General features: G+C 59.0%; 6 protein-coding genes and 3 long non-coding RNA genes across 17 annotated transcripts; 5 read left to right on the top strand and 4 right to left on the bottom strand.

The window, feature by feature from the left end:
• Positions 1 to 46,548: 46,548 nt before the first annotated feature.
• On the bottom strand, positions 46,549 to 87,121 carry KIF26A (kinesin family member 26A). Of its 4 annotated transcripts, none has more exons than XM_059183288.1 (16): positions 86,890 to 87,121; positions 84,086 to 84,331; positions 72,775 to 73,227; positions 66,408 to 66,598; positions 59,120 to 59,309; positions 54,741 to 54,953; positions 54,156 to 54,249; positions 53,631 to 53,893; positions 53,369 to 53,534; positions 53,067 to 53,229; positions 52,625 to 52,787; positions 49,463 to 52,271; positions 48,646 to 48,851; positions 48,502 to 48,522; positions 47,987 to 48,137; positions 46,549 to 47,771 (listed from the first exon to the last, which is right to left on the bottom strand). In XM_059183288.1, exons 1-16 carry the CDS (start codon positions 87,025 to 87,027, stop codon positions 47,590 to 47,592), a joined length of 5,649 nt encoding a protein of 1,882 aa, XP_059039271.1. In that variant the 5' UTR covers positions 87,028 to 87,121; the 3' UTR covers positions 46,549 to 47,589. The 4 variants fall into 4 exon arrangements, with proteins under 4 accessions (XP_059039271.1, XP_059039274.1, XP_059039272.1 ...); XM_059183291.1 differs by lacking the exon at positions 86,890 to 87,121 and adding an exon at positions 84,679 to 84,878; XM_059183289.1 differs by lacking the exon at positions 48,502 to 48,522.
• Positions 87,122 to 89,666: 2,545 nt separating this feature from the next.
• On the bottom strand, positions 89,667 to 100,972 carry LOC131837046 (uncharacterized). Of its 2 annotated transcripts, XR_009355934.1 has the most exons (3): positions 100,661 to 100,972; positions 90,988 to 91,117; positions 89,667 to 89,955 (listed from the first exon to the last, which is right to left on the bottom strand). It is a non-coding gene; the product is annotated as an uncharacterized LOC131837046 (long non-coding RNA). The 2 variants fall into 2 exon arrangements; XR_009355933.1 differs by lacking the exons at positions 89,667 to 89,955; positions 90,988 to 91,117 and adding an exon at positions 98,792 to 99,153.
• Positions 100,973 to 104,411: 3,439 nt separating this feature from the next.
• ASPG (asparaginase) lies at positions 104,412 to 125,178 on the bottom strand. Of its 4 annotated transcripts, XR_009355930.1 has the most exons (18): positions 124,932 to 125,178; positions 120,095 to 120,203; positions 119,849 to 119,956; positions 119,351 to 119,462; positions 117,312 to 117,437; positions 116,919 to 117,002; positions 115,544 to 115,670; positions 113,246 to 113,358; positions 111,812 to 111,994; positions 111,609 to 111,722; positions 110,966 to 111,082; positions 109,784 to 109,879; positions 109,410 to 109,573; positions 107,984 to 108,156; positions 107,544 to 107,630; positions 105,594 to 105,693; positions 105,258 to 105,338; positions 104,412 to 105,014 (listed from the first exon to the last, which is right to left on the bottom strand). XR_009355930.1 is itself a non-coding variant. In XM_059183286.1 (17 exons), exons 1-17 carry the CDS (start codon positions 125,011 to 125,013, stop codon positions 105,003 to 105,005), a joined length of 1,815 nt encoding a protein of 604 aa, XP_059039269.1. In that variant the 5' UTR covers positions 125,014 to 125,178; the 3' UTR covers positions 104,412 to 105,002. The 4 variants fall into 4 exon arrangements, 2 of the variants coding, with proteins under 2 accessions (XP_059039269.1, XP_059039270.1); XR_009355931.1 differs by lacking the exon at positions 119,849 to 119,956; XM_059183286.1 differs by lacking the exon at positions 107,984 to 108,156.
• LOC131837044 (uncharacterized) lies at positions 118,226 to 122,081 on the top strand. The gene is made up of 2 exons (XR_009355932.1): positions 118,226 to 118,553; positions 120,500 to 122,081. It is a non-coding gene; the product is annotated as an uncharacterized LOC131837044 (long non-coding RNA).
• Positions 125,179 to 147,266: 22,088 nt separating the features above from the next.
• On the bottom strand, positions 147,267 to 230,662 carry TDRD9 (tudor domain containing 9). Its single transcript, XM_059183284.1, has 35 exons — positions 230,562 to 230,662; positions 223,560 to 223,657; positions 221,770 to 221,991; positions 220,427 to 220,549; positions 217,113 to 217,193; positions 214,355 to 214,519; positions 203,873 to 203,976; positions 197,763 to 197,827; positions 195,390 to 195,444; positions 195,150 to 195,234; positions 193,811 to 193,868; positions 191,533 to 191,637; positions 188,459 to 188,556; positions 187,670 to 187,801; positions 186,633 to 186,798; positions 186,486 to 186,549; positions 186,346 to 186,409; positions 186,014 to 186,058; positions 185,281 to 185,334; positions 183,867 to 183,983; positions 182,775 to 182,882; positions 180,750 to 180,850; positions 177,306 to 177,479; positions 174,398 to 174,509; positions 173,225 to 173,437; positions 172,884 to 172,973; positions 171,523 to 171,783; positions 169,940 to 170,095; positions 169,139 to 169,209; positions 167,429 to 167,538; positions 166,820 to 166,916; positions 160,293 to 160,431; positions 155,982 to 156,100; positions 149,224 to 149,296; positions 147,267 to 147,966 (listed from the first exon to the last, which is right to left on the bottom strand). The coding sequence occupies exons 4-35, from the start codon at positions 220,502 to 220,504 to the stop codon at positions 147,865 to 147,867; spliced, it is 3,462 nt and encodes a 1,153-aa protein (XP_059039267.1). The 5' UTR covers positions 220,505 to 220,549; positions 221,770 to 221,991; positions 223,560 to 223,657; positions 230,562 to 230,662; the 3' UTR covers positions 147,267 to 147,864.
• Positions 230,663 to 236,739: 6,077 nt separating this feature from the next.
• Positions 236,740 to 238,518, top strand: RD3L (RD3 like). Its single transcript, XM_059183285.1, has 4 exons — positions 236,740 to 236,914; positions 237,073 to 237,175; positions 237,559 to 237,864; positions 238,202 to 238,518. The coding sequence occupies exons 3-4, from the start codon at positions 237,566 to 237,568 to the stop codon at positions 238,497 to 238,499; spliced, it is 597 nt and encodes a 198-aa protein (XP_059039268.1). The 5' UTR covers positions 236,740 to 236,914; positions 237,073 to 237,175; positions 237,559 to 237,565; the 3' UTR covers positions 238,500 to 238,518.
• Positions 238,519 to 247,215: 8,697 nt separating this feature from the next.
• Positions 247,216 to 256,977, top strand: LOC131837272 (basic proline-rich protein-like). Its single transcript, XM_059183449.1, has 7 exons — positions 247,216 to 247,958; positions 248,008 to 248,384; positions 248,543 to 249,070; positions 252,508 to 252,593; positions 252,771 to 252,985; positions 253,035 to 255,299; positions 256,125 to 256,977. Exons 1-6 carry the CDS (start codon positions 247,216 to 247,218, stop codon positions 254,296 to 254,298), a joined length of 3,213 nt encoding a protein of 1,070 aa, XP_059039432.1. The 3' UTR covers positions 254,299 to 255,299; positions 256,125 to 256,977.
• Positions 252,902 to 258,564, top strand: ATP5MJ (ATP synthase membrane subunit j). The gene is made up of 4 exons (XM_059183283.1): positions 252,902 to 253,048; positions 256,900 to 257,023; positions 257,750 to 257,773; positions 258,385 to 258,564. The coding sequence occupies exons 2-4, from the start codon at positions 256,900 to 256,902 to the stop codon at positions 258,417 to 258,419; spliced, it is 183 nt and encodes a 60-aa protein (XP_059039266.1). The 5' UTR covers positions 252,902 to 253,048; the 3' UTR covers positions 258,420 to 258,564.
• Positions 258,565 to 272,519: 13,955 nt separating this feature from the next.
• Positions 272,520 to 276,573, top strand: LOC131837038 (uncharacterized). 2 transcript variants are annotated; one of them, XR_009355929.1, is made up of 4 exons: positions 272,520 to 272,740; positions 273,393 to 274,118; positions 274,525 to 274,990; positions 276,271 to 276,573. It is a non-coding gene; the product is annotated as an uncharacterized LOC131837038 (long non-coding RNA). The 2 variants fall into 2 exon arrangements; XR_009355928.1 differs by lacking the exons at positions 274,525 to 274,990; positions 276,271 to 276,573 and having other exon boundaries at positions 273,393 to 274,465.
• Positions 276,574 to 278,701: the final 2,128 nt, after the last annotated feature.

Here is a 278,701-nt window from a genome sequence, read left to right as displayed (position 1 = left end):
GCTATGACAATGATGATGATGGTGGTGGTGTGATGGCGATGATAGTAGCAGTGATGGTGGTGATGGTGGTGAAGAGGACGGTGAGAGTGAGGGTGGCAATGGTGGTGATGATGATGGCGGTGGTGATGGTGGTAATGATTAGTGATGATAACGGCAGTGGTGGTGATGGTGGTGCTGATGTGGTGCTGATGTTGGTGGTGATGGTGGTGGTGCTGATGGTGGTGGTGATGATGGTGGTGCTGGTGGTGGTGCTGATGTTGGTGGTGATGGTGGTGGTGCTGGTGGTGGTGGTGCTGATGGTGGTGGTGGTGATGGTGGTGCTGATGGTGGTGCTGGTGGTGGTGGTGATGGTGGTGGTGATGATGGTGGTGCTGGTGGTGGTGGTGCTGGTGGTAGTGGTGGTGATGGTGGTGGTGATGGTGGTGGTGCTGGTGGTGGTGCTGGTGGTGGTGCTGGTGGTAATGATGGTGGTGCTGGTGGGGGTGGTGATTGTGGTGGTGCTGGTGGTGGTGGTGGTGGTAATGATGGTGGTGCTGGTGGGGGTGGTGATGATGGTGGTGCTGGTGGTGGTGCTGGTGGTGGTGGTGGTGATGATGATGGTGGTGATGATGATGGTGATGGTGGTGGTGCTGGTGGTGGTGGTGGTGGTGGTGGTGATGGTTGTGGTATGATGATCACTAGTGATGATGGTGGTGGTGATGGCGATGGTGACGATGATGACCACGAAGATGGTGATATTATGTCGACAGTGACAATGCTGACGATGACATAACGGCAATTGTCTTCCTTTATTGGCACCACTGCCTGAGAGGCACTCCTCGTGCACTGGCTCATTGGGTGCTCACAACCATCCAGAAAGCTGGAGAGCATTTCCATCTTCCAGGCAGTAACAAACAGATTCCTTGACATTCAGCGTACACTGAAGTGGACAGACACAGAGCTGGAGCCAAGCTTGTGGCTCAGGCCAGGTCCCGTAGTGGTAGCACTGGTGTCCGGTCAGGTGCAGAGAACACTTGTCACCATTCTCCGAATTCTCTCAGCCAGTCGGTCATGATTCCCATTTTACAGATGAGGAGAGGGGTTCAGGGGGTCTGGGTGACCCAGCAAAGTCAGCACTCCATCAGTAGGTGGCTAGCGTGAGAGGCGACTACACTGGGGAAGCAGGCGGAGTCCCAAGCACGTGAGAGCCAGGAGCCTACCTGTAGCAGAGTCGCCCTCCCTGGCCCTGCAGGTGGTCAGGAGGTTACACAGTGTGCCGGATGCCCACCGGGAGCTCAGTCAGACCCACGGAGCTGACTCTGGCCCGTTGGAACCAGTCCCCCAGCCCTGTGCCTCTGCCCCATCTGACCAGACCTCCAGGACCACCGCGGAGCTGAAGCAGCAGGTCCAGCCCAGGCCGGGCTCTCAGAGCAGACCTGGGGGGAGGTAGCTGGTGAGTGGTCCTGAGTCTGGGCCTTCTCTGCCCAGGCTAGTCCAGCTTAACCATGAAATGGTTAAGGCCTCCCTGTGCCCTGCAGAATTGGCTCATTATCATTTCTAATACCAATCGATACCCCAGCACCTGACAAAGCCTGCGCCCTCAGCTACTTTCCCCGCCCTCATGACATAACAGATCCACTAAGCCTCTGCCGGCCTGGCCCTGGCCAGCGCCAGCTCCCCAGGCCTCATCTCCACCTCGCTCTGAATCAAATCGAGGGGAAAGATGCAAATCGATGGGCCCTCATTGATCACCTCTTCTCCCCTGCCTCCCACTGACATGTTGTCACCCCTCCCCCACAGCCAGCCCGGCTAATGGGGCTCCCTGCCGCCCACGTAGGTGGGAGGCGTCCTGAAAGCCCCTGATTGCTCTGAGGCCCCAGGCCTCGGCCACAGCAAGGGGCTGCCGTGCGACATATGCTGCCTGCCGCCGGCTTTGTCCGCAACAATGGACGCGATTTCTCTTCCGTCCCAGCCCTGCGTCTGATTTATCAAGCCTGGTGCCGTAATCTGCTTCCCCTGGTGCCGGCCGGACGTGGGGGATAAAGAGAGGCAAGCGAATACAGAATTACCATGATCAGATCTCTCTGGGCCGGGAACAAAAACCGCATTAGGCTTTTTACGAAGAGGCAGTGTCTCCATCGTGGCAGACACACAAAGGGGCTGGAAAGGAAGGGGGCGGGGCCCCAGAGACGCAGGGTGGCCTGTCCTTCCCCGGAACAGTCAGAGGACCGTGCAGTGCGGATCCCAGGCCTCACTCCCTTGGACAACTCAGCACCCCCTGAGCCTCAGTTTCCCACCCAGGAGACCACCCTCCTGGGGCTGCTACAGACCCAGAGCATGTGTAACTGACCTAGTGTATAGTAGCTGCTCAGTAAATGGCAGCTGGCCTGGTTTCCTGTGGCACTGTGACTGTTCACATGAAGACAGTACGTCCAGCACGCGTCATGTCACGCTGCAGGTGTCCCAGTGATGCAAAGCCCGCAGGCCCAGACTGGCAGGCAGACATCTCATGAGCAGCTCATCCACTCCACCTAAAGATGGCCCGGCAAACCGGGAGCCAGTGTCCAGCATGAGGGGACAGAGCCACCCTTAGGGCCAGGAAGACAGACCTACCCACATCCGGGGCCCCCAGTGGCTCCGTAGAGACGACCCAGATAGGCAGGCCACGGCAGCAAGCCACAAACACGGCACGGCCAAGTCCCAGCTCTGCCAAGCGAGCACATAACAGCCCCCACCAGAACCAGCCCAGCCTGAGAGTTCCGCCGCCCGCCCCTGGAGAATGAGGTTAGATGCCCACTAAGGGATGCTTTGATGAACAGGGGGTTTGGGAGACACAGCAAGACAAGAGAGTGGGAATGGCAGCCAGGGATGGGGTCCGGGGCCGTGGCCCCACCCACAGAAGGGTCAGGGCTATAACCGCTTAGCAGGCAGGGGGAGGCCCCCCCTCAGGGCCACTCCCAACGAGGCCTTGCTGACAAGCCGTGGACAGCCCCTCGGAGGGCTCTGTGGTTCTCTGAAGGCCCCTCCGCATGACAGAAGGAGGGGCCTCGGCACATTTCAGTCTAAATGCCGGTGTGGGTCCGGCCTTCCACTCTGGCGGGGCCCGGTGGCTGCTGCCCGCCGCCTCCTCTCCGCTCCCTCGCGGGCCCCGCCTGCTCTCTGCCCCTCTGGGTGGGTCTCACGGTCGGACGCCTGGAGCGCGAACCTGGTGATTTGTCCTCTGGCCGGGCATCTGGCCGCCGTGATGGGCAGACGGGGGCGGGCACCGTAGTCAGAGCCCGGGCTTGGGGGCCAGACAGACCAGGTTCGAGTCCCAGTGCTGCCTGCTGGCTGAGGAGGAACAGGGGAACCCGAGGGACAGTGACCCAGCTGTCTCTGCTCCCTCATCCCTAAAGGGGCAGACCGTCCCCACAGCAGCACCTGCCCGTAGGGTGGCCGGGGACTCAAGTGAGCGGCGGGGCAGGCACACAGTACGCGCCAACCGTGGCCACCATGAACTGGCCAGAACTCCCGTCCTGGCAGCCACCAGCCAGGATGGAGCAGGGACTCAGAGATCGCCACTCAGAGGAGCCCAGGCCAGCGGCGCCCCCCAGCCAGCGAGCCCCCTCAGACAGGGCGCTGTGCCTCTCCAAACCTCCGGTCACCATCCACGGCCATCATGGTGCCACAGGAAGGGCCTGATCTCGTCACACTGTTGAAGCCACAGGCAGCTCCCCACTGTCTCTAGACCCACGTCCGTGGCTGCTGCTTACAGCACACGGTCTCCTTCCCAGACTCTCCACCTTTCTCGCCGTCTCTGCTGCCCGAGGTCCTTGCTCGAGCTTTGTTGAGCTGATTGCTCTTTCCAAGCAATTCCAGACCTCCGTGCCAGGTCCAGAAGGCCCCTTCCCTGGGAACTTTCCATGGTTCTCACAAGTAAAGCTAAGTCACGCCTCCCTCTGACCTTCCGCAGTAGACGGGGCTTCGTGAGGGGGGAGGCCCATATTCCCCCCAGCCCTGCACTCCTCTCTAGGGAGCCCCCCAGGTCTCCACCCCCACAGCCACCGCAAATCTGCTGTGTCCCCCCTTCCCTGGGCCCAGCTGAGTGGTCCAGAGACAGTCCCCTGTTCAGGCTGGGCCAATCAGAGCTCTTGCTGGGTGACTGGAGCTGACTCCAGGAAGGGGAGCCTCTCTCTGGTGGCCGGAGCAAGGAGGCAGGCTGAAAATCCAGGTTCGCCTGGATTGGAACAAACCAGAGACTGTAAGACCGGCCAGGAAGCTGGACAGAGACTTCCCTGCAGACCTTTGGGCCTGGGTCCCAGCGGCCACTGAAGCCGGCTGCTCGCGGCACCTCCTGGTCTGGGGGTCCAACGATCCTTGGATTCCGGGACGCCAGGGTCTGGCCTGCTGAGCCTGCGGCCCCAGCTCCTGTGGGTGCTTCTGTCCCTGGGCCAACCAGAGTCTCATCCCTGGGATGGGAGGGCCCTCCCGGCTGACGGCCCCACGGGGCCATCTACCCTGCCCCTTGGGAACAGTCGGTGCTAACCCTTCATGCCCACAGTTTCTTGGAAAGCCCAGAAACTAGTTTGCTATTTTGAATTTTCTATTTTCTTCCCTAAAGAAGAGCCGTCCCCAGACTTGCATAACCTTCAGGCCCCACAGCCTCCACCCCAGCCTCTGCAGTCTGAGAGCCCCCGAGACCCCTTCCCAGGGCTCAGCACACAGGAGACACATGGCCAGTGTGGACATGGCCCCGTCTGAGTCCCGGGGTCCTGACCTTGAGCTTCAGGCCGCCCCCCACCCCCACAGCACAGACCCGTGAGCAACAGCGGTGCTGGGCGGGGGTGTGAAAGCATCAGCAGCTCAGTTCCAAGGCCGTGTCCTAACAGAACCATGCCGCCAGCAAGGAGCCGGGGACCACTCTGGGAGGCGGGGGTCCCCTCCTGACCGCAGGGCCGTGTCCGCCCCGGGCCCCCACAGGGTCATCTGGCCAGCACTGTCCCCAGTGGCCAGGGACATGTGCGGCGGTCCACCCCCCTCCCCTGGCCCGTGAGGGAGCCGGGGACCCCCGCCCACTGGAAGGAGACCATCGTGCTCACCAGGGTTCCTGCCACTAAATCAAACACTAATAAGCTCCCCCTAATTTCTCTGAGACAATATTAGCCACACAAAATGAAACATAAATGTTAATAAGACGACGTCTGTCTGGAAACCCAGGAGCAGGCAGTCTGGGAAATGCTGATTTATCGTGTGATTGCCGAGGCCGGCGCACGCACCAGGGAGAAGTTGGCGTCTTTAACTTGAACCAGCGCAATCTTAAAGGCACAGAGCCCACACCCCTGCCAAGCGTCTCCCTCGCCCGCCACACAGCCCCGTGAACGGGGACCATGGGAGGGATCCCCACAACGGGCGGGAACCCCTCACGCTGGGAGGGGGAGGGGTCCCTTCAGCCATGGCCATGGCTGCAAGTGACGTGGGTCCAGAACCATCCCTATGGCGCATCCTTGTGGCGCAGCAAACGACTGGGGACCCCAGAGGCAGACGGAGGGCACAGTGTTGCTCAGGATAAAAGTGGCCGTCCACGTGCGTCCACGGGACACTCGGACCCCCACGCGGCCCTGGGTCACAGGCGTTATCAGCCCAACTCACAGGTGACATCACTGAGGTGCCAGAGTAGAGGCCACACGTCGGTGGTAGGAGTGAGGAGTGGGATGTGGGGCAGGCCGGCCTGACGGCTTCACTGCCCCCTGGCCCTGGTCTCAGGAGGAAACACAGCCGGGGTGAGGGAGAGCAGGGGGCACCGGGACGCTGCCACACTCCATCCAGCAGCTACAGTAGGGAGACCGCCCCTCTTAGCCCTGCTTGGGATGAGGAAGGTCAGGACCCTCACCCAAGGTCCCACACGGTCTCACTCCGGGTCCAAGCTCACGGTGACACCGGGTTCGCCTACTGGATTCCTGCCAGGAAACAGGGCTGGAGTTGTACAGATGAGACCATCTGAGGCCGTGAGCTCCTCCTGGGTCCCCGGACCATGGGGAACCGAGGCCTGATCTGCAGACCCCAGACCAGAGGCCGACCAGAGGCCCTGAGTGGGACAGGGCGCCCCTCATGAAGAAAATGGGGTTAGGAAGCCCATTTGGGGAGGGCTCAGGATGGGGCCAGCATGTCAGCCAAGCGGCCATGAGGGTCGGCTCTGTGCCGCCTGGACCCCACCCGCGCGTCTCCCCGCTCCCGGGTCAGAGCGACCTCAGACCCCCGGCGCCGTGGCCGGCAACGAGCGGACATCTGGGCCGCCCAGAGCGGACATCCAGCTCCAGACGCAGCCCCCGGCCCACACTCTGCTTCTAGCAGTTTCTGCTGAGACGCTGGACCAAGTCAAATCTGAGCCCCGGAGCTTCCCACCGAGGGTAAGGGAGGGCCCGGGCCGAGGGGAAGCGTCAGTCTCTTGGAGACATGGGCCGGATGTCAGACTCCAAGCCTCATCAGCAGGTTCGAGGGCAACGAGCCTGCACGGCAACAAGGCTGACAGCCGGGCGACGGGGCCGCTGCGGACAGGCCACGCCCCGGTCAGGGTGTTACGGGGAGGCAGGGGGGGGGGGGCTTTAAGTGCAGTTTAGTGGTAAAGCAACCCGCACCGAGGAGGGGGCCCGGGCCAGGGGTACAGCGCCTGCAGCTCCTGGGAGGTACGGCTCGGTGCAGGAGCGACTACAGGCCGGCGACCCCCTCTGGCCTCTGCAGGCCCCGCGGGCTCCCGCCAGTCAATGAGAACGCATCCCGCTAACGAAAGCGTTCACCCCGATTTCCACGGATTTCCTCCTTGGCTAAGGTCTGAGAACACGTCTACCTCGGGTCCCCAAAGAGGAGCAGTCAGCCGGTCCCGGCCCCCAGGGGTCTCCAGGAATGCCCAAGTAACTGAGCGGGCGGGCAGCCAGGCCCCCCATGCCCACCAGGTCACCAGGTCCCCGGGTCCCCAGAGCAACGCTGCAAACTGCCCAGGCCTGGGGTCGTCCGAGCAGAGAAGGGCAGCTGGGGTGGGGGTGGGGCCAGGCCTGGGTCCCAGGAAAGGGCCCATGGAACAGCAGTAGGGCAGGACCAGGGACCAAGGCCTTCAGTCACTACCCCCCATCCCCCCCCGCAGACGGTGGCCGGGAGAAGGTGTCTGAGGGCCATCACACCCCACCTCTTGCCAGAGTGCACCATCACAGGTTGGCCTTGGAAGTGGCAGGAGTGGAGGTCAAGGGAGCTGGAACAGAGAGTGAAGACGCCACCCACAACTGGTCCACGATGGCCGAGGGGCCCCAAGTCCCCCAGGGCAAGGGCAGGGCTCCATCTGCGACTCAGGTCAGGGCTCGGCCATTCATGGGTCAGAGAGATGCCAGCCTCCGGCCTCCTGCACACGGGGCCCCTCGCGGCTTCCCCTGGCCCAGGCCGGGTTGAGGAGCCCTTGGAGGCCCGTCCCCACGCTCCCTGTCCCCATCCCCAGGTGCCCCAGGATGGCCAGCCTCAGTCAGGGCTGCCTGCGGTTTCCTGACTTGACTTGGGCTGGTCGCAGGGTCCAACCACAGGCTTTGCGGTCTTGCTGCTGCGAGGTTGATGGGGCTCTCCGTGTCCTTCACGCGCCATGTTCCGGCCTCCAGAAACACGTACGCACCCCACCGCTCAACGGGCCATGTGAGCTGCCCCCCAACTGAGCGCTGGTCACACCTGCAAGCTAGCCGGCCACCAGCCAGGATCCTGGGGAGCTTGAAATTGGCCGTGGGGGGCTGTCCACGGCACGGATATCAGCAACGGCCACAAGGAGGGCAGGTGGCTCCCGCAGCAGGGGCACAGGGACTCACTGTGATGTGTCAACCTGTGCCACTCACTCTGACCACAGATGGGACTCCACGGGGATCCCACCTCTCCCACACCCTCCTGGGTCAGCGCACGGCAGCCAGTGTTTGTGGGTCCGTGTGCCTGCCGGACCCAGAACTCCGGGCTGCGGATCCATGCCCAGGCCCACAGGTGAGCCGTCACAGGGCCCGGGGGAATCTGGGCGAATGTGCTCCAGCGAGACGGCTCCTGCCACCGTCCGTCCCCCAGGCCCGTCCACCCTAACGCCCCGCAGACTCCCCCACCCCAAGTGGGAACTGTCCCCGGGCACGATCAGCATATCTTCCAACAGCAGGGACCAAGCTGGGGTGCACCGGGGCCATGAGAGCAGGTCTGTGACCTGCACGCTGAGAGAAGCAGAGTTTCTTCTAATTTCCCCAAACCCAGCCGTCTGGGTCAGAGAACAGCGACTTCGTCATTTTCATCTGGTTTGTCGGGGCTCAGAGAGGCTGCACTCCAGGATCCGGCTTCGTGGGGAGCACTCAGAGCCCGGCCAGGGCCACCAGCGACCCAGCCAGTCTGAGGGCAGCCACCCGCAGTGGTGGGCAAGGGAGCGGACTCGAGGGAGGGCCCTCACACAACTCCCACGGGACTCAGCGTCCCGGTGCCGGGGGCCCCGAGGCCCTTCCAGACCCACACCCGAACGGTCATCCTTCATCCTGGGGCCTCCAGACTGCCCTCCCCACCGGCAGGACGGAGTCTGAGTCTTTGTTTGGCGTCTGGCATCCCCCGCCCCGGGGCCCTGACCGTGCTCTCCCATCCTCACCGTTTGTCCCCGAGGTGTCCCCGCCCGGCACTGAGCATCCCTTCTCTCTCCTGGACGCCCATCACGGAGCCCCGGGACTAGGCTCCAGCCCCCACACCTGGGAACGTCTGCCTCCGTCCCCAGTGCCCAGGCCCTCCCCATCCTGGCCCTTTCCATGCTGGGCAGTGGCGACAAGAGCGCATATGCCAGCTCTGATTGGTTCCAAGGCCTAGTGCCAGCTCAGGCCTGCCCCACGGTGAGGCTGTGGGTCCCGGAGAGGCTCATCCTTCCCCACCAGCCAGTGCCCACCCAGGAGCAGAGCGCCCAGGGAGGCCGCGAGCCACCTGCGTGTGGGGCTCAAAGCGGGGGGGTGCCGGGAGCAGCACCAGAGGCGAGGGAAGCTCAGGGAACTCTGGAAACAGCCTCTTTGGTCCCTACTTATAGATAGAAGGCGGAGGTGCGTAGCACTAAGTAACCTGGTCACGTGACCAGCAAGCCCACCGCCGCCCCCCCCGCCCCCCCTGCCGGAGGCCCTATTGCTCGTCAGCGCTTGGACGACACGGCTTCGAAGCTCGGCCTCCCCGGCCACCTCCATCACTTTCCCTCTTCCTCCAGGAGGCCGGCCACAGAGCCAGGCTTTCCCCCAGAAACCCGCCTTCATCCTGTCCTCCCGGGACCAGGGACAGCAGGACAGCAGCATCTGGCCCCACTCGGAAGCTCCCACCGGCCTGAGCCGATAAGCGTGAAATGGACTTTGTGTCGTCAGCCTGAGGCAGCTCCCCAGGGGTCCCCGTGTGTCCTCGAAGACGAAGTCAGCTGGCCTGGCCCCAGGGCGCCTCGGGGCTCTCACGCCTGCGAGGGAATGTGCCCGACCCCAATCTCCCCCGAGCCCACGCTCCACGGGAGCGGACCCCGGCCTCTCCACTCGCCCCGATGCCAAACGGCACGCGTGTGCGGCTGAGCCGACGGGACCCCCGGCTTCCTTCCCGGAGGGCCATAAACGCGCCGTCAGATGATCCCCGAGCCGGGGCCTCCGCATATCAAAGAACGGGCTGCCACGTCCCCGCAGCCAGCTCTGGTCCCCGCACGCAGGGCCGACCTGTCGCGAGCCTGCCAAGAGGGGGGCCGGGTTATTTATGGGCGCAGAATCTAGACCCAGAGACACACATGGCAGCTGCAAATTGACTCCCCCTGCCCGCTCGCCGGGTCCCCCCCCCCATTTATCCAGGACGAGGAAGGCAGCTGACACCGGTGTTCATCTTCAGGCCCCGCACCTGTCAGCGCGCTGCCTTATTTACCGCCGCCCGCCTGGGTCTGCAGCCCGTGCCACGGTCCAGGACGCAGACGGGAGGAGCTGCTGGCGGAGAGGCTGAATTCCGCGGGGGAGACCCACCGGGTTACTGGGGTGGCTCAGCAGTGCCCCGAAAGGGACCACATGCACGGCCTGCGGTGAGGGCCTTTCTGGCTCCCTCCTGCTCAACTGACGCCCCTCGGAGGTCCTGGGGCAGGTGGGGAGCCCCTCTCCCGGCCCGGCCCCGCCTCCCATCTGGAGCCCACCGGCACATCACACATCGGCAGGCAGGCCCCTCCCTGCCCGGCGGCCGAAACGACGTTAAAGTTCATCACATGCTCCAGTCCCCAGCGCCGGGCCCTTGCGCACCCCACCAGGGAGAGGCTCCGCGGACTCGGGAAGGAGCTGACCTGGGAGCTCCGGGACCTGCCAGGACCTGTGTCTCTGTCGCATGAGGAGAGGCTGCACAAGGACACAGACAGCATCCCACAGCCGGCGGATGATAGACGGCAAGAGGGGACAGGGCTATGCGAATTCGGCATTGACCTCACCCGGACGAGGCCGAGATAACGGGGCTGCCGAGAGCCAGGGGGCTGGCGGGCGGCCCTCCGTGCTAGCTGCAATCCTGGGTCCCTGGCACCAAAGGATGGAGCAGCGCTGGGAGGGACCGGAGCGGACGGGTCCCTCTGTCCGTCTGTGCGGCCTCTGCTCTTTAGCTGAGAAAAGGTGCTGTGTCCAGGCCACCCCCGGGGCAGGGACCTCGGTCGCCCCAAGAGACACAGTCGCACAGTGTCAGGCTTCCCTGACCGGATTGTTTTGTTTGGTTGGCTTTCTTAATGGAAGCATTTGAGGTTTGGGGGTTGTTGTTTTTTTCACCTTAAAACAATTTGCATAGTAAACATCCAAAAATTAGTGGTGACCTGTATATTCCTGAACAACTCCTCTGTTAAAAAAAAAAAAAACTCAAAGAGAATTATATAGTTTGTTAATAGACTTTCAAGAAGGAATGAACAGGCAGGACGGGAATCACGAGACACAGGTAGGCAGCGGCAGGTGGGGACAGTGTGTGATGTTGGCAGCCTCCATGGGGCTCTGCCAGAGGATGGCGCTCGGCCTCCTCCATGCTTGTCCCCGTGAATGCACAAGCCCGGCACTCCGTCGCCCCTGCGTGGGCCAGTTTGAAGACCACCCCGGCCATGGGGGCCCCCGACTGCAGGTCCCTTCTTCATTTCACACAAACTTGGATGCAAAACGGTCCCTCTCAAGCGTGTGGTTTCTTACCCTCGGCTGTCCTGAAACCTCTGTGTTCCAGAAACAGACGTCCTCATAGGGACTCACAGGCCACACTGTGGCCATCATGGCCAGCCTGGAGGACGCACGGGGCAGACAACTGTCATGCTCCCTCGTGCTCCCTCAGCTGACGCTTCCCAGCGCAGCCCCACCATGACATCTTAGGAGATGTGGGAACGGAGGCAGAGGGGAGCCAGGATGCACCCAGACCAGGAGGCCTATGTCGCGTCCCAGCAGGCCAGGTTCTGCGGGCCTGGGATAGAACGCTCCGCCGCTGGGTCTCCAATGGGCATTGGGGCCAAGTGGAACCCGACGGGAGGAAGACAGTCCCAGCCCCAAGCAGCCAAGGGTCACTCCAGAGCTCATGTGTGGGGCCCATCCCCTAAGTGCCCGGTGGCGAGAGGCGTCACTGATCCAACACCAGCTCCCAGGCCCGGGCAGACCCCTCTGCAGCGAGCCCTAGGCTGGGGCGAGCTCCCAACACAGCCAGCCCCGTAGGCTTCCTCAGCAGAGGGGAGGTGGGCGTCCGTAGGAGGGGTCAGGCCCGCTTCCCTGAGGGTCCCAAGGACCCCTTGCGCCCGTCCAGGTGAGGGATGACAGAGAGTCTCGGGTCTGAGCCTTCTCCTACCCCTCCGTGACTCCCCAGTCCAGTGCAGATTCGGCCAGAACAGCCCTCTTCCATAAGCTATCAGATTCTCCCCCGCAGTGCCCCAGGGAACGTGCGCTCACCCTGGCCTGCCTCCTGCAGGAACCTCCCGCCCCTGTGCCTTCCGCGCAATTTTCCACCTGCCGACAGCTCCTTGCTGGATGTCCCCACGGGCCCCTGCTGTCCCCCCGGCCCCAGCCCTGCAGACTGCCCAGAACCCGGGGCCCCAGCTGCAGGGGGGCCCAGAGCAGCGGCAGCCTCCACTCCCCCAACCTGCTAACCCGCAGGACCCAGGAGGTTGTTGGGCACATGAGCCGGGTGTGTCTGTGCGTGTCCTCACCCAGCCAGGATGAGGGCTCCGAGGCTGGGGTCAGTGGGGGATGGGGAAGCTCGGCTTCTGCAGCCGCATGTCTGATTCAGAGCCCGATTCTGGAAGCTGGAGAAGTTCCCTGCAGGCCCATGGCTACTAGGACCCACGTCTGGACACACCGTATGCATCTGGCACTCAGACACTGCGTGGGCATGGTGGCCCCACTGTCATGAGGGGCAGCAGGCAGGGTCTGCCGCCGTCCACTGCAAAGGAGTCCCAGGGAACCAGTTAAGGAGGGAGGAAGCCGCCTGGCGAGGAGGCAACCAGCGCCCTGACTCCCTGTCCCTCTCCCCCAGGCAGGCCTCCCTGATCTGTGTTGATGAGGGGGTGCCCTGAGCTCCCCACCACACTGACAGGGTTCCGGCGGGATCCCGTGTTCCCAGGGCATCACTCCCGGGCTCACTGCGCCCTCTGAGCATCTGGGGCTCTCCTCAAAGTCCTGACCCTCCAACCAAGGGTCAGATCTGGACCTTAGAAATAATTGCATTTTGCTTATAGCATGGCAAAGCAGTCCAGGTCGGGGGGTTGGTGGCAGGGAGACGGACACACATTTGCTCGCCGTGTTCTCAGCCTCCCTGTATGTTCGGTCACTGCGACGTGGGGCGGCCTGAGCCCAGACTCCTGACCGAGACAGACCCGGGCAGGGGCGGGGGGTCCCTGGCCAGGCTCAGGGAGCAGCACCCCCCCCAACTCCCAACACCTCCAGGGCTTTCTCTGGGCTAGAAACAAGCAAGAAAATTATCTTCCTTCCCTCCGGGTCTGATGAGGAAGGAGTCTGTGGTTGGAAGGACTGAAAACCCGGTGTCTCCTCCGTGTTCTCTGGGAAGGAAGAGCCCAGCCCCTCCCCTCCACTGCGGACAGACAGGGCCGCTAGAGCTGTCCGACCCCTCCCACCTCCCCCATGCTTCATGCACACAGAAATCCAATTGGCAAGCCTCCCTGTGCTCCCAGCGGGGACTTGGTGTCTCCGTGCCCTGGTGGGGTAGGGAGCGTCTCTGCGGGGAGTGGCTTCTGCACAGACCAGGGCTCTGGTAGCAGACGTGGCAAGGCCTTCGGTAGCTGACAGCCCCTACGAACCCAGGAGGGTCAAAACGCCTCCACTCGCCCCTCCCAGCCCATGGCTGATGGTGGTGCCTCTCCAGGCATTACTGACCCAGCAGGTCCTGAAACCCAGACCCCCCTTCCTACCGCCCTCTCTGTCTGCACCCCAAGCCCTCGCTCGTGTAGCCCCCCTTGCAACATGAGCAGGTCCCCCAAACAGGGGTGCTATTTGCAAGTCGCTTCTGTTCCTCCTGGAGTCCCTGTGGGCAGGGCTCGCTGCCCAGGCCCTTCATTTGGAGGTGTGAAGAGGCAGTCCCAGCAGGAAGAGGCGTGAAAAGCAGGTTCCCATTAACCTGCTCTAGGCCTCCCACAGCGGACCTGCCACAGCGGACTGCGTCTGCGTCTGCTCCTCTCCACCAAAGTCAAAGCACACGCCCAGCCTCTGTCCCGTTGGAAAGGACTCACACCAGTAGAGAAAATTAAGCCGAAATAAACAGACAAGAGCCAAAACTCTCGTGGAAAAAACTGCACCTGGACACAGCTTGAACCAAGCCCTCCTGACCCGTTTTGGCTTGCAAGAGAGAACCCACTCCCACAGGACGGGAGGGCACAGCCTCGTGCCCAACAGCGCCTGCAGAAGGGTGCCGACAGGCACCAACAAGGAAGCCCGGCATGGGCGTGAACGGGAAACAGGGTTTAACTCTCCCGCACAGAAAATCGATCCGGCAACTTGTTGTCTTCGAGGCTGAATGGTGGCCCCGAAGATAGTCAGAAACTCTCAGTGTAGCCTCACTTGGAATAAAGCCTTTGCAAAGGGGATCGAGTGAAGGATCTTGGGGTAGGAGCTTTTCCTGGATTGTCCCGGGGTTTCTGGCGGGCCCCAGAGGCGAGCGCGGGTGGTCTGTCCGAGGGACACACCGAGGAGGAGCCTTCTGTGAGGGCTGGTGGCCTGCCCTGTCGGGCTTCTGGCCCCGGAGGAAGAAGAGGCCAGAAGAATCCCTCCCTGGAGCCTCTGGTGGGAGCACGGCCCTGCAGACCCCCTGGTTTTGGTGCAGTGATGCTGACTTCAGCCTCCAGAATTGGGAGAGATGACATTTCTCTTGTCCCAAGCATCCTGGGTTGCAGACGTCTGTTACGGGAGCTCCAGGAAGTGAATGTGAGGTGTGTTCTCCAGAAAAAGGGTCGGGTGTAGGTTTCTGGGCCGTGTGGTACATTGTCACTACTTCGGCACTCAGAAAGACATGCGTTGTGGACATGTGGCCTGCAGGCCAGAGCCAGTGAGGCCGGGTCCCCTGCTTGGCTGGACCACACCGTGGACTGGGCTGGGTTCCCATCCGCAAGCCCAGGAAGACGCCACCCCCGGGCTCCTGTGGGCAGGGGCAGAACTCGTGTCCTCCAGCTGCGGCACTGAGGTACTGCTCTCTCGTTGGCTCTCGGCGGGCATAGCCCTCAGCAGACAGAGGCCACTTGTCAACATGGTCCCTCCCACTTCTGCGGACTCCCCCACAACCCCGTCAGGGACAGCCCTGCCTTTAAAGGCCACGTGATCAGGCCAGGCTCCAGCAGAGACTCTCCGTGCCTTGAGGTCAACAGATTTGTAACCGTAACTCTGAATTCCCACTTTCCAGTCCCCTTGTGTCCTGGAGCCAAAGCTAACGGGTGGGGACGGTAGGGTCCTCCTAGCCGTCGGCGCGCACCGGCCAACACTGTACTGACAGACGCATTCACAGAGATGGGGCTGGAGAGCTCAGGGTCAGGTGTGCGCCCATGGGAGGAGCAGGACGAAACAATCCTAGCCCCGAGCATTGGGGGCCTGGGGCCTGGGGCTTGACGATCCTGAGCGCCCCGCGGGGCCACATCTCCGTGAGACCCCCCACCAGTGGCCACCCTCCTGGCTCTATCCCCGGCCGGGTGCTGCGGGCCTCACTCCTGGTCCTCCCCGTGTACCGGCGGGCGTCCAGTCCCCGGAGGAGCCTGGGGGCCGAGGGCCTGGCTTCCCGCCCCAGCTGTCTGCAGACCCCGCGGGCCCCGGAGCTCGGGAGGGTTTATGGAGCCCCAGCTGCACTGGTGGCCGCGTGCTCCACGCCCCAGGCGTGTGTGCCGGGATCCCACGTGTTCCATACCTGCTTGGTGCCTGAACGGCTGCCGCAGCGGGTGTGATGGGCCCCTCAGCCCGAGCACCCAGCCACGCCCACCTGCGACCTCCACCTGAAGGTGTCCCCAGTCACGCCCCAGGAGCAGCCCCGAGGCAGTTCCCTGGGGGACGACGCCGGCATGTTCTGCACCATCTCCCGGAGGGCCCCAGAGGGGCTGTGTCCCACCTGCACCGCCAACTCCCCTTTTGTCGGCTTGGTCCCCTGTGACAGGCTCCCCCTTATCTGTCGGTGATCGGGGCCGTTCCAACCTCTCCACCTGCCCTGAGTCTCAGGCACACTTCGGAGGGAAGCCTACCCACCCCCGGGAGATCGGGGGCAGGGGGCAGCCTTCTCGCAGATGAAGAAACTGAGGCAGGGGAGCCCTCCCTCACAAAACCTGGAACTCGCAGGAGTGGGGACCCCCCCGCCGAGGTCAGGCTCCAGGGCCACCCTCTGAGTCGCCGGGTTTCTGCCAACCTTGTGTGTCTCCTTCTTGCCCGGTGACCGGGGCCGGACACTGAAGGTCCACCCACCCAGAGCACAAGACCCCGGCGGCCCCAAGATGTGCTGAGCGCCCGAGGCGGTGGCCACGGCGTCCCCCACGCACCGCTCCATTTGTCATTCCTGAACTCCTCCAGACAGATGGGCCGGGCTTATCTGCCAGGCGGAAGCCGCGGGATTTATGTACTGAAAAGTCTATTTCTAAAGCTGACAATAGTTGCTGAGCGATTTCTCCACAATAAATTCTGCCTCCAGCATGGGGGACCTTCTTTCTGCTGATTTGTCACTTTCTAAGCTTCTCCCAGGGACCAGAACCCCATCCTGCGCATCCGAGGGCAGGGCCCAGCCCGGCGGGGCGGGTGGGGGCCACACACGATGCGGGGGTGGAGATGCGCATGCCGCCCGCCATACAGTTCCCTGGTCCAGGCTCCCCGGTGTAGCTCAGCCCGCGGCGCTGGGACCCTGGCTCTGAAGCCCGACCTGCCCCCACAGGGACCCCCAACCCCCTTGGCCCTGTGCTGCAACCCCCACTGGCTGGCTCTCCCGACCCCTGCCCAGCCCCTCCCCGGCCCCGGCCTGCCGCCCAGCTGCTGGACCCCCAGCACTCCGCTTCCCAGAGCCCTGTGTGCCTCGGGCCCCCTCGCTGCTCCCAGAGCCTCTGGGCCGGATGGGCACCTTCCCAAAGTGCTTCCGACGTCCTGCTGGGCCCTGGCACAAAGCAGTGCCAAGGACGTACCCACGGCTGGGAAGGAGAGGCCCCGATTTGGTTCACACACGAGGCAATTGAATCCTCAGCTTGACATTTATTTCAGCAGAGCGGTAATTAAAATGCATTTGGGAAGCACTTACTTGTGTCTAATTAGACCTTGTTGGGTTTCTATGGAGATCCCTTCAGTCGTAACAGGAAGAGCGCCGTGGGCACCCTCCCTGGCGGGCGGGGACCGAGCAGAGGCCCGGAGCCAGGGCCCCGCCGGCTGCTCTGTTCCCGCCGTTGACAGGTCACCCGGCGAGTCCCCAGGCGCCCGCACGGCCTCCCTCCATGGCTCCGCACGCGGCAGGCCGGGTCTCCGCAGGCGGGCTGGCCTCGGAGCCCAAACAGACGGAAGGACAGAGGGGCGAGGACAGGCCTTTGGGGTCAGTGGGCTGCGTCGGTCAGGCCCCTCCAGAAGCCCCGCCGTGGTCGCCGTGGAGGGACGTCGCGGTCACCCGCGTTGGTGGCGGGGAGGCTAGCAGAAAAGCTGGCAGAGCCCTCTCGCGCGGGCGCCCCTCGTGCCGGTGAGGAAACAGAGGCAGAATGGCTCAGCCTGGAGCAGGGCCGGGCCTGGTAAAGCCGAGAGAGCTCGCACCAGTCTCTGGCTTCAGCGCTGGGCCCCCTGCGGTCAGCCAGTCAAGAGCTCCCCGGCCTCGGGCTGCATCCAGGGTGGGAAGGCTGGTGTGTGCAGGAGGGGCTGGGCTGGCTCCGGCCCAGCATGGCGGGGGCAGGGGCAGGCCAGGAGGGCCCTTCACCCCCACTGAGGGTGCCTGGGAAGGAGCCTCCCAGCAGCCCCAGCCCCAGGCCACCTGCCCCTCCCTGCAGCAGACTGACGTTCCGTCCAAGGTCGGCGTCCACAGGCCCTGGCCTGGGGAAGTCCAGGCAGCCACACGGGTGGGGGCAGCCTCTCCCCCAGCCCCAAGCTACCATCATCCGTAGAAGGACGGGCACGCCCCCCCTGCACTCGGCAGGAGGACTCGGGCTGGCTGTCCGTTACCATGCGCCCGGCAGGCCGTCCGGAGGTTATCGTCCTACAAGAACGTGGTCCCCTCCCCACACTGCGCGAGGCTGGGCATCCTGCCGCCTGTCTTAAGATGTGAGCCGCCCTGCCCCCACTCTGCCGGGGCTTGTGGCTGCAAGCACGCGCGTGTGTGAGTGTGCCCGGGCTTGCACACTCGTGCACACACACGCAGCAGTACTCACTGGGAGCCGGGGATCGGACTGGGCTAAACCCACACCAGGCTGCCCGGCGGCCCGGGGCAGGTGGCGGTCGTCAGGCTGGGGGACGCGGCCTCCGGGAGAGCAGCCGTCCTGTCGCTGGCTCTCTGGCCCCTGTTCTGCCTTCACGTGGGAGAACAGCAAGGGCTGCCCTTCCCGTGTCTCCTCCCAGACCCCCCAAGGAGGAGCCCCACCTGCCCCACACTGTCCTCTGCGCCCCTGCCTGGTCTTCAGGGCAAACACTGTTCATGCTCTCCTCACTGGTGGCAGATTGTCCCCACAACAGGAGCAGGAAAGGTCGGCCCGGTCACAGTGGTGTTCCCAGGGTCCATGCTTTCCAAATGAATGCTCAGCATTGGGTAGGTGGGGACACTGAGTCCCAGAAAGGTGAGGAGCCAGCTCGAAGCCCACAGTGAGCAGGGTCGGGGGCGGGGGACTCCAGGGCTTTCTCTGGGGGGCTCGGTAGGGACCACTCCACTATAAGATGACACGCAGTGGTCGAGCAAGGGTCCAGCCTTCATGGCCCCAAGACGGTGTGTGGGCCCCTCCGGACGACCGTGCTCACGGCCCAGATGCCGCCCGTTGGGAGTCTCAAGCTGGAGACTGCGCGAGTGGGGTCTCAGGGCTCTGGGGCCTCGAGGTCACTCCAGTGCAGGACACAGAGCTCGGGGGGCCCCTCCGTGGCCCAAGCAGCCATGCGTCAGCCCACGACCGGGAGGGGGGACGAGGGCACCCGGTCAACGGGGCCTCGAGCAGAGACACGGCCAGGGGATGCCCACCGGCGGGCCCTGCTCCTCTACCCCACCCCAGCTCTGCCCTGTGACCCCCCACACTTCTGCTGTCCAAGGGGACTGGCCGCTGCTCCCCACCCCTGCACCAGCTCTAAGACCCCCCCTTTCTGTCCGTGTGGACAGGGGCGTCCACAGACACCTGCAAGGAGCCGTTTCTGCCAGTGTCAGGCTCCAGGATGCTTGAACAGCAGCAAATGCCCGTCCTCCGTCCCCTGAAGGTGCATATGGGACAAGACAGGAGACGGACAGACAAAAGGGACACAGCCTGCCAGCCCTCCCTGTGGGCCCCACCAACGGGAGACCGCAGAGACACTCCAGCAGGAGAGACGAGGTACCCCGGGTCAGTCACAGCCCGCTCGCTGGTCCCCCCCCCGTGAGACAGCCACAAAGCCACCGCCAGCGTCCTTCCGTCAGGAGCCACCATCATCCCCAGGCGTCCCCTGCCCACAGCCCCAGGGTGGATCGCAGTGGACTGAGGAGAACCCCTCCCCCGCCATCCTGAGGGGCACCGTGACCCGCTGCCAAGGCCACCAAGAGGTGTGGACCCAGAGAACCCACGGACGGCAGCTCTCCAGCCGGCCAAACTGCGAGGCGTGGGCAGGGCGTGGGGACCTGGCCACTGGAGCTGGGGGGGAGGGGAACAGGGGAGAAACGCCGTGAGGCCAGGGAGGGAACCGGGAATGGGGAGACTGCTCCGGACACCTCCCTGATTCTCCATATTTCAAGTGACCGCTTCTTCCTCTTTCTAGAACTTTCTCTGGCACCTCTCATGTCCTTCTGCCAGCATCATCTGTGTCCGTATCTTCTATCCTGAAGCCCAGGTACCCAGGTCCTCATCTCGCTGGACCCCCCCACCCAGAGTCCAGCGCACAGGGGTCCTCTCCGTCTCCCGTCTGCCGTGGGGTCAGCGCCAGCCTCTCCTGAACTGGAAAGTGTCCCCTGTGTGCCGTGTGACTGTCACCTGCTCTGTCCTCCTTCAGGTCCCACGCGCCCCGGGCAGGAGTACCGCCCTGCGAAGTGATTAGCCAGACCCGCTGCCGCCGCAGAGAGCCCCAAGCAGGCCGGTCGGATGGGAGCCAGAGCCGCTGAGACCACAGCAATCGGCCTCCACGGGGTTCGGGGGGAACAAGCACCCCCAGGACGGCCACTGGGATGGGCTATGCCATGCTGGGCCAGGGTGGGTGCAGGTAAGGCCCTGAACGGCCAGGCTGCCGGGCTCGCTCCTGGCTCCCAGGCCCTGTCGGAGGCCACCTGCAGCTCCCACACCCAGAGCACAGCAGGACAAGGACCGGGGGCTCTCCCCATGACGCCCACAGCTGCCCCAGCTTCTGTTGGCCGCCAAGCACCCACTGCCCACTGCGCAGGGGCCAGCTGTGCCGGAAGGTAGGCACGTGTGTGGCGGGCATCTCAGCCGCGGGGGTCTCAGGGGCCTGCCTCCTCCCATACCTCCTCCCGGCCCTTCTGCCAGCTCGGCCCCTCCCCGGGAACATCCCGAATCCATGTGCCACAGCCAGGGAGGAGGCAGAGAAGGCGTCCGCACGACGCCGCCTTATGGCCCTTCCCGAGAGAGGCCGGAGCTGAGGCAGCTCCCATCGGAGGGAGGGAGTCAGGGCACGTGCGCCCCAGCCCCACAGCGGGGCCGGGCTCTGCTGGAAGGCCCGCCCCCTTGCTCGGCCCTCCATCCCCCTGCGGAGCCCTGCAGGGTCTGGAATGAAAGGGGCTTCGGCCTCCTCCGCCCTGCTGCTCTGCGGTCTGAGGGTGACCCCACCCAGGGGTTCTGTGACACCTGAGGCCACACAGGACAGGAGAACAAGTCTAAGGTCTCCCCGTCAAGCCCCCCCCCCCGAAACATCCTGTGTTCAGGGCTGCGGGAGCTGAGGCCCAGGAGACAAACATGAAGTCTGCGGGCGGGGCCCCACGGGCAGAGAGGAGCCCTCCCTCCACACCTGCCCCACGCCCCCGTCCCCAGGATCTGTGCCGTCCCTGTCCGTCCACGCAGGGCCAGATGAGGGGGTAAGCCTGGACCTGCTCGTGAGGTCCGCAGGGATGGGGCTGGGCCAGGGTTCGGACGCCCCCCCACTTTGGCACCCACAGCTCTAGCCGCAGCAGCTCCCCACGGAGCACCTCGGGTCCCAAAACCAGATCGGAGAAACCCAAGCCCCAGCACGTCCGGTTGGTGCTAATGGTACTTAAGTACCCAGCTCAACAGAAGCACCAGCTGGGGTCTCCCCGGGAGCTCAGGGACCTCGAGCCACCAGGACGGGGCACCAGCACAGGCCCTGAGCCCCAGCCACACCCTCCTCTCTCTGCAGGCTGAGCTCAGGCGCAGACTCCAGCTGCGGGTACAGCCAGGGGAGACGCTTTTAAGGTCCAGGACCCAGGACTCCCTCGCCAGCCGCCCTGCTACCCTCCCGAGGGGCCTGTAATTGGAGCCTCCAGGAACAGACAGGCCTTGCCGCCCCGCGCCCAGAGCACCTACCGGCTGATCTCCCAACAAAGATCGGCTGGGCTCGGGCCCCCTAATCCTGTCCCTCTCCCTAGAGAGTGCCCAGGTGCCCGGGCTGGGCCAGGCCTCCAGTGAGAGGCCCTAATTGGCAGGCCCCGACTAGGGCTGGTCCCCAGGGCGAACGCATGGTCTCAGGAGGGGAAAGTATGGGCCGGAGCTGGGGGAGCTAGGGACCCCGTGAGAGCACTTCCGACCCCGACAGCCTTGTTTGTCGCTCCAGAGGTGGGGGGAGGGGCACGCAGGGCTTTGCCCATCACCCCCAAGCAAGTGAGAGTTTCAGCAAATGTCTTAGCTGGCATTCACCATCTCACTGACGGTTGGGGCCGAGCCCCCTTCCTGACCTGCACACGTCTGTCCCCGACACTTGTCTGGGGGTGTCTTATGTCTTCTCCTCTTTAGGAAGACAAAGGGGAGACAGAAAGAGAGGCCCCAGCCCACCTCCAAGGAGGTCACAGCCCCGCTCGCCCTGCTCCAAGCCCCCGGAGGCCCAGCCGTGGTTTCCCAGCTGGAAGCCTGGGCCTGCCGGACCTTCCCACGGGCCCCGCTGTCTCTAGGGCCCCCAGCTCTCACCCTACACATCTTCTCGGTCCAGTGCCTGGCCACACCCCGTACTGCCTCCACCCCCACACCGCGCCCTCCGAGCCCTTCCTTCAGGAGGCCCCAGTTAACTTTCGTAACAGTCCGAGCCGTCCGCACACCTCCGTGCCCACCGTGGCGGGGCCGAGCTCTCCCCTTGGCTCTACACCCCGCCCTGGGAGGTGCTGGGAGCACACCGGCCCCTCCCCCCCCACCTCCTGCTCACTTGTCACGAGGGTGCACTGAGGAGCCACACTACAGGCTCCAGAAGGGCCCCCCTAACCCAGATTAATGGAGAGCAGAACCCTTTCAGGTACAGGCGTGCTCACACACGTATATGGGCATGCGTACATATGTGTGTACATATACACGCGCACGTATACACATGTGTTCACACATACACATGCATGTATTTACACGTGTGCGTGCATACACATGCGTGTATATACACGTGTGTGCACACAGGCATGTATACACATGTGCACACGTGGGTACGTATACACACGTAGTCACACGATTGTGACGTGCGTGTGTGCTTAGGCACAGACAGGTGTCCGTGCACACGTACCTGCACACACATGAGCACGTCCAGGCTGGGCACCTGCTTGCCGCGCGCACAAGGATCAGAGGCCCGGATGGATGCTCAGGGCCAGCACAGCCCAGCTCTGTGGGACCCGCATGAGTCCCCTCCCTCGAGCAGTGTGGGGACAGCTGAGGACCCCCAGCCCCCACGGCCTCAACCAGCGCTTCTGCGGGCAGCACCACTGTCACTCCTCCAGGAAAGGCGCTCTCGGAGTAACTGATGACCCCGGGGCAGACAGAGGGAGGGCAGGGCAGAGCGGGAGAGAGTGAACTAGTCATGGTGCCCATCGCAAGCCCCGCACGGCCCTGCACGGCCAACAAAGGCTGCACGTTACCGTCACATGCATAGTTTATCCTCCGTTAGCACTGAGGACAACCTGACAAATTAGACCTGTTTTAAATGTAATCTATTCTAACAGTTAGCAGAAGGGGGAAAGCCCTACCTGACATCAAATACTTAAACCTCCATACAGAAGTCATGAACCCCAAGAGCATGCGGGCATTGAAGACCGAATATTATCTTTAGGGGAGACACTGCTCGGCACCATTCACTTCCCCTGATGCAAATGCCCCGTTTTTATCTGCAGCTTACAGGCACGCCACAAATAGGATTAGAAACCATTTTGTGAAATGGAAAAGAACAGGATTTAATGGAAAAACTAAGAGACGGTCCAAGACTCATTTTTCTTTAATGTTATTTCCAGCCAGGAGATCGCCCTGAATCACCTCCCAGGTTCCACGCCTCCAGGATACCTGCCCCCTGAGTGGAGCAGAAGCCAGGCAGAGCGCGGGGACTGCGGAGGGGGGCACAGCGAGAAAGAAGGGGCTGCCGCCAGCCCAGAAGCCATTACACAATTGATCCACCGGCAAAATTCACTTACTGGCTTCCCTGGAGCTTAAGTACCATCAACAACTTAATCCTTTGTCCTGGAAGTCCATCCTGGGGTCGTCCGGGGACTGCCCTCCGAGCCCTGAGCCCAGGAGTGACCCAGCTGGACACGTGCAGGCTGCCATGCCCCCAGAGCGGAGTCCGTACGGTGAGGGCCAGCCCCATGTGCCCGGCTTCTGCCCATAGCCTGGTGCTGCGCGGGCTGACAGGCTGTGGTCCAGCCTGCCTGTCCCGTCCCCCTCAGTGGCAAAGGCCAGGAGACACAGAGCTCCAGAGTCGCTCACTGTGGCTTCACGGGAACTCCTAGCTATGCGCTACCCACCCTCAGGGGCCAGACTCCTGGATCCTCGGCCCCCAGGCCCGTTGCCCCCGGCCCGCCTGTCTCCCGGTGTCCACAGCCACGCCAACCCCACACTTGCACCCTGAGCCCAGCCCACACCCTCAGCCAGCCACGCCCGTCCCCAATCTCTGATCTCCGTGCTCTGGAGCCCCGGCCTCCCCCAAGGCCAGCCCAGAATCGGGTGTTTCACACCCTCGTCTTCTCCCAGGTCACCCCAGAAACACACCTCCGCCAGCCCCTTCTCTTATCCCAGTGACCCCTGAGTCCACAGCAGGCTCACCCACCGGCACGCAGGCCTGTCCACCTTCTCTGGGCCAGGCCTTCTGCAGCCCAGCTGCCCTGGTCACCCTCAGCCTGGACCAGCCACCGTGGGCCCAGCCAATCGCCCCTCCAGCCTGGCCATCCTTACTCTCTGGCCACCATGGCGCTGTCTCAGTGCCCCCAGCCCTGAGCAGAACCAGGCTCTACCCACTTCCTGCCTTCCCCCTGCCGGTCCCTCCATCCAGAGGTCCTGCCCTGTCCGGTTTTCTGGCAAGACGCAGCTCAGTTGCCACCTCCTCCAAGCAGCCTTCCAGACCTGACCCCTAAGTAAACCGGACTGTTCACTCCTCCAGGATGCAGCACCGATGACACTGTGGTCTCTTCATAGCTGTGGGTAGGTCTCCCCTGACCCCAGACATCAGCGTGCGGTAAACCTGGAGCGGACACGTGGAGACGGTGGGACGGCCTTTAAGCTGGTTCAGGCCTGGCTCAGCCCCACGTGTAAATGAGCAAACCTGGTCTCTCTCCTGGGGCCTCGGCTTCCCCCTCTGACCCCGGAGCCCTGCTTACCCCGGCCACGCTCCATCCCGCACCTCACACCTGCTCTGACGGCCCCTCCCACCTGCCCACCACCAGGGATCTCGGCCTCCATCTGCCACCACCAGCATGGACCCCGCTGTCACCCAGCAGGACGTGAGTTCCGTAGGACTGAACACCTGCCTCCAGCACCCCCCACCCCCAGCTGTGCCACGTGGGACCTCATAGCTGCAGGATGGGCGGACCTCACCTGGTGACATCGTGCTGACTTGACTTCATCTTGGTCTCATGAGGCACCAGGGGGGTGCAGAGAGGAAGCCCTTCGCTGGTAACGTGCCAGGCAGGACACCCAGGAGAGCGGCCGCAGGCACCCAGAGGGACTCCCAGCCCTTTGCAAAACCAGGGCATCACACCCAAACAGGCACCTTCCATCTCCCTCAGCTCCCCGTGAGGAAGAATTCCAGCACATCCGAGCAGAAGGGAGCGGAGACGACGGGCAGCCAGCCAAGGTCTTGGTGTCCACTGTGCTGTCCGGCTTCTGCTGGGCGTCCCAGTCCGCTCCGCCCCGGGCTGGGCAGCCCCGCCCTCCAGCTTCCATGAAGCCCTTGACGCCCAACCCTCCCCTTGACCAGTTGGCAAGGCCAGCCCCTCCTGGACACGTGGCCATCTGCTGGTCCCAGTCACGGAGCCCAGGGGAGGGCCCCAGGCTGGAGGGGATGGGAGGCAAAGCCCGAAGATTAGCGTCCAAGATTTCAGGAAGAAAGTGTTTGGTGCCCAAGAAAGGGACAGACAAAGCCTATGAAAGCTACAAGGAAGAGGGACTCCTGTTCATCTGAAGGATCCCAGGAAGGCTGCCTGGAGGAGGCATTCCAGCATTCCATGAGGATGGAGCTAGGAAGGACGAGGCTGGAGCCCAGGAGAGGGGTGGGGTATGTCATGTACTTTCCAGGGGCTGCTCAGCCAATGTGGCCGGATTCGAGCCTTGTGAGCCGAGCTGTGTCCCTCCCCAAGCCTGCGGTCCTCTCCCCCAGAACCTCAGCATGTGACCGTATGTGGAGACACGGTCATTGCAGAAAGGATCAGGTTAAAATGAGGTCACCGAATCCACAAGCACTGTGTCCTCATGAGAAGAGAGCGTCAGGACTCAGACACTCAGAGGACCGGTCAGGGGAGGACGCGCGGCGAGGACGGCATCTACATCCTGGGAGGGACCCTCAGGAGAAACCCACCCTGCCGACGCCTGGACCTCGGACGTCCAGCCTTAGACGCTGAGAAGACCAGTGACTCCTGCTGAAGCCTTCCGGGCAGTGGGACTGTGTTCCGGCGGCCGTGCTGACACACCAAGGTTTGGGAAGAAAGGTAAGCTAGGAGATCCGGGTGAGAAGACCTGAGCAGTGGGAGCAGGGGCGGGAGTGTGAGCAGGGGCGGGAGTGTGAGCAGGGGCAGGAGTGTGAGCAGGGGAGGGCCTGAGCAGTGGGGAGCAGGGGCAGGAGTGTGAGCAGGGGAGGGCCTGAGCAGTGGGGAGCAGGGGCAGGAGTGTGAGCAGGGGAGGGCCTGAGCAGTGGGAGCAGGGGCAGGAGTGTGAGCAGGGGAGGGCCTGAGCAGTGGGAGCAGGGGCAGGAGTGTGAGCGGGGGAGGGCCTGAGCAGTGGGAGCAGGGGCAGGAGTGTGAGCAGGGGAGGGCGGCTATCAGAGCTACGCCTTTGGGAGGTCAACCGACAGCGTGGCCAGACAGTGGGCTTCCTGCCCCCATGTCTCCCAGCCCAAGGCCATCCCCTAGCAGCAAGCAGCTGGTCCCCCCAACACCGTCCCACTGCCCTGCAGCCAGAAGGGGCAGGGCTAGGTGACATGCAGCCAAGAGGCTCCCAACCCAGGTGGCCTTTCTACACCTAAATCAAACACTGCCGCTGAGTAAACAGAGGGAGGCAGGAAGGCGGGGTGGTTAGAGCACCAGCCCCCCTCCCCCGGGAGGGTCGTCCCCAGGCAGCCCCAGCCCCCCAGGCCACCTCCCTTCATCAGGGAGACAGGACGCACTTGCTCCCGTAGAGCCCTTAGGACAGGCCTGGCATGTGCTGAGCCCCCAAGAGAAGGACAGACTGAGGCCTCGGAGCTCGCTACCCGCCCCCCCTCGGGCACACGCTCGCGGAGATGCTCTCCAAACGCAGATTTTCCCAGGACGTGCCAGCGCCTGGCTCTAGCGTTGCGTCTTGGTTGGGAAGGAGAACTCTCGGGAACTGCGCCGCTGTTCAGCTGGAACAGAGAGCGACGAGTGTACCGACCTTCGAGCAGAAGTCCCAGCACCTGTGGGGGCGCTCGGAAGGGCCACGGCTCGGAGGCCGCTGGTCAGGCTACTTCCCGCTGACCGGCGCTTGCCTGGGCCACCTCGCACGTCCAAGACGCCAGCCGTCCCTCCCAGCCGTGTCGCCAGTCCAGCCCCTGACAGCCAGGGCCCCGCCCCCCACCGGCTGCCCCCCTGCTGCCCTGGGTCAGGAACCAGAGGCTGCCACTGGCTGGGACTGGGTTCCAGCGACAGGTCCGAGCGCTGGCCTGCGACCTGAGCGGTCAGGCTGCCTCTGCCCGGGCCCTGAGCATATGAAGTGTTCATGGACCTTAAAAATGAAATCTTATCTTAAAAATCAATTATTGGGACTCCTGGGTGGTTAAGCGTCTGCCTGCAGCTCGGGTCACGATCCTGCGGCCCGGGTCCCATAGGATCGAGCCCTGCATCGGGCTCCCTGCTCCTCAGGGGCCTCACCTTTCCAGCTGCCTCTCCCCCAGCGGGGGCCCTTCCTGGCTTTCCCTCTCTCAAATAAACGAAACTTTTTTTTTTAATCAAACATTTATCCTTTACACTTAAATTATTTTATTTTTCATCATCCGTTTCAAAACAACTCAAGGTCGTTGTGGAAAAATCCCAACAACACAAAAGAAGGCAGGTCACCACCGTGCCCGGCTAGACCTTCGGGCTGGGGCCCCGCATCCCTCCGACGCCCCTATGGTCCTTGCGCCCTCCAGACTCGGGCCCGGAGCAGCTAAGTGCCCCCTCCTGGGGCTTTCCTCTGGCTCCTACCCCAGGACGAGCCCAGGAGGCCGCTGCTCTGCACTGGAGCAGCATCTACACGGCCCTTGCCGGGCGCCTTAAACAAAGAAATGAAATAATCCCCAGCACCTGGCCTGGCTCTCTGGGCACAGGACTGAGAACAGCCCTACACAGACATCTGCAGACAGTGGAGGGCACAGGGCAGGAAGCTTCACCCTGGCGCTCGCCAAGCTTGAAGGGACAGCAGGTCGCCACCTGCCTCAAAGCCAGGGCCACGGAACCTCACCAGGCATGGAGCCTGGCCCTACAAAGGACGGTGGGGGACCCCTCTGCGTTCCCCCACACAGTAGCCCCCAGGATGGGCCACAAGGTGGCTGAGAGTGACAAAGCCACATGCACGCCCAGTCCCACTGCACACCTCCCCCTGCCCTCCAGTCGTATCAGCGTCGCTGGTGACAAGCAGGTCCTCTGCTCAGCCCCAGACCAGTCAGGAGGGGATGAGGGAGGCGAGGCCAGGCAGGGAGCCAGCACGCAGCTCCGAGCTGTCAAGGAATGCACCTGCCAGGCCCTGTCCCTGCCCCTGCCCCCTGGGCCACTGCCGCCGGAGGGGGCAGCTTCTCTCCCCGTCCCAGGGCTGGCCACTCTGGAGAAGCGTGGCTGCAGCAGGCCTGGGATGCGCGTAGACACTTTGCTGAGCGGCTGTGCTGTGCGATGCCTCACACGCGTACTCGCGGGAAGGGCTCCTGAGCCCTGAGCCTCCTCGGCTGCCTGAGCTCCACGCCCAGCAGAGCCCGAGACTGAGGGCTGGGGGCCAGCCCCGTCCACACTGTGGGGAGCCCCTGCCTGCTCCCTCCTGGTACCCCCTCCCGCAGCGGGGAGGCCCCTCCTTCCGACGCCCACCAGCTTCCATGGCTTCAGTGTCAGAAGGAAGGGCCCTGGACGATGGAGAGGTCAGGCCTCTGGGGTCTCGCCTCGGTGCCCGAGCACTTGAGGTCTGTCCTCAGCAAGGGGCAGGCCCCTCTGCGCCTGTGACCCCGTGACTCCGTGGGACCTTCCTCAAGTCTCCGCCAGCATCAGGGCCCCTCGGAGGAGGCTGCTCTCTGCCCGGGCTCTGGGGCCCCAGGACGCTGGCGGAGCACAGACTCTCTGGCTGTGACGGCGCCAACAGCTCTCCAGGGCACAGCAACCCTGCCTGTCCCAGTCCCCATGCCCAGCCCCCCAGCCACGGGAGGGAAATGGGCTAGAGCAGGGCCCGCGTCTGGCCTCAGATCACCCATCCAGTGGGGGCTGGAGCCCGGGTGAGGAAGGGGCGGAAGGCCGTCCCTCTGAAGGGCTGGAGCTGGTCCCTGCTGCCCTCCCCTCCCCCACACAGAGAACAGCCCCACCCACCCCCCGGGGCCAGCCCCTCCCCAAACCACAGCGCCCTGTGCGGCTGTGGGGGTTGGCCTGCCACCTCTCTGGCCTTGGACTTCTGAGAGGCCCCTATGTGTCTCAAGGACCAGACACAGGCAGCGAGAGAGTCCCAGGGTGGCAGAGCTAGGAGCTGGCCCCTGGCCAGGTGGCATCAGGGCTGACCCAGCAGTGGGTCTCGGCGCTCAGCCCTGCCGCTGACTGGAGGGGCAGCCACCTGACCAGCCACCTGGGGGCCCTGGGGCTGATGGGGTCAGGGAGAGGGGTGCGGCCCCTGGCCGGGACAATAGGTAACTGCTCACCCCTGGGACCCAGGGAGCAGGGCGGGGCGTGCTGGGGGCAGCCGTGAGCTCTCTTTGGGATGTGTTGAAACCGAGGCCCCAGGGGTGTCCAGGGCACATGTGAAGGGATTTGGCTGCCGGGTCTGGAGTTTAAGCAGTGGGCCCAGCCGAAGGAAAGGGCGCCGGTGCCCGGCACGGAGACAAGAGGGGCGGAGGACAGGTGAGGCTGCCGCACCTGGGGTTCCCCCAATCGGGCTGAGCAAGGGGAGGGGCAGCCGGGACCCCTCCCACCAGGAGAACCGTTGGGGTGGGTGTGCCGGCTGTGGGGCTGCTGACCCAGCCCCCGACCCGTGCTGAGCTGGGCTCTGAGTCCCCTGTTTTTCCTTCACGGGAGCATCCCAGGGTTTGGCCACACCCGCACCCGGGTCCTTCTCCCTAGCCGAGACCTGGGGAGCAGGGGACGCTGGGGGCCGGGGGTGAGGCTGGGGAACGGGGGAGGACGGGTCAGCCAGGCCCCTGGGCACAAGGGGGGGCCTCACCCCAGTCTCCCTGACAGAGGCCAGCGAGGAGACTGGAGGAGACCAGCTGGGCACCGAAGGGCGTCACAGGGCGGCACTGGCCACAGGGAGGCTGGGATGTGCTCGGCCGAGTGCCCCGGGTTCCCCTGTGATGCCTTGACCCCCTGTCCTGGGGCGCTGACTGTATTTGGAGACGGGGCCTTTACGGAGGGGATTACTTTAAAAGGAGGCGTTCAGAGTGTGTCCTCGGGCCTCTGACTGGTGTCCTCGGAGAAGAAGAGATCTGGACACACAGACACCCCAGGGATCCACGGACAGAGGACCGTCCGTCTACAAGCCAAGGAGAGAGGCGTCAGGGGAAGCCAGCCCTTCCGTCGGCCGGCAGCGTCCAGGAAGGGAGTGCGTCTGCCATTGAAGCCCTCGCTCCGGGCTCTGGTGCTTGGTTCCGGCCCTGAGCAAGCTCCTGGAAGCAGGGCTGAGGTCAAGGCCAGGACGGGCAGGCGGGCAGGGGCACAGCTCTCCACGCCTCACCCTGGCGGGCAGGACCACATCCTGAGCCTGGGCGCACCCTCTCCCTCTCTCGTGCCCCAACCCCAGTGCGTGGCTCTGCTGCTCCTCCTCGGAGCACCCCCAGGGCCCCGCCCTCTCTGCCCTGCTCCCCGCCCGCCCTCCCCACAGGCCGGGTCCCTGGGGGACACAGACGCGACCCCCGCACCCTGCCATGCGGTGCGGACCGGCCTCCACGAGCCCAGCCCCACCGGCTCCCGACGCGGGGGGCCAAGTCCTCCCTTCCCTGCCCGCCCCAAACCAGCCTTTTGCCAAACACAGTCCATAAATTATTCAGTTTGCAAAATGCCATTATGTGTGAGTTTACTTAATTGAATAGAATAATTTATGGTACAACCTGAGGAAAGAAAGATCGATGAGGAACGGCACAGAAGAATGATCGAGCTTCAGTGCGGGCAATTTCATTTTGATCCCTCATTATAATAGTGTTAAGGGGGAAACACCAACTTGGCTCAGAATCAATATTTGCAGAGCGCCTGGACCGGGAGTGTGAGCCGGGGGTGGCTGGAGGCGGGCAGAAGCGTCGATAATTTATGCGGGGTCTGCCGCCACAAATAACAGCTGGTTTGGGTACAAATGCCCGCCACCCGCGGATTTGCTGGTGACCATAAAAGATAATTTAGGAACAAGTCTGCTCACAATACGTGTGTAACAAGCAGACATGATTCAGGATGCACGCACACGTCGGTTTCCCTACAAATCACCTGGAGACAAACAGCACAGAGTTCCCGCCCCTTTCCTCTGCGCCATGCCTTGATGTGTCCCCGAAGACGGCACCCTGGCCAGCTCGTCTGCCAGGCCACCTGCCCACAGAAGACAGCTCGAGGGAACAGTGTGCCCGGCCATGAGAAGCATGGACCGGAGGCTCAGCCACCGGAGCTGTGGGACCCTGGGCTCGTCCCGTTGGCCAGGAACCTCGGTGTCCTCCCCAGGCGCACAGACGGACGCCCCTGCCTCCGTGTCTGGGAGGACAAGGAGCCCCCAGTTCTGCGTCCGTGGCTGTGCCTGACCCCGTCTGCCTCTACCCGCAGAGTTTCCTGACTTGACATATTCGCCTCAGACACCTGTCCTGTGATGTGCACAGGCACGTGTGGAAGGCACCGCAGCCCACGTCATCATCGGGAAAATCTCTGGCTTCGGTCCTGCATGTCTGGGAGGAGCAGAGAGACTCCCTGAGCCACAGTCCCCAGGCTTCGCGCATGGCCCTGGAGCTTCCCCGAGCCATCCAGGGGCCCCTGTGTGACCCATGATACCCGCGCACCCGTGGTGTCAGCTGCAGGAGCCTGGGGCTATGTGCACGTAGGTTCGGGATAGCTGCCCCAGTTCCTAGCTAACAAAACAGTCTCAGGAAGGTTGAGGGACTTGTCTGAGGTCAGGTGGCAGAGGGGGGCCTGGGTCTGCCAGATGCCAGTCTCCCACTTCAGATGAGCCTGGCTCCATGTGGGGCTCTAAGTGGGGGCAGGATGAGACAGACACGATACCGCAGCCCCCCGGGCCCGGCAGGAAGCTCAGGACACAGCCACCACTCTGGGTCCTTTTGGGAGCCAGGGATATCTGCTCCGAATGGAAAGCTATTGACCTTATGGCCAGGGGGTGTTTCCAGCGGCCTCGGCTCACTGGTGACCCTGGGCATGGTCTCCCTAAGGTTTCTCCAAACCCGTAGAAACAGAGAGGGCAATAGAGAGGCGGGCTGCGGGGATCTACCCTCTCACAGGCAGCCTCAAATAACAACACAAGAATCCCCAGAGTTGGTGCCCTGGCGGCGGCAGTGTCTGTCCCAGCATCTCCCCTGGAGTACAGGTTAGCCAGAGTCTGGCCTTAGCTCCACGGAGCAGCTTGAACAATTTAAGGTCTGTGTAGACCCTGCAAACACATTCACCACAGATGCTTCTCCTGCAAGCTAAGGAATCTCCAAGAGCAGCGACTGTGTCTACCTCATATCTGTGTCCCATCCCAGCCCCGAGTCCAGCGTCAAGTAGCCCTAATTACGCATTCCTGTTGGATGAGTGGGTGAGAGGATGGTTGGATGGACGGACGTGTGGATGCATGGATGGACGGACGGACAGATGGATGGACAGATGGATGGTTGGATGGATGGGTGATGGGTGGGCGCATAGATGAGTGGACGGATGGACGGATGGATGGATCAGTGGACGGTTGGATGGATGGACGGATGGATGGTTGGATGGACAGATGGATGGATGAGACGTTGGGTGGACGGGTGGACGGACGGACGGACGGATAGATAGAGGAGTGGACGGTTGGGTGAGTGAGTGGACAGGTGGACGGACGGACGGACGGATAGATAGAGGAGTGGACGGTTGGGTGAGTGAGTGGACAGGTGGATGGATGGACGAATAGGTGGGTGAATGGATGGACAGACCAGCAGACGGACGAGCGGATGGCCGGCCGGACGGGTGGAGATATAGCAGATAGTAGACAGCTGGACACATGGCCAGGTGTTGAGGACCTAAGAGACAGCAGAGGCAGGAGGGCGTAAACGGTGGAGCCCAGAATGAGAGACGGGGAAGACCGCTGAGTGGATGGGCAGGTGGGCGTATGGGAAGTAGGGGAAGAACCGTACCTGGGCCAGTTCCTGGTGTTCGGTAGACATTTATCGAATGGACGAATGACTGGACATGTGACAATGGGTCACTGGGGTCGCAATTTCACCCTCTCTCCATGTTGGAAGGACGCCAGGAGGCCAAGGCTCTGAGCTTGCGTCTCCTCCGAGCATCATGGAGAGCAAAGCTGGGACAGACCCAGGGCCGGTACCCCCGTCTCCATCTCATCCAGTGGGACGACGTGTCCATACCCTGCCCCTGCTTCACACAGAGGTCCCCCCTCTCTGTTTGACCGTGCTCCTGTGGCCCAGGTCTCCATGTGTGCAACAAAGCTTCTGGGGTCAGCTGGAGGCACTGACCCCGTCCACACTCCTCCTGTGGGTCCCCTGCTCCAAGCAGGAGCTGTCTGGTGTCTGGAGCCATCGGCGGGCTGCCCCGTGGAGTGCACTGCCAACTGCCCCGACTGACAAGCGCGTCGATGTTCCCTCGCGGCTGGATGTGCACCACAGATGTCTACCCCCAGGTCTTGGCCCCTCTCCTGGCATACCATGTCCCTGACAGCCACCGCCCACCCGTCCTCACCATCTCCTTCCCAACCCGGACGCCCCCCAAATATGCCCTCTCTGGTGCTGAGAAGCCCCGTCCTCCAGCCTGCCCCGCAGCTGCACCGTCAGTGGCCAACGAGCGGCTCCAAGGAGCCACGACACACGCAGGGGTCCCGTGTGTTACACACGTCACCGCTATGAGAATGCGTTCCCACAACTTACAGATGACAAGTGAATGAGCGGCACCCCAACGGCGACGTCCGGCCCGCGGCGGTTCCCATGCGGTCCCCACGCGGCGGCTTGGGAGCCGATGAAGGAAGGAGCGTCCCCACCGTGTACGGTCTCTGGTTGTGCAAATCGCGGACGGTCTCTGGTTGTGCAAATGTCATTCATTCCACAGGGACCACTTTGGGCTTGGGGCTAGGACCGCGCCAGGCGGGCCACTGGCTCATGTTCCCTGTCGTCCCAGGGGCTGGAGCACATGTCCTCCTACTTAGTGACGACTCTGCTGACCAACCACCTCACGAGGTCCCACAAGCCTGGCCAGGACTCCGGCTCCCAGCACAGTCTCCACCTCCGCCCCGCTCTCCCACATGAACGAAGGAAGAACCAACCCAAGCCCGCGGAGGAACAAGCAAACTCTGTGCGGCAGTCCCGCCGTCCCGGGCCTCACACGCGGCAGGCTCCTGAACGGACAGGGGTGGGCACAGCCGTGGCCCCGAGGTGCAGCCCGCTGAGCGTGAGCTCGGCACAGGGCCCTGTGCCCCGGCAGACGGAGAGAGCCAGAACCACGGGGAAGGCCCGCCCCCAGGAGGGAATGAGGTTTGGGGGCTTGATAAGGGCATCCCCCGCCCCAGCCCTGCAGCCAAGGCAGCCCAGACACTGAACTCCCGGCCTCAGCCAGCAAGTCCCCAGCAACGACGGGCTGTCCCTTCTGCCTGTCTGCTCCTGTCTGCCTTCCAGGGACCCAGGAAGCCTTCCTGCAGCACCCCTGGCCCCGGGGAGAGGACCTCCTTTCCTCGGAGCCGCCCACACACTTTAGCCTCCGTCCCCTCCAGACTGTAGGTCACTGGCCAGAAGGCAAGTACTGCCATGGGGACCGGCAGGCTCAAAGCCAGGTCCGCAGTGGGACAGCCTCCTGCCCCGGGGTCAGCATTGTCTCATTCCCACGCTCATCAGGTTTGTGGGGCAGAGGCTGGGTCTTGGTGACGGTGGGCCCCCCGCCGCCCCACACCTTCACTGGTCCTCCAGCGCTCCGGGCCGGGAGCTGAGCGACAGAGAGCCCTGTGCCACCCCGTGTTTCCCTACAAAGACGGAAGGTGCTCGGTACATCCCTGAGGAAGGCATCCGATGGGCCACGGAATGCGGTCCTTGTCGGGAAGCAAGTCAGCAAACAGACCAGAACAGACTGAAAGGAGTGGACCAGGTTCCACAGGAAATAAATATTCCTCGTCTTGTTCCGGTTTGGGTTTTTTTTTTTTAAGATTTTATTTGAGGGAGAAAAAGGGAGAGAGAAAGTGAGCACAAGCAGGGGGAGCAGGCTCCCCGCTGAGCAGGGCACCTGATGCGGGGCTCGATCCCAGGACCCCGGGACCAGACTCCAAGGCAGACTCCGACTGAGCCAGCCAGGCGCCCTCTCCGTCCCGTCGCTGAGTGAAATGCTGAGTCGTGAGCAGGAGGACCTTCTAGCCTGAGCGCTGGTGAGACGCCCCTTGGGTCCCTCCTTCTGCCGGGACAGGGGGCCTGAGTGCGAGTGCGGTGGCGGGGATGGGCCAGGAGGCATCAGGAGCCCCGCTCACACCCAGCTGGGGGGTGCGCATGAGAGGTGGATTTGGGGGAGCACAGATTTGAATCCTGCGGGTCTGGAAGAATCAGAGGGTCACAGGTCAGATGCCGGGGTGGGGGACAGCAGAATCACAGATGCGGGGTTTGGGGACCCCAGTGTCTGGAGGCAGAGAGAAGACACACCTCACAGGGGTGGAGGGTCCCAGAGGCTGTGGGGAGCAGCCCCTTCCCCTCCAGCTACGCCCAGGCCTGTCGGGACCCGGTCGCGAGGGTGGGGGAAGGGCTGGCAGGCCTGGGCCAGGTACCCCCACCCAGGCTTGGTTTCCCCTCTTGCGCTGGGACGACAGCCCTGTGAGCAGGGCTGGGGTCTCACCCCGGGTCCGTTCGGGCTGTGGGCCCATTTGCAAGTCGAATCACCCTGTTTCGTCGCCGGTTCACACCCGTATATCGGCAGCCCTGGCTGCTGCGAGAGCCCCGGGGCCTGGATGGTGAGCTGCAGACCGCCGGCGGGGGCGGGGGGTCATCCCAGGCCCCACGCCTGCCCTTGCTCCTGCCCCTCGCTCAGAATGAGACCCCAGGGCTCAGGCAGGAAGGCAGGGGAGAGGGCCTAGGCAGGGCTGGGCCTAGGGGGCTTCCTGGAGGAGGGGGTTGGGAACATACAGGGGCAGGGCTCTGTCCCCACCTCCACTTCTGCTCTGTCCCCACCTCCACTTCCCTAGTCTCACAGCGGGCGCGTCCCCTCACACTGCCAAGGGGGGGACCCCACCCTCCAAATCTCAGCCCCTTCCTTCTCCCCCAGCCTCCGTCCGCCAGCTCCTCCTCAGCTCCCCGACACGCCACCAGTGGTCAGCCCCTGCCTGCTGCCCCCACCCCTCACCCCTTCCTGCAGCCGTGTGCCCCCGCCACAGTCCTCTGGCCGGCCCAGCCCCAGATGCTGAGCTGCTCTGGGGACACAAGGCCCCAAGGATCACAGAAGAGACAGGAAACCAGCCTCCAGGAAAAGCCCGTCGGGACTGACAGGTGTCAGGGCGGCCCTCGGCCTTCCCCTCCTAGCGGCCGGCACCTCTCCACCTTGCACACCCCAGGGGCGAAAGCCTGATTCCAGGGCCCTTACCATCACCCACAGTCCACCCACCGCCGGGGGACCCCCTCCCAGACTCCCCCATCCATGGCAGGCCTCCCTGCCCAGGTTCGGAGCTGCTTGCACACGGGACAGCACGCACCGCCCGTGTGGCACACAGACACACGCAGGCCAGTGCCCTTCAACAGGGTTAGGTCCCTTCCGGAGCCCTGGGGGCAGGTGAGACCCTGTGTCCTCATCCTCCAGAGGAGCAAACAGGCCCAGAGAAGTTCAGCAGCAGCCTGAGGTCACACAGCCGGCAGGGTTTTGGACTCTGTCAGCCTGGCTGGGCTAGGCACTGGACTAGTCACTGGCTCCATCTCCCCGTGACCCTGGACGCGTCTTAGAGGCCCCTCTCGCTGCTGCGACTCGGGGACAGGCCTGTCAGACCCAGCAGGTCGGCACCTACAGCGCCTCCCTCTGCATCTGTGGTGGAGTGGGCAGCCGTGCGGTTTACAAACAGCTCTCGGCCTTGCAGCGGCCCCGCTGAGGGACCGACCCTGGGAATCCCGCAGGGCCTCCCCCAGAGGAGGCGTGGAGGAGCCTCAGCTCAGGGCCCCTCCTTCAGGGACAAGGTTCCCTGCATCTCCCCCCCACAGTCCCTGACCCGCCCAGCCTCGTCCGCCCACAGCCCTCTCTGCTTTCTCAATCTGGGGCCCCTGAGGGGGACACCAAGCCCTGGAGGGCTAAGGTCACAGACCGGAGCCTGCTCCAGAGCGGAAAGACCAAGGGTCAGTGGTCAGTCTTTCCCCGTGGAGAACGGTGATGACCAGAGACAGTCAGGAGCTTGCCTAGGTCACACAGCAGCTTTTGGTGACACCCTGGAACGGGGAGCCCGTCCCCCTGCCAGAGCCCCAACATCTGATCCGTGACCTCTGGGTCCGGCTCACTGGTGGGAGAGGGGAGAAGACTGCGGTTCGCTGCCGGGCCCCCGGGGCAGCCAGCTCCCGGCGGAGAGCTGGTGGGGCCCGACTCCCCCAGGGCCAGGAACTGAGAATTGCCAGGGGGCCACAGCGGAGCACGAACGAACTCTCGAGTGGGGGCCTCAGGCCCGCCCCTCCCCCCATCCCCTCCCCCCACCCCCCTCCCCCCATCCCTCCAGCTCCACCGCATCCCACCCCTGAAGCCTCCCTGTCCCTCCCCCGATGCCCCTCCCCCTCTGCCTCCACGGTGCCTCCAGCCCACACCGCCTCTGGGGAGAGTCTGGGCCAGGCTGCCGGGATTCTAGATGAGTCCACGGGCCACCCGGGGCCCACCTGCCCCTTGCATGGCCTGGCTGGTGCTGGCTCGTGGACAGTCACGGCCAGTGGAAGCTTCTGAAAGGAAATATTTGTACCGAGCTCCAGGTTTCCAAGGCCCTGAACTAGACCCTCAGATCCCCAGACTCTTGGTTCCCTAAGCCCTCCTGCCTCGGATCACAGACCCTGGAACCCATACACCCTCCTTGTCTCAGGCCCCCAGACCCTCCGCGCCACAGACCCCCCCACGGGGTGGGGTCAGTGCACCGGTCAGAGCCAGGTCCCCGAGGCCTGCCGACTCCCAGGTCAGCTGGCATAGGAGCTGAGGGCTTGAACAGAGCTCAGAGTGAAAAGTCTAGAGCAGAAGGAAAGCTTCTGGAAGATTCTGCCGCCACCCAAAGGAACAGCCCCCTGCCTCAGGCCTCCCTCAGACCTTACCCACCACCCTCCTCCTGCGGAGGCAGCCAGTCCTGGCCCCAGCCCTGGGATGGGGGACACAGCAGCCTGCTGGCCCAAGGGCAAGAGACACTCCCCTGCAGCCTGAGCCCCAGTTCAGGAGGGTCTCTGATGAGGGTCCAGAGGGCTGGGGAGGCCAGGGCCCCCAGACAGCCATGGCAGAAGGAGGCTGGTTCTGGGGGAGGTGGGGAGACCAGCCGCCCGAGCCGGAGCCGTCCCCACGGCGCCCCCCTCCTGCCCCTCTGGGGAGAAACCACCTTGTGATCGTGATGCCAGGACCAGGCCAAGAAATCAGACTCGTGGGCGTCCCTGGTTCTCACCCACGGCCGCGCACTAGGGGAAGTGACCGAGGCTTCCGAACAGGCTGGGGACAGAGCCAGTCAGTGAGGGACAGAGACAGAGGAAGCAGAGAGGGAAAGGGGCTCGGACAGGAAAAGCTGGCGATGGAGGCCTGGGGATGCTGGGGTCCAGGGCCGGACCCTCAGGCTGCCCAGGAGGCCTCAACAGTGCCCACCCTTCTGCGCCTCAGTTTCCCCCTCCTTGATGAAGGCGGCTACCCTGCTGTGGCTCCCAGGGCCGGGCGCACAGCAGGCCCACAGGATGAAGGAGGGGCGGACGGCCTGCGCCACGACGGGCTTTCGTTTCTCCATAGCGAGCTCAGGCCTCAAGGAAGGCAGATGCGGCCTCACCCGGATGAGGGCTGACCTGGGGGTGCTGCTGGCAGGGCACGGGGACGGGCCGAACCCCCAAAACCAGCCGCACCCCACCCACTCCAGACCCAGGCACCCCTCTGCCCGGAAAGCCATGGGGGCTTTGGGAAGGAGCATTTCTACAGAAACAAACCAACCAGGAGAAAGAATGTGGGAAGAATCATGTTTTCAAATCGTGTTTCCAAATCAGCACCCAGCCCGCCCGCTGGACGCCCTCACCCCAGTCGGTCCCGCACCTGCCGCCTCCTGCGGGCACCCTAGCCCCTCCTCCCAGCCTGGGGGCGGGGGCCACCCCCTGCTCTCAGGGGCCTCTGGGAAAGGACAGCTCACCCCACCCAGGCCTCCAGGAGCCTAGACCCCTCCTGCCAAGGGACTGTGCCCACCCCCCTGTAGAGGGAAGCTGGGCTCCTGGCCGGCGGTGGGACCAGCTCGGATGCCATCAGCCTGGGCTGCCCGTCGCGTGGACTCTTCAGTGACGCTTAAGGACCCCTCCTGCTGCTGCCCACAGCTCAGGTTGGTCTGGAATCTGGAATTGCGTCCAGACGGCCGCAGGTGTCCAGCAGTGCTGAGGTCGGGATGCCCAGCACACCTGCTCTGCTCCCCTGTGACATGCTCCCTGCTCTGAAACTCAGCACGTCTGTCACTGGGCCCCAGGGTGGGCCGTCCCACCAGGACCAGGGGAGGTTGGGGAAGAGGCCAGGACAGGGGCTTTCGGCTCCACATCCCCTCAGGGCAGCAGGGAGCCGCCCCACCTGGGGCCCCCAGAGCTCAGGGAGCAGGTTTGCTCTGGGAGCCCAAATGTGTGGGGACCAACACTAGGGTCCTCCCTGAAGAACTGGAGGTGGAGGGTTGGGGAACAGAACCCTCCCCTGGGGGCGCCTGGGTGGCTCAGCGGATTAAACCACTGCCTTGGACTCAGGTCATGATCCCAGGGTCCTAGGATCGAGCCCCGCATCGGCCTCTCTGCTCAGCCGGGGAGCCTGCTTCCCCCTCTCTGCCTATTTGTGATCTCTGTCTGTCAAATAAATAAATAAAATCTTTAAAAAAAAAAAAAAAAAAGAACCCTCCCCCGGCACCAGGAGTCCCAGGCCTTCGACATGACGAGCACGGAGCACGGGGGCCGCCGGTCCCGCACACGCATGTGCGCATGTGTGCACTCGCACGTGGCCATGAATGCACTCGACTCATAAATCTGGCCTTCTGGGGCAGGCGTGCTTCCCGCCGGGATCTGTTTTCCTCTACGGATTATTAACAAATCGCATGGCCCAACACACTTTCCCCCCCCGGGACTCCATCCCCCCGCAGCTCAGCAGGGCGGGAAATGAGTAAAGAAGCCTCCACTTCCCCAGCCGGCCCCCTCTTCACCCTGACCCCATGCTCCTGCCTGGTCCCCTGGGTCCTGCCGTGGGACCGAGTCTCCTCCCCCTCCACGCCCCCACCCCCGGAGGGCTCAGAGCAAGCCAGGCTCCCTGCCCAAGCTGTCTCTCCCCAGACTGTCCCCAGGAACTCCCGTGTATTCCCTCACACAGCTGCCAGACCTGGGACCTGCCCCCAGCAAGACCCCCAGCCACCCCTGCCCCATGGGTACGGCTAAATGGGGGGCTTCAGGGGTGGCCCTGGGGACCGCTGAGGGTTTGTAAGGAAATAGTGAACTCAGGAAGGCCCTGCCCGCTGCTCTCGGGGACCCTCTATGCCAGAAGTCCCGGAGACAGCTGCACCAGCGCACCTGCTCCCCAGCCCAGGCAGAGGCCCCCACCCCCTCGTGCCAGGACACCCCGCTCACCTCCCAGATCCCCAGTGCCCCCCCATCTGATGTGACAGGACGACTGTCCTCTCCACTGCCAGCAGGAGTCCAGCAGCCCAGCAGGGTGGTTGCAACAGGGACACCAGAGCACAGGGTGCTCCCTGACATCTGGAACTCCGAGAAGGGGTCACCCGCCTGGGCTGGCCAGCTCAGTCTTCTGCTCTGCTGCTCTGAGGCCCTCCAGAGCCTGTGGACCAGGGTGCGCCTTTGGGGGGCCTCCCTCAGGCTGGAGGCTCCAGGCCCAAAGGGTCCAGAGGAGGAGTGACCCCAGTGGGAGTTGGCCAGGCACTTGACTGGGCCCAGAACATTCGTCCTTGGGAAGTCCTGGGGATTTCGCTGCTGCTGTGCCCCTCGGAGTGGACCCATGGGGGTGGCCAGGGGCTTAAGGGCACTGGCTGGAGACCTAGGAACATGTAGGCACCGCGTTTCTGAAGCAACCAGTCCTGCTCAGCCTCCAGAAAGCCCTGGAAAGCCCCAGAAACCTCCAGAAACCGAGGCTAAAAGCCGTCGTGGGAGGCAAGAGTGAGAGCTTCCTTGGGGGCACGGGTGTGTGCGGCAGCCAGAAGGAGGAGGCGGCTCAGGCTGCAGACCAACCCCCCTCCCCGCGTCCCCTTCCCACCGGGACCCCCGCCTCTCCCCTGACCCAACGCGCGCTCAGCCAAGGCTCCTCCTGTCTCATAACGATGCCAACTTGCCCTGCGCCAGCATAGACAGGCCCACAGAGCGGGGTCGGGCACTGGATTTAGAACACCCCCACTCTGCCAGCCCGTCAGCTTCCCCGGCCGGCCACCGAGGGCTGCAAGAAATGCGGCCCCATGTTTCTGCGGCCAGAGAACCAGAAGGGATTTTGTCCAAGCCCCGGAGACCTGTGTTCAGTGTCTGCGCGGACTCGGCACGGCCGGGCAGCCCCTTCTGCAGGAGGGGAAAGCGAGGCACAGAAGGGGAGGACCCGGACCCAGAGGGCACCGACCGTTCTGGGCGCCATCCTCAGGGGTCCAGCCTGTGAAGCCTTCCCCTGGGGACCCTGGCCCCCGCCGCCCAGCTGTGCGGGGCTCCCTTCAAAGGCCCCCAACTTGGGCGCTTTCTCTCGGCGGGGCACACGTGTCTTCTTCAGGGGGCAGGTGAAGTCCTTTCATTCACCTAGACCGTGGCGTCCGGGACGGCTGTGCCAGGAGCCTGGGGGGAGCAGGGCAGACCTGCTGAGGAAGCAGGGGCCTGGCTGTCCTGGGGCGGGTGGCGCATCCCAGCTGACCTCATACTTCCCAAGGGATGACAGCGTCAAGGCAGGGATGGGGTGACCTCACCTGGTGCCGCCCTGCGGGTTCTCAGAGATGTCAGCTACGTGGGGCACGGTGGCCTCACCCCTGCACTTATATGGCCCTGCACCAACCAGCCAGCAGGCCGCCTCCCACACACCCCTTCCTCCCCGGCAGAGCCTGAGTCCCCTGGAGGCTGGATCCTGGCCACCCAGCTGTGACCAAGGAAGGGCCCAACCTGGCCTCAGGCAGCCCCCAGGGACCCCAGTGCCCACTCCAGACTCCCAGGGCTCCCGGGCTGCTCAGAGGTCAGGAGGGAGCATCCTCCTCACAGCCCTGGGTGCCTCCCTGCCTCCCCACATGGTCAGGGAGCCCCAGGGAGGGCCCAGGCCGCCTGCGCTGCCCTCCACCTGGACACTCGGAGACCACAGCCCCCTGCCGCCCAGGGCCTCACAGCGGGCACATCAGAGAAGCGGGGCCTGCGGGCTCCGGGAAGGACCTGCAGAGAGACCAGGCCCGGCAGGGACCCTGCGCACCACAGGCCCAGTTGTAGCACCCCTGCTCCGTGCTGGGCCACCCTGGAGGGCACGGGGCCCCCCACCATCTTCAAGGACCTGAAACACGGTGCTGGCCAGCGACAAGGGCCCCCGGGGGCCCGAGCTGGAGCAACTCTGTAGCAACAGGAAGTGGTGTAGGACTCTAAGCCGAAAACTGTCCTCAGTGTCCACGCTCACAGAAGGCATCGAGGGGGGATGGAGAGAGAGGAGCTGGCCTCTTGTGGGGGCCCCATTAACCCGGGAGGTGCCCCCAGCCGTGAGCTGTCCGGGAACCCTCGACCAGAGGGACATGAGGCAAACTCTGTGTAAAAACTGGTCTTTGGTGGCTGACAAGCGACCACTACCAGCTCGGCCACACCCCGCAGGATGACAGCATCAGGGAGACGGAGTGTGCGGTCCAGGGAACCCCGTGCCAACTCCCGTGCTGCCCTCAGACTCTTCTGTGAATCCGGGAGAACATTTATGTTAGGAGGTGATTCGAAAACACATAAAAGCAAAAGGCTGAGGTTTGATGGGGCGGGCTGGTGGGTGTGTGCGACGCTCTTACTTGCCCCGGGGGCCTGTTGCACAAGGTGAGGGAGGGGAGGAGAGAAGGGGAGGGGAGAGAAGAGGAGGGGATGGGGGGGGAGGAGGGGGGAGGGGAGGGGGGGAGGGGGGAGGCAGGGCGGCAGGGCGCCTACAGGAAAGCCTCCCAGGGCCCCGCTCAGTAGCGGACATTTAGAAGGCGGAGGGGCCGAGGGGCCTGTGTGGTTTAGTCTCGAATGGGGTGACCAGGCCGGAAGGGCTCTGGTGCCCAGGCTACAGCTGGACCACGAGCCTGGTGGCCCCGGACAGGACCGTGGACAGGGAAGGGGGGGCCACGGGACGGGCTCTAGGCACAGACCTCCCAGAAGGCCCTTCCCCCAGACCTCAAGTGTTCCTGCGCCCCCACTTGACCCCTGGACCAGGCCACCCTAGACTCAGTGACCCTCGGCCACGTCCCGGTCTTACGGGGCCTCAGTATCCCCAACCACAACACGGGGTGGGAGTCACAGGACTTGAAGGCCCCCAGCCTTGAGTTGTGGGTGGGGAGGCTTCTCTCTTGGTGGGGCTCCCCCCGACGCGCGCACGCGCGCACACACACACACACACACACACACACACATATGCACGCACACCCCGCAGACCCAGCCCATGGGAAGTCGCTCCTTGGCTGGCCCAAGGAATTCCTGCCCAGCCCCCTCCCCGCCTCCCAGGCTTCCTGTGTGGAAATGGGGCCTGGATCCCTCCGGTAAACATATTACCAGGAAGGAAGTCACCCTCTGAGCTTCCTGTTTGCCACAGCAGACGCCAGGGCCCAGCCCAGCCCCCCAGGGCCAAGCCCAGCGCCCCCCAGGACCCTTGGGTGCCCTGCTGGGGAGGAGCCCGCTCTGTCCCCCAGCTCCTGTCTGCAGCCCTGAGACCAGCCCTCCCCCACCCAGGGCTGCTGGGAGGCCCCAAGGTGGGGTGCTCAGCCCCCCTGGATGGTACACCCCCAGGCAGCCCATGTGCCCCGGATGGCACCAGGCAGCTGGAGGCAGGTGCGGGTTGGCACTGGGGGAGACCCAGGGCTGGAGAGACCCCCGCCAGGAACCCGCTCTCCAAGTGTGCAAAGGAGACTGAGGCGCCCTGCCCTCGGCGCCTTCCCAGCCCCAGACCTCCCTCAGCAAAGCACCCAGTGCCCTGACGGGCAGGGGCACAGGCCCTGGATGGGACCCTACTATTGATTTAGGACACAGCACCTCGAGCCACTGCCACCAGGCTGCAGGGCCAGGGCCCCTCCCCATGGCCTTGGCTGTGATCCAGGGGTCAGAAGAGGGGGCACACAGCCAAACACTTACTCTGGAAGCTCCAGGTCCCCTGTCAGGGAGGTCATGGTGCCTCTTTGCCCAGAGTAAGGCCCAGGAAGGAGGGGGCAGGCTCTGGACCCCGGGGGAGCCACTGCCTGGGGGCTGCAGGCCAGTCACCCTGTGCCTGCCCCAGCTGCCCGCCCCCACTTTGGCTCTGGCCTGTTCCCAGCCACTCCTGGTCGGTCCCTGAGCCCCCAGCCACGGTCATCCAGTCCTGCCTGACCTCTACCTGGCCCCACCTTCCTAGGTGGCCTCCCAGTGCCCGGGGCCGGGATGGGCAGGGCGGGCAGAGCAGGCCTGGACCCGCAGAGTGAGTCAGGCGGGCACCTCACCCCGGGGAGCAGGCTGGCGGGGCGCCAGGCTGGCCTTGGAGGCCAGGAGAGATGCCACCTGGTCTGCTCCGGTCCTTGTCCCCAGATGGCCCAGGCGGGCACTTCGGCCTCCCCTGGGCAGCACGCCCCCTCCACGGTGGGCTGACCCTCACCCCACAGAGAACCCTCTCTGTCCGACCCTGAGGACTCTGCACCCCACCCCCCCACCCCCGCTAAGAAGAACGCACACAAAAATGGGAGCTGGAGGTGGCCGCGCCCACACTGGGGCTCCGAGCGAGATGCCCACGGACCCCTGACAGGGGCCCGGACACAGGGCTGCCTCGGCTTCGTCAGAGCTGGGTCCCGGGCGGCAGCAGCTTTCCCATCCATAAAATGGGCACCGAGCGGGGTTCCCAGCCTGTAATGACAGGGCTGAGGGCTTTGATGTCCCAGATGAAAGGCGCTCCCAGGCTGCCCCCAGGACAGGGGGTTCCCAGCCCAGAGAGCAGGCACCGCCCTCCCAGAGCCTCCCCTGGACTGTGGGAAGGCGGCTCCAGCGGCTGGCCCCCAAGGTCAGCCATCTCCAGCCTGGGCCTGCTCCACAGAGGCCCCCCAGCCAGGACAGGGCCTGGGGTGGGGAGTTGGAGGTCGAGGGCAGAAGGGGCCCCTCCAGGAATGGAGCAGGGGCGTTCCCCGCAGGAGGAGGGGACCCACGCGGCATCCCCCACGACAGCTCCGGCACGGCGGTCCAGGCAACGTGGCCGGTCTCCCCAGCTTCCTGGGTGACCTGCCCCCCACACCCCAGCATGGCCCTGGTCTCTCAGGATGGAGGGGGTCCCCAGGCCAGGCCACCACCTCCACAGACCAAGGTCAGACCGTGGGTCACAGTGAGCGGGACCAGGCCCACGGGTGCCTCAACCAGGTTGGGCTTCTCAGCCCGTCCTCGGATATCTGGTCCCAAAGGCTCTATCTCTCCACACACGCCTGCCACACCCGCCTCAACCCCTCAGACCCTCCCAAGTTCAGAGGCGGAGAAGCAGACTCAGTGGCCGAGGTGTGGGGCTGGGCTCCTGCTGGGGGCCAGACCCAGCCTCAGAAGAGAAAGGGAAACCCCCGGGGCTGGTCTGGGCCTCCCGATGCCCCAGGGGACACGGGACCCTGATCACAGGCGTGGGAGTCGAGTGCCGTTGGCAGCAGGGAGCAGGAAGGCGGTCTGGGGCAGGGGGCTCTATGTGTTAGACTCCAAGGACGGGGGAGAGGGGTGTCTAAGGAAGCACTTTGCAACGGTCAGACACTGTGGGGTCTTGGACCGGCCTCTGCCCCCGGCTGGACCTCCCCCTTGAAGAGAAATTTCACTCACTTGCTCATTCATTCATTCTTTCCTCCAGCAAGTATCCCCCGAGGCCCCACGGAGGCCCAGCCCTGCGCCTGATGGTGGGGAGCAGCAATGACTCAGACCGTACCCCACACTCTCAAGGCCCCATGGAGGTCGGGAATGCAGGCAGAGGCCACACACGGTGTGATGTCCCGGAAGGGGAGTCCCAGACCTCACTAGGAAGGGTCCCGCCAGCTGCGAGGGGCCACGGTGCCCGCACCAGAGTCTGGGGGGCCCCCAGATGGGGTGGGGACAGCAGCGGGCTTGCCCAGGACCCTGGTTCGAGCACCAGCTGGAGCAACCGAGGCCGGCAGGGAGGTGGGGGCTGGGCGGGGTAGCCACGCCCAGCGCGGGCTCCTGCCAGCTCCGGGGGTCCTGCGCCCCGTGTGTCCAGTGTGTCTACTCACCCGTCTCGTGGAAAGACAGGCGGGGCCGAGGGAAGGAGGTGAGGCTCTCCGGGCGCCACTCTAGTACCTGCCTCAGTTTCCTCAGTGAGCACAACCCCTGGGAAGGGCCCGGGAGCCCACCAGCCTGGCCCCGGGATCCCTGCCTCAGCCTGGGGACCCCAAGAGCTGTTCAGACGGAGGAGCTCAGGAAGGGGGTCAGGGAGGGGGTCAGGGAGGGGTCAGGGGAGGAATGGGGTGAGAGACCCAGCCTGGCTGGAGGCCCTTCCTGCCGTCTGTCCATCACAGCTCTGTCCCCGCTCGCCTGCAAGGCTGGTCCCCGCAGGGCCGGCAGGCAGAAGGCAGGTCTCCTGCTGTCCTGAAGACACGTCCCCAGTGGTCTGAGGCCCCGTCGCCCCAGGACCCTCGGAGGGCAGCGCACCCAGTGAGCTCAGGAGCCATTTTAACAACGGATGTGTCTTTTATTCACAAATAAAAGCCGTAGCAAGAGGTTATCTACACATTTGTACAAAGGTCTGGGAGCCCCTAGAAAATGCACAAGGGTCAGAAAACAGAGCCCATTGTGACGGGGACACACGTACGTCGGCAGGCGCCCTCCCGGTCTGCATTTGGCAAGAAGAGCCCCCCACGGACCCCTGCCCCCACCGGGCGCCCCCCCAGAAAGAGCCTGGCCTGAGGGATACCTTCCATAGAAAACCATAAAAACATAGATCATTTGTCTCCAAATTCCCACTGCAAATACTGCATTTATAGGCAAAATGATATAAAAATATGAACCTAACAGAACCTTTACAAAACCCTTACCCCCCATTGTTTGTGTGTGTGTGTGTGTGCGTGTTGGTTTTGTTTTTTGCTTGTGGTTTTGGTAAGAATTCCTGCCGTAGAAGAAGGCGCCTTGTGGGCGCTGCCCTCTCTGTATCCTCAGGACAGAGCAGGTCCCGGGGGGGAGGGAACACGGGCCATCCCCCCCGGAGGACCCCACGCGATCCACAGCAAGGATGCAGACCGTGGTCTGGTGACCCCCGGGGCCAGTTCTGCCGAGAGGAAACAGCTGTAAAGGAAGAGTCCTGCATCCTGACCCTTGGGCCGGCGGGGCCCAGAGCAGTCCTGCTACATGAAACTGCTTGGCTGGGAAGGGGCCCGGCCTGGCCCCGGACGGCCCCCTGCCGCTGCCCAGGCCACAGCCTGAGCACACCGTCTGCTGGTGTCTTGAGTCCTTAGCACCAAACGCAAAAAGAGAGAAGTCGATTCAAGGTTAAAGGCACTTGCGTTGCTGTCTGGGTGGTGACCGTCCCGTCTCCGGCACATGCGCTCACTCCCCCTCCACCGTCCGCTCCGCCTGGCCAACCCCTCCCTCCTGCTCATCGCCTCGGAGCCCCCCGCGCTGGGCCGGCCCCCGGCCCTCCACACCCTCATCCCTCTGACCCCCGCCACGTGCTCGCTCCATCCCACGTGCCGTCCCGGCGTCCCGGGGCCCAGCCTCAGACGTCCACCTCCTGCAGCGCCAGCGGGCCGGCGGGGGAGGCCACGCTGATGTCGAAGCAGGTGACCATCATGACGTGGGCCTTGCACACATTCACGCACTGCTCCAAGGCGGCCGTGGCGTGCTCCAGGGCCGCCAAGTACTCTGCCGACTCGGGCTCCAGCTCCGGGTCCACCTCGACTGGGGAGGGACAGTGAGCAGCGGGTCAGGGGCCAAGGACAGGCGTCCCTCCCCGCCCAGCGTCTAGGTCCCCGTCTGGGCCAAGGTGAAGGAGGGGGCCGGAGCTCTCGAGGGAAGCGCCTGGCTCGGGGACGGACAGCAGGCGAGGCGAACCAGGGCAGAGGGCAGGGATGAGGGTCCTGCAAGCCTTGCCTCCCCGGGGCCGGGGGACTCACACTGCTCCAGCCAGCGGCCGGGCTCCAGCATCAGCCGGCCCTGGGTCTCCGCCAGCTCCCCGCACAGCTGCTCGTGCTTGGCCTGTACCTCCCGCAGCCGCTGCTGCCTGCGCTCCGCCAGCCGAAGCCGGGTGCTGGCGCACACCAGATCCTGGGGGGCAAGGGGCAGGCAGGAGGCTCAGGCCTATAGGACGACGGGGTCTCCCGGCTTTGGCCGTGGCACCCTCCTCCAGCCTCTGGGCCCGGGGAAAACCTACAGTGCGGCCTCAAAGGAGGGCAGGGTCAGCCCCGGGTCCCCCACAGGTGAGGTTCAGGCCAGACGCTCTCAGAGTAGCCTGCCAAGGCCTGCCTGGGACCCGGGCCCAGGACGAAGGGGCCCAGCTGTGGGAGACCCTTCAGCAGGGCAGCTCCACGGGACAACCGTGGTGACCTCAGGACCCTTCCGGCCACCCACTTGGCCTAAGGTGGGCATCGGTGGCCACCACGGCTTCAGGGCTGGGAGGGCTGGTTCCTACCTTCTCCACGTCCTGGGAGGGCTGCGGGCAGGAGGGGAAGGCAAGCTCAGCTGCTGCGCCAACCCCCAGGGGGCCCACCCCGCCATCTCAGGGCCTCTCCGCACCAGCCCCCCACCCCGGGCCCCAGGCCCCGCCGGCCCTGACCTCAGCCAGGTCCTCCCTCGGGGGCGGCCGGTGCCGCTGCAGGCGCTCCACGTCGTCAATCTCATAGACCTTGATCTCGAAGGGCTCCTTCAGGGAGCCGGCCAGGGGTGGCGGCAGGTCCACCCACTGCCCAGGGAGGCCGGGCTTGCGGCCCAGGGCAGCAGTGTCCGGCATGGGCGCCGGGATCAGCCGTCTCCGCTGTGGACCTGAAGCAGAGGGCCGGGGTGCTGGGTGAGCGGGGGCTGGGGCCCGCTCCCAGGACTCAGCGCCTGGCCAGGGGCTCGTCCAGAAATCCCCAGCCCTTACAGGCCCCCTCGCCTGGACAGCCGCCCCAGCGGCCCACACGGGGGCAGCCTCTTGGCTGGCCTCTCCTGGAGACAGCCCTCAACACCCCAGTCACGCCGAGGCCCTGCTCAACACCCCCTACTCCCACCGCCACCCCGGACCGGGTCCTCAGCCCTCCCGCCAGTCCCCCAGGCCCAAGTGGTACCCCTGCCACGTCTCCCAGGACGTCCCTCCCTGCTCCCCGCCCCAGCCGCTGGCCCACTTCCTCCGCCACGTGCATAGCAAGAAGCTGGCCCAACCCACTGGGTCCCCCGACCCCGCCACTGGCTGTGGGACTCCCAGGCAGCTGGGCCTGAGCCCAAGAGACCCCAGGCTGAGTGCCCTACACCCAAGGCCTCCCCTGACCCCTTATGCCCCACCGGGGTGACCTGCGACGCCAGCCCTCAGCAGCTTGCTCCGACAGGGATGGCCCAAACCTCGGGGACAGCGCGGGGGCAGAAGGGGGCCCAGTGGGGGTCGCACCCACACCCACCTGTGGCCCTCTTCTTGGGGGACCTGAGGCTGCGGGAGCGGGCCCCCGGCGAGGCGGCCCCGCTGTCACTCATGGAGTCGGGCGCGGACGAGGCGCTGCCGGTGGCCTCGCTGTCACGCAACACACTCTCATAGCCGCTGCTGCCGCCGCTGTGGTAGAAAAGCGCGGTGCGGCCCATGGCGGGTGGGAGCTCGCCGCTCAGCACGCTGCTGTTGTCACTGCCGTGGCCGCTGCTGCAGCGCTGGGGCCGCCGCGGGGCCGTGACCTTGCTGTAGGGGGAGGGCAGCGCGGGGACAGCGGGTAGCCGCTCCTCCCCCACATTCACGCCACTGTCGCTGCCGCTGTCCGAGTCCGCCGAGCCCCAGGAGGGACCACCTCTGCTGGGGGCACCGCTGGCCGCCAGCTCATTGACGCGGCTGTGGGCGGCCCGGAGCGCCTGCCTGGTGCCCATGATGGTGCCCCGGCTGGCCTTGGCCCCGACACCAGGCACAGCCCGCGGGGCCGCCCGGGGAGCCATCACGGGGCCACTAGGGGTCCTGCCCACCACTGGGGTCAGTGGCTTCACGGGAGCACACAAGGCCCTTGACCCACCCACTGCTGGACTGCGGCCCTTGCTCCCGCCGGCTGGGGGCTTGGGGGCCCCCATGCCTTTGGCCGGGCTGCCCCTACAGCCTGGAGCAGGCCCAGGCACGGAGCTGGGGGACGGAACACCCAACCTGGGCACAGCCCGGGCCCTCCCGGGAGCCTCCCTGGCCTTGCCGTGCGCCGGACCCTCGCACCGCTCGAGAGAGCCATGGGCGCTGGGCCGGCTCGCGGCTTCCACCTTGCCCGCCCGGGCCTTCAGGCTGGACGTGGCCCTGGTGACAGAGTGGTCCGCCCGGCTCCCAGCCCTGGCCTCCTCCTCTCCTCGGGGAAGGGCAGCAGCCGCAGCCCGGGTAGGGCCCCCACCCTGGGGAGCAGTCAGCGCTGGGCTACTCTTCTGTTCCAGGCTGGACTTGCGCACAGGAGGGGCCGGGGGGGCTGCCCCGCCAGGTCTCGTGAAGAGGCTTCCCTTGGGAGCCAGGCTCCGCTTGCTGCTGGGGGCAGCCTTCGGGTTGCCCAGAGAGGCGGCCGCAGCCGCCAGGACGTCCCTGCAGGATGCGGCGGGTGTGGTCACACCCAGCGTGGTGGCCCCCCTCCGTAGCGGGGGTATCTGGGCTACGGCCTCTGGCCTCGGGGCCGCCCCGACTGCCACTTCACAGCCGTCCACCACCCTCCGGGCACAAGCCAGCACTGGGGCTGGGCTGGGGGCCCTGCCGGCCGAGGGCCCCTGGCATGGGCCACATTCGTCTGCCCGGAGCAGCCAGGGGTCCTCGAAGAGGCCTCCGGGGCCAGGTGGGCTCGCGGCCAGGCGAGTGCAGCCTGCGCGACCGGCCGCTGAGGAAGTCCTCGGTTTCCGGGGGAGGCTGGAATGGATCGTCTGTGCGGGGGCCGCCCCCCACGGGGATGCGGCTGGGGACTCCCTACCAGGTCGGGCAGGGGCCGCAGAAGCCACGTCCCCAGGGTGAGGACTCTGGGCCGGGCCAGGACCATCCGGTCTGCTGTGCTCCGGGAACCGACAGCTGCCCTCGTCCGGGGAGCCGCCCGGGACAGGGGTGCCCAGGGGGTCGGGCCCCGCTGGCGAGTCCCGGCCAGCCCGGAAGGTAGGCGGGGGTGCGGGGCTCCAGCGGTCGTCCATGCAGATGCTGACCTCGCTGAGCCAGGAACTGACCGAGGTGCCCTGGCTGCTCCCAGCCCGGCCCGCCCCCTCCGAGGGTGCGCCCGCAGCCTGTGCGGTGTAAGCCTCGAGCTCATCGCTGATGCTGCTGATGATGCTGACCGGCCTGGACCCCGAGGCTACGGCCTGCAGAGAGCAGTTGCTGCCGAAGCTGGCCAGGCTGCTGGGGCGGCCGGAGCCGGCCAGCGCCCCCAGGGACAGCTCCTCCACCACCGTGAACACCAGCTCATCCTCGCCATTGAGCTCCACGGGCTGCTGCAGTGTCACTGTGGTGGTCAGCAGGCTCCGCTCCAGACGGCGGCCGTGTGCGGGGGGCCGGGGGCTGCCTGCCTGCCCGCTCCTGCCCACGGGGGGTGTCCGCAGCACGCCGTCCGCGCTCCCTCCCCCCGGGTCCTCCGGCGCTCTGCTGGCTTCCAGCTGCCGAGGAGGCGGAGGGGCCGGGCTGGGCAGTGGCCTCCTACCCCCAACCCCAGCGGCCTTGTCCGGCACCAGCAGATCCCTCCGGTCGGCACCAGCCTTAGAGGGTTCCAGAGCACCCCGGCAGGCGTCTGGGGCGGGGCTGCCTCGAGGCGTGCTGGCCGCCAGCGGGGAGCCTGCCGCCTTCCTGGGAGCGCCGGCCTCGGGTGGTGAGGGCCTCCTGCCCCCGCAGGCTGGGCCGGCCGGGGCTGCCCCGGGGACACCCTCGCTGCCGTCGATGCCCTCCAGCCGCTCCTGCAGCTCCGCGAAGGTGCTACAGCGGAAGTGGTCGGCGTCCCTCGGGCCCTCGGAGGGCCGGCGGCGGCGGAGCGCGGGGATGATGGGGACGAAGTCGGGCGGCCCTTCGTCATCGGTGAGCTCGCGGTCTGACAGGGCCACCCCGCCGGGCCCCACGTAGATGACCGTGTCGCAGGACTGCTCGCTGCTGGAGGAGTAGTCGGGGTCTCCGGGCGAGCTGGAAGCCAGGCGGCCGGGCTCCGAGGCCACGGAGCGGGGGTGGAAGGGCCGCAGGTGCGGGGGGCGGCGGGCACGGCCCTCCTCGCAGGAGCTGTCCCCGCCGGAGGAGCTGGACGCGTACTGGGGACAGAGCAGGCCTGCGTGAGCGGCCACCTTCCCCACCGCCCCATCTACGCATCCCAGCCAGGGGAAGGACATGCTCCCGCCGAGGGCTGCCCAGGGAGTGCCCTGCTGGCTGGCTCCGGAGGGACACGGGCCACCCCCAGCGGGTACACGGCAACCGCAGGCCCCCCTTGGGAGCGATTCCAGTGTAGCCCTGGGTGCCAGGTGATTTGGGGCATAGCCCCCTGCCTTGTCCAGGGGCACATGGGGAGCCCAGCCAGGGATGGGCGGCAGGTCCCTCACCATGCTGGGCAGGGGCCCTCACAGGGCTCTCGGGGGCGGGAGGAGCAGGCAGGAGAGACAGAGCCAACCTTGACTTTCTTCCTACGTAGCCGGTGGATGCGGGCAGCGAGCTGCACGGTGCTGAGCGTCTCGGCGTGGCGAGCGGGTGCGTCTGAGACGTGGGCGATCATGGTGGTCCGGCAGCTGGGGGCCGCCAGGCACTCACGCAGCAGCAGGGTGAGCCTGTGCTCCCTGGGGGCGAGGGGCGCTCAGAGGCTGCAGGCCTGGGGAGGGGAGGTCAGGGCGGGAGGCTGGGCATGGGGGTGCGGCGGGGCGGAGGGAAGGAAGGAGGCAGGCCTCTCCCCGGGACGGAGTCATGCCTGGAGCCCAGGCCCAGCTCTGGCATCCGGCCCTCGGGCAGCCAGGCCCCAGGAGCTCAGCGGTCCAGGCACCCTGGGTGCACCTGCCACGCCCTTGGCTAGCTCCTAGGGGGCCACCTCGCCACTACCCACCAAGGAGCCTGCCACTCACCTATAGGGCACATGCTTGGCTCCGCTGACCAGGGCCAGGATGACACTGCCCAAGGCGGACAGAGGCAGACACGAGGGTCCCCCAGGGGCCTCCCCGCCCCGGCCAGGCGCCCCCTCACACCCGCCCAGGTCGATGAGGTGCAGGCGGCTGCGGCCTCCAGACACTGAAAGCACAGGGTGGGAAGGTGGGGGAACGGCCCCGGACCCCCTGATCCCAGACCCCCAGATACCCCGGACCCCTGGGCTCCCCCAACCCCAGGCACCGCGGGGAGGGCCGGCGGGGGCGCGCGAGCCGACACCTACTCCCACCGCGGCCGCACTTCTCCACGCGGTACTGGTAGACGTGCAGCGTGAAGACCAGGTGAGAGCCACAGCCGGGCCGGCGGGAGCCACGGGCCGCCAGCGCCGCGTCCAGGTACAGGCCGGCCTTCTCCGCCGTGGGAGCCCGAAGCTCGCTCTGGTTTGGCAGCTGGGGAGGGCAGTGCACAAGCTGGAACTCAGGCCTGCCTCCCGGAGGCTGTCTTCACTGTCCCCCAACCCCGTGGCCGCGAAGCCGGTGGCGTACCTGAACCTCACACCCAGGGTCCTCCCGCAGGTACACGCCCGGGGACTGGGAGTCCTGGATGCTGCCGGAGGCCGCCTCGGCCAGCAGGTCCCGCAGGCTCTCGTCGGGGCCGCACACCTCCGCCGCAGACACGCGCACTGAGAAGCGGGTGCCCGTCCTCTCCCTACGCTCCTCGATGAGCCTGAAGAGCCAGGAAATGGCACAGGGCACAACGCCCAGGCTCTGGGGCGAGCTGTCCTTCCCGATCATGGTGTAGGACTTGCCTGGGGGGCGCACGGACGTGTCAGGCCCCCACATTCACCCTGACACGCCCTCAGAGCCCAGCCACGCCCAGCTGCTCCCAGGTCCAACCTGGGAACACCGAGACCAGGGTCCCCCTGCCGCCTAGGAGCAGGGGGCTTTCTCTCCACGTGCCCCCACCCCCGGTCCTGGGCCCACCCCCTGCCCGCATGGGACAACCCATTTCCCCCGTCCTTCCTGCAAGAGGCCCAGAGACTGCGGACAGGAAAGATGGGGAACGCTTACCAAGGCTCGCGTGGCCGAAGGAAAAAATGCAGCCATCAGCCCCACTGACCACTGACTGGAGCACGTCAGCCACGGTCCCCGAGCAGACCTCAGCCTGAGCGAGGAGCACAGGGCACCAGGCTGGCACGGGGGTCACGGGGCCGACACCCAGCCTCCCGCCACGCCTGCCTGTCCCCATCCCGCGCCGGCCGGCAGCTCAGAAGGCGGGCAGGCTGGCACACACAGGCCCCAGCTCTCGGAGCTCTCCACGCACTCGCACGACACACACGGCGTGGGCCAGTCGGGCGCACAGCTCACACCGCCCTCGTGGGGCAACCTGGGACACGGCCCTCACCGCACCCCCGATGCTCACGTGCACCCGGCAGACAGCAAACCCTGCTCCCAAAGCTTCCCCGGAGCCCACAGAAAATCCAGCACTTCTGCAAACGGCCCGACAACAGCACCAGCAGGGGAGGAGGCCCCCAGGCCCGAGCCAAGGAGGGAAACACACCACAGGCCGGGCCCGGACCACTGGGCCTCACTCTTACCCCTCCTTTTCCTCCCTGGGCACCAGACGCAAGGGCAGGCCTGGCGCCGGCCCCTCACCTGCTCCGAGTCCTGGGGGAAGACAGCATCGAAGGCAAACATCTTGGGAGCCGCGGCGGAGGCTCGTCGGGGGCCCGAGCTGCCGGGGGGGGGCCCAGCAGCCTGGTCGTACAGGATCACCTGCTTCTTGCGTGGGTCCACCTTCAGGAAGGACGCGGACTCGGCCGAGGGCTGCGCCCCCTGTGCGGGCCAGACCCGCAGCATGACCTTCACCTGCAGGAGGCGGGCGGGAGCGAGCGCGCGCCTGAGCCGCGGCCACCAGCCCAGCGGCCGCTAATTATAGGCCAGGAAGAGCTCGCGCGAGCGGAGACAGCGGGCCAGGCCTCGGCACGGGGATCCCCACCGCAGGAATGCGGGTGCCTGCGTCCCAGCTCTGGCCACGGCAGGTCCCCTATGAGATCAGCCCGACAGGCAGAAAGCGAGGCTCATTGGGAGGCGGCGCTAGCCTGGTGCGGGGCGGTCAGCAGAGAAGGAGGGGCCAGGACAGGGGAGCACAAGGGTGTGGTGGGGGAGCAGGGGGTGGGGGAGGACGGGGGAGCACTGGGCTGGGGAGGACAGAATGAGAGAGAAGAACGGGGGAGGACGTGATGACGCAGGACGGGGGAGCACAGGTCGGGGAGGGCGGGGAGGGGGTCCGCAGGAGCACTGGGCTGGGCGGACAGGACAGTGCTGGGGGATGGTGGTGCAACCAAAGTGAAAAACCTCCTGGCACCTCAGTGAACAGAGGGACGAAAGTGGGAGATGGTACCCAAGGGCACCCCACCTGCCCTTGACCTGGGGGTCCTCCACACCCTCCACGGTGTCCGAGGCAGAGCTGGAAGCTAAGTGAGCTCAACCCAGAGGCACAGAGCTTTGGGGACCAGAAGCAGCCCCACACCCAGGGCGCAGCTCTTCCGGCTTCCCTAGCCACCGGCCAGCGCGGCCACCCCCAGCCCAGGCCCACTGAGGCTTAAGGAGGGAGGAAACACGCGGACAAGTCGACGGTGACACCAGGTCATACAGCCTGAGAGTGGTTCTCCTCCAATCCCAGATCCCAAACCGAGGGCAGAGGGACACGGGAAGCCGGAGGGGCAAGCAGAACAGGCCCCACTACACAGCCCCTAGTCCCAGCCAGCAGGGCCCCTTCTCGGAGCCCCCAGGGGTGCATCTCCCACCCTGGACCTCCCTGCACCCCATCTCCCAACCTCGGCTGGCAGCTCCTGCCCCTAGTCGGGCCTCTGCCTCCTCCACAGAGCCTCCCAGCCACGCCCCAGGCCAAGCGGGAGCCCTGAGTGCATCTCCCCGCCCTGACACCCTGACAGCAACGTCTGACCGGAGTTACAAAGGCACACAAGGGGGATGGCCTAGGGCACCAGGGCTCTGACCCCAGAGCCAGCTAGGGAGCCCAACTCAAACCCCAGGCATGGCGGCATCCGGGGGCCGGCAGGAAAGACACACATGGTGGTCCCCAGAGGGAGAGCTCAGCTCTGACGGGGAGAGCTGGAGACACTGAGGCACGGCGAGGGGGCGCAGGTCGGGGAGCACGGGGGACAGAACAGGGCCTTAGCTTGGGGCCCTGGTCAGGGGCCAAGCAGCCTCTGCTCCTGTGTGACCCTAAAATACAAAAACAGACACAAAAGTGTGCCCCCCACCCCCCACCCCGTGCCGGGTCTGCAGAAGACAGGCGTCCCCATGGCTGGGCCACCAGCCCCAACACCCTCGAGGGAACAGAGGCTCAGCAGGGAGGGGGGCTGGAACCTAGACACAAGCGCCTGGCACGCTGTGCTAGAGACACCCCAAAACCCGCATGGAGAAGAACCAGCCCAAGCTGCATCTTCTTCCCAGCCCCGGGGGCACCCCCTGACCCAGAGGAGCCCCAGGGCTCTAGGGCCCCTGTGGGGAAGGACACCAGATGCGACGTTCTGCTGAAGGACACCACCTTCCACTCCCCGATGAAACCTTCGATTTCTCCACTACGGCATAAATCAAATTACCCGACTCATTTCAGAGCCAATATTTTTCACGGGTTTAATTGTAAGTGACAGATACATAACGCGGCGGAATTGGTTTACTGTGGGTGGTTTGCACGAGGCCCATCTCCTCCCCTTCAGCACGTGGCAAACTGACGTGCAAAATCGCTCCAGGAAGGAGGGGACGCGCTCTCGGGGGAGAAGCCTAAGAAACGCTTTCCCGCCGCACTCCCCGAACCTGGGCGAGAATCGATTCTTTTATTCCCGACGACACGAACAAAACTACTTCATTTCCAAAGGCTGCCGCCAAGCAGGCAAAAATGTGCACTTTCCGGTAATTTCTGGCGATTTTTTTTCAGCATGAACTCCCCGCCACTTCAGGAGCCAAATGGGTTGTGCGGGCTGGAGGGGGTTCCTGGGGGGCTGAGGAGGGGCGCTTGCAGCGCAGAAACGGCCCCGGTGGTGCCGGGAGCCAGCCACGAGTCCGCACGCAGGGACTCCACCCTGCGTGGAGGGGACAGGCGGCCCCCGGCAGGCCACCCCATCCTAGCTGAACGCACGGGCCATTGTCTGTAAGGATCCTCTCTTTCAGGAAATGACAGGGTCTTCACAGGAGACAAGGCGGCTGAGTCTCTCCCCCAAATGTTCAGATATTACAAAGCAGCGCTGAATGGCTGCCAGGTAGGGAAAAAACACGTTTTGCATAAAAAAGGACTTCCACTCCTAAGAGGTGGCCCAGGCAGCGAGGGGGGAGGGGCGCCGCTCCGCACCCACAGAAAGGATGTCTTTTTTAATACTGCGAGATGATGAATTATCTTAAGTAGCACATTAATGTCAGAAATCGAGCGTAATCTAACTTCTTTTCTGTGACAATATGAAATGCCTTTCAGGAGGCATTTCTGACTGTGACATTCGTGCAAATAACATCCAGGGAGGCGGGGGGGGGGGGGGGGACAGGCTGGAGGGGGGTAGGCAGCGGGTGGGCTGGTGGCCAGGGGCTCCCTGTATGGAGGGACTGGGGCAGGGGGAGGGGAGGGGGCTAGTCTACCACGTAGAAAAGGGAGGAGCTCCCAGCCCCAGAATACTTAGGTGGAGACCGGGCCCCAGGAGGAGGTGGCCCGGTGCTGGAGAAGCGCGGCCCACCCCTACCCACCCCTGCTTTCAGACAGATGGTCCAGACCTGCCAAGTGAGCAGGCCAAGGTCAGAGCCAGGCCCCAGAGCTGCTGGAGCCCTTCCCCTGCAGCCACTCTGCCCTGTCCAGCTGAGTGTGCCCACCACCGCCCAGGCACTTCCCCGGCCCAGCGGCGGGGCGGAGAGTCCCTCCTCTAGCTCCAGGGACACCGATGCCATGAGGCTTGGCCATGTAGGCTCTGAATCTCGTGAGGGCTTGGGGGTGACAGGGTGAGAAAAGGCTTCCAGAAGGAGCAGCCTGGCAGAGTCACCACAAGACTCGGGGGTGTGGCTCAGGCCTGCGGCCCCTCAGGGTCACCAGGAGCCCAAGGCCCTGGAGGCCATTCCCAGGCAGGGTAGGGCGGGCCTGCTGGGGAGAGCCTGAACCCAGCCAACCACCTCTGCGGGGGGTTAGCCTCTGGGCGCTGGAGAGGCCGGGGGTGTGGGGTGCCGGGGTGCCGGGGTATGGGCCCACAGTGGGCCCACCCCAACCCCCAACCACCCTCAGGGGTGTACCTTGGAGTGGCCCATGGGAGCAGCATGGGCAGAAAGTCAGGAAAAAGCTCAGGGTGTGCTTTCGGGCGGGGCCGTCCTCCTGCCCAGAGCTGTGGGGCGTGCCTCGGCCCCCCGCCCCCCATGGGCACCTCAAAACACGCTCACACAACCCATGCCCGCAGGACCCTGAGTGAGGCCGGGGTGCAGTTACAAGCGACCGGACAAAACTGGACCGGGGCCCAGACAAAAGCCTAGTCTGGGCTAAAGGCCACGGGAGCCAGGGGTCGGAGCCAGGGACCAGCCAGCCTGTTCCAAGGCAAGGCCCTTCCCTGCACCCCCCAGACCCAGTTTCCCCACCTGACCAGATGATCACACGGTGGCCTGGAGGGGTCCCATCTCTTCCCGGGAGCCCCACCTCAGGGCAGCATGCCAACAGACACAGAGTATGGGGGTCCCCAGGGGTCAGAGCCCAACCCCAGTCCCGGGGAGCCCTGGCTGTCCCACCCCAATGAAACCAGCACGAGCCCCTGGAACCCCCACCCGTTTCCTGAAGCCCCACCACAGTCTCTGAGGCTCCTGTCAGGTCCCGAGCTTCCAAGGTGGACCCGGGCCTCGGTCTCCCGGCCTGCAGCCCACCTCGTCCAACCTGGGAGGACACAGGGTCCCGCCACACCCAGCACCCCTCCCAGCACCTCCCTGGACACCCCTAGCTTCCTCCCACCCCCAAGCCCCAGGGGTCACCCCCACATCAGCGGTGGGTCTACCTTTCCGATACTGCCGGGATTGTCCTTAACCTTGGAGGCGGCCCTGAGCAAGCAGGGGGGTGTGGGGGGCGGCCACAGCTGCAGGACCCCGCTGAAGTCCGTGGGGTACGGGGAGGCACTGCGGGCAGAAGGGGCCGGCGGCGGATGAGGTTTCTTGCGCTTGGAGGCCAGGCTGAGCTTCTGGGCAGCCCTGAGGAGGGGAGGAGAGGAACCAGGTGGGGCTCTCGGCTGTCCTGGGCGCCTGCCCTGCCCCAGGTCGGCCCCACGGCCACGTCCCTGCCAGGCCAGGCGGCAGACGCCCCTCCCCTCCCCCCACCCTGCCCTGAGCGCACCTTCCTCCCACCAACCTCAATCGGCCCTGCTGCGGGGTGGGGGGCTGGCTGGAGCGTGCGAGGGTCAGCTCCTCCCAGGCTGTGCGACCCGGGCATGGTGACCTGTTCTCTGTGCCTCAGTCTCCCCACCGCTAGCACATGCTGACACAACCAGCGCAGGCGCCTGTGCGCAGCCCTGAGAAGCCAAGGCAACCAAGGAACCCTAGGCCGTGCCGGTGGCCAGGAGAAGCTCCACGAAGCCCACTTCCCCTGATCCCGTGGCCCCCAGGCCCCGACCCACCGCCCTCTCCTCTGCAGCCCTCTGGGTTCTGCCCACAATCCTCCGGCCCCACACTCAGCCTAGCACTGGAACCTGCCAGCCCCACAGCGTCCCCAGGGGACCCACAGTCCTCCCCAGACCCCGGGGTCTTCCTTGACCCCAGAGAGGCTCCCGGCGCACCTGTGAGAGGCAAGGTTCCCGAGTCCCAGGGCGCCCTCCCACACACGCGTGCCCACCACAGGCCCACCACACCCGGGGCCGTGACTCCCACGGACCCTCCTGCCAGGCTCTCCCCACCGCGGCTCCTGCAGCCGGCCAGCCATCTCTCTCTCCCGGGGCCCCAAGGGAGAGCTGGCCTGGCGGAGCACCCACCCTCCACCAAGGGCGGCCCCTTGCGCGGGGTACAGCAGGGACACAGATGGGCCGGGGCCATATTCGCACGCCACTCCCACCGCCCGGAGGGCCTGGCCTCCGTCGCCCCGTTCCCGCGGGCGGGGGCCCAAGAGAGAGATTGGGATGCGATCTGAGCCCCCGGCTGACGCCCCCACCAACACCCACCTGCACCTCTGCCCGGCTCCCTGCAGGACCCACTGCCACCCCAGAGCCCTACCTCCGAAGCACGCCCACAACAGGGCCTGCCCACGCGGAGCCGCCCAGCCCTCAGCAAGGCTCCTGCTCCGCGGTCTTGCTCAGCTTAACTAGGAGCTGTCTTCCAAGAGCCCCCGGGGACGGCTTTCCTCTGAGCTGGGCGTCGTGGCGGGAAATAAAAGTAATTTCTGACAGGGCAGACCCGTAACAGAGCGGGGGCGGGGTGCCGGTGGGCGCCTGGGGTGGGGGTCTGCAGGTGGGGCCCACCCCAGGAGGAGCCCCAGCAATTCGGGGTGCGGGAGCCCTGAGCTGGGGTGCTTGGTCTCTCGGACCACAAGCCCGCATGAGCCCAATTCCCACCTACTTGTAAACCTCACAACCGCCTGCAAGGAAAAAACCCACCCTTGTTCCTCCGCCTGCCGGAGAGTCACCCAGCGGACCAGCGGCCGAGCGGTGACAGAGAGAGTCCCCTGGGGGCGGAATGCATGAGTGGGAGTGAGTGGACGGCAGGAGCAGCTCTAAGAAGGCCACGGGAGCGGCCACAACCCAAACGGCCATGGGACCGACCCTGGGGGCCGTGAGGGCTGGGCAGGGGGCTGTGGGAGCCTAGGGCTCCTCCACCCTGACTGCCGCCCAGCCTCGACACCCGTCCAGGACTCCAAACACCCTGAGCTACGCCACATGGGAAGGAGCTGTAGCCCCGAGCCGGAGAATGAGCCCTCAACAGGCACCCCAGCCCCCCTGCCTCGCACTGCCCCCGGGGGTAGGACTGCCCAGGAGGGCGGAAGTCCACAGGTGCAAGCGCGGCCCAGGGAACTAAGCTGAGCCTGCGAAGGTCAACCAGGACCCAGGGACTCACTTCGTCTTCTGTAAATGGAAGTGCCATGGGGCCTGTTCCCAGGATTTGGGGAAAGGGCAGCACCAAGGGGCCGCCCAACCCCAGCATGCATGGGAGGGCGTCAGTCAGGTCCTCAAGCTGATTGGACAGACCAGCAGACAGCCTCGGCTAAGGCATGACCCCCCACCCCCGAAAGCTCCCCGCCCCGGGTCGTGCAGGGTCAGCCTGGGCCCTGCAGCGGTGTGAACGCACAACCTGAAGCCTCCAGGGGATGCAGACCTGTGGCTGATGGGTGAGGGACTGGGCGAGGCCAGAGCAACTTCGGCTGGAGCCTCCAGTCTGCAAAGGCCACAACCAAAGGGCAGAGCTTTGCCTAGTGGGTCCCACAGCAGGCCATGAGGGCTCTGCCCCTTCTGTGACCCTCTCAAGAGCCAGGGGTCTGCAGCACAGACCTCGGCACATGCAGGCCACCCTCAGGGCCCTAGCACTGCAGCGTGGGGACATGTCCTTCCCCACTGGACACATCCCAGTCATGCCTGGACAGAGGTGGGGCCTGGCACCTTCTGAGGACCCGCCAGCCCTGGGAGTCTGGAATGTTATGGGCCAGGTATCTCCACCCTGCAGTCTGATCTAACCCAGGGCACCCCCTCCTCCCTCCCCAGCCCTGTGGTCAGCCCCCGAGGGAGCTAAGGAGCTGTGCCCTGGCCCGCCCGGCCCTCTGGGTCCTGCTCTCACAGGCTCGTCCCAGCAGGCATGACTCAAAGGCGTGCGGCTGCATTAACAAGGGCCCCGGACTGCGCGCTCCCCTTTGATGGAATCCAGGCCCCTGGTAACTACTGGTACAAGCCCAGCGGCTGCACCTCAGTCCATAGGTCTGGACAGGCAAGGGAGGGGGCCTCTGGGGGTCAGGCCGGCCCTTGCACCTCTGGGCCTGCAGCCTTCTGGAGGCCCAGACCTGGTTTCTGAGCAGTGAAGTCACAGGGAACAGGGGGTGGTGATTTGGGGCCTCACAGAGCACCACACCCAGGCCCAGGACAGCCTGGGGGCCCAGGGTGGGACCTGCAGGGGGAGGAGGAGCAGGAGGCGAGACTGGCAGGGGAGTGGAGGCAAGTCTGAGTGGCCGGAAAAGAAGCCAGACAAACAGCAACTTCACCCCTCAGAAGACCCTCTTCCAGGAAGCCGGCCCTGATGCCCCCAAACTGGGCTTTGGCAGAACCTCTGCCTCCTGCTACTATAGGAACCAGTCCCTGTTCTGTGACACAAGACACAAGTTCCTGTGGCTGTGTCCATCCACCAGGCAGGGTCTCCCAAGGGCAGGAGTTTGACAAGCCCAAGGCAACACGGGGAGCTCAGGATGCCCTGACATGGCCTGGGGGTGTGGGTGAGTGAGAGGGTGAGTCAGTGGGCCAGTGAATGCGTAAGCGAGTGCATGGGAACACAGGTCAGTGGCTCAGCAGGTATGTGGGTCAGTGGATGTGGGGTTGCATGGAGGAGCAGGGGTGCGGGTGAGCAGGTGCAAAGAGCAGGGGTGCAGGTGAGCGGGTGCAAGGAGCAGGGGTGCGGGTGAGCAGGTGCATGGAGCAGGGGTGTGGGTGAGCGGGTGCGAGGAGGAGCAGGGGTGCGTGCGGGTGAGCATGTGCATGGAGGAGCAGGGGTGCAGGTGAGCGGGTACACGGAGCAGGGGTGTGGGTGAGCGGGTGCACGGAGCAGGGGAGCAGGTGAGCGGGTGCAAAGAGCAGGGGTGCAGGTGAGCGGGTGCACGGAGCAGGGGCACGGGTGAGCGAGTGCATGGAGCAGGGGCGCGGGTGAGCGGGTGCACGGAGCAGGGGCACGGGTGAGCGAGTGCATGGAGCAGGGGCGCGGGTGAGCGGGTGCACGGAGCAGGGGTGCAGGTGAGCGGGTGCAAAGAGCAGGGGTGCAGGTGAGCGGGTGCACGGAGCAGGGGCACGGGTGAGCGAGTGCACGGAGCAGGGGCGCGGGTGAGCGAGTGCACGGAGCAGGGGCGCGGGTGAGCGGGTGCACGGAGCAGGGGCGCGGGTGAGCGGGTGCACGGAGCAGGGGCGCGGGTGAGCGGGTGCACGGAGCAGGGGTGCGGGTGAGCGGGTGCACGGAGCAGGGGCGCGGGTGAGCGGGTGCAGGGAGAGGCGGGTGTGTGGTGAACAGATGAACGGGTGTGCGGGTGTGCGGTGAGCGAATGGAGGAATGAATGAGAGAGGCTGGGGGCCGGGCACCTCCCACGCCCCCCAGGGAGTAATTTGCCTTGTTATAAACAAGAAGTGCCTCTTCCCAACCAGAAGGTGGTTTCTGGGGCAGCTGGCCTTGATGGCCAGGCCCTTTCCCATGGGAGGGTCTGGGGACTCCTCTGACTCGGAGAGCGCTGGGCGGGGCCAACCCAGAGCTGCTTAACTGGGGAGGAGACCCCGGCCACGCCCCACCCCCAGCATCCACCCCATGGGGAACTGCCACCCACAGGTGCCAAGAGCCCCCAGATCTGCCCGCGGGGGGCCCAGAGGTGCAGGGCTGCCAAGAGGACCTAGACGGCTGACACCAGGGACCAAGGTCCCCATAGCCAGACCCCTCCTACCATGGCTGGCGTTTCTGGCAAATCCTGGGAACCTCACCCAGAGACTGAGGCTTCCTCCGTCTGAGCCCTCCCGCTCTGCGGGCCCCGGGCAGCACCCCTCTGGTTCCCCACCTCTGCTGGGTGCCGGGCTGGCCATTCCGTGGGCCAGGGGTCCAGGCAGACACCACGGAGGGGGCTCCACGGGGGCTGCACTTGGGGTGGGGGAGCAGCTGTGAGTGCAGCGGGCGGTCCCGGCACCTGAAGGAAACCTCACCCCTCCCCCTCCCGGCCCCTCCCCAGGAGACCCCAGCCATTCTTCCAAAGCCTCTACATTCAGGAATTTGGGAGGGGGTCCCCAGAAAGGTCCAAGCGACCACTAATGGAGACATCTTGGAAGAGGACAACCTGCGAGTTGGGAGCCAGAGGGCTCAGGAAGGGGTCAAGGTGACGAAATCCTCCAGAAAAAATGTAATTCTGGCCGCCCGCGCCATGTAGCCCGGCCTTCTCAGAACTCTGGTCGGGTCGGCACCCCGCGCTCCTACCACAGCCGTGGCCACCATGCCCGAACGGCCCGGCAGGCCCCACTGAGGGATGCGGGTGAGGGGTGCGGGGCGCCCAGCCTCAGCCCCGCTCGGTGGCCCATGAGCGTGAACGAGGTCCTGGACACCCGGCCCCCCTGCAGCCACACTCCACCTCGCTTTCCCCACACCGGGGCGAGGAGCTCAGAGGTCATGGGAAGGCCGGAGGCCAGGTCAGGACCCGCAGGTGGTGCTCCAGGAACAAAGGGAACCCACACGCCCAACCTCACCCCGTTCTGCCTCCCCTTGGCTCCTACTCAGCCCTCCAAGTCCACCTCCATGGACTGTCCCCAACAGCATGGACAGCACTCGGCTCTGTCCCTGCCCACGCCATGCTGCGGTCCAAGCTGTCTCCATATGAACCCATGCCAAGGGACAGGGCGTGGGCTGAGCTCAGCTCCGTCCCTAAGGAGCCTGGCGAGGGGCAGAGGTGGGAGCACGGAGCACGCAGCCCCGCGCATGCCGGAGGCCCCCATGGGTGCAGTCTCTCAGGGCCCCTGGACTAGCCCCTTCTCTGAGCCGCAGCCTCCCCCCCACACCGGCTTAAGGGTCCTGCGACCCCCGTGCACAGGCGGTCTCTGACCCGAGTCCGGCGAACGCTCAGGATGGCGTTCCCCATCAGACACACCTCCCGCCCCCAGCTGGGCCCAGGACTCTTCTAGAAGCGGCTAGATTCAGAGCCGTCCAACAGGCTGGAAGTAATGGCAGCCGGCACTGCGCACGCCTCCCGCCCCTTCGGGAAACTTGCCTCCCGCTGTCCCCAGCACTTGTTTCTATGGTAACTTCCCAAGGTCAGCAGCAGCCTTGCTCCCAGGGAGACAAAAGGCGGCCAGCACCTGCTTGGCAGGCTCGGGGTTACTAATGAGCCAGTGTGGCCCCCAGAACCGGGACCGCCAGGGCCGGTCTTCCTTCCCAGAAGGCGGAAGAGCCTCCGGCCGGTGGGAGCGCAGAGCGTGGCCACCACGGACAGCCCTGGAGACGGAGGCGAACCCCGGAGGCTCCTTCACTGCTCTGCCCTTCCCCTGCCCTTCACAGGACCCCCAAGCTGCAGGGCAGAACCCCCGCCAGCCCACAGCCAGAGCACTCACCAGCCGGAGACACAGCACCGCTCACCCCCCAGGCAAACCCACAGCCCGCGCTGATAAGGTGCCCGGCTCCCGCCGCCTCACATGATTCATGGACAAGTTTATCAGTGCCCGCCAGGGCTGCTAATGGGACAGTGACCCGCGGTTGGTCCTACCATTACCGTTCATTACCACCATTATATCCTGTAAGCCGCGGGCCTCCACGAAGGGTGAGAGCTCGGCCTCCTGTCTGCAGAACCCCTGCACCCTGCTGGGAGGGGTGACGGTCCCCGGGGACAGCGGGCCGGGAAGAGAGCCCTGCTCCCACCACACTTCCCTCCCCCGCCGCTGCCGGGCCTGCCGGGCCTGGGCTGCCCCAGCCCACATCTCCTGGACCTAGGGCCCCGGGAAACCACACCCAGGGCTCCGGTCCCATGCACCCACCAGCGCAGGACAGGACGACACGGCTCCTGGAGCTGATTGTAACCACAGCAACCGTGCCGGCCGCCAGTACCCGGCCCCCCGGAACACTCCAGGACCCCGCCCTCCAGGACACCCTCCCTAGCTCTCCCCAAAGTCCTCCATCATCCCCGGACACTCCCGCAAGCCCTGTCCCGCCCCCGTGCTCCCGGACTGAAATCTGCAGCCCCAGCCCACACCCCAGGACACCCAGGGCTGAACCTCCTCAGACATCAAGTCGCTGCCCTTTGCCTTAACTCTGAAGAAAGCACTATCTGACAGCAGAGTAAACTGAGGCACAGACGGGTTGTGAGACTTGCCCGCGGTCACCCAGCTCAGGAGGGGCAGGGACTCGATCCGCACCCTGTCTGTGGTGGCATCCCACCCCTGGGCCGAGAGGTCTCCGCTGCCCACAGCCGCTGACATAGTGCCCGGTGGCAGCGGTCCCCCCGTCCGCCCCCATCTGCCCCACCGGGCAGCAGCCAGGCCGCCCTTCTCACGGGGAAGGCCCGTGGGCCACAGGGGCCGGCAGCCAAGGTCCCTGCCCACAGCGCTCGGGGGCCCCAAGCCAGACCCAGGCCCCCCCGAGAAGCCGCAGAGGACGTACCTAATGAAGAAGGAGGCTGCCGCTGACGGGCCCGGGGAGCCCCCCGCCGGGGTGCCCGGGGCCGGGGTGACCAGCGCCGTCCTGCAGGCCCCGCTGAGGCCCCACGTCTTCGACACACCGTCAGAGCCCAAGCTGGGGGCACCGTCCCGGACAGAGTCCGCCACCGCCACGGCAGCCACCGCTGCTTCCGCCTGGCGGGAGGGAGGGAGCCCGCTGAGGAGCGCACGTGCGCTGGGGAGCCCGAGCCGCATGCCCCGGAGCCCCGGCAGACACGCCCCAGGGCCCCGCGACCTGCCGGCCAGCAGGGCCCCTGCAGCAGACATGGACACGCATGCCCACCCCAGGGCCAGACTTGCCAGCCCCTCCCACATCGGGTTCCAGAAACGCCGTGGGCACAGTGGTCGGGACAGATGGACGGGGAGGCCCACGCCCTCAGCCCCGGGCCAGCCACCTGCAAGCGCCCAGAGGCACGAGCCGGGAAGAAGCCACAATAAATATTCGTCACAAGCACTAACTGCCCCGTGTATGATAATGTACGATGTTCCCGTCATCTGCAATGCTACTCTGGCATTTCCAACTAATTAGCTAAAGTAAATTCTAGAAAGGGAGACAGCCCCGTAACGAAGCAGAAATGTAACTGAATGATCCCTAAGTCGGCGCCAACGAACCCGAGGTCTGGCTACACTGAGTATTGCATTCATGGGCGCTTGTTGGGCCCTGGACCCCCAGGCCAGACCTGGCCCCTGGCAGGGCAGGAGGGAAGCAGCCGGCCTCGGCCTGGCCACCCCCAGCACCATCCACTGCCCCTAGGCCACCCTGCCCCACCTCAAGGCTCCCCGGGGAACCATGCCTCGTCCCCAGGCCTCCGAGGTTCCACTCAGCCCCAGGAATTGTGGACAAGCACTGTCCTCTAGGCCCACTGGGGAGGACCGGGGTCCCCATGCTGACCAAACATGGGCCTGCCTGGTGACCCTGAGGGTGAGGAGCCCAGGCAGCAGTCACATCTGGAAGGCTCAACGTCCTTGGGGGTCTCCCAAGTGGCACGGCCAGAGCCCAGGGTGGGGCTACAGGACAAGCCACCATATCCCCAGGAGGAACATTCCAAAGGCGGTCCTGCCGCCACAGCGGAGGGTCTCACCCTGCCCTGCCCGGCCCGCGTCAGCACCAGCTTCCACACCCCTCCTGGGACACAGTAAAACCATGTCTGCAAAGGAAGGTACAGAGAGCCCCATACTTTCAGCTGGAGGAAAGGCACACAACACCCTCCCCAGCTCCCAGGGCTGCGGCCGCTCCCCGGGGGGTTCGAGGACAGGTCAGCAGCAGAGAAGGGTGAACCTGAAACAGCTCAGGCCCTCACCCACCACACCCTGTCCCCTGCCTTGCCTCTGCCTAGAGGGCAGGAACTCCTATGCAGCCCTCAGAACCCAGCCCAGCCGGTCCTCTCCTTCCCCAGGCCCCTCCCTGCACCTGCCTCGTGTGCCCTGTCCAGGCCTCTCTGGCCCACTGACCCCGCCTCGGCTTCCTTCAGCCTGTCTAGTGCTTCCTGCACCCCACCCCCGGGAGTCATGGGGCCATGCTCAGCATCACGGTTTCCCATGCCGATGGCTTTCACGAGCACCTTTCATGTCCTCTCGCACGTACCTGGCCTCCTCCATGTCCTTGCGCTAACACCCTGCCGGCCCGTTGTAAGTGCCCCGTAAATGTGTCTCCCAGGAGCACACAGCCTAGCGGGGACGCAGACACAGGACAGACCTAGCCCACAGCTGGGAGGCGACCCCTGGACCTGAGGGAGTCGGGGCTGCTGGAACAGAGGGGATACCAGCTCACAGGGAACCTTCCAGAAGGAGGGTAAGCCAGGCCTAGACCCAGCCATCAAGAACCAGAAGCTGCTTCTCCTCCAGGGAGCTGCACGAGTAACGCGGCAGCCAGCCTCACGGACACCCCGCCGGCCCGGCCGTCTGCCTGTACCCCCACGCCCGTCTCACACACACACACACCCTGGCCTCAAACGTGGGTTCCTCCTGCACCCCCAGAAGCACCTGCTCCCTGAGAAAGAGCGGACTCGAACGAGCAGAGCGGAGGGAAGGGACTGGGACGTTCTGCCACATCCGCGGGGACTGCTGGGGCGGGCGCTCCTCAGAGCGGGGCTGGGTTCAGAGGCTCGCCCACCCCGTGCCCACCCTGGCTCCACCCAGCCCCCGGGGTGTCTGCCATGGTGCCCAGGCCCAGTAGCCCAGGCCAGGCCGGGTCACTCTGTTCAGTGAGGCACCCTGGACAGCAGGGGACCGAAGCAGGGGTAGGGTCACAGAGGGGACAGAGCAGCCGCACCATGGCCGTCCACGGCCACTCCGTCCACGTCCGGGCCAGCCCACCATCACATGCAGCCTGCCCGCCTCCAGCCAGAACGCTCTGACCCCACCCGGCGAGGGCGCAGGCCGCCCGCACTGACCTGTCTCGGGAGTCCCACAGACGCCTCAGCTCCACCGTCCCACGAGCTGCCGAGACACGGCTCCGGCCACCGGGCTGGCCCCTGCCGATTCTGCCAGAAGCAGAAGCCAGGCATGCCAAAAGACACCGGAGGCGGCGGGAGGGAGGGGGCGGGAGGGGTGACCACAACAGGAGGACGGAAGAGAGGGGTGCGGGGGGGGGGGGGGGCGGCGGACGCCGAACAAAACAAGATGGAGGCAGCGGAGAAGCCACGAGAGAGAAGCATGAGGAGCGGAGAGCGTGAGGCAGGCCACGCCGTGCCACGGGCCCCCGGAGGCACCCAACTCCAGCCAGCACCGGCGGGGCGTGCCGGGATTCCGGGGAGCACCGTCTGGGAAGCACCAGACTAACCCTGCTCAGGAACCATCTGGGCCCGAGCTCTGGCACGAGAAGGACCACATTTGCCTGACCCTCGGGACGAACACCTCACTGGGGGCCATCTCAAGCCGGACGGTGGGGACAGCCAAGGGGGCAGGGGGCCAGGAACAGCGAGGCCGGGGTCGTGCAGACGCTCTCAACCCGGCACGGGGCACTGGCGGTTCACTGGGCGAAGCCAGCTGCCTCTCAGAGCCCCGCCTGATCACAGACAGGGCCTCGGGCCAAGGACGTCCTGACCCCAGCAAGCGCCTTGTCCCACCCCCACCTCCCGTCACAGAAGCAGTTTCCCCGCAGCACGTGGAGGAGGAGGCTGTCGGGTCCGACGTCCATTCTACAGTGGGTAAACCGCGGCCCAGAGCGAGGGCACCAGCAATGGGCCAGATCAGAGACAGGCCAGAGCCCTCTACCTTCTGCCAGTCACACTCCTGAGGCCGGGCGGACACCCACCTGAGACCCCGCCGGGGACGGCAGGGACAAGGGGAGGCAAGCAGGCTGCTACAGGGGCCAGCGACACCCGCTCCCAGGCCCCCACCAAAATGACCTCACCTCCTGTCTGTACATCAAAGACATGTGCAGCACCTCCTCCAGGAAGCCCTCCAGCTTCCCTATCCAGGCTGGGCCTCCACGGCCCCACATCCACGGAGCACCACTGGACACTGGGGAGGTGGAATGAGCCAGAAAGGGCCAAGCTCTGGGCTCCCAGACGAGGGAGGCGGGCTTTGGTTTTGACTACAGCTGTGGCTAGCTCTCCAGATGGCCACGCCCCCGACCTGACCCCACACAGGCCACAGGGCAGGCTCCTCCCAGCCACAGCACCCAGAATGTTCCAGGCCCTCAGAGCCTTGGTTCCCTGCCCCCCTCCAAAGACGATCCCTGCCACAATCTGCCTCCTCCCCACACTCTAGATCGGAGGGCTGCTGCCCGGCGCTCCCAGCTAGCCCGAACGGTGTCGCGCCCCGGGCTGCAGATGGGCCGTGGGAGACCCTCACCGCACACCCTCCAGGAGCATTCCCTCGCGACGGTTGAACATTCCAGAGCCACCTCTAGCAATCGATGCCCCAGTTCCGGGGAAATCTCCTCATCTGAATCCTAAAGTTCTATTATGCGTCTAATCATCTCCCCACTGATCGCCAGCGCGGTCGTCTAAGGATAAATCCATTCTCGCCCGCCCCGAACGCGATCGATGTGGACGTAAAACAGAGAAAAGCTTCAATGGCCACGTTTTACAACGTGCTGGCTGTTGGCGGGGCTGCCCAGCCAGAGGCCAGCGACACCCGCCTCCGAGGCCCAAGGAAGCATAAAGCCTGCCCACGCCGGCTGCACAGAGCCTCCTTGCTCCCACTGGCAGCTCCTGTCCCTCCTCTCCCTCCTGGGCACTCTCACCGGGAAGGCCAACCGCCCTCTCCGCCCAGCACTCCAGGCCCCAGTAAGACAAGCATTCGGCTCCCTCCCCAGGTAAGGATTCCTCTGGCTATTGCCAGTGGCCCCCATAGTCCCTAGGCACCTGACCACACCTCATGCTGGGCCGCCATCTCTGCTTCCCACTGGGCCCAGCTCAATGTCACTTCCTCCAGGAAGCTACCCCGCTCTCCTGAGCTTCCCCGTCAGCTCAGTGCTGCCCCCCAGCACATGCCGCCCGGGCAGCTCAGCTCTCAGGCCAGGAGGCACCGTGCGCGCTTGGTGGGGGCTGGCTGCCTCTTCCTCCCTCACCCCAGGACTCAACAAAGGAGGAGTCAGAAGCAGCCAGACCACACCCGGGGGCCATCTGCACACCAACCAGAAGCTGGTTCAAGACCCGAAGTTCTTCCCTGAGCCCCTGTGCCCCCCATCCCCAAGCTGCCAAGGGCCAGAGAGGCCCCAAGGACAGAGTGCCCTCTGGAGGACTGGCCCCGCAATGGGCCGCAGGATCCAGCTTCCAGCAAGGGCAAGATCTCTCCGAAGGCTGTGCTGGACGTACTGATGTTGACCTGGCCCTGGACTTAGAAGGGCCCACGAGCCCAGGGCGGGGACAGGGCAGGGTCTGTCCTGCTTCAGGACTGTATGTGACCTTATCCCAGCAGCTGGGGACCTTCCTATGCCTCCATCTGCCCAGCCCCATGGGGCACAGGGCCCATAGGGAAGGCTTACCGCTGCTCTACTTCGGAGACACTCACTGGGCAGCCTGTGCAGCCAGCTCTGCTGTGACTGGAGAACAACTTGCTTTCATACTCAGCCACGGTCTCGGCCTCTGGCTCCAGAGGAGGGCGACACCGGTGGAAGTCGGGGTGCTTCTCCATGTATCCGCACACATCATCGCAGCCTGTCCCAGGCCCCCAACCTCTCTTCCACCTTCCCTGCTCCCTGTCACAGCCCTCCCTCCGACAAGGCTCACACCTCCAGGAAGGCCTCAGGCTTCACACCTCCAGGGAGGCCTCAGGCTTCACACCTCTGGGCCTCCACACAGAGGGTTCCTTCTGCTTAGAAGGTCCTTCCTACTTGTTTGCCTGATGAACCCTGTGCTGGGCTGTCAGTCTCAGTCCGCTAAAAGGGTGGGAACCGCCGAAGGCACAGACCTTCAGGAGAAGGTATCCCCTGAGGCTCGGGCAAAGCAGCCTTCCCAGGGCGGCCCCCAAGACAGTGAGCTCACGTATGACCCAAACCAGCTCCCCCAGTGCCCCAGGAGAATCCCCCTCCCAACTCCTATCCTGGATAGTTTCTGCTTGATGAAAAACTGGGGGCATGGCAGTCACTGGGAGAAACCACCAGAAGCCCAGCCCTGTGACCGGTGGGAATGCGGCTGGCCCCAGCTCCACCCTCCAAGGCCGGCCAGCTTCATCCCAACCCACGCAAGTGACACCGGCCCAGAGCTTTGCCGGAGGACACATGGTCCGAGTCCACGGCAACCACAGCACCCACTGGTGCCCAGAGCTGGTCCCACGGAGGCCGTGCCCCCTGGTGTGGGCAGTGATCTGGTGCACCCGAGAGCCTCTGTGGGGGCCACTCTGCAGCCAACTGAAAAGAGGTGTCTCCTGAGAGGCCACGGGAGCAGACACAGACCTCCCCCACCACCTACACTCCGAGCTCTGCCCGCTGAGCCACAGCCTCGGGGGCACCTGGCATGGCAGCTGCTGGAGATCCCTCCTCACAAGGAGATGCTCCCCTGCCACTCACCCTGAGAAGGAGGGTCTGACCTGTCCCGGGAGCCCTCCCGCCAGCCCACGGCACCACACGTGCCCTCAGAAGCAGGGGCAGCCCATACCCGTCCCGGCCATGCCCGCAGGGGCCTCATGAAGGGAGAGCACCGGGGGCACGGGAGGACTCTGCCCGTGGGAACCCCGCCGGCCGGCTGGATGCAGCCTCCCCCCCATGTGCTCGGCTCCTTGACGCAGCGGGGAGCCGCTGAGCCTGCGCAGTACGGGCCATGCAGAGACGTGGAAGGGACCCCCAGGAGGGAGCCCAGAGTCGGACCCCGCGGCCCGGTGGCCTCAGGAGGCAAGCCACCCACCCAGCCGCGTGGACTCACCAGGCAGGATGGCGGCAGGAAGCTGTTGACCCTTGAGACGCTCCACATGCCCTCCAGGCACTGCTGAGCCTGGATGGTGACTGTGCTCAGGGCTCCGCCCAGGCCAGCCGGGGCCACCGACACCTGGACGCTGGGCCCAGAGGGCCAGGCCAGCCCCTTCCTCTTGTCCGGCCCCGCCCGGCCCGGCTGCCTCCCCGGCGGGCCCGCAGGCACGGACGCATCCCGCAGGCTGGTCCCGGAGCCGGGGCTGGAGGGCACGAGGCCCGGGCCTCCATGGGGGGCGTCGGGGGCGTCACGGCTGGCGGGAGCCTGCAGCAGCCGCAGGGCCTCCCGCGTCAGCTGGGTCAGGTGCGTGGCGCAGACGTCACAGCGGCGCTCGGCCTCCGGGCGGCAGGCGGGCAGGACCCCGGGGGCCGGCAGCTTGTCGAGGAGCAACGCAGAGAGGCAAGGGTCCTGGGGAGGGAGCAAGGAACAGAGCGGTCAGTGCCCCGGGACCCTGCCCCTGGGGCCTCACCTCCACAGCACAGGCCGCTGTGCCACCCTGGGCACAGCTGGGGCCGCTGCATCACCCCAACTGATGAATGAGCCCCCAACGGATTCGTCTGCACGAGCCCAGCAGGAAAATAATTATCGGAGCTTCACAGGGAGGCCAGCGGCGCCCCGACAGCTCCCGGCCTCCCCCGCCCTCATTACCACACTCGCTCCGGGCTAACGAGGCTTCGGCACGCTGCCCCCCGGCCAAGAGCCAGGCCACCGGGAGCCCGGGCCAGGGGGTTAAAAAGCAGCCAGGAGGCCAGCAGAAAGCAGCGCCAGACCACCCCCCACAGACTTGATGTGTGCAGTTGGCACCCCGGGGCCCCCGCAAGTGAGAGCGACGTCCGTCCAGAGCCACAAGGGGCCCCCTGGCTTACAGCCCTGCTCCAGCCCTGCTCTTTCCCTGCTGGAAAGAGAAGTGCGGTCCCAGGCTCACCCCTCCCACAGAAGTCACCAGGGACACCAGGAGGGGCGAGGACGGACACACTGGGGCTAGCTGGCAAGGAGGCAGGAAGCTCCGTGCCCAGCCCGTGCTCGACCACAGGCAGGGACGTGGTCCCCGGGGCCTGTGTGGCATGGTGACTGCCACTGCGGCCCTGTTCCCCCCACTGTGCACTGCACGAGGGGCACACATGGCTGTCTCTGTGAGCCTGATGCCCAGAAAGGGTGAAGGACAGGAGCCAGGGCAGCCCAGAGCCTGGAGGTCAGGGAGGGCTTCCGGGAAGAGGTGACACCTCTGGAAGGAAGAGGAAGAGAGAGCCAATCCTCAGAAGGATCCTCACTGGAAAAACGCTATCAAGAGTCCTATCCCAGGGCTCATGCCCTGTCCCTCAACCACCCCACCAGGCTCTGATGGGGCTCCTCCCAGGGGCAGCCCCGTGGGGATCAGGCTCTAAGCCAAGGCCAGCCCCTCCTCCTCCTCCCCTCCCCTGGGAGGTAAGGCCCAGCCACAGGTGCCTGCCCAGGGCAGCCCCTTGACAAAGCACTGGCCCAGCCCAGCGGTGGCCATGACCACCCAGGACTTTCCCAGGGCTCTCCAGAGAACCAACCTCAAATGCAGGGCTACGTCTTCACTGTGCCCAGCTGGGCCACTTAGCTGGACCTCAAGCTGCCCCCTCCCTGACCCCAGCAGGGGCCTGCGACAACTTCCCAGGGCTGGAGCCTTCCCCTACCTGGCCCCAGGCCGCTCCCTACAGCTTCCCCCAATACACCCATTACTCAGAAGAGGAAACTGAGGCCACCATCCCACCAGGTGCATCTCATTCACCCCAGCCAGGCTCCCCAGCCCTGAACTGTGGCCCGCCCAACCCCACGCACAGACCCTGGGGACCAGCTATGGGGGGTGGCCTTGCTGAGAGGGGGCGCCGGCTCTGCTGTCCCTTCCGCGGGACCACCCGCGCTCCCTGGAAGCCCCGCGTGGCCTCGGCCTCAGACCACAGCTGTCCCCACGCGCCCCAAGTAGATCAGTTCCCATGAAAGGGTGGCCCCCGGCCAGGCCCGCCACACCAGCCACCTGACTTGCGGGTCCCTCCAGAAGGCCTGGATTCTCTCTGGCGAGGTCCAGAGTGCCCCACGTCCGGTCCCCATGAGCGGACGCCCCGAGCCGCCCTGCCGCCCAGCTTCCCTGCGAGCTGCGGAGGCCGGGGGAAGCTCGGCCAGAGCCCCCACCGGCGCTGGCACGTGGGGCCACAGATGTAACCCAGACGCCAGTCCCCCAGCCACAGGCCAGGCTCGTCCATGTCACTGCCCTGCCTGTTTTCCAGGGCCCTGCTCTGATTACTCCAGCTTTTCCACTCGGCGGGAGGCTGCTAATGTGGCGGGTGTGAGGGAAGGAAGGCCTGCTAAAGCCATTAGCGACTTGAAAGGCAGCCCAGCTCCACCCAGCTCCCCCCCACCGCCAAACCCCCTCCAAGCCAGACCCAGCTGCCCATTGTTCCAGTGCCTCTGCCTGGCCTGGGGACCTCAGGCCTCTGGGGAAGCCCCGTGGCACCCCCTGCGTGGCCAGCACAGAGGAGGCAGGAAGGAAAGGCAGGGCAGGGGTGGGGGAGTTCACTGACCTAAGCCCGCCCCGGCCCCCCACCAGCACCTGGGTGGGGACGGGGGAGGGGGCGCTGGCGGCAAGGCGACAGGAAGCCAGAGCAAACCCCCCTCCCAGCTGTGTCATCAGGAATTCAGATGGCAGCTGGCAGGGAGGCCCCAGGCCCGCCAAGGCCTCAGGCTCTGGGCATCGAAGCCCCAGGAGGGCACCGAGGAGGTCTGCTTCGGTGGGGGGCGGGGAGGCAGAGCCCACACCAAACCCAGGTCCCGCTTCACAAGCCCCCAGGAGGCCCAGCCCAGACACACCTGGGGCCGTCCCAGGCCAAAGCCCACCATGGGGCCACCCACCCCTCCCCCACCCTGGTAGCCAGGGGGCCCCCATCACTGGGGAAGGCCCAGCTGACACCCCAGGGCCACAGGGACCTCTTGGCACAAGGGCAGGGGCATCTCCAAAACCTTTGTCTCATGTCATACGCACGAGAGACAGAGACACAGAGCCCTGCCCTGGGTGACCACACAGAGTCCCCACCCGACCCCAAGCCCCTCGGACAGAGGCTGGGCCGGCTCTGGGCAGGGCAAGGCAAGGAGCGCTCGCTGCTCAGATGAACTGGGAAGGCTTGTGGGGCAGCCTTCTCCTCTCCCAGACATGGGGCCTCTGGGCAGCTCCCAGTGTCCACAGGCCCGAGCCCCAGAGGGGATGCTGGCCCATTTTCAGGAATTTTGACCCCCGAGAACACCAGCGGCCACACGACTCATCCACTACCCCTTCTCTGAGCCCAGCACCTTCAGAAAGACAGTGATTACCCCACCGCAAAATATTACTTTTCATTTCCTCTCCACAGTCTAATTAAACAGATATTTTACTTGCATTTGGAAAATGTTTTTCTTAATTTGATTCAATTTAGCATTGCGCACCACCCACCCATCACGCCGCTGGGGTTTTAGGGAGCCCACCCCCCCTTAAAGTAACGACTTGCCATGTTTCATCTCCTTTCTGGGTTCTCCAAGTTGCTTTAAGTAATCTTTTCATTTTCTCCCGCATCGGAGGCCAGAGGGACTTCTCCGGGGATGAGCCGCCGGGAGAGGCCTCTCCCAGCCCAGGCCCAGCGGAGCCCACCCACAGGGCGGGACAGGAGCTGACCAGAGCCCCAAGCTGAGGCCAACACGGGAGGAAGGAAGGGGCTCTGCTCCCTGGTTGGGAGAAACCCCAGACCTCAGAGCTACAAGACGACTCTCCCTGGGCCGGTCACCCTGTCTTTAGAAAGGGGGCCCACTGGCAGACCCTCTAGGGGGACTAAGAGACCCAAACACCATGCCTGGAGGAGCGCCCTGAGGCCTGGGGGTGCCCCTCCCTGGCCCCTCCCACCAACCAGGCCCCTCACCAAGGCCCCAACTGTCAGCCAGAGGCCCTGCCCACCCATGTCCCCTGAGTGTGGCAGGAAAACCTGGGACCCCTGAGCCAGACCGTCACCCATCTGCCGGCAGAATCCTGGAGACCCCTCCAGGCCCATGAGTCTGCAGTTCCGAAAGCCCCAGAGAAGCCTCCAGCTCCCCTCCTCTGCCAGAGGCCAGGGTGGGGAGAGTGGGGGAGGGGTGCAGCCAGGCCCACCCAGCACGGACTGGCACCTGGCCCTGAGGCCCCGTGCCAGGCACCAGCCAGCTGGGCAGCTCAGGACACACACTAGTTCATTGAGACCCTTCAATGGCCTCCCCTGTCCTCCACCCAACGCCACACAAGCATGGTGGGGACCGTGGCGGCCGAAGGCAAGATCAGCAGGATGGCCTCGACCAGGGGAAGGGGACGGAGAGCCCCGCGTCCCAGGAGCGCCGCCACTCAGAGGAGGCGCTCCACGCACTTCCGGGAGCCTGGGGCTCACCCAGACGTGGCTCTCAGTCCGTGGCTCTCAGTCCGAGTCTGCAGGTGTGGCTGCAGCCCCCAGGGACTTCATTCTCATCCAAGCAACGGGCACAGCAGAGTCTCACCACGAGGGTGGGGCCCACGCTGTGCCCTACAAGCCAGGCCGTGCCCAGGGCTCCCGATGCCACTCAGCAGGACTCGGAACCCCAGGGAGGCTGGACGGGCCAGCCAAGGGCAGGTACAGATGCGGGAGAGGAACCTGCCCCTGAGCCAGGCCCTCACGCTCTCCTGCTGGGAACCTCGGCACACAGCCCCTGGCTGCAGCTGTTGAATCAAAGCATGGCCCGGACACTCCAGGCCCCAACCTCTGTTCCCGGGCTGGAGTCTGACTCCCGTCCACCACACCCTGACCCTTGACCCCATCCTGGTTTCCCCTGTGTCTACCTGGCACCCTGGGACAGTCTCCATGCATGCTCTGGCCACCCCCATCTTGGAGCTCCTCGTGTTCCCTCCCCCAGGGACCTCCACCCCCTCTCTGTGGGTGTAATTCCAACCGAGATCAAATGCCACTTCCTCCAGGAGGCCCTCCAAGATGCCCCGCTGCAGAGCCCTCTCTCCCAGGCCCACAGCACTTCAGTTATCCCCACAAACCCTGGAGGGAGAGCAGCCAGGGCGAGAGGTCTTGGGCTCCGTGGGCACCCCTCCGCCTGCTATTGCCTCCCTCACCACGTAGGGTGGTCGGGCTCAGTGTGCTTTTCTCAGAGGCCTGCGGCCTTCCCATCGGCCCAGCTCCCTGCCCGCTCTCCGAAGCCCCACCGGCCAGGTACCCCGGGTGTCCGCCCTGAGGCTTCTCTCCCCACCAGGCCTCAGGGCGTTCGGAGAGATGAGGGGTCCCCCTCCCCACGGGGCCAGCCCCTCCCACAGCATGAACCCAGCCAACCCTATTCGCTGATCCCCCAGCGGAGAAGATGGACGCGAGGCAGAACGGACCCCACGGTCACCTCGGGATCCAGCACGCAGACACACCACCGCCAGGCAGCCCCCGGCCTCCAGCCGGGCCACTGCGCGGGCTGGATCAGAGCCAGAGCCCAGGGGCCACGGACCCATGTCCACACACATCCACGCCGCTGGGAACCATGTCGCTCCCCCTGCTACACTGAGCCTGAGCCTGAGGCCCTCGGACCAGCGAGCTTGGGCAACAAGGCTGGGGATCCAAGTGTGGAAGGTTTGAGAAGGAATGGGGCCCAGGGAAGGGGACCCCAGGGACGAGATCCGGAGACCCATGGCCACATTAAGGGCAACCACCAAACAAGCCACACAGAAATGACTTCCAGACAATCCCTTGGGTTTTAGACAGGCCAAGTCTGTGCGGCTGGGCTCTGGCCTTGCGCTGTAGCTGTGAAGGGGGGACAGTGACTTTTAGGAACAGCAGGGTATTGGGCAGGCCCACGACTGGCAGGTTCCACCTGGAAACGGGCAGCAGCGCAGGCCAGCATCCATCACACAAGGTCGGAGGGGAACACAGAGCCCCTGGCCCTGGGCCACGTGGGACTATACATCTGCCAGCTCCAGGCGCCTGGCAGAGCCCACCCACCCCTGCCCCAGCCCAGCCGCAAGAGCTGAAGCCTGGGTGCTGCTGGGGGTTGGGGGACCGGTCCAAGACCAGACCAGATGAGGCCAAGAAGCCCCTCCCACGGGGGGCCAAAGACCCTGCACATAGCCCCATGGGGGTCCCCCAGCCACAAAACGTGACACCAAAAGTGAAACTCCCCCCCTTTAACCCAGGGGGAGCAAGGGACTCAGCCCTCCCTGACCCTGCTCCTCTCCACAGAGAGGCAGCGAGGCCGGTCACCACCGCACACACCCCTGGCTCAGCCCTACCTCCGAGAGCACCCAGAGCCCCTCAAGCAAACTCCCTCCCGAGAGGCATGAGGGCTGGGACTGCAGGGCCCACACCCGGCCAGCTCCTTCACCCTGCCCAGGCTTGGTCCCCTGCGGTGGCCTGGGAGCCTCCGAGCCGCACAGACAGATGCCTTCCCAGCCGAGTCGTCCGAGCCCCCTGCCAGCTGGGAGACCGCCCAGCCAGCAGCCCCAGGGAGCTCCCGCCCCTCAAACACCTCCCCGGCTGCTCCTGGGGCACACTGCGCATGCCAGGGTCCCGGTCTGTGGAGCCCCAAGGCAGACGGCAGCCCTGGCTCAGAGGCAGTCCCAGAAACCGGCAGAGCTCAGGCCAGACTCAAAACAGTGCACAGAACAGGGTTCAGGGACCCAGAGCAGGCAGCAAATGTCCCACACCGGCCAGGCTCTGCCCTGCTCTCCCGGGACCCGAGGCCAGTGGGACAGCAGACCCAGGACCCCACTCTTGCATGTCAGTGCAAGCAGAGCTGAAGGCCATGGACAGAGCCTGGAAGGCTTCCTGGAGGGGAGAGTGACAGGGGAATGCTGAGCTGGCAGAAGTGCCACCCCCTCCCCAGGAACCACAGAGACAAGCAAGAGGGTCTCCAGGACACCAGCCGTAGGAGCCTGGTGAGGTAGGAGCCTGGTTAGGTTAGGACGGCAGCCGGTGCCCCTCCCCAGGAGCCTTCAGACTTGGGGTCCAGCTCAGTGCAAAGCCAACGCCTGGGGGCTGCTAGAGCAGTCAGGGACCAGCAGCAGTGGTCCTGGAGCCCACCGCAGGGCTAAGAGGAGGAGACCCCCTGCCAGGGTGAGGAAGAGCCTGCAAGAGCTGAGTGAGAATTGATCCCTGCCTCCCCCAGGGGCACTAATCCCTTCAGCAGCAGTAATGACACGGCCAACGTCACCGGTCTCTGGGAGAGCCACCACCTCCACAGGACCCGTCTGATGGCCCGTCTGATGGCGGGGCGGGGGGCGGGGGGCAGGGGGCGGGGGGTGGGTTCCTGGCCTCCGCCACACCAAGGAGGGTAAGGGTCGCCATCCTCCACGGAGGCTGTCACCCGGGGTGGGGGAGGGGAAGGCAGGAATCCAGCCAGGCAGCGGTGGGGCTGAAATCCGCAGGGGTGAGGGAGGAAAAGCCTGGTCACTTAGTCATTCAACAAACGTCTCCGGGTTACCTGGACCCCATGCCTGCCCTGACAGAGCTCCCGGCCTCGGGGCAGCACAGAGGGCACAGAAGCCACACAGTGGTCAAGGGGTGTAAAGGGGCTGAGAAAGGACCAGGTCAGGGGGCAGCAGTGGTGGCCTCCCAGAGATGGGGGAAGGGGAAGCTCACGGGGTAGGCGGGGGCTCATGACCACGGAGAAGCAGCGGGAGCTGTGTACTGAGTGAAGCCGGCCAGCACGTCTGAGTGTCCCACCACGGTCAGCCGCGTGGGCACCAGTACCAGGGATGCTGGAGACTGGGGTGGGGGTCTGCCGACAGAGCGTGGACAGGACAAGGGCCAGGGGTCTGCAAAAGCAGCATCTGTGACAGACCACCATGGGAGGGAGAGAGAGGATGGGGCTTTCAGGCAGAGGTGACCCCGTGTGCAAGGGTGCGCCTCCCGGGGAGCCTCGGCCTAACAGGGCCAGGCCAGGCCAGGCCAGGCTAGCAGGACTGGGACCGGCCAGAGACCCCGTCTAATGGGTCCACAGTTCAGCAAGGCCCCTCTGGGGGCCCTGAGGGTGGGAGCTGGGGCGGGGCAGGCATCGGGCACTGAACTGGAAGGGGCGCTGACAGGGTCTGCAGGAACCTGGAGGAACCTTAATGGGCGAGGACACAGAATGGGCAAGGCCAGGGCCTGGGGTTCTGGGGGAATGAGAAGGACAGAGGGGCCAGTGCTCGGCGGGGGGCACTCAGGTGTGCGGAAGAGGAAGGCCGGCTTTGGTCCCTTCGAGGGAGGTGTCCCAAGCCCCTAGCCAACTTCTCAGAGGCAGGGCCCCCTGCAGAGGGGGCATCGGGAGCTCAGAGCAGGGAACTGGCAGGGTGGTCTGGGGACGCTGGGGCCCCGGGGAGGAGAAAGGTGTCTGTAGCAAGGCCCACAGTGGGCAGGGCCCCGGGAGGCTGCGGAACAGTCCAGAAGCCATGGCTCCAGGCCATGGAAGGGTCCCGAAGGGTCACCTGAACACAAGGCCTGGGGAACCTGGTAAGAGAAGAGGAGGACGCACTGGGGCGGCGGGGGGGGGGGGGGGTCAGCGGGGACTGTCCAGCCTGAAGGCCCCCCTCTGGGTGTCTCTGCACACCCAGGCCCACTGCCCTTCCAGGCACGGGTAGGACACCCTCCCAGGCTACACTTGGGCAGGCAGAGCACGTTCCCTGCCCGTGACCCCCAGCAGCATCAGGGCACAGTGTTATCCACTCCCCACAGAAGACCTCCCTCATTGGGGACCACAGTCACTCTCACTTCCCCCATGGGGAAACTGAGGCAGGCACAGATTGAAGAGAGGACAGAGGCAAGGGAGAGGCAGGCCACCTAAAGCCTGCGCAGGGTTCCAACTGCCCCCACTCGACCCCAGGGGGGCCAAGACCCAGGCACAGAATGACACCCAAGCAAAGCAGTGAGGGCTGGGCTGTTCGAGCCGCTGTGTGCGGGCACTGCTCTACCTGCCCACGAAATGGGTACGAAACAGTCCCGGGGCTCCACAAACCTGCCCCAGGCCCCAGAGCAGACAGCTTCTGCCAGTAAAGAGGAAGGGCAAGGAGCCAGCTGGGCAGAGCCCTGGCCGGGACTCCAGGGGCACAGGATGGGGTGACCTGGGGCTAGCTAACATCCACTGTCCCTCTACCCTCGAAAGCCTCTCTCTCCACCTGAGATCAAGCCGGAACCCCTAAGGAGAGCGCCTCCAATAGCCAGGGTGGGGTCTGGCTCCAGCCCCACCACGGGAGCCCAGCGAGGCCCCCCACCCGGAGTCTGAAGTGCCGTCCTTATGAAATTCATCTCTGCATGACGAACACCAGGAACGGCCCTGCGGAAAATCCTAGAACACCAACTCCGTGCTCCAGTGCCGTGCTGGCCTCAGAACAGAGCCTAGGGCTCCTGGACGTGGGCCAGGCTCGAAGGAGCACCGGGCTCACCCAAAGCCGGTCACACACAGGTCCCCCCCAGCTACCTCCCTAACCAAAAGCAGAAGCAGGTCCCTGCACATGTCCCAGAGCACACTTCGCAGCCCTCCCTGAAGGGAGTTCTGGGGCAGGTGGACCAGGCCCCAGCTGAGAGTCAGCCGGGACGCCGGGGAAAGCCTGGGTTGCCCAGGTCAGTGACACCTACCAAGGTCCCAGGGTCTCAAGTCCCAACCCCCATGTCCCTTGGCTTGGGTGGCTTAGCCCTAGGGCCTTGAGCCCCCCAAGATCTGCTTCGACCCTCACAGGGAAAACAATGAAAATGCTTGGGCAAAGCACCCTCCAGGTTGGATCCCACTCCCAGAAGGGCCCCAGGAGGCTACACCCATCTGACAAAGGAGGAAACGCAGCATGGGAGGGGCTGCAGACCAGGAACAAAGCACGGGACCCCGTCTGCTGGGTGAGCATGCTGCTGGGTACGCGGGGCAGCCAGGAAATGGGGTGAGCCCCCACCTGGCACCGAGGGGTACTGCCGAACTCAGAATAGGCTAGGGCAGGTGCAGGTGCAGGAGAGCACTCTGGGTGGTCAAGAGGTTTCCCTGATCAGTGTGGGCAGGAGGAGACCACAGAGCCCCGCCCCCGCCCCCATGAGGGGCTCTCCCCACCAGGACTCCACTCCCCCCAACCATCTGGCCTCACGCCCAACACCACCCGCAAAACCCAGCTCAGTCCCTGAAGCCCCTCCTCTCCTGGGCCTGTTTCCCCTACTGGGTAATAAGACCGCCCGGGAGCTCTGACAGGCCCCCAGGAAGCCTGTCCCACACCCTCTCATGGGAGCCTGCGGGTCCTCTGCTGCCTCTCAACCAGATTCAGGCCATCTGGGGGCACAGAGCTTGGGAAGGCTGCACCCCACTCAGAACAGCAGATCTGGAGGGTGCAGCCCCCTCCCCCACCCGGGGCAGGCCGCAGGTCCCCCCCTCCAGGCCATAGAAACCAGACTCCCTCCCCTCCCCTCCCCGCCCCTGCCCAAGACAGGAACACCGGGGGACCCCCTGGAACCCCAGCGCTTGCCCCATCCCGCGGCGGCTGGGAGAACTATATTTAGCTTCAATGGGGATTATGCAGACTTCCCAAGAAGGCTTTCAAAGACTGAAGGTCCGGCGGGAAGGGCTTCCTCTGGAGACCCCCACCTTCCCAGGCTTTGCAAACTTCCAGGGCTCATTGTTCCTTGAACAATGGTCCCAGCTCCTTCCAAGGCCAGGGCGAACCCATTGGCTGGAGAATCTGGCAGAGCCCCCTTCACCGGCAAACACCTAGCTGTTGGGGCCCAGCCCCTCCGTTCCCAAATGGGTGGCCACCACCTAAGGTGGCAAAGCCCCAGGCTGTGTCCCACACACAATTCTTATTCATGACCCAGGGAAAGGGGGAAGGCAGGGCCCCCCTCATAGCGGCAGGCCCCCCTCTGGTCCTCCAAGCCCTCTGGCCCCAGGTGTGCAATTTCCAGACACCTGGCTGGGGGCCCAGGAGCCCCAAGGGCAACAAGGCGCGGAGTAACCTCTTGCTGCTGGCAGGACAGGAGCCGTCCCGCCCAGGGTGGAGTCCACGCCATCCCCGTCTCCCTTCCCCCTCCCAGACACACACTGGGATTCCAGCTGTGGGACATCTGTGGCTCCGGGGAGAAACGCCCGCCCAGCCCCCCTCCGATCCCACCGCGGAGCCTCTTAGAACTGCTGCAACTCACGCACCGCGCGTCACAGAAGGGGAAACCGAGGCCCAGGGAGCAGAAGAACTAGACGAAAAACGCTCGGTGCAACGTCGCTCCCTCCGGGACCCTGGGTCTCCCAAGTGGCAGCCCGGGAGAAGACGGTCCGAGGAAGGTCCACTTACCCGGAGGGGCGTCCCGGGCCCGCTGACCAGCTTCCACGCCTGTCGCTTGAGCTCGGCGAGCTTCGTGTGGCAGTGGCGGCACCAGCCACCTCCGCCCGCCGAGTGGCCCTGCTCGGCGCCCGCACCGGCGCCCTCGGGCGCAGGGCGGCTGCCGCATGGGTCCTGCTCGGGCCCGCTGGGCAGCCTCTTGCGGGAGGACACCTCCAGCAGCTGCAGCGGCTCGCGGGCCGGGCCGCCCTCGGCCACCTGCGGGGGTGGGGGCAGAAGCGGACGTGAGCCTGGGCCCCCGAGCAGCGCCGCCCCGGGACCCAGCCCCGCGGACTGCAGGACGCAGCGCGTCGGGGACGCAGAGTGCGGCACTCGGCAAAGTTCGGAGCGCCGGCCGCCAGCCGGCCGCCCACCCTCCGCGCGCAGCCGCGAGGTCGGGATCTGGGTCCCTCCCAGCAGGAGGCCCGGCGCCCCCCCCCCCCGCTCAGCTCCAGGCGCGGCCCCCAGGGGGCGCATTGCACCCCGCGAGCCAGCATCCTCGGCGTCCGGGACCCCGGCTCGGGGCGCCCGCCGCCGCCTCCCTCTCGTGGCCCGGCCGCGCGTACCGCGGGTGCTGCCGCGCACAGGGGGGAGCCGCGGCCGCCCATGGCCGGCGCGCGGGAAGGGCCGCGCGGGCGCTTCGGGCGGCGCGGGCTCTCGGGGTCGCCGCGGCTACGTGATCCGGCCCGGGGGAGCCCCCATGGTCCGGCCGGCCGCTCCGAAGTTGGCTGCGCCGGCGAGTGCGGGAGAGCGCGCGGCGGCCGCGGCGGCGGGAGTGCCAGGGAGGCGAGGGCGGGGCAGGGTGGGGGCGGGGCTCCGGGGGCGGGGGCGGGGCCGGGGGAGCCGGGCTCCGGGAAGGCCGGCCCGCCCCGCCCAAGCCCGGCGCTCGGCGGCGCGTGGGGGAGGGGGCCCTCCTCGACGCGCGGCCCCTCCCACTCCCAGGACCCCAACCTGTTAGGCGAGTCCCAGCCGGAGGGAGGGGCGCAGGAGGGCCTCCGGGAGATAGCCGGCGCACTGGCGCGCATGCGCTTCCCTGCTCCTCTCCCGGGACAGTGGGGTCCGCGCGTCCCCGGGGACGCCCCAACCCGCGCCTCACTTTACGCGCGAGGACACTGAGGCGGCAGAGAGAAAGGGCCCAAGGTCACACAGCTAGGGAGGACGAGGAAGGAGCTGAACCCCGACCCCGACTCCCCCTCGCTTTTCCCCGCAAATCCCGCGCGCTCCGCGGGTCGCGGACCACCCTTGGGGTCTAACAATCGCACGTAGGTGCTCGTCGCCGCGGGGTGCGCCTCGGAGCGTGCAGCGCCTGCGTCCGAGTCCGCTCCGCGAGTCTGCGAGGGGCACGCGTACGGGGCAGCCTCGCGTGTGCAGGAAAGTGGGTGTGCGCGCTGCGCGCCCGGGAGGCCGGAGGCGGCGCGCGGCGGGCCCGGGGGATGCGCGGGGGACCTGTTGTCGCCGGCCTGGCAGATGGGACTTAGCTCCGGAATTAATTGCCTGTTTGTCTCCGGCTGAGAGGTCGCCCCCCTTCTCGGCGACCGGTTGCTCCCGCTCCAGCCCGGCCCGAAGAGGCGCCGCTCCCCGAGGCGCAGGCCGCTCCGGGTCAGCCCGACAGCCGGGTCCCGCTCGCAGGGCGCGGCCGCGAGCTTCCCGTGGCGCGAGCGCCCCCTGCCGCCCGCCGCGCTCTCCGTCCCGCGGCTCCGGGGAGACCCGGCGCCGCGAGTCCCGGCAAGACGGTCCGGGGCCCAGGAAGGGCCCAGCCAGAGAAGGGGCCGCGGGCGGGCGGTGGTCCGGTCGGAGACCCCGGCCCGCGGCTCCCCGCGCAGGCAAACCCTCACGCAGTTCGGACTGCGCCTTGACTGGCCTGCACCCCCCAATTACGTCTTGCCCCGCACCCTTTTACTTGGAATGTCCTCCCCGTCCACGCACGCACTCCCCCAAAATGAACAGCGGCTCGTAACACCTTCCCGCCCTGCTTTCCGAGTCACTTGCGGTCCGCCAGTGATGGGTGCGGGGAATAAAGTGGGCAGGGGCTCCCCACTCTGGCTCCGCAGTCCCACGGCCTCCAGCGCCTTTCCCCCCGCCCCAGCCGGGGCCCGGAAGCTCGGGCCGTGTCCTATCTCGTCTCGGCCGTGGGGGGGAAACGGGCGTCAGCCCCGTCCGCGTCTGGGTGCCGCGGGGCCGTCCCGCGCCGCATCGCCTTCAGACAGCACCGGTCCCCGCCCTTCAGTTAGTCTGGGACACACGCGCGCGCACACACACGGGCCCGGGGCGTGCGGCTCTGAGCCACGCACACACCCCACACAGGCGCCCGCAGAAACGCCCCGTTGCCGACGCCCCCCGGGGCCGGTCTCGCCCGCAACTTCGGCGGGTCGGCACCGCCGCCGCACTCGGGGAAGCACACGTACGCACACCCCACACCCGCGCTCCGGGAGCCCGCACACAGCCGGGCAGAACCCGCAGGTGCACGCAGGACCTGGAGTCACCTCGGGGACCCCGGGTCTGCCGCGAGACCCCTGGCCCCCGGCAAGGCGCGCAGTGGGACCGGAGTCCCCGCGCTGCTCTCCGGCGCCAGCTGACCGCCTCGGCTCCCCAGCACAGCCTCGGGGGAGAGGGAGACGCGGGCAGCGCTGACAGGGAAAGAGTGGCCGCGGGTGCCTAGCGCGGCCTGCGGGACGCCGCCGGACCTGCTGCCTCCTTCCCGGCGCCGCCTCCTCGGCCGCGGCAAAGTGGCGGGACAGCGCCTCTGCCGCCCGCGGGTCCCGCCGCTCGGCCCTCACCTTGGCTCGCCGCCGCAGGAGGTGGCTGGTGAAGCCCAGGATGATCTCCGAGTCCAGACAGAGCGCCCCCATCTCCAGCAGGCTGGGCGCCTTGCGGGGCGCGCCGCGGGGCGGCTCGGGCGGCCCGGGCAGCGCCATGGAGGAGCGGAGCGCGGGGAGCGGAGCGCGAAGAGCGGCCGGGAGCTCCTCCCGCCGCCGCCGCCAGCACCGCCAGCACCGCCAGCACCGCCACCGCCTCCTCGCTCGCGCGCTCACTGGACGCGCGCCCGCCGCCGCCGCCGCCGCGCCCCGCACCGCGCAGGGCCGCCCGCCAGGCCCCTAGTCGTCCGCGGTCCGCGCCCGCGGCCCCCGCGCTCGCGCCGCGCGCCCCCGCGCTCCGGCCCCGCCCGCCCGCGCCGACAGCGCCCCCTCCGCCGGGCAGACGAGCCAGACGCCGGGCCGTGCGGGCCGGAGGGGGGGTGGCGCGGAGAACTGTAGGCCCAGTTGCTGTGCGGCGGGGGACGGCGGGGGACCAGGACCCGGCCTGGGGCCGCACTCCCTGCCTCGTGGGCCCCTGCCAGGTGCCTGGCCCGGGAGCTCAGGGCTGGGGGAGGCGGCGCTGAGCAGGACTTCCGGAAACCTCTGTGGACAGGGGACACGTCTCCGCTCTTCCCCTCTCGAGTCCGTCCCGGGGAGTCTCAGTCCCTGGAGACGCGTAGGGAGCCCAGCGGCTTTGTGCTCCCCACTCTGGCCATGCCCCGGAACGCCCCTGTCTAGGGTGGCTGCACGGAAGCCCACATCCCAAGCCCCAGCCTCGGCCTGTGAACAGAACGCCAATTCCGCCACCACGAGCAGCTTCTCTGCCCCTACCAGACCCCTCTGGCCGCTCCAGTGACTCCCCATGGGCTGGAAGACTCTTGCTGGTCTCCTGGCCAGGCCAAATTATGGTCGGAGCTGGGGATGGATCAGGGGTAGATCTGCCCAGATAACAACACCAAGCCATGCGTGGCTCCTATTGTGTGCGGTCCCCAGGAGAAGCGGACAGAAGGGGTCAGCGGGACACCTGCTTGGGGGTGGGGGGCATTGGGCAGACAGACAAGGTTGCCTACATAACCTGGGTCCCTGGGGAAGGTCTTCAAGTGCTAAGGGGAGGCGGTGTCCAGAATGGTGCTAGGAGGGTGGGCCTTGAACAGGACCTGGAAGGTAAGCACCAACCGGGAAAAGATTGGAGAGCAGTCGGGACTGGGGGTCAGCATGCTGGCCCTTCCAGAAGCCCTGCTATGCAGATGGAAGGACCCAACAGCTTGGCTAGGGTGCTATCACTGGGCCAGCCAGGCCATCCCCTCGGCCCCATGGAAGGACCATGGACTCTTCCCCCCCCCCCAAAATTCCCTGTGGCCCAGGAGACCCTGGTGCTCCCCAGGTTACTCCCCTGACCCCCATAGATGGCCGCTGAAGGAGACAGTTTCCACCTGACTGCACCCAACAAACACATGGTCAACATCTTATCTGCGGGCCACAAGGCCAGCGACAGCCAGCACCCTGCCCCAACCCAGGCTTCAGGTCAGGGGAGACACCCCAGGAGGAGCTGTCCCCTCTCCACCCCCATCGTCACCCTGGGCCTGGGATAGAGATCAGGACAAGCTGTTGGAGGGGCCTGAGTCCCGCCCCTCCAGCTCCCCATCTCCAGCCCCCTCCTCTGGGTTCCTAAAGTCTGGATTTAGGGGGCACTGAGCTCCAACAGGCCACCCTGGGGAACTCCCACCTTCTCCCCTCCCCCCAGAGGCAGGCACTGGGGAGAACTGTCCTGCCTCCCCCCCTTCTAAGACCCCAAGCCTGGGGGTGGGGTCCCTCCAGTGGACCCAGCTCTTCTGGGAGGAGGCTGCCCGCCATCTCAATGAATTGATTGAAGTCATCGTGTAGATTTTTTTTTTAATGTTTAATTTACCAAGCACGAGGCATGGGTCAGAACGGTCCCCGGGGAAATCTAGGCCAAGGGAGCAAAACAGAAAACCCCCTGCAATCACGCAGACTTCTCGTGGGATTAATTGCTGGACTCAGCTTCCGATCTATTTCAGGGAGGCAGGAGGACACTGGCCTGGCGTGGCCAGATTCCGGCATCAGGTGTGGGGAGCCCTGAGCCCAGCATACCAGCATCTCCCCAGGACTGCAGGGACAGTAGGAGTCCTTCCTGCCCCCTCTACTCACAGACTAGTCCCTCCTGGGCCCAACGCCCTGTGGTGACCTCCAGCTCAACCCCACAGCAGGCTTGAAAAGAAGGGGCCAGTCCTCTCGGTCAGCAGTGGGAGGGCTGGGCAGCCCCTCGCACCCTGACATGCCCCACGGTGCCCTCAGGAGAACCAGCAGTCTCTGCGGTGGAGGAAAACTGGACCCAAGGCCTAACACTTGACCCACCGTGACAGCGCACGCAGATCAAAACCCAGAGCTCTTAGAAAGAAGCCCCAGACACACTGTAGGGTAGGGGCGGGTTTATCTTTCTAGAGATTTCTGCCACTAAAGGCCTGGACCCTTTGGGGAAGAGTCATTGCCTCCGAGTAGAGGAGATGGTGCAGGCAGGGAGAAGCTTACACTTACCCATCACGTCCCTTCGCGTGGTTTTACCTCCTGCGGGACCATAACCAGGGCTGTGAGTATCTAATAAAGAGACAGGGAAGCGTCAGAGGGCCTGAGGTCAGATGATCTGAGGGTGGGCCCTAGAGATGCACTCATCTCCTCCAAGACGGGGAGAGAAAGAAATTTCCCCCTCGTCTCAAGGGGGCCTCGGGACCCTCCCACGCTTCCGCGGGCCGGTCGGCTCACCAGGGTCCCCTCGGCACCCCTGCTGAGGCTGGGCTGGCGTCTGCAGTGGAGGAAGGATGCCCCAGGAGAGCAGCCAGGGATGACCGCCCAGCCGTGTCCACGAGGGAAGCCCCTCAGCCCTAAGGGCACCTTCGGGTTGGGAGAAGAAGGCCACTTGGCCCAGCCCTCCTTCGGGGCGCTGTGCGCTGGGGGGAAGGCAGTCCGCTCTGCTGGCATCAGCTGTGGACCACACTCTGCGTGACCCCCTTGACCGTCTTCTTGGGATCCCTGTTTTGAAGCAAGGGAATAGGCACCGAGTGGCAAAGAAACCGGCCAGAATTTGTCCCAGGCCAGGCCTCCATGATCAAGAACCCTTCTGTCCTGCTGCCTCTTTGCCCCCTTCGCCCCCAGGGCCTGGCCTACGTGGCCTCCGGAGTGCCGCTGTGGAGGCGCCGAATGGACAGGGCCCTCACCGGGGAGTTCCCAGCCGGGGGCAGATGCAGGAGCCCAAGGCGGTCAGCCCCACAGCCTTCCGCAGGATCAGGGTCTGTCAGGTAGAGAGGGAAACTGGCAGTCCGGCCGACTCCCAGAAGAACGGGGACCCTCACTGTGCCAGTCCCACTGCTCCTCCTGCTGTGTGCCCGCCCCTGCCCGGCACCCCGAGGCCAGGAGGGGCCTCAGCCCCAGGGCACTCAGACCGCAGCAGGCGCTACGGCTTCAGCACCTCGGCCAGCGCCCGCAGAGGGGCGGAGCTGCTCCAGGGCCCGCGGACCTCAACCCCGCTGGGTGGGGGTGGGCTCCAGGAAGGGGGGCCCGCTGCGGGGGAGGGGTTCTCCATCATTCATCTGCTCATTCACTCGATGCAATCAACCTAGAGTCGGCCTTGACTCCCGACTGCCCTCACCGCCCTCACGTCCTATGCACCAGGACCTCCAGTCCCCGCTACTTTGGCAGCATGTCCAGAGTCAAACCCCACTTCCCAAGGCCTGTGTCTGCCAACCTCCTATCCTGCAGCAGCCCCCACCAGGGGAGCCTTTAAGAAGGTGAGTGAGACCACACCACCTCTCTGCTCAAAAGCCCAACTTCCCACCTCTTTCCCTGTGAGCCCTTGTGTCCCGCAGGCCCTCACCGACCTCCTCACTGCTCCTAAACTCAGAGCCCACCGATGCTGGGGTGACTACAGGGGTGCTGCTCCCTACACAGCCACGGGGCTCTCTCTCTCCCGCTTCAGGAGTCTTTGGGTAGGTCCCTCAGCAAAGCCTTCCCTGCCCACCACACCTGCAACTCCAGCCCCTCCCAACGCCTCCCGGTCGTGCTCACCTTTTTCTCCTTAGCTCCCATGGTGAATTACTACAACTGTTTCCTCCCTGTCTTGTTCATTGTCCATCAGCCCCATTAGAATATCAACGGTCCCCCACGTCCCTGGCACACTGTAGATACCTCTTCACATCTGTTGAAGAAATAAAGGCATGAGTGAATCCGGGCTACAGTGTTTGTGGCCAGTTCCCACGCGATTTCCCATTGCAGAAAGGCTCCTATCTCCCCATCCCTCACCTTGGCCCAGCCCCCCAGACCCCCGGTTGGGATCTCTGCCCCACTCCTCACTGCCTCATACCAACTCCTCCTCCCCTACCCCACTATCCCTGGGATGACTCGACCAGGCCCACCCAGCAGCCCCCTCCAGCTCAGCCAGGGTGACGACCCTGACGACACTTTCGGGCCCAGATGGAAGCATTCTTGATCTGGGCCTTCCCAAGGCAGCACCAAGTGGCCCCCAAAGCCCACAACCAGTGCCCTCACTGTGACAGTAGAGCACTGGCCCTCCCACCCAGCCTGCCAGGGCTCCCAGCCCTAGTAGAAATCTGAGCCAGAAATGGCTGTCCCTCAGCCAGCTTGGACCTCCTCCTCTCCCGGCTCAGCCCCTCTCCCTCCGACTCTCACGCCCCCAGGAGCCAAACCCTGTAGCTCTGTCCTTTTCATCTGGACTTCTCCCGCAGGGCTGGCCAACTGCGCCTTCAGGTCGCATCAGATGCCCTCCCTTGCAGGAAAGCTCCCAGCCCCAGACAGCTGCCGTCTCCAAGCCCTGATACTCCCGCTGCACCGGCCGTGTGCCCGTGCCCCTGCAGAGCAGGAATTAGACTCGTGTCTGGGCACCCAGAGCCCTGCTCAGGCCAAGCATTGACAGGTAGCAGAAGCAGACGCCTGCCTCCCCGGACGCCAGGCTCCCCGGGGTCACAGAACAGGCAGGCCTGGGGAGCCACACCGCTGCCTCTAGGACCGGGCACTGACGCCTGAGGCCAGCAGATGGCGCATCTTGGCCACGGTCTCAGGTGGAAGGAAAAGTAAGACATCACCTGTTTTGAAATTTCAAATCAACACCAAGAACCAAACGAAGATACTTATGCAGATAGAGAAACTGAGGCCTGAGAGAGGCCGGGGCTTGCGCTAGACCCCTGCGGGTGAGGAGTGCGCTAAGACGTCCTGTGGCCTCACGAGCCTCCTCTCGGGGCCTCCTGGGTTCCTGCCACCGCGCCCCACACCTTCAGCCCGCCTGTCCCACACCGCTGAGTCCCTTCGCCTCTGGCACTCTTGCTCTCTCTCCCTCCAGGCACAGGCGATGACGGGCGGAGGTCCACGTGCCGGGGAGAGTCCTGGAAAATGCAGGGCAGAATGGGCCTCGCTGCCCCCCAGGAGCTCATCCAAAACACTGCCAACACCTCTCCAGGGGAGGGGCAAGGTGCAGCACAGCTCTGGGACCCAGGCTGGGCACAAAGGCGGCCTCGTGAATGTAAGCTCTCTGGGTGTGCCTGTGTGCGCGTGTGTCATAGTTTTAGCACGAGTGCACAGCACTGGCAAGAACAGCGTGAACTGAGTGACTGGGGGCGGGGGGCGCTGAGGGAGCCACTCCCTCCCTCCAGACCTGGGGCCCCTGCACCGCTGACCCTGATTGCCACGACTGCAGGGGTGGGAGGCGGTGGGCAGGGGTAGGGGAGAGGGCATCCGGCGGTGGGCAGGGGAAGGGGAGAGGGCATCCGGCCGGGAGCCCAGAACTTAAGCACAGACGCGATCCAGGGAACGGTGAGGAAGCACTTGGAAAACAAAAACACAGCAACAGCAATAAAACTCCAGAGAAGGGTTGGAGGCCAAAGTCCAGAAGATCTCACGGAAAGCAGAGGAAAGAGACGAGGAGGAGGGAGACAGGACAGGATTCAAGCCACGAGTGCGAAGTCCAAATAATAGGACGAGAGAACAGACGAAGTCGGAGTGAGGAAATAATAATTTAAAACAAACAAACAGACAACAATGCCAGAACTGAGGACTAGGGATCTCCCATGCCTGGCACAGTCAAGGCGGGCAGGGGCAGGAGTCACGCGTCCAGCCAGAAGCACGTCGGCATCGGAGGCCGTCCCAGCAGGCCGCCCCGGGAAGCTGGGATTCTGCGGCCCTCGGAGGGAAATGCCTCTTTACCGGGAACGCGGCACCTGGCCTGGCCCGGCCCGTCACCATCACCCAGCAGGAAAGTACCATAAAGACACACAACTTGACCTTTGACTTTTTTTTCCTTTCTCAAAGTTTCCCGCAGACAGACGCCCCCAGACAAGGACCTGAACCAAGGAAGGAGAGGCTGTGAGAGGAAGGAAGTGGCCCCAACCCCGAAGGGGACAAAGGACATCTCGGAGCAGTGGTGACAGGAGCTTAAGGGCGTCAGCAGGTCCTGTGGGGTGCAGAGGGGAGCCGGCGCTCAGAACACATTAAGGGGAGGCCCTCGGGGAATGAGCAGGGGGGGGGAGGAAGAAGAAAATAAATCATTTACTGTATTTGAACACATTAGGAAACATTTAAACTTCAAAGGTTTAAACATCAAAGAGCATGGAGTTACTCACAATTACATAGAAAACTATGCAAATTTTTTAAACGAGGTAATTATTTTTTCAAAAAATCCAGAAGAGGAAGCAGAGCACATCAGAGTACAATCGCGGTGAACACAGCATCGCCAGCCCGGGGCGGGCGAGCGCAACGCAGGAGGCTCCTGTGTTTCTGCACAAGCCTCGTAATTACTGTTTGACGTCTTCAATTATATATGTGTTTACATTTCAGTTTTCTAAAAATGATTCGTTTAATTCAGAAAGGTAGATAAAAGGAAAAATATACTTCCGAATAATGGCAGAGAAAATCCCAGCGGGCATTACAAGGAGAGCGACCGACCTGGACCCATCGCCATGCTGTCGGTCTGAGCCACAGTGGCTCCAAGGGAAAATTGAATCCTCTCATACGCTAGTGTAAAACAAGGAGAAAGACGAAATAAGCCCGACTTAGCAAAATGCATGAGCAAGTGGTGCCTTGGCCACGGGGCATCATTCCCAAGACCCCGTTCCTGCCTGGGGCGGCTTCCAGTAAGACTCCTTCGGCAGCGCAGGGAAGGCTGGTGGGTGAGTCTCAGGGCAGGAGAGAAGTTACCCAGAGTGTTCCTTAGGAGGGGACGGAGATGGCTCTGTCGAGAGGCCACCAGGGAGCCCCTCCCAAAGGCAGACACTTTGGGCGGCCCTTCTGCTGCCCCTAGGCTGTCAGGGAGATCATGTGTCTGTGTGAGGTGCCGCCCCTGGACAGAGGTGATGGAGGACCACAGGTGCCACCCTGAGCACGTGGTATGGCTGAGCCGCTGGGGGTAGCCAGGACCGATGTCAGGAGGTGGCCTAGTGGCAAATGAGGGGCTGAAGTATGTCCGTAACGACTGTGGCACACCTTGGGGACAGCCAGAACTGTCCTCCAGAAAGGAATGCGCTGGGAGCATACCAGCAGTCCACAAGTGGAGGCTTGAGCTACTGCTGTCCTTGGGGCCACAAGGAGAAGGGGAACTTTCACCTGGGGCAAGACAGAGTGACAGGGATCAGAGTCATACTCCCACCAGAAACAACTTTAAAACGAGCCCAATATACAAAAGAGCAGTGCGCAGACGCTGGATGCCAGGCGGGGGGTGAAAGTGGTCGCATGAGCAGGGCGACAAAGGAGGGGAGCCCCGCCGTCACTGCAGCGGCCTGGAGAGAGGGAGCCCATGGTGTGACACAGGAGGGCGCGCCCGGGAGGAGGTCACGGGGGTGGCTGGACAGAGACAGGTTCGCAGTCTTCAGTATGGAGAAGCCAAGCTCACTCGGGTCTGCGTGTCACAGAGAAGAGAATGTGGCTCTGGGATCTGCCAGGGCGTCCCCGTGAGTCCTCAGCCGAGTGTGGACCGATGCTCGGAGGAAAGCAAACCCTGCTCCCACCTAAATCCGGAGAAGGGACCACCTGGAAGGAGATGAGGGAAAGCCTGTGGGCGCTTCAAACCATGCTAGGAGCTAAAACAGGCACAGGCACACCTATGCCCTTAGCAGCATCGCTCACAGTAGCCAAAAGGTGGAAGCAGCCCCAATTTCCATCATTGGGTGAAGGGATAAGCAAACTGTGGTCCACCCATACAATGGAACATTGCCCAGCTCTAAAAGGGGGGGGGCAGGAAATTCTGAGACCTGTTGCAACATGCTTGAACCTTAAGGACACTATACTAAGTGAAATAAGCCAGTCACAAAAGGACAAATAGTGTATGGTTCCCTTTGTATGAGGTACTTAGAAGCAACACGTCACATCTATAAAGACACTAAGTAGAAACGGGGCATGGTGAGAGGGGAGTTAGTGTTTAATGGGGCAGAGTTTTAGTTTGGGAAGATGAAACGTTGAGATCGATGCTGGTGGCACAACACTGTGAATGTACTTAACGCTACTGAACAGTAGCGTTTAAAATGGTTAAAATGGTAAATTTTACATTACATATATTTTCCCCGTTTATCTTAAAAATACATGCTGGGAACAGTGTGTGCTCCCATCCATCAGAAGGAATCAGCCTTCACAAGACAGGGGGTACATACTCCTTGCTGGGGAAAACTTTACCCTAGAATAAAGGTGAAACTGATCCTAATAGATCCTAATAAAGGGGTCGTCAACAGGATCAGACACAATCCGCTTCACCATGTCCCAGAACAAAGTTTACACACACTTACAGGATACAGAATTGTGCAGCATGCAACAATATAAAGTTCACAATGTGTCAACCAATCAAAAATTACAAGGCATACAAAGAAGCAGAAAGTCACACAACAGAGAGAAAAACCAATCTATAGAAGCAGATCCCGAAATGACACAGATGCTGACACTAACAGACAAGAACATTAAAACTATTTTTGTATTTATATTCCAATATGTCCAGGAAGATCCCAGAATGCTCAGATATATTAAGTAGAGCCATGAAACTATACAATGAACCCAATCTAACTTCCCTAGATGGAAAATATAATGTCCAGGATGGAGATTACACTCACGGAATTCATTGCAAACTGGCCGCTGCAGAAGAAGCCAGAGTCTAGGCTGACTGGGTGGCTCAGTGGGTTAAGCCACTGCCTTCGGCTCAGGTCATGATCTCAGGGTGCTGGGATCGAGTCCCGCATCGGGCTCTCTGCTCAGCAGGGAGCCTGCTTCCCTCTCTCTCTGCCTGCCTCTCTGCCTACTTGTGATCTTTATCAAATAAATAAATAAAATCTTTAAAAGAAGAAGAAGAACAAGCCAGAGTCTAGGTAGAAACAGAAATTATCCAAAATGAAACAGAAAACAAAATACTATAAACAATGAACAAAGTTCAAGTGGCCTGATGCACACCACCTTAAGAAAGTAGAAAAGATGAGCAAAGAAACCCAAGATGAGGAGAAGGGAAAAAACCAAGATCAGAGTGGAAATCAAATAGAATACAAAAGATAACAGAGGAAATCAAACAAGCCTAAATCTGGTTCTTTCAGAAGATCAGTGAAGGAAGGAATGCATGGATGAATGAACAAACAAACCTCTAACCAAGGCGACAGAACAGAGAGAGAAAACACAAGGCACCAATATTAGGAATGGGAGAGGAGGCAGTGCCACAGACCCTACAGATATTAAAAGGATGATAATGGGGTATCATGCAAAAGTTCATAAACTGACAACTTAAGTAAATAGATTCCAGGGAAGACACAGATGGCAGAAACAGGTAACTGGAAGAGTCTAATTTCTACTAGAGATACTGAATTTGCATTAAGTATCTCCCAACAAAGCAAGCTCTGGGGACAGGGAAGTGGAGAAGGGAGGAGGGAATGACAAGGGACTGAACGAATCCTGATCAGTGGCAGATGTGCCACTGCCTTGACTCTGGGGAGGGCTTCGTGGGTATACCCACATGTCCCAAGTCGTCAGACTGAACACTTTGAAGGCGTACATCAATTGTATCCCTATAAAGGGGGAGAAATGAAGAGAAAGATGGCCCGCCAAGACAGGAGGGCTGGCTGTGTGCCCCTCAACCCCACACTGGGTGCTCAGTGAGCCTGCAGCAGCCAGACCCAGGCCCATGGCCGCAGGGACTGGTCTGTTTCCGGTGGGCCTCACCAAGTCGCGGAGAGTGTGGAGAAAGTAAGAAGCCACCATCTGTCCTCCCCCTTCTCTGCCCTCAGGAGCTGCACAGCTAGCTAGACACACACTTTGGGGGCCTGGTCTAAGCCCCAGCGGGTGGCCTGTGGGGTAGGAGCTGGGACTCACAGGCAGGCTCTGCTTGGGGGCTCCCACTCCCCAGGGCTGTTGTGGCCCAGGATAGCTCCAAAAGCTACAAGTTCAGGGTCTGTCTCCTCTTTTTTCACCCCATTTCTCCTGAGGAGGTCTCCTACTTATGATGGCTGTTCTCAGCCTCAGGCCTCTGACCTCAGCAGGGATGCCGACTCCTTGGCGCATCCTAGCCCTCCCGGCGATTTAGCCACACGGAGAAGCCTGAACACAACTGACTCAGAATACTGGTTTAGCTACTTTGACAGACACCAGAATAACCAAGGCTTGAACAAGACAGGGCTTTATTTCTCTGCAGAAAAGAGGCTGGTCAGCGGTGCAAGGAGCAGGGTGGTGTGTCTCCCGAGCTGGTCCCAGGTAGAGCAACCACCTGTGTGACAGCTTGCTCAGCTGTCAGGGGCAGGGGGTCTCCCTGAGACCAAGAGACTTCCAGAAAGTCCCAGACAAACTGGGATGGTTCTGTGGGCATTGTCCAGGGAGGCTCTGCTGTCCCCATGGCCATCCTCTGTGTAGCCAGTGCAGGCTCGGGACCCGAGGCTGGGTTCTGCCAGGAAAAGAGAAAGAGAATGCGGGGGCAGAGGGTCCAGTCTGAAATGGCAGCTGCCTCATCTGTCACCTCGCCCTGGGCAGAGCTGCCCGCTAAACCGCCCTGGGGGCCGTGTGTGCAGCTAACATGTTGGGCTTCCGTTATTAAAGAGAACGACTACAGGGACTCAAAGTAGGAGCTGCCTGTGTTCTTGGAGGCCTCAGGGACCGAGGGGGCCAACTGTGAGACCCCAGCTCGTTGCCACCTGTGACCCCCCCTTCCAAACCCGCCCATCACGAGGGAATGCCAGTCCCGGGGTAAGCACTCGCTCAGTTCCACATCAGCGCCCCGGGAGTCTGGCTGCACCGCCCTGTGGGCTTTCCCGCAAGTCCTGCGAGCTGGGTACCACCCCCGCCTCTGTGCAGGAGGAAGAGATAACACTGAGAGGCAGGGCGCCTGGCCAAGGTCACTTGCTGGTGGGCCACAGAGCTGGGATCTGAAGCCGCAGACCCAGGGACTCAGTCTGAGTCAGGATCGGGGAGCAGAAGAGGTTCCTCCGTCACTCCAACTTTGGCCCTGTCCATGGCCAGAACCCCCTGCCAGACACGGGTGGCCACCTGCCGGGGGACCCACATAGGGTAGGGCTGAGCGCAGCCCCCTCTCCTCAGCTCTCCTCAGCCCCAGCTCTGGGATGCAGCAGCTCTCAGCCCAAGGGAGGGTATATGGCCCAGGGCCCAGCTCAGGGAGGTGGGAGAGGGTTTGCGGGGTCCCAGAGAGGTCCCTCCCTGCTAAGAGAGGGTTGGTGCCGGCAGTGGGGCTTGCTGGGGGACCACAGTGCCAGGGGCAGGGCCGAGGCTGAACGTGAGGCCCAGGCCCCACCCACAACCATCCTGGCTTCCATTCCTCTGGGATCGGAAGGCAGAGAGATGAGAGACGGGCCCCAGTGAGGTCTGGGGAAGAAAGGACAGCCAGCCCTGGACACGGTGAAGCTTTGAACACACATTTATTTTCATCACTCTGTAATGTGTACATCACGCCCACACTGTACAAAATGATTTTGGGCCACAGAATGGAGAGCACCGCCTCCCAGCCCCCACCCCCAGCCTCAGCAGGGGAGCCCGTCTCATAGCAAACGGCCCAGGGAGAACACTGTAGAATTAAGGGTCCCCAACTGACTGTGGCAGTCAGGGGGCAGCACAGCTGCTGAGAGCCTCTGGGTTCCTCGGAGCTTGGTGGCCCCAGAACAGTTTGTGGGGCAAAAGCCGAAGGTGCTGGCTGGAGGGTGGACCTCCTCCCGGGAACACAGCCTCCTCCTTGGACCAGGCAGCCAGGGCTCCCACAGCCTCCTGCAGCCAAGAGCCCCCCACCTACTGCTCCTGTCCTCACATCAACCCCCCACACCCAGAGCAGGCAACTGGCTTAAGGCCACCAAGCCGGGCATTGCCTTGTGGACCTCAAACCCAGACCGTGGCACCTGCCCTGCAGCTCCCCTCAGCGCTGGGGGAAGAAAGGAGGGACCCCGGGACGCGGCCCTCTTCTCCCCAGAAGGTGCGGCCAGACCGGCCAGTCAGCCTCGTTCCCGCGGGAGGTGGGAATAAAGGGGTCAGCCCTTCCCAGTGCCGGCTCCCAGGGCTCTGCCGCCAGGACCTGCCACCGACTCTCCCAGACCTCCCCCACCACCTGGCCATGGAACCCCAGGCCGCAACCCCCCCCCCCCACCTCCCCGGCTCTGCGGTGTCTCCCCTGCCTGGCGCGTGGCCTCTCCACTCCCTCCCCACCGAGTTTCTGCCCGGCAAATCCTTCCTCGGACCACACAACCCTCGGCGCCTCTGCGCTCCGTCTACTACGCGGCGCAGGCCCCCCAGCTCCCAGGGAGCCCGCCAGGCTCACCCTAACCCGGTTCCGGGGAAGCCCCGGGCCAGGCGCGCTCCTTCAGCCCGCCCTCGGGTCCTCGTGGGAATTCGACGAACTTTCGAGAAGGGTGAGGCCCACGGGCGCAGGAGCGCGGCGCGGGTTCCCGGGGTCGGCCCCGTGCCAGGAGCGTGGGCCGGCCGGCGCGTCCACACCCCGCGGTTCCCAGCGCCCGGCGCCGCCCGGCCCCGGCCCCGGCCCCCGCCCCGGTCCCCGGCCCCCGGCCCCCGGCCCCCGGCCCCCGGCGTGCGGGCGCTGGGACCCGCGGGGCTCAGTCCGGCCCGGGGCGCACGCAGCGGGGCGCTGGGCTCCTCCCAGCCGGCGTGCCCCAGCCCCAGTCCCCGGGCCGCGCCTGGGTCGTTCCGGTCGCTGTCGCTGTCGCCGCCGGGCCCGCCGGGTCTAGTGGTCCTAAACATTTCACAATTGCGCTACAGAACTGTTGAACTGTTAAGAACCACTGCACCCAGCGCGCCGGGAAAGTCCGCGGTGCGCCGCGCTGCGGAGAGAAAGCCCGGCCGCCCTGCCGCGCCCCGCGCCCCGCCGCCCCAGCTCCGCCCCGAGTCCCGCGAGCCCCGGAGCCCCGGCTGCGCGTCCCCTCGGCCCGCGCCACCCGTGGCCCAGCGGCTGCGTCCGTGCGGCCGCGGCGCCTTTTAAGCCATGCGGCCGCCCTCCCCCGCCGCCGGAATGCGACCGCGCCGCGCTGGCCCGACCGGTTTTTCCGGGCCAGGCGGCTCCCGGGCCGGCGGGTCGCGCGGCGGGTCGTCCGCGGCCCGGGTACCTGCTCGGCGCGCCCGCGCGGGGGTGGCCCTGACTCACCGGCCGCCCGGCCCCGCCCGGCGTCCCCGCCTCCAGCGCCCGGCCGGGGCGCACCTGGGCTCCGCGCTCCGGGCCCCGCGACCACGCCCGCTCCGTCGGGCCTGGGACCCGGGCGCCCAGACTCACCGCGGGGGGCGAGGGGGGATGACACCGGCCGAGCTGGTCCGCCCGGTGGCCCGGACAGGTGCGGGCGGCCCAGAGCCGGCAGGAGCCCGAGCCGCGTGCACGCCCCCGGGTGGGGAGGGGGAGGACGCGGGCCGGACCCGCCCCCTCGAGGCCCCGCTCACTTCAAAGGGAGCTTCGTGGGAGGGGGAACAAAGAGAAAGTGAAACTAGACGGAGGCCGGAGGCAGGGAAGGAACGCGTCCAGCCGGTTCCTGGTTCTCAGACCCGGCTCTTCTCAGAGGGTGAGGAGGGGGGCCCGGAACCCTCACGCCCCCCACCACCAGGGCCCACTCTGGGAGCCCCATGCTGCCCCCATCCTCCACACAGGCCACCAGCCCTCGCCATGCCCCCGCGCCCCAGCGTGAGTCACCCAGCCCCATGCGCTCTGGCCTGCCCACTTAGTCACCTGGAGATGCTGGGGGCCCGCCAGCTGCGGCCTCCGGGAGATCTTCCAGGGAGCTGCCCGCTGCGGGCAGATGGGGACTAATGGGGGTTTCAGCTTTAGGAAAGAAAGTTTGGAGAGAGGTGTCGCTTAAGTCCCCAGCCCTCACTCTGAGCCCCTGGTGTGGCAGGTCAGACTCACTCAGCTAGGTTCAGGATGGTCACGCGCGGGACACACACACATGCACACCCAGCCCCCAAGACCAGTGTCTGCATAACCCGGGGGCCCCCACCCCCACTGACCCCAGCTAGGACACAGCCACCAAGTTATGACAGACATAAGGCATTTCCACACACTGTGTGGTTCGCCTGTCACAACCCTGCCACGTGAGTGGCAGAAGTTTTATTCTTTGCATTTTGCCGTGGGAGACACCGGCTCACAGAGGGGCCACCACTTGTCAGAGTCCGAAAGCTCTCCCGCCGCACACCCCTGCTGACTCCGAGGGCCTGGGCGTCTGTGCTGGGGGATGGCATGGAGGACACAGAGGCCTGTGACCGAGGAACAGGAGTGGACCCTGTCATTTCTTCCCATCACCATCACCACGGGAGTGGGAGGAGCCCACCTGTCCTGTCCCCAGCTCCCTGTCCGTTGGGGGCAGCCCCCTCCCTACACACTCCGCCCCCCCATGCCCCCTCCTCGTCCAGCAAAGCTGGGTCACGGTGTCCCGCATCCGAGGGGGCTGGGGAGGGAAGGGTGACAAGTCCTTGAAGCTGTGGCTCCCACTTGAGGTGTGCCCAGCCAGGGAACGTCCTGCCATGAAGTCAGGCAAGCTGCCGCTGGGAGCGGGGTGACCTGGGGGCCCGACTGAGAAGTCTGACTTTATGATGGAAGATCCTGGGTAAACACAGACAGTGGCCTAAGGGAGAGACAGAGAGAAATATTTCCCAGAGATAAGCCTGGGATCCCGGTGATCTGAGGGGCCGCTGGGAGCCAGGCCTCCCCCGGGGGGGGGTGAGGTGTGAGCAGAGCGGCTCCCCAAGGAGTCGGGGTCCTCCGAGACCCCACGGGCTCACGGTGCCTCCCACGTCCACCCAGCCCGTGCCCCGCCTAGCCTTGCACACCGGCCCCATGCCGTGTCCCCCGGGGGCACTTTCCAGAGGTGGGGGGGGCTGCCCCAGGGCCAGGCCCATGTACCAACGTGCAACCCTGAGCACAGGACTGGCCCTTAGCTTTTTCAGCTGTAGAATGAGAAGGAAGATGAACCAGTGAGCCCTCGGGAGTGTAGCGGGGCTGTGAAGAGCCAGTGCGTGGCAAAAGGCGAGCCTCTACCATTGTCCCGTGTGGCTATTTCTCCTCATGTGTTGTGCTTGGGGACCAAGGGGACCGGCCGTTTACTGCCTTGTTGCCACTCCGTGCTTCTCAGAGGAGCTGACGTACAGACGCAGACTGGCCTCTTGCCAAGGTACAGAACAGCTCTGCGCAAGTTTCCAGACGTGCACCTGTGACTTTGCACAGCTTTCCAAGAGACACATCCCATCCAGAAACTGCCCCTTGTCGGGCTCTGTGTCCCACAAGAGTGTGCAGGGGCCCAAGAATGGGGACCTCCCCCCACTGCAAAATCTGGCGGGGCGCTCCCCCAACCTGCCTGGCCGTGGAAGCTTCCCACCCACCGTCCGTCACCCACTTGGGGAAAGTCAGATGAACGTGTGCTCTCCATGGGACACCCAGGACCCAGCTGGACCTTCTACCCGGCGGGGTCCTCGTCCTGGGGTGCCATGGGACCATTTACCCCAGCAGGGTCCTCGTCCTGGGGACCCGTGGGACTGTCTACACCTGACACTTGCTCTGGGAGGGTGCTGCCTTGTGGACTGACGTGAGCCCCCACAGCTTTCACGATGTGGTGCTCTTCGGGGTCTGAGAGAAGCGCTGAGTCCTGAGTGGCCGTGAGCAGCAGGCTCTGCCCCAACCCCTGGCAAGTAGAGCCCAAGGGCTGGGTGCTTCCAGGGAGCTGTAGGGGGTTGGGGACAGAGAAGACATGGCGGGGGAGTGGGGCAGGGCTGCTTTACCACTTCGGGAGCTGAGTGGCGGCCTCCTCCCTCCTCTACTCCACGAGGCTCCCATCCAACCGTCCTGCCCACCCCCCCCACCGGCAGCCACCCCTCTGACCGCCAAGCCCGGAGCCCCCTTCCTCCCCCATCCCCCCACTCATGGGGCCTTCATCAGGGTGTGGGGCAAAGGCTCCTCGGGCCCGGCCATGCTTATGTGGTGCTCCCTGGTTGTGCAAGGCCAGGCACACCCGTGTCTGGGCGAGAATCTGGAAGGCTGCCAGCCAAGGTGCCAGCCTGGGCCTGGGAACCAGGCGGAGGAGCCCGGGGGTGCAGGCAGAGCCACCCCCAGCCCGGCCCACCCGGGAGAGGTCCCAGCTACACTGTGGGTGCTAAGGGCAGGCTCTTGGGGGTCACACTTGTGGCCAACATCGGCAGGGCCCATACCCTCAGGCTGGGCGCAGCTCTCCCAAGCCTCCAACCCAGGGGACAGACAGACAGATGGACAGATGGATGGGAATCGTTACATGGGCAGTGGTGGAGAACCTGGATGGAGGTACCCCCCACCCCCTATGCCCCCTCCCTCCCCCCACACTCCCCATGCTCAGCCAGGAGGGGTCAGGAACCATGTTGGGGCAGGGGGTGGGGGGCAGGGCAGGCTGCCACCCAGGGAGCTCTTGCCCCACTGGACTGCGTATAGTTTGGACGGAGAATCAGCCAGGGGGCCAAACACCGGATTTCAGCCCCAGCCAGGTCTCTGACGAGGCTCGGGGCTGTCCAACCCGCCTTAGAGAACCCCCCCCCCCCCCCACCGCGCCCGCGAGGCTGTCACAACCAGGCACCTAGGGCAGGCACAGGTCACCCCCTCATGCCTCTCCAGGTAGGGGCCTTGGGCACAAGGGGCTGGACTAAACCCCACCCAGCAGGCGGCCAGCCACTGGGAGGGGCCGGGAGGACCAGAGAGACGGGATGGTCCAGTCTGTACAGGGGGAGTCGAGCAGAGGCAGTGTGGGTGGGGGCTGCCTGGAGGAAGGCGCTTCAAGCTTTGAGAAGGTGAGGATCAGACCAAAGGCGATGGGGCAGGGGTCGTCTGGAGGAGGGAGCAGCCTGCACAAACCCGGGGAGGCAGGACAGCGGTGCAGGGCTGGAGAACACACCCCTCGCTCTGGCCTGGGAAGGGCTGGCTGGGTGTCCCTCACCCTCAGGCTGCCCTCTGCAGAGCCTGGGCACAAGTCCCCACCCATACCCATAGTCCTGGGACCCAGAAGGACCCACCAGAGCTGGGCTTCCAGACCTAGGGAGGGGTCCCCAGAGAGATTTTATTACCACTCCGCCCAACAAAATCTTCAGTCTGGGAAGCAGAGGGAAGCAGTCCCAGCAGTGGGGACACATCACAGAGTCCGGGGGGGGGGGGCTGTGATCCTCCAGCAGGTCCGATCTGTGCTGCAGCACGACAGCTTCAGGCTAGACACTAGGCAGCACTTCCTGAAAATAGGCCGCCTCCGGAGACTGCTCCCGTGCAGCACAGGTAGCGTATGGGGGAGGGGCAGGGAGACAAGCCCGGGCACCTCACCAGTAGGGCCCAGCCCTTCCCAGGGAGGGACCGGAGGATCGGAGCAAATCCGGTGACTTGAGAACCTGCGGGGTGGTCAGACGATGGAGTGGGGGAAGGAGGTGTGAGCTGGGGACTTGGCCCATCTACCCTGGGAATCATGGGGGAGCGCTGGGCCAAGGGGTCCCCATGTGGGGAACTGGCCCTGTGGGGTGGGGTGGGGTCGGGGCAGGCAGGACGTAAAGTAGAAGGATCTGAGGTCCCCTCCGGGCTCTAGGAACCTCCTAGCCGTGGCTGGGGCCTTCCAGCGCCGTGAGAGCGTGCATCACAGTGTGGCCTGATAGGACAGAAGACAGGAGGTGTGAGCTTGACCCTGCCTACGGGAAGCCCTCCCTGACTGCTCCCTTCAGGCACACAATGTGTGCCCCATCTACAGAAAGAGATCTGCAGGCCTAACTGGCTGACTCATCTTGCCCTCCTCTGGTTCCATCCCCAGGACAAGCCCTTAGACATGTTCCCTAAGCCAGAGCCCAGTAGCGTGGGGAAGCCTTCAGTCCTGTGCGGAGCAGAGGGAACTTACTGGGCCTGGGGCCTGGGCACCGGCCCCACCCTCGAGGTTCTGCAGGAAGGTCACCACTTCCAGGTTCCCGGCTGCTTCTGCCTGTGGGAGGGAGCATGTGACCAGCAGCCAGGCCCCTGAGCCCCCTGCCACCTGCCACCCACCAGGATACCTTCCCTGGCTCTGACTCCTCTCCCCACAGCTCTGGTTTCAGGGAGGGGCCTAGGACGGGAAGGGAGAGCAGGACTGTGGGCACTGGGTGTAGGGGCTGGAGGAGGGGGAGCCAATGGGACTATCAGGAGGCCTTCCAGGAAGAGGTGGCCTAGGAGAGGGCAGCGGGGGCTCGGGGGCACTCACAATACACAGGGCGCTGCGCCCGTCGTAGCCTGGGCTGCTCAGGTCAGCCCCCGCCTGCCACCACGATCGAAGGCCTTCGAGGTCTGCCCTGGCCGCCAGCCTGGGAGAGGGAGCAGAGCAGGACGAGCTGTCGGGGCCCCGGGACCCGCCACAAAGGCAGCCCCACCCAGCACCCCAGCAGTGGCACGGGCCAGCAGGGCCAGAGTGTGGGTCCACTGCGGGTGAGCCAGTGGCCTGGAGGCTGGGTTCACCCCGCAGGGGGAGCCGTGACTCAGGTCAAGGACACACACACACGCACACGCACTCACACAAGCACACACACGCACGTGCGCCACCCCACAAGGAGGGCCACTCGCCAGCTTCCTATTTCACAACACAGCCCTCTGGGGCGGGGTCCGCAGAGGCGGGAGGGAGGGAAGTCTGCGAGGAGATGGCGCGGGGGGCCTGGAAGGAGCAGGCGGCGGCGTGGCGGGGCGGCAGGGCTGGCTGGGAGAAGGACCCCGCCCACCTGCCCTCGCCAGGGTCCTGCTCGCCTCACACCCTCTCAGGGGAGCCCACTCCCCACCCACGGGCCAGGTGGGGCAGCTGTGCTGACCAGGGCTGCGGCACCCGTGGGGGGGGCTATCCCACAGAAGGGGCCTCGGAGACTCCCTCCTGGTCAGCCCCCACAGGGGCACCGAGTGATTTCTGGGGTGAATCATGCAGGATGACACGGCCAGCCCCTCCCAGACCTGTCGCCAGCCTCCCCTTGCCACCTCCCACACACTGGCCTCCCTGGGCCCCCAGATCCAGCCAGGCAGCCCAGGGTGGACACGCCCTCTCCTGGGCAGAGTCCTGGATGCCCTGGGACCTGGCTGCCACCGCCCTTCTCGGCCTGTGTCCCCACCTGTCCCTGGAGCCAATGAGGCCAGCCCCCGGGGCAGCACAACCCGAAGCCAAGCCTAGAAGTCCCTCCAGAGCCGGGGCCCCTCCCTCCCTGGCGAGGCCCTAACACCCCAGCACGTCTGAGAGCCCACCGTGCCCCCGCAAGCCGGGAAGGGTGGGAGCTGGGTTGGCCAGCAGGGTTTGTCCCCCTGGGGACACTGAATGTCAGGGCGGGAAGGCCTGAGGCTGGGGGCCAGCGGGGTCTCTCCACCCCACCCCATATCTACGCCTGGGACCCCCAGGGTCGGCCGAGGCCAGCACCAAGGAATGGGGGACGAGAGGGCCAGGGCTTCGGCAACTACTTGTGGGTAGACCGTGCACACACCCCGCTCCCCCGCCCGTCAGCCTGAGAGCCACGGTCCACACCCCTCCCCAGGCTTGGGGGCTCTGCCTTTCAGGGCTGCGGACCTGGGCTGCCTCCAGCGCCGCACCCTCGTGTCTCTGCTTCCCCACGGCCCCCCCTCGGCACCTGGCCCCAGCTCGGGGGCAGCTGACAGGTGGCACGGAGAGACCCCAGGCAGAGCCACGGCAGCAGCCCGGGGATGGGGTGCCAGCGGATGGAGCAGGAAGCGGGGCTCCGCAGCCCTCGTGTTCCGGCCCACCCATGGCCAACACGCTGGCTGGAGACCTCCAGGACCCTGACTCCCCACTAGCCCAGGCCACCCAGGCCTGCCCGGGGGTCCCTCAGGGCACCTGTGAGTCCGAGCCCTGCCAGCCCCTGGCTGTGGTGGGCTGGGGCGGGGCCGCGGCTGCCCATGGGCCCCGGCTGGCGGGGGTGGGGACCAGGCCCCGCTACCGCGAGGCCTGCGCCCGGGAGGACGGGAACTCAGCAGACCTGTCGCCTGGCTGCAGGTGGGTGACGGCTCTCCTCCCCCAGCCACCCCAGCCTCCAGGGCAGACTCCAGCGGCCGGACGGGCACGGGGTAGGCCCGCCTCGTCTGAAGCCCCCCACCCGGCTGACGGCCCCTCCCGAAGGCCCTCCCCCTCCCACCTGCCCCAGAAGCCCAGGTGCCCCGGTGCCCTTACCTGCACAGCTCTGTCCCCGCGTCCTCCAGCTCCTGGGGGGACAGGCAGGCCCCAGCTGCCCGCAGCAGCTCAATGACACCCCGATGCCTGTCACAAAACACAGCGTGCAGACCGCGCTGACCGCCTGCCCGGCAGCCGCCGCTCAACACGGCAGCGACTCCCCCGCCAGCCCCCCGCCCCGGGCTCTGAACCAGTGCGGCTCCCCCCGCCCCGCCCCACCCCCTCCCTGGCAGCCCAGGGCAATGTCCCTTCCCACATCTGGGAAGCTTCCTGGGACTTCCTGGGTCTGCAGGGTGGAGCCGGGTCTGAGGCACCCCAGCACCCTGCCCATGCTGGGGCGTCAGCCCTGACCCAGCCGCTCCTCTACCCACATGAGGCCTTGGCCACAGGCCCCCCCAGTCCCCATCCTAAGAGCCCCACGCACTGCCCACCGCACACACCCGCTGCAGTCAAGGCTGGGCCTGGGGAAGCAGAGTCAGCTGGGCCTGCGCTCTGCCCTTGGAGGGGAGCAGGGATGAGACACTGACAGACGTGAACCGGAAGGTCCCAGAGCAGGCCCCGACGTCTGTGGGTTTCCAGAGGCCGACTGGCCTGGGCCAGGCCTGGAGCCACCCTGGAGTAGGATGGGGATGTGTGGTGGGGGCAGGGCCGGGGTGGGGGCTTGGGGAGTGGGGGAGCAAGTGGGCAGAGCAAGGGAACAGAACGTGCAGACACGGTCTCAGCAGAATCGCTGCCTGGCCCCTTCCCCCGCAGTGGCCTTGTACTGTAAATTGCATGGTCACCCCCTTTTAGGAAGCCTGGGGAGGAGGGTGGGGTCGCCCAGGTCTTGCCCTCCCCGCCCGGAAGAGCTCTCCAGGGCACAGCAGGTCCAGGCCCGGGAGTGAGGCCAGGAGAGTGAGGCTGGGAGACCGGTTTGGGGGGTGCTGTGGTGCAGGGGGGGGGGGGGGCAGGGATGAGGGGGCGGGACCCGGACCGGGACGGTGAGCTCATCACTCTCGACCCACGCCTAAGGACTCACAGCCTGGAATCTGCACCCAGATCACTCCAGCCCCGCACCCCCACCCTGGGAACCCCCGGCGCCGCGCTCACAGCCCGGTCAAGAGGGAGCTACCCGCCCTGCTCTTCACCGGGATGACGTGCCCACCCCAGGGCGCACAGTGCCGGGGCACCCAGGACTGAATCGAGCCCGACAGTCGGGCCACCCCAGGTTCACGCACCCCCAGCCTCTCTCTGTGAGACTTGCCCACACTCCCTAGGATGGAGAAGCAGGGGTATCTGGAGCCTGGGCAGACCCTAAGTCAGCCAACCAAGGGCTGAACACGAGGGCCGTGGCCCGCCCCCCAGACACACACACGTGAGCTCACACACCCGTGTTCACGTGTGCCCTCCCACACTCCGCACCGATACTGCTCTGGGCTCCTGGAGGGGCCCCACTCCACCCACAAGGTCTTCCCAGCAAGTTCCAGACCCCGTTCAGATAGAAGTCCCTAGAATATTGAGCTATGCTCCCTCCGAGCCCTGCCCACCGCGCGGCCACCTGCTCTGAGTTTCCACTGTCAGCCAGAGCGGTAAGGCCCAGCCCTCGGAGAGACGCCAGGCAGGACGAGGGGGTGGGGGGAGCCGGGGACATCTTCAGGCCCGGGTGCCTGTCCTTCCAGCCCCCTGCTGGCTGCCCGCCCAGGCCCTGTGCCCAGCCGGGCCGGGGGTGGGTAAGGCTCTAGGAAGCAGATGTCCTTGGCCCTGCCCGGCTCTCCCGAGCAAGCTGGGTCACCACAGGCAAACCAGCAGCCGTCCTATGGCGGCCTGCCCCAGACTCACCCAATGGGACCCCCAGCCTGCATGCCCACTGTGGGGAGCCCCCAGTACCTGCCCTTCACGGCCAGCAGCAGAGGGCTGTGTCCGTCCTCGTCTCGGGGGCCCACGTCCACCCCTCTCCGCAGCAGCATGGTGACCGCCCCAGACTGGCCTCCCCGGGCGGCCGCGTGCAGAGGAGTTTGACCGTTAAAGTTCTCTAGGCTCAGGTCATTGCCCTGGGGTGACACAAAGGCTTGTCACCTCCTGAGGGAGGGCTGGGCAGGGTCAGGTAGGCCAGGAAGAGGGGATGGGAAGGGTCAGGGTGTCCCCCAGAAGCAGGGCCTGGCAGAGCAGGGCCCCAGGCCAAGGCTGTCCTGTGCCCCCCACCCCTGCCGGGGGACTGGTGTAGCTGGGGCTGGTCCCCAAGGAGGGGGCAGGGGCCTCACCAGGTCCCCAAGCGCCTGCAGCACCTCCAGGTCACCGGCATGGGCTGCAGCACAGGCCAGGCTAGGCAGCAGTGCCTCCCGTATGGCGTCAGCCTCCTGGGTAGAGAGAGCGGCACCCTGGAGTCTTTGGCTCGTCTGCCCCTGGGGAACCCGGGACCACGGTCTGGATCCGTCCTTCTGGGCCGTGCGCCCAAGGGTGGGCCACCCCCCACCACCCCCGCTAAGATGTGATTCCTTGGCGGTAGCCTCCACCAATGAGGGGGCAGAGACAGACTCACGACAAGACACCCGCTTTGGGGAGCACAGGAAGGGGTGCCTGGTCCCCTCACCTGGAAAGAAGGGCGTACCTCCCAGGGCAGAGCTCCTACACGCTGCCTGCCCCTAGCCCTGGGGGTGCTGTGGGTCATCGAGGAGCTCCACAACACACCAGAGGGTTGGGAGTGCCAACGGAGTCCCTGCAGGCCACCTGGGAAGCAGCCCGGCCTGCCCTCAGCCCAGCACCCCCAGCGCGGCCAGATCACGATGGCAGGATCCGTGATGGGTCCCGCAGACGGGAAACTGACACATGCGGCATAACCCGGGGAGCACTGGGACGCCAGGCCTAGATGTCTCGCCCAGAGGTGGCCGTGTGCTGGGTCACTGCCTTGGGCCTAGCCCAGCCTCAACCCCAGACCCTAGGCCCTCAAGTGTGACCCCAGCTCCCCTGCTGCTTCCAGGTCTGGGCTCCTGGCTGGGAGGGTGGAGGGGCTGCACCCGCAGGCCCAGGAAGACCCCAGCCCCCTCTCCTTCCAGCACCGAACAGACAGCGTACCCACCCCGCAGGCTGCCCCTCAGAGCCGCACCGCGCCTGGGGCCAAGACCAGCAGGCAGCAGGCCCTGCACAGCCGCATGCAGCCACCAGACGCCCCTTGTGCCCCGCTGGGCCACATTCTGCCTGCTGTCCATGCGTTGCGAGGTCTCCACTTAGCTGTTTTTGGCCGCTGCCGCCAGGCGCCGCTCCCACCTGACCCCTGAATCCTGGCAAGTCATCTCTGCCGAGCACCCAAGCCCTCCACCCAGGCCCAGAACCAGGCCATGCCTGGCCATCTCCTGCTTGGGCGGCAGTGGCGGGTGTGGTGGGTGTGGCTGGCGTGACCCCGCCCCCAGGCCCCGTGCACGTGGCCCGCACACACTGGGCAGTACCTGGCTGAGAGTGAGGAGTTGGGCAGCCCCCCGGCCCAGCGCGCTGCTACTCAGTGAGGGCCGGCGCTCGGCCCCCGTGGGCAGTGTCATCTCGCCCCGAAGGTCCCTGGCCAGCAGCTGGGGGCGGAGAACACAGCAAGCCGGGGATGTTTGGAGCCCAGGAGCCCACCGACCAACCCCCAGGACCAGGCACCCCCAGGGCAGGCGGTGAGCCCGAAACCCCTCCGCGCAGTCCCCATACCCCAGGCCCATGCTTGACCCCAGCCAAATCCCTGCAGGCCCACCACACTCTCCACTGCCCCAGCCCCACCTCTCCCAAGGACCCTGTGGCCTCTGGCAAGGCTGGCTGCCTCTGAGGTGGCCCCTAGGAAGGCTGGAGGATGGGGGCCATCCTGAGCAGTGCCAGAGCACAACTCCCCAAGACAGCGGGAGAGCAGGTGGTCTGAGCGGGGGTTAGCAAGGGCTGGTGGGTGCCCAGGCCTCAGAGCTGGTGCTTTCCCCCGACGGGGAGACCCTGCCTTTCTTCCTTTCCGAGCCAGGCACACACCCTGCTGGGCTGGCCCCACCATCTGCCCAGTCGCACCCTCACATGCCCTTGGGAGCCCTGTGACCCCTGCCCCCACACCCACAGCCCGAGGGGCACCTCTTTCCTGTCGTCCAGGGTTAGCCCAGGGTGGCCCAGCACGTAGGAGAGCTTGGCCAGGGCGGCCTCCGACGTCATGTCGAAGCCAGAGACAATGCCGGCGCCCGCCATGGCCTGTGGGGAAAGGGGTATGAGCAGGAGATGGGGCGCAGGGTCACAGGGCCTGGGCCCTCCCCCTCCAGCTGCCGGCTCCCTGCCCCCACCATGCCAGCTGCGTAGTCAGAGGTCACGGCCCCCTGCAGGCAGTGGGAACAGTTGAGGATGATGAGGCCCCGCTCGGCCGCAGCCTGGAGCTCCCGCAGCAGGTCTGGCTTGGTGGGCCCGTTCCCCGAGCCGAAGGTCTCCATGACCACGCCCTTCAGGGGGGGCTGCAGGAAGGCCCGGACCTGTGGGGCCGGGAGGCGGGTAAGGCGGGCCTTGGCCTCCTGCTCCAGCAGTGGAAACCCCAGGCTTGTCCTGCACCATCGCTCGGTGGCAGAAGCAGCCCGGTCTCGCGGTCCGACCCCCAGCGGGCTACACAGAGAGTCCTGAGGGTCTGCGTCCCGCCTCACCGGTCAGGAGACACCTGCTCCCCTCCGAAGGCTGGACGGCCGTGGCAGGTGTGGCCACGATCAGAACGTCCCCTCCACACGGCTCCCAGCCCCATGGCCTTCACTCCAGCCCCTTCGCCCTGCCCTGTCTGAGACACAGCAGGGGATGCCCCTGGCTTGGCAGGATTTGGGGAAAGTGCCCAACACACACACAGGTTCCAAGTCAGCCAGGGGCACCGCCCCCGTCTCCTGCCCTGTGCCAAGGCTCCACTCAGAAGACAGACGACAGGGCCAGACCAGCCCTTTCCGAAGCAGGCCTCCCTCAAAATCCCGGGGGCTCCCACCCCTGCACCAGCATCTAGAGGCCGCCTGACTTAGGGAGGCCACGCAGTCTGGCCCCAGAGCCCCCAGAAGGCCTCCGACTCTGAGGGTCTCTGCCTTCAGAGGGGCCCAGGGAAGAAAGGCCATCACAGACCCCCAGCCTGTGAGGGACTCGGAGCCCAGAGCACAAGCAGGGGTGGTGTCGAGGGGCGCGGAGAACAGGTAACCTGGGGGCCTAGTGCTTGTGGCCCTGTCCCGGGCTCACAGGAGCACCGTCTGGCCTGACCTCAGGCCCAGTCTCTGGAAAGGCCGTGACTGTTCACTCGAACTCTAAGGCCCGTCTTTCCTACCTGGCCTTCTGCTGCGCGGGGTCTGTCTCACACACCACAGGGAGGAACGCCCGTCCTGGGCCCAGACTGAGACAAGCACGGGGACCCACAGGGAAAAGACCACCCCACCTGCCCCTAGTGCCCCTGGAGGGGATCGGGTCCCAGTTCACAGACTGTGACCCAGAGCTCAGGGGCAGCCCGCGCCAAGTCCCACCCCATGTGTGGGGACATCCCCATGAAGCCACCCCTGTCCACGAGGAAGAGGGGCCACGGTGCCTGGACCGTCACACCACCCCTGGCTAGTGTCTGTGGCCCCAGCTCCCTGAGGGGGACCCACATCCCCGCCCTCGACTGCAGCCATTCCGGGGCAAGGAGAAGGGGCAGTGCGGGGAAGGTGATGGCATGGGAAGGCCACAGGAAGCCCAGAAAGGGTGGTGGGGCCGGGGCGGGTCCCTACCAAGGCTGCGGGGATCCCGGGGTAGAGGCGCAGCAGGCCCACGTCGCGCTCCATGCTGCTGTGCACCACCAGCCGGGCCTTCCCTCGGGCCTTCCGCACGAGCTCCCGGTTGACTGTGGGGGCAGAGGTGCACGTGGGGGACGTGCGGGCCACCGGCCGGCCAGGACCCTTGGCCCGGCTCTCCAGCCCCGCTCCCGATACACACCCTGCCCACCGTCCGCGCAGTCCCGGGCGGGGTGCAGCCGCAGCCTGTGCACGGAGCCTGGGCGGCAAGGAGGCCCCACGGGGACGCGGGCGCCCGGGTCTTGCAGCCCGACCGAACGCAAGTGTGCAGGGGAGGGGGAGGAGAGGCGTTCCCGGACCAGGAACAGCGCGCGCGGGCTTGGAAGCGCAGCGGCCAAACCCCAAGTGGCGTGTCGTCTGGGGTCCCGGGAGAGGCCAGACCACCCAGCCTCTCCTGCCCCGGACCGGGCACGCACCTCGCCCACAGCCCAGCAAGTCAAAGAATGAGCGAGTGAATGAAGAAAGGATGCGTCAGCTCTGGGGGAAGAAAGCCTCCCTCTGGCGCACCCCGAACACTTGAAGGCCAACCCCCCAGACCCTGGAAATTGAGGGGTCCGTGCCCTTCCACGCACTGGCCCCCCAGAAAGCCAGTGTCCCTAGAGGTCAGAAGGTCACTGCTCCGCCAGGACACAGGCAGCAGAGCCCTCCCCAACTTCCTGCATCCTCCCAGCCCTCAGGAGCCCCAGGCCCAGCCCAGGACCCCACACTCTCAATCCCGGGCACAAGCCAGCCCTGATGGGGCAGAGGCCGGGCACTGATGGCCCTGCGGGCTCCAACCACTGAAGCCTATCCGAGGTAGCAGCTACCATGTCCAGCACGGGGGAACGCAGGCCCAGAGTGGGGAAGGGCCACCGAGGCCACCATCCTGTGTGCAGAGCCAGGACCAGAGTGGTGGGGAGAGGCGTCTCCAGGAGCCCCCGGCCAAGGGGTCCTCCCCACCCCCACCCAGGGGGGTGTAAGCCTACAGGCCTCCCGCTGTTGCTACCAGAGCAATTCACATGTGATAATAAGCCAGGGAACATTCCGGACACACGCTGCCCTCTCGCGCTGGATCCAAGGGAACTTGGGGGGATGGGTGGCAGGAGGGAGCCCACGGCATCCATCAGCAGCCAGGGGCGTCCTTAAATTTAGGGCCATGTGCCCCATCTGGGCACGCAGATAAGCCGGGGCTGGGGGCGTGCTGCCAGCACGCAGGAATTATGACTGCAGGGGGGTCACAAACACAAAGAGAGCCCACGCTCCTCTCCCTGCGGGCTTGGACCACGCGCCTGAGAGCCCATGGGGCCCCCGGTCCGTCCCTCCCGGGGGCCGAGACGGAGGAGGAACGGCAGCATGGGGCGCACCGAGCCGGCTCCCTGCGCCAACACTCACCAACACTCACCAACACCCCCCACCCCAACACTCAGTGCGGGAGACTGAGCTGTCCTCTGCACAGAAGGCCCCCAGGCTCTGTGTGTCCCTCCAGCGCCGCCGACCCCCCAAGCCCCTGTCTACGATGGCCTCGCAGAAGGAAGTAACGAGAAGTGATGACTAAGGAGAGGACGGCTCGGCTGGCCGGGTGGGCGGGGTCCTCCTCGGCCACCCCCAGCAGGAGAGTGGGGCGCGGGGAGCCCCTCTGAACCCAGGCATCGTCCCCTCCCCCGCCCTCCTCGCTGCCCCCCACCCCAAGGCCTCCTCCCTCAGGGCCTGCCTCAGTGCGGCCCATGCCCTGTGGTCTGCCCAGGGCCCAGACAGAGCCCTGCCCTCCCCAGGGAGCTGCGCCCCGCCTGCCGGCCGGGGCATCCCCAAAGCTCCACTCCTGAGCCCCGCAGGGAGCCAGGCAGGGAGAGCAGCCGCCCCTCCTTCCGTCCTCACCAGGGCTGGAGGGGCTCAGCGCTGCCAACCCCACCCCCGCCACGGAAAGGAGGCCAACCTGGTGCCCCCCACTCACACCCACACCCTCTCCTCAGGGCGCCCTCCGCAAGCAGGTGGGGCCCCGCCAGCGTCCGGTGCCCCAGCCATTCCCCAGGCCCTGAGCTGGGACTACCTGCTCCGACACCCCACCTCGGTGGGCCACGCAGGCCGCCGGCTCGGAGCAGCCCCTGACTTCCCATCCCAGGGCAGAACAGAGCACTGTCCTCGCCCCCGGTTCAGGGGGTCCTCCGCAGCCCCAGACACAGGTTCCCAGCCCTGCTCCCTGCAGAAATCCCAGGGCAGGAGCCCTCATCCACTGGCCCCACTCCCTGCCTGGCTTACTTGTGACATCGGTGCCCATGACGGCCAGAGGGGGCAGGTGGGGGGAGCAGAAGGCTGCGAACCTGCGTGAGTCCACCTTGGTCACTCGGTTGCCCCGAAACAGCTGATTCTGGAAGAAGAGGCAAACCTGCAGGGGAGGGAGAGGCCGTGGCTCAGCCCCGGGGAGCCCCTGTGCCCTCCAGCCTGCCCCCTGCCATCGTGCCAGAGCGCTCCCTGCAAATGCCAGAGGGCTGCCCCAGCAGAGGCCTACCCCCCGCACCCCTACCCCGCAGTGGGGCAGGGGGCGGGACGTGCGAGGGGCCCCGCCACCCTCCCCTTCCCACTTGCCCGCTGCCCCCACCGCGGCTTCCCAGGGAGCCCCCGTGAACTCAGCCCAAGGGTGCGGAGAGAGGCCTCTCCCTGGAGCGGCGGGGTCCCAGCAGGCCCTGCTCCGGAGCTCGGGTGGTGGGGGCTCTGGAGCTGCCCACCCTTGTCTTCTAGTCCCTCTAGAGCAGTTCTCCTGGGTAGGGGCAGGGGGCACAGCCACCCCACACGTGGGGGACACTGCCTCCCCAGGGTGGGTGCCCGCCTCCCAGCACGGGGTCCCCTGCAATGTGGGGGGGTGTTGTGAGGTCCCCTGTGGCCCCCCGCGAAAGGGGTTTGCTGAACAGGGAAAGCCAGCTGCACAGCCAGACGGGGCGGCCGACTTCTACAGATACTGCCACACACACACACACACACAGCGTGAGCACGTGTAAGAGACGTAATCTGGGGGCGCTGGGGGCTCCGTCGGTGAAGCCTCTGCCTTCGGCTCAGGGCCTGGCCGCAGGGTCCTGCGGTGGAACCCCGCATCGGGCTCCCTGCTCAGCGGGGTGTCTGCTTCTCCCTCTGCCCCACACCCCACTGGTGCATGTGTTCTCTCAAATAATAAATGAAATCTCTTTTAAAAACATTATGTATTTATTTATTTGAGAGGGAACACAAGCAGGGCGAGCAGCAGAGGTAGAAGGAGAAGCAGACCCGCCGAGCAGGGAGCCTGACGTGGGGCTCCACCCCAGGACCCTGGATCATGACCTGACCCAAAGGCAGATGCTTAACCCACAGAGCCACCCAGGCGCCCCTCAAATAATAAAATCTTAAGAAAAGAAAAAAAAAGATTCATAATCTGGAAGAAAACACAGCACTCTGTTCCCAGGAGCACCTCTGGGAAGTAAAACGTGGGTGGTGTTTCCTTCTGCTCGCTTTATCTCCGGAGTTTCTCTATGATGACAGCTTAGGTCACGGGGGAGGTGAAGGCAGATCTTTCAACCCTGCAAGTCCCACCCGAGAGCCTCCCCCAACCCCTCACCTACACTCCAGAGGCCGAGCCCCACCCCCACACCAGGGAGGGCGGTACCTCGGGGATCACGTACTGGCCCGCCATGAGCAGGGCGCCCAGCAGGTTCTCCCGGCCGTCGTTCCACAGGGCATGGATGGGCACCTGGGCGAGGAGGCCAGAGACGGGCTAAGGCTCCCGCGGCTCCCGACAGCGGCATCAGTGGGAAGCATGACAAGAGGCACAAAGTCAGGGCAGCTGGACAGGGCTGACAGCAGGCCACGCACCCACCCCGGGAGAGCAGAACCGGCACCGGCGGGACCCACGGAGCTGCCCAGCACAGCCGGCCGGCACCAACCCATGGGCGCTGCCTCTGGGAGCTACAGGGCTGAGAAAGAGGCCCGGGGTCCAGCCCGGGTTCCCCCTGTGGCCTCAGGGAGGCCCTCATGCTCCCCAGCAGGCCTGGGCCATTACCTGGGCGCCCGTGAGGATGACAGTTTTCTGCAGGTTCTCCAGCACGAAGGAGAGCACGGAGGCCGCAAAGGCCATGGTGTCCGTGCCGTGAATGACCAGGAAGCCGTCGTACTGCCCGTAGTGTCTCTGTGGGGCGCAGCAAACTCAGGCAGGCCTCCGCCCGAGGAAGAGAGGAAAGGGTCCCCGGTGCAGAGGGAGGGAGGCAGGGAGGCACTGGTGGGATCTTGGCCACCGCTGGCCGGGAAAACCTCTGGAGGATCTGCGCTAGACTTCCGGCCAGCATCTCCCCCAGGTGACGGTCAGTCATGGCTCCCAAGAGCACAGGTCAGCTGGAGGGCTACACCAGGACTCAGCTCAGGACTCCTGGGGAGCCCTGTGCCATGTGACCCCTGCCTCCTGGGCAGGCAGCTGCAGGGGCCAGTGAGCTGTGAGCCCACGGTCCAGCAGGAGAGCCAGGCAAGGACATGGCAAAAGGGCACAAGGCACAGCCGGGGCTGGGAGCTGGCGGGTGATCTGGGTGGCTGGCTGGACCAGGACCCGACAAGAGGGCAGGACACTGGCAGGCAAACGTGGGGAAGAGCCCTTCCAGGTACAGCAAAGCCTAGAAGGCCTCCCAGACACGCTGGCCGCCTCTGCAATTCATCCTGTGGCCACCAACTAGAGGGCAGCCAAGGCTGGGCCTTGGAGGGTGGATGGCCCAAGCTGTGGATGCAGGGGGCACAGTTCTGGGAACCAGCGGGGCCAAACCCACCTGAGGGGAGCATCCTTCCTGGCCCATTGGAAGACCATGCCAGGCTGACCCTAACTGCGGTTGCCGAGCAGTGTGGCAGGCTGGGGCACCCTCTGCTGGCCACATGGGGCACTGCCACAGGCGGGGCCACTAGGGCCCCAAAGGCCCTTTGAGTCTGCGCGCTGGACACTGTGGCCAGGACAGCAGTCCGGGAGCTCAGCAAAGCGGCCAGGCCCCAACCAGAGGACGCTGCTGGCCACACACCAGGGAGACTGCCCCAGACTATGGCCACAGACATGTCCACTGTCAGCTAACGGGCCCATTCAGGAATGTAAGGACCAGGCCCAGGACCACACACGGTCCCCCTCACAGTGAGAGGGGATGGGGCCCAGGAGGCTGCCTTCCCCCGCCCCCAGAGGCAGAAGAACACAAGCGTGGGGCGGGGGCCAGTCCCCAGCTGCCGGGAAGATGAGTGTATGCGATGAGCCTCTGAGGCTTCTTAAGGGAGGCAGGTGAGAAGTGGGCCTGGAGAGGGCAGGAGGGCGAAGTAGGGGTGGGAGGGGGCAGGAGGCAGTCGGGTGGCAGGCCAGGCTTGTGCGGGAGCGGGGCTGGCGATGATGAGGTTGGGCAGAGCAGAGAGGAAAGCTGACGAGGGGGGTCTGGCACCAGGTAAGGGGTCCGCACTGGGTGCTGTAAACCAGAGAACTGCACAGGGTTCTCTACCTTTTATGGGCCCCAAATCCACTAAGTCCCTGCCTTCAGGGCGGGTGGGGTGAACGGGAGGGGGGACGGGGGGGGCATGGAGCCTGTCAACCTGCAGGGAAGCACACAGCATCCCAGCCCAGGACACGAACCAGGACAGCCGTCTGGGACATTCCCCCACGGGAAAGGAGACATGGCCCTCGCTGCCCATCCTCTGCTTGTACAGGGGAAAGGGCCTGAGATGTAACCTGAGGGTCCAGCACTTTCCTAAAACTGTCATTTCCTGATGCTCCCAAGTCTCAGGCCAGGCGAGCAGACCCCACCTCCCCAGACCCCAAGGGGAGTGCTTCTGAAGCCCCAGCCCCGCCCAGCAACCAGCCCCGCCCATACCCACCCACCCACCCACCCACCCCCGCCCAGTATACTCAGCTCCACCCACTCCTAGCCACGCCCAGACCCTCAGCCCCTCCCAGTACACACAGCCCCACCTACACTCCTAGCCACGCCCACTCGCAGCTCCCCCAGTACACAAGCCCCACCCTCCCAGCCCCTCCCAGTACACACAGCCCCACCCACACTCCCAGCCACGTCCACACTCCTCAACTACCTCGATGGTCTGAGCGATCTGAACCCACTCAGTGATGGTCATGTCACTGGAGTCAAAGAGGGGCTGGCACTCCAGCACCGTGTAGATGACTCTCTGGTCGGGGCTGGCGGGCCTGTGGGAGGCAGAACAAGGACTCCCGCTCTGCCCCCTGCTTCCCTGGCCAGCTCTGCTCCCCCCACCCCACCCTGCCGACCCCTGCACCAGGGACTTCTCAGTGGGCTCCATATATCCAGTGTCTTGGCATCCGGAGGACAGGGCCTGGCCTCCCCCAGGGACCTCAGTCCTCAGAAGGGTTCAAGGATGGGGCAGGACGGTCTGCGCCTCACAGCACCAGCTCTGAGAGGGAGGCTGGGGCCGCCCTCCGTGGGCCAGACAACGACCCTGGGAGGAGAAACTCCGGCAGGAGGGAGCTGGGGGACCAGGAGGGGGACTCCCCCTGCAGCCTGACAGCCGTGAAGGCAGCCTTGGCCGAGAGCTGAGAGATAGGGGGACCCTTACACGAGGGGAGACAGCCTCCGCCTCTCTTGATGAGCTTGCATCCACATGTGCTGGGGACCCCGAGGTGGGGGAGTCCGAGGCTCACTTGAAAGGGGGCTGTTGGTGGTTCTAAAGCCAGGAAAGCGTGAAAGGACATCAGTGAGCAGCCAGCCCCACGGGCCTTGCAGGCAGCCGTCGCAGGACAGCTCTACCCCACTGACAGCCGGTGGTCATCCCCACCTGGGACCCCACGGAGCCCCCACTCACGGCAGCACCAGTGTGTCCTCCGGGAGGCCAGAGGCCCGGGCGTACTCTTCATCATGGAACATAGGCAGTGACCTCAGGACAGCGGCCAGGCCACTCCCAGGGACGAGCACTACGGGCAGAAGCCGGATTGGGGGCAGTGTGGGTCAGGGCCAGCAGCCACCGCTGACTCCTCTAGCCGCTGGCTCCTCCCTCCACATCGGGACATCTACCCAACATGCTGGGGGCTAGGTCTGGGCAGGGCTCGGGTTTGTCGGGGGAGAAACTGGTGAGGATGGGCAGCTGCTCTGTCTGGACCGGACGGTTTCCTGGGGAGCCCGTGAGACAGCCCCAGGGGCCCTGCCAGGGGCTCTGGCCCCTCCACCCAGGGCCAGGTCACTCCGTCTGCCGCCTTTTCTCTCCGTGCAGCCCAATGGACCTCCGGATCTTCCCCCACTTCCCAGAAGGCCCACACCAGCTCCTGCTCACAGACATACGGTCGGCTCTGTCTGCAAGTCCTTGGTCCAACCCCCTTCAAGTCCAGCAGGTGCTTCACCCCAGCTCGGGTTGCTACCTCCAGGAAGTCCTCCTTGATGTCCAGGCCCACGCCCCCCCCCCCACGCACTGCCCAGCTGCCCTTGTACCTCACTAGACCACGTGCAACCCCTCCACAACGCACGCAGTCCAGGCCCTCTGCCTGCAGCCTCGGTGTCCTAGAAACCTGCATCTAAGGCACTGGACAGAAATGGTGTTGTGTCGTGGAAGAGCCCTACTATATTACAGGTGTGTTTCCTAGAAACAAGCCTTGGCAGAGGCTCTCAAGCTTCCAGGTCCTAACCTTTTGTTCCAGCCTACTTCCTACCAGCACCGTGACCTTGGACAGGTCAGCTAACTTCGCTGGGCGTCTCCCACAGGCCTGGCTGTGCTGGGCCCCTCCTTGAGACACGTTCTTATCGGAAACAAGTAGGAAGCACATCTGTGCTCATCTCACAGTGGCGGACGGTGAAGCGTCAGCCGGGCTGTGAGCTCACTGGGACTGTTTCCCCGCCCCAAACCCCCTCGGAGTGTCCGCCTGCCCGTTAACGCCCGGGCCCCAGCTCCTGCCAATCCCCCGGCCAGCACGGGCAGACCGGCCCCATGGCTGCTCAGGGATGTGTGTGGCAGAGGGAACCCCGGTGGGGATGCACCGTGAACAACGTGCCCTCGCCTCGCACGCAGCCCCGGCAGGAGCTCCACTCACGCCTGCCGCAGAAGTAAACCGTGTGGGCGAGAAGCATCAAGCCAATGGGGCCAGGCGAACAGAGGGGACATCAGCATGCGACTGCCGTGGAGGAACTGGGCAGGGAGAGGCACGGAGGCTACAGCGGTGCGGCCACGGCCAAGGAAACGGGAAGGACGGACCCTTCCTGCCCGAGGTCAGATGCCTGCCCAGAGCAGGGGTGGGGGGCACCCTCCTGCGCACTTGATCGAACCACCCCGGGAAACACACACGACCACTTTCCACTGCAGCTCCTTGTGGTGGGTGACGCAGGGCAGTCTGCAAAGCTGAGGGTCCCACTGAGGGGCAGGTGAGGTGGGGATGCACTTGGTGTGGGTTTCATGGGACACACGTATGATGTGGGTGGTCACCTGCTGACCCTTGGAGGGGCAGTGGCTGCCAGGGACATCCTGCTTCCACAAGGTGGGGAGGGGCAGGGCTGAAGGGCCCCCCGGAAAGGACAGGACCCCGCTGTCCCACCAGCCAGGGAGCATGTGGGCAGCACAGGCCAAACTGACCCAAGGAAAGGCCTTGCTCTCCTGTTGTTCTCGGCACACAATCCTGTGGCGGCGTGGGGGCTGCTGTCCCGCCAGAACAGCACAGGGAAATGCCCAAAGATAAGGGGGCGCCGCCGTGAGAGAGCATCAGCAAGTTAATGAACAAAACAGTTTTCTGATATCCTGGCTTTTTAAAACCAGTGATTTGTTATGATTTCCTTAATCATTCCAAGTAAATGTTCACGTTGAACTCTGATTTTGTAAATCCTGTTATTTTTCTCAGCGAGGGCCCCCACACCAGGTGCCTGTAAAACCAGAATGTGGTCTCGTCCTCGGGCCCCAAAGGCAAGGGGCCGCAGCTCGGCACCCACCAAACCGCTCGTGTGCACCCTAGGACAGCAGATCCCCCTAGAACCACCTATGGCTTGGGCTCCAGACGTGAGTTTACGAGCACGTGGGACTGTTCAGGAAGGAGGGCCGGGCCGAGGGCTCAGATGCCGCAGTCTGGTGACGAGGCTCGGCGGCGGGAACTCCTGCGATCGGCCAGGCTGCCCTGGCGCTGTCGGATGCCCGCCCCCCCCCCCCCAAAGCTCTGCTCCCTGGGCTCTGTGTGCGAGTGCCCGCAAGGGCCGCTACGGTGGCGGCAAGCAGGGAGGGGGTCCTGGGTTCCTCGGCTGTGTGGGAGGAGGCCCCAGGTGCCGCTCAGCCTTGGGCTCGGGGTCATCATCTGCCTTCTTTTCATGGTGCCCCGTGCCGTACGACATCCTTCCTGAACCCAGAGATGGTACGGGTCAAGGGCTGTCCCCAGTGGCTACGGCCTCTGCCCTCCGCTGGCCGTCCTGACCTTGGGCAGGCTCCGACCCACGGCGCTGTGTGCCCTGCAGGCCAGAAACACCAACAGTGCCGATCCCAACAGGTTTGCTGTGGCTGGCCTGCGCCCTCACCGCCCCTCGCCACCCTGCACCGCTGGAGCCCTGTCAGCAGTGCAGGGCGAGTTAATCATTGATGCGGTTCCCGTCAGAACTCTGGGGAAGGGCCCGGAGTCCTGAGATCAACAACCCGGGCAGGGCTTGGAGCGGCCAGGAGCCCGGCTCCTCCACCCGCCCTCATCCTGCTCTTGCCCTGGCCTGGGGTGCAGCCCTGGTCCCCAGACACCTTTTCACTCTACAACATTTTTACCCAGAAAAGCCAGCGGGAGATGCGTGTCCCTCAAGAACACGGAGAGCCAGTCACGCACTAGAGCAGGCCCAGGACCCTCCCTGGTCTCAGGAGCCGGGGATCAGGGGTTGCATGATGCTAGAGGGCCAGCAGGGACCAGATCCCACACCTCTTCCTCCTTTGTCCTCTGGCCCGTAAATCACGGGCTCCCTGAAGCCTTCCTGAAGGGGGAGGACTGGCAGCGCCGTGGGGCAGGGGACGGAGCAGGCCACATGAAGGCAAAGCCCTTAGCCAGGAGCGGAGAGAGGCCACTGTGGCTCGCGAGGACGAGGCACCCCTGCCTCGGACTGGAGGCCACCTGCCCCCTAGCCAGCAGCTCGGCCAGAGCTCTGAAGACCAGCGTCATTGCCAGCTAGGACAGGCTGGCCGCTCTGGACGCAAGAAGGTGCTTGGTGGCCTCACCTTCACCAGGCCAGACGGCCCCAGGCCCAGGGAAGGCTCTAAGGGATTCTGGAAGATTCCTCCCTGTAGGGAAGAAGACCCCCGACCCCCACCCCCAGGCTCTCTTTCCTGAGTCAGGGTCTCTAATTCACTTTCTGAACAGGTGAGTTTGCAGCTTCTCTGACCACAAGGCCGCCCGGGAGAAGCAGGGGAGGGGGGCACAGCTGGTGGGAGGGGGTCGGAGTCCACCCTCTCTGCAGCCCAGCCCCTGGGAGCTGCGTGTTGAGCACAAAAGAACTGCAGCTGGCCCCATGCCAAGCCTGGGGGAGCAGGATGGGGGGTGGGCGCAGGGCAGCTACCACCTCTGGGCCCCATCTCCCTCCTCCCAGCCCCGCCGGCTCTCTGCCACCTCCTGGGAAGCCCCCCGACCCCGTGCCCTCCAGGGAAGCGGGGAGCCAGACGCAGGGTCCTGCCCAACAGGCACCCACAGCCCTGCGTGTTCCCGGCGCACGGCCTTTGTGACCTTCCTCACATGCTGCCACTGGTTTGGTGTCCGCCCCTCTATGGCCTGCGGGGTGGGGTGCAAGCAGCCACAGCAGCCCCTGCACGGTGGTGTCCGCCGCCACCTCCAGGCTTCAGGTCACGCACCAGCTAACCGGGTCAGAGAGGCAGAGGGCACAGCAGCCGCAGGCGGGCGGGCGGGTGGACAACCAGGTCCCTGGGCCCAAGCCCCTCCAGGACAGGGCTCTCTCTACACAGGTCTGAGTCCTGGGGCTCTGCAAGGCGGGGCCTCAAGAAATGTCCCAACTCAGTGCTGGCGTCCCAGATGGAGTAACCGGGACCGAGGGGGGAGCGGCCGGAGCCACCAGGAGCCACCAGTGGTGTCTGAGTCACCACTCCCGAGGCTGAGGGTTCGTCCTGGACTGCCTGGACATCGGGGAACCGTCTCCCCCTCTCCCAGGAATGCCAGAATGTTCTGGATGCTGTGGGCAGCCTTCCTCTTTCTGGGCCGTGGGGGACCTCGCTGTAGGTGCTTGGCCCCCACTTAGGGCATCCTGGCTTGGGGTGGCCTGCGAGCTCCAGCACCCCCGCCCGGGCCCTCACCCCCCAGCAGCAGCCACTGCCACAGAGGCAAAGACAAGATGTGCGGCTCCCTGAAGCCTCCTGCCACCCCTGAGCACTGCGCCGAAGTGTGTGCTCACTGCTGTCAGGAGCCCTCCCTGCGAAAGGCCAGGCGTGGTCTCACTGCCTCTGTCGCCGGAGGGGAAGGCCTGGACGGTGGAGACACACCTGCCCACCGCCCTGGCCACGGAGAAGGGGGAGGTGGTGGGGCAGAAGCCGCAGGGCCCTCGGGTGGGGGGGCGCCCCTCTGTGCTGAGGGTTCCAGCCGCAGCTGAGGGGAAGGGGGCTGAGAGCGCCCCAGAGGGCCCCCAGTGCCCGGCCCTGGCCTGAGAAAGGTCACTGGAGGTGAGAACGACCCGACCCCCACCCCAGGCCGCCGACTCACCGCCCTGCTCGCTCCGCATGCCGATCGTGCCGCCGGTGTAGATGGCCAGGAGCCGTCGCTGGGGCCCCAGGGCGCGCGCCATGCCGACCTCGGGACCAAAGGACCGACGCACCGGGACCGAGACCCAGGGGAGGAAGGGGAGGTAGCGCGGCGCGGAGGGCAGCCCGGGGAGGGGCGGGCGTCCACCTGCCGGGGGCAGTGCTTGGGCCCGAAAGCGCGGAGAGCTGTGGGGGGAGCGGCGGGCGGGCGGGGGCTGCCTGGGGCGGGGGCGGGGCTGCCGGGGCGGGGGCGGGGCTGCCGGGGCGGGGCTGGGGGCGGGGACTGCGCGACCTCGGGCCCTCCGACGGCCGACCGACAGTGGCCCCCGGTGCTGGAGCGGCTGGGGCCTGAGAGACGCAAGCCAGCGCCTTACGGTTGGCCTGGAGGACCCCCAGCGCAGTGGGGCCGCCCTCCCCTCCCAGGCGGGGCCCGCAGAAGCCGGTGCCGTGGCCACACCCGCGCTGCACTCCTGGGGTGGGGTAAGGCAGAGACCCCCACCGTCCACGCACACAGGTCCAGGAGGGCGGGGGGGGGGGGGACCCCTCCGGGGCTAGAGGCCCGCCCCGCCGCCCCCGCACGCCCCCCTGCAGGGCACCGGAGCCTCGGGTCACGGTTCGGGTTCGGTTCCGGAGCAGGTTCATCCCCGAGGCTGGATTCCCCGAGGCCCGCATCCGGACCTCCGGCGCGGCCTGCGGGAGGGGACAGCACTGTCTCCGCGCTGCCATCCGCCTACCCATGTGCATTCCAGGGAAGCTACTTTGAAAACTGCCCACGATGCAGAAGGGACTCCGGTGCTGACACCAGCCCGGGACCTGTGCGTCTGCTCTGGCTGGCAGTGTCATGGGCAGAAAGGGTCCCGCCGTCCTCGAAGCCAGAGTCCGAGACCAAGGTGTCCGCCCCTCCTCTGTGCCCGACCGTCTGCCGGATTCCAGGGTCCAGACCTGTTACACGGACACCGGCCACCCTGGGCTCCGACCGAAGGTCCTCCTTTTACCCTCAGCCCCTGCTTAAAGGCCTGTCTCTGAATACAGTCCCCTTCAGAGCGGCTCGGGGTCAGGGCTCACCATGTGAATGTGGGAGGGACACCGTTCAGCCCCCACCGGCAAAACTCGGTTCCCTCCGTTGCTGGTCGGCATCACTGCTCGGGTCTGTAAAGGTGCTTGTCCTTGGGCGGCTCTGAGCAGTCCTGACACCTGCCAGGGCCCCCTGCCGTTGGGGGAGGGAGCTCCCCGGTCACCCTTTCAGGAAGCCACCCTTTGCCCCGCCCACCAGCACCCTAAGACGTCCTGGGAAACGGGAGTTTGGGGCCAGGCAGGCCTCCTCCGGGATCACTTCCTGAGCCAAAATCAAGAGCCACTTAACCGACTGAGCCAGCAAGGTGCCCCGTGAACCATTTTTGTGTATATCCAGGGCCCACTGTGGGTCTCTACAGGCACTGGGGACCTGGTCCTCCTGGAGCTCCCTTCCCAGTGCAGGGGCAGCAGGAGACACCCCCCGCCCCCCAGCATCTCCTGGTGACCAGTGCTGTGAGGAGAAATAAGGAAACTGAGTGACGGAAGGTACTGTTCCGGGCAGGGTGACAAGGGACCATCTCTCTGATGAGCTGACACGGGGGCCGGGTCCCAGGCAGCAAGCAGCCCGGGGAGTCTGCGCCCTGCCCAGGAGGGCAAGGGAGGCCCGTCTGAGGAAGGGAGCACCCGCCAAGGGGGTCAGGCCCAGGGAAGGATTTGGGATTTGAACCCAGTCCGGGCCTGCGCGGGTTTGTCTTCAACTCTGCTGCGTGGAGAGAGGCAGGCAGGAGGCCAAGCGGCTGGGGCCGGCGGCTGGGGAGGGCTGGAGTCATACTGGGACGCTCGGCCGTGACACAGAGACCGGAGGGCACAGCTCAGGTTTTGGCCAGATCTTCGCACTAAATGGGGACCGAGTTCTTTTTTTTTTTTTTTTTTTTTTTTAAGATTTTATTTATTTATTTGACAGACAGAGATCACAAACAGGCAGAGAGGCAGGCAGAGAGAGAGAGGAAGCAGGCTCCCGGCTGAGCAGAGAGCCCGATGCGGGGCTCGATCCCAGGACCCTGAGATCATGACCTGAGCCGAAGGCAGAGGCTTAACCCACTGAGCCACCCAGGCGCCCCGGGGACCGAGTTCTTGACCCGGTCAAGCAAACCTGGGGCAGGAGGAACGTGGTGGGGCCAGGAGGCGGCGAGCTACGCCGGGTGCCTTGTGTCTGACCCGGCGCCCGGGGCGCCCAGAGGAAACGAAAGCTGTACCTTCTGGAGTCACCAACCCAGGGATGGTGCGGGGAGCCTGACGAGGTCGCCAAAGAGCAGAAGACAGACCTGCAGGCCCAGCGCGTGCCAGCTTTCCAGCTCGAGGCCAGGAGAAGGGGAGAAGCCGGGAGAGCGGGGGGTGAAAGTGGGGCCGGGGGTGAAAGCGGGGGCGAGGTACACCGAGGCCCAGGGCAGGAGTGGTGGCCGCGCATTGGGGGCTCTGGGTCACCGGACCCCCAGCATGGAGCAGAGGGGACAGACCCCCCACCGGAGGGCTGCTTCGATGGGCCGCTGAGCTCCCCACTGCTGGAGGCCCCAGGTCTCCCGCAGGAACTGCCTCCCTGACTCTGGCTTGGGGTCATGTCTGTGGCCCCCTCCTGGGTGGGGGGGGCTGTTCCAGGATCCCCCAAGTCTCCTCCACGGGGACAGCCTCACCGTGGAGTCGAGACTGGGAGCTGAGTCTGCAGGACCTGGACGCCCATCGGTCCTCCCCAGGGTCGCTGCCCACTTGTCTCTGATCTCTCAGGCTGCTCAGAGGAGCGCCAATGCTTCTGCCCCGGGGGTCCCCGGTCACACGCTTTTCCTCGCATCCCATGCACACCCTTGTGGGCACCACTCCCTCCACACACAGCGGGGGTGCTCCATCCAGTCAGAGTCCTCCCAGAGTGGGACCTGAAGCTGCCCCGTGGCGGAGGCGTGCCGGGCCAGGCAGCCCTGTCAGCCTTGCGCTGTGCGCGCACTGGTCACGCTCCTTTCTAGGTCGTGGTTCTCAAAATGCAGCACCACGCAGCAGCCGCACCTGGAGCCTGTGGGAGAGACGCCTCCCCAGGGCCCCCTCCCCAGCCTCCTGACCCAGAAAGTCAGGGGACTTGAGGGGTCTACGCCGCACATACGCCCTCCAGAGGTTCCAATGCACACACGAGCTGGAGAAGCCTGGGCTAGAGCAGGGGCCAGCAGCCTGGACTCAGGGCCGAATGCGGCCCCGGGGCTGTAAATACAGTTTTACGGGAATGGTGGTGCCGTGCCGCTCACTCGCCCTGATGGTCATGCTGCGGGCGACGGGCCAACTGCGCATCCAAGGGAATCCTCCTACCCGGTCCGTGCCTCAAGCCCCTCGTGGGGCCAGGCTTTGGCTCCCCGGGTGCCACCTCCCCCTTGAGCTTGGAGGCCTGGGCAGTCTGAGCAGCAGCCGGAGGGCCGGCAGCTCCAGACAAGCGAGGTCCAGAGGCCCAGCAGGCACACTTGCCACAGCACCCTGGGCGCCGCCAGGCAGGTCCCACAGGCTCCAGGTGCGGCTGCTGCATGGTGTTGTGTTCTGAGAACCACGCCGTAGAAGAGGAGCATGACCCGTGGCCCGCAGATCGCTGCGACAGGACAGGCCCCAGAGGCAAAGCCTCAGGCACTGGCCAGTTGACACGTGACACCTGTCGGGGGCCAGGTCCCCCCTACGGCGGCCCATGAGCGGGCAGTGGGTGGCCTGTCCATAAGAAGTGCCTTTGGGGGAGGCCTGCAGGGGCGGGAGGAGGGTGGCTTGCAGTCTCCCCCCCAGAAGACCTCATCCAGCCCTGGAGCCTTGGGGACGACCTTCGGAGCCATCCAGTCAGAGCGAAGGAGCCTTCGAGCCCCGTGTGGTCCAGCCACTGGACGCACCCTCCCCTGGAGCATGGTGTGATCACGGCCGGGGTGGCGAACATCCGCAGAGATGACTGCCCACCGAGGACCGTCTTCCAGCAGCCCCCAACAGCCAGAGAGGGACACCTGTCATTCCCCAGGGGTCTGATGGGTGTGTGGCCCCGCGCCCCCTCCATGTGGCAGGACGGGGAGTCCTCAGCTCTCGGGGCAGAAGCTGACGTGGGGAAAAGCAGCTCACTCCTCTCTCTCCCCAGACAGAGAAGTGGATTTGACATGGGTCCTAAGCTCAAACTTAAATGCTGGAACTACAAAATTTATAGGAGAGAACACTGAAGGGTTTCTTTGTGACCCGGGGTTAGGCAACGTTTCTTAATTAAGGGAACAAGGCACGAACCATAAAACTTTTGAAATGATAAAATAAACTTCGTCAGAATCCCAAACTGCTGCAGGTCTAAAGACACCGTTAAGAAGTGAAGACACCACACACAGAAGCCTGGGTCAGAGACCTCCACGTAAGGCCCGAAACCACCAAACCCCTAGAGGCAAACACAGGGGAGAAGCTTCATGCGCCGGAGACGGCTGTGCTTTCCCGGGGACAGCACCCAACAGGGGCGACAAAGGACAAGGCAAGCGGGACGACGTCAAGTTCACAAACTTGTGTGCCTCAGAGGGCAAAGGGCACGATCCGCAGAGGGGAAAGCACCTTACGGAGTCAGAGAAACACTCACAAATCGCGTACCTGACATGGGGTTAAATACCCACAACATAGAAAGGGTTCCTACGAGTCAACAACACAGAACCAAACAACTCCGAAAATTGGCAAAAAACTTGAACAGACACTTCTCCGAAAGCCACGTGCCAACGGCCAGTGAACGCAGAGAAGACGATCCAGCTCCCCCATCACCAGGGAAACACCGATCACGGCCAGCGTGAGCTGCGACCCCCATCCAGTAAGATGTCCACTGTTTTAAAAAAAAAAAAAAAAAAAAAAAAAAGCCAGCCCGACAGAAAACCACAAATGCTGGTGAGGACGTGACGAAGGTGGAACCCTTACATGCTGCGGTGGGACCGGAAAAGGGAACAGTTGCTGCGGAAGAAAGTAGGCCGGTTCCTCACATAATTAACAACAGAACTGCCACACGACCTTGGCCCCGCTTCTGGGCCCTTACCCGGAAGAATTAATGGCAGCGTCTCGCAGAGCTGTTTGCCCGGATCTCGTGCTCCAGAGCACGCCCAGAACAGCGCTGTCCACGCGGCCCCGAGCTGGAGGGACCAGCGTTCCCCAGAGATGCAGAGCACGCCAGGCACACTCAGTGCGCACAATGGTCGGCTCCCGGCCCCGCAGAGGAACCGGTGCGGCCACGGGCGAGGCACGGATGAACCTGGAGGACATGGGGCGGAGTGAAATGAACCAGTCACGGAAAAGAGACAAACCGTGCCTGTCTCGTCGGAGGGACCCAGCATCCCAGAGACACAGCGCACAGCGGCAGGCAGGGGGAGGGGCAGAGTTCCGGGTGTGCAAGACCACAGAGTTCTCCAGATCTGTTCCACGACAACGTGGATGTACTTAACACTGAAAACCGGTTAAAATGGCCAACTTTATGAGTTGTCTTCTTAGCACAATACAATGAACAGGCAGTGGCAGAGGAGGAGAAAGCGATCCTAACTCACGTCTGACAAAGGACATCACGGAACAAGACGTGGGGAAACTATGCAGTCCCACAGCTCGGGAACCGAAACGCGACACCCCCACATGCACAAGCCCCACCCGGCCCCCACGAGGGCAGAGGCGGGTGAAATGGGAGCTGCGGGGTGTGCGGCGGCGGAAGGTGCAGACAAGTGTAGTGAAGGCAGGACAGGCAGGGACACAGGCAGCCCCAGTGGGATGGGGATGGGCTGGGGAGCCGCGCAGGACACCCCCGCCCCGAGGCCCCCCGCCCTCTGCTGGCAGGGCCTAGCACCGCACCAGCTGGGGGACATGGGGCTGGGGGGCCTGGCTGGAGGCATGGAGGACAGCAGGGAAGGGGAGTCGGCAGTGAGGGGAAAAGGTCCCCGGGTCCGGGAGCGTGCGTCAGTCTCTCCGGATCATGCGAGTTTCTCAGCAAGTCAGACCAGCAGCGCCTCCACGACCTGGTAACGCCACCAGTCCCGGAGCAATCCAAGAGAACGGAAACCTGTTTCTCTGCAGATGTGCTCTCAGCAGCTTTGTCCCCGGCGGGCCCCACCTCAACACCGTGCACACGCCCACCAGCCCGAGGAGGAAGAATTCGGCGTGTTTATGCAACGGGAAATGAGAGGACAAATCGCGGACCGACACGACCCACGAACGCCCCTCTGAGGGGTTACACAGGGTGCCCGCCGCAGGCTCCTGTCTCTAGCGACCTGCCCGTCAGTCACCGCCTGTCCCCAGGGAGATGGGCTGCTCGCCTCGCCGCGGGCGCATCCGGCCCCTCCCTGCAGGTGACTGGACCTGGGACACGCCTCACAGGGAGAAAGGGGCCTCGCACGGAGAGCTCTGCGGGAGCTGAGGAGGGATGCAGGACAGCGGGCGGTGCCCGGGTCTCGCTGGTCCCACCTCAGGTCACTCAGGGCCAACCTGAACCGGTGCACAAGCAGCAGCCCTCGCGGCTCTCTCCGAGGTGCTTGTAAACAGGCCTCCCCAACCTGGAAGTTCTGTTTTGCTGCGATTTCCCATCACCGTCTCCAGCTGTATTTGTCTGCATCGAGGAGGCATACACACGAGGACTAGCTTCCAAGTGGGCGTGGACCAGCCGCCAGGGTCGCCTGCAGTTCTGAGCGGGACCGCCAGGCGGCGGTGCTTCCCGCAGACCGGTCCCAAGCCAGGAGGGAAACCAGCCGCCCCGCCTGCCGCCTGCTGGGCGGTGACCCCCGCCGCACAGCACGACCTACAACCAAAGCAAGGACATTTTACGTGAGAGGGGATCTGCCACTTTCCGCTTATGGGTCTTCGAGGCACAGCCGGATGTAACTCCCCACTCGTCCGGGCCCACCGTCCTTCGTCGTAGTGCCACTTCTGGGAGGGTAGAGCATTCCTCTCTTTCACTTGAAACAATCTTTTCAGGGGCGCCTGGGGGGCGCAGAGGGTTAAGCCTCTGCCTTCGGCTCAGATCCCAAGGTCCTGGGATCAAGCCCCGCATCGGGATCTCTGCTCAGCGGGGAGCCTGCTTCCCTACCTCTCTGACTGCCTCTCCCCTTGTGATCTCTGTCAAATAAATATATAAAATCTTTAAAAAAAAATCTTTTCAAGCTGATGTTCTCAAGAAATTGTTCCAACACAAAAGCAAAGTGGTACAGAAGCAGGGAACGATCCAGAACACGCCGCAGGCAGGGCACGATTTTCTGCCCCACTGGCCCCCCGGGAACGCCACTACCCGCTCTGCTGCTCCTTTCCCAGTGATCTGACTTGCTGGCGGCGCCGGGTCAGGTGCACCCATCGCGCTCCTTAAAGCAGGAGGGTAGCCCCACGGTGAAGAGAGAGGAGGCTTCGTAATGTCGACGTCCTCGAACTCTGACGATAAAAGGAAGCCCAGACTCTGCAGACTGGTGGGCAGGTGGTCAAGAGTTGCTCTGATCCAGGCAAGTCGGAATGGACAGGCCGGAAGCCTGATCTAGATGTATCCATGTGCCTTGGTCTCTTCTTGTGATTTTTGATATTCCTTCTGCCACTTAGCACTTTGTTACGCATGCTATTATTTTTTACATGCTTTTAGCACACACCACGTCAGACAGGAATGATGTGTGGCTAGTTGTGACACAAGCCAAAGTTAACATAGTCTTTCTTGTTTTAAGATTTTATTTATTTATTTGACAGAGATCACAAGTAGGCAGAGAGGCAGGCAGAGAGAGAGGGGGAAGCAGGCTCCCCGCTGAGCAGAGAGCCCGATGCAGGGCTCCATCCCAGGACCCTGAGATCATGACCTGAGCCGAAGGCAGAGGCTTAACCCACTGAGCCACCCAGGAGCCCCTAACAGAGTCTTTAAAGAGCTCATGTCTCTCGTACATAAAAGAAGTCTGGAGGTAGGTGGTCCAGCGGGATGGTCCCAAAGCAGGCGGTCCCACGGTGGGCGGTGCTACGGGAAGCCAGGTCCTGCCACTGCGGTGGCTTCCATATCGAGGGCTCTCGAGGCTGAAGATGGCTGCTCAAGTGCCCGTCATCAGGCCGCCGTTCCAGGAGAGCAGCAGAAAGAAACCCAAAGGGCCCGCATGACCCATCGCAGGTGACAGAGGGCACTATGCAGACCGCGTCCATCCACAGGCTCCCCTGGTTCTTCAGCTCGCGCAGGCTAAGCACAACCCACAGCTGTGCGCCCCGGTCCGTGGCGTTCTCCGTCACTCGCTTCCCACACGACGTACTGGCTTCCCACACGGCGTACTGGCTTCCCACACGGCGTACTGGCTTCCCACACGGCGTACTGGCTTCCCACACGGCGTACTGGCTTCCCACATGGCGTACTGGCTTCCCACATGGCGTACTGGCCACAACTCTGCCTCTTCCTTTGCCACTGGCCACCCCGTATGGAAATCCCTGCAGGGAAGCGGCTGTGATCCCCGGCCCCTTCCTCTCACCGTGGCACACCCCCCCTGGATGTCCACGGTCCCCCCAATGGGCATTCACGACTCCTGGTGTTCTCCGGTGACACGGGGAAGTCAAAGGACGGGCGGGCGTTGTCGGTTTGCGGGCCCTGGAAGACCGGTTTCCAAAGAAGCCATCCCACTTTGTTTGACCAGCGCGGGGTATTTCGCCTTCCACCTCTCCGTCTGCAGCAGATCATAGTCTCTTGAAAACTGGGCCAGCTGGTCCGGGGCCACAGAGCTGACTTCTATTTCCCTTACCCCAAAGGAATTGGGGCCCTTTCTTAACCATTGGAGTTTGCTCTCCTACAGACCTTCTCTTCATGAGATCGTCCTGGTTTTCTGACGGGTGCTCTTTTGACAACTTTTTAAGAAGTCTCTTCATAGCGTGTGTTAATCCTTTATCATCTACGTCACAAACACCTTTCCCATCTACCCACTGAGTGGTTACGGCATCTTTGCATATGAAGTGTTTTAAGGCTTAAGCATATTTATATCTTCTTGAACAGCTTCCGGTCTTGCTATCCGCGTTAACGAGGGTTCCCCTCCATCTACGGCGGTGTTTTATCCTTGGGCATTTATTCACTCATATAAATTTTAAGATATTTTTATTCAATTCCAAAAACAGACCTCCTTTGGACCCTAACCGGAACTGTATTGTTTGCATATTAACTCATTTTTATGCTGTAATACCTTCCTAAGTACTCTTTCACAGCTGTGCAGATGTCTGCGAGATTTCTGTTTTCTTCATGAGTCCTTTATTCTGAAATGTATTTTTTTAACCACATACATGAAATGTTTGACAGGCTCTTTCCACCACAGTGGAGAGCGCGAATGACTTCTGTATCTTGAGTGTGGTTCCAGAAGTCTCACGTGGCTCGCTGTGCCCACCTGCCGACACAATGTGGGGTATGCCAAACTGGGAATCTGGAGATTCCGTGCACGCCGGGCAGAGCGTGCCGAGTGAGCAGCCTCCGATAAAGCCCTTGGGCCCTGAGCCTCCAATGAGCTTCCCAGGCGGACACCAGTCCACAGACGCGGTGACCACACACGTGACACACGTCCAGCGGGAGAGGACTCAGATGCTCGCACCTGCTTCTTCTGGACTTTGCCCTCAAGCCGTGCCTACCCCCACACCGACTTTCCCCTGTGTCCCTCACCGTGATCCATCTCAGCTGTGAGGACAGCTACACGCAGAGCTCGGGGAGTCCTAGTGAATGACCAAACCTGAGGTGCTCTTAGGACCCAACACATTGCAGCAGCCCAAACAGCGCTGCCTCTTGTCTACTGTTCTGTCACTTACTTCATCCTTCTAGAGTCTTCCTGGGTTTGCTAGAACCTCCGTCATTTTAAGCAGCAGTAACAGCAGACATTCCCAATTTTAACTCACATGGTTTCAACATTTTGCTATTTAAGAGAACATTTGCTACTGATTTTGGTTTTCATACTTTTTTTTTCCTTACGAGTGCATGCATGTGTGCGCACAGCGGAGGGAGCGGCAGAGAATCTCAAGCAGGCTCCCAAATGTGACGCCGCTGCCCCGCGGAGACCTGCCACCACTTCTCTCTACGCTGGCTACTGTCTACTGACATTACTTCACGCAGAAACCCACCCTGATCCAGCTCATAAAAGGCAGAGTCTATGATGAGGCTCCTGAACCGCATTACGGAACCCACCCAGGGGCAGGGCTGTGACTGGAAGGAATCAAATGTCCATCGAGGCCCCCAACTCCAGCTCCTCCTGTCCCTGCTGCTCTGGGCACAGCGCCTTCGGCCATCACGCTGGCCTTCTCAGCCACACCTACTGGTTTCAGCCGGAAGAGGGAGAGGGAGAGGAGGAGACAGAGAAGGGCCCGCCCTGGACGGCCAGCTCACAGACCTGAAGGGAACAGTGCTCCGGTGACGGCAGGTGCCCCGTTCTGGATCAGTGCAGGCTCTGCTCCGGAGGTGGCGTAGGAGAAGCAATGCTCCGAACGGGGTGTTTGGTCCCCGGGTTCTCAGAACGGAGGGCACGACGGGAACAAGCAGACAAAGCTTTATTAAATGCTGCCTGCTTCCTCCATCTCCCCTCTGGCCAACTTTCGTTCCTTTGACCCGAGACCCCAGCCTTCCTGGGCCATTTTTCCTCTGACAGGCAGGTTCTCAGCAGGGCTCCAATGCCCTGTCCGTGCCCCAACCTCCTTTGTCACCTGACTCTCCGAGCTCAGCTGTGATGCCACAGCTCAGGAAAGTTCCCAAGCAAACCTCCCCACACAGCCCGTCTCCTCTGGGTCAAGGCCGGGCCTCCATGAGAGCTCCCGCCACACCCTCTAGCTTGAGGATAGCCCAGATTCCGTCCCTTCTCAATGGTCTCTGTGTCGGTCTCCCCATGGTACTGTGGGTTCCTCTTACTTCTGTCTCAGCTGTAGTACCTCTTCCTGGGACCAGTAGGTTCTCCAGTGTTGAGAAAGCTGTTCTTCCTTAACATGACTTATGTTGATAATGATTTGTTTCTGTACCTCACTGTGAACTGCCGTGACAGCAATGCACAAGCCACCCTTATGTCTCCCTGTGTCTGTCGCCTCCACGGCAGGGAGCCCAGTGACAGAGAAGGGGGCTGCCAGCTGCCTTGAGGGAAGTACACCGAGGCCCACAGGTCAGGGCCACAGGTCACCCAAGTTAGGGGGCCTGGAATACATAAGATCACCTCCGGACGCTGCTCCTCTCCGGCAGTCATAGGCAGGTGCCCCTGCGCACAGCCCCCTCCCCAGGCTGGTGTGGGCTCCAGTCCTACTGTCTTTGAAGACCATCTGTGTGTGAGGAATGTCAGATCTAGAGTGAATACAACACAGATCTGACCCTCAAGAGACCTGTAACACAACGTGAAACTCCTCTCTGCCGAGGCTTTGCCCGTACTCAGGAGCTGGGTTGCTGAATATGAGCCAGAAAAAGCGACCCAACACGGACGGCCTAAACGAACCATTAATTCCGGTGGCGAAAGCCAACGTGGGGGTCCCAGGGAAAGAGAAGGTCAATTCTGTCCAGAGATTTGTGGAAAGCTGAGCAGTGGAGGGGAGGACTTGGGGGGCAGCAGGGGCAGTCGTGGGTCCAAGCGGAAGAGCGGCGCGCGAGGAGGGAAACGGGCAAGGACAGGGGCTCAGACGGCGACAAACGGGCCCGTGCGGCTGCACCGTGGCAGACAGGCCGCGCCGGACCTGGATCTGTGCTGAGGCACAGAGGGTGACGGGCACGGAGAGACAGCAGTGAGCCGGCTGGCGGTGGACGGAAGGGGCGGCAGTTGGAGGTCAGGCGGGGACTTGAGCTCCCAGCCACCAGGACTCGGCAGTGCCCACCCAGCCGTCCGGACAGCATCTTGACAAAGTGCGTGTGTGCACGTGTGTGTGTGAACTTGAAGTGTGTTAATTAGCACTGAATTACTAATTCCTCGTTTTCACTGAGAAAGCATTTTTAAAAGTATTCCCCACCCTATTTTCTAAACAAAGTACTTCCCTCTCGTTAGGTCAGAGACTGCAGGCGTTGGGGGAACGCTGGGGAAGCGGGTCCCATCTCCAATTTTATCAGTCAGAACTTCTGCCCCTGTGGACGCTCTGTGGAGCGTGTTTTTCTTCCTGTCTGAAGCGTCAAGAGCATGACTGTTCTAGTCATTATTAGACAGTAGCAACTGCCACCGAGGGGGACAGTAGGGTCATTCCTACCAATCTCACTTCTTCGAGGTAAACTGTAGCACTTTTCAACGTCATCAATTAGATGTAGTTCTTTGGTTGTCTGTGATGCGTTTGAACAGCCTCCTGTGTTTCCCGTTCAGTGCCTACCAACACCGCACCACGCATTCCATCACTGATGAGGCTGTGTCCGCTCTGGTCGGTCACCAGAAGGCTGCAGCAGGGCCAACAGCAAGGCGCGCGGGCCTCGGCGGGACCGGGAACAAGTCCGCTGAGTCTCAGAACAAGATGGCCACCACCCCCTCCTCTCAGCACAACCAAACAAAAGCCACAGCTGGAGAGCAGGGCCTGCCCACCCCCCCTCAAAGGACACGTGGTCCCCTCTAGAGAAAAGCAGTGGGAAGCATCTGGCCTCAAAAACGGCAGCTTTGACCCAATCCTGAGCTCTTGCCACCAGACAGCTCTGTCAGAGGACGCTGAGGTGCCCGCTCTTCCATAGCCGCACTGCTCAGTCTGCAACATCCACATCAGAAACCACCCAAAGCAACCGCCGGCCGTAGCAAGACGCGCAGCCAGGGATCCCGCACACCAACGACCGTCGCATCGCAGTCCCAGTCCCCCGGCCTCGGCCCCGTGCAGAAGGCGGTCTGGAACGGCAGGTTCACGGGGACTGGAGGCAGGACTCTGCCGCCCGCGGAGTGACAGCACGCGGGATCAGGGCGGGACACGACTCAGTCACGGTGTACGACCCTCGGAGGGCGCGGTTTCCGTTTGCTACTATTTTGTCGAGGATTTCTGCGTCGATATCCGTAAGAGCTCTTGGTCTGCACTTCTCTTGTGGTGTCTCGGGCTTCGCTGGCCTCCTGGAATGTGCGAGGACGCGTTCTCTCCTCTTCATTGTTTCGAAGAGTCAGTAGGACCAGTGCAGACTCTCTGCCCATGTTTCACAGAACATTTGGAAGGGCGCCATCTGTTCCTGAACTCTGCTTGCTGGGAGGTTTTGATTATCCGATCTCTTTCTTGTCAGAGGTCTGCTGAGATCTCCTCTTTCTTCCTGACTCAGTTTTAGCAACTTGTGTTTCTGAAAAGCTGTTACCTAATTTGCTGGTGTGTAACGGTTCACAGTATTACCTCATAAGATTTTTCATCTCTCTAAGGTTGGGAGGAAGGTCCTTGCTTTCATTTCATTTCATTTCATTACTTGTATCTTCTGTTTTCTCCTCGGCAAGCTAAAGGCTGACCCCCTGCCTCACTCCACATACAAACATGAGCTCAAAATGGACGGACGACTTAACATGAAAGCAGAACCGACAGAACTATTAGGAGGCGACGGGGGAGCAGATCTTCAGGACCTCAGATTTGAGAGGCATCTTCCACATCAAAATCATGAAGAACAAAAGAACAGCTACAACCAGAGCTCGTCACAATTTAAACCCTTTTGTGCGGCCAAGAACATTATCAAGAGCTCAGGGAGACAACCACCTGCTCCCCATTAACCCCAACAGTTCCTGGCACTGCTCCATGGTGGCCTTACTGTGGCGCCAAGAGTGAATGTCTGCGGAGGGAGGAGTCAAGCTGGAGAAGGAGCGGGCTGAGCCGATATCAGGTGGCAGGAGACCGGCCAGACAGCTCGTCCAACCACTCCGAACACAGGAGTTCTAGAAGAAGAAGAGCAGCAATTCTGGAAACAGAAAATCGGCCACTTTCTGAAAGGCAGGACCCACAGAGAAGGGAATCCAAAGCGATGGGAAAATACACCGTGTGGGGAGGGGCCGGCTCCCGGCAAGTGGCAGAGCAACGGAGCACTAAATCAGGACTTTTAAAAGTCTGCTCCACTGTGGGACGTCACTCCAGAGGCTAAACCGGGGTGAAGCCCACGTGGGGTCAGCGTGGCCCCAGGTCCCGTGGGGTCACAGCAGAATCGGGGGTGTCTGAGTGTCGCAGAGCTCGCAGGTATCAGAGCGGGGAAGCCGACTAAGAGACAGAGCCGAGGAGTGAGCTCTCAGCTCGGGGTTACCTTGAACCGTAATCCGTGGCCCCATCAGGCCACTGCTCTGTGAGTGGGGACCCTACAAGGGGCAGATCCGGGGAGACCCCTGGAAGAGCGCAGGGACCTGCTGGGATCAGAGGCTCCGCGGTGCGCCAGAGACAGAGACACTTGGTCACAGGCCGGGTGAGCTCGGAGCGCGGCCGGAGGCCAGGGAGACGGGAGGGACTGGGCGCTGTTCTCCGAGGGCGCACTGAGGAGCAGGGCCCGAGCTCTTGGCTCCTCGGGGCCGGAGACTGGGAGGCCACAGTTTTCATTCCCGTCCTCCGGAACTCTACAGAAAGTGCTCAGGGAACAAAACTCCCGAAAGCCAACCCCAGCGGATGACTCAGCCCGGCCCCTGCTAAGGGCGGTGCAATTCCGCCTCGGGGGCAAAGACGCTTGAGGGTCACGCAACAGGCCCCTCCCCCAGAAGATGGACACGAAGTCCAGCCAGGACCAAGTGCACTGACCAAGGAGCGCGCGGAATTCCAGACGAGGAGGAAGCAGAGCAGGGAATTCATGGATTTCTCCCCAGGATTCTTTAGTCTTGCAAAGTTAATTAATGTTTTTAATTTTATATTTTTCTTCTGTTAAATTTTTTTTTACTTTTACCCTTTCCTCTTCTAACAGTTTTTAACTAGTTTATCTTAACAACGCCGTTCATTAGAAAAAAATCCTTCTAGAACTTTCATTATTTTGTCCTATTTTACCCTTCATTGTATCTAACTTTGTTTTTTGTATACACGTGGGGTTTTTTCTTCTAAAGAAATCTGGGATATTTCTAATAGATCAAAATATACCCTGACTCTACACAAGGCTTTGTTCTAATCTCCAGCCTGAACAAAGTCTCTCCAGTTTCTTCTTCTTTATTCTCCCAACCAACTTATTTTATCAACTCCTTTTTCAGAAATTAAAAAAAAATAAATTTCATCTTTAAACTCATATTCCATCCCTTCATGGTGTTTACCCTTATATATATTTTTCATCTTTAAAATTTGGGGAGGTAGTTTCTTCTAAGAGACCAAAATACTCCCAAAATTAAGTGAGTGACCCTGTTCTCGTCACCAGGCTAATACATATATCTTTTATTATTCTTTTCTTTTTTTTTCTGAACTTCTTTTTACCCCCTTTGTTCCCCCCATGATTTGGGGTATCTTCTGATTTGGATAAAGTACATTTTCCTGGGGTCTTTGCCATCCTTTTAGTATTTTATTCACTCCTTCATATATTCTTATCTGGATAAAATGACAAGACAGAAAAACTCACCACAAAAAAAAAGAATAAGAGGCAGTACCGAAGGCTAGGGACCCAATCAATACGGACATTGGTAATGTGTCAGATCTAGAGTTCAGAATGACGATTCTCAAGGTGCTAGCTGGGCTCAAAAAAGGCATGGGAGATATTAGGGAGACCCTGTCTGGAGAAATAAAAGAACTAAAATCTAACCAAGTTGAAATAAAAAAAAGCTATTAATGAGGTGCAATCAAAAACGGAGGCTCTCACTGCTAGGATAAATGAGGCAGAAGAAAGAATTAGCAATATAGAAGACCAAATGACAGAGAATAAAGAAGCTGAGCAAAAGCGGGACAAACAGCTACTGGACCACGAGGGGAGAATTCGAGGGATAAGTGACACCATAAGATGAAACAACATTAGAATAATTGGGATTCCAGAAGAAGAAGAAAGAGAGAAGGGAGCAGAAGGTATACTGGAGAGAATTATTGGGGAGAATTTCCCCAATATGGCAAAGGGAACGAGCATCAGAATCCCGGAGGTGCAGAGAACCCCCCTCAAAATCAGTAAGAATAGGCCCACACCCCATCATCTAATAGTAAAATTTACAAGCCTTAGCAACAAAGAGAAAATCCTGAAAGCAGCCCGGGACAAGAAGTCTGTAACATACAATGGTAAAAATATTAGATTGGCAGCTGACTTATCCACAGAACCTTGCAGGCCTGACCTTCGGCTCAGGTCGTGATCTCAGGGTCCTGGGATTGAGCCCTGCATCAGGCTCTCTGCTCAGCGGGCGAGCTGCTTCCCCCTCTCTCTCTGCCTGCCTCTCTGCCTACTTGTGATCTCTCTCTGTCAAATAAATAAATAAAATTTTTAAAAAGAAAGGGCAACCCAATTAAAAAACAGGCAAAACACTTGAACAGACATGGCTCCAAATAAGATATGCTCCAACAAGCACATGAGAGGATGCTAATCATCACTGGTCATTCTAGAAGTGCAGATGGAACCTTTCAAAAACTGTTACTTACCACACGACCCAATAATTTCATTATGAAGCATTTCCCCTAGAGGAATAAAGTGTGTGTCGTCCTAGAGGTTAATACACAAAGATTCATCACTTTAGTCATAATTAACCCAAACATGAAAACCACCCAAAAGCCCATCAAAAAAGGTAAACAGACCCATACAACATGCAACAGGCCCTGAGCGGCCACACACGGTCCTGCACAAGGACCTCAGGAACATGCTGAGTGAAGACGCCTGGACACGTGGAGGAAAGCCTGTGCGGGTCCACCACGTGAAGTTCTAGAAAGGGGAAATGTGTTCCACGGCTGTGGCTCTCGACCGGTGTGTGGCAGTGTCTGGAGGCGCTGCTGCTGTCACAACTGGAGAGTCGTGACATCTGGTCAGTGGAGCCAGCGGTGTTGGTGAAAAAGCACATGACAGCCTCCCGCGCAACCACGACGAAGAGCCATCTGGCCCCAAAGGGTGACAGTGAGGAAGCGGGCTCTCTAGCGACAGAAGGAGGTGCGGTGGCGGCCATGGGCTGCAGAGGGAGCGGGGAACTACCCACAGCGGAGCAAGCACAAGGGGGTGTCCGGGGGCGACGGAAACGCGCATGACTGAACTGAGCTGGTGGTCTCTGGATTGTGGCATCAGTGGCCAAGGCCGCACTGCCCGCTCAGAATGGCCGTGCTGTGCTGTACGTGAGTCTGACCTCTGTACAGTTAGTTTTCAGAATGAAACCATCATGGCGCTAGAGGCGAGCGTGGGGGACATTTCCAGTAGATCAAACAAGGGGCTCTTTTCAGAAGACAGAGAAGACCCACACACCTGCCTCGTCAAAACAAAAGGCTACATTTTACACGTAAGAGGAAAACACGACAACGTCGGAAGACAATGGGAAATACTAGTACCTCGTATCACGAGGAGCCGATTCCTCACTACAAACGGTTCAGAAGGGGACCTCTCACACAGAGATACACATGCCTCCGTGACGGGAAATACCAACGGCTTCGGGTGTATCAAGATGCCGGCCTCACTCGTGAGGACACACTCAAAGTAAAATGACGGACCTGCAGAAGCGGTCTCTCCTGCCACCCCGAGCTGTCCAAATACAGTGACGGAGTGACTGTGGGGGACAGGAACACCCCGTGTCGCTGATGGGAGTGCACACGCACTGGTACCAGCGGGACAGAAGGTGGCATGAGTGACAACATCCGCTAACTGAATCCTTTACTAAATATCCTGTAACCCGCAACTTCTACCTTAGGAATCTATTACACGTTCTATAAACGTAGAAGGACACTCACGGCGACACTGCACACAAGGCCAAGACGAGCAACAACCCGAATGTCCACTGTGGGGTCATAAAGTCAACGACGGGACAGCAGTAAGATATACCAAAAAGCGTGTGTGGAGATCAGGAACACGATCACGCCCAACCGCAAGAGGAAACAATGAGGGACAAAGCAGCGTCTGTGCTGAGCAAACACCCCAGAAAACCGACTGAGCCCGCGTCCGTGTGTCGGAGAGACCATCTCTGGAAAGCTGGGTGAGCTTTTCTGGCCGCCATATCCAGGCCCCACTTGCTGGGGCTTACAGTAACAGAAATGTGTTCTCTCCGTGTTCTAGAAGCCAGGGACTGAAATCCAGGTGTAGGCAGGGACATGCTCCCTCCAGAGGCACCCCTTCCAGCTCCAGGGGGGCTGCTGGTGCTCCTGGGCTCACGCCACATCCGTCCAGGCTCCATCTCTGTCTTCACACAGCTTCTACCCGCTGTCTCCTCTGTAACTCTAAGGACACGCACCCCTGTCTGTAGGACCACCCTAAATCTGGGATGATTCCCATCTCAAGATCCTTAACCTACCCCACCTTCAAAGTGGTTTCAGAAGACCCCACACCTTATTTCCCAAGTCAGGTCACATACACGGGCAATTCAGGAGGTCAAGACGTGGACGTAGCTTCTGAGAGGCTACCATGTGGCCGACAGCACTGGTGGCCCTGAGAACGGTCTTCTCTGGGATTTCTCAAATCTGGCCTGGGTGGCATCCGTTCTCCCACTGGAACACGGCTGAGAGTCGGCACCAGTGTCCCCCTCGGCCTCAGCTGCAGAGCGCTGACCCTGACCCCACACAGCAGCCAGGACGCCCTCTCAAGCAGTCAGTCAAGGCACAGTACAGTCTTGCTCAAAACCCTTGGAGAGCCACCCTCTCACTCAGTACGAGACACAAGCCTCCCGGTGTCCCCAGACCTGACTTCTCGCGTGCGTCTCCCACCCCCCAAAGGGCTGCTGCTCCAGCTGCAGAGAGAGGCCTCCTGGCTGGCTCCCCAAGGACACCCCTTCCGCAGGGCCCCTTCCCCCAGATCCCAGCACGTATGTCACATCAGGCCTCCACTTGCTGTGTCCCCATGAGAAAGGCTTTTCCTCTTTCTCCTGCACCTGCCCCTACGGCAGGCTCGGCCAACCCCAGGCCACGGGCAGACTCGGCTTCTGCAGAGCACAACTGGCTGGCACACGGCCTCCCTTCTTCATGGGCGCACTGACTCTGGGGACTTTTGCTGAGCAAAACGGAGGCAACAGTCCCCATGTCGGCCACAAAGCCTAGACCAGCCCCTCTCCGGCCCTTCGCAGAAAGAGCCGCACACTCCTGCTGGATCCCTCACCCGTGGCACCGCCCGCAGCGTGGCCGTCTGGGCCGGTCTCACCCGCTGCAGCGCCAGCCCCGTGAGCACAGGAGACCCACGCGCTCCTCTCCCAGCGACCAGCCAGGTCCACAGCAGCGCAGAAAGAAGCCACTGCCGAGGCTCGGTGGCGGGGTGGGGACAGGACGGCCTTTCACTCCCAACATTTCACGAAGTCTCATTTCATATCCTGTATGTGTATTATCTACTAAGAACAGAAATAACGCCTTAAAAACAAGGGAAGAGATGGTCAACTGCTCTTCAACAAAGCAGGAAAGAGTAATCAATGGGAAAAAGGACATTTGTCTCTTCAACAAATGTTGGGAAACCCGGACAGCCGCGCAGGAGAGTGAAACTGGACCACTTTCTTACACCACACACAAAATAAACTCAAAATGCTTTAAAGACCTAGATGTGACACAGAAAACCATCAAAACCCTAGAGGAGACCACAAAAAGACCAAAAAGCAGAAACCTCTCCGACCTCAGTCACAGCTACTTCTGAGGAGACATGGTGCCAGAGGCAAGGGAAGCAGGGGCGAAGACGAGCTCCTGGACTTCATCGAGATCGAAAGCTCCTGCACAGCAAAGGAAGTAGTCAGCAAAACTGAAAGGCAACCTATGGAATGGGAGAAGATACTTACAAAATGTCTTGTCAGATCAAGGACTAGTATCCAAAATCTATAGAGAACTTACAGAACTCAACCCCCCAAAATAATCTAGTTAAGAAACGGGCAAAAGGCAAGAACAGACGCTTTTCCAAAGCAGACCCCGATGGCCCACAGACACATGAAAAGATGCTCACCACCACGCATCAGGGAAATGCCGATCCAAAGCACAGTGACGTATCACCTCCCGCCTGTCAGAAGGCTAAAGTCAACAGCACAGGCAACAACAGGTGCTGGCGAGGATGCACAGAAAGGGGAGCCTCCTACACTGTTGGTGCGGCCACTCCGGAAAACAGCGTGGAGGTTCCTCAGAAAGCTGAAAATAGAGCCCCCCTACGACCCAGCAATCGCATTACTGGGTATTTACCGCAAAGACACAAACGTAGCGATCCGAAGGGGCACGTGCACCCGAATGTTTATAGCAGCAACATCCACAATAGCCAAACTATGGAAATAGCCTAGGTGTCCATCCGCAGATGAATGGATGGAGAAGATGTGGTGTATATACACAGTGGACTGCTACACAGCCATCAAAAGAAATGAGATCTTGCCATTTGCAGTGACGTGGATGGAACTAGGAGGTATTATGCTGAGCGAAATAAGTCAGTCAGAGAAAGACAATTATCATATGCTCTGATATGAAGAATGTGAGAAACAAGACAAAAGATAATAGGGGAAGGGAGGGAAAAATGAAACAAGACAAAACCAGGAGGGAGACAAACCATAAGAGACTCTTAATCTCAGGAAACAAACTGAGGGTGGCTGTGGGGGCGGGGATGGGGTGTCTGGGGACGGACAGTGGGGAGGGTGTGTGCTATGGTGAGTGCCGTGAATGGTGTAAGCCTGATGATTCACAGACCTGCACCCCTGGGGAAAATAATACATTATACGTTAATTTAAAAAACACATGGTGCGCGTATATATATAAAACAGAATACGACTCAGCCACAAAAAGGAACTGAAGTCTGGCCATTTGCAACAACACGGATGATCTAGAGAGTGTGAGGCTGAATGCACTCAGTCAGAGAAAGACACACAGCTCCGTGATCTCACTCACATGTGGGATTTAAGAAAGAAACGAGCCAAGGGGAAAAAAGAGACAAACCAGAGAGACAAAGCAGCGAACAAACCACGGTGGGCAGACAGGACGTGGGGGGCGGGGTGGGGATGGAGGGGTGCAGGCCAGGCGAGCGCCCGCTGGCGTTCGGAACGGCAGGATCGTGTACGGTGCCCCTGAATCCGGTATCACACCGCACATTAACTAGCTGGACTTTAAATAAAAACTCTAAAACACCACAGGACCAGAGACACGTGCGGGTGAACAGCAACTTCAGGCCATGAGGGGAAGAGAGGCGATCAAGTGTGCTACTGGCTTTTGCAGGAGGTCGTGCGTACGAGCTCGCTGTTGTGATGACGGGGACCCTGCAGTGTGGACGCGGCTGCAGGGCTGAGGGCAAGCAGGGACGGGAGCGCGTGAAGCCTTCGGCCTGCACCGGGCCCGGCACCAAGTCAACCACGACTACGGCGGAATCGAGAATCCGGATTTACTTAACACAAGACTTAGCAAAATGCAGGCAATTCCAGACCAAAAAAAGAAGAGCCGGAATGGTTTCCTTTACGGATTAGAACCAGAGAAACAAAGGAGCTGGGTTACTCAAGGCAAGCCGCCCAGCACTGGTGACCGCCTTCCCCCTCACCTAACTGGACCGCGAACACGCAGGAAGCACAGGGACCCCACCCGGCTCGCCGCGGCGCCCGCCGCAGACCCCGGCCGTGCGAACGGCCGATGCAACACCCCGCGTCCTTGCCCACGAGGCGCTGCTGGAAGGACAGGCGGAGCGCGGACCGTCAAGCCGGACAAACCCGCGACCGCTCGCGGGCATCGCGGAGAGCTGGGCCGCCGCGTGGCGCCCACCCCCCGCCGCAGCTGAGCAGCGCATTCCCGGGACGCCCCACCTGGACCTCCTCAGCTCACAGCTCAGCAAGAACCGGGGCACAAAGGAGACGCGGGCGACAGCACGAGGAAGGTCACGACGGCTCACTGTGACACACACACAGCGCTGGCCCCCCAGCAGGCCCACAAGGCCCAAGGGAGTGCCGGCTGGGCCCCCAGTTTACAGGAGCTCCCCAGACTGGAGGCTTCCCAGTGCGCCCACATGAGCTCCCAGTCACCACCCCACGGACCCCCGGCACACACGCTCTTCGGGTTTTCTCACACGCTTCCAAGCGCCCAGCTGGAACCCGCTGGCCGAGGCGGACCGCTTTGCTCACGCTTCTACTCGCCCCTGCGGACCCCCACGGCAGCACCCCGACACCCACGCGAGCCGGCAGGGATCTCCTCCTGTGGGCTTCATGGTTGCTGCCGTTCTTAGGCAACCCCGACCCCGACCCTGACGGGAGTTCACTCTCACAAACAGGCCCGCACTCCTCTTGGTCAGTTCTCTAAATTCTAAAGCTTTAGAGTGAAATACATGGTAATCTTCTAGACTAAAAACTTCCAGAAACAGAAACTTAGTCTAAAGCTTTTATTGCTTTAACGTAAATGTATTAGTTGCCAGGTAATCAGATTTCCAGAATTTAGACTTAGAATTATAACATAGATAAAAATCTGCAATATACAAAACTGAAGTTAGTTTTACCAAAATTAAATATTTTCCCACACGGAAAAAAAAATTAGAAACTGCCACATGGTTCTGAGAAACACGCAGCTCTCCACTGTGGTGAACTGAGGTTTGGGGGTCACGGTTCCCCCGTCTCACCGTGACAAACAGAACACACTAGCACATACCGGAACCTTACGTGCTCAGCTACCTATGGTTACCTGAGTAGAGTTAAAGCAAAACAGAGCTCGTCTGCCCCACAAAGTCTTCGTTCAGTTTTCCCCAAAATCTTCAACACAGTGATTTTCTGTTTCTAGAAAAGACCAGACTCTCCAATCCTTCCCACCTGAACAGAAACACCGCTCTCCAGCCGCCGTCCACGCAGGAGGAGAAAGAAGGGGGAGAAGACCTTTCGGACGCAGCGGGCCAAGACTGTGACGTCCAGATGCCGAGAAAAGCCGGTCGGCAGGGGGAGGCTTCATCCAAAACTGTGTGTGCGGCGGGCCTCGGTGCCTTCGGGAGGAGCCTAGGTGCTGAGAACAACCAGTCTGTGGAGCTGGTAGAGAAAGGTGTTCTTCCCTCGGCCACTCTCCCGGTCAGCCTGCTCCATGACCAGCTTTGGATCAACCTGGGGACAGACAAAAGGACCAGTCGGACCCTTCTAGAAAATGGACCCTTACGGACATCAAGTAAAATACGTAAACGAGTGAATAAAATTAGACCCAGACACATGGACGTGTAGGACAGGAGTCAGGAGTCCATCAGTCTCCAAGCGTATTTCCAGAATGCTGCCCTTCTCTCTAGCACTGACTGCTGTACGTCTGACAACCCTCCTTTAACAATACAGTGACCTTCACTCGAAGGTCGCACGCACACACCCTTCCTGTGTATGCAGGAACTGCGACTTCGTTAAATATGGGTATGTTTTCCAAATCACGTCAACCACAAAATAAAGTTCTGTTTTCACAGAGCCCACAGGAGAGGCGGCGGGCGCCCCTGCTGTCGCCCAGACAGAGCCCTGTGACACAGGGAGCAGGCTCCAGGGTCGGGTCCTGAGCACTCTAAGGAGGGACCCCGGTCACACGCGCACAGAAGGAGAGCTTCCTTTGGGCTCAGGATGGTAAAATAGCACCCCAGGGGCATCATCTCACTTCTACTGCGATGGTTTATTTACAAAAACACCCTTGGCTCGAGAACTAAAGTGGGAAGCCCCTCCTTAGGGTCCCGCCCCTTGAGTTAAATGTTACTGTTTCCAAAACTTGGCATGGAAATGTCCAGGCACCCCAGATGGGCCCTGCCCTCCTTCCCCACTGCTGTGGACTGACCCGCACCCCGAATCCATAGGCTGAAGCTCTCATCACCACTGTAACGGTGTCTGGAGATGGGGCCTTTGGGGGGCGAGTGGGGTTACATAAGGTCACAAGGGGGAGGCCCCCACGATGGGCTTAGAGTCCTTCTCAGAAGAGCCATGAGGGAGAGACCCCCTCTCTCCACCACATGAGCACACAGCACAAGGGCACGTGTCTCCGAGCTGGGAAGGGGGCTCTCACCAGATCCGGGCCCGGCTGTGCCCGAAGCAGGAGAAGATAGAGTCTGCAGGCGAAGCCACCTCGGCTGCGGTGCACGGAGAGCCCGAGCAGCCCGGGGCAGCACCGACGTGCCCGGACGGCTCACCCGGACGCTCCCTCTGCTTCCACCAGAGAGGCAGGACTGTCGCCCGGGCCTCACAGAGAGCACAGCATCCAGACACAGCCACCCCAGGAACCAAAGAGCCGCCCACTCTGCCTGTCCCCTTCTATGCCCTCAGGACTTGCCACAATCCCAGCTCTGCACCTGCCAAGTCCGTCGCTCCCAGGGGCTCCCCGTGGCGCTATTTCTCACTCACCTGATTCCACTCATACGGCTTTTCATGCCACTTAGGGACAATTCTCTGTCTTGGCTTCAACTGACAGAACAAACTAAAATTACAAAAAAAATTTAAAAAGAAATCATTGTAATTATGCGTCAGTAACTGAAAACACTATCATTAAAAAAAAGTTATTTATTTTTGTAAAAGAGAGCGAGCGAGCACACGAACAGGGGAAGCAGCAGGCAGAGAGAGAGAAGGAAGCAGGCTCCCCGCTGAGCAGGGAGCCCGACGCGGGGCTTGATCCCAGGACCCTGGGAGCATGACCTGAGCCGAAGGCAGACGCTTAACTGACCGAGCCACCCAGGCCCCCTAAAAAGAGATCTAAATCCATAATTATAACTGCAGTAAGTTTTTAAAAGGTCACGATTTACGTAGTTATGACCAGGGAACATTTTAACCCCTGTCCACGCAGGAGATGCAGAAGACCAACCCATGTCCCCCCGCGCCTCCACAGCAACAGCGCTGCCCGTCCCACACACGGCTGCCTGAGGGGACCTCGGTGTGTCCCATCTCCTACTCCTAGACACCTGGGTCAGGTGGAAATGCCATGAAAGGCACAGAGAGGTAGAGCCTCCCAGCATTGACAGAACAAAGCCTGGAAATCTCACACCCCCAAACAGCTGTAAAATTTGACAAAATTGTCCAAAAACCCACAAACCCCCAAACATTTGAAATTCACCGAGAACAGGTAGTTAAGCATTCATTCCCAGAGCACTCCCGGATGCGGGTGAGAACAGCGGTATCGTCGGGGCTGCAGCTCCTGCGGGGGCCTAGCTCCTCCCACCCACCGGCTCAGCCTCGGGCCCCAGCGCGGCCCAGCCAGACCGGCCGCCAAGCCCAGCGCCCTCACTGCCAGACTGAGTTCACTTGATCAGGTGCCGAGAGAAATGCTCCATCTGGCAGCCCCAGCAGCAGAAATAGTAAACCTGGTCAGAAAGAAAGGGAAAAGCCCACAGCTCTGCCAGCCTTAGGTCACGGTCCTGCTTGGGCCCAGAGCAGACCAACAGACAATCTCAGAGCCCAAGAGGGAGGTTTGGGAATGGGAGTACCAGAGGTCCACACAGGCCCCCCACACATCCCCTGGCAGCTTCAAGGCCACACACAGGCAGCCAAGACTCAGACGGCGCTGAGCCAGCCAAGCAGCCCGGGATGGCCAGGCGGGGGGTGCGCACAGCAGAGCCCTGGGGGAGTAAGAACTGGCAAGAGCCCAAACTTGTCGGAACTGCGGCTGCTTTCCCCAAGCCACATACGCATGTCCCGGCAGAGGGCGGGATCCCCAAGCCACACACGCATGTCCCAGCAGAGGGCAGGATCCCCAAGCCACACACGCATGTCCCGGCAGAGGGCAGGATCCCCAAGCCACACACACACACACACACACACACACACACACACACACACACACACGCATGTCCCGGCAGGGGGCAGGAGCTTAAAGGCTTAGGGACTCAGCGCACTTCTGACTAATCACCCTCTGAGCACTGCGCGGCGCACACACAGGGACGACTCCCGGTGAGCCAGGCTGAACACAGACAGGAGAACCGAAACAGAAACAGAACGCAGGCATCGGTGGCCTCACAACACGGCGGGAAGCCTGCCCTGCGGAGCCCGAATGGGGCTTGGTCCCTACACTACTACACCACATCCCAGAAACAGGAGACATGAGCAGACAGATGCTCCTCCAGAAAAGACATCCAAGTGGCCAACAGACACACGGATAAGTACTCAGCATGTCTCGGCATCAGGGAAACGCAAATCCGCACCACAGTGAGAGCTCACCTCACACCAGCCAGAACGGCAAAGTTAACGACTCGTGAGACGACCGGTGTCGGTGAGGACGCGGGGAACGGGGAGCCTCGCGCACTGCCGGCTCCGGCTGGGGCAGCCGCTCTGGAGACCAGCTCGGAAGTTCACCAGGAAGCGAAACCAGAGCCACTGTACGGCCCAGCAATCGCACTACTGGGTACTTCCTCAAAGAACACAACACAGTGATCCGAAGGGGCATGTGCACCCCAATCTTTATAGCAGCAACGTCCACAACAGCCAGACTGTGGAAGGAAAGAGCCAGAATGTCCGTCGACAGGTGAATGGACAAAGACGCTGTGGTCCATGTATACGAGGGACTATCAGTCGCCAGGAAGAATGAATACTTAGCATTTACATCGACGGGGATGGAACTAGAGGGTAATGTGCTGAGCAAAATAGGTCAATCGGAGAAAGACATCGATCGTGAGGTCCCACTCATGTATGGAATATAAGAACCGGAACATATAACAAAGGGGGGAGGGAGGGAAAAATAAAATGAAATCAGAGAGGGAGGCAAACCATAAGGGACCCCGAACTCTAAGAACCAGAGGGCCGCTGCCGGGGAGGGGAATGGGGAGGGGCGGCGGGCGGGCATTCACGGGGCGCGGCATGGAGCGAGCGCTGGCTGTCACAGGAGACCGACGAAACACTAAATTCTACCCCAGAAACTAAAAAAATTTTGAAAAGTAAAAAAATAAAATGGGCACTTTTCATCAAAAAACTGTGAGTCAGTTTGCAAGAAGTAGGAATGTATGACCCACACCCAGGGGAAAAAAGCAGCCAAAAGCAGCTGAGCAGGCCCGAATGTGGGTTTAGCAGGCAAGACTTCAGAGCCGCCATCGTGAGTACACACAAAGAATTCCAGCGAACCACTTCTAAATACGAGAAAATATGGCAACGACTCAGAGATAACCGCATAAGAATTAAAAACTACATAAAAGTACAATTACCGAAACGGAAACGCCCTTACAGCGCACCACAGCGGCGGGCCTGAGACAGCAGTCGGGGGGCAGTGCCCGTAATACAGACAGACATCCGTCTGGGGGCGCCTGGTGGCTGCGTCGGCTGTGCGGCCAAGTGTTAAGATTTTGGATCAGATCAGGGTCTGGGGGGGCAGGGAGCCCCAGGTCGGGAACCCCTGCTCAGCAGGGGGTCTGCGTGAAATCTCCCTCCCCCTACGCATGCACACGCACACCCTCTCTCTCTAAAAGTAAACCTTCAGAAAAAGAAAAGGTTACAAAAGAAGATTCTCAACAACTTTCTGTAAATGAACTAGTCAATTCAAATGAACAAATCCCTAAAAGACATAAACTACCAAAACTGACTGAAAAAGAAATAGAAAATCTGAATAGACCTAAACACAAGAAATTCATTTAGTAACTAAAAATTTCCCTCGCAAAGCAAAGTCCCAGCTCAGGTCGCTTCACTGGAAAATCCTGTCAAATATTTAAAACGCATTCCTGGAAGCCAGTTTCACCCTGATACCGAACCAGAGACATCACAAGACAAGGACAAACCAACCACCCTCATGAGCACAGATGGAAAAATCCTTTAACAAAACTATGTTGCAAACCATTTACAAGTCTATAAAGAGATTCCACACCATGTGGAATTCAAAACGGAAACTAAGGCTAGTTTGAACACCCCAGAAGCAAGTAATAAAATGTACCATATAAATTGGATGAAAATAAAGAAAACAAATGTAATTACCTCAAGGACAGAAAAAATATTTGGCAAAATGCAATGTCCCTTTTGACAAAAGCTCTCAGCACGCTGCGGACAGCTGGGGACATGCGCAACCTGGCAAGCAGCCTCCGTGGAGAAGCCGCAGCCAACCCCCTCCTAGCGAGTGGCCAAGACCCGCACAAGAGCAAGATTCTGCCACGCCGTCTCCACGCCCAGCGCGCTGTGAGCTCCAGCCAGTCCGGAGCAGGAGAGAAGTGAGGAGCACACGGGTCGGTGAGGAAGGAGAAAGCCTGCCTCACTCACAGCTACGATCGTGCATGAGAGAGAGACCCCAGAGAATCTACAGAAACCACCAGTACTGATAAACCAGCTTAGTCAGGTCACAGGATACAGATCAGCACGTGAAAATCAGTTCCTCATTTCTAGCAACGAACAAGCCAAAAATAAAATAATTTCATTCACAATAGGATCCAAAAGACTAAAATATTTAGAAATAATTTACAACAGTCCAAGATCTGCACGTCGAAAACGATAAAAACAAGTGAAGAAAAGTGAACCGAGAACCACCGAGCAAGCCCTCTTCGCACAAGTCAGTACGGCTAAGCTGCTGATTCTCACCAGACTGGCGGTGGATCCAGCAAAATCCCTACCACAGGTTCCGAAGGCCAGCTGTAGACTAACAAGCTGGTCCTGAAACGGATGTGGAGGTCCCGGCTGGCTCCGTAGGGGGACGCAGAGCTCTTAGTCTTGGGGTTGTTGAGTTTGCACGCCACGTGTGATACAGGGATTACTTAAAAATTAAAAAAAAAAAAACAAAGAAAAATGTGTATGAAAAGGATCTAGAATAGTATGCATAATTTTGAAAAAAACAAGAACAAAACAGGAAGATTAATATGAACCAACTCCAAGACCTGCCATCAAACTACAGCAATCCAGACAGTACAGTGTTGGCATAAGACAGACGTAAACAGGGCGCCTGGGGGGCTCCGTGGGTTCAGCTTCTCTCTCTGGCTACTTGTGATCTCTATCACATAAACAATCTTTTTTTAAAAAAGACAGACATAAGCAGAACAAAACAGAAAGTCGAGAAATAAACCTCTACAACATTTGTGGCCACAGGTGCCAAAGCAGGTCAGCAGGGGAGAGTGGGGCTTCCCAGCCGACGGGCTTTATAACGAGTTCATCTGTGACAAAATGAACTTAGAATTTCACATCTACACCACACAAGTGAAATCTCAAAACAGACCCAAACCCAAATACACCAAGCAAATGTGAGCGTTAAAGGGAAAAAGAGCAGAAAACTTCTATGACCTCAGGTTTCGCAAAGATTTTTCAGATATAACACCAAAAGCAGAATCCGTTTTTTAAAGAAGACAAGCAGATGCCGTCCAAATTAAACACCATGTTCTTCAGGGGACACCAGTAAGATAGTGAGGGTGAACCACGGGACAAGATCCACCAACGGCACACCCAGAGGAGCTTCCAGCCAGAACGCACGCTTCCACAGCTCAGTGATGAGACAACTCAACTTAAAAACAGGTTAAAGATTAAAACAAATATTTCACCCCAAAATACACAATCAGTTAATATAAAAAGACGCTCTCTGTCATCAGTCACTAAGAAACGCAAACTAGAACCACACCGAGCACCACGCCTTTGGCAGCCGGTTGACACGTGCGCAGACGACGGCCCCTGCTGGCAGGACGCGGTGCGCCATGGGCGCCACAGACTGCTGGCGGGGACGTGACAGGGCAGACATGTGAACAACAGTCTGGCTGTTCCTTAAGGAATTAACATGGACTCATCAGACGACCTCCCAGGGTCACTCCCAGATCTCTACCCCAGAGAGCTGAAAATCCGTGTTCACCCAGAGACCATGGACGGCCAGCGGGAGCGCCACTCAGCAGAGCCCAAACCGGCGACACCCCCACACCTCACCCACTGACAAGGACAGACACCAGAGTGTCACCCCGCAAGGGAACAGAACGTGCTACAGCACAGAGACACCGCGAACAGGCTACACTGAGTGAGGGAAGCCAGATTAAACCACCACGATGCCACTCACAGCAGGTTTTCAGGGAAAGCAAATCCAGAGAGACCCAGCGCAGAGCCACAGTCACCAGCGGCGGGAAAGGGGGGTGCCTCCAGCTCAGCAGGAATAACTTCAGTTTTTTTAAAACAGCCTTTCTGTTTTATTTATTTTTTAAAAGATTTTATTTATTTATTTGACAGAGAGAAATCACAAGTAGATGGAGAGGCAGCCAGAGAGAGAGAGAGGGAAGCAGGCTCTCTGCTTGGCAGAGAGCCCGACGCAGGACTCGATCCCAGGACCCTGAGATCATGACCTGAGCCGAAGGCAGCGGCTTAACCCACGGAGCCACCCAGGCGCCCGAGCCTTTCTGTTTTAAAAAAAAAACAGACGCCTGGGTGGCTCCGTGGGTTAAGCATCTGCCTTCAGCTCAGGTCATGATCCTCGGGTTCCGGGATCGAGCCCCGTATTGGGCTCCCTGATCAACTGGGGGGGCCTGCTTCTCCCTCTGCCTCTGTTCTCTCCCTGCTCACGCACTCTAACAAATCTTTAAAAAAACACCTTTGTTGAGATATCACTTATTACTATTAAATGAATCCACTTTAAGTATACAACTCAAGAGTTTCAGTGAATGTGTGCTGTGCGACCATCACAATTCAGTTTCAACACACCGCGTGAACTTTTGAGGCGGACGAAATGTAAGATGGAGTGACGGTCAGGGTCAGCACAGCTCTACAAACCTACTTACTACTGTCACTGAACTGTGATGCAAAACCCCCTGCGGAAGACCTAACTCGCCAGGAAGGTCACTCCTGCTGACAGAGCTCTAAGGAGCTGAAAAGGAGCATCGGTCACTGTCCCTGCTTGCCCGAGGCAGACTCCGGGGCTGCCAGGACTCAAGCCGTGCTGGGCACGGGGCATCTGACCCGCTGGGGACATTCCACACCTTCCCATGGACATTCTGGGTGGATTTCTTTCAGCTTTATAAGGACGCTTCGTGTTTTCTAGCATTGTTTCGGACCTGGGAGCCCATGCCTCGGGCAACTACCCTGAGATGGCCTGAGTGCAGGCCGGTTCTCAAACTTCGGGGAAAAGTTCACAGAAAAACACTTGCACGTACAGAACTGAAGAGAGAGAACTGAAGTTAGCCTTTCTCACAATTGCTAAGGCAGCTTCGGATATGTAATACCTTTACAGAAAGGGCACAACTTACCCTAGAAGTTTCTGACGAGCATTATCCTGTAACTGTGCAATTCTTTCTGGCCCGAGAAACTTCGACCCATTTGGCCCATCACATACCAGCTTGTTGATAGCAGCCCTGAGAATATTAATCTGTAAATAAACAGCGGCACAAATATTCATACGGTTGCATGTAACTGAATTTCATTCTACATTTAAGTAATTCATAAGCATTCAAAGCTATTCACACTCGTTCCTTAAAGATTTTATTTATTGAGAGACAATGCATGCGCACACGTGAACACGTGAGCAGGGGGAGGTGCAGAGGGAGACCGAGAATCTCAGGCAGACTCGGAGCCCAGCATGGGGTGCAATCCCAGGACCCCAAGATCGTGCGTGACCTGAGCCAAAATCAAGTCAGATGCTCAACCAACTGGGCCACCCAGATGCCCCCAGTGTTCACATTCTTATGACTATCATCGATACGGTTTCTGGACCAAATTATTAAAACACAAATAATGGGGCGCCTGGGTGGCTCAGTGGGTTAAGCCTCTGCCTTCGGCTCAGGGTCCTGGGATTGAGCCCCACGTCGGGCTCTCTGCTCAGCAGGGAGCCTGCTTCCTCCGCTCTCTCTGCCTGCCTCTCTGCCTACTTGTGATCTCTGTCTGTCAAATAAATAAATAAAATCTTTAAAAATAAATAAAATAAATTAAAATAAAACACAAACAACACCAATAACCACTCCCCTAATCTGAGAAACAGTAGTAACCGAACAAAGAAATAAGAATCAGCAAGAAAGGTTCAGAGTGTTCAGTCTAATCACCCTCGTTTAACTCGTGGGGTCACACGGTTCAAAACCTACCTGTATCATACATACTCCTCTCGCTTCGCAACATTTCTGCTGAAGCCCCGGGAGTAGCTCACCGCAGAGGTATGACAAGTCATGTTTTGTGACAGTCTCTGTCACAGATCTGTAAGAAAACTCTCCATCCTGACCAGCCGGAGATGTGCAGCGTTGCTGCATAGACGCACCGGACAACAAAGCTGCCCCCGCACAGCCAGGAGGCGCTCGCACCCCCAGCACAAGCATCTCACTGAGAAGCCCAGGCTCCGTGTGGACGGCCCGGCTTCCCGGCACGTCCCTGCTCCGCTCCCGGCTGACCCAGGGCACTGCCCCGCGGCCGCGCCATGACTCCCCAGGACCACCGCCCTGCGCCCGCGCAACCCCCAGGGCCTCTGATCAGAGCACTCTCTCAGCCTTCCTTGTTTTTCAGAACTGGACGGTTCTCTAAGGAGTTCTGCGCAAGTCTTTCATGGGATATCCCCAGTTTGGATTTGTGCGACGCTTTCCCATGGTCAGACTGAGGTGATGGGTTTTGGGGAGAAGCCCCCGGAGGGAAGTTACTTTCCCACCGCATCACACCAAGGCATGGGTGCCACCACCATGACAGAGGACTGTGACGCAGACCTTGAGCACCCAGCTGAGGTGGTGTCCACTGACTCTCCCCCTTCAAGGCCCCTCCTCTTCTGCTAGGAAGCATGTTGGTGAGTCCAGTCCACCCTCCAGGTGGCATCGCGGGCAGATTAAGCTCTGCTCCCTGGAGCAGTGTCTACAGGCATGTCTCCTCATTTGTTTACTGAGTCATTTCTATCCTTGTGGGCATGTAGACGACCGACAGTCACCTGACACTGAGTTACGGTCTGACACTAAAGCAAATGGTCCCGGCTCTGGCCAGCACGATCTCTCAGTCGGCCCCACATCCCTCTGACGTGCCCCTGTCCTTTAGTTTTCTGGGAGCTCCAAGGCTCTTCCTCTGTTCTCCCTGCTCCAACCCTAGAGAAAGCCATTTTTCCAAGGAGCCCTGGTTCCTTTCACTGGTAAATCCTATCAGAAACACAATCTGGGTATCAGGTCTGTTCAAGGCTAATGGGGTTGCGGCTCCTAGGCCCTCACACGGCTTGGTGACAGATGTCTGTATGTGAAGCCATCACGTACATACATGATACACATGTGTGCCTGTGTAAGTTAAACAGGAATTCATACGGATGACTGCCAGGCTCATGCCGTGCCCCGAGGTCCACTCCAGCCCTCCTATCCAGTCTGCAACTGCTCCCGGGACTGGCTCCCACGTGCGGGCCCCGGCCGGTTCAGCCCCAGCACCACGGACAGCAGCTGCAGAGTGAAGGAGCTGGACCATGGTGGGGACAGAGCTTACGCGCAGCTGCTTCTGGCGGCAGCTGTACAATTTCCAAAGCTCTTTTCCTCCTCAGTGCAATGGCCCGACGTCTGTGTGTCTGTCTCCATCGGGTACCTTAGCACCCCTCCTGCATGGGGACCGGTCTGTGGGTTGACCAGCGCGTGGGGTCATGTATCCAGCACCGGAGCAACTCACAGAGCAGCCCCTCTCTGCTCAAGAGCACAAGACAAGAAGCACCAGTCTGCTCACTGTCCTACGGCCCAGCCTTCCCCAGAGTGTGTCATGTGAACGGGACCATACAGCATGTGGCCTCCGAGTCCTGGCTTCTCTCCCACGGAGGCGGGCATTTAAGACTTACTCGAATCACTGCTCCTGCTTTTGTGCTGCCTTGCGTGGCTAGCGCACATGGCCTCTAAGCATCCCCTTTTGAGAGACATCTCGATCGCTCCCAGTCTCCAGCAAGTACGAATTATGAGTGAAGCCATCAACATTCACCTGTAGGCGTCATGTGCATGTAACTGTTCTGATCTCTTGGATAAACCCTCGGACGTGGGACTCTTGGACCTCATGGTAGACGCATTCAACTTCTACGAATCTTGTCTTCCAAAACAGGAGCTGCGCTCTGCCTACCCCCCAGCACCGGGCAGAGTCTCCACTGCCTCACATGCTTGCCAGCAGCCATTACTGTCAGGTTCCAGATCGAAGCTGCTGGAACAGGCACACAGAGGACTGTCCTCGTGGTCTTGATTTGCATTTCCTAATCAACAGGACGTTGAGCATCTCTTCGTGTTCACTGCTGTCCAGAGTTTCATTTAGTTACCTTTTTAAACAACCAGGTCTTCAGACTTCCTTACGTATTATGGACAAAAGTCCTTTATCACATAGATGACCGGCAAGTGTTTTCTCCTGTGAGCAGTGCACCCCTCCATCCTCTTAGCGGGCTCTTGGGCAGAGCCAAGTTTTTAATTCGGACCAAGTCTGGCTTCCCGGTTTTTTCTCTAACAGACCAGCTTCTGGTGCTGCTTCCACACTCACCGCCAAACCCAAGACCATATGCATTTTCCCCTGTATTTTCTTCTTGAAGTTTTCTCGTTTTACATTTTACAGTAACATTTTACATTTACATCTTTAAGCCGAGTACCAGCAAGTGAAAGAGCGCAGTCAGGGACACAGAAGCCGCCCCGAGCTCCGAGCTGTGGCCTCTGGGAGACAAGCCGCAACGGCCGCCCTCGGCGCCGCCTTTTCCCACGCCCTCCGACGCGGCGATGCCCGCCGCACCTACTTTGTACAACTCCTGAGAACAAAGAGGGGCCAGGCACTCTGCAGCAGTGCTGCTCAGACTACGTGAGCTGAGGGCCAGCTTTATTTCTCACTTGTGACATGCAATAAAGCTGAATCACAACAATGAAATACAAGAATAAAAGCGTATGTATACCAGCCCCAATTTTTCATTATTAGATTCAAAAGCCATAAAATTACTTTGTCAAGCTGCTTCCTAAGTTGCTGAGTGCTTAACCCTAACTGCCACTGGGTCTTCCACTTACCAGGCCCCCCCGCACCCGTGAGCAGGGGGAGGCCAGGCAAGACTTCGCTTCCCCTCTCCCACCCCAACCCAGCAAGGATGTGCAGCGGGTCTGGACTGGGCAGGAGACATGGACAGAGAGTCAGAGCAGTGCTACTGCCCTGGGGTTTACTTCCACTGCCCAGAAAAGCTTACTGTGCTGGGAGAGCCCAAGGGAGAAATTCCTAGAGCACCATCTCGGTCAGAGACTGAAGGGAAAGTGAAATAGGCAGGTGAAGAGACAGCTAGGCCCTCCAGGACCAGAGGCGCAGGTCTGTACGCAGAGTGCTGTGTCTGACGCTGCACTGTTAAATGGCTATGCTAGGGGCGCCTGGGTGGCTCAGTGGGTTGAGCCTCTGCCTTCAGCTCAGGTCATGATCTCAGGGTCCTGGAATTGAGCCTCGCATCGGGCTCTCTACTCAGCAGGGAGCCTGCTTCTCCCTCCCTCTCTGCCTACTTCTGCCTACTTGTGATTTCTCTGTCAAATAAATAGATAATCGTTTTAAAAATAAATAAATAAATTCCTGTGTAAACCAACCACGGGAGAGACACGGCTGCTCCAGCGTGACGGACACACGCGCCTTACCTCCACGATGTCCTCCACGCTGAGCTGAACGTCAAAAGCCAGCTCGATGTCATGCTCCGGCAGGATAGGGGCCCCCGTAGTTGGGTTCCACCCCAAACCGCAGAGGACTCCAGTATAGCATTTTCCTTCCCGATCGACCCTAAATGAGAAGTTTTTAGAAAGAGTTACTATCTCAAAGTGATTAAACCACTGCTTTGGTATCACGGGAACAGGCCAGTGCAAGCACCCTGAGTCGTGCCGACCCCAGTCCAGCAGCTGATTTCATCTTTGCGTTTTCTCTTCCGGTTTTCATACCGGAAATGACGGAGGACACGCAGCTCTAAGGACAGTACATATGTCTATTAATCCATCGTTTACGTTTCTACATTTCTCACTACGTCAGATAACAAAGTTTATTTTACAGCATCAGTTTTTTCCCTACCTTCAAATTCTTCCCATGAGTTAAATTCTTGTTAGTGAGGTCTCTGCAGAAAGGGTGACACACACATTTACGGCTGTGAAAGAAGTCTGGCACTTCGTGCAAGTTTACGAGACACTGTCCCACCTTCTCCCCCCGCAGCAGCCATGCGCGAGCCCGCCCACTCCTCTCCGGCACCATGTCCCGCCACTTCCGCGTCCGAAGCCTCCCTCCCTCTCACGGTGCTCTCCCCCGTGGCCGCGGGCCGCATCTCACCAGCACCCACGCGGCCACGTTCGGCCCCATGCTCCCCACATGGACTCCTGCCTCTTCGAGTCTGGCTCCCACACAGCAAAGTGTTAGTTTTCAGAACAACTCCAGTCATCATCCTACCCCTTGCTTAAGGGCTTCCGGTGGTTTCCTGCGGCATTCTGAGCAAAACCTGAGCTACTCTGAGCCACAGAGCGTCCGGTCTCTGCTTTGCTCCCCCACGTCATCTCAAATCACACTCTCTGCCCCCTGTAGCCCTGCGCCAGGCTCCAGCCCCTCTGGCTTCCCTACAGGCCAGTTAGGCTCCTCCAGGGGGAAACCCTTCCTCCCCCTGCCATGCCCCTAAGCCCTCTGTCCCCAGGCTCCTTCTCCTGTCCCAGGCGTTAGTTTAAATGCCAGCACCATAGCCCAGAACAGGATCAACAAATAATTATATAATGAGTAAACAGATATTAACACTTAATACCTTTTTTAAAAAAGATTTTATTTACTTATTTGACAGAAAGAGATCACAAGTAGGCAGAGAGGCAGGCAGCGGGCGGAGGGGAGCAGGCTCCCTGAGCAGAGAGCCCGATGCGGGGCTCGATCCCAGGACCCTAAGATCATGACCTGAGCCAAAGGCAGAGGCTTTAACCCACTAAGCCACCCAGGTGCCCGTCACTTAACACCTTCTAAAATATTTTGTTAATTTTCTTTGACTCTCAACTCAGACTTTTTCCCCCATAATCTAGATCAATAAAGTTTTGATGAAAATAATCCAGGCAAACATAGAGCTTTCTTCTTAGCCCTAAAGACACACATACACAAACACACAAACTTCTTTTTCACTTTCATGAAAATGAAAGAGAACCCCACTTGAAGTACACTCAAAGAAGAGCTCCAGAAAGAAGAGCGCCTTACAAAACAGCCACCGATGTCTCTCTGAAGAGTATGCTCCCCCCGTTATTTTTTAACACAACATAATTTACTCTTATTTCAATTTCTAGAAAATCCTTCCAGAAAAGAAACACTAGCCCCAGGTCACCAAGGGTAAGATTAACGGCTTTCAGGATGGTTAATAAAATGCCGCATCGCCCCTACCTCACTAATGGCCACGGACACGGACACAGGTCCCCTCGCACGTGCTCACAACGCTCATCAACGAGGACAGTCCCCGAAGGCCCAGCCTTGAACTGAGCCACAGCAGGACAGTGATTCTCGGCTCATTGGCTCTAAACCTTCAGCCAACAAAGGTAACCAAGCACCGGCTTTAATTCTTTTCTTGGGATCCTAGAAACTCATGTGCAGTAATTAGGACCACAGACATATTTTTCCTTCCTTCATCATACCCATTCTGAACTGTGACAGAGAACTGCCAAAACCACGGAACAAAAGCCGTGTGTGTTCCATGAAGATATGGCCCAGGGCACACCGGAGACCTAATTCATTCTGAGACAACTTACGTAAAGGAACTCAAGCTTACGCAAGCTGACAACCGCTGTGCTCGGAAGAGCTAACGTCTCCAGACAATCAGGTTAGAAATAAATACAACAGAAGAGCCACCGCACTGAAAGCTAATAATCTAGAACACTCCCCATGTGAGCCAAGGAGGAAATGCACTTCCTCAAAACTTAAATGTGAGTCAGTGGGAAACAGCTCAGTTACATTGTAATCATCTACGGAGTTCAGCTGACCCTTGGACAACACCCGTTTAAACTGTGCAGCTCTAGCTATACGTGCATTCTTTTCAATGAATATACCAGAAAAATTCTGGAAACTTGGGAAAATAGTTCTTTCCGCGAGCTCACCTAATCACACCTACAGAGTACGGGTCCACCGACTCGAGGTCCTTGGTACGGCCTCCCCTCAACAGCAGGCTCTGTCGGTCGAGGGACAGCTGCACGCGTCAGAAATCTACTGGAATTTCCAAATCCCGCTGCAGCTGCTCTGTGGGAAGGACATGCCCTGCGATGCTGCCCGGAACGGCTCGAGTGGGGTGGACGCCATCACAGCGCCGAGCACCCGCAGGGTGCTGTCCGGCCCTGAAGGCTGCACACTCTGCATCGTGGGGAGCCACCCACTGCCCCGGCGGGCCCATGAGCTCCCGGCAGCCGTCCCTCGTCCCTCCACACAGGGGACCCTCCCAGGCAGGAGACCCTGGCCCCGGGGCTGGCAGCACGTGGCGAGCCTGGAGCTGGGCTAGACACACCCGCTGCCTGGGCCAGCCCAGCAGCACCGAGAGAGCCTCCTCCTACTCCATTCCCATCACCTCCCGCTCCCAGTATTTAAAGGCACCTCTGCACTATTCTCAAGTATTCTGAGGCTTCTTAAAAACACGAGAGTTTGGGACGCCTGGGTGGCTCAGTGGGTTAAGCCACTGCCTTTGGCTCAGGTCATGATCTCGGGGTCCTGGGATCGAGCCCCGCATCGGGCTCTCTGCTCAGCAGGGAGCCTGCTTCCTCCCCTCTCTCTCGGCCTGCCTCTCTGCCTACTTGTGATTTCTCTCTGTCAAATAAATAAATAAAATCTTAAAAAAAAAAAAAAACACGAGAGTTAGATGAAGATTTGTTTAAAGAGCAGTACGTGACTGCGCCGTAAACACTTCAGACAGGACGTCCCCGGAGAGAAGGGGGCACGCTGTACAGACGGGGTCCGGAGCTCCATCCCACGCGCCGCTGTGGATGGATCCCACGATGGCAAGCTGACACTTTCCCGAGACACATGGGGCCTGTGGTCCCGCAGCCTCGGTCTGGGTAGGACAGGGGCACTTCTGAGGCTGGTCCTAAGAGGACACAGCTGCCCCCCAGCTCTCTCGGACGCAGACCTTGGGCACCTAGCCACCACGCTGGAGGCGGACCCGGTGAGCCCACACAGAACCCCCGACAGGGAGGCCCTCAGGAGCCTCAGAGGCAGAAACGGAAGCCTCCAGCCCCAGGCCGGAGTCAACCACCAGAAGCGTGAACAGAACAGGCAGGACTCCGACCCCTGCACCACCACGGCCTCCTGCTGAAGACCCAGATGGCAAGGAGCGGGGACCAGCTGTCCCTGGGGGACCCCATCGGAGCTCCTTGCACGGCACTGCAAGGGCTGCTGGGAGGACCTGCTGTCCAGCCAACATGGAACGGACAGTAACAAAGCCCCAGCTCCCTCGGAAGCCGCTCCCGCTGGTTTCTAGCCGCTTGGCCCAGTGGGGCGGATTACTCTTTTAGGGGATTCCCCCTCCCTTGCCTCCGGGGCTGGAGCGCTGCCCTGGAAAGGCACCAGATCGGCCCGACCGGGACCCCCAGGGCTGCCCTCGCCCCACCCCGGCCGCAAGAGCTAAGCCCCGGCGGCAGGACCCGGGTGGGGAGGTAAGGGACGCGTCAGGGCCACGGACTTGCAGCACCTGCTCCCCAACCCCCGCTGCCCCTCCTGCGGACGCCGGGCTCGCGACTATGGAGCGTGTCCCTCTCACCGGGGACACCAGCACCGGGAGCCTGGAGCGGACGCGAGTGGACGTTCAAGGAAGCACGTCGGGGAAGGGACTGCGGGAGCAGGAGAACTGAAGCCCACCGAGGGCTGGGGTGCCGAAGGCCGGCCGGAGGCAATGGTGACAGGAAACCCGTGCCCTTGAGGGCAGAGCCACTCAGGCCCGAGCCCCCACTGGCAGAAAGCAAAGGGGGGGGGGCGAGAGGTGCAGAGAAGGGGCAAGGAACGGCGGCCGGCCCGGCCCGTGGTCCCAGGGGCCAGAGGGGACCCTGGCCTCTCGTGGCTCTGCTTGCTGCTGGAGATAAGCAGCCCCCCGCCCCCGCCTCTGCAGACAGTGCGCCGGGGCGACGGACCTGCCTTCCGGTCTTTAGATTGCCGTCACTTCTGACAGGACAGTGACAGAACAGGGACAGAGGTCGTGGGCTGGGACAGCCCTGTGATGGGACAGCGGCCTGCCAGCCGCCGCGACCCCACGGCCGCGCCTGGGAGGAAAAGCCGCTGAGGCAGCCGTGGGGGCCTCTCTACCCTGAATGGCCTCTGGGGCCCAGGCCTCAGGTGACAGGAGTGAGCGCACCCACAGCGGGCCCCCTTTCCCTTCAAAGCTCCTCAAATAATGGCTCCTACGGACTCATCAAATTTGAAAAAGCTCACCCAACTACTCAGAAGCAGACTTGCGAGGACAAAGTCCCAGCCCTACCTTCCCCTTCTGGGAACCACCAAGCTGAGCCTACGCGTCTGGCCACTCAGTGTCACCCACGCGATCGCAGAAACGACCCCCGCTGGCTCGTTTAAACACAACAAACTGAATACAGAGCGCCAGCTACGTGCGAAGCGCTAATACTGTCTCTGCACAAGTCTCTCCTCATAAGCTTTTGTTCTAGAAAGATGGCATTTTAAATACCAAAGACTTCCACGGTTTTTGAGTGTCTCTAACATAACCACTCGCACTTCGGAGATTTACAAGTAACACACTGTGTCACGCACGCCATCCAGAAGATCGTATTCAAGACAAAGTCCCGGCAGGACCTGAGTCCAGTGAGAGAAGCAAGGACAACATCAGCAGCGTTGGTCGGGAGGCTGCGATTCACACCGTCACTGAGTCGCCTCCCTACAGCCACACGGCAGCTTTCTTCCTTGATACACAATCCCACGTACTGGGCTAGTTTTACAAGTTTGTCTCCCCTGTGACGACGCAGAAGATAAATATCGTCAAGATACTCATCATTATTGCAGAATGAGAGAGAAGCCTAATTCCAACATTTAAAGGCATATTAAATCTCTTCGGGACAAGAGCGGGTCAGAAACAAACGCGTATGTAAATAAAGTGGGGCAGTGTCTATACAAGCCATTTTATGTCCACTCAGTGCCATACGATGCATTTTAATATTTTACTAAATATTCTACTTATTCTATTTAGTAAACATTCTATTCTAATAAATTCTATTTTCATGGATATTTACAAAGACATCATAATGCAAAAATGCTTTTATTTGTGGAAAAGACGTAGTATGACAAAAACCTAAAAACAAAAAATTCATGTAATAATTCTGAAAATACACTAAATGTTTAAAAAATGACTGGGTTTCTTCCCAGTCAGCTTTTTCCAGATTTTTCTAAGCAGTATTTTCAGTGCTAAAAAAGAACACACACGACCGTCTTCTACACCAAAAGCGACCGTGCTCCAGACCCTGAGGGGTGCGCGGAGGGCTGAGGGAGGCGAGAGCCAGGCCACCCGCCGCCAGCCACCCCAGCCGGGCGCGCAGAGCTGTGAGCTGCCCGGAGACCAGACCTTGTTTCTCCCTAGCTGCCGCCTCTCCGCAGAAGCCCATGGGCGCTTCCCCAGGGGCAACTGCTCTGCACGCACCGAGTGGAAAAGACCCGTGGCGCGGCCATCACCACGGTCAGGTGCTGCCGAAAACTCTCTTCCCGCTCACACAGTTCCCTGTGCCGAAGCCTTCAGGACGAGTCCCTGTTCCTTCAGGACAAGTCCCTGTTCCGTCTGGGCACCAGGAAGAGCCGCAGCGGGCACAACGGTCTGCCTTCTCGTCGCCCGGTTCCCGTCGCCAGGGGAATGGACAGGCAGCCTGCTGACAGCGGGGGCCAGACGACGGAGTGCCACTTTCACGTTCCCTTAGCGACAGGACAGCCACCTGCGCGTTATTCATTCCCGGCTCCTTACCTTCTTCCTCCGGCCCCGCTGCTCCCCAAGCCTCCACGCGGCCCTGTCTGCTTCAGGCAGGTTGACAGTGACGCCACCTCGGCCACACCAAAGCCCAGGGAAGCTCCGCGAGCGGCCACCAGGGCCCCGGCTAGGTGCTCCCTAAGTGCCTCCTCTCCCTCAGGGGGAAGCCGGAGACGCGCCCGCTTCTCCCACCGGGTTCGCACTTCACACAGGCTGGACGGACGGACGAACCTTAACTCGATGACCGGAGCGAACAGCGCACTGAGGAGAGCCGGGAGGCCGGGCACGTGCGGCAGCAGAGACGTCTCTCTCAGCAGCATGGTGGACCCTGTCGGACGGTCAACAGAGGCGACGTCAGGCACGGACGCTTCCCTGCGGAGCGCCGCACGCCCCTGCACACTCCTCGTCGCCTTCGCGGAGTGCGGCCTGGTCGGGGGGCGGCCCCCCGGCCCCGTGCCGCACCCCAGTCCGAGCCCAGGGCCTCCGCGGCACGCGCCCGGCCACACGCTGCCGGCCTCGCCCTGCCGGGACGTCTGGTGGGTCCCTCCTCCTCCTCCCCCCCGCCCGGCCTTTCAGGTTCATCCCGGGGCCAAACCCGGGCTGGGCTGACGGAAGGAATCAGACCCAGAACCCCATCCCCACACCCCAGAGCAAAGGGAAGGCGACATGCACCATTTCTTACACTCGGATCAGCCAAGGCGCTCAGAAGCGCCCTGCAGACGGCACAGGCCCGTGTCTCCGCCCCATGGCTGAGTCGTCCCAGCACCGGGGGCGGGGTGGGGGGCGCGGGGGGGACGGAGGCGGACAGGGCAGGCGAGGCACGAGCGCGCCCCAGCTCACCCGTCGCGTTGACGGAAAGGGAGGCCGCGACCAGTATCCTCTGGTGAAGGTCCTCGGGGGCGTCGCTGATGATGACCGAGTTGATGCTCTCCTTCTCCACCCACACACACCTGCAAGGGGCGGCGTCAGGAGACGGGCAGCTGCGTCCGACCCCCAGCTCACACGTGCCGGAGACCCCGCCACACGAGCCGGGCGCGCGCCACAGGCGAAAGCTGTCCGACATCCCGTGTCCCGTGCACCGGCCCCTGTCGTCCCGACCACCCCCTCCACCCTCGTCTCTCCTGCTCCCGGGGCTCCCGTGGGCCACGCGCTCGCAGCGCCCAGACTGCCACCTCTGCCCCTGACCTCCGGGCCGCGCCCCTGCTTCTGAGCCGGCAGGCCGGCCACCCGCCCCGCCCTTGCACTTCTCAGCAGACGCCACGCAGGAAGGGCAACCTCCACTCGTCCCCTTCCCGCGTCACTGAGTCTAGTCACACGTCACCGTTGACCCCATAAAGCGGCCTGCTTCTGCACCTCCTGCCCTGGGCGCTGCGCGGTCACGGTGTCCCCACCAGGATGACAGCGGTGACCGGCCTCAGAAGTACGCTGCTACCCGAGGAGACTTCTCCTCCCAAACTCGACGCATTCTTCTCTGGGGTCTGCCTGCCTCGAGGTGCCTACGGGCCACCTGCGGATCTTGGGAAAATGCAGGCTCTCTGCAAAGGGGCCCAGATTCTGCATTTCTGATGGGCTCCAAGAGACTCCTGGAGGGTTTCCTTGCAGCCAAAGCAATGGTATAAAATACACATCAGGCTTTCCAAGGGTCCTCAGATGAAGTCCGGATCTTGCTGTGAGGACTGTCCCCATCGGCCACCACGCTGTGGCCCTCCGCTCCCCACCCGCTGTCCTGTCTCACTGCTCGTTCTGAAGTGCAAAGTCTAACTGAGGCCAGGTCCAGGCCAAGGAACGCCCTCCCGCTGGGCCTCACCGCCCCACTCACTGACCACAGCCAACTCCTCTGCACGTCTCAGGTCCCTCTGGAAACCTCCGTGGCCTTGCATAGCCCCAGTGTACTCGGGGCCCCTCGAGATGCTTTCATAATGTCCCACAGCCCCTTCCATAACGTTCAAGAGCCTCATCGACTCTTCTCCTGAGTCTCCCTTGCACACCATCCCCACCGGACACACAATTTGGGGGTCACCCTGAGTCTCTTTGTTCACTGTTGTTCCCCTCACACCATACCCTGTTTCCGGAACACAACAGGCATTCGTAGGTGTGCAAAGTGAAAAACAATTATAATAAGAACAGAAAAAACAAGGCCCTTGTTGGAAGATACTCAAGAATGTCTTAGACAGGGGCACCTGGGTGGCTCAGTGGGTTAAAGCCTCTGCCTTCAGCTCGGGTCATGATCTCAGGGTCCTGGGATTGAGCCCCACATCGGGCTCTCTGCTCCGCGGGGAGCCTGCTTCTCCCCACCCTCCCTCTGCCAGCCTCTCTGCCTACATGTAATCTCTGTCAAATAAGTAAAATCTTTAAAAAAAAAATAAAAGAATGTTTTAGAATGACTTTCATGTTAGAAAGAGTATCTCAGATTTGGAACTAGGAGAGGAATGAGCAGGAGCTGGAAAAGGAAACATTCCAACAGTTTAAAGAAAGATCAGTTTCCATTAAACTTTGTAAATAGAGGAGCAGAGAAAAAAGAAATCCAAAGGGAACCCAAGTTACTCCTACCTGAACTTGGATATTCTGGTCAAACTATGACACTTCAGTTCATAAGGGTTAAAAGGCCCATGAAGTAGCGCCTGTAGATTAAAACACACACACACACAATGTTACAAACAGGCAAATGATCACTTAATGTACATTTTAAAAATCCAAAAGTTAGCTCATGTTTTGAAAAAGGAAGCAGCTACACGTTAGTTGTAACATCCTCAAGATGCAGTGGGGAAAACCTGCCTTGCGGTGCTTTTCTGGGATGGAGTGATTCTTTCAACCGTTTCAGTAACTCTCTTCAACAGATACATTTAAGGAAGAATTTGGACACAAAAAGGAAATACCCCCCAATACTTCAGAAGAATTATCATTCTTTTCATTGCATCAGACTAATCCGACTGAGTAGAGACCCCAAGAGCACAGGGCCACGGGCTAGGGTGGCAAGAGCGGAGCCGCCAACCAGGGGGAGGGCACGCAGCAGCCTCTTCTCAGAAACAGGCAAGTGCACCGACCCCAGTGCCCGCTGGGGCCGGGCCGCCTCCCGGGCTGGGGCGCCTCCACATGGGCCTGGTTCTCCACCTGGGCAAACCAGCACAGGCTGCCTTGGGAAAGGCTGGTTAAAACAGAAGAACTAGTCTGAGCATTTCTCTAGACCAGACCCCAGGTCCTCCCCTCACTAGATAGGCACCACTGTGAAACTAGTACCGGCCCTGCCAACCAGGACAGAAAAGCCCACCCTGACTGCTGGCTAGGACTCAGCATACAGATAACACGACTTCAAGTTTTAAGCTGGATTTTAAACCGGCTCCTGTCGATTACCTTGCAGTTGGGGGTACCGAGTTTATTGGAAGAAAAGCTCTCTAACAAAGCCCGGATCAGGTACTTTTCATCGTCCTTCACAGGCGAAGACGGAGACAGCTCTGCCATGTTGTCCGCGGGCGTGGGGAAGAGACCCTTGAGAGCTTCGTGGCTTTGCTGAGCAGAACAAACAAAGTTCATTTTGCTTAAAGGAAAAACAGTATTAAAAGTACTTTATTCCACACTAATCAAAGATTTTATAGACACAACCTTATTCTTTTCTGATTACTAGGGTCACTAAGGTCAGGAGAAAATTTTATCAAATGAGTACACTTTAAAATCCAAATTAAAGAAATAAGATAGGAAGCGCCTAGGTGACTCAGTGGGTCAAAGCTCTGCCTTCGGCTCAGATCATGATCCCAGAGCCCTGGGATCGAGCCCCACATGGGGCTCTCTGCTCAGCAGGGAGCCTCCCTCCCCGTCTCTCTCTCTCTCTGTCTGCCTCTCTGCCTACTTGTGATCTCTGTCTGTCAAATAAATAAATAAAATCTTTTAAAAATATAAAGAAATGGGACGCCTGGGTGGCTCAGTTGGTTAAGTGGCTGTCTTCGGCTCAGGTCATGGTCCCAGGGCTCCCTGCTCTCCGGGGAGTCAGCTTCTCCCTCCGCCTCTGTCCCCTACCCTGCCCAGGCTTGTATGCTCTCTCTTTCTCACTCAAATAAATTTTTAAAAAAAATTTTTTTTTAAAAGATTTTATTTATTTATTTGACAGACAGAGATCACAAGTAGGCAGAGAGGCAGGCAGAGAGAGAGAGGGGGAAGCAGGCCCCCTGCTGAGCAGAGAGCCCGATGCGGGACTCGATCCCAGGACCCTGAGATCATGACCTGAGCTGAAGGCAGCGGCTTAACCCACTGAGCCACCCAGGCGCCCCTAAAAAAAAAAAATTTTTTTAAAGCATCAATTCATCAGCCTTTACTACCTTTCAGTGATCAGAAAACTGTGGAAAAAACAGTTCTTAAAAAGACCTTTCTGTACATGAAACTTGAGCTCCACACCAGGTAACACTACCAGAATCTCAGAAGGGTTCCTCACACCTGGAAACACAAATGCCGGCCGCTCTCCGGCTACTGTTCTGCCGCCTGTTTCCCTAAACCCTCCGCTATCAGCAGAAACCACAGGACAATAAACGGCCTCCAACATCTGACTCACAGGCGGCATCTCTGAAACCTTCAAAAAAAAAATGGCTTCAGAACTGATTTTGAAAGAAAGAGTTGAAAATCATTTTGAAATACCTGAAATACTTGAAACTAGTATCTTATTGTTTTCATTAGGAGCTACGTCTTGGAATCCATTTCAGAAAAAACAACTCCCATTTTTACATCTAATTCTCATTCTAAGACAAAAATAGCCTAATAAAGGGAAACGTCAACAAAATCAACACGCAGTCACCGAAATGTCGTCTCGAAGAAACCTGCAGGCATTTCAAGGGTCCCACAACCACCACGAGCGGGAGGACAGTGCGCCCCCGCCTCTCCACGGCCCCTGCCACACACGCGCACACGCGCACACGCACGCACACTCCCACAAGGATGAAGGCACGTACCTTGGACTCATAAGGCTCCTCTGAGAGCTCTGCGTAGCCCTCCTTGATGAGGACGTCTCTCACGCTGACGGCGTCCTGGGCCCCCGCGTAGCGGTACGCGTCCACGTGCAGGACACTGTGCACCACAGAGAAGACCCTGACGAGCAGGGCGCAGCCACTCACCAGGGAGGCAAAGCGCCGGCTGGCCGCGCCGCTCCAGTGCTCACCACACACGAGGGACTTCGCCGACGGACGCATTTTGCAAATCTTAAATTCCAAGGCCTACAGGACAGAAGAGTGTGGCTGACCCGGCTTGGTAAATGAGTGAAACACTCACCCAAATACTGCTGAAATGTGGCCCTGCACGTGGGTCTTCACTGACATTCTCCTAAAAATCCTACTAAAAACAATCTTGGTCCGTTAACAGAGGAGTGGAGGAGGCGGACACGATGGAGACACACATGGACTGTTACTCGGCCATCAAAAAGGATGTGATCTTGCCATCTGCGGGATGGAGCTAGACAATATTATGCTAAGCGAAGTCAAAGAAGAACAAACACCGTAGGATTTCCCTTGTATGTGGAATCTAGAAAACAAAACAAAACAATAAACATAAAGCAGAGACACACCGAAATACAGAGTGGGCTGCCGGAAGTGAGGAGGGCGAAACGGGTGAAGAGGCGGAGGGCATCGAGGCCTCCAGTCCTGGAGCGAACAAGTCCCCGGAGCAGGAGGTGACTGCACACGGAACGTGGTCGGTGGGACCATAGTCACGCTGCGGGGTCACGGACAGACAGCAGCTACCCCTGTGCAAGCACAGCTCAGAGTAGAGTGTGGAGTCACTATGCTGAATGTCTGAAACTAACGTCCTAGTCTGTGCCACCTATAATAAATATGTAAATCATTATATGTATTTTAAAAAAACAATTTGGGGAGTAGATTGCACAAAGTGAGGATGTCATAGGTAAAGAAATTCGACGTTGCTTTTCAACCCGAACAGAAGTCTGGAATGCCTTCTGGACTGTTTCCACACTGACAGAGGCGCATGGGTACATCTAGCTCGCCCAAGTTCTAGCTGTTTACAACACAACCAAAAACCTCAGAAACAGTATTTGGAATTAAATTCACTTGAACAGCTACTTTTTTGCTAAGTGTGAAACCACACTCCATATATTTTTAACTCCCTCCACAAACAATATTGACAAAAATATCTGTGGCAATACATTTTTGGAAAAAAGCAGAAATCAAACTTGGCTGTGTGACCAGGAAAGTCCCTTCTCACTCTGAGACCTGGCCCCATCCGTGGGCTGAGGGCAGGCCGTGTGACCTCCAGGATTGTTTCCAGCCCCCGCGTTCACAGCACAGCAGCCTCCCTCCCTTACCTGAAACGGGAGTTCAAGAAGGTGACAGGGCATCTCCATCAAGAGATCCAGATCCACACGACATCTGTTACCATAGTCCACAAAGAACACCTAGAGAATGAGGAAAGGACACACTACAATACGGGGTCAGAATCACACGCCACCGGCCGGTGGCCTCACGAGGCCCTCTCTAGCTTGGAAACCTGGCAGTCTTACGACAGCAGCTAACATCCGCACAGCAGAGCTGGAATAACTTTCTACAAGACGAGTTTTCTAACTGAAAGGGTTCCACTTAACATCAGGAAAGGCTTTCTGTAAACTGCTCGTTCCCTTCGAGCAACTGGTTACACAGAGACACGTACCTCGGCAGAATTCCCAGAAACATAAAGGATTTGAGCTCTGAAGTAGCTTTCTTTATCAGAATCAGCAAAAGGAGCCAGACAGACCAGGTCTGGGTGCGGGCGGACAGGCAAAGGCAGCAGGTCCAGCCGGTTGATCTCGGCGGTGAGCTTTCTTAGAATCCCTGAGTTCTTTTCATCAATCCTGTATCCCCAGAAGTGTCCCACCTCGACGACCTAAAAAAGAAGGGGAAGGAACAGAGACGAAATCCAGAAAGGATTTTGATGTGCAGGTTACCGGAAACTCACGCTGCAGGACAGACACTGCATACCATGCTTCGCAAACTGGATTCCCCGGAACTCAAGTAATTCTACAGGCTTTAACACGTGTCTACAAACAAGGGGGTTCCCTGGTCCCCACAGTGAGGAAACAAACACGTGTCCCAGACCCCTCTTTTGGAGGTACGAGACTTGCCAGCCCACGAACACAGGACAGGCTCTGGGGCACAGAAGGCCGGACTGTGAGACCCTCTGACTGGCAACGGGCCCCGGGGGGTGGGGGAGGGGGTGAGCCCAGCCCACAGGCGCGCGAGAGCAGCAATGGCAGGTCCGGCGTGGACGCAGCCCCGGAAAAAGCAGTGACAAGCGGGAGGAGGAGGAGCAGGTGTTCCGTGGAAAAGGGCCTCACTAAGCACCTCCCACCCACGCTGTCTCCCAACCGGCCGGAGCCCAAGCTTCCAGGTAAAGCCGCTGGTGAGTGTAGTCACAGATTCACCAGGGAGCAGGTCTGTATCTGCACGGACACTGTACCTGAACGAGGAAAAGCCACACCTTAAAGGGTAACGATGCCGAGGCCAGCTCTACTGACGTGAACCGAATCACACGGCCGTACTTCACTAGGCCAGTTACAACGCTCACGTGCATTATGCTGCCGAAACTAAGGTTTTAGCATTTTAAACGGTACCTAACATTTTAAAAATTATGTTCTGATTCTAGAATGAGATTTGCTTCATTTTGTGTTGTAGCCACATTTCAATCTAACAAGTACAGTAATTCAAACCCACCCGCCTTGCCTCGATCATGAAGGTGCTCAGGCCATGTGAGCACAGGTGTACGAGACTACCTTCATGTCTACAACGTGACAGTGCTAGGTTAAGAAGATGGAAAAGCTCTAATGACTCAACCACAGCATCTCACCTCTGTGACATCAACAGTCAGGAGGAGATCTGTAATTGTCCGGGATCTGTCTAATGCGTTAAAGGAGACTTGCATAGGATCTACTGTCTGCTTCTGAAAGTCCACATTCACCCTAGGGAACGTGATTAAAAAAAAAAAAAAAAAAAAAAAAATCAAGTATTGAAAGAAAACATGCTTACATGTGTGAAGCTATCGCCCCAACTATTCCATTGCTAATATAAGAAAAGAACATTTTAAGAAAATACCTAACCTGGAGATAACTAATTTGATTTTCAGTGACTTCCTGAGCTGCCCTGGAGGTCCGTGCACCCCCCGAGTTACACACTACCCTTCAACAATGGATTCTAATGTCAAGACTCTGCCAGCAGACTGACTTCTAAGGGTACACATTCTAAATCTAACACCAGCAGTGTTTCCTGATTTCCGGCTTCAGAGGAGAACTTGACCTTTTGGCAAGTACCAGAATCCATGCCCAGCTCAATGCCGTTAGAAAAGACATGCATGATTTTCTAATAAACCAAGGGGTTAATCATTCATCTCTTAAAATAATAACATAGTGGGGCGCCTGGGTGGCTCAGTGGGTTAAAGCCTCTGCCTTTGGCTCAGGTCATGGTCTCAGGGTTCTGGGATCGAGTCCCGCATCGGGCTCTCTGCTCCACAGGGAGCCTGATTCTCCCTCTCTCTCTGCCTGCCTCTCTGCCTACTTGTGATCTCTGTCTCAAATAAATAAATAAAATCTTAAAAAAAAATGAGAATACATTCTCTTTTTAAAAAAAAAAACACACAGTAAACACTCAAGTTTGAGAATGTGAAATACAAATTTGATAAAAATGGAATGTCCCTTTCCTAATGCTCTTATTAATAACTAAGATGAAGAGGAAGAATTATACAAGAGACCCTGACCCAACTTTCTCCCAGCTTTCAGATCCATTTCTGAGAGTGACTCAGGCAAAGCTACCAGCAGGAAAGTTCCTCCCTGTGTTACAGACCTAACTCCGGGGCACTCCAGAGTAGCAGAATCTAACCCTCTCCCACGGGACGAGACCCAACGGGACATATCTCCCTTTCTCACCAACTCCCTCAAACTCCTGTCAAGTTCCTCATGGAATTAAAAAGATCACAAGTAAGAAAGGATGACTGAGAATTCCTACACATGGTACTTGGAAAGTGTGACCATAAAGCAACGGAATCCATTCTAAACCCCAAAGGGCGATTTAATGTGGTCCAAGAAAAGAAAATCCACACACGCCCCGTGAGCTGCCGAACGGCGAGCGCCACCACGCGGGGCCAGCCACGCCGGCCGCGCAGCCTCCCTGTTCCTCCGCGAGGAGAAGGCAGCTGGCGCTGGCCGGCCCCCGGGCGCTGCTCCATCCCACCGTCCACTCTGCTGAGAGCAGAGATTAGGACAAAGAAAGGAAACCAAAACCAGGTCTACTCCCCGCCGTCTAAACCGACAATCACTTACATGATCCCGCTCAGCCTCCTCAACAGCCTTACACAGACACAACTCAGTAGGCAAACAATTTTTTAATGGCCAAAAAGACTTGAATAGCGATTTCTTTGAAGAAGACACACAAAAGGCAAACAGGTCCGTGAAAAGGTACTCAGTATCACTGGTCATCAGGGAAATGCAAAGAAGAACCAGGACAAGGTATCAGCTCGCGGCCGACCGAATGGCCGTCGTCAAGGAGACAAAGGCTGGCCTGGGCACAGAAGGAAGGAAGCCCTCGCGCGCTGGTGGGACTGCAGACCGGTACAGCCACTACGGGACACAGTATGGACGACCTTTAAGAAATTAAAAGGAAAAAAAAAAAAGAAAAGAAATTAAAAGGAGGGCGGCGCCTGGGGGGCTCAGCGGGTTGAGCCTCTGCCTTCGGCTCAGGACATGGTCTCAGGGATCATGGGATCGAGTCCCGCATCGGGCTCTCTGCTCAGTGGGGAGCCTGCTTGCTTCCCCCCCCCCCCTCTCTGCCTGCCGCTCTGCCCACTTGTGATCTCTGTCAAATAAATAAATAAAATATTTAAAAAAACAATGAAAAGGAGAACCGCCACACGATGCAGCAATTCTACTTCCGAGTATATAGCTACTAGTGACAAAAACACTACCTCAGAAAGACCCTGCACGTGGCAGCAGCAGGTCCAATAACCGAGACGCGGACCAACCCCCGCGTCCATCACTGGAAAAAGGAGCTGCACCACACATGCACTAGAGTATCTCTCAGCCACAGAAACAAGAAAACTACCATTCGCGACAACATGGATAGATCGCGAAGGCAATATGCTAAGTGAAATAAGTCTGACAAAGACAAACACTGTGTGGTCTCACTTACGTGTGGAATCTATTTAAAAAAATAAATAAACAAAACTCACAGAAAAAGAGACCAGACTCGAGGGGCCAGAGGCGGAGGTGGGAGAAGGGGGTGCGGGAGCAAACCGGTCAAAGACACAAGCTTCCGGTTCTGTGCTAACCAGTCCTAGGACAGACTGTGCAACATGCTGCCTGCCGCTAACACTGCTGTAAGACATAAAGGACAGCCATTAGGAGAACAAACACTGAGCATCCTTGTCACACGGAGAAGTTTCTGTGTTAGCGGAACATATTGTGGTGGTCATTTCACAGCACAGGGAAATCAAACCACCTCCTGAACACCTACACCTGAACTTTCACAGCGATGGACGGCGATTATTTTGCAACAGAGCTGAAAAGGCAAACAAATGAAAACAGCACCAAGGTTCAGAGAGGTCAAGGAATGTGCCTAAGTACACACAGCCAGGAGGTGAGGAAACCAGGACTCGGGCTGTACAGCCTGTGCTGCGCGTGTGAACGCAAGCGAGGCGCATGTGAACACGGCCTCTGACCCCGTGCGAGCAGGCGGACAGAGCCCCGTGCGGCCAGCCCCGGGGGTACCTGGTGCTCCTGAGCTTCGAGACAGCCCCGCCTTGCACCTTCCCTTCGATCTCCTCTGCAGAGTGCACGTTCAGTTCAAGGGAGACCTTCAGCTGAGACATCTTAATGGCCATATACACTGCAGGAAGGGTTTTAAACCTCTCTGTCGGGTTACGTGAAAACTCCACAAAGGCTCTGCTCCACAAAGAGAAAGAAAAAAATTAGTTGTATGGGCATCTGGGAAAAAGGAGCTAAGTGCATATTAATCTCTCTCAAGACTAGATGGAAATTTTTAGCTCCGCCTCCCCTTGAAACACCAGTAATTCTGCATTCTATAATTAACCAAGAAGGGTTTCCCCAATTGAAATTACTTAAGAGAAATGAAAATTACAATGATGCACCATTGGAGTAAAACCAGGGACCAGCCTTCTACAAATGAGGGTAACGCAGAATAAACCCCAACACTAATGAGATTTTCAGCTACAGAATCTTAATTCTCAAAATGAAGGAAGACAGCTTTTTGAGTTCTGGGGGGTTTTCTACTTTACTGTAAAATAAAACACAGTAAGATAAAAGCACAAAGTGAGGTCGGCGATCTCTGTGATCTCCCTCTACAAAGCCCATCGAGTTTACCACCAGTTGTGCTGAAGGCGCCCCACGCCACCACCCCCTCCTGCATCCCTGGGCGCCCCTCCCATCCCTTTCTCTGGGAGACGAGAACCAAGCAGGCACGGGATGTCTGCTGGGCATTTCCCGGTATAAAGAAAGCAAGCTTCAAGTTCACATTTGCTTGTACATGAACGCTCCTGGGTCAAAACATCACACTCACGCCAACAGACCTATGACTCCGACAAGCACCGGCACGGAAATGTGTGCCCTGAGCCCTGGAAAGGACACACCCCGTGTAGAGCGCCCGGCAGGTCAGAGAGGCAGCGCCTAACTCTACGGGCGTGTGCGTCCCTGCGCCTCGCTTCTCTGCAGGGACCTAGGGCTCTCCTCTGCCCTCCTAAACCTGCCCCCTGGTGGACGCTCTGCTGAGCACGCGTACCTTCCCCCAGGTCTGTGCCCAGCTCGCTCACACGCCCCCACCCCGTCATGTCCGCCTTCTCTAGAGGGCTCCTGAGCCCCTCCTAAGAAGCAGCTTCTATCGCACTCAACACCCCGCTTCCCTAACGCTCAGCTTGCAGCAGAACCCCGAAGTCCCACTGGGACCCCCCATACCTCCCCGTCCCCCCCTCGGGAGTGGGTCCTCCCAGCCCTTCTCTGGACAATGCAATCTCGAAGACCTGCCCTCCTGGGCCCTCCTCTCTTCTTTGTCCTGCACAGGCCATCAACAGCGAAACCCAAGAGAGCTTGGTCTCACCTGTCACCTCCTTTGTTTCCAATGTTGCCTCTGGTTTAGGTGACCACGTCATTTAGGTAACTGATCATTCCCTGACCAAGTGCCACAAAACAGCGCAGCTCGGAACACTCAAGGGTCTCCACACACCCCTCTACTCGTGCCCATACTGATCAGGCAGCCACGAAGGACCACCCAGCACACAGCACCTGGTCCCCCACCACACAGACCTAACACAAAGCCAGCCACTGGCATAAAGGCCTCGGCCGTGCCTTGCACACACCCCACACTCTCTGAAGTCCCGACTGGGCTTACACTGGGCTCCTACAGGGTCAGCACCCCCTCCTGCCCTGCCAGCCCCTCTGCTATCCACCTCACACACCTTCTTAGGAAGTCCTAGTGAATGCTACTGCTCCTGAGGCCCAGAAAGAAGGTCCTCTGACCACCTGGGCCTCTTCCATGACATTTCATGACAAGCCATTGTCTACAGAACCCCACAACTGGGTTGAAACTTTATATGGGAGGAAACGGTACATCCCTATACTTGCTACCTGTGCTCGGATGCCCTTCACACCTGACACAGGCTCCCTGCTCCCGGGGGCCCTGCATGGTCCCAGAAGGAACACAGCCTTTACTCCATCCAACAGTGACCCACGTCACTGCCTCTGAACACTCGGTGTGTGAGAACTGCTCCTGGCACACCCGGAAGAACACCGCTCCTTCTCCAGGGAGCTGCCAGGACATCGCCGCGGTGACTAAAAAGCCAGAAAATACAAGGAACCATGCAAAATAAAATCGAAATCCCTCCAACAAAGGCTTAGACAGGAAGCATGTGAAACAAACACAGAACCCACCCCGAGATGCAGATCTGCAAGAGACCAGACTGCCAGCCCCTCGAGCCATCAGAGGGCGCCCGCCGTGATAGGAACCTCAGCAACCCAGCAGACAGACTTGCAGCATTCAAGAAAGAGAACTTCACCATAAGTCCAGTGTCAAAGAAGTGATTTTGTAAATGTGATTAAGAACTTCCATGTAGGGGCGCCTGGGTGGTTCAGTGGGGTAAAGCCTCTGCCTTCAGCTCAGGTTATGGTCTCAGGGTCCTGGGATCGAGCCCCACATTGGGCTCTGCTTGGCAGGGAGCCTGCTTCCTCCTCTCTCTGCCTGCCTCTCTGCCTACTTGTGATCTCTGTCAAATAAATAAATAAAATCTTAAAAAAACAAAAGAATTTCCATGTAATCTGTATTAGGATATTTGAAAAAACTAGAGACATTACAAGCTTAATTAGTTCAATCGGTAACGGTTGTTAAAAGAACTTAGGAAGACTTCCTCAGGCTATGACTTTGCCGTGCGAGCACACACAGGGCCAGGGAAACACATGCAGCTTACCAAGAACATCAAATATTAAATCATAGGAACAGAACTTAAAATGTCTAAGGAAATTAACCCAAATAGAAAAGGGACTGAACATGCTCTGGGTGCATTACTGGACATCGGTCCAGACCAGAGTGCACGTGTTTCTTACCCCCTAGATTTACAAAGTTTTATAAGTGAAATAGTTTATAGAACATCAGAAGAAAGTTTCTAACTGAAAACTAAAATTCAATTTAAAACTGTAAACAGTCCTTTCTGCACATCAGCAACCCCTCTTGGAAATAAAAATTCAAAGTGATACTTCCAAACATGCCGTCTCGTCTCCTGTATCTGCGACTAAAACACGTGCGATACGACCGGGTTTTCGCAGGAGCTGTCTTCCAGAAATGCGAGCAGATAAACCCTACTCTGGGGCGTCTCTGTGACCAACAAAGTGACATCTCGCTAGGGACACCCCATGAAAACCTAAGGACAGGCTCACACTCCAAGCGCCTGCCGCAGCACCAGACGGCACCACCGAGCCTTCCTGGTATCAGACCACCAAGCTCCCAGCTCCTCTAGGAGCTCCCCTGGTTGAAAAAGAGGATACATCAGTGCGGACAAGATAAACGCAAGCTGTGTTCCGAGGCCATGCGGAGTGGCCCGGACAGGGACCCATCTCCACAAGCACTCGGTGTTAAGATTTAGTTACTGCAAACACTGAACACGTGATGGCCCTTTCATAATGGCAGCTGCTAAGAAACACGCGACTTACTTTGCACCGTCAAAGACAATGGATCTGACTTGACCACACTGTCGGAAGAGAGACTGCAGCTGTTTGTAGTAGAGAAATCCGTAGGGCGGGATGTGCTTCAGCTGTAACACACGGGGCAGTTCATCAGAGCAGGCGTCGCAGTGAACACAGAACACAACAGTGAACCCAACAGTTACAGTGTCCGTGAGCTAACGCGGCTGCACATTAGCTCACAAAAATGAAATTCACGGTCTGTAACCGTAAGACGTAGACTCTGTGGTTAGGTATGGTAAATGACTGATGACTTTTACATTATAACTAAATTTTAATGACAAGTATATGTTAAATAAAAGGTCATTCTTTCTCTGTTAAAATAATCCAAAATCCAACACAGAAAAACTAAGCTGTGTTTTATTCGACTTTCAAGTAAGCAAGCTAACTAAATGCATGTCTTTAAAAGATTCTTTCTACGGAAGGAGTAGGAGCTCTGTGGGGAGCGCAGCACAGGTTAGGGACGGGGCGCGCCCACCACCACAGCCGGAAATGCAGCGCACTGAGCCGGGGCAGATGCCTCCCACCCCGCAAGGCTCACTCCCCCCCTTCTGTCCCGGTGACTCGGTGACTCGTTTCCAGGCTTTGGCAGAACATCTGAGGCCCTGCCCCCTGCCACTAGTCCTGCTTGTCTCAGGACCCACCCCGGCCCCATGAGAGAGGCTCTGAGCTGTCTTGGCGAGTCTCCTGAGGCAAAGGACGGAGTCGCCCTGGGACTCAACCACCCGTAAATAAGCTGATGGTAAACCCCACCTCGCCCCACCTCGAGGGGTCAGTGAGAGGCTCAGAGAAGCACATCACAAAGGGCATCTCAGGCAAGTGCAGGGTCAGTACCAGCTCCAGTCTGGCTTCCACTCACGGGGAAGACAAGTTTGTAGCCCCCAAAGTGCCTAGCAAGCAGGCGGCCTCGTGGATGAGGGAGACAAGCATGGCTCCAGGTCTGATTCCAGGTCTGATTCTCCAGGAGAATCCTCAGGCTCCTTCTCCAGCGGCACAGCGCAGCAGAGAGCACCACGAGGGCTTCGAGGAAGCCAAGCAAAGGAGCCTGGTTGGCCCTGAAGGTCACAGGGCAGGGTCCCCAGCAGGCCCTGAAGGTCACAGGGCAGGGTCCCCAGCAGCGATACAAGGCCAACGACCACCTTGTAAACGAAACCCCCGCCCCTGGATATGAGGCGCATCTCCGCGGCTGGTCTCCAGCCTGAGCGCCGGCAGCTTCGAGGCTCTTCGAAGATCTGCACAGTGCGCGGGTCATCGGCGACCCCCGACCCGCGCACCCATCTCTTCGGGAACCGTGGGCACTTCCACAACAGCAGGGAAAGCTGGCACACGGGGCACTTACTGCACGCCAGCCAGTCTGCCGAGGGCCTCCCCCTGCCGCTGTCAGGGACACCGAGGGAACCGAGAAGGCGGACAGAAGCGCAGGCCCCACACGCTTCGTCCTGGGTGTGTGTCCTGAGGTCGCCGTGCGCTCAGGTGTAAACGAACACCTGTGACGGGTCAGAGTCACTGAAAATACATGTTCTCTGAATACTCCATTCCATGCCATTCCTTCTAGTCTAGACTCTGGGGCACGGAGCCCTCACATATGAATTTAAAAATACCCGCTCTCTAGCTGATTCTACTAGAATACGTTCAAGCCTGGGGATGACAGTTTAAATCCCAGTACAAAGCTGCCAACCAGTAACACTGTACTTTGTGTGAAAGGAAATTGCTAGCTCAAAGTTCTTAAACTTAGGGAGAAGTGTCCTAAATCCTTCAAAACAGCACATGATCAATCAACATTGGTCATAAATATATAATTTCTCAAGGCTTTCTTTCAAGGGCAGGTCTGCAAAATAGGAAGCCAGAGTGAGGAGCAAGTAGATGTCTGTGAAAAGGTCAGATGAGCCATAATATTCACTTTAGGGGAAAAAAAATCCACCAGGTCCCTGTAAAAGTGGGAGCCCCGGGAAGGATATGGCACCCGCGGCAGCCACACAGAAGGGGAGCCCCTACCACGACAGTGGTCTTCGGGTCTTTGCCAGCCAGCTCCCTCACCGCCATCTCTTCGTCAGGCTGCCCAAACGCGAAGTAATTGGGGTAGAAAGCGCCGGCCAACACCACCTGGGGGAGGAGCAGACTTTCATGAAGCGGCAACATGACTCGTGGGTCTGTCTCCGCGAACTGCTGGCCTCTTCCCAGAACAACGTCACGAACATCTGGAAGCTGAGGAGGATTTGTATTAAGACACTAGAGCTTCCACAAATCAAGTGGAAAGTCACGATTCTGATTATCTCACCGTCACCAACAGAAGCACTCCGGACACGTCCTCCTCGAGGAGCCTGTCTCCAAGGGAAGCTTAGGAAGCAGCGGAGAGCTGAGTGAGGGCGCGAGTGACGGCACGCGCTCTCCCACTCCCTCCCTATGTGACACACACTCACCTCTGCGGGCCGGCGCCTCCCCAGACCCGAGCCCCCAGTGCGCACTTCCACACGGCCCTCTGCGGACAGCCCCTCCTCCGTCAAAACCCCCCAGCACATACACTCAGGGAGGACTCTCCCCAGCCGCAAAGCAACTTGACATCCAGAAAACACCGTCCTCCAGCACCGCTTCGTTCATAGACACCCGCCTGCGACCCAATGCTGCCTGCTACTGTGGACAGACGGGGTCCTGCTCGGAACCCAGAAGCAGAAGCCCTTCATGGGACGTGCTTCCCTCTACACAATCCCTATAAGGTCCCGTCCAACAAGCTGGCCTGATCCCACCCTCTAAAGTTAGTATTTCCAGTGTAAGAGAAGAGCTACATAATGCTGAGTTATGTTAAGAACATTTTTAGTATCTTAAAAGCCAAAATGCAAGGACATGTCCTAAAGCGCATCAGCAGCTGGTGGGCTCCAGAACGCACCCCTGCGGACAGCACTGGGCTAGAGGGCCAGCTCCGAGACGTGCGGAACTTGAACTATGCTCTCCCCCAACACAGCGTGAACATCATGGGCCTAAGATCTCTCGAGGCCCGATTCGCATCGGAAAGAAGCACGGGCACTCTCTCCCCCACGGCGGCCGGCGAAGAGAAAGGACAAGAACAGGCGTCCGGCGGCCCCAGCGCACCTGCAGGATGAACCGCTGCTTGTACGTGTGCTCCTGGTCCATGACGGGCCGCCGGGGCTCAACGTGCATGTTGAACTGGGAGACCCTGTTCTTCAGCTCTTCATACAACTCGGCCACCTAAGGAAACACGCCGAAATGGGACATCTCAAAGGCCTCGTGCCACGCAGAGCAATGAACACACTGGAAAACAAGTGCACGATGGGGAAGACACACGTTTACAGGATTAAACACTGCATTTATTAAGAGTCATCTTATTACAGGTGGATGAGTAAGGAATGGAAAGGACCTGGGTGCCTGGGGGGCTCAGTCAGCGAAGCGTCTGCCTCCAGCTCGGGGCATGATCTCAGGGCCGAGGATCGAGTCCCATGTCAGGCTCCTTGCTCAGCTCCCTTTCCCACTCCCCGCCTGCTTGTGTTTAACCTGTATCCCTTAGCTCCAATAAACTATAACCCTAAGTAGAAAAGCTTTTCTGAGATCTGAAAGTCCTTCTAGCCAATCACTGAGCCGAGGGTGGTCTCGGGGACCCCCTCAACACACAAATCTAATCAAGAATCTGAGAATCTGAGCGGGCACAAGTCCACAATATTCAGAACGAGCAAATGATTTTATCGCTTTTGAAATTATAAGAACACGTGTACTCTATATCATACTTAAACACGCATATTCATACTGGCTAAAATTAACAAGTCAGGAAATGACAGATGCTGGCGAGGATGCGGAGAAAGGGGAACCCTCCCACACTGTTGGCGGGAATGCAAGCTGGTGCAGCCACTCTGGAAAACAGCATGGAGGTTCCTCAAAAAGTTGAAAATAGAGCTACCCTACCACCCCACAATTGCACTACTGGGTATTTACCTTAAAGATACCAATGTAGTGATCCGAAGGGGCACATGCACCCGAATGCTTACAGCAGCAATGTATTATGCTGAGCGAAATAAGTCAACCGGAGAAAGACAACTATCATATGATCTCCCTGATATGAAGAAGTGGGGATGCAACATGGGGGTTTTGGGGGGCAGGAACGGAATCAATGAAACAAGGTGGGATCGGGAGGGAGACAAACCGTAAGAGACTCTTAATCTCACAAAACAAACTGAGAGTGGCTGGGGGGAGGGGTTATGAACACTGGGGAGGGTTTGTGATATCGCGAGTGCTGTGAAGTGTGTAAACCTGGCAATTCACAGACCTGTACCCCTGGGGCTAGTAATACATTATATGTTAATTTTTAAAATTTTTAAAAAATACATACATTTGCATAAAAAGCAAATAATGCATATTCATGAATTGCATACCATGAAAACTGCAGCAAGAACATGTGCCGTGCTGCGGACACAGACCCACAGGAGGCGGAGAGCTCCCCACCACGCCGCCCAGCCCAGGCCCTGCACAAACACCCACAGAACACACGACTCACCTCTCGGATTCTCTTGATCTGAATGTAATTTAACCGCCCCCAGTCAAGTTCATCCTTTAAATAAAGGCACAACACAACGTTAATGAACAAATTATAGAGAAATGTGGCTACCATAACACATCTACGTCATCAGAATTGTAAGTCAAAAAGAACATGGACACCAACCAGAGAAAAACCATGGCTGACTTTTTAAAAGGAAGCTTTAACCTTAACATAAGTAGCTGTTCTAACGGTACCTCTAGACTTGGCAAATCTAAACACAAAAACCCATCGACAGTCTTTTGGAACTAATCAGTTTAGAAGGAGAGCAAAACCTGACCCAAAAAAAGGGAGGCCTGCATGTTGAATTCTCTAAAACTGAGCTGACAGCACCAAAAGCAAAGGCTTCTCAGCTGGGAACGGATGCCCCGAGGGCCACACCCACAGGCACAAAGCACGGGCAGCTGAGGGGGCTCCTGACCCTACGGAAGACCACGGGGACTCGGAGGCAGAAGGCCAGCCACATAGCCAGCCTCGGCCGCAGGCCCCAAGAGCCGCCTCTGCGAGGGTCCACTGCCAGCAAAGCAGGCTCTTTGCCCTTGGACGGCCTGCTCACTGCTACAGTCTTGCCCTTCTGAGGACAGGCTTGGCGCTCTCCTGTGTCCCCTACAGTGTTCAGGCCAAGAAAAGCACCCCTGGACGGTCTCCCCAGGTCGCGTACCACCGGCCGCAGTGAAGGAAAGAGCCAACCAACCTTCGGGTGCCGCAGCTCTCCGCTCTGCCTGCAAGTCCGCCAAGTCTGAAAACAAACGGACGGACCCATTGCAAAAACAATGCATCATTAGCTGATTAAAAATTGTTAAAGTCTCATTTCAACACATTTTGACCACAGAAAACTTACAAATTTAATTTTTTCCAATCAATTTCATAAAACTGGACCCTCACCCCCATCCACTTCTTCCGACATGGTCTTTCATGTCGGCCGGCAACAAGCCTCACAGTGTTTCAGCAGAGACAGGACGAAGGCAGGAAAATGGACTAACAACCCGAGGCAGGTGTTTCCGCGCTCACACCGAGATTACTTACTTTAAACGCTTCAACGAGTGCAATACAGTCGCTCTTACTATTGCCAGAGAAATTCACCTTGTTCCTACAAGCGGATAAAAAACAGCATCATGCGATACCATTAGAACAAACTGACTTTAAAAAATATGAATTTTACGTACCTGTATCCATCAAGATGCTGCCTAAACGGCATTGCAAAAAAATTCTTCAAAGAAAGAGCTGCCGCTAGCAACAGAAAAACAAAGACGCGGGGAGGTCGTTGGAGTGCTCCACCCCCTTCCAGCAAAGTCCCGTGGGCTCACACTTACCTATAATAAGACATTCGTCCAGACATCCAAATACGTGTCCAAGGACTATGAGTTTACCGAGCTGCTGATTAACGGGAAGCTGGGCTAGAACTCTTCCCAAGAAGGTCAGTTCCCCGTCATGGGGGTTCTCGCCTTCTCTCTGCCCACTCACGGCCAGCGCCCCAACCTTAATGAAATAAATTAGCCCCGTTAGCAAGCACTGATGATTTCTTGCTCCTTTTTCCCTTAAGGCAGGGAGTCTAAACAGGAAATGAAGACCAAATTCTGGTGATTAAGATTCTAAAAGATATCTAAATTGACTTAGGAAAACTTAATGCTACCAAACAGTTCTTTCAATTTGCTCTCAGGAAGTGAGAACACAGCTCATTGTTTCTTAGAGGGGTGGCCCTCCCTCTAAGGGGTGACCCTACCCACACTGTAGCACTCGGCGCCACCATACGGGACCAAACGCCTAACTCCGCACCGTGGTCGCTCACGATGCCACAGTGGGGAGCAACTTCCTTAACGTGACGAAGTATTTCACAGAAACCCACACAGGAATCAAAATAAAGGCAAACGCCAGAGCAGCCCAACTTCGAGACCAACGCCGGGGAGGCAACGCAGTCTCCAGCAAGGGAAGGAGACGGAACTGCAGCGAGCGAGCGCAGAAGCCGACGGGCTGCTCAGACCCTCATCGCGCGTCTGGCGGCAATGACTCCGCCGCGCAGGGAGGTGGATTCCAGAGCGCCCCTCAGCAGCAGCGCACGGGTCTCTCCCCGTGGCACTCGAGGGAACCCTGCGCACAGCCCGCGGGGAGGGGGGACGCCGCGGAAGGCTGGGAGCCTCGAACCTCGCAGGACAGCTAACAAACCTGGAGCAGACAGCACGTGTGGAGTCTGTAACCACCAAGCGGCATCACAACACGTGCTTTTCCCAGCAAAGGCCTACCGTTTACGACAACCAAAATACTTTAAAGATCTCCACATCACAAAACTTCTAAAATTTATCCGACAAAATCTTAGCTTTTCCCAACACCGACGTACATCAGACAGACGTACCTCCTTTAGCAGAAGGATGGTTCGCTCGATGTCACTCAGACTCGGCGGAGAAAGGGCAGTTGCCAGCAGAGCTCTTGGTTCCCCCATGTCCAACAATTTCACTTTCAATATTGTGCTTCCTAAGGGACAACGCTGAAAAGAGCAAAATTGAGAAATAATAAAGTAACAAAGTAATTAACCTGCCCTCATGACCTCAGACCCAGCAGCAGAAGAGAGGGGGAGAGAAACGTCAAGAAACACCGAAGATGGAGAGAGAGGGGACGAGAGAAGAAGGGCGGGAGAGAGACAGGAGGAGCCGACAGACAGGGCGGGAGAGCCCTGAGTGGGAAGGGAGGGAGGGAGAGAGGGAGACAGACCGATGGGGGAGGGGGAGGGAGGGAGAGACGGGGAGAGTAGAGCGGAGAGAGGCGGGGCGGGGCGAAGAGAAACGGGAAGAAGTGGGGAGAGAAAAGGCAGAGAAAGACGAAGCAGAGGAGGACGGAGAGAGGAGAGACGCGTCCGAGGAAAGGCAGCCAGCAGCCACCCTGACCCCACGCCCGTGGGCTGTACGGGGCTGTGGAGCCCAGGAGGAGCCACCCCTCCCATGAGAAACGGAACCTGCAGTGGGAAGGCCTAGCATAGTGCCCCGGGGGCTAAGGGCGTGGCCAGCCAGCACCGAGATTAGAGACCGGTTTGGTCACGTGACTTTTCTGGAGTCAAAATTATAGAACACCTAAGGTTATATTACTTAGACGATTCCGTAAAGCTCTGTCTACAAAAAATAAACTTTGCAAATGACCAGAGTATTACCAGCATCTCCGGAACGACGTGGTCGGGGATGGAGCTGTCCCAGAAATCCTTGTGGATCAGCCGGTAACAGTACCCTTTGGATACTCGCCCCGCGCGGCCTGCAAAGGGGACGCATCCACGCACCATGTGACATGAATCACTTAACATTAGCCTAAATATGTAAGAATAACGACTAAATATTAAAGAAAACCTCTGTTATCTCCTAGCAGACCAGGTCAGGTAGCACTTTGGAATAAATCGGCGTCACAAGGCCTCCTACGGGAAGACTGAGTGCGGATGTCAACTCTACAGCGTAAGATCCAACGCGTATCTTTAAACCAGCATTGGTTCCGATATGCAATGGAAATCATAACATCTCAAATACAAGACGCTTCCTTCCAATGCAAAGGTCATAGTAAGTCCAAGCTGGAGGGAGCGGGTGCAGCCCCCCACCCCCGAGTGGCAGGGCTGGGCTGTGCCCTGGGCTCTCCGCCGGAGCAACGGCAACCGTCACGACAGCTGCTTCACACGAGATGAGGGATCCCAGCCACACAGCTCAGAGCCAGGCCTGGCCCTCACACGCCACCATTCCATGACCCTTCTCTTACCGTTGTATCGCTTATGGAGTAAAAACTCCTTTATCCCAAAACATACTAAAATCTGCCAAGGAGACAAAACGGGGTCAGGGGGAGGGGTGTCCCGAATAAATCTCCGGCTTGAAAAAATGGGGCAGCGCAGAAAGGCGCTTTCCCTCCCCACGTGGAGTGTGAAAAGATGGAGGGGGCGTGTGCACTCCTGCCCCCCTCTATCGGGGTAGGTCCCCTCCCCGCCCGGGAGCTCGAGGGGAGAGCCCAGACTTCAGCACGGCCACCGCCCCCAGCCTGCACCTAGGTGCACACGGCAGGACCCTCTAAGAAGAAAACTGCAAGGTAATGACCAAAAACAAAAGCAAAACAACTCCTAGAACCAATTAATGACTTTGGCAAAGTCACAGAATAGAAGACTGACACACAAAAATCTATCACATTTCTACACCTCAGTAATGAACATGTAAAAACCGAAATTAACAATGCAATGCTGGGCACCTGGGGGCTCAGTCAGTCCAGCATCTACCGATGCAGCCCCAAGTCCACGGCCCCTCACGCTCCCTGCCCAGTGGGGCCTCGGCTTCTCCCTCTCCCTCTGCCCCCACCCCCACTCCTGCTCTCTCTCAGATAAATAAATGAAATCTTTTTGTAAAAGGCAATGCCATTTACAATCATCTAGGTAAAATTAAACACTTGGGATCTCTATGCTGGAAACAAGGCATCGATCAGTAAAGACAATGAAGACGACCTCCATACACGGAGATGCACGCACTGTGCTCGCGGCGGGAAGACCCAACAGAACAAACCCGCCCCCCCTTTCTGAACAACCCGACCCACGGGTGTAACACAGCTGCCGGCAAGCTCACAGGACGGTGCTCCTGGAGACCTAGACAAGTGCACTCTAAGATCCATACAGAGGACAAAGTAGAACAACCCCAATGGTCTTGAAAGGAAAAAATAGAGCGGGAGGAACCTGTCACTTTTAGGCGAGTCCCACTTTGAGCGGTGCTGCCGATGGGGAGACGCGCACGTCGGGGTCCCACAGGACGGGCCGCCACAAGCGTGCCCCCGGAACCTCACCAGGTGCAGGAGCCACCGCGTGGGGAAATTCTGTGGTGCTGAAACCAGAGACACGAACCTCACCCCAAACCTCACAGAGTAATTACAAAATGTCATTCAAATGGGTCGCATGCAGCTGGAAGGCTCAGAGCATCAAAGTGGGGGAGCCCCTGGCACGCCGAGACGAGGGGCTCCGGGCTGGGCGCCCCGTGCACACGCCACGGCCGAGCACTGGAAGGCTCTGTGAACTCAGCCTGCAGCTTCTCGGAGGACAAAGAATTTTTATTATAGAAATTTCGAACACACAGAAAAGCAGACCAAAGCCAAAAATCCTATAACCTCCAGACTTCCCCAACGACAATCCCTTCCACATCTCCACGTGTTTATTTCTAGTCATGTCTTCTGCGCACGGGTTTTCGTCCGGGGGGGCAGTTCTGGGTGGGGAGGGGTGTACCTCCACTTGCGGCTTTCCCACGGTGCCCCAGCAGAAGCTGCTCCTGCCCAGAGGAAGGGGCTGCCCGATCACTCGGTCTCGCCCCCTCTGGGCGCGCCTTCCCAGGGGTGGCAGCAGGGGCGCAGGTTCCCGACGCAGCCGTAGCCCCCCGCTGTCCGCGGGCTAGGGCAGCCCAGACGGCTGCTCCTCTGGGTCTCAGCTGTGCCACTGAACACGAGGATGTCAGCCCGGACTACGTCACAGCGGGACGAGGGCCGAACGGGGTCACATCAAACACTCCGAACCGTGCCTGGCGCCTGGTAAGCACTCAGTAACTGTCCCTCTCCTCCGTCTGTGACGCAGAAGCGTCACTGCCCCACAGATATTTGGGGCTGGCCCACCACCCACCCTCCCGGGAAGTTCTCCAACAAAACACAAGCCACTGCTCAGTCCCTGCCAAGAACTCTGTCCCCTGGGGCCCGCCCCCCCAGGTGACAGTAGCAGCCTGTCCAAGTGCATCACAGCTGCACGTCCACTGTGGCTAAAGCCCTCCCGCCCCAGACCGACAGATGTGTCCGCACCCTCGGCCCCCAGGGAAGCAGCACGCACACGCCACAGCAGACGCCGAGCACGCTGCGGAACTGTTTTAGGAAAAACATCCCGAGAAGGATCGAAACTTGGAGAGAAGTCAAAGGAAGGATTCCCAGAAGTTCATTAAAAATTATAAAAACTAACTCAGTCTCCATAAGTCTTCCCCAAACACTTTTGCATTCGCTCCAAAAACCAGTAGTGCTGGGATGAGCAGATGCTTCTCCGCTCGTACAAGCCCTGGCACCTCATTCCAAGGACGAACAGAGAGCCGCGGGTTTAGAGGAGGAGTCTGACGCGCTGTTACTGTCCTTAAAAGTTAGAACCAGTTTCAAGAAAGTGTCAGCGTAAGAGTGAAAAGAACAAATACCAAACACGTTCAAAGACGCGGGAATGTGCCCCCATTCGTTTGAGCGCGAACACCTTACCTTTCCTCTGGTCGCAGCTGGTTTTGGAGGCCCAACTCAACCGCAGACTCTGATAATTCGTATCTTCGTCGCAAACCAGAGTTCTAGTCAAACAAAAATCTATAACTGTCATTTAAAAAAAGGAATGTAAACACCAGGCTGACAGAGAGCGCGACATCATCACAATGCACAGTGAGAAAGCAACACGAAACGCGCGTCTACGGAAGCCTCTGGAAATGCGTGGGCCACTCCCACCACCCAGGCTCACGTTTTCCTCTAGGGACTGGGAGCCTTCAGACAGAAAGGACGAGAGCCCCGTGGACCCAGCGCGCCATGCAAGAGCCCGTGTAGATGGCACCCACTAGAGCGTGGCCAGAGGGACCCAGGACGGCAGCGCCAGGGTGCGCGGGCTCAAATCTGGGCCAAAGGGGCAGCTGCTCAGCTTCTCGGGCTTCAGTGTCCTCATCTGTGACACCCAACTGATGGAAGCCCCTCCAAGGCCCCCCGGCCACAGCCTCCGGGCCCTGACGGTCTCCAGCTGCCGTCCAACTCCCGCTGGTCTCCCTGCTCCCCTCGGCAGCAGAACGCCTCGCGAGTGCTGCCCTCGTGGCCTCCGATGCCCTCTCCTCCCGCCCTCTGGGACCTCCAGCAGAACTGCTCTGACCAAGGTCACCAATGACACGCATGTTGCTAAATCCAGAGCCAATTTCCCGTCTTCTTCAGACTCGACCCATCATCAGCACGACATGCTTGTCCCTCCTGTCTTCCTCACAACCTTCTGATCTGGTTTCCAGGACTTCGCTGGCCGCCCCCCACCCCCCCGCAGCGGCTCATTCCTGCCCACCCTGAGACGCCAGCAACGCCTTCCCCATGGGCACTCGCTGGGGAGCACGGCCTCCATGGCCCGCTGGCCTCTAGGCCACACGGCCCACTGCTCTGGACATGCAAGAGCTGTCCCCACCTTACATCTGTGTCTCCGGCAGCCCAGCAGACCCCCCCGGCACACCTCCCACCATCGCACTGCAAAACACCACCGCTTCCTGCCCTCACCAGTCCTACCCTCCTCACGCAACGCCCCCCCACCCCTCTGCCCCAGTGTAGTCTGTCCCTTGATGAACTGGAGACGATGTCGTGCCTACGCTCAGAACTCACTCACATGCCCTAGAAGGCCTCGCACAACCTGGTAGCCCATCGCTTTATCTCCCTGACCTCTTCCCCAACCGCGTCCTTCCGGCTCACCTGGTGCGGCTCTCCCGGCCTCCCTGCTTCCTGCACTTGCTGGCGGACTTTGCACACTCTGTTCCTCCTACGAACACTCTCCCTCAAACCTCCACCCCTTCCCCGGCCACTCCATCCACAACTTCAGTCGCCTTTCCCTGCTGCTCCCTGCACCCCCATACACCATCAGCTCACGTCCTACACGTCTGTTTTGTCTTTCAATTACCCACCCCTGAAGCTATCTGAGAACAAAGACTCTTTGCCTGTTTACTATTTCTCCAGCACCTAGAATCATCCCTGGCACAGGGACAAGACACAGTCACTCCCCCAAGTTCACGTGTTTATCTGTCCAGGCACACCGTCTTCTACAAACGTCCTGCTTCTCTTCAAACCCGCTCCCTAAGCCCAAACCACGTCTTTCCATGGCTCATTCCTCATTCAACTCAAGTCTTGTTCAAATACAACTTCCTTAGCCAGGTGTTCCCATACCACGCTGTCTCCAACATCATTTTTCCCAACAGCTGGAACCCTCTGTCTGATGTACTGTCCGGCCAGCTGTCCCTGCAGTGACACCTGTCAGCCTGGGAACCGGCCGTCTCTCCCATGAGAGAGGGCCACCATGAGACAGGGCTGCGGCTTATCCAGCCCTGCCCCTCCAGCCTGGAGACGGCGCCTGGCACCCGTCAGCCTTCCAACTAGGAATTAAGGAACTTAGAAAAAGAAGTCATCGAGGACCCAGACGGAGAATACCGCATCAGGAGTGGTTTCCCTCCGAGCGGACACGGTAACCCACGAAGCTAACCTGAGTGACCGAGATCAGCCAAGCTCCTGCCCACACCCGCCCTCCAGCCACAGAGCCCCACCTGGGGCAGCCCCAGGCCCTCCTGCCCATTAAGAGCCTCAAAATGCCCGCAAGGAGGAGACGTGGTGAGGTCTAAGCACAGAGAAACTGTACGAGCCTCCTTTTCTCAAGTCTCTCTTCCGAAGAGGGGAAGAGACGGGCAGGAGGACGACGAACCCGAGGGGCAGATGCGCCACAAACACTACAGCGACCCTCTGCGCCAGACGTGGGGCGCCTTACCGTATTTGACATCCGGAACTGTGACGGAGCTCTCTGCGATGTTGGTGGACAGGATAATCTATCAAACATCAAAAACAAAGCATCTGACATTCCTACTGTCTACGGGAAACATTAGTCAAAGAAAAAAAAAAGCTCAAAAATTATCCAAAAGCTTTTTAATGTAAACACTGGACTCCAGTTTTTAAATTAATAGTTCTTCTATTTTCAACAAGCTACACGGCTCAAGGGGTCAGGAGAAGGGCGGAGGGACTTGGAGCAGGGCGGCCCCAGCTCTGCCCTACACCGGGCTGCGCCGCTGGGCCAGGTGCTTACCTCGCGGTTCCCAGACACCCTGAGCACGGAACGACGCTGCCGCCGCCTGCCCCAACAAGGTTGTTGTGACCATCACAGGACTTATCAAGGGCAAAGTGCTTAGAACTGCTGCTGGCTCAAACCGTGATCAACAAACAGATCCACCTCCTCGTACGGCTCGCACGCGGGCACTGCACCACTACGGGGGTGTCAGTCCGGACACACCCTCCTCCCATTCAGCATCTGAACGCTCCGGCATTCACCAATTAAAGTCTCAGAGAGGCGATCTGCTCACAGTCCCATGACAACAGATGACGGGGCCCTGGCTCTGTCCAGCTCTCTGTCCACGTCCACACACGCCACCCCTCTCCCCGATGTGATCCCGCACGCACAAAGCCCAGCACCACAGCAGTGCTTTAGAACAACAGGCAAGAAGCCAGGCAAAGACAGCTGCCCCATACCTGAGACATGGGACTGCAGGGGTGCTGGGACTGCCCCGAGGCCAAAAGCACAACCAAGCTGACACACAGACGCAGGGCTGGGCCTGTGACCACACCGGGACGCCAGGCCAGGTCCCGGCTACCCAGAGTCAGGACTCCTGTACTGGACACAAGGGGGCTGAACGGTGCACGCGACGTTCCTGACCATCTCGGGCAACTCTAGGAGGGCTGGGCTAAGACACTGCCATGGTGCACACGTAACTAGAGAGTAAAGAAATCTTCTTTATCCAGGACTGAGAATGTGGGTCCTAACCAAAGTTGCCAGAGCAGTCCCACAGCTTGAGAAAGAGCAGCAAGTAAAAGGCATCAAAATCCACCAGCAACAATGCCCAAAAGTTGAGGAAACTTAACAATGTCAGCAACCGACTCACAAAATGAAGACAAAATTAAACAACATACCTGGCTCATCAGGCACTTAGCTGCTGAGCGGGCAACCACCAGCGACAGGACACAGGGTACAAGTCAGTGCGAACGTGAGCGCTCGCCGCTGGCACAGGCTCTAAGGAAAATGTACCTGAAGTGCTTGCAACTTGCCTCCCGGTTCCTACCTTTCTGTACCCAGGAACTGGGCTTAAAAACACATTATTCTGTTCTTCTAGAGTCACGCTTGAGTGGAGTGGGTAGACCTGTAACCTGGGGACAGATTAACGAGGTAAAATGTCCATGAAGAGTAGATGCACGTGAGAACACACCAAAATGACGGACGTCGCGGAGACAACCAGAATTCTTCAAGGCAGAAGCGATGCGATAGCGTATCGGAAAAACAAAGCTGCATCATGCGAACCCACCTTTTGTGAACCATGTTTGTGAGAAGCTCGTGCATGTAGTTGATCTCACCCAGGCCTAGGGAAGAAAGGAAACTGGAGGAGCATGTATTTATTACAAAACACCGAAAAACAAAAACGCCAACAACAGAAAAAACCTTTAAATTAATATGACATCTTTTGCAAAAAAGGCCCAACCAATTCATCTTATTTGGCTTTTTTATACTCTTTGCCCAGTGACGTCACAATTATAAATAAACTGTACAATGACACTGACCACTAGTAACTCAAAAACACTGGGAAAACCCCACATTCTTCCAGTGTTTCACTTTCCACAGCAGAGCCTGCCTGCAAGTCCGGCCACCTGAACAATTTTACATGTCTTTTTTATTCCCCACTGACTTTTCCAAATTTCCTACGATAAACATGCAACATTTTACAACCAAAAAAAATAGTTTTTTAAAGTCTTGGTCCCAGAGATATGCTAAGTTATTTTCATTATGTTTAAGTAACATCTATAAACCGGGGCACGTGGGTGGCTCAGTTAAGCATCTGCCTTTGGCTCAGGTCATGATCCCAGGGTCCTGGGATCGAGCCCTGCGTCGCGCTCCCTGCGCATTGGGAGGCCTGCTTCTCCCTCTCCCACTCCCCCTGCTTGTGTTCCCTCTCTCGCTTTGTCTCTGTCAAATAAATGAATAAAATCTTTAAAAAAAAAAAAAAAGAAAGAAAGAAATGTCTATTGATAACGTAAAACTTCCACGTGCTTTTCCGTCATCCTGAATTATCAACTCTAGAATGGATTGAACTGTGTCCCCCCCCACCCAGAGACGTTCAAGTCCCAGCCCCAGTACCTGAGAACATGGTTTTATTTCCAAACAGTCTCACTGCAGACATAATGAGCTAAGGTGAGATCATACCGCAGAAGACAGGCACTCACTCCAGAATGACTAGTGTTCCCGTCAGAGGGAGCGAGAGACAGGCGCGTCGCATGCGCACCACGCTAACAAGGGAGGCGGGACAGGCGGGATGCCGGGAAGGGAGGGCGGCTGGCCACCAGGAGCCGGCAGAGGCAAGGGAGGGCAGTACCCAGAGCCCCAGAGGGAGCAGGGCCCTGCCAACAGCCTGATTTTGGACTCCTCGTCTCCAGAACAGTAAGAGAATAATTTTGTAGTTTGAAGATGTACAGTTTGTAGCCCTTTGTCACAGCAGCCCTACAGAACAAGTACCATTCCAGAAAGATCATAATGAAATAAACATATTCCAAACCTGCATTCACATAAACACAGGACAGCCAAGTGAACTGTGAAAGATCATTTGTTAACATTTTACATTTTCTGCAGACAATATGTAGCACGTACAAGGGATTCACCTCACTCTGAGGTATCCTTGGGCTCAAACCTCCGTGGCTCTGCTCTGATCGGCCTCCCCTGACCGCTGTTAATGCGCGCAGCAGGCTGCAACAAACGCTTACTGGGGTGAATACAACTCCAGCCCACGGTCAGCCAGTGGCTGCTTCCTGGGGACAAAACTAATCCAGATCAACTAAGCAAGACAGGACCCAAGCTGTAAGCTCAAATGCTATACCGCAAAATTAAGAGTTAATTATTTTTATTCAGGTTTTTGTTCTCCGAATCTACCAGCACAAATACTCGCATGCTCTCTATTACCTTTGGCAGCAAAAAAAAAGTGAATTATTGTCATGTTTCACCAAACGATACCACTTGATTAAGAAAAATCAAAAACATCATTTTGGGGCACATGGGTGGCTCATTCAGTTAAGCAATAGCCTTCGGCACAGGTCATGATCCCAGAGTCCCGGGATCAAGTCCCATGTCAGGACTGCAGCTCCATGGGGGTTCTGCCTCGCCCACACAACTTCTCCCCACTCATGCTCTCTCTCTCTCCCTCTTAAATAAATAAAATCTTTATAAAAAAATTTTTTTAAAACGTCATTTTGAAAAATTGACAATTTAACATAAATTAATCTTTTCGGATATCTGAGGGCATTTTCTCAAATACCAAGAACAGGACAGAAGGACCCTCCCGAGGACTCCTGTGGTGTCCCAGTGACCGTGCTCTCGCTCAGACAGCTTCGGACGTACACCGATGGCCGCTGCACCTCGCACTTATACATGGAACAGTCAGTTTAAGAAAGCCAATCACTACACTGAAAATTGTGAAGGGGGAAAGACTACCTTCAAAAACCCAAACTCTTCGTGACCAAGCGCTTTAGCAACATGAAGTGAGAGCTCCAACCGCAAGTCGCAGCTGTTCGAGTTCTCGGGGTCCAGGAACCACTAAACTCACACGGCGAGTACCACGTTTCACAGTACGGGCTGGGCGCGCGCAGCCTCCATCCGGGACACGGCACCCCCAGGCCGCAGGTGTGGCGCTCACCTGGCAGGAACACCAGCACGCTGCTCCGCTCCAACACAAACTGGGCCCCCGACCAGGTCTTGCTCCTGTTGCAAACAGGAAGGCACAAACACGTTAGTCCCGGGAGCACAGCCACGGCTGGCCCGAGCCCCAGCAGGCCCAGGCTCTGATCACGAAAATCTCTTACAGATGGTTGCTGTAACGTTCCTTTTCGCATATAAGAAACCACAGAGGCCCCAGGACACGGCCCCACAATCACTAGGGTCCCTAAGGCCCTCAACTCCCAGCTTTCTCCCATAAAGACTCATTATTTGCCACAGTTCCCTTGAAATTTAGCTACTGTAATCCAGATTCTCAAAATACAAAACTTTAAAATCAACTACAAGTAAAACTTAAACTCAAACCACCATCTCACCTTCCTGCTCCCATCAAAATACTTGCTTTGTGTGAAATCAGAACTTCCGTTCTCTGCACCCTGAGCTCTCCTCCTGCAAGCAGGTAAGGTAAGGCGGTAACAAGACAGATAAGGTCCCTGCTCTTTGGAGCTCACATTCTAGCCAGAGAGACAGAGCAGGGATGGGCAAGCACATCAGGTGCCTTGGGTTGAGCGGGCAGACGGCCGGCAGGAAGAGATGGGGGCCAGAGCCGCTGCGTCGCAGTCCGCAGCCCACCCGCACATGTCTTCTCTTCCTCCACAGGTATCGTTCCCAGGCACGGCCTGACTGTTGTTGCTTGGCTCCTCCAAGGGATGATAAAGACTGGGGCGCCTGGGTGGCTCAGTGGGTTAAGCCTCTGCCTTCAGCTCGGGTCATGATCTTAGAGTCCTGGGATCCAGCCCCGCATCGGGCTCTCTGCTCAACAGGGAGCCTGCTTCCCCCTCTCTCTCTGCCTGCCTCTCTGCCTGCTTGTGATCTGTCAAATAAGTAAATAAAATCTTTAAAAAAAAAAAAAAAGTAATGATAAAGACTAGAGTGAAAACTAATAAAATAGAGAAGTAAAACAACAGAGAAAAATCAACAAGAGCCAAACGTGGGTCTCTGAAAAAAAAAAAAAATGAAATGGACAAATCTTTACCTAGTTTGACCAAGAGAAAAAGAGAAGATTCAAAATACCAGACAGAATCAGAAATGAGAGAGGGCATTCCTACTGACTTTACAGAAATGAGAAAGATTACATACAGGAACACTATGGACAGCTGTACACCCACCACGTACACGGCTGACATGAAATGGACACAAACTACTAAAACTGACCCAAGGAAGGAACAATCTGAAGAGATTCACAACCAAGGAAGAGAGATTTCGTTCAAGACTCCCCATAAAGAGGGGCACCTGGGTGGCTCAGTGGGTTAAGCCGCTGCCTTCGGCTCGGGTCATGATCTCAGGGTCCTGGGATCGAGTCCCACATCGGGCTCTCTGCTCAGCGGGGAGCCTGCTTCCCCCTCTATCCGTCCTGCCTCCACTCATGATTTCTCTCTCTCTCTATCTCTCTCTCTCTCACACACACACACACAAACTCTCTCACTCTCAAATAAAATCTTTTTTAAAAAATTATTTTCAAAAATCTAAAGAAACAGAAAAACATCCCATACTGGAAGACTTAACATGGTAATAGTTAAGATGGTAATACTCTCCCCAAACTGACCTACAGACTCTACACAGTCTCCCTCACAGTTCTGCCTTCTCTGGAGAAACGGACACGCTGATTCTAAAATTCACACGGAAATAGAAGAGACTCAGTACAGAGACAACAATCCTCAATAAGAAAAAGTTAGGAAGACCCATACTCCTAATTTCAAAATTACTTCAAAGCACTGGTAATCAAGATAGTGCAGTATTAGCCCAAGGACAGATATACAGATCAACAAAATAGAATTTAGAGTCTAGAAATCAGCCCATACATTTATGGGCAACTCATTTCCAACGAGGGGGCCAGTGCCGTGCAACAGGAAAAGAGGAGTCTTGTCACCAGCAGTGCTGGGACACACGGACAGGACACATGCTAGAGAACGAAGCTGGACTCTCACCTCACACACACGTGAAAATTAACTCAACAACCTCAGACCCAAACAAAAGATCCAAAACTATAAAGCTCTCAGGAGAAAACACAGGATAAATCTTCCTAAGCCTGAACTCGGCAATGGATCTTTAGCTATGTCACCAGAAGTATGAGCAACAAAAGAAAACGTAGACAAATCAGACTTTACCAAAATTAAAAATGTTTTGTGCTTCAAAAGACATCAGCAAGGAAATAAAAACACAATCTACAGAGTGTGAGAAAATATTTGCAAATCATGAATCTGGTAAAGGGCTTGTTCTGGCATATATAAAGATCTCTTATAATTGAATAATAAAAGGATAATCCAATAAAAGATGGACAAAAGACTTATGTCTCTATAAATAAGTATATCTTTAAAGAGGATATACACATGGCCAATAAGCTCGTAAAAAGGATGTGCAACATCATCAGTCATTAGGGAAATGTAAATCAAAACCACGATGCGACACCACCGCACACCCACTAGGAAGGCTTCAAGCAAAGGTCAGAAATCCACCGGGAGAGCTGAGGACATGGAGAAACCAGGCCCCTCCCAAGGTGCTGGCGGGAAAACGATACGGATGCTCCGGAAGCCAGTCTGGCACTTCCTCAAATGCGCACACAGTGACCGTATGACCCAGCAACTCCACTCGTGGGTGCAGACACGCAAGAAGAATGAGCCCGCACGTCCACACAGGTCCCTGCGCATGAGCTTTCTCAGCAGCATCATTCATAAGAGCCAAAGGAGAAAGCCAACCTAACTCGCCATCCGCACACACGCAGCTGAACAAACTGTGGGGTACAGACCCCACCACGGAGTATTACACGTCCATAAAAAGGAGTAAAACACTGACGTGAGCTACAACATGGATGAACCTTGAAAACTTACACTCGGTAAAGAAGTCGGCCACGCAGGACCAGACTCACTCATACGAAGGTCAAGAACAGGGAAACCTACAGAGACAGGGAGTTCTAGTGATGAGCTGGGGGGGCGGGGAAGGGGAAGGATGAGGAAAGAGAGCAAAGGGTCATGGTTTCGTTCTAAGGCGATGCAAACATTCGAGCACGGACTATGGTGCGGGCGCCTGGGCGGCTCCGTCAGCTGAGCGTCCGGCTCTGCGCTTGGATCCGGGTCGTGATCCTGCAGTCTCGAGCCCGAGCCCGCGTCGGGCTCTGCACTCAGGGAGGATATGCTTCAGAGTCTCTCTCCCTCTGCTCCTTTCCCCTGCCTGAGTGCTCTCAAATAAGTAATACATACACAAATAAATTTTTTTTAAAGAATGAAAATAAAGAGATTGCAAAGGTTTTAGAGGCAAAAATAAAAAGCAGGGGCTGTGATCTTAAAACATGACAAAGTAAATCTGAGCCCCGAGCATTAAGCAAGACCAGAAGGGGACAATAGAACGCCGAAGGTCGTCATTCACAGCAGCACGGACAGAAAGCAACAGCCGCAAGCCCAGAAAATAGGGAGCAGCCAAAATCCGGAGCTCGGGCAAAACCAGATGCCGGGGAGGATGCGCAGCAACGGGGCGTCTCGTGCCTTCGCTGTGGGGAGGTGAAACGGGACAGCCGCTCTGGAAGACAGTCAAGGTTTGTTTTGGGGGTTTTTTTTAGATTTCATTTATTTGAGAGATGGCAAGAGAGCATGCACAAGCAGGGGGAGGGGCAAAAGGAGAGGGAGAAGCAAGCTTCCCGCCGAGCAGGGGGTCCCACTTGGGCTCCGTCGTAGAACCCCGGGATCATGACCTGAGCTGAAGGCAGACGCTTCACCCACTGAGCCACCCCGGCGCCCCACTTGGGTGATTTCGTACACACCAGACAACTCGCATCGCACGATCCAACAATTGTGCTCCCTGGTGCTTACCCAGAGGGGTTGAAAACATACATCCCCACACAGTCTGCACACAGACATTTACAACAGCTTTACTCAAATTGCCCAAACTTGGAAACAACCAAGATGTCCTTTGGTAGGTGAACGGAGAAATAAACCGTGTCCACCCCGATGAAGGCAGGCTGTTGGGCGCTAACCAGAAAGGAGCCATCGAGCCGTAAGACGACGCGGAGGACACGCCTGTGCCGCCAAGGGAACAAAGGCAACCTGAAAAGACCGCACATGCATGAGCTCCAGCTGCAGGACATCCCGGAGCAGGCAGAACCACGGCGATGTTAAGAAGGCTGTCACAAACAGGGAAAAAAAAAGGTGGTCATGGGTTACAGGGGCGGGTGGGACGGACAGGCAGCATGCAGGCAGTCCGAGGGCAGGGAGCCGTTCTGCATACGACAGTGCTGGCCAGGCATCATCCTGCGCTTGTCAAAACCCATGAGATGTGCAACGCTAGCAGTGAGCGAGCCCCCAAGTAAACCACGGCCTGCGGGCGACAACGGCGTGTCCGGTAGCAGAGAGGTGTGGCCGTAGTGCGAGATGCGGACAGCGTGGGGCAGGGGGAGGGCACATACATGGGAACTCTGTGCGATTTTCTCCCCAGTATTGCTGGAACCTACAACTACTCTAAAAAATAGTCTACTCAAAAGCAAAAAAAAAAAATCCACAAGTCCCCTGCGACATAAAAGAGAGCACGAGGAGGTGGTAATGAAAGGGGAATTCCTCTTCACAGAACAACCCCGGGGAGTAAGAACGAATGACCACGGGAGGCCACCAGCCGTGCGGCAGGACATCGGGACCGCCCACACTGCTGGACGAGAGCTGGCCAGGCAGCATCAGAGACACCGAGGTCCGCACTCCTCGAGCCTGCCGAATCTCAGGCAAGATCAATGATGAGTAAGCCCCACCTGCTCACCTTAGTCGCGCCGGCGGTCCCCCAGGACTAACGGGGTGGCTGAAAGTCAGCTGGAGCCAGATGGCAGAGATGCCTAACAGGAGGGATCAGACCATAAAGCTGACTTCTCGCTGCAGTGAGAGAGGCCAGACTGTACAGAGACGTCATCAAAACGCAGAAGGAAAAATAAAAATGCTGCATCTCCTGTAAATTACATCTCACTGAAGCTGCTTAAGTGGGAAAAAAAGAAAAAGCAGAAATAAGGAACCACCTACATTCTACAACCAGACAAAACTATGTCAAGAGAAAAAGTGAAATAAAGACATTTTCAGCAAAATAAAAACATCTACCAAGAGACTCTTTAAAAAGTTTTTGAAGGATGTGCTTTAGGAAGAATGAAAATGATCGAGTCTGAAAAGCAGGACCGAGCGGCGAGTAAACACACTGACAGACAGTGAGTAAATGTCAACACAGAGATGACCGAGAAAGAACAACCGGCGAGAGCGCAGAAACGCAGCAGAAATACCCCCCCGCCGCGCGCACGCTGGAGGGTCGGAGCCTGGCTTCCGGCCGACTCAGCGGTAAGACCTGAGGAACTCTACCCCGCAGGGGTTTACACCTGGCAGCTAACCATCAGGGTGGCGGGGCGTCAGGCCGAAGGACCCGCAGCTACCCCACAGTCACTCCCTGGCTGTCGTGACGAGGGGACTCTACGTCCTCCATGTCTGCTGTTCCGACAGATGGATTCTGTTCATGAACTGTAGTAAAACGAGCGCAGAAAGGTTCGTCAAACAGTTCATGTTTTCATGTTTCAATCGCAGGCTCTACCCACCCGACGACCTGCCGCTGTTCCTAAGGGAAAATGTGTTCCAGGTTCGAAAGGCCCAGCTCTGCGCCAGAGCGGGAGAACGGACGACTAGGAGGCCACCGTCGGGGGCCTGTGTTCCCAACAAACACGAACCCCGGCAGAGAAAGGCTCTCCACGGCTGCTCCCAGCCTGGTCCCGTCCACTTTGCCTCAGACTAGGAGTCACAGGACTCCGCACGTCTGGAAACCACTCTCTCTTCAGGCTGTGCTTTCTGACTTTTAAAACTGTCAGTCATTAAACTGTACTTGGTTTTAACTACTTTAAGTGGAAATTTCCAGTAAAAATAAGCACAACGTACTAACCTGATTCTAAAACACATGCAGCAGCCACTGGAAGACTTATCTACGCCCCCTCTCGCCGCTGGAACAGCCCTAGCAGCCACCTACACGAGTCACTGCATTTTTAAAGATCCTGCACTTCGAGCACACGCCACGTCCAGCGGGTCTTACCCTCTCTCTTTCATGTCCAAGTCGTCGAACATCTGGATCAGGGAGATAGCGACTTCGTAGATGTCCTTCGTGATCACCGGCTCCTCCAGGACACAAGGAGGAAGCTAAACACAGAGAAGGGAAAGGCTGAGACACCAGAGCAGGACTGCAAGAGGACCTGGGGACTGCAAGGGCGACTCTCTTTAGTCTAGCAGTAACACGGGAACGAATACCCCAGGGAAAAGAACATCCTACAGCCAAGATGTGAGCACCTGCTGGCGTCGAGCTCTCCTCAAGGCTCCCACAGCCTCAGTGCCCGCAAGGATGTCCCTGACCTTGGCACTGGAGCAAGGATGCAGTCAGGGCCAAACGCACAACTGAAATGTCTGTCGGGAGGCCGGTCTGCGGACGGAGCAAGCTGCTCTAAGCGTGACGGAGCCAGTTTCTGATCCCGGCACCAGCGCACGACCCCTGTCAAGAAGCCCTGAGCTGTCAACACCATCCCAATCCTAAGGACCAGGCACAGGTAACCGCCTACCTACCTCTGCCAACTTACGGTCAGAATATAACCACGCCATCTAGCTGCCAAGGGTTAGAGGATCACTGGGCTACTTTTATTTATGTTTTGTTTTAATTTAGGTTTAACTAACATACACTGTTACCAGTTTCAGAGGTAGAATTTAGTGATTCATCGGTCTTCTAGAACACCCAGTGCTCACGACATCACGTGCCCTCCTTGATAGCCATCACCCTGTCACCCTCTCCCCCCGACCCACCTCCCCCCCCCAGCAACCCTTAGTTTGTTTCCTCTGATTAAGAGTCTCTTATGAGGGTAATGGGTGGCTCAGTGGGTTAAGCCTCTGCCTTCGGCTCAGGTCATGATCTCAGGGTCCTGGGATTGAGTCCCGCATCGGGCTCCCTGCTCAGTAGGGAGCCTGCTTCCCCCTCTATCTCTCCCTGCCTCTCTGCCTGCTTGTGATCTCTGTCAAATAAATACAGTATTTTTAAAAAAATAAAAAGGAATCTCTTATGGTACGTCTCCCTCTGTGATCTCATCTTATTTCCCCTCTCTTCCCCATGATCCGGTTTTCCTAAATTCTGCATGTCAGAGAAACCATGTAACTGTCTTTCTCTGACTGACTTATTTCGCTCGGCGTAACACCCTCTAGATCCACCCACGTTGGCGGAAACGGTCAGGAGTCCTCCTCCCGGCGGCTGAGCAGCCATCCGCTGCGTAAATACACCACAATCTTCTTTACCCGCTCCCCTGCCGAGGGGCATCTCGGTTCTTTCCAGACCGCGCATCAAAACAGACCACAACTGAGCCTGCCTAAATGAAAACCACCCTCCGGGCACCTCCGCACAATGCTGGGCTCAGCCGCAGCTGCAAACCCCCGGAGGAGCGGGCCCCGCCGGCCTGAGCCGTGGGCTTCGTGGGGCCAAGGCCGCGCTACAGAGGAGTCTCTACAACGGCCGACATGGCAGCGTTTGCACAGAATCAATCCATAGCCGCACTGGGTTTCCTGCACCGAGCGTGAGAAGGCTTCTTAATTTAATCCTTGTACTTATCAAGTGCTATGTTCAAGGTGTTGTACCTGACTGAGTGGAGGACACATCAGAAGTCTCTTTAACCACAACTGCAAACTTTCTTCCCCAATTTTTAGAGTAAATTAAGTCAAATGGCAATAAACCACTTTTCATTATTATTACAATCCTAGTAATGTAAGTATGACAAAGTTTTATTTAATCAGTAATTGTGAAGAAGCGTGCCTAATAAATCCGTTCTTGTCCAACCTTTACCTGAAATTATTTTCTACTTTATCCAAACAAGAACTGTAACAAAATTGTACAAAACAGAAAAAGAAAAAAAGTACAATTTTCATAAATTCCAATGTAGCATTCAGATCCATCTGCAACGGTTTTCCTACACACAAACCCAGAAAAGATGTGCCGTCGGTTCAGAAGTATTCGCAGAGTTCTAGAAGCCCAAAGAACGTTGCTTAAACTCCACGCTAAGGTGCCAAACAGCCACGCCTTCTCCAAGCTGGCTTCCCACAGGCAACAAAGGAAATACAAGTAGGTAGGTCAGGGCCGACCTATCCAGCACTGATTTTCTATCTTGCCACTTTGCTCAATTCCTGTAGGAGTTACAAATACTAGGGTAGAGTCTTTTGGGTTTTCCACAGAGTATCATGTCATCTGCAAAGAGTGACAGTTTGACTTCTTTGCCAATTCAGACACCTTCTATTTCTTTTTGTTCTGATTTCTGCAGCTGGGACCTCCAGTACTATTCGAACAAACAATGGTGAGAGCAGGCATCCCTGTCGTGTTCCCGACCTTAGGGAAGAGCTCAATTTTTCCCCACTGAGAATGGTATTCACTGTGGGCTTTTCAAACATGACTTTTATGATATTGAGGTATGTTCCCTCTATCCCTACACTGTGAAGAGTTATAATCAAGAAAGGATGCTGTACTTTTGTCAAGTGCTTTTTCTGCACTTCCTACTGAGAGGATCATAAGGTTCTTGTCCTTTATTAATGCATGTGGGTATTGAACCACCCCTGCAGCCCAGGAATAAATCCCACTTGGTCGTGGTGAATCATCCTTCTAATGTATTCTTGGATCCCATTGGCTAGTATCTTGGTGAAAATTTTTGCATCCACATTCATCAAGGATATTGGTCTGTTAATTCTCCTTTCTGGTGGGGTCTCTGGTTTGGGGATCAAGGTACTGCTGGCCTCATTTCCCTTCCATTTCTGTTTTTTGAAACAGCTTCAGAAGAATAGGTATTAATTATTCTTTAAATGTTTGAAAGAATTCCCCTGGGAAGGCATCTGGCCCAGGGATGCTGTTTTGGGGAGATTTTTGACGACTGCTTCAACCTTCCTGCAGGTTATGGGTCTGTTCAGGTTTTCCATTTCTTCCTGGTTCAGTTGTGGTAGTTTATATGTCTCTAGGAATGCAGCCATTTCTTCCAGATTGTCAGATTTGCTGGTGTACAATTGCTCATATGTTCTTATAATTGTTAGTATTTCTTTGGCGTTAAGTTGTGATCTCTCCTCTTTCATTCATGAATTTATTTGGGTCCTTTCTCTTTTCTACATCTTTTTAAGATTTTATTTATTTGAGAGACAGAAAGCATGAGATGGGGGACAGTCAGAGGGAGAAAAAGATTCCCAGTGGAGCTGGGAGCCCAGTGTAGGTCTCGGTCCCAGGACTCTGGGATCATGACCTGAGCCAAAGGCAGTCAATTAACCAACGGAGCCACCCAGGCGCCCTTTCTCTTTTCTTTTTGTAAGTGTGGCCAAGAGTTTATCGATCTTATTCTTTCAAAGAACCAATTCCTAGTTCCATTGCTCTGTTCTGTTCTTTTGGTTTCTATTTCAGTGGTTTCTGCTCTGATCTTAATTCTCTTCTCCTGCTGTGTTTAGTCTTTATTTGCTGTTCTAGCCCCAGCTCCTTTAGGTGGAGGGTTAGGTTGCGTATTTGAGATCTTTCTTGCTTCTTGAGAAAGGCTTGTATTGCTATATACTTCCCTCTTACAACTGTCTTTGCTGCATCCCAAAGGTTTTGAAACACTGTGTTCTCATTTCCATGAGCTTTTTCAATTCTTCAATTTCCTGGCTGACCCACTCACTCTTTAGCCTCCATGTAGGAGTTCTTTCCAAATTTCCCCTTGTGACTGAGCTCCAGTTTCAAAGCACTGTCATCTAAAAACATGCATGGAATGATCCCAATCTTTTGGTACCAGTTGAGACCTGATTTGTGAAGCAGGATGTTACCAATTTTGGAGAACATTCCGTGTGCGCTAGAGAAGAGTGTGTATTCTGCTGCTTTAGGATGAAATGCTCCAAATGAACGGTGATGCCCATCGGGTCCAGTGTGCCATTCAAAGCCCTTGTTTCCTTATTGATCATCTGCTTAGATGATCAATCTGTTTCAGTGAGGGGGGTGTTAAAGTCCCCGACTATTGTATTATTATCAATGTGTTTCTTTAATTTTGTTATTAATTGGTTTATATAGTTGGCTGCTCCCATGTTAGTGGCATACTGTTAGATCTGTTGGACAGACCCTTTAATTATGACATAGCGTCCTTCTTTATCTCTGATTACAGTCTTTGATACAAGGATTGCCACTCCAGCTTTCTTCTGATGTCCATGAGCATGGTAAATGGTTTTCCACCTCCTCACTTTAAATCTGGAGGGTCTCTGGGTCTAAAATGAGGCTCCTGCAGACAGCGTATGGATGGGTCTTGCTTTGTTATCCATTCTGATAGATAAAAATGTCTTTTGATTGGGGCATTTAGCCCACTCACACTCAGTTAACTACTGAAATACATGAATTTAGTGCCACTGTATTACCTCTAAGTTGACTGTTACTGTATATTGTCTCTGTTCCTTTCTGGTCTGTTACTTTTGGACTTTCTCTTTGCTTAAAGGGTCACTTTTAAAATTTCTCGGATGGCTGCTTTACTGATCACAAATTCTTTTAGTTTGTCCTGGAAGCTTTATTATCTCTCTTAATTTGAATGAGAGCTTGGGTGGATCAAGTATTCTCGGCTGCACATTTTTCTCATTTAGCTCCCTGAATATATCCTGCCAGTCCTTTCTGGCCTGCCAGGTCTCTGTGGATAGGTGCCAATCTATATTTCTACCATTGTAGGTTACAGGCCTCCTGTCCCAAGCTACTTTGGGGATTTTCTCTTTGCCTCTGAGATTTACAAGTTTCATGATCATACATCAAGGTATTGACCCATCTTCATTGATTTTGAGGGGGGGGGTTCTCTTGTGCCTCCTGGACTTGGATGCCTGTTTCCTTCCCCAGATTAGGGAAGTTCGCCACTATAATTTGCTCCAATGTACCTTCTGCCCCTCTCTTTCCTCTTCTTGTGGGATCCAAATTATTCTAATATTTTTTCACTTTATGGTATCACTTATCTCTCAAATTCTCCCCTCATGATCCAGTAATTGTTTATCTCTTTTTCTCAGCTTCTTTAGTCCCATCATTTTGCCTTCTATATCACTAATTCTCTCTTCTGCCTCATTTATCCTAGCAGTTAGAGCCTCCATTTTTTACTGCATCTCATTAGTAGACTGATTTCAACTTGATTAGGTTTTGGTTCTTTTACTTCTCCAGAAAGTGATTCTCTAGTGTCTTCTATGCTTTTTTCACACCCAGCTAGTATCTTTGTAATCGTTATTCTGAACTCTAGATCTGACATCTTACCTATATCCATACTGACTAGGTCCCTGGCAGTCTGTACTGCCTCTATTTTTTTTTTAAGATTTTATTTATTTATTTATTTGACAGAAAGAGATCACAAGCAGGCAGAGAGGCAGGCAGAGAGAGAGGAGGAAGCAGGCTCACCGCTGAGTGGAGAGCCCGATGCAGGGCTCAATCCCAGGACCCTGGGATCATGACCCGAGCCGAAGGCAGTGGCTTAAGCCACTGAGCCACCCAGGCGCCCCTGTACTGCCTCTTGTTCTCTTTTTTTGAGGTGAGTTTTTCCATCTTGTCATCTGGGAAGAAAGTGGAAGCTTTTCTAATTATAATCATCAAGACAGTATGGTACTGGCACAAAAACAGACACAGCGACCAACAAGGACACACAACAGAGACCCCAGAAATAGACTCTCAACTCTATGGTCAACTGATCTTCAACAAAGCAGGAAAGAATGTCCAACAGAAAACAGTCTCTTCAACAAATGGTGTTGGGAAAACTGGACAGCCGCATGCAGAAGAATGAAACTAGACTGTTCCCTTACACCACACGCAAAAATATACTCAAAATGGATGAAAGACCTCAGTGTGAGACAGGAAACCATCAATATTCAAGAGGAGAACACAGGCAGCAACCCCCTCAACCTTGGCTACAGCAACTTCTTCCTAGACACGTCTCCAAAGGCAAGGGAAACAAAGGCAAAAATGAACTACTGGGACTTCATCAAGATCAAAATCTTTTGCACAGCAAAGGAAAGTTAACAAAACCGAAAGACAAGCAACAGAATGGGAGAAGAATTTGCAAATGACATTATCAGATAAAGGGCTAGCATCCAAAATCTATAAAGAACTTATCAAACTCAACACCAAAAGAACACATAATCCAATCAAGAAATGGGCAGAAGACACGAATTTTTTTTTTTAGGATTTTATTTGTCAGAGAGAGAGAGCGCATCAGAGAGAGCACAGGCAAAAGCAGGCAGAGTGAGAAGCACGCTACCCGCTGAGCAAGGAGCCTGATGCGGGACTCGATCCCAGGATCCTGGGATCATGACCTGAGCCATAGGCAGTGGCTTAACCGACTGAGCCACCCAGGTATCCCTGAACAGACATTTCTGCAAAGAAGACATCCAGATGGCCAAAAGACACATGGAAAAAATGCTCAACATCACTCGGCATCAGGGAAATACAAATCAAAACCACACTGAGATGCCACCTCACACCAGTCAGAGTGGCTAAAATCAACAAGTCAGGAAATGACAGATGCTGGCGAGGATGTGGAGAAAGGGGAACCCTCCTACATTGTTGGTGGGAATGCAAGCTGGTGCAGCCACTCTGGAAAACAGCATGGAGATTCCTCAAAGAGTTGAAAATAGAGCTACCCTACGACCCAGCAATTGCACTAGTGGGTATTTACCCCAAAGACACAATTGTAGTGATCTGAAGGGGCACATACTCCCGACTGTCTACAGCAGCAATGTCCACAATAGCCAAACTATGGAAAGAGCCCAGATGTCCATCGGCAGATGAACAGAAAAGATGAACGTGGGATACACACACACACAACGGAATATTATGCAATCACCGAAAACCAGTATCTTGCCATTTGCAATAATGTGGATGGAACCAAAGGGTATTATGCTAAATTAAATAAGTCAATCAAAGAAAGACAATTACTGTGTGATTCCACTCATATGTGGAATTTAAGAAACAAAACAGAGGAGCACAGGAAAGAGGGAAAAAATAAGTCAAAATCAGAGAGGAGACTAACCATAAAAACTTCTAGTCACAGGAAATAAACTGAGGGTTGCTGGAGGGGCAGAGGGTGGAGGCATGGGTGACTGGGCGATGGAGATTTAGGAGGGCCGTGATAAAAGGAGTACTGGACATTACACAAGACTGATGAATCACTGATCTCTATCTCTGAAACTAATAGTACAACATACATTAATTAACTGAATTTAAATTTTAAAAAAACATTTTTTAAAATAAATAAATGGGGACAAGAAAGGGACAGGAAAGAAGGAGCTGGGTAGGGTAAAGTGAGGAGGGGAACAGTGAATCAGAAAAGGTCCCTATGGGCGCCTGGGTGGCTCAGTGGGTTAAGCCTCTGCCTTCGGCTCAGGTCATGATCTCAGAGTCCTGGGATCGAGTCCCACATCAGGCTCTCTGCTCAGCGGGGAGTCTGCTTCCTCCTCTCTCTCTGCCTGCTTGTGATCTCTCTCTCTCTGTCAAATAAATAAATAAAATCTTAAAAAAAAAAAAAAAAGAAAAGGTCCCTAAGAAGGCAGGAAGGTGAAAGCCTGGGTGCTTCTCCTAGTGACATAAGATAGTACACCCAGGTAACATGATGGCAAGAGTAACAATAAAATGAGAATTATAACCAAAGTTCTCTGACCTCAAAAACCATCCAGAAGAATCTATACAAAACACAACTTTAGTAAGTGAATATCTAGTTAATATCTAGTTAGGTCTTAAGTTTCCATTCATAGGAATATTTACTGAGCACCTATAAGCCCCGCGCTGTTTGGTACAGAAGGCGAAGACGCGATGTTCTGCAGCCTGTGGGACACAAGCCATTGGCTGGTGAGGGGCCCCGGCCACCCACAGCGTATAGACTCCGAGGGCAAATGCTCAGGCCTAACCCAGCTTCTCTGCACATCCCGGAGTAATCATCTAAGTGATTCCGACACTTAGCGGCCAGTTGGAGAGAGACTTGCAAACCACTGTTATTCTCACATGCCAAAATGGGACAGAAAATGCAAAAAAAAAAAAAAAAACTAAGAAAATGAAATTTTCTAAATATGACAAATCAGTGCCCTCTCCCCTCCACCTTGAATATGGGCTGCGCTTAGCGCCTCGTTCCCAAAAAGCAAAGAACAGAACATGCCCCTCCTTACCCTGCTTACATCTCATCAGGGTGACAGGCAAAGAGCAAAGAAACAAACCACACATGTACACAGTGCGCATGTACGCGCGCGCGCGCGCGCGCACACACACACACACACACGAGAAACCAAGGGGCAGTAGCGCTACAGCGGAGAAGCCCGGCAAACACCTCCTTGGCCAGGAGGTCACAGCCAGCATCGCCAGGGATGACCCAAGCGGTGGTCACGGTGTGACAGTACCAGACCTCACCCCTGGGGACTTCCTCCACGGACACACAACCCCAAGTGCACTCTTGAGAAAAACATCAGAAAAATTCTCATAGCAAGGGCACCTGGGTGGCTCAGTGGGTTAAAGCCTCTGCCTTCAGCTCAGGTCATGATATCAGAGTCCTGGGATCGAGCCCCGCATCGGACTCTCTGCTCAGTGGGGAGCCTGCTTCCCCCTCTCTCTCCCTGCCTCTCTGCCTACATGTCCTCTCTCTGTCAATAAATAAAATCTTTAAAAAAGTAAAAATAAAAATAAAAATAAATTTCTCATAGTGGGTGTCCTACAAAAACCTAAGTCGAACTCCTAAATACAAGGTCCTCAAAAATAAGAAACATCTGAGAAACTGTCCGCCCAGAGGAGCATAAGGACACATGACAAGTCTTAGCAATGTGCGACCCTAGGACAGAAATAGGAAACTGGGGGGAAATCATTAAAATCTAAATAAATACAAGTTCAGTTATAGCAATGTAACAGTTTCTTCACTCTGACGGGTATTAAATGCTACAAACTAAACGTGGCCCATAGAAGCCCGGTGACAGGTATGGAAGACATTCGTTCTAAAATCCTTTTGACTCTCCTGGTTTTTGAAGCAGGTCTCCTAGAAAACTGGAAAAACAAGACATGCTACATGTTCATGCCCACCACTGGCCTCCTCCGACATAATTAGATTTGACAAGCTGCGCCTTCTTACATTAGGTGGAACCTGGTTAGCCGACTTAGGGGCAGTCCAGCTACGGCCCACGTCCGCACAAGTGTCTGTAACGAAGGTGAAACTCCTCCATGGGCCAGTCCGGCCCACCCGTGGGAATTACAGACGCCCAAACCGGCCGACCCAGCAATGCCACCTCCGGGAACTGATCTTCTAGGAAGGCCTCACCTACACAGGGGTCTTCCACGCGGGCGGCTTACTCCCCAGGGAGGGTCTGCAAACAGTTTTGGTTGTCACAGTGCAGGGGCCTGCTTGCTTCTAGTGGGTCAAAGCCAGAAGTGCCGCTAGGCATCCCACGGTGAATGCACAGGCACCCCCACCACACACCACACAGAAGTGCCTAAAATGTCACCAGGGCCCTTGAGGTTACGAGAGCCTGGCCTCTAAGACACACTGTCGCAAGCGAGAGCTGTTCTCCTGCAGCACTGTTGTTAGTCAGAGAAGTCCAAGGGCACCTAGGCGGCTCAGTGGGTCAAGGGGCAGACTCGGTTTCAGTGCAGGTCAGGATCCCCAGGTCCTGGGATGGAGCCCTGCACCCACCTCTGCCCTCAGAGAGGAGTTGGCTCCCACTCCTGCTGCCCCTGCCTCCTCTCTAAATACATCAATAAATCAATCTTTAAAAAAAAAAAAAAAAAAAGCCCAGAAACACCAGAGATGAGGGAGACAGAGAAGGACACATGCACGGAAAGAACACAGCTCTAGAAAGAGAATGAAGCAACTACACACGGACAAGAAAAGACCAGAAAAGCTGAGCGAAGACGCAGGCGCGTGCGGAAGGAGCCCGACCTTTCCGTGCAGGGAAGCAGCACGTTTGCATCCGCTAGTGCAGGCGTGCCAATTTTTTTTTTTTTTTTATCGTTTCCTAAGAAATCAGTAACAGGTTTCCTGTTGTCAGCAGGGAAGCTGGGCAGAACAGGAGCCAGAAGGAGACAGTTTACACCTGCTCATACTTTCTGATTTTCAAATCCTGTGAATGTCTTGTCCACGTGAAAATCAGCTGACTCAGCTGCAGCGGTTCATGGGAACACGCTGCCAGGGTTCTTCCCTGCAACCACACGCCCTCCTCCAGGCCACGGCAGTGAAGTTTATATTAAAAGAAGCAGTTTAGGGGCGCCTGGGGGGCTCCGTCAGTCAAGCGGCTGCCTGCGCCCAGATCATGATCATCAACAAAGTAGAAAGCCAGTCCGATTACTTTCACCAGAATATAGAATGTGAGTGTTTACACGCTCACAGTTTACAAGAAAGGCGGGAGGTTCCTTCTACTTATCCTTCTCCAGTCCCCCCCCCAGCCCTCACCCAGCATCTCCCAGCTCGGACTCAAGCTCGGCTGCGGTCCTAACAACCACAGCTGATGAACGCAGGTTTGACCAAAGACAAGATTCCATTCACTGTAAAAGAAGCTATGCACTCCAGCGCACCCTGCCGTGATACGCGTGCCCCAAATCATCGAGGTAACACTCTTCAATTGAATGGGGCTTTCCTTCCACTTCAAAAATATATGCAGGGTTCATCTTGTTCTGAACAGGAACAGCAAAGTAGTCTGCAAACTCCTTACAGTTGATGGTGGCCGACATCAGGATTACCTACAGAATAAGAGAAACTCTTAAATAAAGTCATCGTGATAACGACTGAAATGAAATACTGTTACAATGCCAAGCTTGTCTCAAAACCTTAGCAGAATACACTGACTCCTCTCTAGTGTCGCACAAATCACTACAGTTGGAAGACCGCTCGGAGACTCCGCCCCCTCAGAGACTCCACCTCTTATTACTGAAATTATTTATGATCTTAAATAATTTTATCAAGTGAGAAACTACATGTCCAATAAAGCTAAATTATGACCATACATATAAAAGGAAACTAAGAGAAAACAAAAGTAAAACAGAGTACATTACCAGATGAGGTGTTCCAGAAAAGTGAGGGAGCAGAGCGGCAGAGGCAGACACGGAGTCAGAAAACCCTGCTTCTAAGCCGAGAGGAACCAGACCAGACGTGAGCAGGACACACAGGTTTGGGCACTCCCCTCAGGTGCTGGTTTTGCCAGAAAGCCAGTATGAGACAACACCTTTAAGAAACTCAGCCGTGAAGACCAGGAGCAGCCCCCACAGGACATCACATGTGCCCTAGACAAGGCAGCGGCTCCATGAAGGATGTCCGCCACCCACCAGCCTCAGAAACGCTCACCAGAGGTAAACACAGCTCCGCCGGCTGCTGACTGCCCACCTGGTCCTGGCAAGCAGGATCTCCCTGCACCTCTCAGCAGAAAAGTAGCGACTTTCTACAAGCGTTATCAGCAGTTAGCGGGCACACAAGCCATGCCTGTTTTCTCCTTTGACATTAGGTCAAATGGGTAAAAAGCTTATTAGCCAGAATTCACTTTAAGAAGAGATGCCTGATGTTGCAAGAAAGGCTCAGAGGAGCCACTCGGGTGTAAAAGAGGCGCCCACGGCACTCCGAGACACAGGTGATCTCCACCGTCCGCCGGCGCACAGTGAGGCTAATGACGTGAGGACCTTGGTTCCGCTGAGGCGGCGTGAGGACATCAGGCAAAATCGGACTGCTCAGGGCAACCGAGATTCCACACTGCCACTAGCCTCTCCTCTGAGAGACAACATGGCAGCCCAAGACACTTGCTGGTCCCGGGTGGGACTGGGCTGAGCAAGGTCAGCAGCTTCGGGGACAGCACAGAGCCAGGAACCTCGACAGGTCTGTGGGGCAGAAGGGGAGACCTTCAGGCCCATCTGCTCAATCCTAAACTTAGTATCTGACAGAAGCTCTTTTTGTAAAAAGTAATACAAAAATAATTTTTGAACATTTCAAAAAACTTGGAACAATGCAATCTATAACTTGACTTCTAATATCTAGGCCCAGAAAATATTCTGCTTCATGTTGCTTAATAAATCAAGAAAATACTGAAACCAACGGTTTCCTACGATTTATATGAGGGGTACCAAGTTCCTGACCACCAGTCTCCGCACTGTGGCAAGCTTTTCAAATCCACTAGTACTCCTCGTTCTCTTTCTTACTGAAAATTTTAAAAGAATATAATTAATAGCTAAAAGTAAAAAGGAAAAGTCTTCAGATGACAACCAAAAAAGGCCCCAATTTGTTCAATAATCTCTAATGCCATCTTTTAAGAGTCCAAAAAGGAATAAGAAAGCCCAATTCCTGCTCTGTTTTTACAATCTCCTTGAGCAGTAAGACAATCCTGCGCAAATGTCAGCTTCCATTCCTTCAGCGCCCGCGCGGGGAGCAGCCGGTGGCCCATCCTGGGGGCGGGCCGAGGAGGAGCAGCGCTCCCTCAGCAAAGGCACAGACGACCCAGCAGAAGACAAGGCACTAGGGTTAGAAAGAGGCTTGCTCTCCGACAGCAGCAAACACGGTCGCCGCCTGTACACGATGACGCCGCCCCCCAGCCACGGCTGCCCTTTGGGAACCTGTCCCCACATACAGGGATGGCCTGTGTCCACAACGCACAACTGTCATAAGCACTCATTATCTTGGTCCGGGTCACAGCTCGCTCCTCTTAGCTCACGTAAGACGCAAACAAAGCTCACACCGCACCGACTCTGTTAGCTCAAGACCTAGAGTCTGCAGGACGGCAGCGCCCGCGACCGCGCTCAGGCTTCCCGTGCTCGTGCTGTGTGCAGAGCAGAGCGCAGACGTGGTCACACGCCTTCACACCGCAGTCACTTTCCACACAAGCGCTGCTACGTGCAGCCCTTCATCGCGGCCAGCCGCTCGCACATCATTTCCTGCCAGGAGAGAATGTCAGAACTGGATGCAACATAACGGCCGAAAAGCAATCCATACTCCGGCCCTGTGGGGCGTCTGGGTGGCTCAGTTGGTTGGGCTGCTCAGGTCATGATCCCAGGGTCCTAGGATCAAGTCCCACCTCGGGCTCCTTGCTCAGCAGGGAGCCTGCTTCTCCCTCTGTCTCTGTCTGCCGCTCCACCTGCTTGTGTTCTCTCGGACAAATAAATAAATAAATAAAATCTTTAAAAAAAAAAAAAAAAGAAAACGCCTCTGAGCCAGCTTCCTAGCAAGACATGGAGACACATACATGACAACAAATTTTAAGAGTCACTGCTCTCAATTCTTTCTATAAAAGAGAAATACAGCTAAATAATAAACCTCAACCCCACGTATTTCTGTTACTCATAAACTCAAATTTACCTTCACAAAACGAGAATTTGTTCTTAAAAGTTTGCGGACTACCAACAGCAGGAAATCCATTTCTTCGGTTCGCTCGTGGACCTACAAAACACAAAAGCGGGGGGCACCCCCCATGTGAAGCCACACACGCGGGGCCGCCCAGCGAAGGGGTGCGAAGGCGGGTCGTGGTTTCCCTGGTGCACCCGGGGCCTGGGCACAAACCTGCTCTCTCGGCCAAACACACTTCCTTGGGACTGACGCACCCCGGTGAGAGGACGCCAGGAACGCGGGCCACCAACGGGAGGACACAGAAGAGGCACGTGGGTCCCAGTCTGCCCACCCCCCCGCCCCCCACCCTGTCTCCCAGCGTGTCTCTGGGGCCCTGCTGGCAAGAAACGTCTCGCACCCTTGGGCCTGGCCTGGCCCTTCAGAGCCGGTCCTGCCCTGGTCACTCTAACGACAAGCTCACCCGCCCCCACACCGCACGGAGAACCCGGCCCCGCGGCCCAGGCCGCCCGGACAGGCGCACTCCTCGGCCTCGGTCTGCGCTGGTCGCAGCAGCTCAGCTGGGCGGCCGGGCGGCAGCGTGTCCCTCCTCGCCGCGCAGAGCCGGGGGCGCCGGGACGCCCTGAACGGTCCCAGCGTCAAGGGGGTCACCCCTGGGTGGGTCCCTCAAAGCTCCGCCGCTCAGGGAAAGCAGCTGCGTCCGCTCCGTCAGGGGCGCCCTCGAAGCAGAGCCCCCGAGGCCCCGGGGCCCCCCACCCCCCGGCCCCACTCGGCCGCCCCAGGAGCAGCGGGCAGCAAAGCGCGGCCCCGTGCGGCCGCTTCTCCGCCCGAGTCCATGGCTTGGTCACTTAGCCGGGATCCCGCGGGGCCTAAGGGACACAAGACTCTACTCGGGCCGCCCCACCACGGCAGCGGAGCGATGAGCCCCGGCGCCTGAGAGGGGCCACGGCGCCAGGCCCGGCCTTGCTCGCGGTCTCTGAAGGTGGAGGCCGGAGAGGACGGAGGAAACAGAACAAGCACAAAACAGCCGCGGGAAAGTACGGAACGGTCGCGCCCACGGCGGCAAACCCGAGAAACACGGAGAGAAACGGATCCCTGCCGCGCTCTCCCGCCACACTCCGGAGCAGCCCCGACACGAGCCCCCTCGCCGGGGAGGAGCCCCCGCGCCGCCTCCTCACGGTCAGCTCCTCTGTGGCGCCCGCACGCTGCCTCTAAGCACCGGCCTCTCCCCGGGCTCCCGCGGCCACCCCGCTGCCTCCTTCCCCGCTCTGAGGACCCCCCACTCGCCCCCCGCCCCGGGACGTCCGCCCAGGCCCCTCCGCGCCGCAGCGGGAACCCGCCCCGGGACTCACTCGGAAGCCTTGGCCCCACGAGGCCAGCGCTGGAAAAACGCTTGCTGAGTGAGCGGTGCACCCAGAACCAGTTCGCTGTTGTTCAAGAGCTGAGAAGTCATAAACACGATCAGCCCACGTTCAGCCGCCGGGCTACCCCCAGCCTCCCCTCTCACGTTTCCTGTGACATTCAGTCACCCCCACGACAGAAACGGCACCGCTGATCGCCCTAAAACTTCAAGTACAAGCCAATCCCATCTCGGCTGAAGCAAATACTTATCAGCTGCCCGTCAGGTTCCAGGGGTACGCGACAGCCGGAAGCTGCTGGAACGGTGACAAGAGTCCTCTGCGAGTGGCCAGGCCCCTGCAGGGCGAGACCCTGCCTCAAGCGGCCAGCTGCTGTTCAGCTGCGATGGCGCGGCTTCAGGAAAGGAGCAAATCGGTGCCACAGGAGGCTGGGTGTGTCTGCACCGCGCACGGATGTGTGCACAAGAAGCCACTGAGACGGTCAGAAAACACATGTGCCAGCTGTAGGGCTCCAGAGCCAACTGCCCAGGGCGAACCCTCAGGGCATTTGCTGGGCGGAGCCAGGACTGGAAGGCTCAGTAAGCGGCTACTTCTGTGAACCTGGCCATGCCACCTTCGAGTAATGAAATCTGCATTTCCTCTCTACGTAACCCAAAGACACTCAAAAACACCAAAAATCATAAAGTCCTGAAACGTACTACAATGTCACGCTATTTTGCAAAGAATAAGAGATCACTTTCCTACCTCCAACTCTCCCAAACACCCCCTAGTAACTTAAAACCACATTTAGGGGTGCCTCGGTGGCTCAGTGGGTTAAGCACCTGCCTTCGGCTCAGGTCACAATCCAGAGGTCCTGCGATGGAGCCCCGCATTGGGCCCCCTACTGTGGGGGACCTGCTTCTCCCTCTGCCCCTCCCCCACACTCATACACGCCCTCAGCTGTCTTCTCTCAAATAGAATCTTTAATAACAATAGTAAAACCGTAACAGTACACAAGCTAGAACATGCACCCACTCAGCTCTCCCTGCCTGAAGCATGCGTCAGTGTTATGAATGGTCACACACATTTCCAGAGGGCCAAGAGGCCTGACCCTCCACGCCCACCCGGATGGCTACATTTCAGCTTCTGTCTTCAGCCTCATCTCAACCTTCCATGAATCTCTGTCTTTGCTCATGCTTCTCATGCCTCAAGAAGTAAGTAAAGGTCCGTAAGGCATAATTACTGGGGTTTAAAACACAAGAATTTGGGGTGGAGGTATTTCCAAAACTCCTGGGGAAACGGTCTGAATATAATATCCTCCCCCTCAACAAACTCTTGTTTAAAATATGAACAAATTCAATTTACTGTCCCATCTTAAGCAAAGCCCAGAAAGGTGAGACTAGCACAAAGATTCTTTACTGAGTTGGGGTTTTTTTTTAAGGAATTTATCAGTATCTTGTATATACTTCATTGGTTTTGTTAAAAAACACTATTCTCCTTGTTTTACCAGACAGAAAATACCTGTGATGCATACAAAATACCTACATGCAACGTCTGATGGGGCTAACACTCTAAACCAGGGTCAGCAGACTGTCTCTACGAAAGGCAGACAGTGAAGATACCCAGCTTTGCAGAACATGGTGGCTGACGCAGCCACGCGCTCTTCGGCCGCCGCGCACCCATAAACAAGCAAGGAAAACCACGTTCCAGTGAAACTTTTTTACAAAGACAGGTGCCAGATTTGGCCGGAGCGCTGTGGTCTGCCAACCCCACCCTAAACAAGGAATGTGGTCGTAGTCCCCAACCCCCAAGCCTGCATTTTAGAACTAAGAGCAAAACAAAAAATCAACATTCACGAACAGAATAAGACAAATGCAGACCCACAGTGCTTTAGGACCCTTCACAAGTAGGGCGCGTTTACAGTAACCTGCAGTGTTCTCTTCTACAACGGGAGCGCGAGTATCGGCAGAGCGGCGTCAAAGCAGCACTTACTTCATCAATGAAGACATGGGTGAATTCCATCAAACTCTTAGCGCTGACAATTTTCTGAAGCAGGACCCCTGTTGTCATATAAATTAACTTGGTGTCCTCTGTTGCTATTTTCTCTAACCCTACCTAAAAGTAGGAAAGAAAAAGAGAAAGGAGAAAACTTTTAGGTTTAAATGATTTGCATTTACCTACCCAAAAAGACTATGACCAGTCATTACTGGAGAGAAGCAAGAAAAGGAGTGAAAAATACAGAACTTAAAACGATTGTTCTTGGAGGGCAGCTGGGTGGCTCAGTGGGTTAAGCCGCTGCCTTCGGCTCAGGTCATGGTCTCGGGGTCCTGGGATCGAGTCCCACATCGGGCTCTCTGCTCAGCAGGGAACCTGCTTCCTCCTCTCTCTCTGCCTGCCTCTCTGCCTGCTTATGATCTCTGTCTGTCAAATAAATAAATAAATAAAATATTTTTTTAAAAAAATACTATTGTTCTTGGAGTGCCTGGGTGGCTCGGTTGAGTGTCTGACTCTTACTCTCAGCTCAGGTCTCGATCTCAGGGTCATGGGTTCAAGCCCCACGTTAGACTCCACGCTGGTGCAGAACCTACTTTAAACAAGAACGAAAACTGCTCAAGTTGATGTTTTCCTTCTCTTCTTCAGGGATGACGGAATATGGCTTCTCTACTCCTACCTCATCTGTATGATTTTTACATTAAGACAACAGTGTATGGGGGCACCTGGGTGGCTCAGTGGATTAAGCCTCTGCCTTTGGCTCAGGTCGCAATCCCAGGGTCCTGGGATCAAGCTCAGCATCAGGCTCTCTGCTCACCAGGGAACCTGCTTCCTCCTCCCTCTCTCTCTCTCTCTCTCTCTCTGCCTGCCTCTCTGCCTACTAGTGAGCTGTTTGTCAAATAAACAAATAAAATCTTAAAAAAAAAAAAAAAACAAATTCAGTCTCACTGTTCTTGGGGGTCCCTGGGTGGCCTGGTTGGCCTGGTCAGCTGAGAGTCCAGCTCTCTTTTTTAGCTCAGGCCGTGGTCTTTAGGGTCCTGAAAACCAGCTATGTGGTCCAGCTTCACGCTCGGCACAGAGCCTGCTCGTCCCCCCCCACGGTCCCCCCACTTGCACATGCACTCGCTCACGCCCACTCCCTCTCACTCTCTTTGAACTGAATAGATACAATATTTAAAAGAAAGTGGCTAGAAGATTCAGTTTCACTATTTTTTTTACTCACACCACAGTTCTGCTCTTTAAGTAACTGGTTTCATTTCCACTTCCAGCAGAAAATGACTCCTTATCATCAACTTATATGGAATAAAAATTCCCAAGGAGGGAGACGGTTTGCTCAGTCTCACCTGATAGCCCACCAGACCGCCCAGCGTCCAGGCTCGCTCTCTACTGATCCACCTGGCGATACTGCTGGCCCCGATCTTGCGGGGCTGCGTCACGACGATGTTGCAGTAGGCAGAGCGCTGAATGGAATGGTCCAGGATGTACTGTGGGAGCTGAGTACTTTTCCCACTGCCCGTGGCACCGTGTATAATCACCACAGAATTACTCTCTATCAGAGAAATAACCTAGAATTAAAAAAAAATCCTTTTGAGGTTGCCACAAAATTAACGATGACATACACTATTGCCTATAAGACAGAAGTTTGTCTTCAGACGATGTTCAGCATTTATCTTCCTTTCATCTTTGAAAGTTAAATCATTATCTAAGCATCTAGATATCACAGATAAGAGGAAGAAGACCGCTAAACGGCTGCTGCTGCGGAAACCAATCCGACCACTGAGGACGGGAACTGTCCACAGGCCAGCAAGCCGGGCAGGTCAGCCAGAGCGCTCCGGCCTCCACGTCTCCTGCTGAAAATGAAAACACGTGGGCACCTGGGTGGCTCACTCGGTTGAGCGGCTGCCTTCAGCTCGGGTCATGATCCCGGGGTGCAGGGATCATCAAGACCAGCATCGGGCTCCCTGCTCAGCGGGAGTCTGCTTCTCCCTCTCCCCTCCCCCTGGCTTCTGTTGGCGAACTCTCTGTAATAAATAAATAAATGCTTTAAAAAAAAAATGAAAACACACTCAAGGATTTCTATAGTTCTTGCTAAGTCTAAAGGTCTATTATTTTAAAATTGTGTAATGAATCTTATGTAATTCTCCTGAGAAACATGAAAGCACTGCTGTTATTACCCTGAGGTGGTTTAAAAAAATTTTTTTTAAGATTTTATTTGAGAGAGAGCAGTAAGCAAGCACGAGCTGGGGGGATGGGCAGAGGCAGAACTAGACTCCCCGCTGAGCAGGGAGCCTGACTCAGGGCTCCATCCCAGGACCCTGGGACCATGACCCGAGCCAAAGGCAGACGCTTACCCCACTGAGCCAGCCAGGCTCTGGTCTTAAAATTTCAATGGAAAACCTGCAGATTCACTTCCGATGTTGCACGCACAGACCTTACGAAGCATTCTCAAACCGCAGTCTGACTCCCACCACCACCCACCGGTCTCAGCTCTGCTCTCCCTGGCAACTGCTGCGGTCGGGAACACGAATTAATTCGCGTATAGGCCTCTGAAAATAAATGAAGGATATCCACCCTACAAAAGCTTCTGGCTCACTAAAATAAAATAAAACTTAAATTTGGAACGTTTATGGTTTAGTTTTACCTGTAAGTGACCCTTCTACTAGTATATATAAGGTTCCAACACGCTCATTTCAGACCTAGTTTAATAATGTGTAATGAATGAAAAGCGTAATTAGCCTGCTCCGATATCTGGCCCAGCATTGTTTAAAAAAAGGTCTATTAATGACTGATCAAATCACCGAACAGGCCAGCAGAACGCTAGAGAGGGCTGTGGCCCGGAGCAGTATTGAGACTTGGCAGGGAGCTTCCCCCGAAGCAGCTCTGCCGGGGACGACAGAGGCGCCCCGGACCAGCGATCTGCGCCGAGGTTGGCTGAACCAACGAAAGCGCCGCCGGAAAGGGAGGCCACAGACACCGGGACTAAGAGGCCCCAGCACGGGCTCCTACGGGCCCCGGAGTCCGCCACAAACCAGGTGTGCTTGCCAGGTGCCTCGTCACAAACTGTAAACCAAACTGTTGGGCCATGGACGTTTACTCAAACAGCAGAATTATTATCAGACAAAAATAATTTTACCTCTTCCTTACACCGATTTATAGGCAAATCAGGATATTTGTAACTGGTCTCTGGGATGCGTATCACATTGCTTAATTTAGCTGAGCATGGCCTTGGACCTGTGTTCAGACAGAACAAATACAATGCTATTAAGTATCTGAAAAAGGAAAACCTAAACAATCCAACATATGTCTATCTACACACACAGCACGTACACGTTCACACACACAAACGCAAAAGTACATCCCACAAGCTAACAACACCAGCAGGGCAACCAGGAAACTCCCTTCATACCCACCACGCCAGAGTCCCTTCCCGCCGGATACACACGTTCTCAGGCTCATCACTAGTCTAATAATAATTAAAATATAACTATTCTTCTATATTTGAATCGAGGTCTGTAGTACTTATTCCAGATTTTAAAAACAGAGAAGCCAGACCTGTTTCAATCTCGCCAAAAAAGGTAGCCTTTTACAGCCAGCAGCGCTCTTCCTAGGGCGCCAGGGGCCACAGCCACAGGAACTCTGCAAACCCTGCCCTCCACTCTCTGACCTTCTGGTCAGACCCTCAAAAACATGCATTCTTCTCCCATTCTCCTGTCTCACTTTCCTGTCAATCTTCTCAGCTTTTAAAGAACCCCATCACCAATGCAACCCCGTTTTCCCAAGTGTACCCCCACCGCTGGTCTCACCCCCTCACCCCTGGTTCTCTCAACTAAGGACTCCTTAGAATCAACCACACTACCTGCCAAACATTGAGTTGGAGCAAAATTCGATGCCTGGACAGTTCCTCATTTAAAACCTGTTGCGACAGTTCATTAAATTATTTCGAACTATGAACGGTGGCTGGGTATCCCGGTCAACCCACAAATGTACGAACTCATATATTTACAAAAATGGGGAAAAAATAAACACATTCCCGTGCTTGATGCTGGTAGGTTTATCAATCAGTAAAAGGCCTTTTTTTTTTTTTAATTTGACAGAGATCACAAGTAGGCAGAGAGAGAGGTGGAAGCAGGCTTCCTGCTGAGCAGAGAGCCTAATGCAGGGCTCAATCCCAGGACCCCAGGATCATGAGCTGAGCCGAAGGCAGAGGCTTTTAAACCACTGAGCCACCCAGGCGCCCCAAAAGGCCTTTTTTAACTACTAGAGAAGAGGGGTGAGAATCCACACAGCAGCGGGGGCTCCTGAGCTGGGACACCGCTGCCAGACAGAACACGTGGTGTACACAGTGTGGGACTGAGAAATGCAGGAGGAACTCGGCAAAGAGGAGCTAAAGTTGGAAAAGACTCAGAATTATAGGTGCGCTTGGGGGGCTCAGTTAAGCATCTGCCTTTGGCTCAGGTCATGATCGCAGGGTCCTGGGATTGAGCCCCACATCGGGCTCCCTGCTCAGAGGGAAGCCTGCTTCTCCCTCTCCCACTCCTCCTGCTTATGTTTCCTCTCTCGCTGTGTCTCTGTGACAAATATATAAATAAAAAATCTTTAAAAATAAAAATTTTAAAAATGTTTTTTACAAAACTCAGAATTATAAGAAGGCAGCAGCTAGGCTGTTTGCTAAGACTTTAAGGCACAGTTCACTGTGCTGCAAACAGAGCCATTACTTGGACAACACTGATGTGACTTACTTTCCTTCATCACGTGCATCTTGAAGGTTGCTTCTTAAAGACAGAAATCTTGTAAGAAAAAAACACTGAAGTCTTGACTCTATTGTCTAAACCCTAGCCCTCCCTCCCCGGAACCCAAACACAGTTGGACGTTTCCAGGTCACTGGCTGAAGCATACCCAGCACAAATCAAGTCCTGTCCCCACGGCCACCGCCAGAGGGGACAGGAAACCGAACAGGACAATGTCCATGGCCACCTGGTTCTTTCATCTGTGCAGCAGCAACAAAGTCAAAGGAAAAGCATCACTCGTTAAGTTCTCAAAGGAAAGAGAATGGATGATTTAGGGAAAAATCAGCAAACTACAAAAGGCAGAGGGTAACCCAAGAGCGCCGTGAGAAACACACCGAGCTCAAAATTCACTAATTTTCCTGTTATCTTTTTCTCCTCAGTTATTAACATTAAAATATTTTACACGAACTGGAAAAAAAAAAAGGAAATCATAAAAACTGTCTTGATGAAGCCGCCCCACCACATTCCCACCAAGCATATATAAAAGTCTAAGCAAAAAAATTCAGCAATTAAGGGTTCCAACAGTATATGACGGATTCGAACTGGAGAACATAAAATTTCTTTAATTTTAGACACTGTACATTACAGAAATAAGTTTAATTACTGCATCACCAATTAAAAATCTTCAAAATAAGTCATTATAGATCACTCTTTCACGTATGAAATGGCATTCTGAATACGAAATTAAACTTGACGTGTTTCCCTTTGGACTCAGTCTATATTCCACACACTCCATTCTCTTAAAGGCAAAAAAAAAAAAAGCTCTGAATGGGGTGGAAACAACTAAAAATATCACCACATGAAAAGGGCAGCAGCGTAATCACAAGCCAAAGACTCCATCCCAGGACAAACTCAAAGCCGTTCCAGGAAAGCATACGGGGCACGGGGCGGCTCCGTCAATTAAATGTCTGCCTTTGGCTCAGGTCATGGTCTCAGCGTCTTGGGATCGAGTCCCCCGTCAGGCTCCCTGCTCCACAGAGAGTCGAGAGTCGGCTTCTCCCTCTGCCTGCTGCTCCCCCTGCTTGGGCTCTCTCTGTGTCAAATAAATAAAATCTTGTAAAGGGGGAGGCAACATAAATGCTGCAGGAGTCCACCATTTGGGACCAGGCTCAATCAATCAGAAATACCATTAGATCTCAATTTTTTAATTTAAATTCAACTAATTAACATAGAATACATTATTAGTTTCAGACGCAGTTGCATGTAGCCCCCAGGGCTCTTCACATCACGTGCCTCCGTCATGCCCGTCACCCGGTTACCCCGATCCCCCACCCACCCCCTCCAGCAACCCTGTTTGTTTCCCAGAGTTAAGACTCTCATGGAGAATCCTTACGGTATGATTATATAAATTTCCAGAGAACACAAATCTATAGGAAAACATCACGTTACCTTGGGACATGAGCAGGAGTGTGTTGCGGGGTGAGGGGTGGGGAGAGGCAGGAGTGACAGATTCTAAAAGAACATGAAGACACTTGCAGGGGGAGGAGTACGCGTGCTACCTTGCGCTGACGGATTCATGAATGTGTACCTGCGTCAAAACTTACCAAATTGTACTCTTCTGTACATAGTTTATTGTGTGTTGATTATACCTTATTACAGCTATTTTTAAATTAAAAAATATTTTTTAAAAAGAGTCTCTTGGGGCGCCTGGGTGGCTCAGTGGGTTAAAGCCTCTGCCTTCGGCTCAGGTCATGATCCCAGAGTCCTGGGATCGAGCCCCACATTGGGCTCTCTGCTCCGCGGGGAGCCTATTTCTCCTCTCTCTCTCTGCCTGCCTCTCTGCCTACTTGTGATCTCTTGTCTCTCAAATAAATAAATAAAATTCTTTTTAAAAATTTTAAATTAAAAAAATATAAATAAATAAAAATAAAAAGAGTCTCTCGTGGTTTGTCTCCCTCTCGGACGACTTTCCATCCAGTGTTCCTGCCCTTCCCCGATGCCCCTCTGTGCTGTTTCTTATATTCTACATGAGTGAAACCACATGATGATTCTTTCTCTGACTTATGTTGCTCAGCACACTACCCTCCAGTTCTATCCACGTCGACGTAAATGGTAAGTAAGCCCTCCTTCTGTTGACTGATATTCCGTTGCACATATGGACCACAGCATCTTTCTCCACTCATCTGTGGATGGACGTCTGGGCTCTTTCCACAGCCTGGCTATTGTGGACGTTGCTGCTATAAACATTGTGGTGCACGTGCCCCTTCAGGTCACTGCATCTATAGCTCTGGGGTAAATACCCAGTAGTGCGATTGCTGGGTCGCAGGGCAGCTCTATTTCCAACTTTCTGAGGTCCCTCCACGCTGTTTTCCAGAGCGGCTGCACTGGCTTGCATTCCCGCCAGCAGTGTAGGAGGGCTCCCCTACAAATAATTTTTAAAACCACTTACTTAGATCAAGTAAAATCTGTATCCCAGCAAGATCAAAAGTACTAGGAAACGAGGTATTTTGTAACTGGATATAGCCTGTGCTGCAGCACTGGGACTGGAGGTATGGGTGTGAGCTCCTGGCTGTGACACAGACCAGCCCGGAGACAGGCAGGACAGCTGTGCGTACACATGCGCGCACACACACGTTAACTTCATCTCTCTTCCCCGGGGCTCCAGAGGCACCTCAAAACGTGGGGCCACAGCTTCCTGCCTCCTGCGGCCTTCTCCTCCCTCGCCCCGGATCCAACCCGTCGCCACACGCTGCGCAGTTCTTCCCATGCCTGCCCCTCCCCCTCCTGCTGTCATCACGACCGAGTCTCCCCTGGGCAGGACCACCCCTCCTAACTCCCCTTGGTCTGTTCGGACCCCCCAATAGGACAACGGCGGTCTTCCCGAAACACAGTTCTAATCATACAACATCCCCCTCCTCCTCTCACGCTCGTCCCAGGATGAACCTAGAACCTCTAATGGCCTCCCACTACTCCGAGTATCAAGACTAAAACTCCTAGCTATGGCCACAGCCTCTGCCATCAGCCGTGCCTCTCTCATCCAGCCCCATCCAGTACAGCTGCACTGGTTCCCTACTGCTCCTGCATAAACGAAGGGGCTTAAAACGACACAGTCTCACAGTACGGAAAGTCCGAAGTCCAACATCCATCTCACTGGGCTAAGCTTGAGGCGCCGCACGGATGGCTGCTGCACGGACAGTTCTGGATGGATGGTTCCGGGAAAAATCTGTTCCCGTACCCGCTCACCTTCTGGACGTGCCTGCATTCCTTGGTCTGTGGGCGCCTTCCTCGAATCACTCCAAACCACGGCTCCCACCATCACATCTCCTCCGACGGACTCTGACCCTCCCACCTTCCTTGTGGAAGAACTCTGTGACGACCCTGGGCGCCCCCCGGGGCGATCACACCATCCCAGCTGCCAGGTTCCTTTTACCCTGGAAGGTACCACAGTCACAGGTTCAAGGAATTGCGAAGAGGACCTCTTGTAGGGGTATTATCCAGCCTACAACTGACCATGCCCAGGCCTGCCCACCTCCACCGTCGACTCTCAGCAACAATGCCTGATTGAGGGCCGGAGCCCCAGGCCTCCCCGTCACAGACTGCACATGTTCCCTCCGCCCTGACCCCCGGCCCACCCCGGTAACTCCTATCACCCTTCAGCTCCAAGCTCAACTCGTACAGAACCCTTGTCTTGGGCCCCCGTAGAGCTGTCTTTCAGAGCATTTATCTCCAAAAGTGTGTGTCTGGGTGACTACATGATGAAATGGTAATCTCCGGGGAGGGCAGCCCAGGTCTTACTACTCAGCATACCTCTATGACCCCATACAGGCCCTGGCGCACGCCTTGACCAATCCTTGTTGCTGAATGAATCCTCTGGATGTAGTCAAAGCTGTCATTTATGTGACTGCATAGTGAAAAGCTCCAAACATGAGGCGGCCAGGGACAGAGAAAACAAACAGCTGCTCCAAACACTAAATATTAACCCAAATCAAAAGTTACTAGAGCAGACATTTCCAATTACAGGCGCTCACTGGAACCCTGCTAGCTCAGACAGGGGCGCTCCCACGGGGCCGGCTCCAGGACCAGCTCCAGGACCAGCAGCCGGTACGCCCCAGGGTCAGTACATATGGTGGAACCAGAAGGATCACATCACAGTCATCTGAAAACTAGTAAGCTTCCCCAAATGGAAAGAGGAGATGATGGGTATCTTTGCACGGCAGGACATTGCTCTCCCAGGCTTCTACGGAAGCTGTGTCACAGTCCAGAACACATCCCCTGTGCACTGGCAGTTAAGAGACCTCCAAGGCTTCCCACAGGCATGCAGCAAAGCAATCGGCCTTCTCACACGTACAAGTCTGTAGTTCCCTTAGCGTGAGTAAGGACTGGTCAAGGTGCACCACGTTTTGAGCCACCCTTTCTGGTGACAGTACGGCAGACTTGTCCGACAAACATTCCTCCTCGGGGCAACTGAGGGCAGGAGAGGAAATACTCTACTGCGAAGGGCACCTGGCGGCGGGGCCCGCAGTAGGGAAGCCCACGGTGCGGCCACAACCCAGGGAGGGAGGAACAGGACCCCACGCGCTCCTGCTGTACGCCGAAACCCAGGCAATGGGAAGGTGACCCGGATACAGTACGGGGACCCACACGACGAGAAAACAGAACTAAGTGAGACTTGCGGCACAGACAATGGCTCAGGACTTTCTCAGAACTGGGGAAAGATACCAACATTCTGCACCCTCCAGAAGCCCGAGCAAATCCCAAGAAGGACACAGATGAATGCGCTGTCACATATGCACTGAATTGTGCAGTTTTTGAGAAGAAAATGACTCTAACCCCCGCGTCTGCCCAAGTACGAGGAGGTGCGTACAAAGGGTAGAAGGAAAGGAGACAGAGCTGCTTCCTGAGCTGACAGGAAGTCTGTGAGAAAGCAACACGTCGAACACTGACTTCTGTCGCACACGCTGGGCCCAGGGCTAACCAGCCGCCAGCTGAGGAGGCGACACCGCGCCCTCGCAGAAAGTGAGCAGCTTACCCGGACTCGCCAGCTACAGCCAAGTGGGGAGAAGCTGTTCAGAAGAAACTTTCACTTTATACAGTTTTAATATGTTTGTTGTTTTAAAAAACTGTAGTCATTTTTAAATGAAAATTTTAGGCAGTTGTGGCGGGTGCCCAGTTGGCTCCGTCAGTGCCGTGAGCAACTCCTGACCTTGGGGCTCAGCACCAGTCCTTCTAAAACAGAGACTCTTTAGAAACTATGTTTAAAAGAAAAAAAATGATTTACAACCCAATATACACTCCCCCTGAATTAACTAGCCATATGCATTCTTTCTTGAGGGCACAGTACATCTGCTACAGACTTGACAACCGCAGTGTCTACCTGTGACCGGCTGTGCACACGCAGACGCACTCACCTGGGCCGCGGGCCGGCTGCTCCCCGCCGCACGCGTCCAGTTCTCGCGCTTCCCGCTGCCGGAACTCGGCGATGTACTCCACTCCCGAGCCCCTCCGGCTAAGCGGCCTGCGAAGAACATGCAGTCAGTGCACCGCGTCCGCGGAGCCAAGGAGCCCACGCGCCCCGGGTTCTCGAACGGTTCCTTCTGCCTCGCGTCCCGGAAGCAAGCGGCGACGGTCCACCGGCCACCGCGAGCGCCGCGTCCGCTCGCCCCTTAGCGCAAATTCTAACGGAGGAACCTGCTTCCTCCTTCGGAGTGAGGAAAGAGGAACTCTCCGGTCGCGGCGGAGAGCGGGGAGTGGCAGGAGCACCCGTCTTCCTGAGCGGCCATCCGCCCGTGTTGCAGGCCAGCGCACTGCGCTCACTCAGCCGGCGCTCGCTCCCACACGCCCAGCTCAGGCGAGGCCCTGCCTGGCCACGAGACATGCAGGAAACAACACAACGTCCTCGCCCTCAACGAACCGTCCCTCCAGTGCAGGAGCCATCACACACACGTCCTCGTTAGTGACGGGGCATTTGAACGGGACTCCAGGGTGGAAGGGCCCAAACACGAGGAAAGGTTAAGACCTGAAAACCACGTCCGGCAGAGAGCCGAGCTCGGCCACGGCGCGCTCCCACTTACTACGCATCTCTGCAAGGACTGTCATAGCTGTTTCCGTACTAGCAGGTAAAAACATCCAAGATGTTAAGAAAAAAAAAAAAGGACAACTGCAAAACGACATGCAAAAGACACTATGAGTTCTGACACGTTCTCAGTACTTCATGCCCCTGCTGTCACAGAGAAGACCATACAATACCAAGTCTTGAAGTAGAAGATTTACTTTAATAAGATGCTACTTGCATTAAATTCTACTTTCCGCCGGACAGTCATGGCTAACCGCGGCATTCCTTTGGTTACCATTTACCTGACACTCATTAATCAAATTAGTATTCAGGGCGGACTCCACACCAGGCACTGTCGTAAGCTCTTGGGATAAGGCAGCCCCGGGGATGCCTGGGGGCCTCCGTCAGTTTAGTGAAGACTCGATTTCTGCTCGGCTCACGATCTCAGGGTGGTGGCACCAGGCCCCACACTGAGCCCCACACTGAGCCCCACACTGAGCCCCACACTGGGCTCCACACTGGGCACAGAGCCTGCTGAAGAGTCTCTCTCCCTCTGCCACCGCTCCTCCCCCCACCCCCAAAAAGCAGCTGGCAGACGGTCCTCATGGAGCTTCCAGTCTAGTCAGGAAAAGAAAAATAAAGGCAAGCACAGTAGGCTAGACAGAGAGCAGTCCAACCAGGAGACGAGACGCTGGGGCGGCTGCCACGTGACCCATGCTGAGCTGACATCAGAGCGAAGACGGGCAGCGAGAGGAGGGCCGTCACCCCACGGAGGGGCGAGGGCTCCTGAGGGACAGCGGCGGGAAGCCGGAGCCCGGGACAAGCGTGCCACCGGAGTCAGGACGCCGAGGAAGCCAGCAGCAGCGGGGAAGCCCAGAGGTACAGGGAAGCGGGGTGTTTCCTGGGGACGGTGGGGCAGGCTGCCGGCAGGCACTGGTGACAAAGAGTGTGACTCCTGCTCTAAGGGCCAGGGGCTCTAAGCGGGGACGGAGAAACAGCAACACCGAACTCCTGTTCGAGCGGGCTGGCTCACGGCCACAGAAGCCGGGTGAGGTGGCCCGGGACGACGCAGCCAGAGCGGGGAGAGCACCGGACACCCTAGCTCAACAACCCAGGCCAGAGACAGGCAGCCCAGACCAGAGCCGCGGCAGCTGAGGGGAGCCGTGGATGCTGGTGAACTAGGTCCTTGCGAGAAAGCAAGAGTCAAGAATGATCCCCTGGTCGGCACTGCTGGGAAGACCAGACGTGTGGGCTGCACCCGTGCCCGCAGGATGACGCAGGGAGACGGGGAGCCAGACCAGCAGCCCGAGCATCGAGCAGGCCACCGGCGGTGCACCTGCCACCGTTTAATTCTGCTGTCCCCTGAGCTGAACTCACCGCAGGACCCAATGTAGACACGGGTCCTGGCATAGAGCACCCCGGAAGTGCTCTTGGGGAGCAAGAAAAGGGACCCCAAATGCTCAAAGTGCTGGCAGTCCCCAATTTTTCTCTTTTCTCCTTTCTCTATGTTCCAGGGCTCAGCAAGAGCCTCAGGCTCTAAGGAGGGTAAACCCCATCTCCCAGAGGATAGGGAAGACCCTTACTCCTCCGGGGTCCTCCCACTGCTTGACCCCAGAGGTGAACGCAGGCAGCTGCCCTGGCAGGAAGCGCAGGGTGGAGCGGAGCAATGAAAGACCGAAGAGACAGGAGAGCCTCTGGGAACTCGAGACCCACCCCCCAAGGCCGTCCATAAGCTAGTGGGCTCGACTGGAGGCTGGAGGCTGCGGGAGCATGCGCAGACCGCAACAGCCCCCCCCCCCCACCCCGGACTGAGGACCCAGGACTGAAGTACACAACGGCCAGCAGGTGGCACCACGCGGGACAGACACAAGGGAACCCCGAACCCGGCAGCTGGGAGAACTCGCCCCCGGCACAGAGCTGCACTCGCCAGAGGATTTAAACAAACCCCAGGGCCCATCACATCAAAACACCCAGGACACACACAACTACTTGGCATGCGGAGAACGTGGAAAATCTGCAGAACGGAGCAATGACCACTCGGTTTAGCTACTGGCTCTCCAGTTTGGGAACCCTACACCTCACACCAACCTCAGATCAATTCCAAACGGGTTCGAACCCCAGGTACTTGTGGTTTTAGGCCTGTAAAGCTAATGTTCTCCAACATTCGAGAACTTTGGAGTAGAGAAGGCCTTCCTGAACAGGGGCACGAAAAGGAAAAGTCAGAAAGGACCATATCAACAAACTAAATGCCGTACAAGCTGACGAACGACGTCTCTAGCAAGGCTGAAGGGCGAGAGCAAGAGCCACTCACAAAACACCCACCGCCCGCGGCCCTGAGTACACCAGCAATTCCCGCAGATCAGGAACATTCGCACAACCCGATATAAACGCGACTTTTTTTTTTTTTAACATTTTTTTATTTATTTACTTGACAGAGATCACAAGTAGGCAGAGAAGCAGGCGGGGGGGTGGGAAGCAGGCTTCCCGATGAACAGAGAGCCCGATGCGGGACTCAATCCCAGGACCCCGAGACCATGACCTGAGCCTAAGGCAGAGGCTTAACTCACTGAGCCACCCAGGCGTCCCTATAAACGTGAATTTTAACTTTAAAAAGTGTATGCATCTGTGTATTTTTAAAATATTAAGAAAAAACATACCGGGAAAAGAAATTTAACACAGTTTTAGTGTCTCCTTAAAAATTAACTGCATCTTGGGCACCTGGGTGGCTCAGTCATTAAGTCTCTTGCCTTCAGCTCAGGTCATGATCCCGGGAGTCTGCTTCTCCCTCTCCCACTCGCCCCGCTTATGTTCCCTCTCTCGCTGTCTCTCTCCTCTGTCAAATAAATAAATAAAATCTTTAAATATAAAAAATATTAACTGCATCTTTTTTAAAGACATATTTATTTACTTATTTATTATTTATTGGGGCGGAGGGGCAGAGAGAGAGCACCCCTGCTGAGCATGGAGCTGGACGCTGGGCTTATCAACCCTGCTATCATGACCTGAGCCAAAACCAGGCACCCCTTAACCGCATCTTTACCAGCTAATAATCCAGAACTTTAAATCCAGTAGCAAAGGAATTTATTTTATTTTTTTTTTTTTTTTGCTCTCAGTGTCCTTACAGTGATGAGTCTTCCCTTCACTGCTATCAGATGCTGCTGGACACCGCGTGAGAAGACAATGACAAAGACCAAAAAAGAAACTGACCAGCTTCATAGTTTTAAATTTTATATCTTCCACACAAAATATCCTAAGGTAGTAACTCATTAGAAATGACTCATTTATTCAACTTACTAAAATATTTAAAATCCAAGTTAATCTGATCACAGCCTGACAGAGAGGAGCAACACAAAGGCGCTCTCTGGCCCTGATCTACCAGTACTTATACCCCCCATCTCCGTCGTATGGTAGGAGCGTGACCAGAGTACTCGGGCTCTACTTCAATCAAACAATCTCGGGATCTAGGACAGAAAAAATACAATGGATAATACGATACCAGTAGTGTACCCGGAGTACGACAAACACAGGTTTCTACAAGCAACACATCAGAGGAAGGTGTCCCAAATGTCAGCTGACTCCTAAGGAAAGCTCCGCGAGGGTCGGACGTGCGCAGTCGTCCCAACGGCAAGACAGGTGCTAAGAGGAAGGCGGTCTTGGAGAAGCTCTCTGTGCAGTAGCTCAGTTCTCTTCAAATCTCCATTCAAAGGACTCCCTCTCCCCAAAAAGCCCTCCTCTGACCTCCACATGGAACTGGGACGGGCCTCCAGTGGGTTCGCCACCCCCAATCTGTGATCAGCTGACTGACGACTCAGGTGCTCCTCCTTGGCTCCCCACTGGAAGGTGGGCTCCGCAAGGGAAGAGACTAGGTCCTCCGGTGTCCCTGGGTCCCCAGCCAGCATCAGGCCACCCACAGGCAGCAAGCACGTGCTGCGCGACGGGAAGCCAGCAATCCCAGCGGAGGGCGGGGCACAGCCTGCTCAGGAAGTAGAAAGCAGGGCGGAGAGCGAACAAGAACACGGACCAAACTTGCTAGAGGTTCAAAGGAACACCAGAGCCAAGGAAAACAGGCTGCTGTCTCCCTCCGACGGAAGAAAACTTAGGTGACTTTAAACTGGGTCCTGGAAAAAAGAATTATGATGCGGGTAAATGGAAAAGAGAAAGAGAATAAACATCTCAAAAGACAGAGTCAGTGTGAGCCCCTGAGACGGTCCGCGTGGGCTCGGGAGGCATCAGGACACGCTCCGGGGCAGAGCAAGCGACAACGCAAGACAGCACGGAGCCCCAGAAAGAAACCGGGTTCATGTTCCATACCCGATCTCGGTCTGATAGCTGTTCTTACCACCTCAGAGACCAAAACTTTAGGAATTAAAGCAGTAACGAGGTTATTCAAAGGGAGACAGGTCAGGATTCTTCGTGACTTTGACAGAAAATCTGGTAGGACACTTGTGTCGTGATAAACTTTCCTCTCCTCTCCTTCTCATACTCCCCACAATGTGATGTGAAATCCTTCTCGTTGACGAGAACACGGGCTGACACCGGCTTTTCTCACATGCAAGCTGCAGCACCTCCGGGCTGACCACACGCGTCAGTCCTGATCAGGCATGACATTCGGGTCTGATGTAAACCCTGGCTATTCTTCATGGTTCACTTGTCGGAAAAGGCAACCGAGAAACAAATGTTATAAAAGGAAAAGCCACTATGTAGTCACTTACCAGGGAACTGGAGAGCGAGAGGCCCGTCCGCTCCTGAGCACGACCACACGCCCCCGACCCGCGCGCCGCCGGCCAGGAGCATCCCGTCGGCGTCTCACCTTCAGCTCCAGGAGAGCGCCCAGGGATGTTCGATCTGCCGTAGGGAATCGTAAGACTTTGTTTTCAACTCCGTACGTTCTTAGATCTCTAATCTTTCCCTAACCTTAATCTACTACTGCTATGTTTTTAAAGAAATTATAAAGTATATTTTAGGAGTCACCTACTTCAGCATTTATGTCCTCTGGCATTATGACTTGCTTAAATACATAAATTTAACTACTATTTAGAAAAAGAAACAGAATGAGTATAAAAAATAACCTTTACTAAATGTTTCACAAGGCAGATACCAGCATTCTTTCATTTTTTAAAGATTTTATTTGACACAGAGACACAGAACACAAGCAGTGGGAGCAGGAGAGGGGGAAGCAGGCTCCCCGCTGAGCAGAGAGCCGGATGTGGGGCTCGATCCCAGGACCCCAAGATCATGACGTGAGCCAAAGGCAGACACTTAACCCACTGAGCCACCCAGGCGCCCCCAGATAAAATAAGCCTTCTTTGCCTACTTTGCTCAATCACAACAAATGTTCTCAAAATGGGTATTTCACAAATCATCAAGACTGTTTTTCCTGCTTTCAGGGGAGGGGACAGTGACCTGGCTTCTAGATGGCCTGCGAGGTAAGCTGAAGAATAAAGGCAGCGAGGTTATTTTTAGCGCTCTACAGGCATAAAAATACAGCACGAAACTGTGACCTACAGCTACGCACGGCAGAGCAGCCACCACGCGACCGTCTCCCCGTAGCCGGGGGCGCATCCGTGCTGCCCCACACTGTCGCTCCCGTTTCGTTACCAAACAAGTCGGAGCGCGTTTAGGACCAGAGCCCACTGCTGCCGGCATCTTTCTCAAACAGACAGAGCTACATTCAGAAGGTGGACTGTTCTGTGTAATTCGTGCAGAATAGTAAGTTATTTTTGTCATTTCGTCTAGCTCACTTACAAGGTGAATTAATGAGCATTCTCTCTAAATGAAGACATCACAACCTCATTCCTAACACAGAAGCTTATTTATTTCAAATACAGCTTCTGTGGGTAAATAAGGGGGCTCCCTCCTTCCAACAGGGGCCACAGCCAGGAGCCCAGCGCACGCCTGAGTGACCACAGCTTCACCGCCAAGTCAAGCAGAGTCCCTGGGAGCACCACCACAGCGGACCCAACGCACCAGGTACGCTCGAAACCCTTTCTGCACCAAACCTCGGTCCGAGGGGCGCTTCCAGATAGCACTTCCTCTCCGTTCATGTTTTAAAGCCTCCTAAGAACTTTTAATAGCAAGTGTCAATGTTATTTTCAGAGAACGTTCAGTCCCCAGATCATCTCTGACTGGGTAGATTTCGTTGCTGCTTAGCCACGTAAATGTATTTTCAAAGCTTGGTTTTTGGTACTGACCTAGTTAGAAAACGCAAAGCTTTAATCCACGCTCTAATCTCATTCTGACCTGCATACCTAACCAGTGAAAAACCCATACACTTTTCTGGCAAATTTATTTGCTCTTTGCTCATCAGAACCACAACGTTTGGTGCAAATAAACAAGTGAGAATATTTCCACAGGCTAAAAATGCCACTTTTTGGCTGGATGAAGTGGCCAAAATATGATTCCTACAAACCCACACACTACCCTGGCTCCGAAGCCGTGACGAAGACTCTGCTTCGGGAACTGAAATGGCATCTGCAGGAGCGAGAGAGATTAATACAAGAGATCGAAAATGAACAGAAAGTGAGAAAAACAGGTGTGGATTACAGCTGGCTGAGAAACTACCAGAATCCCTACGCGACCATCCCAGCTACCGAACAAAGACAACTTGAAGTCCTTTGCTCCCAAGTTCAGCCTTGTCAAACTGGAACTATTCTCAGCAGGTAAAAATACTATGTTCTCTTTTATGGTATTTTGCTACTGTAGAGTCTAAGTTCCTCATACAGCTAGACTGGAAATTGTATTCTATCATGTAAATTCTTTAACAGTGGGTATCAAAAACCTAGAACCAAAATCCCCAAGGACAGACTGGCTAAGAAATATTTTTAAGTCATATGCAGAATTTCTTTACTAAGATGCATAATTTTAAAGGAATACGCAGATTACGCAAACAGCAAGCAACTACTGTAGGATCACGGTATTTAGGCTGTATTTTGCAGATACACAGAAACGACAAAAGAAAGTCTCTGAACTGAATAATCATTACTGGTTTCCCCACAGATTTCGAGAAGTTTTAGCAGAAAACGATGTGCTGCCATGGGAAATAGTCTACATCTTCAAGCAAGTTCTGAAAGACTTCCTAACCAGTCCTAGCAAAGGTAACCAGCAAGAAGGCCCAGAAGAGTCAGGGGACACAGACCGTCCTGTTCCGTCTGTGATCCTGGGCACAAGCTCCAGGAGTTCCGATAAAGACGAAATACCCACGATTTCCAGCTACGTGGACAAAACCACAAAGAACAAGTTCCCAGTGTTCTCACATAGGATATGGAACCTACCCTATTATTACCCATCGAGTTAAGTTACTTATAACCGGAAGAGTTTTTATGGCCCTCTTTAGAAGAATTCTTAGTATTAAGAATATGAAAAAGTGATGTGATTTCACGTTTCTCTGTTGCAAAGTCAGATGTTAAGTCGTGTTTAACTGCGCGTCCCATGTTTTAAATAGTGTCCCGTTTTTACCCACTCTAAGAAGGCGATGTTTCATTGAACTGTATACTTTTAACTAAAATGATTCCTACACATTTTGAAAAAAATGTTTGAAGTATTTTCTTATACTTCAAACATCTCACAGGAACAAGTATGGAATTGGACAAATTCTGTGTGAAAATTAGACATTAACCTTTTATCCTGAAGCTACGCAGAGAATAAAACAAGTGACTGATGGGAATCGGACTTTACACTGTAACACAGAACTGACTCGAGCTCAGTCATTCTCCGCAGGGAAGGGGAGATGGGCTGTGACAGAGGAAATCATGTGCAGTTTAAAGACTAAGTTAGGTGTTTTACTCCGACATTCAGATTTGTTACAAATTACATTTTTAATCCCAATTAACATTATGGGAAAGTAAAAAAAAAAAAAAAAAAAAAAAGAGCTCTATATGGTATCAATAAAAAGAGACAGAGTGGGTTCATTAAAAATAGCAAATATTCTGGGGGGCCTGGGGGGGCTCAATCCGCTAAGCCTCCGACTCTTGATTTCAGCTCAGGTCATGATCTCAGGGTCATGGAGTCGAGCCCCAGGTCAGGCTCCCTGCCAGGCACGGAGCCTGCTTAAGATTCTCTCCCCTCCCCCCCACCCCTCCAGTTCTCTCTGAAAATATAGCAAATATTCAGTATACAAAATTCAGTATTTTATAATTTCATTAAAGTAAGGAAACTAATCTTTGGATTAACTTTTTTTTATAAAGTCCAAGAATCTTTATCATTCTTAAAAATTAAGTCCAAGGTACCCAATATTTACAACTTTATATTTGGAGATTTGTTTTTTCCCCTCTAAAAGAAAACTATTTAAGACTAGAATTCAGTATCTGCTCCAAAAAAACCCTTCTGACTTGTTTGTTCCTGGCCTCTTGGCCAACAGCTACACCATTCTGAAAGGGCCTCCGTTTGGTCTTTAATCCTGTGTCATAAATGATGTCAGCCGGACCAGAGTTTAATAAGACAAGGTAAGTGGAAACACAGCCCTAAGTAGATCTAAAATAAAGACACCTCTCGCTCCTCCTCCCTTTTGATTGTTTTCATGAGCGAACTATGACTCTCTAATCACTATAAAAGCCTCAGAGTAGGGATGCCTGGGTGGCTCAGTTGGTTGGACGACTGCCTTCCGCTCAGGTCAAGATCCTGGAGTCCCGGGATCGAGTCCCGCATCGGACTCCCAGCTCCATGGGGAGTCTGCTTCTCTCTGACCTTCTCGCTCATGCTCTCTCTCACTGTCTCTCTCTCAAGTAAATAAATAAAATCTTTAAAAAATAAAAAAATAAAAATAAAAGCCTCAGAGTAGAAACTGCTTGTGGGAGAGCCAAGTACCCCCAGAACCCCATAACTGCTTACTGTCCAGTGAACACAAGATAAACAAGAGTTTTATTATTACTGCCTCAACGGTGGTAACAAAATTTCTGCTTTAAACAGGGATGGGGCACCTGGGTGGCTCGGTGGGTTAAGCCTCTGCCTTCGGCTCAGGTCATGTTCCCAGCGTCCTGGGATCCAGCCCCACATCGGGCTCCTTGCTCAGCAGGAAGCCTGCTTCTCCCTCCGCCATTCTGTCTGCCCGTGAACTCGTGCACGCACACGCTCTCTCTCTCTGACAAATAAATAAAATCTTAATAAATAAATAAATAAATAAACAACAGGGAGTCTGTGACATGTGGCACTAGAACTGGCCACCTCACCCCACCCCATTAGTGAACACACACCACAAAAGGGCCCCAAACGCTCCTTTCTCCCCACAAAGCACCTCCATCAGCCGCCACACAAAAGACGACCAATCCCACCACCCTCCTGAGAGGACCCACGGTCCCTGCCCGCCGTGAAGAAGAGGACTTTGTTAAGTCCCTCCCGTCCGAAGCTTCCCGCAGCGGCGGAGGCGGCAGGCAGCTAGTGACCCTCCAGCCCCGGAGGAGCACGACCCCCACACTGCCCCAGGTCCCCACGACACAGTCGCTTAGCTCCACAACCAGACGTTCAGGGCAGCGGAAGGAACGCACGGCATCATGGTATGCAAAGCCTCCATCTCTCACTTCACTCGGACAATGACCTAATAACCACATTTCCTGCGAGAGCACAGGGGGGAATTTAAAACTACAGTTGTTCTGAGAAAACCTACAAACCAAATAGGAATTTTAACACAAGTAACTTCCAGAATATTAACAGCCCGCGCTCTACATGCTGGGCTGCTTCCAGTCCGCAAAGCCGGCCAGAAGATGAAGGTCAAAGGGGGCGGGCGGGGGCGGTGGTGCAGATGGGGAGTTAGACGGCCGAGTTTCAGGCCGGTTCTGCAGAGACAGAGCCTGGCTCAGGGGCTAAAAGCCTGAGCTGGGAAACCGTTAGCAGCCGCCGCCCCCGGCCCCGCCAGCAGCCGCGTAGGGGACACACGGCGAGCTCCGCGGAGTCCGCATCTGCAGCAAACCCGGCCGTTTAACCGTGAGGTCGCTCGGCCACGGGCCCGGCACTGTGTGGAGCGCGGCAGGCGGCCCCTCATCCAGTCCCTGACGGCACGCAACGTTATTCCCACTTGACAGATGAACGAGCGGCCTTGGACGCAGCCGCCGGCCTGTCCGGTGTCAGGGCACACCGGGCGGGGACACGCGTCTGTCGGGCCCCGCACGCCTCCAGCCCCGACTTCCCCTCTGAGCTCCAAAGGCGGTCAAGGGCCCACCTGACACCTCCTCTGGGATGGCCACAGGCAAGCAAAGACGCAGTTTTGCGCCTTCCAGTTTTCTGGAAGGATAAATAAAAACCAAGAAAGAAACAAAGGAGTCGACACACACGCACACAAATGAACACGCGGCTCTTGAAAACCTTCAGCTCGGAGGGAGCCGCCCGCGCCGGCCGCCCGGCTCTCCGCGCCAGGAAGCTCGGCTCCGTCCTGCGGGACGGGGGCCGAGAGCTCGTCACCCGCCAGACAGACCCGGGGCACACGGCAAGTGCTTCAGAGGAGGAAAAAGTGTTGAAAGAGATTGGAGAGGCGGGGAGAGGTGCGGGGGGCCTGCGGCTGCGGAGGCACCGGAGAGTCCGGAGAGTCCGTGAGAAGACGGCGAACGGGCCGGCAGGCGGCCGTGAGTCTCGGGCGACACCGGCCCGGCGCGGGGTTCTCCGGGTAGACGAGCAGGTGCGGAAGCCGCGAGGCAGACAGGAGCTCAGTGTCCTCCGGACACAGGGACAACGCCCACGGCCCGCGAGCGGCGGGAGACAGGCGGCCGCCAGACGGAGGAAGGCCGGCCGGGCCGCGACGGTCTGCGTGTCGGCCCGATGGCCACCGTCCCCGGTGGCTGCACGCCCGCCCGAAGACGCCGAGCGACCAAGGCTTACTCGGGAACGCGTGCGCTCCACAGACGGGGGCCACAGACGGTGACCGCACGGTGACTGCGCGGCAGGACCTGTGCGAGCTGCTGGATGAGCCGCTGCGGGCGAGAACGGAGGCGGCTTCCGCCACGGCCGGGCCACGGGGCCGGCGGTTCGTGCAGCGGCCAAAGCAAGAGCGGGGAAGGCTCCTCTGATCCGGGAAACCCGACAGCGCAGCTGCCAGGATGCTGAGATGTTCACCAGCCTGCCCGGCCGCTCACACGCGCGCACGAACCCCTCTGAGGGAAGTCCGCCGGGCGCGGGGGAGGAAGGCCGACCGCGCGCCTCGGGCCAGGAGTGGGCAGCGCACCCCAGTCCACAGCGGCAGGTCACCACGGCAGGTCGTTCATGCAAACAAGAGTCTGGGCTCCTACCCCAGGTCAGGCCCGGCGCTAGGAAGTGGGGACTTGGTGATCATCTGTTCCCTCAGGGAGCGCTTACGTGGGGAAAACAGCACAAAGCAGTCCACACAAGTACCGAGAGACGCGCACAGGGGTAGTAAGCAAGCTTGTTTACCGAGAGGAGGGACGGCCACCGGCGGGTTTTCCTGCGAGCCTTCCGGCGGCCCCGTCTCTCCCCCCTTTGTTCGCTCCGTCTTGTCAGTCTCTGCGCGTTCGAGGGCTCCCGGCCTGGATCCTTGGACCGTCTCCCTCAGCACTCGCCCGCTAGGATCCACCACCCGCAGTCTGGGGGAGCTCACTGGTCTCTAAGCCTTAAACCGCCAAACACCGGGCTCCAGCCAGGTCTCTGTCCTCACCGCCAGACCGCCTGCACTTACTGTCACCTACTGGTAATGTCAGGTCCAAGCGTTCGGATCAAACTCCTCCTGCAGCCCTGCCTTTCTCAGAAGACGGCAGCATGTCGCAGCTGCTCAGCCAGAGACCTTGGTGTCGTCCATGGTCACACGTGGTCCCCACTCCCGTTCCGTGTCTGATCCAGACGCAAAGCCCTCGCCGCCGCCTGAGGAACACACGCAGACCACACGCCCGCTTACCGCCTCCACGGTCCCAGTTCCGCTCTAACCCGCCACGCGCTCTCTGCTTGGAAGATGCGTTAGTGAGCGTCTCCGAACAAACAAAACCAACAGGACGCGCACATACACAGAGAGATTCGTTTTAAAGAATCAGCTGAGTGAAACCTGGGTGGCTCAGTTGGTTGAGCAGCTCCCTTCGGCTCAGGTCATGATCCCAGCGTCCAGGGATCAAGTCCCACATCAGGCTCCTTGCTCAGCTGGAAGCCTGCTTCTCCCTCTGCCCCTGCTGCCAGTCGGCCTGCCTGTGCTCGCTCTTGCTCTCTCGCTCTCTCTTTCTCTGGCAAATAAATAAATAAAACCTTAAAAAAAAAAAAAAAAAGAATCAGCTGAGCCGGCAGCCTGGAACCCCAGGAAGGGCAGCAGTCGGAGTCTAAAGGGACTTGGCAGAGTTCCTTCTTGCTTTAGGTCTTCCCTCTAGCCAGATCTTCAACTGATTTGATGAGGCCCACCTACAATCTAGAAAGCAATCTGCTTTACTAAAAATCCATCAACTTGAAGATTAATTTCATCCAAAAAACAGCTTCACAGAAACGTCCAGAATCATATTGGCCCAAATACAGGCATGATGGGTCAGCCACGCTGACACATAAAGGAAATGTCACAGAGGACACCAAGAGACTCTTCCCTGAGGTCCCTGTTTCTGCCCTAGGCCTGCTCTAGTCCATTCCACACAGCAGGGATCGTCAGAGTCCTAAGTCGTGTCACAGCTCTGCTCAAAACCCCAGAGTGCCCTCCAGCGGTTCTCAGTAGCCTCAGATGAAGCAGCCAAGTCCTCCCTGGTTTCAGGGACAGTTCCAGACCCAGGTCCGTCCCATTCTCTCTCACAGCCACTCCGCTCCGGCTGCACACAGACACTGAACACTCTAATTAATGGCAAAGTGACCTCCCAACTTAAATCTGCTAAAGAAACAATAAGGTCTTTAAAAAACCATGGCCTCTGTGAGTGAACAGAAAATAGAACCCCTGGAGAATAACACATCGTTAACACCTGTGCAAAGCCTACGCTCTGAGAAGCAACAAGGCAACAAGGGAAAAGTAAGATACTCTGAAGTCCAACATATCCATCCTCACAACACAGTAACCCAGCGATGGGGTAACTTTCTCAACCAGTTATCTGACCCTCAGCTATACCGTGCGACCTCCCTTGTCGGAAGGGCCAAGCCCGTGTCCCCTGACACAAAGCTCAACACAGCAAGCACTAAATCCACATACCAAGAAGGAAACACTGAGTTCCGTAAAAAGGAGCCACCAGATACACTGGTTTGAAATGGTGAGTTTCTACGGGAAAATTTTCTCTGGGAAAAAGTACACTTTAAGGTGTTAAAGGGCCTGATATGTTCTATTTCTCTCCTTTTAATGCTGGTGGTCACCACTCACACGACCTGTAAAGCCGATTTAACGCTGCTCATGTGGCCTGAACCCCGGAGTCGGAACACAAGCCACTCTTGCACTGTCCTCAGACCCGGCTTCACCATGGGACAGCCTGGGCTCGGGAAGCCTGTCTTCCTCTCCGCCAAGTGTTTTCTCACCAATGTCAAAACCTCACTCAAACCCTCCTTTCTGGAAAGACATCAGTCAACCAGCCAGTCACTGTGGTTGAGGCTGGTTTTCAGGTCAGCTCCCCCTACATCAATCCCAGCTCTACCACTGTATTCGTTTGCTGGGGCTGCCCTAACCGCGGCAATCCGGCAGTTCAGAACATACTCGTCACCTCACAGCTTCTGTAAATCACGACTTCAGGTAGACTCAACTAGGTCCTCTGCTTAGGGTCCCATGAGGCCAAAATCAAGATGCTGGCTGGGAGGCTCAGCTGGTTAAGCCTCTGTCTCTTGATTTTGGCTCAGGTCATGATCTCAGGTCCTGAGACTGAGCCCCACATCTGGCTCCACACTGATCATGGAGCCTGCTTAAGGTTCCCTCTCCCTCTGTCCCCCACCCCTACCCCTGCACTACCCCTCTCTCAAGAAAAAAAATAAATAAATAAACGTTGGCAAGGCTGCATTCACTGCAAGAGTCCCATTCGGGGTGCCTGGGTGGCTCAGTGGGTTAGGCCACTGCCTTCGGCTCAGGTCATGATCTCAGGGTCCTGGGATCAAGTCCCGCATTGGACTCTCTGCTCAGCAGGGAGCCTGCTTCCCCCGACCCCCACCTTTGCCTGTCTCTCTGCCTACTTGTGATCTCTCTCTGTCAAATAAATAAATAAAATCTTTAAAAAAAAAAAAAAAAGAGTCTCATTCAGCTTGTTGGTCAAGTTCAGTTCCCTTAAGTGGTAAGACGGAGGTCCCCATGTCCCTAGTGGCTGTCAGCGGGGACTCCGTCTGTGCTCCCGGCTGCCCACATTCTCCTCCTGTTTCCTTTGTGGCCCAGTCCAGCAGCAACTGGTCAAGTCTGGCTCACGTATCAAATCCCGCTTCTACAGCTCATGTGATTAGACAATCCAAGTACTGTCCCCCTATTTTAGGACCTATAACTTTAGTTATACCAGCAAAATCCCTTTTATCATCTGATATAAGGCAGTGACAGGTTCCAGTGTTATTTGGGGGGGGGGGGTGAACATTGTACCTACAGTGACTTTTTATCACAAGGAGTTAAGAAAGGCACTTTACCACCCAAATCCGTTCCTTTCGGATTTCTATAAAATCAAGATAAGACCACCCATCTCAACGGGTTATTTTGAAGTTTCAGTTGTATGACTCTATTTGAGTGCCTTCTACACGGCAGCACTCTGACATTAGGCAGGTGGCAGGGGCGCAGGACGGGGCTTCCAGAAGAACCCCTCAGACTCAGAGCACCTACAGACAAGCGAACCTCCACGTTAAGTCCATCTCCAGTTTCCCGTCACCTACGGAAGTTGAACTGTTTAGGGCAATCTGACAAAGTAATTTTACATGTTGACTGTCTTAGACGGGACTTACATTTTGTCCGTTTTCATTCCATCACTCCGAAATTTCGTTTTTATTGATATTTCAAACTCTCAGTCTCTGAAGGATTAGAAATTCGAAAAACTGATCGTTGGTGGTGAGAACAACATTCAAATCCGTCGTTTCCGTTTCTAAAAAGGTCGGTCACTTACTTCCCCAGCGCGGTGGGTCATCTGGAAGCAACGCTGCTCTGCCTGTTACCAGCAGCGGGGAGAGGGGCGGCCTGTGGGGTCCTCGCCAGCGTCATCCAAGCAAAACCCGGAGCGAAGCAGCCACGCCCACCTGCACCAGGGTGTCCTGCCCGCCCCGATCCCAGGGAGAGCCCCCCCGGGACCCGAGCTGCCCTTGCTGTTCGCGGGCCTCCAGGTCGCCTACGGCTGCTCGAACCCCGCGTACGAAGCTCGCCGGCGCCAACAGCGCAGACCGACTCTGCAGCAACCGGAGACCCGAAGCGTCCCCGCGGCCGACGCCGTGGACCCGGGGACGGCGGCGCGGCCGGGTGCACGCCGCGGAGCCGGGTCTGCGGGCGCGGACGGCCTCCTCGTGCCGGTTCCGCGAGCGCCGACGGACGGGCCGGAGGCAGGCGGGGCGCTCCTCCGCCGGACGCGGGAGCCCGCGGGCGCCCCCGGAAACCGCGCGGAGGCTCGAGCCCACGCGGAGAAACCACCGCAGCCGGCGGCGGGCGGCCGGGCTCCGGCCACGGGCTCCGGCCACGGGCTCCGGCCACGAGCCCCGGAAACGCAGCGCACGGGCGGGACCCGGCGCAGGAGGGACCCCGGACGCTCGCCCACGCCCGGGGAGCTGCGGGCCGGCCGGGCGGGAACACGGCACGCGGGGCCCCGCCTGACACCGCGGCCGAGGCCGACCCTGGACGCTGAGACCCGGGACCGGGCGTCCGGGGCGGCTCGGCCCCCGGCAGGCGCGACTTCCCGGGCCGGGGTCCGCCAGCTCGCCCTCGGCGGCCGGGGGCAGGGACGGGGTCGCGCGGCGTCGGCGGAGGCCGCGCACCCACGGCCGCCTCCTACCTCCGGGACGCCACGGGCGGCGGCGGCGGCGGCTGGGCCGCGGCGCCCACGGCGGGGCCCGCGTCCCGGCGCTGCGCCTCGTCCCTGCCGGCCTCGGCCGGAAAGGCGGGCGGCGAGCCGAGCAGCTCCACATCCGCCACGGCCTTGCCGATCGTGAACCAGTCGTTGATCTGGTCGACGGTGAGCTTGCGCAGCATGCCGCCCGCCGCCGCGACGCCGCCTCAACTGCCCCGCGGAGCGGCGGGGGCGGACGCCGGCGGGAACGCCACGGCGCGACGTGGGGACGTCGGAGCGCAGCCCCGCCCCGCCCGGGCCCGCCAATCAGAGCGCGCCGGCGCCCACGCGGCCAGGACCTCGTGCCTCCGGACCCGCCCCACCCCGCCCGGGTTCTCCAATCAGAACGCGCCGGCGCCCACGCGGCCAGGACCTCGTGCCTCCGGACCCGCCCCACCCCGCCCGGGTTCTCCAATCAGAGCGCGCCGGCGCCCACGCGGCCAGGACCTCGTGCCTCCGGACCCGCCCCACCCCGCCCGGGTTCTCCAATCAGAACGCGCCGGCGCCCACGCGGCCAGGACCTCGTGCCTCCGGACCCGCCCCACCCCGCCCGGGTTCTCCAATCAGAACGCGCCGGCGCCCACGCGGCCAGGCTCGTGCCTCCGGACCCGCCCCGCCCCGCCCGGGCTCTCCAATCAGAACGCGCCGGCGCCCACGCGGCCAGGCTCGTGCCTCCGGACCCGCCCTACCCCGCCCGGGCTCTCCAATCAGAACGCGCCGGCGCCCACGCGGCCAGGACCTCGTGCCTCCGGACCCGCCCCGCCCCGCCCCGCCCGGGCTCTCCAATCAGAGCGCGCCGGCGCCCACGCGGCCGGGACGTCGTGCCTCCGGACCCTCCCCGCCCCGCCCGGGCCCGCCAATCAGAGCGCGCCGGCGCCCACGCGGCCAGGACCTCGTGCCTCCGGCCCCGCCCCGCCCGAGCCCTCCAATCAGAACGCACCGGCGCCCACGCAGCCGGGACCTCGTGCTGCCGGCCCCGCCCCTCCGCGCGCGGGCAGGCCTGCGGCCACGCTGCGGCCACGGAGTCGGCCCGCGGGACGCCCCGGGGGTGCAAGAACTAAGTCCGGACTCGCTCTCCGCCGTGTCTCAGGGTCGCGCCCGCGGCGTCGCGCTGCAGGCCGGCGAGGGCCAGGCCCGGTGCAGAGCTGCCGGGCACCTGCGGCGGTACCCAGTGCGGGCGCGGAAGGCCACCGGGGAAGGGGCGAGCGCGCACCGTCGAGGGGTGCGGCTGGCGGCTGCCCTGGGTCGCGCCGCCCCCGTCCTGGGCGCGGGAGCAAGGAGGTGGGAAAGGCTCGTGGGAGAGAAGGACCGTGCGCGGAGGCGTGCGGGGCAGCCGGGAACGGGGCAGCCGAAGGCCGACGGCTGGGGGCCAGCCCCGGGGAGGGCACGCCGCGGACGAAGGCCGGGCTGAGAGCTGGAGTTCTGGGGGCCGCGGCAGGAGTCCTGGGCTTCGGCTTCTCCCCCTAAGTCCGCACGGGACGGGCCCCGCCGTCCACGCGCCGGGCGGGAAGCAACGGCGAGAGGCCGCGTCGGGCGGCCGTGGGCCAGCGGAAGGGGGAGACGCTGCGAGCCGCTGAGGTGGCGCAGGCCGCGCTCCCGAGGCGGGAAGGCGGCCCGAACCGCAGCGATGAGGCCGCGGTGGAGGGAGGAGCCCGGCCGGGACCACGAGGACAGTCGCCCGCCTGCCGCCTGCGGTCAGCGCGCGGCCCCGCACTCGCGGACGGTCAGCGCGCGGGCGATCGCAGGGTGCGCCGACCAACCTGGGGAAGGCCGGCTCGGCCGGAGAATGCTCCGAGGGCGGCGAGCCAGAGTCCGCGCCAGGGCAGCCCGGGCCGGGGCGGGGGGCTTGGGGGGCTCTCCGTGTTTCACGGGAAGATGAGCCCAGCCTGGCTCGGGCCCGGGGTCCCAGGCCCCGAGCCGGACCACACCTCTGGCTTCTATCCCGGGCCCTGGCGCTCCCGCTCGGACTGGTCCGCACACCGCGGCCTGCAGAAGGGTCGCGCGCACACCCTGGGGCGGCGGGGAGCAACCTGTTGTGCTCTAATGACCATGTGACCGTCGAGTCACGGAGACTGCGGTATGTCGTCCAGCGCTGGCGGAAAACACGGTCACCTGATGCTTCGTGGAAGGCCAGCACATGCTCTGAACGTCCCAAAGGACACCGAAACCACTTCCCGCAACTGCAGAACTCACATTTGTGTCTCCGCACCGCGTCGTCCCTGGCCGGCGTCGGAGCACCTTTTCAGGGGGCAGCTGTTTTTCCAAGAGTTCTGTTTTCCCGAGGAGACTGTCCGGGGGGCCTGTTCTGTTCTTACTGCAGTTGATGCACAATGTTACTGGAGTTGATGCACAATGTTACAGTGTTTCAAGTGTGTGACAGTGAGTCCACGTCTACATGTGCCGCCATTCCCACCACACGTCCGGCTGACACTAGGACAGCGCCGTCCACTATATTCCCTGCCCTATGTCCTTCACTCCCACGAGTATTCATTCCCCCACTGGAAGCACCTCCCACCCCTTCACCCATGCACCCAATCTCCCTTCCCTCTGGCAGCCATCACTTGTTCTCTGTATTTATAGGTCTATTTCTGCTTCTTGCTTTATTCATTTCTTTAGATTCCACATATAAATGAAATCATACCGTATTTTTCCTTCTCTGACTTATTTTAGCATAATATCCTCTAGGTCTATCCACGTTGTTGTGCAAATGGCACAATTTCACCCTTTTTATGGCTGAGTAATAGTCCAGTGTGTGTGTGTGTGTGTGTGTGTGTGTGTGTGTGTGTGTGTACATGTGTTTTCCTTATCCGTTTGTCTATCACTGGACACCTGAGCTGTTTCCATTTCTTGGTTATCACAAATAATGCTGCAATGAACATACAGGAACATTATCTTTTCAAATTAGTGGTTTTGTTTTCTTTGGGTAAATATTCAATATTGGAATGACTGGACCATATCCTATTTCTATTTTTACTTTCTTGAGGAACCCCCATACTGTTTTCTGTGGTGGTTGCACCAATTTACATTCCCACCCACAGTGTTCAAGGGTTCCTTTTTCTCCCAAGTGTTTCTCTTGCCAACGCTTATTTGTCTTTTTTTATTTTAGTCATTTTAACACGTGTGAGGCAATTGGAAGGCCCTTCCTATGTTCTTTGAACCTTTCAGGTTGCTGTCGCCTCAGTCGTCTTGAGTCTTGAGTTTTTAACTGCAGTACAAGAAGACTGACCTGATGCTTCAGTTCCAAAATTTGTTCTCATTTCATTGCCATTTTCCCGAGTAGTAGCTAACATTCTGGGCATCACAGAAAATAGCTTTGATCCCCTTCGTTTGAGTGGCAGTTCTGGGTGCTTCATACTCAGCACAGCTCAACTTGCATTCCTGTCCAAAGTCAAAAGAGACAGTCTGACAGTTCTCAGTAGGCTTGTAGATGTTTAGACCCTAGCACAGAGGAAGCCATGAGCCTTGGTGAAGGTTTTGCATGTTGGCGTCCGCAGAACAGCTTGAGTCACAGACCCAAAGGGAAAACAAGCAGCTCAGACAATGACAAATGATGCTGGTGCCAGCAAGCAGCACTCTGGACAGAGTGGGAGAAGCCGCGTCCCAAGGACCTTCATGTCTTCTCTGACCTGTTCAGCTGCAAAATGTGGAATTCTGCACAAATCTGGGTAGTCCTGTCTTCAATCATTGTTTCCTTTGAAGATGTATTTTTCATAGGGTGTTTTGGCTTTGAAACAAAAGACATGAAAATTCTGTTGATCTCAAACAGAGTTTGAAGTTCAAAAACTTTTTTTTAAAAGATTTTATTTATTTATATGACAGATAGAGATCACAAGTAGGCTGAGAGGCAGACAGAGAGAGAGAGGAGGAAGCAAGCTCCCTGCAGAGCAGAGAGCCCGATGTGGGGCTCGATCCCAGGACCCTGGGATCATGACCGGAGCTGAACGCAGAGGTTTAACCCACTGAGCCACCCCAGTGCCCCTGAAGTTCAAAAACTTTATCTTTTTTTTTTTTTTAAGATTTTATTTATTTATTTGATAGAGATCACAAGTAGGCAGAGAGGCAGGCAGAGAGAGAGGGGGAAGCAGGCTCCCCGCCGAGCAGAGAGCCCGACTCGGGGCTCGATCCCAGGACCCTGAGATCACGACCCGAGCTGAAGGCAGTGGCCCAACTCACTGAGCCACCCAGGCGCCCCACAAAAACTTTATCTTAAAATAGATTAGGAGGATACTCCTAAGTTGTTCCTGAAATGCTTGTCATCAGCAGTTTCCGACCATATTATAAGTCTCAAACATTTTCCCAAGACAGTGGTTCAGAAATCAGGTCTTTAGCTCAGGACCCGTTACACTCTGAAGCCCCTAGAGAGCTTTTGTTCATGTCCATTGCATCTACTTTACTAGGAATTACAGCTGAGATACTTTATTTATTAATTCATTTAAAAATAATAAACCGATTTGGTGTGAAAGGGAATATTTTCATGAAAAGTCACTATATGTGTGCAGAGTGACACACTGACATTTTTGTAGATCTCTAAATGTCTGCCTTCATAGGGGATAGCTGGATTCCCGTATCTGTTTCTGCATTCCTTCTGTTGTGACGTCACAAGTCGGCCTCTGGAGAACTCCACAGAACACTTGTGAGATAATTCTGGTGAAAAAGACAAGTCACCAAATTTTACCATTGTTACGAGAATAGTTTTGATCCCCAGGGTCCTTCGGAACCCCCAAACCTCACTTTGAGAACCACTGCCTAAAATATTTTAGCAAGATTTTCAGGTGGTGAATACAGCTTCCATTTGATCCGAAGCTTTTGTCCCTTCGAAGCTGGACCCTGCTTGATGTTCTTCCTTCCTGTGTCCTCGTCCTTCTGTCTGAGCTCACTGTCCTTCTGCAGGAATAGTGAGTATTGATTTTTTTTAACTGCACATCTATCTACTGGGATCATTCCCTTAGTGTTTGGTTTTCCAAAATGTCTTTACTTCGTCTTCCTTATTGAAGGTTAAATTCTGTATACTTAGAAGTCTAGATTGGCAAGTAGGATTTTTGTCCTCATTTTTGGTTTTCTGTGATTTTATGATGATGTTTCAAGGTGTTGGTCTATTTTCATTGATCTGCCTGCTGGGCTTCCTTAAGGCTTTTTGAATCTTTGGTGTGTTTTTGCCCCATCACTTTTTTAAAACTCTCAGCCAGCCGTTATCTCTCCTAATATTTCTGCCCATCTCACGCTCCTTTCCTTCTGAGCCTCCAATTACACACCTGAGGGACTTTCCTGCTGTACCCTAGCTCTCCAATCTCATCTTTTAGATTAGATTAAACCTGTCCAATTTCAATTTGGCTCGTTTTCAGATCATCTAAGCGGTTTTTGGGTTTTGGGGGGTTTGTTTTTACAATTTCCAGTTCTCCGCTGAAGTTTTCCGTCTCGCTTCCTCGCCCGCAGTAAGCAGGGCTGTCTTCGAAGCCGGTGTCCGCCAAGCGCAGCGTCGGCCGTGGACGCTCGTAGGCGCTGGAGTCCCGCCGCGCACAGTACCGCGGTTAATCCACAGAAAGAGAGCGAGCACGAACCTGTGACCAGCACCGCGGTTAATCCACAGAAAGCGAGCGAGAAGACCACGGAGGGGAGACGGCTTCTCGGCCTTCAGACAGCACGTAAAGACGGCCCCTTTCTCAGGTTGCCCAACTCGTCCGCTTGTGCGGTTTCAGCACCGAAAGTCCCGCGCCCGGGGCACCCCCGCGCGGTTAATCACCGTTCTCCGCCGCGCGCGCGCACACCCGCTCGGGGCTCGCCGGCCTGCGGCACCGGCACGGCCGCTGGGGGCGCTGTGGCGCGCAGACACGGTCGGGGCGGCGCTCTGGCCGCCGAGCGCCGCCGCTCCTTCCGCCTTCCCGGCGGGCCCCGCGCGGCGCTTGCGCTTTCGGTGACCTTTCCAAGCGGCTGGGAGTGGGCGCCGCGGCGGCCTGAGCCAGGGGTCTTCGGCAAGGTGAGTGCGCGGGGGCGCGGCCGGCTGCTCCGAGCTGGGCGGCGGGGCCCGCGGCGCTCGGGGCGACGCGCGGGAGTGCCGCGTGCCCCCCGCTGACCTTGGGGTCCTGCCGCGGCCCCCGGGCGGCGCCCCGCGGACTGGTGGGGCTCGGGCAGCCGCGTCCTGTCCTTCGGGCGGAGCCGCTGCCCTTCTCGGACGGGGAGCGCAGGGCGGGCGAGCTAGGGCCGGGCCCCGGCGGAGGGCGCGGCGCGCTCAGGGATGGAGCCCCGACGCCGGCCGGGCGCGCCCGCCCCGCGCTCGGCACCGTCTCCGCGGTCCCTGGGGTTCGCCGCCACGCACTGCCCCGAGGGCCGTGCTCCGCCGCAGGATCCGCGCCCTGCAGTCCCGGTGCCCCGACGGGCCGTGCTCCGCCGCAGGATCCGCGCCCTGCAGTCCCGGTGCCCCGACGGGCCCGTGCTCCGCCGCAGGATCCGCGCCCTGCAGTCCCGGTGCCCCGACGGGCCGTGCTCCGCCGCAGGATCCGCGCCCTGCAGTCCCGGTGCCCCGACGGGCCCGTGCTCCGCCGCAGGATCCGCGCCCTGCAGTCCCGGTGCCCCGACGGGCCCGTGCTCCGCCGCAGGATCCGCGCCCTGCAGTCCCGGTGCCCCGACGGGCCCGTGCTCCGCCGCAGGATCCGCGCCCTGCAGTCCCGGTGCCCCGAGGGTCCGTGCTCCGCCGCAGGATCCGCGCCCTGCAGTCCCGGTGCCCCGACGGGCCCGTGCTCCGCCGCAGGATCCGCGCCCTGCAGTCCCGGTGCCCCGAGGGTCCGTGCTCCGCCGCAGGATCCGCGCCCTGCAGTCCCGGTGCCCCGAGGGTCCGTGCTCCGCCGCAGGATCCGCGCCCTGCAGTCCCGGTGCCCCGACGGGCCCGTGCTCCGCCGCAGGATCCGCGCCCTGCAGTCCCGGTGCCCCGACGGGTCCGTGCTCCGCCGCAGGATCCGCGTCCTGCAGTCCCGGTGCCCCGACGGGCCCGTGCTCCGCCGCAGGATCCGCGTCCTGCAGTCCCGGTGCCCCGAGGGGCCCGTGCTCCGCCGCAGGATCCGCGCCCTGCAGTCCCGGTGCGCGCCTCCGCGGGTCGGGCGGACCTGGTCTCCCGCGTGGGCGGGTGGGCGTCGGCTGCGGGCGCTCCGACCCGGAGATGGGCCTTGGCAAGGACGGGCGCCCCGGAGCCGCCGCACGGCTGCGAGCGGGACGGAGAAGGGCCTCCCTTAAGTAGTGGGGGCAGCTCGCGGGTCCGGGCCTGCGTGAGGAACGTCGGGCCGGGCTGGGAAGGTGCTGGCGGCGCGGCGGCGGCCGAGGTGGTGCGGGAGAGGAGAGGGGCCGCGGGCCGCCTGCGCAGAAGCGGACGGACGTGTCTGCGGCGCCTTCCTCGCGCTCCGCTCTTTCCCACCCAGACGTCGTCCGGCTGTGGCGAGGGCGGCCTCTAGAGCCGGAGCCCGGTCCGGTGCCCGCCGCCGCGCCTTGTTCTGCGGCTGCCGGCCGCGGGGCCGTCCACGGCCTCCCCGCACGCCCGCGAGAGCCCAGTGGGGCCGGTGGACACGGCCGTGCCTCGCGGAGGGCGGCCTTCTGTTAGGACGGCTCCCGGCGCGGCCAGCGTTGCGGTGGGACCCGGCAGCCCGGCCCCGCGGGACCTTGTTGCGCTCGGAGGAGGGCCCTGGCCTCAATCCCTCCGAACCCGCCTCCCCCTGCGTCCCCCTGCGGCTTGGCGAGGCCGCTCAGGCACCTGCTCGGGGCAGGGCTGTTAGTTTCCGGGATCCTCGGGCTGTGACAGCGTCGCGGACTGAGGACAGGAAGCCTGGGGGAGTCGTCGCTGCCGGGAGTCCAGGAGGACCACACAGCCGCATCCTTCAGGGTCACGCTGGGGTGCAGGCGGGCTGGCTCGTCGTTAGGTGTCTCAGCCCCAGTGCTCCTCTTCTCGGAAGAGCTGGCAGCCGTCCTGGGAGCCGGTCCTCCCTAGCACTGAGGACAGGGCAGGGCGGCTCCTGGGTCTCGGCGTGTGGCGGCCGGCAGCTCTCGCAGGGAGCCGCTGTGTAGGGCGGGCAGCGGTGCAGGAGCTGGTGTGGAAGCACCTCGTGAGTGCCGCTGCGTTCCGTGACCTTCTGAGAGTAAAAGCCGGTTCTTCACCGTGGCCTGCGAGGTGCAGGTGACCCAGTTCCCCGCCCACCCGGAGTCCGGATGTGGGCTTTTACGTGACCGCGCTCCGGACACGGCAGGTACGAGATGCAGAGGCCCGCCTCTTCGAGAGCGCCCTTGGGGGTGCTCCGTGTTTGCATCCCTGTTTTCCAGAGGAGGAAACTGAGGCCCCTGAAGTGAGCGGGATTTGAATCTGCGTAGCCCCTGTGGCTTCCCTACCTCACCTCCAAGCTCTCCAAGTCCGGCCTGACCTGGGGTCTTCGCACACACGCAGCCTCTGCCAAGGCCACTCTTCTCCCAAGTTTTCTGGCTCCTTAGGAGCCGGTCTCTCGGCCCCTGAACAGTGCCTGCCACCTAGTGCGAGCTCGGTTCCCGGGTGCTGGGTTCCCGGGTGCTGGGTTCCCGGGTGCTGAGTGGGTAATGATCACCCCGGAGAAGAGTGAGAAGTATGATTTGTGTAACCCAATTAGTGGAGAAAGGGAACGTAGATGGGGCTCTGGCCGGGGTGGGGACCAGGGGCATGAGTAACTGAAGCCCAAGGAGTGTTTTCAAGGAAAATGCAAAGTGCCTGGGTCTACTTATTGCTGACAGTGACTTGAAGGCCTGTTGTTAGACAGGCCCCTTGAGACATCACAAAGGTACAATGAACACGGGGGCGTCAGACTTTAAGGTCCATAGTGAGTTGTAATCAAAAGCCTTATGTCGAGACCTCATAAAAGGAAACTTCAGCATTCGGTGGCTTTTCCCTGTCAAATCCAGCAATTAGGTAACTGTTGTTACTCATTAAATAAGTGATGATGTAACGGCGGCTCGCAGGAAGTGACCTTGCACCCTGGGCTGTGTGCATCCAACAGCAGATCGCGAGGCTGAGTGTGGGTCTCACTAGGCCCCGTGTTCTTTTCCAGCTCCGGATGCCAGCAGCGCTTCGCACGGTGATGCGAGCGGACTAGGGATTCGATGTAAAAGTTTAAAAAAGTGCGTCGTGATTCGCGGTGTAGCATCCGTGCAGAACAGCTGTGAGGGAGAGGAACACTCGGGACCCTGGGAGATGGCGTGGGCTGGGCGCTCTGCGGCATGAGGGGGAAGGGGGGCAGCGCATCAGGACAGCCAAGGTTGGCAGCCTGGGGGCGGGGGCTTGACGAGCTGCTGAGCGGGCCCCATGTCAGGTAGGAACGGCTGCCAGAGAGTGGCCGGTGTGGAGCACTTGTACAAAACGGTCACATTTAAGAGTATATGGGGGGGCATCTGGGTGGCTCAGTGGGTTAAGCCTCTGCCTTCGGCTCAGGTCATGATCTCAGGGTCCTGGGATGGAGCCCCACATCGGGCTCTCTGCTCGACAGGGAGCCTGCCTCCCCCTCTCTCTGCCTGCCTCTCTGCCTGCGTGTGATCCCTCTCTGTCAAATAAATAAATAAAATCTTTAAAAAAAAAAAAAAAAGTATATGGGAACCTCTTTCCAGTTAGCTTTAAGACGCACCTGGGGGCTCAGTGAATCTGCCTTCAGCTCGGGTCATGATCCCGGGGTCCTGGGGTGGAGCCCTGCATCAGGCTCCCTGCTCGGTGGGGAATCTGCTTCTCCCTCTGCCCATTCCCCGCTACTCGTGCTCCCTCTCTTACTTATTTTAAAATCTTTTTAAAAAAAAGATAGTCATGGTAATATTTATCACTGTGTTCCTTTTCAGATGCTTCAAAGCTTTATTAAAAATGTTTGGATCCCCCTGAAGCCCTACTATACCCAGGTTTACCAGGAGATTTGGGTAGGAATGGGGTTGATGAGTGTCATCATTTATAAAATCAGGAGTGCTGGTAAGTTCTTCATGTCGATTCGTTAGCAGTCAGGAAAATGAAAATCATTTTCAAAAGGAATCACAGCTCGTGTTGTGGAGGAACATTGGTTCTTACCCAGAAATGAGCATCAGAACCCTTCGTTAGGTTGTGGGGGGTACATGTCAGCTCCTAGAGACGTTTGGGGACAACTAGGAAAATTCGAACAAGGCCTTAATATCAGGGGACCCTGAGCTTCCTAGGTGTGACCGTGGTGTTTCAGGTCTGTAGGACGTGTCCCCTCTTTAGAAGAATTGGGGGCAGGAGTCATTAGGGGTAGAGTGTCCTAGTGCGTGGTGTGTTACTGTACCTTTCCCATTGTGTGAATATTTTAACTGTTTCCATAATAGAAGTGGGGGCAGGGTGACCATTGGTTCTCAGCGGACAGACACGAGGCCAGTCAGGGATTAATAGCAGTTGGTTCAGAAGATGCGGGAAGGGAGGAAACTTGAAACTGCAGGACCGGAGCCTGGGGACGGGAAGGAGTGGAGAGGCCTGTGCATCTGAAGGGCTGCTCAGCTGTTCGCAGAAAACTCCGGTGGAGGCGGTGCCGCTTCCTGGCTGGGAGGCACTGTGAGAAACTGCCATAACCACTTTACCTAAGCTGTGAGCTTTTCAGCCCAGTGTCTATTTCAGGAATGGATTGACCAAACACATTTTTGTAAAGCGTTGATTGATACAACCAATGTTTCCTTCTTTTCATTTCAGATAAAAGAAGTAAAGCCTTGAAAGGTAAGATTTTTGCTTCTTTAAATGATGGGGAGCGAAAAACACCGTCACACCTTTCCCGGACAAGGTGTGTCGCTGCTCACTGTGTGAGGAGCAGGGGGTCCTTGAGAACATGGAGTTTGCTGTCCCTGCTGGAAAAGCGAATTCTGCAGTTCTTACAGTCTGAGTGCTAAAGACCTTTGCTCACCCCCTTGGGCCAAGTAAAACGTGTGGGGGCACTAGAAGGACGGGTCACTGCTGCCAGCAGGAGGGCAGCCCAGGCTCGCTGTGTGGGAAGCCATCCCGTGAAACGTATGTCCTGGTGCTGGACGTGTCTTCACTCTTCTTCCCAAATGACAGTGAAATTATAGTCATTCAGGTCCTCCCAGAGCCAGGGCCAGCCGGTGACCCCTCCGGCTTTGTGCTGGCAGGCGAGCCCCCTGGGTATGTGAGGGGAGTCCACGAAACCCTCACACCTGCCGGACGCTCTGGGTAGAAATGCCCCTCCACGTGTCTTCATGATATTGAAAATTGTGGTTTACGGTTTCTGACTTGTCAGTACTCCCATAATAAGCTATCACCCATGGTTCCCTTTCTTGTTCAACGGTAGCCGTGCTATGCATCTCTTTCCACAGCGTCAAGTCCTGCGCCTGCCCACGGCCACCACTGACCGGCTGTACTTGGAGAGCGTGGCACGGAGCGTCCGTCTGGTGTGCGTCTCAGCATGCTGTTAGTGGGGAACGTGGAGCCCCTGCACACACTTACAGACATGTTATGTCCTGTGTGGCGTGAATAAATGTCACTGAGGTGCACCACTGCCTGTGCCTGTGTCCCTCTGTCAGCCCCCTGTGCGCCTGCCGTGCCCGGAACAGTCCCTGTCATGCGGCAGTCAGCCCCCCGCTCACCCACCCCCCCGTGCGCCCGCCGTGCCCAGAGCCGTCGCCGTCACCCATCCCCGTTGCTGTAGGAATCGGGGCTTCGGGGTGGCCGTCACTGCTGAGGTCTGACGCACACCAGCTGCACCGAGGATTCTGCCACTTACTCTTGTGACCTCGCTGAGCCTTGTGCTTCTCGTGCGGGCAGTGGCGGGGGCGGCGCGTCAGTTCTCACTACAGTCACTGGCGGGCGGTGGGGGAGGCACGGAAGAGCACTGGTGGAGCTGTCAGACACTGAGAAGTAAGGGGTGAGGTCATGGGCAAATGCGTAAGCTCTAGAAGATTGTATCAGGAAGTCACTGACAAAGTACGTGATGTAAAAATATCTAAAACTTACTGCTGTTTTCCTAGTTTGGCTGAAATAAACACTATGTGGTGTCTACCTCCGCCTAAGGCAATTACCAAACCCTTAGGATTGCACTTTATTTATTTTTTTTTTAAGATTTATTTTTATTTTGGAGAGGGAGCCAGGGAAGGGGTGCAGGGAGAGAATCCCAGGCAGACCCCACTGAGCGTGGAGCCCGAGGCAGGGCTCAGTCCCACGACTGAGATCATGACCTGAGCCAAAATCAAGAGTCAGTCACTTAACGCACTGAGATACTCAGGCACCACTAGAATTGCCCTCACAGGGAAGATTCAAAACCAGATCGAAATAGGGGTGAAAGTGAGACTAATTTTGAGATCTGGTGGTTTGCAGGAATAGAAAGGAGAGGCCCCAGTCCCGGTCTCTGGCTGTCTTTCTCCTAAAAGCAGAGGCCATCCTACTTTTCATCTGTCTCTCCAGCATGTGACATAGGTCTGGCCAGGGGGTCTGGGCCTGAGAAATGCCTGCTGCTGCCCCCTGCACGCTCTGTATAAATGGGGTAAAGCCCACCTTCAGCCTCGCCACCCGCTCACCGCTGCGGCGCGCTGCGGAGTTGGTGTGAGTGCTATCCCCAAGGCTTCAGTGCGGGAGCCTGGGCAGGGCTGGGGAGACTGTTACCAGGGACCAGTAGGCCCCAGGGTTCCTGATTCTGTGGGTCTGGAAAGGAGCCCGAGAACTGGCATATCATCATTTGCCAGGATGTGCTGATGGCTGGGGACCACATTCTGGAAAATACTGATCCAAAGAACATGACCCACCAGGGCCTTTAGGTCCACCACCCGCCCCCCCTGCTGCTCCCGCGGTGCCCCAGGACGCCAGTCCGCGTCTTAGCTCATGCAGCCCTAGGAGCTAAGCTATGTGGAGCTGTAGTCCCATTTTACAGTCAAGGAAACGGATGGAGAGAGCGGCTCGCCGGGGCTGGGGCTGGGGCTGGGACTCTGGGGAGCTGCACTTGTCCAGGGGCGGGGGAGAGGAGCACCCAGGGAGCTGGCCCCTGAAGCCGGCCGCGGGCGCAGCTCCCTTTCCCACCCGGGCCTCGTTTGTTTCTTGTCTGGTGCGTAAGTGCTTGCAGAAGACGCTTCATAGGCCATTGCGAACCAACTGCGTGGGGCGAGGGACCATGGGATTTCTTTCACAAAGGGACTTCGTTTGGGGCGGGGGTGGGGGGATATGGTGACGACTGAAGGCAGGGAGAGGATGTCAAAGATCAACGCCCCACCCCCACCCCCAGAAACCCGCCAAGAACCAGCCATGCTTTCAAAGTGAAGTGCATCGATCTTCCTGCCAGGCCAAGTGCTTTCCTGTCCCTGAAACCCTCAGTGCAGCAGCGTTTTGTAGCTGAAGCAGCAGCCTTGCCTTGCCAGCAGGGACCGCACCTGCTGTAGGAACGGGCCGCCTTCTTCCCCGCTGCGGGAACAAGCAGGTGTCCTGAGGCCGCCGGTAGGTGGAGCCAGAGCCTGCCAGCAGCCCACTAGATGGGGGCGCGGGTGGGCCCTCCAGTGACCCGGTGACCGCGCCTGGCCCTGTGCCAGGCACGGGGGGAGCACACGGAGAGCAGTGCCTCTCCACCTCACCCATGGGAGGGAGCACGCAGTTTCCAGAAGAAACAACAAGGAGGCATTGTCCTAAAACCCACGTTTGTCCCATCCTGGCTTGGTGCTCGGGCTTTCGTGGTGTCCTTTAAAGGCAGAGGGACGAGCAGGCAGGGCTGGCATCGGAAGGTGTGACTTGAAACCCTGCAGCTGTAACTTGGTCTTGGGAGAGCCTCTGGGAGGAGGCACATGTTTCTTTGTGCTTGTCACCGTGTATCCCAGGGGTCGGGAGCCACGGTGGAGCACCTCGGAGGATGTGGTCCCTGCCCCCGGGGTCACATCTCTAGAGACCCAGGCCCCCAGTCCATCTGCATGACTCCCTGGGAGCTCACACCGTCACCCTGTTTCACAGACAAAGCCTCATAGGTCTTGACAATTAGCCCGAGTTCGAGGATAACTAGCTGGTTACCAGACAAGCTAATTAACTGGTAGAGCCAGGGTTCCCAATCAGACCATCTGCTTCCGAAGGGGGCTGGCGAGACGACTGGCCCACAGTTCCCTGCCCCTCCCCAGCTCCAGCTGGGATCTTGGCGCACACAGTCCTCGCCAGAAGGCATTCCCGGCACATTTAGGGAAATTCGAACATGGGCTGGGTGCTAAGGGACATTAAAGCACTGATGTTACCGGGTTACTTTGTTAATGACAGTGTGATTGTTGTAGAAAACGTGTTTGGTGCAGACGAGCAGATGCGGGCGGAAATAGGTAGGGGGAACGCGATGTCTTGGGTCCACCCTCACATACATGAGCCAATATTAACCAATCCGAATAGCCTGGGGAATGAGGGTGGAGCCGAACGGGGGCGGCTGTGACTTGCTGTTGGATGCGGGGGGGGTGGGGGTGGGGGGGTCATTGCACGAGTCTCTCTGCCGGTATGCGTGTTGGAACTCCTCCCCGTGAATCCTGCTTCAAAAACGCTCAAGCAGAAGTACAGTGCCAGTTTGAGGAGCTGCCACTGTGCAGCCCCAGGAAACGGAGGGAACACTCTGTAAGCTTCTGTTGATTCCGTGGGGCAATGGTGACCTCACTACCACACCACAAAAAGCTGCTGCTGAAAGGGCGAGCGTCAGCGCTTACATTTGTTTCCCTCCAGGTCTGGGATGACAAACGCCAAAATCCAAAAAGAAAGGAAAAAATGCCATGAGGCGCCTGGGTGGCTCAGTCGGTTAGGAGTCTACCTTCTGCTCGGGTCACGATCCTGGGGTCCTGGGATTGGTCTGCTCTGCCGGGAGCCTGCTTGTCCTTCTGCCTCTGCCCCTCCTCCTGCTCAGGCTCTCTCTCTCTCCCTCTCAAATAAATAAATAATACCTTTTAAAAAAAGAAATGTCAGGGACGCCTGGGTGGCTCAGTTGGTTGGACGACTGCCTTCGGCTCAGGTCATGATCCCGGAGTCCTGGGATCGAGTCCCGCATCGGGCTCCCAGCTCCATGGGGAGTCTGCTTCTCCCTCTGACCTTCTCCTCGCTCATGTTCTCTCTCACTGTCTCTCTCTCAAATAAATAAATAAAATCTTTAAAAAAAGAAATGTCAGAAAACTCCTGTTTTAATGATGAGCAAAAACATTTTCATTTTAAAATTACAACTTGGAACTGAAATGTTCATGATTATAACCGTCCCTTCACTGGTCAGCCTGGTTCGCTTTCATCCTTTCAAATCACACATACTTGGCCTTTTCCTACCATCTTTATGTAAAAAAAACAAAAACAAAAACACACATTCTCCATAATGGAAAGGTGGAGCATTGCAATTTGTAAAACTTCTGACGCACAATGTCAGATGGGTGCTATTGGGCTGAAAATATAAATGAATGTACGGGTCATTTTACAAAGAGTTAAACACACTAGGGGCACCTGGTGTGGCTCAGTGGGTTAAAGCCTCTGCCTTCGGCTCAGGTCATGATCTCAGGGTCCTGGGATAGAGCCCCGCATCAGGCTCTCTGCTCCGCGGGGAGCCTGCTTCCCCCCCACCGCCTGCCTCTCTGCCTACTTGTGATCTCTGTCAAATAAATAAATAAAATCTTAAAAAAAAAAAAAAAGAGTTAGACATACTTGGACAAAAAGTAGCCGCAGCAAGTGGAAAACACCACCGTGGAATTTTTTTTAAGATTTTATTTATTTATTAGAGGGAGCAGAAGCAGAGGCCTGGCAGGCGGAGGGAGAAGCAGGCTCCCCCCGAGCAAGGAACCCGATGCGGGGTTCAATCTCAAGACCCCTGAGATCATGACCTGGGCCAAAGGCAGACGCTTAACTGACTGAGCCACACAGGCGTCCCAGCACCCTGGCAGGAGGTCACTCCCCTGGCCGAGACTCACAGCACTGGTAGCTCCAAGGACACTGGGGACAGATCAGGGAATCTGGGAAGCGGCCCCCACAACCAACGGGGCCGATCTCACTCTGGCCCGCAGAGAAGTGGGTTTTTGCTTGGCAGGAAGAGCCCCCAGAGGAGGGTGCGGGTCTTCAGGGCCTGCTGTTTCCATAAGCAACACCAGGACCCCAAGAAGGCTCTCCCCAGCCCAGCTGCGCGGCCTGACACAGGCACACGTTCGTGTGGAGAACACGGAGAAGAGGTGGCACTGCCCCCCACACTGGGCACCGAGGGTGAGGGGCGCTTGGCCTGCCCAACGCCGAGCCGGCTGCAGGCTGCACTGGGGCAGGGGGCACCGAGAGGGGCTAGAAGACCTCAGATGTAACTGTTGGGGTTGGAGTGGAGAACTGGGGGGAAATCAGTAAAGATAAAAGTACATGCCAAATACGGCATGAAGTATTTTTGGTGGTTTTGTGCCTTGTGAAAAGTTTTTTCTGTTCGTTGCAGTGTTTGGGGAGCGTGTTGCTAAGAGCTGGGTCTTGGGGCAATCTTTCCCAACGGGAGAGCCTGTGACGAGACGCGTTCACGTTACGGTGACAGCTAAGGTAGCAGCCTCATAAGCTGGCTTCGTGCGCCCCGCTCACGTTTTATGGTCTCTTCCTTCCTGCCGGGCACCGCCACGCTTCCCATCAGGAATCCTGACCCCGCCCACTGAGAGCAAACTTGCGTTTGCAGCTGTTTGTATGAAAAGCAGATTTCCGGAAATGCTAACATCTTTCAGCTCAGGTCATGATTCCAGGGTCCTGAGATGGAGCCCTACCTCTGGCTACCTGCTGGGTGTGGGGTCTTCTTAGGATTCCTCTCCCTCTGCCCCCACCCCAAGTGCTCTCCCTCTCTCTCCCTCTCTCTAGAATAAACAACTAACTCTTTTTTTAAGAAGAAAAAGTTTCCTAGCTCTTGGTAAAACGGAATCAGGGATCTCTCCGGTGACCGTATGAACAGTTACTCGGGAAGAATGACGAGGCAGGGGGCAGTGGGCCTCTCCATCAGGATCCCCAGGACGTGCTCTGGGGACTGTATTCCCACGCTGCAGGAAGGGGCTTGGGCCCTGTGCCCTCTGTGTGACATCGAGCATCCCAAGACCAGAGAAAGGCTCCAAGTCCCGCAAGAGGGAAAAACAAATTGAACGCAGAATGACCCAAACGCATGTGACCTTGAGGCGTGTTGCTCCTGGAACCACACTTTGCGGATACTGGCTTACGCATCACCAGGTGTGGTTCCTGAATGTCCTCTCCCTGTCCTGCTGGTCCCTTGCTGAAGGCCGCTCCCCACCGCAACCTCTCTCTGGAGCCCAGAGTCAGCGCAGGAGGACCCCCCCCCCCCGAGGTCCGTACCGCCCCCTCCACCCCGCACCCTGCCCGAATCGCTAAGTTCCTTCAATCCTCCCTCTTCCTCCTCCGTCAGGACACAAGAATTTCAAGGATGGTTTCCCTCCCAGCCTGGAGGGTTTGGGGAGGACCCGGACGGGGTGGACGCGTCGCTGCCCACCCGTACGTAGTCTGAGCCTGCTTCTGAGGACTAGCGGGGGGGAGCCAGGAGTTTGTGTCCCCAGCATGACGGGGACCCCTGACTGCCCCAGACTTGTGCTCAGCTCAGGCCACCGCCCGCACAACAGACTCCTGGGAAACCCCTCCTTGGAGTGGCTTCTTGTGCCTCCGCGGCCCTGGGGAGCCTGCCCCCACCCCCGCCTCCCAGTCTCTCCTGGGGCCCTGGCAGCTCCTGTCAGCCCTGCCTGAGACCCCAGACCCCTTTCAAACGATTGAGTGGGGAACATAGGGGCTGCACTGAGGTCCAGCGGGGAGGGCTGGGGAGCAGGGCTGCCACCCCACATGTGCCCTTCCCCCACCCTGGCATCCTCAGTGGACTCGATATCCCAAATCTGAGACCCGAGGGCATCGGGCCGGACCTGCAGCGTCCAAGAGGCTGGCGGGCGGCCCACTGCCTCTCCTGACCCACAAAGAGACCACTGTGGGGACAGCGAGGTGCCCAGAGGCGCTGCCCGTCCCCCAGGCTCAGGTTCTCGCTGCTGGGGACAATGGCAGGACTCAGTGCGGACAGCTCAACTGAAGGGCAGGCTTTCTCTCTTTTGAAAAGGGGTAGAGAGGAGCCTTGTGTCTGCCTCTCCTGTCTGGCCTGGAAATCGAGTGGCGTTTCCAGTGAAACCTGCACCAGTGGCCTTGTGTGCCCCTGCTGAGGGAGGCTGAGGTCTCCAAAGTCCCCGCTGTGTGCCGAGCCACCGCCGGTCAGGGAGCCACTGCCGTGGCCTCGACAGGCGGGAGAGCCCCCTTCCCTGAATCCCCCATCCCTGCCTCGATCCCTTCCCACAGGACAGCCCTCCCAGATCCATGGCCACTGCCCTCACCCCACAGATCCTGTCCCTGGAGCCCGAGCACCGGGAGGCCGGTCTGGCTCACCTGGCCTCATAAGGCCACAGTTCCCTTCTGCAAGGAGCTGCAGGTGCATGTGTGTGAATTATGTCCTGGGACCCCTTCACCCCAGCAGCGGTTCTCAGCGTGGGGTCCCGGGGCCTCAGCAGCATCTGGGAACTGGTCGGATATGCAAATTCTCAGGACCATCCCGGGCTTGCTGTCTAAGATACTCTGGGGGGGGAGGGGGCAGAATCTAGGCTTTAAGGAGCCCCCCAGGAGATCTTTATCTCATTCAAGTTCAAGACCCCCTGACCTGGAAGATCCAGCCTTTGAGGAAGCCTGGAGCAGAGCCTTCTGCAAAGTGGTTAGTCACCTGCCCTTCTGCCCAGTGAATCGGACGTGGACTGATGTCCCTAATACAGGGCAGGATCCTTCGGAGAGAAGCCCCCTCTGACCCAGTGTCTGGATGTCAGAGGAAGCCGAGCCACAGAGCAGGGCTGGACACCAGAATGCTCGTCCCCTGCCCTGCCCTGCCCACCTACCCCCCAGGCCCTGAGCATGGCAGGGAGCATTCAAGGAGCCCCACCCGACCAGTGCCTGGGAGTCCCAGCTGATCTGGCCTAGGGCTCCATTTCTGGTGTACTTGGAGGGAGGAGGCCACGGGCCCAGGCCCGTCTCCCTTTCTGCCCCCTTGTGTCCCGCCGGCAGGCTGGGCTTGCCCCCAGACTTCCGGCTCCGAAGCGAACACTGAGGTGGGCTGCTGAGGTCCTGCCTTCCTGCCTGGCGCTCTCCCCTCTCCCCAGCAGCGGGACTGTCCTCCAATCCCCAGTTCATGGTCAAATACACACGCCACCAGAGGTGGTGTTAGCATCACTACCGACCAGAACACGCTGGCTGCACCTCCCCCCTGAGCGGCCCCTGCTCTTACCAGGCCCCTCCCACGAGGGCCCGCCTTCTTTTGGAGCCCAGCCTGCGAGCCAACGTGTTGACCCATGTTTACTGGAATACGGACGTTTGACCAATCCTAGACTCACGGCACAGACTGACCCTTGTCTTGTGCAAATGCCGGCGGCTGACCCGCTCTGCCCCTCGCTTCCCCGCTCTGCCTGTAAACTGAGGCAGGCAGAAGGCGGGTCCGGTATCCTCAGACGTCCATCCTGGGATGTTGTCACTCGGTTTGCCCATTCATGTCGGCCCAGGCAGGACAGAGGATCCCCAGGGAGCCCAGAGGAGACAGTGAGGGCCCTGGGCCTCCTGGAACCCAGAGCTGTAGCTCAGAGGTCAAGGGTCTCTGCACCCCTCCAGCCTCAGACCTGTCCCTGCCCCAGGGCTCTCCCTCCTCCTGATCTCAGCCCTGACGACAATGACGGGATGCTGGGGAGCCCCATGGGCTGCCCCTCTCCTCCCTTGGTGGTCCAAACACCTGACGGGCACGGCTGAGGGGCCCACTCACTCTTTTGCCCCAGACTACATGTCACAGCCAGCGGGGACCACGGGGCCAGCTTTCCCTCAAGACAGCTCTGACCTCATCCTTCACTCCCTCACGAAGCCCTGTGTGCATTTTTAAATTCTAATCTGTAAAGCCCCCAAGCTTGTGAAGTTGTATTCACGCTTTAGAGCTCGGCACCTCCTGGAGCGTCAGCCCAGAGACATTGACCCGGAAGCGCAGATTGGGGGCAGCCGTGGTGGTTGCGTGCTGGGCCCTGCTGCCAGGGGCCGCCTGGCCGTCTGGGTGCTCCTTTCCTCCCAGGACCGAGCTCTCAAAGTGCAGCTGAAGGGACAGGCCTCTCAGCTCCGGCCCAGACGGTCAAGGACACACCGCTGAGCCTCTCTGCGGCTTCCAGAGGCTTCCTCCCCCAGCGCGCCGCCGGGCTCTCAGGGTGGGCTCCCGGAGCAGGAGGCAGCCGTGCCCAGCTCCTCCTCGGCCGCGCAGGGGGTGGTTAATAAAACACCGGGGCTGGTGGTGGGGACGCCTTTCTTCCGGGAAATTAGTTTAAGAGCGCTTGGAGGCCAGGATCAAGTGGCCTGTTAAAGAGTAACTCACACCCCATATTACATCCGAGTCCGGGGAGCCAATATCCAAGGGAAGTGTTTGTTGGAACGGGTGAACAAAGCGTCCTTTGTCAGCCGGCTCGGCCAGCACCGGGCTCTCCTGTGGTAGGAACTGGCTGGTGCACGTCCCCCGGGAATGTGCGGCCTCGTGGTTGACCAGTTAGCCACGGTGCTGGGTGGGTTTCCAGTGCATGGGGCTGGGCTAATCTGCTAGAGCACCTCCTCCAGGCAGCCCTGCAGGAACCACCCCCCAGACCTCCCCAGGTCAGCGTGGGGTGGGATCCATCTCCACACGTGGTTTTCCACCCCTGCAGGGGAAGGTGGCTCAGAGCCCGCCAAGGCAGCAGCCTGTCTGTCCCACCATCTGTGGGTATCACCATGTCCTCCCGATCCTACTGGAGGTGATGGCCCAGGTCTGCTGGCCCCGAGCGCTGCCCCCATCACCCTCGCCACCACCCCCCGCCAGAACACTACATCTCCAGGGATCCTTGCTAAAGTACACCTTTCTGGGCCTCAGCCTAGATGACTGTTAAATTCCTGGGGGTGAGTCTGGCTCTTACACTTCAGGGGAACAAAAAAGAAAAAAGCACTCCTTGGGTTGATTCCAAACAACCTGGGGAGAAGGGTCCGGAGAGTATAAATGGAGCAGACTGGGCACAAGCTGATCATTGATGCGGGGACCCAGAGACCCCTTAGAAATCCTGTCTACTTCTATGAAAAGTCAGACACGTAAAATATTCGTGACATTTGACAAAATGAGGGTTTCCAGAATGTCCCTCGAGAGCTGCTGCTCTGCAGACGTGAGCCCACGGGATTCACCGGGGCTGCAGCTGCTGGCTCAGAGTGCGGTGGCCGCTAGTGTGGCTCATGCAACAGCCCACAGCCTCCAGCACCCCAGCCTCCCCCACCCAGCGTTTGGTCTGATCCTGGGAGCCGCCGCAGAGGCAGGTTAGGACGGACACCTGGAGGACCAGAGGTAGCTCTCCAGGCCAGACAGCTGGCTGAGCGGGAGGGCCTGCGGGGCCACAGGACCAGCAGCCTGAAGGCTAGGACGCTTCCCCCCCATGTCACGTGTGACCCTGCCCGCTGCGGGGGGGGCCCCTCAGGGTGTGGTCAGGAGGGCTGCAGCCCTGCAGAACAAGGCCAAGGGCACTGTGCAGGTGCTGGCTCGATGAACACACCTAGCCACACCCTGAGTGTCTTCCGCGCCCACCCCACCCCTCGGGACCACCCTGTCCTCTTTCTGACAAATGCCTGGGGGGCGGGTCAGCGGAGGCCGGCCCGGGACCTGCCTGGGGCCCCTAAGCTCGAGGAGGCTGGGTGACTCCGAGGCAACCCACGGGCAGGCCAGCAGTGAATCAGGAGGAAAGAGTGCCTGAGAGCCTGGAGGCTGCTTCCTCCTGAGTTTCCTCCTCCTCAGGAGGTCTGCCCTAATTAGCACCTCGGCTGGCAGGGCCTGCCTGGGGAATGCTGCGGGTTACACCCTCGGCCCACCCAGGGGGCCTGGCCTTTCCTGGCCTGTGCCTCACCCTGACTCAAGTCCTGGGGGAGGGGTGCCCAGTAGAGGCCACCCAGAGTTGGGGTCCGGCTGGGAACAGACGCTCTCCCATGGGGGACGCAGGCAGCCGGACCCTGCTCTGAACTTGGGACCACCAAGCACCGAACAGAGCAGGGCCCTGAGCGTCCCAGTCTCGGAGGCTGCGGAGAATCAGGAGGCTGGACAAGGGAGAGCACGCGGTGGGCAGCGCCTGCGTAACCCCCAGCATCACGCCCCAATGACGGCCAGCGTCGCCGAGCTTTCTGGAGGCCTCGGTTTCCTCCCTCTGGCATCTGGGCTCTGCGTGCGCCCTCCTCCCCGTCCCCCTCCCCTGGCACCTGCTACTGCTTTCCTTATGCCTCACTTACAGGTCATGCTGGCCCCTCCCAGCCCCCACCAGCATGAGTGCCGTTGGGAGGTAACCCTGGGCAAGTCAGGCAAGCTCTCCGAGCCTTGACTTCCTCATCCATAAAATGGGTGTGAGGATCCCCATTGCGGCCAGCCGCTGCAGCTCTGGGTCCTGGAGGACGGCGGCAGGTGGCAGGGCCGGTCTCCACCCACGGACGGGGCAGATCTCCAAGATGCAGCTTGCCGGAGGGACAAGGCGGTTTACGGGCTGATACTTGCGGAATGACACCATTTGATTTAAACGCGCACACAGGAGCACGTAACCCAAATGATGTGTTTCTATAGGCCCACGCTTGAGTGCGAGTAAAACAAGGGAAGTCTGACAAAATGTGCACCAAAACCAAACCGCGAGCACACCGGGGACAGGATCAAAGGGAATTCACCAAGATGGACTTGGATTTCCCGGATTTCAATTTTCATGAGACTCAAGAATTACCGTCTGATTTCAAATAAATAAGACGCACTTATACACTGAGCTAAGCACTCAGCTCCGAACTTCCTCAGTACCCCAGCCGGGAAGGGGTGGCCTCTTCCAGCTAAGGTGGGCCTCGCTCTTCAGTGGGCGCTCTTACCCCTGTTACAGCCGCCTCCGTGCTCACGGCCGGCAGCCACAGACCCAGACAGCAGGTCCCCTCAGTCGGGAGGTAGCGTACACATCATCGTTTCTTCCAGATGAGGAACCGAGGCTCAGAGAGGGTGAGTCACCCGTCCAAGGGCGCACAGCTAGCACTCAGCAGAACCGGGATTCAGACCTGGGCCGTCTGAAGGCAGAATTCCTGCTCCTACCACCGGGCTGTGCCACGTACCCCAGTACCCCAGCACGGGGACGGTGGGTCTCAGCCTGGGTCTCAACCCTCGTCTCCTCTGACCTGAGCCCCTGGCCCCGGCCTGCCTGACCCTGTTTCCTGCAAGGTAGTACGAGGAGCTGGAGAGAGCAGGGGCTTCTGCTGCCAGACAATACCAGGTTCAAATCAAATCAACCACGGAGTAACGTGTGACTTTCGCTCCCAGGCCTCAGCCCCTCACCTGTAAAATGGGGTTCAATGTCTGCAGCAGCGGCCCGCGGGGAGACCACATGAAAATGAATGCAGTGACCTGCGGGTTGCAGGGAGGGCCTCAGCCCTAAAAGCAGGGCCCCAGAAAAACAAGGTACACCTCCCTTGCGGGACCCCTGGTCCATGCACGCCAGCCCAGAATGCACCCGCCAGCTCTGAGCGGCAGGGGAGCACCAGGGGCCCAGAAGAGCCCAGCCCCTGTCTGTCCCACCCTGAGAAGCAAGGGCTGCACCAGCGCGGGTGCCACACCGCCTGCTGTCCCTGCTCCTGCTCCCGCCCCACCAGGGGTGTGCAGAGAACACCAGCATTTGGGGTCAACTCTAGGTTGGGAGGGGCCGAGGTGCAGACCCCGACTGTCTGCCTGCGTCCCTGCCCTCCTGTGTCCCGGGGGAATTTGACTAAATCCTTTTTGTCGTCCTGCTGCTGATACTGATGGATCTGGACGGAGTGCGTGCCCTCCCCACCCCTGAACCCAGCTCCTAACCGCCCACACAGTGCTTAAAGGTCTTTATCACCAGCGGGGGTATCCCTTTGGTAATCAGAAAATGACAACAGGGCACTTTAAAAACAATAAGTAATAATCCCCCAGGCCAGCCGGGGGCGGGCATCCCTGAGAGCCTGTCGGGTGGCTGTCTGGACCTCCAGCCCCGAGGCAGCGGCAGCCGGGCCACCCCATGCCGGGCACTGATGTCACCGCCGCAGCAGAGAGGGCCCCCGCCTGCCGGCAGCTCCTGTGGGCCGGGGCGCTCCTCCCCAGGCAGCTGTGCAGAGGCAGGAAGACAGACCTGCTTCCAGCGCTGCCCTGGGGGTGGGGGGCGGCCCTCGGCTGCTCTCCCCATGTGGCCTGTGTCCCACTCCTGACCCTGTCTCAGACAGAAGGCCTGTTTCCCTCGTGGGCAGAGAGAAGCTTGTGGGCAGGGGCGGAGCGGGGAGGCGGGTGAGGCACCCACAGCACCTTAGAGGAGCACGGACCCTATCCCCGACCCCTCATCCCTTCACCCCTGCAACTGCTGCCCCCAGCCCCTCCTCCAGGGCTGCTCTGCCTGCCCCCCTGCCCCCTTGGAGCCTTCTTGCTTTCCGAGGAACTCGGACTTCAAAGCAGCTTTCCCCAAAGGCCCAGAGCCACTTCCATGGTATGAGGTTTTGGGTAGATTTTAAAATGCCACCAGAGTGGCAAACACTGTGACACCCCTGCAGGGTGTCTGTCTCCTTCTGGGAGATTCCGACCTGCCAGCCCGTGTCGGGTACCACACTGGAGGCCAAACCTGAGACCCGCAGGCAGGGCGACCAGGCCCGGGCTCAGCCACAGGACTCCCGTGTAGAGGGAGAATGGGGAGTAGCTGGGGGCCCCGAGGTACAGTCCGTGCTGACGGCTGTGGTCCCCTGCAGTGCTGGGCCCTCCTCAGCATGGGGGCTGGACGCCGGCAGGTGGGGGCTGACGCCGGCCTCCCAGGGCCGCGCGGGCTGGGCGGAGCCCTCACCTGCCAGCCGAGGGTCTGCAGGCCGTGGGCGGTCTTGTCAGGGTCCCTCCAGGTCCTGGCGACAAAAGGGATTCGGGATCTGCCCTGGGTTTAAGGCAAGGAGCCCACCATGGACTCCAAGTGAGTCCCTTGCGCTCCGAGGCTTGTTTTCTTCTCCTTTAAAGAACCGCGGCTGTGGGGAAGCGACTCAGCCTGGCTGGGGCAGTGAGGACCAAGCAAGGGTCCGAAGACCCTCAAGAGACGAGGACAGATTCACAGACTGACGTTTTCTGAACTCCACGATCGGACTTCGGGGGCGGTATTCCGGGCAGCCTTGAATGAAGAGGCGATCTGGGCCCGGCCGCTGGCAGCTCTGTGCCGTCCCGGGGAGGCGGACATCCAGGGGAGGCAGACAGGCCGCCGAGGCCAAGGAGCCACCCTCTCGCCCCGAGGCCCGGCTCTCAGGCCCTCCCGCGGGAACCCCCCTCTGCTACCCTCTGTGTTTGACTTCACACCCCAGTCTGGGAGCACGAGGTTTTTCTTGGGCCTAGAAGTTTCCAGGCATCCTGTCCCCTCCCCAGGGCACACGGCCAGCATCACCCTGGGTTCTGACCACGCCCAGGGCACCCAGAGTGCATGGCCTCATCCCCATGACTGCCCCGAAGCAGGGCCCGGATTCTCGTCCCCATCTCTCAGATAAGGAGACAGAGGCTCCAGGAGCTGAATGGGGTATCAGCTCGACCAACAGCTCCTCCTCACCCCCGCAGCCTGGAAACAGCAGTGTCCGGGTTGCTCTCCGGAGGCCAGAGCTCCAAGCCTCGGGCCGGTCTGGCTCGTCTCGGCCGCGTTCAGACGTCAGGTATGCAGGGAAGGGCTGATCGAGCCCCTGTGCAAGGCCTCCCATTCCCAGGCGGCCTCCTCGCCCTGCCCGTCCCACTTGGCACTGAGCGGGAGCCGGCTGCTGCCAGGGCCATCCCCCAGGCCAGTAGGAAGTTCCCGGGGCCAGGGGGCCCCCAGGCACTGGCTCTCTCAGACTTGCCTGTGAGGTCAAGCAGGGCAGCAGGGACCGCATCCAGGCCTGCGGCTCCCTGGCCAGTCCCTCCTGCCCCGGGGCTCAAACGTTGCCGTTTGGAGCCCACACAAAGCATAGAGCCTGAGCTCGGCCTAGGCAGGGCCCAGAATGGGAAGCAGCTCCTGAACATCTGGAAAATATCTTCTCCTGCTAGGGTGTGACGCTGGAGATAACACGGCCTGTTTGTTTGGGGAGACGCACCTCCCGGGCCCTGTGTGGAGCCCGCAGGGAGGGCGTGGGCCCCACTGGCTGGGACAGGTGGCTGTGCTCACCCCCGGGCAAGAGCAAGGAGGCCCCTCCTCGGGGTGGGTGGGGGCGCCCCGCTGTGTTTTCTTTGAACTGTTTCAGAGGTGTTGTTTACGCCTCCTGATCTGGTTCCCTGGAATGTAACCATGAAATAACCAACCCACGTTCTGCAAACTCTTTTCTTTCTCACCAGTCTGTGCAGCCACCTCTCTGGGGTCAAGTTCTTTAACATCTGATCCCGCGGAGATTATTATATCCGATGGCCGCGGAGACTAGTGAACGGCTGGAATCCAGGTAGCCGGACCCAGGAGTGGCTGGGGGCCACGGCCAGCCCGAAGCAGGAGGGCGAGAGGCAGCCGGGGCTTGAAGCGCAGGAAGGTCCCTTCCTCCTGAGCCCCACTGGCCTTGCCCTTGAGTTTCCCTGCCTTGAGGCAGGGCCTGGATCGGGGCGGGGAGTCCCACAGCAAGAGGGAGCAGGGCTATTGGATCCCTGGGGGGCTCCTGCCCAAGTCCTCCTTCATTTCCTGGATTCCAGGAAGGCTCGGGGTGGGGGCTGGGGGCAGTAGGCAAGCCCCGAGCAGGGGTGTGCCCATCCTGCGGCCCGGCCGGCCCTTCCGGTGCTGTGGCCAGCCCTACGCGCGGCCAGCCAGAGCCTCTGGGAGCCTCCGGGAGCTGCAGCCCTGGGCCGGAGGCCAGGAAGGCCCGAAGGCTGGAAGAAGAGAGAGGAGGCAAGGCCCAGGTCTGGCTGGGGAAGAACCAGGACCAAAGGCAGAAAAAAATCAGGACATGTCCTTACCACCTACAGCTCATTGACAAGTCCTTGAAGCAGGCCGAGTGATATTCCTCCAGGAACTCAGCTGCCTCAATGCTGATACTTTCTAAGGACAAAAGGGAACATTAGCCCAACCCCCAGGACCCTGTAAGTCCGCTTGAGCGTGTAACAATTCCTTTAGAAACTTCCTCTATCTCTACCCACCCCCGGACAAGATACAAGTTGGCCATCACCCCCAAGCATATGACCCACTGATACACATCTGAAGGGCCTCATGACTGAGTTATTATTAAACAGTAATACATGACCTTTTCTGACAACAGCTAGCCCCCTCGGGATCCTGGAAAACTGGCTTCCAAAATTGCTGGGAGGCCTGCCCTGTCCCTAACCCCCCTTCCAACTTGAAAGCATGTAATGGGTCACTCTTCACGACCCCGTGCAGCTCCTGCCCCGGGGTCCTGTCCCTGTGCTCTCATAAATCCACCTGCACCAAAGACGTCTCAGGAATTCTTTCTTGACCGTCGGCTTTGAACCCTAACGTTCTTTCCTACAGCCACTCCGGCCGTGACCCCGTGCCTACCTTTCAGCCCTTCCCGGTGGGCGAGCTGTCAACTCACCAGACTCCAGAGGTCCCCCCAGTTGCCAAGTCTGGGGAGCAGGGGCGCGGTGAGCTAAGAGGGTACAGAGGGGGGGGCCCTGCGAGTAAATCCCTGGGAGAGCGAGCACCCTGCCTCCCAAGTGGGCCTCTCTGGGTCCGCCGCCCCTGCCAGCCAGCAGCGCCCGAATGCGGAGCCACTACCAGGGCAGGAGGTCATGCTGCTGCTGGGGCTCCCGGCCTCAGCGAGGATGAGGCAGAGACGGCCTCTCACGCAGGGCCCCAGCTTCTGGTGGATCTGCCCAGAGCCGGCACACCTCTGGGCACTCTGCGAAGCCCCCGACCCCATGCGGGGGCAGTGCAGGGAGGGGTGTGAGGACACAGCGCAGACCACCAGGCCGCTTCCAAGCAAGTCTTCTACAAGGTACTTCACAGCCCTCAAAAGGCAGGTCCCTCAGTGACCTCCTGGGGAGCCCCACAGGCCAAGAGTCCAGTCCTGGTTCACGGACCCCCCCCCCCCCCCCCCGCCTTAGTGCAGCTCTATCAGCTAATGGCAGCTAAAGTGATCTGACATAAAATAATGTGTCAGAGATAATTGCTCCTGGGCTCAGCTCCCAAATTCCAACCTGCAACCAAAGGCCAGACGTGCCCGTTAATGATTAAACCTCCGGAATCGGTAAAGCTGGGGCAGAGCAGCAGGGAGGCTCCTGGCCAGGGAGATTGGCCCTGCCCAACGGGAACCGGTTCCTGCCCCACGGGGGAGGGGAAACACTTCCCCCCCAATGATAAACACCGTGTAATCCCAGCATCTATGATAGCAGACAGCCATCCCGCTGTCTGTCACAGAGCAGGTCATGGTCATGGCCCTGCTGGGGCCCACCTGAGGTCAGGATGAAGCCCCAGGAGCACCTGGGTGGCTCAGTGGGTTCAGCCTCTAGCTTTGGCTCAGGTCATGATGTCAGGGTCCTGGGATCGAGCCCCACGTCAGGCTCTCTGCTCGGTAGGGAGCCCACTTCTCTCTCTCTGCCTCCTTGTGATCTCTGTCTGTCAAATAAATAAAATCTTAAGATTTTTTTTATGGGTCCATCCTTCAGCTGGTGGACATCTGGGGTTTTGCAGCTGTTGGCTGTCCTGAGCAGCGCCGCCACAAACAATCATGATAGATGTCTGAGTGGACATATGGTTTCAGTTCTCTTAGGGGTATACCTAGCAGTGGAATCTCTGAGTTACATGGCAAAGAGGACGTGATTTGAAGTCACCAAAAAAGTGGTAGAACCGGGGCGCCTGGTGGCTCAGTTGGTTGAGCGCCTGACTCCTGGGTTCAGCTCAGGTCATGATCTCAGGGTGGTGGGATCTAGTTCCACATAGAGATCTGCACTCAACGGGAATCTTTTTTTTTTTTAAGTTTATTTATTTATTTGTCAGAGAGAGAGAGAGGGAGAACACAGCAGGCAGAGCAGCAGGCAGAGGCAGAGAGAAGCAGGCTCCCCACTGAGCAAGGAGCCCAATGCGGACTCAATCCCAGGACTCTGGGATCCTGACCTGAGCCGAAGGCAGTAGCTTAACCAACTGAGCCACCCAGGCGTCCCTCAATGTTAGTCTTTTAAGAGTCTTTCCTTCTGTCCCTCCGCCCCCCACCTCGCCCCCGCCAGGAGTGCTCTCTCTCCCTCTCAAATAAATAAGTCTTTTTTTTTTTTTTTTAAGTGGCAGAAGAATAAAAGTAATATAACAGGAAAAGTAGAAGGCTAACGTAATACGGGTGAAGTCCCATCTCCCGTGGGAGGAGTGCGTGCACGGTGCCTAAAATCGGGCGAGTGGGAGACTAGAGACAGACACTGCGTGTGGAGCCCCGGGTCAGCAGTGAGCAGCACCAAGTTCAAGGAGCCTGAAGACCAGCCCCAGGAGACCCTGGGGAGGGCACGGATGGGGGAGGGGTGGATGGGCACCGCACTGCAGGCTGCAGCATCACAGGCACCTCGGTGTTATTGGATTTCTCGCTGTGAGCCCGCTGTTTGCATCAAAAAGACACTTTGTTAAAAAAAAAAAAAAAGACACTTTGTTAATTAGAAAATGTTTGGAACTGAAAATGTAAGTGAACAGGAAAATCAGGCTCCATTTGCCATTTGCCAGGAACACAGGGAGAGAGCGGGTGCGCACCAGCAGTTGGCTTTGCCTGGAGACACCATCTGCCTCCCGCCCACCTCCACCGCCCGTGCCTGGTCTCCTGGAGCCACAGAGTCAGGAGGGGTGTCCTTGCCTTCTCCCAGGGAAGAGCCCTCCAAACCCCGCAAAGGCAGCTCTCTCCTCTCCCAGCCCTGGCTGCTGCAGGCTAAGCCCCGCCCCCACCTCCTCCACCGTTTTAGGGACAGCCTCTGGGATCCCTCCTGGCCAGGAGCCCTGGGGCACCCAGGTGGCCAGAGAGGTGGGGAGGTCAGCTGACGTCTGCTGGGAATTCACCATCCACCCACGCACCTGCTGTCCGTCCATCCATCCACGCATCTCTCCACCCCCCCCCACCGACCCAACCATCCGTTCACCCATTCACCCATGCACCTCCACACCCGTCCATCCGTCCTTCCATCCACCATTTGCTGATGCTTCCCTGGAGCTGGGCCCTTGAGCTCGGCCCTCGGGGAGTCCCAGTGTGAGAAACAGACCGACCTGCAAGCCGGCAGCGATCACAGCAGTGAGAAGTGTCGGAGCAGAGGTCCACCCCGGGAACATCAAGGAGGAGTTTCTTCTTGGTGGGGAGACAACGGGAATACGCGTGAATAAATGGCCCAGAAGGCAGGGCATCAGAGAGCTGGAGAAATGGTTTGGTTTGTGGGGTGCCTCTGACCACCTCAGGGGTCAGGTCAGAATGGGTACAATGGGGCCACTCACTGTGATGATTCCACAGCCTCTGAGCTTCCTTCAGCAGACGCTGTGTTCAGGAATTCTGGAAGGTACTCCCCAGCTCCAACCCAGCCCCTGCTGTGACAGGCTGGGGCGTCTCAGCCCCTCCTCCCTGGTCCAGGCCTGCTTCTCCAGGGGAGTGTTCCAGCAGCCGGTATGCATCAGGCACAGTCCTGGGCTCTGGGGAGACAGCTGTGCGCCCAAATCCCGCTGGCAGGGCTCTCTGAACTAGAGGGTCCCCAAACAGCTCATAGCTCACAACAGCGGCTCAAACAAACCCACCACAAGAGGTAACACCACTCGCGGCTTTCAGGAGAATGCAGATGCAAACGGGCAGCCACTATGCCCAGGACCCTCGGCCTGGCTCAGAGGGACATGCTGAGCCCACGGTGGCTCCATTTCTCTACTGTGGACAGACCCCAATCCACAAGGACCACGCGCGCAGAGTCTGCTGATGAAGACACCCTGCCCACCCGCTGTGGTTCTGGAAACCTCCTTTCCTTGTCAAAACAAATAAAGGACCTCCCAGGTGTTGCTGGGTGTGAGGGAGATGTGGCCCTTCCTCCTGCTCTGGGAGAACCCCCTGGTTCTCAGCTTTGCAGCCCCTGGGGACCACAGCTCACTCCACTTTGGGAAGAGTCCATCCTAGGTCTTGTAGGGCAGGATTTTCCGGGCCAAGTGGCACCACAATGCTGGTGGCCGTTGTGGAAGTGACCTGCCAATGTCCCTCAGCGTTTGCCCGGCGGGGCACTTGCGGGAGGTGGGGGGCTGCCCACGTCTGTCTGGGAGGCAGTGGTGTAGTATGATCTTCTGGAAGTAAGAGGTTACACGGAGTCCCCCTCAGAGACGGCCCGTTTTGAGGACGGACCAGGGGACGCACAGGTGCAGAGGCCTGAGCCAGGGTGGTCCGAAGCCTGCGGTGAGTTTGGACAGAGGCGCAGGCAGGACATCTGCGGAGGACCCGCCCAGCGCAGGGGGATCCCCAGGAAAGACCAAGGGTGCCCCCAGGCAGAGCCGAAGCACTCCTCATTGTCCAGGTCATCATTGTCTCTACATCAAAGACCCTGGATCCAAGGAGGGGGTGGCTGCGGGCGGGGAGAGTCCTGTCCTGGGGGGAAAGAGCGGAAGGTCCCTGCCTGGGACCCCAAAGTCCCCCAAGGGAAGGAAGCCTGTGGGCAGGAGGGGGTTCTCAGGCTGGGAAGCAGGCCCTGCCCCTGCCAGCTGAGGCCACACCCACACG

The sequence above is a fragment of the Mustela lutreola genome, chromosome 7, assembly GCF_030435805.1.
Source record: "Mustela lutreola isolate mMusLut2 chromosome 7, mMusLut2.pri, whole genome shotgun sequence".
Classification (NCBI taxonomy): Eukaryota; Metazoa; Chordata; class Mammalia; order Carnivora; family Mustelidae; genus Mustela; species Mustela lutreola.
This window is presented reverse-complemented; position numbering and strand designations above follow the sequence as displayed.

Excerpts from the sequence above, each read along its gene's own strand:
- KIF26A (XM_059183288.1), bottom strand. The coding sequence starts at position 87,027 with ATGGCGCTGCCCGGGCCGCCCGAGCCGCCCCGCGGCGCGCCCCGCAAG. Across the intron at positions 53,230-53,368 it reads GAAGTGCGGCCGCGGTGGGA|TGTCTGGAGGCCGCAGCCGC; the intron begins GTAGGTGTCGGC and ends CTGTGCTTTCAG. Across the intron at positions 48,138-48,501 it reads CCTCCCAGGACGTGGAGAAG|GATCTGGTGTGCGCCAGCAC; the intron begins GTAGGAACCAGC and ends CTTGCCCCCCAG.
- ASPG (XM_059183286.1), bottom strand. The coding sequence starts at position 125,013 with ATGGCGCGCGCCCTGGGGCCCCAGCGACGGCTCCTGGCCATCTACACC. Across the intron at positions 115,671-116,918 it reads GCCAGTACGTGATCCCCGAG|GTTTGCCTCTTCTTCCAGAA; the intron begins GTACCGCCCTCC and ends CCTCCCCTGCAG. Across the intron at positions 111,083-111,608 it reads CCCTGGACGACAGGAAAGAG|CTGCTGGCCAGGGACCTTCG; the intron begins GTGCCCCTCGGG and ends CTCCGCCCCCAG.
- TDRD9 (XM_059183284.1), bottom strand. The coding sequence starts at position 220,504 with ATGACAACAGGGGTCCTGCTTCAGAAAATTGTCAGCGCTAAGAGTTTG. Across the intron at positions 214,520-217,112 it reads CAAATTCTCGTTTTGTGAAG|GTAATCCTGATGTCGGCCAC; the intron begins GTAAATTTGAGT and ends CTTATTCTGTAG. Across the intron at positions 195,445-197,762 it reads CGTGCTGGTGTTCCTGCCAG|GCCTGGGTGAGATCAACTAC; the intron begins GTGAGCGCCACA and ends TTTCTTCCCTAG.
- RD3L (XM_059183285.1), top strand. The coding sequence starts at position 237,566 with ATGCCACTTTTTGGCTGGATGAAGTGGCCAAAATATGATTCCTACAAA. Across the intron at positions 237,865-238,201 it reads ACTGGAACTATTCTCAGCAG|ATTTCGAGAAGTTTTAGCAG; the intron begins GTAAAAATACTA and ends GTTTCCCCACAG.
- LOC131837272 (XM_059183449.1), top strand. The coding sequence starts at position 247,216 with ATGCCGCCCGCCGCCGCGACGCCGCCTCAACTGCCCCGCGGAGCGGCG. Across the intron at positions 252,594-252,770 it reads CTGGAGTCCCGCCGCGCACA|CACCGAAAGTCCCGCGCCCG; the intron begins GTACCGCGGTTA and ends GTGCGGTTTCAG. Across the intron at positions 252,986-253,034 it reads GCGCGGCGCTTGCGCTTTCG|GGGTCTTCGGCAAGGTGAGT; the intron begins GTGACCTTTCCA and ends GGCCTGAGCCAG.
- ATP5MJ (XM_059183283.1), top strand. The coding sequence starts at position 256,900 with ATGCTTCAAAGCTTTATTAAAAATGTTTGGATCCCCCTGAAGCCCTAC. Across the intron at positions 257,024-257,749 it reads TTATAAAATCAGGAGTGCTG|ATAAAAGAAGTAAAGCCTTG; the intron begins GTAAGTTCTTCA and ends TTTTCATTTCAG. Across the intron at positions 257,774-258,384 it reads AAGAAGTAAAGCCTTGAAAG|CGTCAAGTCCTGCGCCTGCC; the intron begins GTAAGATTTTTG and ends CTCTTTCCACAG.